Source organism: Salvelinus namaycush, chromosome 1 (assembly GCF_016432855.1).
Source record: "Salvelinus namaycush isolate Seneca chromosome 1, SaNama_1.0, whole genome shotgun sequence".
NCBI lineage: Eukaryota > Metazoa > Chordata > Actinopteri > Salmoniformes > Salmonidae > Salvelinus > Salvelinus namaycush.
The window spans coordinates 67,925,827-68,184,169 of record NC_052307.1 but is presented as its reverse complement, the minus strand read 5'-3'; the positions used below and the strand labels follow the sequence as shown (position 1 = coordinate 68,184,169).

The 258,343-nt window shown below is 42.4% G+C and overlaps 8 protein-coding genes and 1 pseudogene across 15 annotated transcripts; 4 read left to right on the top strand and 5 right to left on the bottom strand.

The window, feature by feature from the left end:
* Positions 1-28,467: 28,467 nt before the first annotated feature.
* Positions 28,468-45,988, bottom strand: LOC120056477 (vesicular glutamate transporter 2.1-like). The gene is made up of 12 exons (XM_039004651.1): positions 45,915-45,988; positions 43,899-44,154; positions 43,243-43,361; positions 41,305-41,419; positions 37,282-37,369; positions 37,061-37,147; positions 36,320-36,462; positions 31,219-31,368; positions 30,908-31,040; positions 30,609-30,719; positions 28,939-29,066; positions 28,468-28,809 (listed from the first exon to the last, which is right to left on the bottom strand). Exons 1-12 carry the CDS (start codon positions 45,986-45,988, stop codon positions 28,468-28,470), a joined length of 1,746 nt encoding a protein of 581 aa, XP_038860579.1.
* A 3,982-nt stretch (positions 45,989-49,970) lies between these two features.
* LOC120047841 (anoctamin-5-like) lies at positions 49,971-74,440 on the bottom strand. Its single transcript, XM_038993392.1, has 20 exons — positions 74,159-74,440; positions 62,396-62,466; positions 60,455-60,562; positions 59,718-59,786; positions 58,608-58,892; positions 58,398-58,517; positions 58,162-58,277; positions 57,405-57,539; positions 54,943-55,048; positions 54,575-54,635; positions 54,305-54,456; positions 54,123-54,197; positions 53,775-54,003; positions 53,338-53,516; positions 53,102-53,199; positions 52,783-52,904; positions 52,423-52,628; positions 52,041-52,243; positions 51,740-51,845; positions 49,971-51,538 (listed from the first exon to the last, which is right to left on the bottom strand). The coding sequence occupies exons 1-20, from the start codon at positions 74,232-74,234 to the stop codon at positions 51,320-51,322; spliced, it is 2,736 nt and encodes a 911-aa protein (XP_038849320.1). The 5' UTR covers positions 74,235-74,440; the 3' UTR covers positions 49,971-51,319.
* Positions 70,465-82,489, top strand: LOC120047849 (protein TSSC4-like). Of its 5 annotated transcripts, none has more exons than XM_038993412.1 (4): positions 70,465-70,583; positions 80,441-80,582; positions 80,918-80,991; positions 81,098-82,489. In XM_038993412.1, the coding sequence occupies exon 4, from the start codon at positions 81,167-81,169 to the stop codon at positions 82,103-82,105; it is 939 nt and encodes a 312-aa protein (XP_038849340.1). In that variant the 5' UTR covers positions 70,465-70,583; positions 80,441-80,582; positions 80,918-80,991; positions 81,098-81,166; the 3' UTR covers positions 82,106-82,489. The 5 variants fall into 5 exon arrangements, with proteins under 5 accessions (XP_038849340.1, XP_038849362.1, XP_038849354.1 ...); XM_038993434.1 differs by lacking the exon at positions 70,465-70,583 and adding an exon at positions 79,129-79,199 and having other exon boundaries at positions 80,441-80,565; positions 81,148-82,489; XM_038993426.1 differs by lacking the exon at positions 70,465-70,583 and adding an exon at positions 79,129-79,199 and having other exon boundaries at positions 80,441-80,565.
* A 410-nt stretch (positions 82,490-82,899) lies between these two features.
* Positions 82,900-95,292, top strand: ano9b (anoctamin 9b). Its single transcript, XM_039004641.1, has 24 exons — positions 82,900-83,101; positions 85,875-85,946; positions 86,080-86,202; positions 86,441-86,583; positions 86,679-86,728; positions 86,830-86,888; positions 87,073-87,152; positions 88,263-88,397; positions 88,547-88,640; positions 88,737-88,797; positions 88,900-88,982; positions 89,218-89,322; positions 89,449-89,613; positions 89,691-89,727; positions 89,877-89,988; positions 90,475-90,532; positions 90,651-90,748; positions 91,011-91,207; positions 91,419-91,571; positions 91,663-91,807; positions 92,885-93,007; positions 93,271-93,364; positions 93,735-93,847; positions 94,010-95,292. The coding sequence occupies exons 1-24, from the start codon at positions 83,078-83,080 to the stop codon at positions 94,041-94,043; spliced, it is 2,358 nt and encodes a 785-aa protein (XP_038860569.1). The 5' UTR covers positions 82,900-83,077; the 3' UTR covers positions 94,044-95,292.
* A 639-nt stretch (positions 95,293-95,931) lies between these two features.
* Positions 95,932-107,657, bottom strand: LOC120052717 (annotated as a pseudogene).
* Positions 107,658-126,502: 18,845 nt separating this feature from the next.
* On the bottom strand, positions 126,503-146,942 carry LOC120047831 (CD81 antigen-like). Of its 2 annotated transcripts, XR_005476938.1 has the most exons (9): positions 146,770-146,942; positions 141,360-141,474; positions 130,073-130,170; positions 129,881-129,955; positions 129,492-129,617; positions 129,238-129,336; positions 129,053-129,136; positions 128,273-128,931; positions 126,503-128,097 (listed from the first exon to the last, which is right to left on the bottom strand). XR_005476938.1 is itself a non-coding variant. In XM_038993376.1 (8 exons), the coding sequence occupies exons 1-8, from the start codon at positions 146,833-146,835 to the stop codon at positions 128,869-128,871; spliced, it is 726 nt and encodes a 241-aa protein (XP_038849304.1). In that variant the 5' UTR covers positions 146,836-146,942; the 3' UTR covers positions 126,503-128,868. The 2 variants fall into 2 exon arrangements, 1 of the variants encoding a protein (XP_038849304.1); XM_038993376.1 differs by having other exon boundaries at positions 126,503-128,931.
* A 12,551-nt stretch (positions 146,943-159,493) lies between these two features.
* Positions 159,494-183,420, top strand: LOC120056459 (potassium voltage-gated channel subfamily C member 1-like). Its single transcript, XM_039004631.1, has 3 exons — positions 159,494-160,042; positions 173,108-174,047; positions 183,146-183,420. The coding sequence occupies exons 1-3, from the start codon at positions 159,506-159,508 to the stop codon at positions 183,418-183,420; spliced, it is 1,752 nt and encodes a 583-aa protein (XP_038860559.1). The 5' UTR covers positions 159,494-159,505.
* Positions 183,421-211,500: 28,080 nt separating this feature from the next.
* Positions 211,501-226,567, bottom strand: LOC120056450 (tryptophan 5-hydroxylase 1-like). The gene is made up of 11 exons (XM_039004620.1): positions 226,466-226,567; positions 218,021-218,176; positions 217,167-217,359; positions 216,687-216,787; positions 216,087-216,154; positions 215,637-215,833; positions 215,313-215,448; positions 212,259-212,385; positions 212,052-212,147; positions 211,812-211,945; positions 211,501-211,675 (listed from the first exon to the last, which is right to left on the bottom strand). Exons 1-11 carry the CDS (start codon positions 226,565-226,567, stop codon positions 211,501-211,503), a joined length of 1,485 nt encoding a protein of 494 aa, XP_038860548.1.
* An 11,579-nt stretch (positions 226,568-238,146) lies between these two features.
* Positions 238,147-258,083, top strand: LOC120047812 (AP-2 complex subunit alpha-2). Of its 3 annotated transcripts, XM_038993353.1 has the most exons (22): positions 238,147-238,309; positions 239,622-239,690; positions 241,423-241,565; positions 241,756-241,949; positions 242,131-242,260; positions 242,535-242,636; positions 242,774-242,882; positions 243,033-243,183; positions 243,307-243,475; positions 243,638-243,775; positions 243,939-244,121; positions 246,022-246,119; positions 246,428-246,659; positions 247,055-247,228; positions 247,930-248,117; positions 249,636-249,718; positions 249,826-249,915; positions 250,058-250,181; positions 250,343-250,459; positions 252,010-252,079; positions 256,059-256,193; positions 256,341-258,083. In XM_038993353.1, exons 1-22 carry the CDS (start codon positions 238,243-238,245, stop codon positions 256,416-256,418), a joined length of 2,844 nt encoding a protein of 947 aa, XP_038849281.1. In that variant the 5' UTR covers positions 238,147-238,242; the 3' UTR covers positions 256,419-258,083. The 3 variants fall into 3 exon arrangements, with proteins under 3 accessions (XP_038849281.1, XP_038849285.1, XP_038849292.1); XM_038993357.1 differs by lacking the exons at positions 252,010-252,079; positions 256,341-258,083 and having other exon boundaries at positions 256,059-256,161; XM_038993364.1 differs by lacking the exons at positions 238,147-238,309; positions 239,622-239,690; positions 241,423-241,565 and having other exon boundaries at positions 241,841-241,949; positions 242,117-242,260.
* Positions 258,084-258,343: the final 260 nt, after the last annotated feature.

The window sequence follows — 258,343 nt, the reverse complement described above, 5'->3', positions numbered from 1 at the left end:
GTAACCCCCACAGAATCCACCACTCTAACTATTGAAAATAGCATTTGTTGATAGGATACACATGTCAAACAGTATAATTTCAAGGTAATGTCCTATTGTCTTCAAATATTGATTGTTGTCACATAGGCACACACATGAAAAAATACTAGGTTTACTATAGAATTCTATAATTAACTGTAGTATACTATACTACACACTGTAGTATCCCTCAATCATGTGTAGTACTTACTATAGAATTTTGTAGTATACTATAGTACTATAGTATATACTATAGTAAATACTACAGTATTTAATTTGCATATACCCTGCCCATTCCCTTCCCTATATCACAATTTGTGCCACCCATAATTGAGAAACATACATGAAAAGTATAGACCATATACTGTATTTCCTACAAGTTTTAGAAAAGAGCAGAAGCGCTGAACTATCCGTTCAGTATTTCTCCAGTAGGTTTCCTAAAAGGAGAAAGCCTCCACTTCGATGTCAAAGATAATAAAACAAACACACTATAGTGAATACTACGGTAATGTCTGCAAAAACACTACAGTAAATACTACAGTATCCTACAGTCCGCAAAAACACTACAGTAAATACTACAGTATCCTACAGTCCGCAAAAACACTACAGTAAATACTACAGTATACCGTACTACAGTCCCCAAAAACACTACAGTAAATACTACAGTACACTTCAATCCGCAAAAACACTACAGTAATTACTATAGTCTATATTACAGTTCTCTTTTACTGCAGTATTTATGCAGTGCATTCGGAAATTATTCAGACCCCTTGACTTTTTCCACAGTTTGTTAAGTTACAGCCTTATTATAAAATGTATTAAATAATTTTTCCCCACATCAATCTACACACAATACTCCATAATGACAAAGCAAAAACAGTTTTCTATACATAAATTAAAAAAAACGTATTTACTAATTATTCAGACCCTTTGCTATGAGACTCGAAATTGAGCTCAGGTGCATCCTGTTTGTCACGACTCCGACCGAGGCAGGCTCTCCTTCCCGTTCGGGTGGCGCTCGGCGGTCGTCGTCACCGGCCTATTAGCTGCCACTGTTCCTTTTCTTCCCCTCCTTATGTGTTTATTGGTTACACCTGTTTTGTATTAGGTTTGTAATTAGTTGGGCTTATCAGTCAGCCGGCCCGCCCGTTTCTTTGTGCGGGATTGTTAGTTGGTAAGAGTGGTGTTTGTTTTCGATCTACGTTGTATCTGGACTGTTTTCGTTCCCCCCCGTGTCTGGGGTTGTTTTATGAGAACATCCAGTGTATAGAAGGGTGGCCTAGTTTCTCAGTGTTCATTAAAGAACATTTGTTATTGCACCTGCTGTTTCCTGCACTTGACTTCGCACTCCGACACCCAGTCCTTACACTGTTTCAATTGATCATCCTTCAGATGTTTCTACAACTTGATTGGAGACCACCTGTGGTAAACTAAATTTATTGGACATGATTTGTAAAGGCATACAACTGTCTACATAAGGTGTCAAAGTTGACAGTGCATGTCAGAGCAAAAACCAAGCCATGAGTTCGAAGGAATTGTCCGTAGAGCTTTCGAGACACGATTGTGTTGACGCACAGATCTGGGGAAGGGTGCCAAAAAATGTCTGCAGCATTGAAGGTCCGAAGGAACACTGTGGCCTCCATCATTCTTAAATGGAAGTAGTTTGGAACCACCAAGACTCTTTCTAGAGCTGGCCGCCCAGCCAAACTGAGCAATCGGGGGAGAAGGGCCTTGGTCAGGGAGGTGACTAAGAACTCGATGGTCACTCTGAAAGAGCTCCAGAGTTCCTCTGTGGAGAAGGGAGAACATTCCAGAACGACAACCATCTCTGCAGCACTCCAACAATCAGGCCTTTATTGGTAGAGTGGCCAGACGGAAGCCACTCCTCAGTAAAAGGCACATGACAGCCCGCTTGGAGTTTGCCAAAAGGCACCTAAAGGACTTTCAGTCCATGGGAAACAAGATTCTCTGGTCTGATGAAACCAAGACTCTTTGGCCTGAATGCCAAGCTTCACATCTGGAGAAAACCTGGCACCATCCCTAAGGTGAAGCATGGTGGTGGCGGCATAATGCTGTGGGGATGTTTTTCAGTGGCAGGGACTGGAAGACTAGTCAGGATCGAGGGAAAGATAATTGGAGCAAAGTACAGAGTGATCCTTGATGAAATCCTGCTCCAGAGCGCTCAGGACCTCAGACTGGGATGAAGGTTCACCATCCAACAGGACAACGACCGCTAACAGCCAAGGCAACGCAGGGATGGCTTCGGGACAAGTCTCTGAATGTCCTTGAGTGGCCCAGCCAGAGCCCGGACTTGAACCCGATCAAACATCTCTGGAGAGACTGAAAATAGCTGTGCAGCTTGGCTCCCCATCCAACCTGATAGAGCTTGAGAGGATCTGCAGAGAAGAATGGGAGAAACTCCCTAAATACAGGCTGTAATCGCTGCCAAAGGTGCTTCAACAAAGTACTGAGTAAAGGGTCTGAATACTTACGCAAATATTTCTAAAAAACTATTTTTGGTTTGTCATTATTCGGTATTGTGTGTAGATTAATGAGGGGGGGAAGCTATTTAATCAATTTTAGGATGTAACGTAACAAAACGTGGAAAAAGTCAAGGGGTCTGAATACTTTCAATGTACTGTACTATAGTTAACTGTAAATACCACAGCATACACTACGACAAATACTACAGTAAAGTATGCCAAAACACTACAGTAAATACTACAGTATTTATACCACAGTATGCTGTAGTATTTTTTCAGGTGGGCAGGAAGGCCTACATAGTTTGCGCAACACAAGCCCCAGGTTAAGGGAGACACCTAGGAGACCTGGGAGCTGTGTGGAATCCAGACAGGTAGGAAGGGGGAGGAATGGCTGCTACTACCTATGTAGTCCATTTGCTAGTGAAAGCAGGTAGCACACAACCTACAGCAACAGTAGTAGGTCAATGTACCAACAAAGCCCTCAACCATGGACAGATCAGATTGATGACCTTGTAGACTCACGGTCCCTCTATGTTCATCGTAGTGACTTTAGTAGGGTGGCTTTGTAAATGGAGGCCTGTCTGCCATGTATGTGGCTGTTTTTCAGGCTGACCGGCTCGGGCCTGGGAGCCTCACGCTCTAACAGAACACACAGGTGCCACATTCACACCTCTACTACAGGACAATCCAGGGCTGCGGAAAGAGGGCAAAGGTCCCTGACCTACCTTTTAGACACAAGGGGTCTTTATTCTCAAGGCCGAAACTACATGTACACCCACACACACGTGCACACGTACACAGACACCAAAACATGCAACCATACAGTACACAAGTATAAACAGACGCACACAAGCCCATACCTGCATTGATATTATGTAGGTCTCCACTACCTCATTTATCTAGCCCTACCTAAAATCCTATTAGCAAGATTTCCTTCAGTGACATTTTGGAGCCTGTTACTGTGATGCTTATTCATTGACTGTGTCTTAATGGGAGGGAACAACCTCACAGGGCAGCAAACTACCCATTAGGGGGGAAAAATGTTAGAATTCTTCTGGTAATATCAAACTTAAGAATATGTGTAGTATGTTCCTGTAATGCAAAAGCGGGCCATTCAAATTGAAATTGACAAGACTGATTGATGGTCTGGTTCTCTTTGCCCTAGCTGACCCTAACCTGGGCTCTGTCATGGGGATGGGTCTGACGGCTCTGATGTTGTCTCACATCTGGCACCGGTAAACAAGTGTCCTTTCAACAGGCTGAGAGAATGTTTTCATCTTGAAATTATAGTACCTCCTTTCAAGTTTCAAGAGTTTGAGTAGAAAAGACCTCAAACTGACAACGGCTTGTCCTGACACAAAGTCAATTGCCAACAGCAGTGTGTGTCACTGTGTTGTGGTACGTACTTAGAGCCCCTTTACTACTGTCAAGTGTAACTAATTGACCACCAAACAGCCAGCAGGCTTTCTGTGGCAACTATGAACACGTATCTATAGATGCTTTCAGAGACTTCCCCTGATCTAAATATCAGTTTTCCAAACAGTTTGAATGAACAATTCAGAGAAGAAAAAGATGGGCAATTTCAATTTGATGTCCAACAGCATTGCTGGAAGCTACACCATTCTGAAACAGCATTTGAACAGAGATCTGGTGTCCCTAAGTATCGAGTCTCAGATCGAAACAGCTGAACTGGGGTAATGCGATCCTTCTGAACACAGATATTCAAAGGGTTGGTTGGAGGGTAGGTAGGCTACATCTTGCTGGGCTCCAGGCCCGGTACATGGCTCTGTCTCAGCTGGTTCCAGACTAAATAAACTCCAGACCAGCATATAGGATTGTAAGGTCAATTGCCCATTGCTGTTTATACACCTTGAACAATGGGGCTTTACTCTAGAATTCCACTGGACATTCTTTTTTTACTATGCCACTAAAATCAAACAGAAAAAATAGGAATTTTAGCATGGATGGTTCTAAGGAGACATTTATAAAATAAACAGTGACCACAGCACAAGCTGTTCAGTGAGTACAATTTTAAGCACATCCATACTTATTAAGTTCAAATAATGTATTATATATTTTTATATATATTCAGGTTCAAAATTAATATTAAGGTTTGGCAATGCAGCTGTCGTTTACCATCTATACTTAGGATGTATCACATAAAATGAATGCTACAGCTTGAAATCGTCATTATTTCACTGATATTTCAAAACTAGTGCATTTTGTAAAATACATACATTTGATCTATAGCTTCACTTTTTAGATCACAAGTCACAAAGTCAACAACTGTTTTTTCTAGTAGGCCTAGTGGGGAGTAGTAGAAAATACAATTACTGGAGATAGTGGTCAAAGTAAACAAAAAAACACATGCTATTTATTAATCATGTACAGCCATCACCATCCTCATCAATGACCTTCATTATTAAATATTCATAATATCTTAATCAACTTTCTGCATAGGAATAATACTTTATAAAGGAAATACTTACAGTGTCAATGAGTAAGTAAAACTGTTCAATAAATTCCTCCAGTAAAAATCAACAAACAGACTGTGTGTGTCGGCACAGCAGGACCAAACATCACTTACAGGTTATCTTCTCAGGTCCGCTAAATGGAAAATGTACAATCAGAACGCAGGCTACCTCCACTTCTCAATGAAACACCCCTGTGCGCCTTGTGAAAGCTGCTGGTGTCATCTTACAAGTTGTAGGTGTTACCGCTGTCAACGACGTTGTGACAAGAGAAAAGGCAGACTTGTATTAGTCACAGCGCAAGTTCCTATTATTTTGTATCTGGATTCCACTATAAATAATGTAGAACTCTTACATTAGTCATCGCTAATGTTACCTTGTCTCATGGTGAGTACTGGACATTCTTGCTTTGAGCACTCAGCACCACTGTTTTGTCAGTCCTCCACCAGCAAGTTTCTCGCGGAGACTTTAATAATCTCCATCTGCTATTAAAACGTGCAGGGGTTACTTGTGTGGGTGGTCTTTATGACTACTATGTGCAGGCAGTATCTTGTAATTCAGACCTGTCACCTCGTGTCTTTTGATTTTTGGCGCGTCATCCATTCCATGTAGGCTAGCAATAAGGTGGAGTCATCAAACAAAACAGTTGTGAAAAGATTTGAAATTGGACCTGGACAAATGAACAACTTATTTTCTCTAAGGTCTATGTCAATATGGGTGGCAGCTCAGCTACCTAAGTGAAGAGGTAATTCCACAACTTTTGGACAGTGGAAATTGATTAAAAAATAGATATATTTTGTAAAAAAGAAACCAATGCATTTAGTCCCTATTCAGTTCTACCTATGTGTTTTACAGATGAATGGTGCTTTTCAAATATTTGTAAATGGCCTCATAGGATTCAGGGACATAGCAGCGGGTAGTAAGGGTGCTGAGGGTGCTGCAGCAGCCCTGATAAAAATACAAATAAAATAATATAAACAAATATAATATTAACAAATATTTACAAATAATTCAACAAAATATATTACTCCTGTATGAGAGGAGCCAAAAACTCTTCAACAGAGCAGGGAGAAATGCACTCAGGTAGCTCAGAAATGTAACCTGATGAGAGTGAGGATGAATTTCCTGGCAGGTGCCATGAAGACCGCTGAGTTCGGACCTCGTCCCGATGATGACAAAGATGATTATGGCCCAGTGGGAGTGAGATTTTTGGAGAGAATGGATCCTTGCCTTCAGGATGGGTAGAGAAGAGGGTGGGGACTGTTGAATCGCTGAAAGTATCTCGAAGTGGACTTGTGATGATTTTTTATGTCTTCTGTCCAGATGGAGCGGGCTCTCCGCACCACGCGTCTCGGGACAAGACCTGTGACTTGCTTTGCTCTCCAGACCAGTCTCAAAATCCAGTACAGTATGTGACGGTGTATGCACCTTTCAAGTTAGTTACGATCCGCCAATACAAATTTAAAGAAGAAGACGAAGGCAGCGTTCCCGACACCAACTACCATGAAAAGTTTAAAAGGTAGCCATTTTTTTCTTCAAAAGGGGGGCTTTTAACATTAGTTTGACATTTCTAAACCATAAGGGTCAGGTAGGTAGGCCCAAACCCTCAAATAATATAACACTAATTCTCATCGGTTTTAGTAGTAGAGGGCACTGTTTATCATTGTTAACCATCAAGTGGGATGAGATCATACACTACCTGACCATAAGTATGTGGACATCTGCTTGTCGAACATCTCATGCCAAAGTTATGGGCATTAATATGGAGTTGGTCCCCGTTTTGCTGCTATAACAGCCTCTTCTCTTCTGGGAAGGCTTTCCACTAGATGTTGGAACATTGCTGCAGGGACTTGCTTTCATTCAGCCACAAGAGCATTTGTGAGGTCGGGCACTGATGTTGGGCGATTAGGCCTGGCTTGCAGTCGGCGTTCCAATTGATCCCAAAGGTGTTCGATGGGGCTGAGGTCAGGGCTCTGTGCAGGCCAGTCAAGTTCTTTCACACCGACTGCAATTTCTGACAAACAATTTCTGTATGGACCTCACTTTGTGCACAACATTATCATGCTGAAACAGGAAAGGGCCTTCCCCAAACTGTTGCCACAAAGTTGGAAGCATGGAATCGTCTAGAATGTCATTGTATGCTGTAGAGTTAAGATGTCCTTTCACTAGAACTAAGAGGCCTAGCCCAAACCATGAAAAACAGCCCTAGTCCATTATTCCTCCTCCACCAAACTTTATAGTTGGCACTATGCATTTGCGCAAGTAGCATTCTCCTGGCATCCGCCAAACCCAGATTAGTCCGTCAGATTGCCAGATGGTGAAGCGTGATTCATCTCTCCAGAGAACAAGTTTCCACTGCTCCAGGATCCAATGGCGGCAAGCATTGTGCATGGTGATCTTAGGCTTGTGTGCAGCTGCTCGGCCATGGAAACCCATTTCATGAAGCTCCCGACGAACAGTTATTGTACTGACGTTGCTTCTAGAGGCAGTTTGGAACTCGGTAGTGAGTGTTGCAACCGAGGACAGGGCTACGCACTTCAGCACTCGGCGGTCCCGTTCTGTGAGCTTGTGTGGCCTACCACTTCTCGGCTGAGCCGTTGTTGCTCTTAGACATTTCCACTTACAGTTGACCGGGGCAGCTCTAGCAGGGCAGAAATTTGACGAACTGACTTGTTGGAAAGTTGGCATCCTATGACGGTGCCACCTTGAAAGTCATTGAGCTCTTTAGTATGGCCATTCTACTGTTAATGATTGTCTATGGAGATTGCATGGCTATGTGCTCAATTTTATACACCTGTCAGCAACAGGTGTGGCTGAAATAGCCGAATCCACTAATTTGAAGTGGTGTCCACATACTTTTGTATATGTTGTGTATCGTATGTCCATAATTCTCAACTCAGTTTACACATCAGAATAAAGCAAACAGTCTTGACAGTTTAGTTCTTGATTTATATTGCAGGTCTGTCTGTAGCCTATGACAATTATGGAGTGTACCAACTGTATGCTAGCCCAGTACAAACCATTCTCCCACTATTCCCACCTCCCTGTTTCCTGACGACATCAGCTGGTAAACCAGCTATATTACATCCTCTCTCCCAGCCCTGTTACAGGCTCATTAATATCTAGTTTATTGGTGCTGAAGCAGAGGGGGGAGCAGAAGTAATTGTACTTTTTGTCAAAGAGAGGGAGGGGTGGGGGGGATGCAGCTTAAGGGCAGCTATCCATCTAGTGTGCGCTGAGGCTCTGACATGCTAACCCCTGTGAGGAGGAGGGTGGGGTCGCAGGTGTGGTTGATCCACCACTCCTTCCCAGGGGACAGATCTCTTGTGCCCATGAACCCCCTCAGACACACCCCTTCCCAGTTGCCACTAGCCAATTCCCTAATTTGCACTGGTTAACATTCAGCCCATCAGACTCCTGTATATGTGTGTGCTTGTTAATGAGAGAGAGAGAGAGAGAGCAAACATATTTACATAAACAAATGTTTGTCTGAAAGATTGCCTTGAAAGAGATTTGAAGAAGCTGACCTCATGATGGACAGATTGAAGTTGGGACTCGTCTCATGTGAACTGAGGAATCAATCTGTGTGTTTGTGTGTTAGTATGTGTGTGTTTGCGTGTGTGTGTGTGTGTGTGTGTGTGTGTGTGTGTGTGTGTGTGTGTGTGTGTGTGTGTGTGTGTGTGTGTGTGTGTGTGTGTGTGTGTGTGTGTGTGTGTGTGTTGGCCGTGCTGCCAGTGTGTTAAAGGCATGTTAAACCCATTTAACAATGACTCAGAAGCACCAACAGAGTTCATTAACAGTAGAGCATCTGGAACTAGACTTGAACAGGAAGGCTGCTGTTGTTCATTCAATGTACTGCTATGTACAGTATTATACAGTAGAAAATATGTACTATAATACACTTTTTTTAAACAGCATGTGTTCATTGTGGATTCCAAAATGTGTTTTGACAAAATGTCCTATGTGAAATCCTTCAAAGTAAATTCAATTTTTTTCTGTAATATGTTTACTACAGTATTTGTGCTTCAGATGTATTGTTATAGGAGAATTTATTGGAAGTGAAACTACCCTGTTCTAAACATAAGCGCATGGTTCTCTGTTTTTACAATGTCTGAGGGTGAACAGAGACTGTCTTAAAAACAATGTTTCAGATACACCACATGGATCAGTGAGCAGGACCCTGACAGATGGCATCACATGTTGCCAAGACAACCAGAACCATTAGTGTCTCCCCAACAGCCCAGCCTCACATTCAATTCGCGCATATATGTACAAAATGTATTTCAGCAGATTTCGTGCGTTTTTGTGCATTTTTGGGGTGGTTCATTTCGTTTGAAAATACACGAATTTCTGTGCTACTTAATTCGTGCGAAAATACACGAATTTCTGTGCTACTTAATTCGTGCGAAAAGACACGAATTGAACCAGTAGGCGACACACAAGCCGTTGCAACAACCATAGACGCGATCGCCTGTATTTATTTATTTTACGTTATGAATATATAGATATTTTGTCTTTTTTTAACCATTTAACCATAAGAGGTTATATATATATTGTCTTTATTTAATCCCTATTAAAACATTGTGGTTTTATGCCTATATGTACTGTTTTCGATTTTTTCTGAACAGACTTTTCAGGATAGAATGAATGTAAGCAATGCATGATGGTTAATGGTGTTTTATTCGGTTGTAGTTCCATGTATTTCTTAAAAAATAAACGTGTAAACCATTTTTATTGAACAGAATGTAACTGAAAATACAATGGCAGCCTTGCCATTGTCCATCAATAACAAAACATTTTTTTTTCGTATAACATTTGGGGAAACGTATGCAGTCATTGTAGTCTTACATTTTGTTGGCCAACCAAAATTACCAAAACGTTAACCCGTAATAAGGCTAGGGTGGCTGAGTGTAAATACATGGCTCTGAGTGTAAGCACCTTTTCACTAGAAACGTTCTTGTGTTCAAATTACCGTCAGTGCGAAATAGCTAGAAAGCTTTCATATTTCCACTTGGCTGCATCTACGGTTACGATAACGATAAATCAAGTGCAATACCTGCGTCGACCTGTGTCGAGCAGCAAAACACCGGAAAGCTTCTAGCCTACCGGAAAGTTACAAGAAGAACAAGAATAGTTACCTCATCCGGTCATGTGACACTCTGGATGCCCCCTAAAAGCAATTTCAACCGTTTTGAAAAATGACGCCTGGTAACCCCAAAAAAATACCAGGTGCATGAAAAGTTTGGACTTAGAAAACCTCCATAAATCACTCAGGCCAGCACCCATTGATTTTGGGCGGTAGTATAGCGCTCCCAGAGCGGGTATGGAAGTCTGGATCCCCCCTAAAAGCATTTAAGGCTCTGTGTGTCTTTAAGCACCATACTTTTTCACTCCATCCTTGCTGTGTGTGTGTGTGTGTGTGTGTGTGTGTGTGTGTGTGTGTGTGTGTGTGTGTGTGTGTGTGAGAGAGAGCTTTTCTTTGACATCTGTTTAGCGAAATTACTGATTTACAGTTCATGAGGGTTGACCGATTCACACATTTAAAGTTTTGGAAAGATCTGACTTTTTTAAACCTTCGAAACAGCACCTATGACCCAATTTTAAGGCACTTCCGGTTGGCACAGGAAGCTATAAGTAAAGACATATCCTGATCGGGGTATGCTTTTACAGAATCCTGAGTTTTAAGTCTATACGTTAAGAACTGACTGATTTACACAGGGTTGAATGCACTATATATCACAAACTGCTGGTTGGGTATGGCAAAACACTTTTAGGGTGATTTTATCACTTCCGGTTGCTCCAGGAAGCTTAGAATCAACACAGGTAGACCTCATAGTGGCTTGATGGATTGTCATTGAAGACAGGTTCATAAGACATTCATAACCCACATAGGCTTCAGGTTGAATTTAGGGGTGCAGGCAATGTGTTCCTATGGGGTGAGATGTCATTGTAAACTGTTTGATGTAAACACCTTCTTTTAACTGTTAAGGGTTAATGCCACACGGTCAATGTTAGGCTTGCACAGAGACCTTAGGAACGTTCCTGAGGTCAAATTGTGCTTCTAAACCTTAACAGTTCTCTCTCTGTCTCCCAAAAGCAAAAGACTTGAAATGTAGGTCAAGGGTCATCTTCTTGTCACTGTCGCTGCGCTCAGACCGAGCAAGCTACGGTCAAGCGGGGCATCTCGTTGAACTCGGCACGGCTATGGTGATGTCATTTTTAGTGGTGATTTCAGAATGCTATTTTGGTGGTTTTTCACTGTTGAAACATATTGCAAATGCACAAAAGTCAACTAGCAAGTCAGTGTCCATCAGCTAATTAGATATTTTCAGACACCAAACTGATACCATCTGACTCCAAACTCACTTTTTCCAACTCGTTTAGAAGCCAACTATCACATATTTCAGAGCAGGCCCAAAATTCACAGCGCCTTCCATTTAAACCATAATAAAACAAATAATACGTAGTTATGTTCTAGCTGCGGGTCCAGTTTTCACATTATGTTTAGCCCTATGTGAGGCGACCTCGAATCCCAAGTTTCGGCTCGATAGGTCATTCGGTGCCCGAGCAAAACCTTAATTGGTGCTGAAATTCCACTTTTTTCCATGCCTTGCTACGGGGTCCTTGAATGAGCTATCGGACAGAAATGTCGGGGTCCGTCTCTATGGGCCGAGCCGGTTTCAATGCACCTAGTCTTGCAACTCTGGGACTTTTCTAAATGTCACCATTTTGTAATGCTCAAAATGAATTGAAGTCAATGCAAATGCACCGAGGCTTTTTATCGGTCCGAGAACCTTCTAGAGCCACATAACTCACCGTGCTTAATCGACCTGAGCTCTAGAACAGGTTTGTAAAGTTTCAGAACTCTAGGTCTGACGGTTCTTTAAAAGTTCAAACAAAAGTAACTATTGCAGGCACTGTCTGCCTCTAAGCCCCTCATTGTGTCACTCCATCCTTTCTGTGTGGGTGTGTACATTTTTCCTTGAAATCTGATGGGATGAATGACTGATTTACAGTTCATGAGGGTTGCCTATTCACATATATTAAGTTTTGGAAAGATTTGACTTTTTTAACCCTTCGAAACAGCCCTTTTGACACCAATTATGGCACTTCCGGTTGGCACAGGAAGCTGAAAGTAAACACATATCCTCATTGGAGTGGGCTTTTACAGAATCCTGAGTTTTAAGTCTATACGTTAAGAACTCACTGATTTACATAGGGTTGAATGCACTATTTCTCTCAAAATGCAGGTTGGGTATGGCAAACACTTTTAGGGTGATTTAACCACTTCCGGTTGCTCCAGGAAGCTTAGAATCGACACAGGTAGACCTCATAGTGGCCTGATGGATTGTCATCGAAGACAGGTTCATAAGGCATTATTAACCCACATAGGCTTCAGGTTGAATTTAGGGGAGCAGGCAATGTATTCCTATGGGGAGACATGTCATTGTAAACTGTTTGATGTAAACACCTTCTTTTAACTATTAAGGGTTAATGCCACACGGTCAATGTTAGGCTTGCACAGATCGGGAGGACCTTAGGAACGTTCCTGAGGTCAAATTGTGCTTCTAACCTTAACGGTTCTCTCTCTGTCTCCCAAAAGCAAAAAACTATGAAATTGAGGTCAAAGGGTCATTTGGGTCCTTCTTCTTGTCCCTGTCGCTGCACTCAGACCGAGCTAGCTACGGTCAAGCGGGGCATCTCGTTGAACTCGGCACGGCCTGGAGATAATGGCAATGCCATTGCAGGCTTTGTGTGTCTTTAAGCACCGTACTTTTTCACTCCATCCTTTTATCCCCTTTTCTTCGTGGTATCCAATCGCTAGTAATTACTATCTTGTCTCATCGCTACAACTCCTGTATGGGCTCAGGAGAGACGAAGGTCGAAAGCCACGCGTCCTCCGAAGCACAACCCAACCAAGCCGCACTGCTTCTTAACACAGCGCGCCTCCAACCCGGAAGCCAGCCGCACCAATGTGTCGGAGGAAACACCGTGCACATGGCCCCCTTGGCTAGCGCGCACTGCCCCCGGCCCGCCACAGGAGTCGCTGGAGCGCGATGAGACAAGGATATCCCTACCGGCCAAACCCTCCCTAACCCGGACGACGCTAGGCCAACGGACCTCCCGGTCGCGGCCGGCTGCGGCAGAGCCTGGGCGCGAACCCAGAGACTCTGGTGGCGCAGCTAGCACTGCGATGCAGTGGCAGAGCTTCGAGACCCACTTAAAAAATGTTCGTCTGAACACACTGCAACTGGATCTGTAACTTTTTTTTTTTTTTAACTCCTTTTTGTGAACATGACCAATTTGTCAATGTACGATTTCTCTTAAATTACGATAGATAAATGGCTGGTTCTTTTTTTCCTGACACCGTATGCTTATGTACTTTGACGTGAAGCGGTCAAATTAGCACCCTACTTTACGTTTTTGACCTTTAATCCCAGAAAAATGGCCATAACTCAAAAAGCGTTGAGGCCTCGACGCCATCTTGTTCGGGGCCAACTGTCCATTACGTCTTCGAAATATTTTCCGTTTAGGAGAAAAGGCCACATGCATTTGCAATGTGCTTGTGCATTTGCAATATTATTTATTTTCCCTCTGGTGGGAATTTCCTAGACTGCGGAAAAATGACCAAAATGTGTTATTTTTATAAAACGGAAACCGAACGTCCGAGAGATTTAGTTTGATGACTTCCTGAAAGATCTCTCCCCCGCGCACGGCCCGACGCCGTCCGCGAATTTTAGAAACGTTGCAGGACGTCTAGTAAGGGACCTTACATTTGCAATGTGGCGTTTCTCACTAACCATATGGCGAGTGCTAAAATGTTCCCTTAAGGTATGGAAAGGCCTTGGAAAGGCCATAAGTGTAAGCCAACATAATTCATTATTTTACATTAACATGTAATACATGCATTATGAAGAAAATTGTGTAATTTAGGCTCCACGAAATATGAAATGGGTTATGAAGAAAATCGTGTATGGTTGCCTACATGACAAAAAGGCGTTCTGATTACAAGTGCACCAGTATCCAAAGTATTAAGCGAAATCAAGCACAGAAAACAGCATTGGCATTAATAAAACAATATTTCCCACGAATTAAGTCGCAGGTAAATGTGCGTCTTTTCTCAAAAATTCTGTTCAGCAAGTCTAAAACAGTACATATAGGCATACAACGACACATTTTAAAACATGGTTAAACAAAGACAACATTTCTGTATATTCATGACGTTGAATTAGCCATTAAGAAGAACAAAAATGAAATACAAATTATCGCGTCTACATGGTTGTTGCAACGGCTTGTGTGTCACCTACTGGTTAAATTTGTGTCTTTTCGCACGAATTAAGTAGCACAGAAATTCGTGTATTTTCAAACGAATTGAACCACCCCAAAACACCCCAAAAATGCACAAAAACGCACGAAATCTGCTGAAATACATTTTGTACATATATGCGCGAATTGAATGTGAGACTGTGTTGTCCCCAAATATGGTGTAGGGGGGGTGGTGGAAATCCAGTAAACCCTTATGCTGTGCACCACTCAAATTGGTCCCCAGGGTCAAGAGAACCCATGCACCATCAGATGGGTTCACACGTATTAAGTATAGACCAACGTTTCATCACTCTGTCAAATTAGATTGGACAGATCTCCTTTTCAGGGGTATATTCTGCGCTCAAGTAATACCATTTTTACCATAGAAGTTAAATATGCAATGTTTTAATATGTTTTAATAATCATGCATTTTTGTTTGAACATGTAGTTCCAGATCACCCTGTGTATGATGACTGGACCCTTGAACTTGTTAGTAATGTTTCACACACTAAATACTGAACACAATCAGTGGAAAAACATTGCCATATTAAATGCCATTCAGAGAGTATTTTCTATCTGCCATTGTAGAAAAAATTAAGAAGTACTTTATTATTTTTCACTCTGGCTCTCAAAGGAACTTATTCATTTTTAATCAGCTTGCTGTCCTCTTCTTAATTAACCAGAGCTGGAAAATGCAATCAAACTCGAAGACAGCAAAGGAGTGGGTGTGAGACGTTCATAAAAATGTCTAACGGATAATGTGTCAGTCCTGCCAGACAAATGAACCTGATATTACTGGAGCCTGGGCTGCCAGGGCGGCAGGTCAGTAGCTGCAGGGTACAGTTGTAAAGTAATTACACTGGCTGTCTGCTTTGTCACAGTATAATGCTGATCTTACATGGAAAATGAGACGGAGGTAGCCTTGGACTGGAAATTACAAATATTTCAATAGGGATCGGAATTTGACAAACTAAACTATCCAGTGGCATTATTTTGGTGATTGAGTGATTAAGCTCTGCAGAAATATAACAATATGTTCTTCTCGATAGCATCTGTAAGATATTTTAGATACAGAAAATAGTATGTTCATGATTCTGCAGTGTTTAAACCAGCCGCCAGGGGGAGATATAGCTACTTAGTAGACTGCTCAGCATACTAGCCAAGAAAAAGGGAGGAGAAATGTCTAGAGGGACAGCATAATATGATATGCTGTGTAGGATACAAAAAGTTCTGCTTGGATTATCCATTCCTGACAAAAGGGGATGTATTGAAGTATATTGGTAAATCATTTTAAGCAAGTTCTTTCCAATACATTTATCCATTGTGGCATTCAAGTTCCAGCCTCACCCCGCATGCCATTTCAATGACTTCATCATAATGGAATATTCGATTTGATTACATTATAAATACAACCAACACATCTAATTCAAGTTACATTTCAGCTTTTCCTTCTTCAGTATATTCTTAATCAGAAATGAACCAAACTTTCAGCACATTAATACAAGGATAAAAAGATTAGTGGACCAACCGCTGCATGACTGTTGCTCTCCAGCACCAAGGTTACTCATCAAAAGCTTTGCTCCTCCACACTGTGCATTCATTCATTCATTCATTCATTCATTCATTCATTCATTCATTCATTCATTCATTCATTCATTCAGACATTCATTCATTCATTCAGACATTAATTCATTCATTCATTCATTCGTTCATTCATTCATTCAGACATTGACTGCTCCATGAGCCTTTGTATGAGAGAGGCTGCCTGTTCTCTCTGTCACTGGGATGCCGACCACTCGGTTTTAACAAGATTATCCTTAGAGCGTGGAAGCAATGGAGTGCCACTGAAATGTAATTATCATGTGATGGAGTGCTTGTGATGGCTATATTATCACTCCTCAGTCTCTTAACCCCTGTCATCAGGTGAAGGATTAGACACCTGGTCCCTGAGTTATGACCGATGATGGAAGCCTGTTTAAACATGTTGGAGGATACCTGGTCATGACGAGCGGACACAACCACAGGCTCCAGGGAAGGTCCCAGCCAAGCCTCCTTAGGACTGGTGTCTGTGTGCATGTGCATATGGTTTCAACTTGTCCTCTTATCTACATTTACGCCACTTGGCCTAAGCAGAGAAAGGAAAGGATGATTTCAGCTGTGCCTGTGGTTTCACCACTCTCTGTCGCTGTTGCAGTCTTCCTGCTTTCACTCTCTTGCTCTCTCGCTCTCGCTCTTACTCTCATTCTCTCTCTCTCCTCGACCCCACAATCTCAGAGTATCTGATGACAACTAGATTTCTCCCTTCTGCCTGTTTCCTTTTCCACAAGTGCCCCGGTCTCCATGACAACCTATCTCAGCTTTGAAAAGATGGACAAAAGGTGTATAGAAAAAGAGAACTAGACAAGGACACAAATATTCTACATGCACACATACACACCTAGTCATGTACTGGATGTGCACTGCCATAGCAAATACAGACACACACAGGTACACTGAGTCTGGAGATCTGATGAGCATCCCAACACACAGGGACACATATCCTCTCTGAGTCAGGAGATCTGATGAGCATCCCAACACACAGGGACACAGACCCTCACTGAGTCTCACAGAGTCAGGGTTTGAGTTTAAAACTAGACTCCCTCACAAGGTAGAGAAAGACCTGTATTGTTGTGGTCCGTTACAGACACCGGCACATATTCACTTGGTTTTACATCAAACTAGCACTGACTGCTCTGCATCTTCGTAGTCCCCTTTTGTCTGCCCTTATTATGTGCTTCGTTTGCTGTCCTTAGTCAATGGAGGGGAATACATATACTGCATGTATGCTGTGTCACAGCCTTCTGTTCCAATACATTTCTCACTACTAATTTCAACTATTCGCACTGTGTTATATCATTTACTATGTTTCTCTCTCTCTCTCTCTCTCTCTCTCTCTCTCTCTCTCTCTCTCTCTCTCTCTCTCTCTCTCTCTCTCTCTCTCTCTCTCTCTCTCTCTCTCTCTCTCTCTCTGTCTCTGTCTCTGTATCTCTCTATTTCTCTCTCTGTCTCTGTCTCTCTCTCTATCTCTCTGTCTCTGTCTCTGTCTCTGTCTCTGTCTCTGTCTCTGTCTCTGTCTCTGTCTCGCTCTCGCTCTCTCTCTCTCTCTCTCTCTCTCTCTCTGTCTCTGTCTCTGTCTCTGTCTCTCTCTCTCTCTCTCTCTCTCTCTCTCTGTCTCTCTCTCTCTGTCTCTGTCTCTGTCTCTGTCTCTCTCTCTGTCTGTCTCTATCTCTCTCTCTCTCTGTCTCTCTGTCTCTGTCTCTCTCTCTCTCTCTCTCTGTCTCTGTCTCTGTCTCTATCTCTCTCTGTCTCTGTCTCTGTCTCTGTCTCTGTCTCTGTCTCTCTCTCTGTCTGTCTCTATCTCTCTCTCTCAATTCAATTCAATTCAATTCAAGGGGCTTTATTGGCATGGGAAACATGTGTTAACATTGCCAAAGCAAGTGAGGTAGATAATATACAAAAGTGAAATAAACAATATCTGTCTCTGTCTCTGTCTCTGTCTCTGTCTCTGTCTCTCTCTCTCTCTCTCTCTCTCTCTCTCTCTCTGTCTCTCTGTCTCTGTCTCTCTCTCTCTCTCTCTCTCTCTCTCTCTCTCTGTCTCACTCACTCACTCACTCACTCACTCACTCACTCACTCACTCACTCACTCACTCACTCACTCACTCACTCACTCACTCACTCACTCACTCACTCACTCACTCACTCACTCACTCACTCACTCACTCACTCACTCACTCACTCACTCACTCACTCACTCACTCACTCACTCACTCACTCTCTCACTCTCTCACTCTCTCACTCTTCCTCTTTCTTTCCCTCTCCTCCTGCCATCTCTCTGTCTGTTGTCTGTGGTCCCCTGTGTTCCTGGCTCCCAGACGGCCTACTCGTTGGCTAGATTTCAGGGGCCGTGTGACGTGGCGTCGTGCCACAGCCAGCCACATATGACACAACCCACTTTCATGTGGGAGCTGCACCGCTACTCAGGGATCAGTCAGATGGACTAAACAGGCTTTTCCTAACCACACCTCCTCCCTCCTCCTTACTTCCTACTCTTTCTCCCTCTCCCTCTCCCATCCCTCCTTCTTCCCCCTCCTTGCTCCCCACTCCTGCCTCCTTCCTGTCTCTCCTTCCTCCCCACTCCTCCCTAGATCTCCCCTCCCACCATCATTTTCTCTCTAAACAGCACAAACATGTCTGCCAATACCCGTTCAGGGGACATGATTTTATCTGCAACAGTAACAAGATACTTAAGCATTAGGTCTGTGAGAGCAGCGTGCATGTTTATTTGAAGGAGGGGAGTGGCATTAAGTAATCAATTTGCGAGGGCACTTTGAAGCGCTTGTGCACCAAGCTGTTAAAGCAACATCTACCGTCCCAGAGTGCTCATAATGTCACTGAAAGCTAAATGACAATGAGTGTCAAGCATTCTTCTCAGGCCTATCTCTGCAGAACAGTTTTCCTTTCATGGTCACATTCTATCTGTGGGCAGTGGGCACTTTATTTTCAATTGAAGGCCTGTGCTTGACTGACTTGCTGAAGCCATTCTAGACCAAAGAAAATACTTTTAAAAGACTGTGCGGTTTTTCACAGCTGACATACCAACCATGCAGTGCTGACTTTCAATTTGAGAGAGAGAAATGGAGAAAGAGACAGAGAGAGAGCAGGATGTCTCTGAGGGGAGGCATGTGGATTGACAGCCTCAGCCAATGTGTGCATTCATCCTGTGTGATGTGTGGTCAAGGCAGTGTGAAGAGAGCATCATTAAAGTCAGTTTCTGTATTTATTCAGGTGTCTAGGTACATTGGAAGAGCACAGTCTGGTAATGGAGTTTCTTTGATAAGTACGCCAGCTCACTGTCCGTGCCAGGCTGTTTGCGGGCAAGCTGCAGCGGAGGGTTGGTAGTGAGTACTGAGGCTAAATGGTTGGTGTGTGTGTGTGTGTGTGTGTGTGTGTGTGTGTGTGTGTGTGTGTGTGTGTGTGTGTGTGTGTGTGTGTGTGTGTGTGTGTGTGTGTGTGTATGAGTGTGTGTGAGAAAGAGAGCTAGATAATGTCCGGTTGCAGTGTGACTAATTTCATATCATGTAAGACCTAGCAGTTCTGCAGTGTCTGAGTCACCATGCAGTGACAAACAGAGAGAGGGGGGAGGGAGAGGGGCAGATGAACAGCGAATGGACATAATCAGAGAAATACAGCGACAGTGGTCATACGTTATCATATTATATCAATCCGACTCATTTTGACATTCATCTTGACCCTTTTCTGATTCTGTCCCCCACTCAATAAATTATGCTCTGACACTTTCTTTATCTAGCAAACTCTGTGCTGATTTCTATAGTTCTGCCTTGGTGTCAAGACGCTATATTGTGGGGTTTTCTGTCTTTGTCTATGAGAGAATCAGACTGCACTTGTTTCTTTCTTCCGTAAATGTCAAGGCACTGTCTCTCGTGTGCCTCCCCTTGTATGTGTTCATTTTCTATGGTTTGTTCCCTCTCACTCATCACAAGGTGTCTGCGCTCACGCCTTCCGCTCTTAAAGGGACAGTACGCCCCAGCAGTGAACACCATGCTCATTAAAGCAGGACACAGAAAAAGGAAAGCGAGCGAGAGATGAAAGAGAGTTGAAAACTGGGGACAGAGGAAGAGAAACAAACAAAATCGAATATAAATCCAGAAGAAATGAATGAACATAGATCAGGAAGCTCATTGAATTGCCCAGTGAAAATTAGAATGCACCGAAACGCTCACATTAGAAATGCAAGAAAGATGGAATCATGAAGCTGAAAAGACAGAATACAATTCAGATCCTTTGGCAGCACATAGTGTATCTGCCAGGAGGAAAGAGCTAGCCATCCATCTGGTTATCCGAGTGGCTGTAACATTGATAGGGTTTGGACGATAGGCCAATTGGTGTGTGTAATCTTACAATGAGTGAAATGACAGGGTTGTTGAATCCCCCATTCACTGTGTTAAACGGTAAATTACAGGGTCAGTGACGTGACGAATGAGCAGTGTTCAAAAGAGGACCAACTGCACTTACATAGACATACACACAACATTGGAAATCATCACTCATTCAAGTTTGTGGATACAATATCATACAGTATAATATAACCATTCAGTCCCTAAGTACTACATTGTGCTCCATCTTAACACGGAACAAGATGGGAGACTGTGATACTGTCACTCCTGTGTTGTCCTCTTCCTTCTCTGAGATCCCTCCATCTGATATGTCACCTCAGTGTGACTAATGAAATCCGATAGAGAGGTGTGGTGACAACATGAAATCAATAAAGCATAGAGGGAGAAAGTGGAGGAAGGGACTAGGGAAGGCGGAGGGGACCAGGGACAGGGAGAAGGGCAGTGTTTGTGAGTGTGGGTGGTTGTGTTGGTTGGTTGAGAAATAAAAACATTTGTTTGAAAGGAAGAGAAGATCATTCTATGCGACCTTGTAAAACTGGTTGACTTACAATGCTGGTGATGTGTAACACAAGTCACAGACAGTCTTGTTTGTCATGGTAAAATACGGCAGTTTGTAAAATGTCTGTAACATTGTGATGCTTTCTTCATTTCATAACAAATGTCCTTAAAGTAGCTGAGGTTATTGAAGACCTTTTGTGGATAGAGTGAGTTACGGTGGGGGCAGATGTTTGTGATTGAATCCAATATGCAAGCTTTCCCCATGTATTGTTATTAGAAAGCCTCCTAAAGCCTCCTTCAGCCACTCCTCTCACTTTTTAATGAGATTTGCAGTGTGCCTGCCTGTGTTACCCCACTGCGCTGCCATCGGTGACAGCCAAGAGGACAAAGGGAGGCCTAATGCTTGGGGTTCAGGAGAGCCCCCCTACCCTCGCGACCCTCCACCCTTCCCTACCTCCCATCTGGTGAAGAGCTACTGAGAGGCTGAGAGGCATGCAGGCTGAATGAAAAACTCTTGGCAGTATACCCCCCCCCCCCCCATACACATGTGCCTAAGCTCCATTAATTGAAACCCCCTTTCCCGTGTCTCACACTTTCTACTCTGTCTACTTCTCCCGTCATTCTCCATCCCCTTCACACATCTGTTTTTTCCCTTCCATTCCTCAGTTGGCATTTTTTGGCAGGTTGGTGGCAGTGGAGCTGTCCAGTGCTGAAACAGATCATTATGCTATCTCCATCACATAGAGACTTTGGTGCTTTTCTGACATGCATTGGTTGTACATGCAGGTTTTTGTTTTCCATCCCGTCTTCTGTAACATGCTACCACATGGTCATTTCCTTGGCATGAATAATGCAAGGATGTAGGAAGCATTTGCCTTTTATAGATTTTGAATGCTTTTTAGATGTTATCGTAGAAAACCCTTTTCATTTTCTAATTGTCTGTTGCATCCTCTCCTTTTTATTTTCTGGTGCATTTTTATGTGATTTTATTTATAAGTCAGGATCATCTCTCACACTGAAAAACATCCCCAAATGCATATTCCCAAACCCGCTGTGTCTCATTCTGAAAAATGAATGCTTCTAACGCCGAACCGATGTCCTTGAATCCTCTTATGACAATATAGTGCGAAATATTCATATTCATTCTCACTTTTACCTTTCCTCTTGATAAACATTTCCCTTCTATGTTCTCTTCTATCCTGTAAACATCTCCTTTGATGCTACTCAGATGCAGGGCTGCACTACAAACACTGACATATCCTTTGAAGACTGCATTCACTGACATTCTGAAAACAGTACGAGAGACAGTATTGTGTACAACAATATTACTAATGGAAAACTAAGTACAGAGGTCAGTTCTTTGAGCAGAGAGAGGAGAGCACCTGTCCATTTGCCTGCGTGCGTGTGTGTGTGCGTGTGTTTGTTTGTATGCTTGTGTTTGTGCTTGTGTAGGCAGGTCTTGTAGAGTTTGATCTGAGAGGAAGCCAGATGAAGTGGAGTGCATGTGTCTTCAGCCCTCTAACCATTATCGTGCCACACCCCAGAGACTTTCCCTCGGTTTCATACCTGTGACGCACATCTCATATCTCACACAGACGAGGGGGGCCAACACCTACCAGCTGGGGTGATGCAATTCAGCAACACGTGCCAATCCCCTCCACTCTCTATCACATTGCCAGAGCCAGAGGCGGGTTCTCACCCAGCCAATCCATGCCTCTCCCCTGCCAAATACGCATCCTGCCTTACTATAATCATTCATGTAACACTGTGAAAAAGTCCCGTGGCTTTTCATGACTGAAGATGGCTGGGGAGAGGACATGCGATATGAGAGTGGAATCATATTTCTCATCCAGGGATGCTAGAGGAAACCGGGACATTGCACTAATAAGATTCTACATTCTATTGTTCCAGTCTGGAATCCAAACGACAGAGTTCATTCAATAAAAAATCAGTCGCTAGCTTCGTGTGTTATTGCACCAATGTAATGAAACCTCCAAATTATAGATGAAATCTGTAGCAGTGGTCTATTGGAGAGGGGGTTGGGCTGTGTGGGTTGTACTGTTCATTGCGCTTTACAACTGACAGTTCATTCATTCATTCATTCAGTGTTTTATGCACAGAGATGCTGAAATGCACGATAGGTGTGCTTTACATTATCGTCTCTGATTTCAGTAGCTCCTCCGTGTATCATGGAGGCTGTATGTGGAGAACAGGGTATTATTTATAAAGCCCAGAGGGTCTCATGGGCCCCAGTGCTGCCCCAGTCATCAAAGAGTGATTTTGGCATCACATAGCCTCCCCTCATGGTCCCTATATCACCTGCCCCCCACCCACAGATGAGCAGTCATCTTTAAACCACTGAGCATATGGACATACACTCTCTTATGTAGCTACACCCTCTGATATGCACTAACACCACACACACACTTGCATAATGCATACATGTAAATACACACACCACGTACACACACACACACTCACTCACATAGACACTTCCATTTTGCTCTCTCTCTAATAATCATATAGGACAGAATAGGGATAGACAGTTTAGTTATAATAGATGGGTTGATGGTCACACAGAGGGTTATGGGTCAGTTCCCCTGTTTGCTATGAGATGAGAACCGTGACCGTTCTGGCTGGTTGGCTGGGAGAAAATATAATTTAAGGGGCTGGTGACACATTTATCGAGCCTGTCAAATTAATGAAAGCAATGGGCTGAGCCAGGACATGGCTCATGGTGTAATTGCAGGGTGTCTGTGTCTACACGCTCCCTCCCCCTTGATTGTTTATCCTCTGCTGATCCAGGTGCCATCAATCAGCAAAGGAGCTCCGCCCCCATGACTTCTGCAAACATCCTGCTGTTTAGCAGAGAAATGAGGAAATACGACGTCACTAGTGTAGAAAAAACTCTCTAGTCCTGTCCCTGTGTACTGGTACCTTTCATCGGGTGTTAAATGCTATTGAGCAGCAGCTGAAGATATATTTGATTTAAAGGTGGCAGTTTGGTGGCAGTTTGGTGGTAGCTTGAAAATGTGACAGAACCAGTATTGACAGCTGCCGAACTGTAGGGCAATTTATTTTGTTTATTATAAAAATTACCCCCTTTTTCTCCCCAATTTTGAGCTTGTCTCATCGCTGCAACTCCCCAACGGGCTCGGGAGGTGAAAGTTGAGTCATGCGTCTTCCGAAACATGACCCACCAAGCCGTGCTTCTTAACACCTGCCTGTTTAACCCAGAAGCCAGCTGCACCAATGTGTCAGAGGAAACACCGTTCAACTGACGACCGAGGTCAGCCTGCAGGCATCTGGCCTGCCACAAGGAGTCACAAGAGCGTGATGAGCCAAGTAAAGCACCCCGGCCAAACCCTCCCCTAACCTGGACAACGCTGGGCCAATTGAGCGCCGCCCTATGGGACTCCCTATCACAGCTGATTGTGATACAGCCCGGGATTGAACCCGGGTCTGTAGTAACGCCTCTGGTATTGCGATGCAGGGCCTTATACCGTTGCTCCATTCGGGAGGCCCAGGCCTATTCTATTTGGAATTAGTTTATCTACTAAATGGAAACAAAGCCAGGACAATAGCAGAATGCTAACACATAGTTTTACCTTTGTAGTGTTTAAGGGAAGGGACATGTAATGAAATAATCACAGTTAATAAAGTTGAATTGGGAGTTAGTCATCTCTTCAGTTGTAAATTAGTTGGCAAGTAGAAGGTAGCTAATTCAATTGGCATGACAGGGTGACAGGATTCTCTGTTAATGCACAGACACATGCTGAGACACAGGGAAGTCTATCAGAGACTGTAACCTTTCAGTTTCTGCCAATATTTATTTGAATTGAAGGTCATCTTTTTACTGACTGTTGGTATCAATTAGCAGTGAATGCAAGAGGAGAAGCTCTCAACAGTTCATCTGTGCCTTCTAAGCAACCATTCTTAGCAATCATGCTGGTCTTCACAGCAACCTTTTAACAATCACTCAATCTATCGATTTAACAATCTGTAAAAAATATATAAACTCGGTGTACCAGTTTAGTGCTGAATGTTGCGAACATGAGGAAATATTTCCTGGGTCTGTTTCATAAAGAGTGTTGTGGGTCTCCCACCATGGGGGGGCTTTAGTCCCAAGGGTCACTCTGAATCGAGCAGTTCTTCCAAATAGCCCTATAAGTGCTGCTCCTCCCTCCCATCTCCATTAAGAGGTTAGAACAGTCAATAGGTTCGGCTGAGCACGAGGGACTGGTCCATTGATTTCACTACAAGTCAAAGAAGGAGAATAGGGAGGGAGGAAGGGTCCTTTGGTAGAGAGGGGTCACCATGTCCTGTAAGCTTAGTGCAAGATGGACTCTGCTCGTGCACAGACATCATGCAAGGTATACCATAAAGCAAATTCTCTGGGAGAGAGGGTGCTCTGGAGCAAGCTTGTAACTCTGAAGGACCATTGTACCAATGTTAGTAGTCAGACACATTAGGCACTTTTCCCGTTGGAATCCTAAATACAGCAATTGGACTTAAAGCCAGGCTTCTTCATCTGCCTATACAGACTTCACTGATTGAGCTGTATGATTGTGGATGTGTTCACACAAATACAGACACAAGTTATGTTTTGTTCATTCCTTTTTTTATAAAATGGATATATAGAGCATTTCATTTTGACATCAACAAATCTCTCCATTGACACAGCAAAATAAGCCATAGAATCACACTGTAACTTCACTCAGAGGCACAAAACAGGAAAAAGGTACCGTTACTTCATGTTATACATCTGCCATTTCTGTAAATGTTAGATCACCTTTACAGACAATCTTCACGTCATTGAATATTGCAACAGTGGAAGGGGTATAGGTAATTAGAGACAGATGGTTGAGGGGGCAATAGGGGTCCAGCCACTGGCAGAACACACATCAATCAAACCAACAGGGTTTAGAGAGAGAGAAAAAACTGAACAATAGCACAACCCTCCAAAACGACCACTGGAAACTGTACAGAACAACAACGGATGTGCAGACACCAACAGGAGTGGAACCATAGAGATATGGAGAAGGACATCATCCATGTCACAGGAATGGCCCAGGTTATCATTCTCTTCTGGTGAGCAGTCCCCTCACAAACTCCTTGCATTATCAGCATGTCAAAGAGCTGTGTGGAGGACTCTAACTACATAGGTTTTATATTTACAAGTACTTGTGTTTGTTCTTTTCTATATTTGATATCACAAAAAACACGACTTGAAACGTAAAAGTAACGCTCTAGTTACATATGCTAGTGTTTTACATTTTTCAATGGTTGACAACAACTGTTACCATGGATTTATTGCTTTGTACACTGAGTATGGTTAGCGCCACCTGGAGAGGCCTACAGAGGCCTTCACTACAATGTCCAGCAATTTCCTTAGTATATAGCCCTCCTGTTCAAACCCAGCTTGACACATTACCTTTGGTTAATTGTGCAAAGAAATTGACACATTAGTAACAGTTTGAGAGACAAAATACATTTTGTGAAAGAAATATAAAGTAAGAACACTCAGACTACGGCTTTGTTCCATGCATAAATACATTTCCATAAATACATTGTGAAGTGCTGACTTTAGGTCTCCACAGACAGACAGTGAAAAGCAGGTTTAGGTCCCTGACACGCTACTGAAACCAATGATGTATATAAACCCTGGATTGCTGATGCTATCTACTGGCCAATGAGAGGCTTTGAAGCCACCGGTCAGCCATATTGGCACTTCCCAGTAGGAGCAGTCCTCCATTGGAATGAATGGAATTCTATAGTATTACAATTAAATGTTTATAGGCCAAAATTACATGTATTTAAGTTTTTTTTGTAATGGGTACAGTAACTTATACTTTTAAGGAAAATATTTTACATGTATTTTTTGGAATGTTTAGCTCACATAATATAATTTAAAAGTATGCATTCAAGTTTCTGTAATAGAATAAACGTGGCAAAAACAAATGTAGGCATTAATAAATGTATTTTTATAGCTTCCAAAATATTTATTTACAATGTGGGGGAGTGCCAAGATGGAGGCGCGGAGGCTTCTAAACAAGGCCCCTGTCAGTCATCTAGTGTATATATAAATCATTGGCTGGAACCCAGTATCTCTACACTGGTCATTCCCACTCTATACACACTGGCTAAATCATGTCTTGCTGCTCTTTTGATTGTCTACCTACTCTTTGAGCAATGGTAAACGTTCAATGTGACATATATTACATAGGCAGTAACAGCTATACTGTCATGTTTCTTTATTCAGTAATGCTATAATGTTTTTACAAGTAGATGTAATATGAATCTCAAACACCAACTTGGCTAATTGTCCTCCTGGACTGGTAAGGTATAGTTTTCTTTAACAACATTGTCTATCTGGGTCACTATCCCAGTCTAAAACTGTTCCCTTTTCATTAGCAAAACATATCTCCTGCTGACGGACTGTCTGTACAGTAGATATACTGATTGGCTACTTCTGGGTCGGCTGGCTGGTCTTTCTCTGCATTGCACAGGCCTTTGATAGTGCCAGGCAGCATTTCTTTATATTGTCCATGTGCTCTTATACATCATAGTTATTTTTCTTTAGTCACCTCAAACAAACATTTACCTTTAAACAACAACAAAGCTCATTGAAATGCCTTAAAATGACTTGAATTGACCAGACAATAAGACTGACATAATGATCATAAGAATTACATAACTGAGTTATGAATGTTTGTAACCTCCAAACGTACACTTTTAACAACAGATGTAACATTGTTATAGGCATGAAATCGAGAGCTTGGGACTAGAAGGTTCTATCTGCAAGAAGATGATTCTGAGATAATTGGCTTCAAAGTTCCGAACCCTAATTGGTTTGAATGGTGTCAGCTATTTTTATCTTGTATTCTTTTGAACTTAACAACTTGAATTGGGGGTATATAGGTAGAGAACATTGAACAGAACAAGGCTATGTTACTAAGTACATTTTGGAAAAAATGCAGATAGAACCGTATAGTCCCAAGCTCTCAAAATGGCACTGTAAACATGTGAGCAACGCTTCATCATTTTTTTCTTTCATGCATCTTAAGACTTTTACATCAGCTGGCGAAAGTGATATGTCGTTCTTCAAAACATTATTGTATTTTTATGCCTTTTTGTGTTAAAGACACAGTTTTACAAACCAATAATAATAAGAAAATAAAATTATATTGTGCATTAAAAGGACACACTACTTTCAGTGCAATCAGAAGAGATACTGTACAACCTAAGACATACAGTCTCATTCCTGGTTAAGTCCCCTTTTTACAGAGACATGTTTCTTTTACACGGCAATGGCTGGCTCATGAGGAGTTGTAATAAGAACCAGTTAGGCATGATGATCCAGGAAGCCAGTTAAATCTTGTCTGATCGTACATAACAGGCTTCTCCAGAATGAAGAAGCTCAGATTGATGAGGTGGAAATGGTTCACACTTACACACAATTGCACTCCAAATAAATATATCTATAATTGATATGCATATTACGTTTACAAATAGATCTGCCAATTTGATATGTGTTACATCTCTATAGTAATTTTTTTATTTGCACAATATAATCATCTTTTTAACTAATTTATATTTTGAAATAATTATTTGAATTTGTGCAAACATACAACAATGAATTGTTATCTTTTTTATTTGGTTTTTGACTTGTTTCGTCTAAACTGGTAAACACTACAAAATAAGTCTACCGTTTGATGGTCATTGTGTCTGCTGTCTCTAGGAGTAGTCCTGGTCCTGCCTGTAGCCATACGGCCCTCCCTCTGCCTCTTCCTGGACAAACTCCTCCTTCTTATCCCAGCTGTCAGCCCAGCCCCCGTTCTGCGTAGTGGCACCATACGTTTTGGCCGGACCGCCGCCCAGGGCACCGTAACTCTGGGTGATGTCGCCCGTCTCCTCTGCCAGCTCATCCTCATCGATGAAGCCACACTTCTCATCGCTGGTCAGCTCTGGGTCGGCCCACGGCTGCTTCTCTCCAGAGGCAAAGATGCCATAGAAGATGACTCCCCCGTAGTGAACCAGAGCAGCGATGAGGAACACCCACTGCCACTCTTCTCGAGTCTTCATGTGGACAGATGGAATATAAAGTGTTTTATACAAAGTCACAGAGAATTGTAGTTCTATCCGATAATGAATCTACGTTTAACCATAATGTTTTATGGACTTTCCAAGGGTAACAGAACGTCTTACCTTGTTTTTTGTCATGGCACCTACGATCAATGGGCATACCATGCCAGACAGGGTGCCCACACCGTTGGATATGCCCATAAGGATACTGGCATAGCGTGGAGCAATGTCTAAGTGATTGACGTTGAATCCTGATGGAAAGAACGTTCAGAATGAAATACAAGGTTTTCAGTGTGAAGTTACTCTCTATAAGACAGATCTCTAAGACAACAATTGATTAGCATTTGATTAAATAAAATCAAGTGGTTATAGTTCTTGTGGTTTAACTGATTTCACTATAACCTAGACCTCGTTTCAATCAAATCGAGTGTAAACCCGCGATGGCCGACATCTGCATAACAACTGTTGTTGGAGGTGTAACTGCGTTATGAACTGACAAATAAGTGAGTGGCTGCTGTTGTGTCACAAATCACTCCCTTCCTTAGTATCCCCACTGCGTTAGAAGTTCAAAACGCCAATAGAATGTGTAGGGTAATGCATTATTTAATGTTAATTTGGATGGGGGGATTCATAGCCTATCAGACAATAAAACATCACGCATTCGAGTGTTTTAACTTGTAACGCGGCTGCATGAACTTCTAATTATAAAGTTGGATTATGAAGTTGGTTGGTTTGGTACTTGCATCCAATGGGAGTGTCCGCAATAAGCTGACGCAAGGAGCCGCTTGTCGATTTGACAGCTCTAACGCAGTTCCACCTCAGACACCGTCAAAACAACCGCTATGTGGGTGTCGGCTAGCGCAGATCTGATAGGCTCTAGCCCTTACGGTCTCTAGAGCTTTCGTTCATTCTTGGTAGGTAATAAAAACCACCATTAGTAATGACCTTTTTTTCTCCCTTAATGGAGTACTAGTATGTGGATGTATCAAAACTACTGAAATTTCCCAAACATAATATAAATGTAATGGAAATTAAATTGCTATGAAAACAAAGCACCATGCAGCCATCTTGTTGCAAAGGGAGTAGCTAGCCAGTGAATCTCCTCCCCCACACTGAGTGTCCTCTGTAGCTGCACACAGCCAGCCTGTATGGCAGCTCCTCTGGGACTTGTGCTGAATTATTAAATACTCCAGGAGAAAGCCCAAGAAAAATGAGTAGTAGAAAACCAAGGTCTGCCTTGCGGCCACAAGCTTAAGCTGGAATAGATGTTTTAGAAATGTGAGAAATCGACCCTGTTCCCTTTGTAGCTGGATATTGCTGATTGCACGTCCTTTTTAGACCACATCGGTGGCTGTGGAACGATAAATAGGCAAGTTAGTTTTTCATCATTAATCTTGTTCTGGAGGCAGCTCTGCAGAGTGGTCACTAGCTGGCAAGGCCACAAAGTCATAAAATCTGATTTTAAACCTAACCCTAGCCACACTGCTAACCCTAATGCCTAACCTTAAATTAAGACCAAAAGGCTACGTTTTGTTTTCTTGAATTTTGACGATATAGCCAATTTAGATTTTTCAGCTGGCCCATCTAGAGGAAATCACTCAGTGCTGCTTCCATGGCAAGATTCATGACAATAAACATCAACCTGCAATAAATAGTGGCCATTCTAGACAGAATATACGGTGTAGTTGGTAGATTTGTTCTCTGTCTACAAATAGTGAAGGAGGAGTCTCCTACAGGCAGCTGTGATCTATACTGGCAGACTCTCTGATACCACGTGTTTAACAGACACTGACCTGATATGGCAAAGCCACTGAAGCCCACAGCAAGGACCAGGAAGGAAATAGCCACCCCTTTGGTGTGGGAAAATCCCACTACCAGCAGCAGCGTAGCCTCCATGCCAAACCCTGCAGAGACAGACAGTCACACACATGCTACAGTAACCCAGGGGCTATGGGCCATCACAGTTGCAATTTAATTACAGTCACAAACAGAATTGCTTTGCTACAGTCATTGTATCACTATCATACAGATTATGTAAAAGCAGTACACATTTGATATAATTGTGCATGGTGTGCCGAAGGGGTTCTCTCACCTCCACAGTTCATGATCTTCCTGACTGTAGTGGTAGACAGGATGTTCCTGCTGCGTAGGTAGTCAGCCAACTGCCCTCCGATGGGCACAATGATTGTCATCACCAAGTGGGGCAGGGCAGACACCATGCCAACCTGAGGACAGGAACAGTTGCAATCAACATCCACATAGAGGTATTAAAAGGTATTAAAGTCAGTTAGAGCCTAGCACAACATTTTCACACATCCCTCACCTAGGCCTCGAGTACCATACCCCAGCAACACTGTTTGGCTAGGCTGGTGCCCTATCCTGGGAACGCTCCACTGGTCTCACCTTGCTTATCTCAAACCCAAACACCTCCTCAAAGTAGGCCGGCTGACTGATAAGCAGTAGGTAGAAGGTCCAGCTTCTGCAGAAGTTGGCCACGATGATTGCATAGACAGGCATGGAGGTGAAGAACTTTTTCCAAGGGGTCTTAAATTTCTACAATGGAGCAAAAGGGAGGAAAATACATGAGTTACCGGTGAAAGGGTAGCAGCGGTGAGAAAGAGAGAAACACATACATGCATGCAGCCTATAGAGAGTGCCTGTCTGCACATTCTGCAAGATTTATTGTATATTTGAAACAATTTAAAAGTAGGCTAAATGCTACAGCCCACACTTCTATGCAAAAGATGAATTGTTGTTCAATATTTAGTTTATCATTAGATTATTGGGTTTCTATGTCCTGCCTTCCTATAGGCTCTGAGATTAAATAGGCTATGATGTTACGCTCCTATCACACAGCAATACTGTAGCTACCCATACTGTCAAATATTTTACATAAGCTACTGGTCTATTTACTGTGTTGGCAGAATCTTTTAATCTTTTGCAGTAATGTATGCTGTAGCTGGCAAAAGAACTGTCAGTTTCTGAAAGAGAAAACAATGGCAAATTGTTGTTAACCTGTCAGCAGAAAGTTTGAATTCAACAATGTTTTGCATCGACTTTTCCACAATCCTATTTATGATGGTCTACCCGCGAATTCTGAAACATTGTCTAAAAAATCTATTACAGTACATCAGCCTGGCCTCAGAGCCATACGGAATATACTTCACGTATTTCTGAGCACCTCCAAGATCATACCTACTAATGGTCTAGTTACTTCGGACATAAGCGAAAGTAGGGAGGTTGGTCGGGGAGGAATGATGGGCCAAAACAGTTCGGAACAGTTTGTGCATACAGTTGAAGTCAAAAGTTTACTTACACTGAGGTTGGAGTCATTAAAACTTGTTTTTCAACCACTCCACAAATTTCTTGTTCACAAACTATAGTTTTGGCAAGTCGGTTAGGACATCTACTTTATGCATGACACAAGTAATTTTCACAACCATTGTTTACAGACAGATTATTTCACTTATAATGCACTGTAACACAATTACAGTGGATCAGAAGATTACATACACTAAGTTGACTGTGCCTTTAAACTGCTTGGAAAAATCCAGAAAATGATGTCATGGCTTTAGAAGCTTCTGATAGGCTAATTAACATAATTTGAGTCAATTGGAGGTGTACCTGTGGATGTATTTCAAGGACTACCTTCAAACTCAGTGCCTCTTTGCTTGACATCATTGGAAAATCAAAAGAAATCAGCCAAGACCTCAGAAAAAAATTGTAGACCTCCACAAGTCTGGTTCATCCTTGGAAGCAATTTCCAAACGCCTGACGGTACCACATTCATCTGTACAAACAATAATACGCAAGTATAAACACCATGGGACCACGCATCCGTCATACCGCTCAGGAAGGAGAAGCGTTCTGTCTCCTAGAGATTAACGTATTTTGGTGGGAAAAGTGCAAATCAATCCTAGAACAACAGCAAAGGACCTTGTGAAGATGCTGGAGGAAACAGGTACAAAAGTATCTATATCCACAGTAAAACGAGTCCTATATCGACATAACCTGAAAGGCCGCTCAGCAAGGAAGAAGCCACTGCTCCAAAACCGCCATAAAAAAAGCCAGACTACGGTTTGCAACTGCACATGGGGACAAAGATCGCACTTTTTGGAGCAATGTCCTCTGGTCTGATGAAACAAAAATAGAACTGTTTGGCCATAATGACCATCGTTATGATTGGAGAAAAAAGAGGGATGCTTGAAAGGCGAAGAACACCATCCCAACCGTGAAGCACGGGGGTGGCAGCATCGTGTTGGGGAGTGCTTTGCTGCAGGAGGGACTGGTGCACTTCACAAAATAGATGGCATCATGAGGAACAAAATTATGTGGATATGTGTCACGACTTCTGCCGAAATTGTTGCCTCTCCTTGTTCGGGCGGTGTTCGGCGGTCGACGTCACCGGTGTTCTAGCCATCATTGATCCATTTTTCATTTTCCATTGGTTTTGTCTTGTCTTCCTACACACCTGGTTTCAATCCCATTCATTACCTGTTGTGTATTTAACCCTCTGTTTCCCCTCATGTCTTTGTCAGAGATTGTTTTTATGTCAGTGTTGTATATTTCTGTATAGGTGTGCGACGGGTCCTCGTACCCACTTTTGTTTTGATGTACATTTAGTGTTTGGAGTATGTTTAGTGGACTTCTATTAAAAAGACTCCATTTCACTCCATTTGACTCTCCTGCGCCTGACTTCCCTGCCACCTATACACACGACTCTGACAATATGTTGAAGCAACATCTCAAGACATCGGTCAGGAAGTTAAAGCTTGGTCGCAAATGGGTCTTCCAAATGGACAATGACCCCAAGCATACTTTCAAAGTTGTGGCAAAATGGCTTAAGGACAACAAAGTCAAGGTATTGGAGTGGCCATCACAAAGCCCAATCCTATAGAAAATTTGTGGGCAGAACTGGAAAAGCATGTGTGAGCAAGGAGGCCTACAAACCTGACTCAGTTACACCAGCTCTGTCAGGAGGAATGGGCCAAAATTCACCCAACTTATTGTGGGAAGCTTGTGGAAGGCTACCCAAAACATTTGACTCAAGTTCAACAATTTAAAAGCAATGCTACCAAATACTAATTGAGTGTATGTAAACTTCTGACCCACTGGGAATGTGATGAAAGAAATAAATGATGAAAGAAATTATTCTCTCTACTATTATTGACATTTCACATTCTTAAAATAAAGTGGTGATCCTAACTGACATAAGACAAGGAATTTTTACTAGGATTAAATGTCAGGAATTGTGAAAAACTGAGTTTAAATGTATTTGGCTAAGGTGTATGTAAACTTCCGTCTTCAACTGTATAATATGATGACATTTTGTGACTTTTTTCTTTGTTGTGGACTGGCAAGGGTTTTTTCGGCTATTCAGGCACACAAAACATTTTCTCCAGGCAAGCTAAAGTTGGAAGCCGAAGTGTCTGTTGTCATTCAACGAGAGACGACTCGTCCTCATGCAAAAAAATACTACACCAAACATCCTAGTCAGACGCAAAATTGCACAGCTATGAAAATAAATGACAGATTTTTTGAGTTATTTTAGATTAATTCTGATTATTTTGAGGACGCGTATACTGGCTATGGCATCTCCAAATGGACAAATATTACTATTGATGCTTTTTCTCGTTTTTCAAACGAAGGACTATTAAAGGAGTATGTAAGCACACTCGTTCGGTTAGCCTAGCCGAGTTTGGAAGCATGCTGATGCCTTAATCCACGACAGACTAGCAATCCAAAAATTGCATGTTCAAGTCGCGTCAGGGACAACTCTTGTATTTTAGCTAACTCTTCTCCTAACCCTTATTCTAAACTTAACCCAATCCACCTAACCTGCTACATAAATTCACGTAAACTTTGTCATTTTAGTTCTCCTAACTTTTTGACGTTAGTTCCCCTAACCGCCAACATAAATTCTCTCTATAATTCTCCTTTGTTGTTATGGTGCAACAAGCAACCTTGTCTCAGATCAAGACGTACAATACTATGCATCATCCAAGATATATGATAAGTTACATCATCCAATTCGTATGCTATTGTACGACTGGGTAAAATGTATGATACTATACATCCTCTAATTCATAGAATATTGCACGACCGCTATTCCATTCATAATGTAACCTAAACTCCTGAGACCCAGCAATTAATTGTTGTACTTTTTAGTGGACATCAGTTCTTGGTCCGTATCTCTAAGGCCATACAAGCCACTGTATTAAGTCCTGTTGTCCCTTTGAGAGGACATGATGGGCTTTTCAATGATATCACATGTGGGGGTGTGACCTTGACAACTTTATCTTCCTGGTTCTTTCAAAAAATGGCTGCTGTCCAAAATGTGCACAGTTTATGGTAATTTGAAAAGAAGTGTGTGTAATTATTAATGATCATTTTTAATTATCAAATTGTTTCTAGTATGTGGATTTCGCAGGAATAGTTAAGTGAGTTGTCAGGACTTGTAATATTTTTTTCACATTAAATAAGAGCTAAATAAGAGTTTATAATAAATGTGCTCTGTAGTGGACACCCACATGCCGCATCTATGTTTTTCATCTACCGTACCATTGACTGTAATGTCAATTTTGTAATATTTACATCCTAATGACCGATACAGAGGACAATTTTGCACATACAATAAAATATAAATAACCATATTTTTGGACCCCAAACATTTTTTTCCGGGTCGCAGGAGGCTGACGTAACGTAACATACCATACTAAATTGAGTGTCAGAGTGTCAGAGATTGCCCTGAGACTACGTTTTGTACTTACAGTAACCAACATAGGCCTACTTCAATGTAAAAGATTGACTGTTTACCTGTTAAATTCGACTATATATTATAGACCGTGCTGCTTATGGGATTGCAAAACTTGAAATATATATAGCCTATCTATTTACTAAGTTACAAGGTCCACTTAAATGAGAGATACGCATTGTAAGAATATGAACCCGTCACGGCTAGAAATGGTGAGGAATTTATTCTGCAATGGTTATGAAAATAAAATAAACAGGAAAAGAGTCCTATGTTAGATTAAAAAAATTAAACACAGATTTTCCATCCACTAGCAGAGATGTGCATCCTCATGGTCTAAAGTTTACAGATAGGTTAGCACATTGTCACAAGTTATATTTTTTATAAATGTCAACTTTTTTTGGCGCTTGCACATTTTGTGGTATAGTTTGGACGTACTCGCAGTTTATGCATGAGGCCTCAGGGGAGCAGAGATCAAAACAAGCCTGAATAGGAAGTGGGGCATAGCATCATCTCCCAATTTAATATCATAGGAATCGATTTAAGGAGAAGCGGACTTTGAAGACTTTGAGAACTCTGGCAAAATAACACTCAGAAAATGTAATGGCCTACTGAAAAACTTTGTCAAACTTTCACACAGATTTGGATTATTTCACTGAAACAGAGAAGCAGGGCATGAGGTTAGTTGAGTGAAAGTTGTTTGAAACCCTTCAAACAACTTTTATTCAACCAACCTCAAGCCCTGTCCCTCACCTCAGCAGGGTCCATGAGCTTGGCACTCTCCCCGATGCTCTCCTCTATGTAGACTCGTTCCTCCTGGGTGATGGTAGGGTGCACAGCAGGACTTTCATACGACACAAGGATCCAGAACGCATACCAGAAGATCCCAAAGCACCCTGCACAATGATATTGGGATTGTTACACAGGATAAATAAAATATGGGTGGTGGATTATGTATATCTTCTAGTCATTAGGGAACCCTATTGTAAATGTGTTTTAATTGTATCATTGTTGTATGTGAACATGTGAAAAGCTTAGATTGGCCTATACGATAACATCAAATTCATAAAAGGCAGTCTGATCTTTCAGAAATCCCGCATAGACTAAACCCCGGACAGAAAGGCCAAATTCATCTAGTCCAGGGTGAGATGGAAAATTATTGGAGAACAGTCCCACAAAAACAATGGGAAGAAATCAATGGTCTGGATGTCTGAAAACATCAGCAACCAGCTTTAAAATGTTCTGAAGATGATGTACTATGCGCAACATATTTTCAAATAGGTTGTTGGTTAGAATGTGAATAAATTATTTAAAAAATTATTTGATAGCTATATAAAAATAATAAAAGTTGAAAACTCTATATATGCTCCCAACAATTGAGTGGGTAAACTAAACCAACGTTTTGGCACACAGTGCCTTCTTCAGGATGGGTGTGCATCAGCTCATGCTTTTTACATTTGGAAGCTATAACATCGCCATGTAACTCTATCTTACCATAGAGATAGAACACAGAGGACCAGCCTGAGTACTGCACCAGGATCCCTGCTAGAGGCATGGCTATGACAGCACCAGCATAGGAACCTGTAAGAGGAAATGGTAAAGAGGAGGAAGAGAAGAAAACGGAGATCTAAATAGACAAAGGAAGTACAACTACTGTACCTCTTGCTTCACTACCATAGTGTGACAGATAAGATACTATTGAAAATAATATTTACCACAGAAGGAGGTGGTGGCCAGGCGACTCCTCTCCAGAGGAGGAGCCCACTTACTCCAGATCCCATGGCAGGCTGGGTAGGTCACTCCCTGGGTAGGTCACACACACCACAGAACCATGAGCAACTAAGAGTAGGTAACTGGTTTAAAGTAAATCATACTGCTGCTATTATCATTAAATTATAATGAATAAGATGGCCAGACAATTCTGATCATCCTGCTCCTTATGGCAATAGCAATGGATTCTAGCAACACTGCTTAACATTTAGTATTTAACATTTTATTAGGATCCCCATTAGCTACTGCTAAAGCAGCAGCTACTCTTCCTGGAGTCCACACAAAACATAAAACATGACATAATACATGTACGTCACAAGACAGAACTACATACACTGTAAATAAGTCTACATGCTTTCATACATTTATGCCTTCATAATCATGCAATTCATAGACTACTGAATGCAGGTTAAACACACGACAACGCAAATACAATAACAAGGAGGTGCGTTGCAAATAGGCTGACACTTTTCACTAAATTCCCCTGATGTGAATAAAGCTACCTTGTTTCTATAGTTACCGCCCTTAATAATTTATATCCAGTGTGCAAAGCTGACATCAAGGCAAAGAGTGGCTACTTTGAAGAATCTAAAATATATTTTTATTTGTTGAACACTTTTTTTGTTACTACATTATTCTATATGTGTTATTTCATAATTTTGATGTCTTCACTATTATTTTGCAATGTAGAAAATTGTACAAATAAAGAAAAACCCTTGAATGAGTAGGTGTGTCTTTTGACTGGTACTGTATGTCTTTTTTTGTCACATATACCTGATAGGTGCAGTTTTACAGGGTCATCCAGTAGTACGGCGTGCCTGGAGCAAATTAGGGTTAAGTGCCTGACTCAAGGGCACATTGACACCTTGTCAGCTCGGGTATTTGAACCAGCGACCAATCAGTTACTGGCCCAAAGCTCTAACCGATAGGCTACCTTTCCTGGGCTAACATGTAATCTCTTAAACTTGTAGGCATTTTGTTACAATTACCACCCCTATGGGTTTCATTAGGTAAAATTAAAAATGTATGAACATGAAATAACCACCCACTGGGCACAGACGTCAATTCAACGTTGATTCAACCAGTGTGTGCCCAGTGGGCAGGCCTTGAATCTTGAGCCTTGTTACAGTCTATCGCCCTTAATGGGTTAGCTAAAATATAGCGTACAGTGTTACAGTACCACCCACTATTGGATTAATTTGGTAAAATGCAACATTCATTTGTCATCTTAACCTTGTCTTCTAATCTTTCTTCACATGTCCTTCAAATACTTCACCCATTTTGGCCCAACTGATTAATATATATAAAAAATTAAAATTAAAAACATGAGATTGCACACAACCATTTTAAAGACTAAATGTAGGGAACTGTGTTATTCAAATAGATGGTTTCACAGAATAATGGGAGAAATTGTAAACATAAGACATACTGATAATAGATTTGCCTGCACTGACCCGACAATCACAAGAGATGATACTACTAGATATGAGCTGCCATGGTTGTAAATCAAATATGATCACAAACAAAAACCAACATACTCTCTTCATTGCCTTTTTGATTAACATTAATAAGAGACGCAGTGCTCTGAGCAAACTGATGAGCCTCTCATAACACTGACAATGCTGCTGCCATTAAATGTTCATTAGCTGCTAATTGGAACAGAGTGTGCTATTTGCAAATGCAATCTGCATGGACATGCTAGGAGGAGATTTATCCTAGCTATCCACTGGACTGATCTAAGATCACTATATATGAATCCCTTTTAGGTCCTCCTGTAAGCTCATGGAATGTATTCCACGTCCAAATTAATTAATGTCGCTCTTTTTACTGAATATACTCAAAACACTGAAGCCTTTCCTTACAGAGACAAAAACAAGACATAACCAGATTAGCCTTTGTGACATGATGGCTCATTCAAATCAAGGACCCATTGGGCACAGACGTCAATTCAATGTCTATTCTACGTTGGTTCAACGTCATTTCATTGAAATGACGTGGAAACAACATTGATTCAACCAGTGTGTGCCCAGATGGGAGCTACTGGCCCAGTCTCACCTCAGCCATCAATGCCAAACACGTAGATGTGCTGTTGTTATTGAATTACACCATTCATTATCACAAGACATTAATTTGAACCCTATGTCTATCACTCACAGCCAACGCAGCCTATAGCCAATTATTTTAATAGAATTATTACACTGAAAGTAGTTAGTCAGGTCTGTGAGAATAAATATACATTTCCATTCTCTGCAAGATAATGAACAATAAAGTATTATTCTAAAATTCCATCAATGGTGTTCAAAATGATTCTCAATGGTTGTCTCTGCTGCCAGGATTGTGTATCTGTTTCAGTGGTGTAAAGTACATAAGTAAAAATACTTTAAAGTACTACTTAAGTAATTTTTTGGGGTATCTGTACTTTACTATTTATATTTTTGACAACTTTTACTTTTACTTATCTACTTTCAGTTTTACTTGAGTTGTTTTTTATATTAAGGTATCTTTACTTTTACTCAAGTATGACATCTGAGTACTTTTTCCACATCTGATTCGTTTAGCTGGATGTGTTTTATTATGACACTGTGAATGTAGCCTGCCCTTCAGTATCAACATGGCATCATGTTTTACTGTACAAGGCAGCCGCTGCCAACATCTCATGTTTCACTATGCCTACTGGACAGTGGATTCATGAGCTGCTGATGTTTCAGCACATTGTCTTTGGGAATATGATTCTGGCTAGACCAGCATTTTCCTAACTGTGGTGTTACTGCCAGAGAGCAGAGCAGATATGTTTCAGCAGGTTTATTGGTTTATTCGGATCCCTATTAGCTTTTGCCAAAGCAGCAGCTATTCTTCCTGGGGCCCACACAAAAACATAAAACATGTCAAGTAACAACCCACTGGGCACACACTGGTTGAATCAACGTTGTTTCCACATCCTTATTTCAATGAAATTACACTGAACCAATGTAGAATCGATGTTAATTTGCCGTCTGAGCCCAGTGGGAAAACACTGATACACTGATAGACAAGAACAGTTACACAAATGTAAAATACAAAGATATACAAACAATACAACTAAAGAATAATGTGTGTGTAGATTGTGTGTGTTAGAGTGTGTGTGTGTGTGTGTGTGTGTGTGTGTGTGTGTGTGTGTGTGTGTGTGTGTGTGTGTGTGTGTGTGTGTGTGTGTGTGTGTGTGTGTGTGTGTGTGTGTGTCATGAGATGTTATTTTATCAATTTTTTGAAGGTAATTTTGCTGTTTGCTTGAGTAATTGGAGATGGAAGGGAGTTCCATGTGATCATGGCTCTGTATAACACTGTGCTTTGCCGGCATTTCGTTTGGACTTGGGGACTGTGAAGAGACCCCTGGTGGCATGTCTTGTGGGGTATGTATTGTGTCTGAGCTGTATGTTATTTGATTATTCAGACAATCTGGAATTTTCATCACAGTAATATTTTTCATAAAAACTAGAAGACAAGCAGTTAATCTCTCATCAACCGTCAACCAGGAAAGACTGACGTGCAGTTAAGGGCAAGGCGTGCAGCTCTGTTTTGAGCAAGCTGCAGCTTTTCTAGGTCTTTCTTTGCTGCACCTGACCATATTACCGGACAGTAATCAAGATGGGACAAAACCAGAACAACTACAGTTAATTTTTGTGTAAAAAACGCAGAACATATTTTTAGAACAGACAGGGGAGAGGACTCTCCCACAACAAATACCCAGCTGCAGATCAATACAACAGTCTCACATTTCCCCAGGGTGAATTCTGTCTGTTGTACTGCCTCTATTCCATTGCCTCTGATATACTGTAGCCTAATCATAATTGAAATGCCACAAAGGAAAACTGGCTATTTTTAAAAACTGTGCTATTGACAGGATAGGCCTATGCAATCTCAATTAAAATGTGCATATAAGAAAATTGCTCTCCAGAAATGTGACTTTTTAATTAAAGAAAAGTCCTTACCTCCACCAGCCCTTGCAATACTCTCACAAAGATGACCAGTCCATAATGCGTCCGTGCCGCGGAGGGGATTAACATATTGAGCGTCGAGGTAAGGAAAATGGCTAGACCGAAAACCCTAAATGAAACAGAAATATATACATTTGCACATATCGTATGTCGTTTATCATTTTGATAAACAATGTATCCAGTAGGCCTAGTGATTTATTTAAGCTGTATTTATGTATTGGCCAATTTATTCTTCAAAGGCCTCTCATCGACTTGATGTTTAATTTATTAATCTCAGATTTTTTTATGGCCATCCGGGCTAAATTCAGCAGGGACCCATCGAACATATCACATTCCACACTCATTTACTGGCTTACTATCGAAATTGAGTTAGTGCTATTAAAATAGGCTATTCAATGTAATTTCTCTATCCCATTTTCTAATGGTTACATAAGGCCTATATTCGGCCTGCTGTTCTTATTCTAATCAAATGGCCAATCTTACGTTCAATATATATATATATATATATATATATATATATATATATATATATAATTTTCTTGCATAATTAAAATATTTAAGACTTGGATTTTTTCATGTCAAGCATTGGCTAGTGCACCATTAACTTTTCAATTTACGTTTGATGGCAATAATTAAATTGGAGAAAGAAATTAAAGCGTGATGACAGGGAGTGCCGACAGCAGACGACATTGGTTTCAGCGCAGCTGAGCCAGTGGAGGCAATCGCTAATGAATAACACGAAACATGGTATTTTTAAAATTTTTGTCACGTCTTGTAAACACCCGGAGACCCCGCCTCCCACCCGCACGCGGGGGGCAACTCTAATCCGATTGAGGCAACTCTCTGGCACGAGACAGGTTGATTCGATTACATCTCAATGTCAATCAAGAAAGCATATAGACAATAAACATGTTATACATTAAACTAGATTATACAAATGTAATACATCGTATATATTTAAATAGCCCGCTCAACAAATAGTAATATTGTATATACTCAACCAAATTGATAGTTTTTCTTCATGTATATTCAGGGTATAAATTGCGATCACCAAATTATTATGGGCACTACTATGATGAACTGTGGTCCAAAGATCCACTAAATATAAAGTAATTAAACCTAGATTTCCTATTATAATATCCTATATTTAATGCTGCTCAGGCCTCGTGTAGGCTAGGCCTAAACCTTATTTATAAGCCATGTTTAGTGTGCACAGTGCATATGAGCGTGAGTAAGCCTTCGGCGACGAGGACCGGGCTGGTCGCCATGCCCCCAGAATGCAGCAAATTAGACACGGCTCCCCCCGGAGACCTCATTAACAGGTGGCAGAAAGCCCTGTGGACCGGAGCGACACCGTCAAATCTCAATAGCACTGCCAGCGTCGGCGGCTGAGTCGCTCCCTCCCAAATTAATTCCCCATTAATGGCCTTCTCCATTGCAGTCACAGTGTCACACTGGTTACTATGCCTACTGTCTGCTAAACCTTGTGTCACAATACAGGCCTGCAAATCCTCCCTCTCATTTACAATAAAGGCCGAATTGTCGTAAAGATTTGAAACATCCAAGTAAACCCTTGTGGGATGCCATTGTGTCTGCAACATTTTCAGACCATTAAAATGTTGATTCTGTTAGAAAATTGTTTATCACAAAATGTATTCTGACGGGAAAAGGTGTGATAATAATACGTTGAAAACCGATAGTATATCCAGGTTTCAGTAGCCAACATCCACGTCATCATCACAGTTGCTCGGGTACATCTCTTCATGACTAAAAGAAATCAGACCTATTTTCATTTTTTTCTTGAGGGTCGTTCATTTCATAGTGATGGATTTTAGTAACCAATTGAATAATAAGGAATAAATCCCATTTGAGACTGTGAGAAGGAATGAGAACTTTTGTAAAAACTAAATCAAAAAAATAATGTAGGCCTACCTGTTAGCTGCCAGTCTCGAGCATATGTACCCTCCCGGGATCTGCGTCACTATATAGCCCCAGAAAAACGAACCATGGATCATACCGACTGTCTCTGGGTCCCAGTTAAACTTCGCTTTCTTTCCAGTGAAATAAAAACAAAGACAACAATACAAACCATAAAAAATCGATGAAACATAATAAATCCTCTTCACATGTATAATTTCATTATAATTCAATACAATAATTCACAAAACGTATAATACCGTATAATAACCGTAATAACCAAAGCATAAGGCTCTCATATCATAACAGTAAATAAGGATATAGTGACTAGCAGAAATGTGAGCTATAATCACTACTATCATATACGGTACCCAATTCCGATGTGTAGGACACACAGGCTAAATGCTGTGTTATTATGGGATACAATAGTTTATGGTTGTGGCATACCTATTATGGCTGCACTGAAAAAGAATGAGATAATCTCGCTAGAAAACCAATACATTAAGGGAAATGTCTGTATCTGCCTTTGCCTATTTTTTATTTTCAATATAAGGTCAGGTCAAGTGTGAGAAGATTAGGAGACCTCCAACATCTGGACTATTTTTAGGGTCGACAAATTAGGGATGGCGGTGACACGATGTTGACGTCAGTAAAGTGTGCACCACACACACCTCTGTGATGATGATCTTCCCATCTTTGTGAATAGTGCTGTTGTTGACCATTCCCACGATGGCCACGCCCAGATTGCATCGGATGCCGAAGGAGATACAGAAGCCTAGACCGCTCATGATGGCGATGATGTATCGGCGGGGCAGCCCAAAACATGTGCAGTCGCACAGAGGTGCTTTCTTCTCCTGGGCCTCAGAGGGCCTGCCGTCCTCTGTTAGTTCGATAACTTCACCAGTTCCCTGTCGCTTCTCCATCACCCTTCAAACAGCCAGATAAAAAGTCATCAAATTTCCTCGGTTAATCAGCCTCAAATTAATAGATTAGCCTACGTTTGATATTTGAATGTTATGAAAAATAAAGGCATTTTAGTGTAGCAAAAATTCAGGCCTGCAATTAAGTTAAATGATAGACCTACATGCCTATATATTATAGCCTGCAGCCTTCAAAATATGGCCTGCATCATGTCCAATAATAGTCTTTAAAATGTAGAAGTTTTTAAAAATAAGGAAGAAGACTGATTTCTATTTAAAAACCATCTTCTTTGGATAGCGTACTGAAACATCATTTTATTAGGTCATCTAGGTCTGCATTACATATCTATGCCTGTTCAATCCGTTGTTTTATGAGGATAGTGTATTCGCCCCAACGACTGGGGGCGCTATTTGATGAATGATAACCAACATGATTCAGAACATGATAACTAACATGATCCAGAAAATGTTTTTGTTTTTTCATTAAACGAAAAGTCTACTTTAGCAAGGTAATTGAGCAACTATTAATAGAAAATAGCGCTGTATGTTAGCGGCACCAGGTTCAATCTCATCGAATGCCAAAAAAAGCATCGTAGATTGGAGCAAGAAGCGAATGAAGATGCCTCCACTGCATTGCAGCAGCCGCTCACCTTCACCCTCATTTGCATTCACGGTTTGGGCAGTTGCTCATCTCTCCAGGCAAACATTCACGCTGCGGTTTCAAATGCATTTATGACCATATGCACAATTCATTCGTTTGCCAAATAAAGCTTAGCCTACAGTTACAGTATTAGGCCTATACCTAAAAAAATGATGTGAAATCGGCATAAGGAAAAAATGATAAGAACTCTATCTTATTCACAACGGCACTGTAACAATGACGAATGCTAATTATGCACTCCTGTTTAGAAAATACATTTGGAATATCAAAACTACTGCACATAATGTGTAATTTACATGAACTACATTAAGGTGATCATTTCGTTATGCCGAACGAAAAATACATATTTTTTACGCAATAACATGTAACTGTTATTTCATACAGCCTAAGTTTAAAGTGGGATTTGGAATCCAAATAGGCCTATCGAAGAAAGCAACAATGAATCGAAAAAAAATTCTAACCAAAACGAAATATATTCATTTAGAGCTTCAACAATACATTGATTGACAGTATGCTGCAACTACAAGCATCAGAATAGATGCCTGAATGAAGGCCTTGCCACTTAGCAAGACAAATCAGTTAGACGTTTAGACTAGTAATAAATCGATACCCATCCCGTAAATAATGAAATAGATACCCTCCCACAACTACAGGAAGTTTTCAGTCAAATATTTAAAATATTACAGGGACGCAGTCACAAGCCAGTTGCAAACGAAGATAACACTCCGTGGATTTTTTAATCTAATCGCATACATACTAGGCTAGTTCACGGCAAATGCTTTTCATAGCTATCTGTTTAATGCGTGAATGTATTAGTGACTTTTTCCACATGCATCAAGGTCCTTCCTGTGCTTTCACGAGGTTATACAGAATTGCATAATTTTCCCACTACGTCTATTAGAGGCGTGACCATGACTGCAAGCTGTTTGAGATAAAAGTAAAACACTTCTCGGCATAGGATAGGAACGTACAGTAGTCTACTACCATTACACCACCATATTACACCACCATATTGTAGGCCTATCACTTGAAAATACAGAAATCATAACCAGCCCTATGTTTAAACATGGGCTAGCCTGCATATAAAACAGAATTTCAACACCTACTTGTACATCTGCCCCAGGGTCTTCGCCCCAAATTCCTTTATCCCCTCTTTGGCTCTCATCTTGACGGACTCCATATCCAAATGTAATGTTTTTCTCAAAAATGTCTATTGTTTAAGCTTCATGTTACGGTACAATGTGACCGAACAAACCGGTGAAGCGATGTATATGATTATTTGATAAGAAAAACAGACAAGATCTGTAGCCTATCACGCGTCGATCGCTGTAAAACGCCTACATATGAGAGAAATCAGATGAGCTCTGATTCCCCATTCACCATTATAAACTCATCGTTCGCCTCACGTACAAGTGCATGCAATGCCATCGTAATGAAAATCTACAGATAATTCATAAAGCGAACGAAAGAGAAAAACGTTAGAAGCGTCTACGGTGATAACCATATCATTTTAAACAAAAAAAACAATCAGTAAAAGCGGGAACTAGCGGTGTGTGGAGTTGCTTCTATAAACCACAGAGCTGGGCTTGCGCGTCTCATGTGGAGACCGCCAGCTTTTCTGACGTCGCGAGAACCTCTGGCTGTTCAGCACCAAGGTCAGCGACAGCCTCGTGCACACTATCTGCGCGTGGTGCACGCCGCATCCCCATTACTGATCACCAGAGCGATATTCAATATAGCCTACTGTCCTGAAAGCTATTGTTGTTATACTGTAATCGACTGATTTAGGGAGTGGTTCAGGCTGGAATAAGAAAGGATGGTTTGATTGCATTTGGAAATCATAACCTTACAAAGTGTGAGGGCAATGCATGGTGACATTACAAACGCAAGTCATTTCCAGTTTTACAACCTTTCCCAATGTTTGTTTTTATACCAGACATGTAGCCTACATAAAATACTGTCTTAGCCTCCGGAGGGCGGTGCTATGGAAACCAGACGAGGGCTTGATTCCCTTCGTATGAGCTCTCGTGAAAACAGGAATCCATCAATAATTTAGGCATCCCCCACACATACACTTTCACCCACCTCTCTCTCGCGCTTGCTCACACACACACACACACACACACACACACACACACACACACACACACACACACACACACACACACACACACACACACACACACACACACACACACCACTGTAACTATAACATCAAAGGGTAGAAGGGTATAATATGGAGGCTACTCCATGCATATTCATTGAAACAATGTTGCAAATAATAAAATCATTGATCCATGTTTTTGACTATTTCGAGAGAATTGCGGTTCCACCACAATTCATTCTGAAGTTGGGTCATTGTGAAATATTAAAATGTGAGAGCCAGACACCTTTGAGAGACACATGGGGATTCTGAAATAAACTGGCACCTACCTAATGCTAATACAATATAAATGGATTGAGGCACTGACGCCATCTGGCGGGCACTTACTATAATTCCTATCAGGTTTTTGCATTAGGCCAATGAGACATCCTCGACGTACACTGGCTGGGTGTGAAATCGTGACGATCAACTTTATTTAAAAAACATGATATTGACTGTTAAAAAACATGATATTGACTGTTATTTGTCAAATATTTGAAGTATTTCTCATATGAATAGGCTACTATTGTCATGCCTGTATTATTCTATTCTATACATGTTTGTTTGACAATATTTTTGAACAACTGTAAATACATGTGAATTTGAGATTTCTTAGTTATACAGTAAATTGTAGAGTGCACACATTTAAAATCCAGAAATATTTTATTTAAAGCAATTACATTATCAAAATGTTGTTAATAAGTTCAATAGCCTTTCAAGGAAAACAAGCAAGACACGACATATTTAGACAACACAGACTATGATATAAAAACATATGAGTTGTGAAACATCATAGGAATAGAACAATAGAAAGTTATTGTTTTTGAAGAACATCCCAAAAAGTAAACATAGACATTTAAGGCATTGATCTACTGGTCATGTACTATGGCTTCCACCCTGCATGCAAGAAGGACATGAGGAGTCAAGAGTCTCCCAATGGATTTTGTCTGTATGGCTGAGAGTGGTGTTAGTCAAGCACTGGGATATTGACAAGCCTGAGATAGTGATGTACCATGTGACTTTGAGGTTGAAGTTATACCAAGTAAAATCATCCAAGGGTATAGTGTCCACCTTCAGCATGAGAGGCTATTAACATTTACAAAACAGATTAGTTCAAAACAGATGAACCTAGAAAAAGCCTACAGAATCAAATCTGATCAATAAACTACAGAAATACCTAATCTTACATTGAGTAAACTATCCTTTACAAATGTAATCTGTACAACAATCTAAATAATAAGTGGGTTGTTTACTGAAATGTGGCAACTACTGTACATATCCCAACATTCTTCATGTGTATACTGGCTGTGATAAAATAGTGTGAATTTATTGCTGTAAAGTGGACAGTTCACTCATGTTGTTAAAATATGCATGTCTCCTTACATTGAATGTCTATGGGACACGAGATTGTGATGCATACTCTGAGTCTATATACTGTATAGCTAACACCTCTGTTTGCACAAATCACACTACAGTAACTTGAAATCGATTCAATAAGCTACAGTCCCTTTTGAAGTTGAATTTCATAACAATTGTTTTGAAACATGTAATCTAAAGTCAACTTGCCTTTTAATGAGACCATCCAGACATGTTGGAATGATTGACATTAAACAGTAATAATGTAGTGGAGTTCTGTCTGAAAGACTCATTGGCTAAATCAAATCAGTCCCATATAAGTGCTCTGTGCTAAAACAAAATTAAAAAGAGAAGGCCATCCATTGTGCTACGGAGTACAGACACAGAGTATGACAGAAAAAGCAGACAGGAATGATCAACTTAACTTAAGTGAGTAATGACTAACAGGGCTAAGGAATTTGATTTTCCTGCTTACAATGAGTTTGATAAGTGTCAAAATAAAGAGCAGATAGATACATGTGCGAGTAACACAGGCAAAAACACATTTGCCTCCCACACCAGAAGAAATCATATGTACAAGTTGCATATCTCGCCATAAATCTAAACAAGAAAGAGGAATGCAACCCCAAAAACATGGCTAATATTTTGTCTGGTATGACTTAATATGCCACTCAAAACATTTCAAATGGAGTGTAGATTATATCCACTGGAAAGGGCTCTATCAGACCAAACATACACTACCGTTCAACAGTTTGGGGTCACTTAGAAATGTCCTTGTTTTTGAAAGAAAAGCAATTTTTTGTCCATTAAAATAACATCAAATTGATCAGAAATACAGTGTAGACATTGTTAATGTTGCAAATTACTATTGTAGCTGGAAAAGGCTGATTTTTTATGGAATATCTACATAGGCGTACAGAGGCCCATTATCAGCAACCATCACTCCTGTGTTCCAATGGCACGTTGTGTTAGCTAATCCAGCATCCCGGAGTCGCCTCTTCATTGTTGACGTTGAGGCTGGTGTTTTGCGGGTACTATGTAATGAATCTGCCAGTTGAGGACTTGTGAGGCATCTGTTTCTCAAACTAGACACTCTAAAGTACTTGTCTTCTTGCTCAGTTGTGCACCGGGGCCTCCCACTCCTCTTTGTATTCTGGTTAGAGCTAGTTTGCGCTGTTTTGTGAAGAGAGTAGTACACAGCGTTGTACGAGATCTTCAGTTTCTTGGCAATTTCTCACATGGAATAGTCTTCATCTCTCAGAACAAGAATAGACTGACAAGTTTCAGAAGAAAGGTCTTTGTTTCTGGCCATTTTGAGCTTGTAATTGAACCCACAAGTGCTGATGCTCCAGATACTCAACTAGTCTAAAGAAGGCCAGTTTTATTGCTTCTTTAAATCAGGACAACATTTTTCAGCTGTGTTAACATAATTGCAAAAGGGTTTTCTAATGATCAATTAGCCTTTTAAAATGATAAACTTGGATTAGCTAACACAACGTGTCATTAGAACACAGGAGTGATGTTTGCTGAGAATGGGCCTATGTACACCTATGTATATATTCCATAAAAAATCTGCCGTTTCCAGCTACAGTAGTCTTTTACAACATTAACAATGTCTACACTGTATTTCTGATCAATTTGATGTTATTTTAATGGACAAAAAATTAGATTTTCTTTAAAAAACAAGGACATTTCTAAGTGACCCCAAACTTTTGAACGGTAGTGTATATACAGTAGACGTTGGGGTGTATTACCCTCTTGGACCATTACAGTAGCTCTATCTATCTAGCATTAACCAGCTGAGAGAAACCGTTTTTAAAAGGGCCACTGCAGTCAAAATGCTGTTTTTCCTGTGTTTTATATCGCAATTGTACAACAGCTGATGAAAAAAACACTCTAAAAGTGTGAAAAAATGTGATCAGTTATTTCCTGATATTTGCTGGTTGAACATACAATATACACAGGACCTCCTAATCATCAGGTTTGCATGGATGGGAGTTTCAGCTTTCCATGGTGACATCACCATGTAGTAAATTGGTTGATAGACCAGATACAAAGAAAGTTCCAAACCTCTCTGCCAATAACAGCTAGTTTTGAGTTTCCCCCTCCCCACTCAGACTACTCCCAGACAGTCCTAGCAAAATTCTTGCTTGAAAAAATAGTTTAGCTATAAAGCAATTTTTGCCAATTTTTACGGTAATTGTTACCCAGAAATGATTTGATATTGATTTACAAACGACTGCATTGGGCCTTTAATTTACAGTTTTTACATTGACTCCCATGAAAATATCTCAAATACATGACAGTAACGCAAGGAAAACACATCACATTTAATGTAGCCCAGCTACAGCCAAATTGAAGCAGATAACATGCCAACATTTGAAGGCAAATAAATTAGATTTTTATATGTTACATTCTATCAAACATGCATATTTCTTTAAAGGTAATTTATTAGATAGCTGCTGATAAAAGCCATGGGATATCTTTGGCAGTCTTTGCTGGACATTTGTTAGTAACATATTATGACATTGTAGATAAGGTGAGCATTAGATTACATTTTTTCAAGAAGCTGTATATTGTCTGGTACAATATCATGAATCCCAATAGCATTTAACTGAACACTTAACAAGTTGGCACATACTTTTGTAGGATTCCATAATATCCTATCACGATCAACACTGGCACTGAGTGACTGAATCACTTGCAAGAAACATCATTGCACTGAAGATATGAAGCAGCATTGGACGCTGAGAAAAGGTGACGAGATGTGGTCATCGATCAAATTAATCCATCCCTGCCTCCAATGACAGTCCTAATATAGGCGAAAAGGTTGAAATCTGCTAGCTGCTCATTTGAAAATTAACAAACAAAACAAAGAGAAACAATTGATAGGATTGCCCCACTGACAGAAGCCCTTTACTGTACTTCTGTTTTCTATCAGTGGAGGAGACTTCACAGCAACACCCTCCCAGTTAGGTTAGCCAGGTGGGTGAGAGTTACTGATTGGGGGGCCTACTCAGATAACACGTCATGTTTGTCGGTGGCAGTGCAGACCTCAGGTTTGGGTTCAGTGATAAAACTCTGACTCAGCTGGATCTTGAGCTTCTCAACCTCGTAGTTGTGCAGGTATTCCTGGATGAGGTAACGTTCCCGTTTGATCCGAGCCTTCACCTCGGATGGCACATCCGGGATCAGCCAGGCCACAAAGAACTTCACCACAAACACCACGTGCTGATGGGAAAGGAAGACATTTTTTTTACAGAGCATACCATTATCACACACTCACCTTATGACGTACAGATAATAACATGTTAAAAGACAGTGATAGCAAAGATTGGGCTCTGTTGCCTACTGTATATAATGGAGAGAGCACCTGCTGGTTTAGAGTGGAGAGATGTGCTGTGTTCCATAGACATATTTTGGATGGCTTACCTCCATGATAATGATGAAGGCCAGTTTGGCTGCCAGGATGTGCCAGAATTGCATAGTGTGGGAGTACTGCCTCTGGTGGCCTGGAGGGTAGCGGTAGTCACGGTACCTGAGACAATATATAGGGCCAATGTCAAGACACAACAACTACATACAATCGTGCTAAACCCCAAGCATTGACCTGTCCTCTGTAAACATCTGGATTAATACAATCCCAGCTCCATAGTCAAGACGTCAAGTGAAGTCAAGACAAAGGGTATTTAAACGTGCAAGTGAGTGGCCTGGCATTGCAGTCGCTTCCCACCTGCAGGTGGTGATGAAGGAGCTGTTGAACCAGGCAGGAATCGCCCCCTCCTCGGGCGTACTGAGGAGAGGGATCTGGGAGATGTCATACACTGACAGGCTGTTGTTGATGTAGCCACTCATGGTGGCTTCAGAGCCAGGGTGGTAGGTATACAGGTAGACCAGGCGGGGGATCATGTCTGAAGTAAAGGCCATGATGAATGCCTGGGGAGATGAGAGAGCATGAGAGGGGATCCGAGACACATTGAACTATTGAATTACTGTATTTTGATTATATAGTATATATGAATTATAAAATGGGGCTGTTCAACAATAAAGACATAGATTTGAACACTTGATAACAACAATGTGGCTACAGCTTAATAACATTTAATCCTTCTCACATTGGTGACAACGGACAAGATGGCTACCACATTGAGGATCTCCTGCCATGCTCCGATGTTGTGGGCCTTGGCCGCCACAGGCCGGCGGAACTGGGTGGTGAACTTCCAGGAGTCCACTCTGACCTCCAGGATGTTGTTACAGAGGGCCAGCAGGGGGGCCAGGGGGAAAGAGGCCACAAACAGAGTGATGAAGCCAAACTGGATTACTGCGCAGAGAGAGAGAGAGAGACAGAGACAGAGACAGAGACAGAGAGAGAGAGAGAGAGAGAGAGAGAGAGAGAGAGTGCATGTTGATGAACAGCCCTACACCGTCTCCTGTCTATGTGGGAAGAGAGTGGAGTGGGTTAAGGGCCTCCTTACCCATCTCCAGGTACTCATAGAACAGGCCCAGCTGGCTGAAGTTCTGCAGGTCGTGGTCCTGCTCCCAGCGGCTGTACTGGTCTTTCCGGGCCTTCCTGCTGCACCACCAGTTCCTCAGCAGCCTGACAGGATATAATATAGATCAAGAGAATATTGAACTCTGAGGAGGGCACGCGTACAAATTACATACTGAATGTCGGACATCTTTAACAAGTTCAACCTGGTTCACACCCCATGGTGGAGTAAATATGCAACTGAAAGGTCATCGAGGTACATTTCGCAGTCTATCAGAAGTAGGTCAGAGGTCAGTGAAACTCACGGCAGTAGAGCCTCCTGGATGTTCCCACACACCTGCTTCCCTGTCATGACAATCACCAGCTGGGTGGTCAGCTCAATCAGACAGCCTCCTGGGTCACACTGGGACAAATTGCAGTGGGTGTTTAACAGTTAGGTTTGAGATCAAAACATAAATACTGTAGTTTACTCTTCAAAAGGTGTGAGTTTCATATGGTAGAATGTGTTCATATACTGTAGATGCTGTGTGACAATGCTCACCTCCTCGTTCCTCAGCCTGCTGTATTTGCCAAACATGTACGTGTATTTGCCTGGGTAACCCACAAACTTGCCCTTGAAGAAGGCCACGTAGAAACACGAAGAATAGTAGTTGACAAACTGGAAGAGGAACATCTTCATTGTCAACTTGTTTTCATACTCCAGATGTGTCTTGGGAATTTCTGTTGGAGCAAGTAGTTGGAGGTCAAAGCCATTCAAGGCACACCAGCTACCTAAACTAATGGGTGCAATGTACTGCTGAGGTATGAGTGAATCTTTATAGGAGAGAAAATGTTTTTTTTTTAATGAGTAGGAAATGTATAGTTAATGTGACCTGGGTTAAACATCACTTTAACTTGATATGCCCTCAGTGTTCCATCTCCCTGCATTTCCTGCTCCTCCTGAGAAAATCGTCATGATAGTGAGCTACTCCTCCTCACCCATATCTGTGATCCAAATGGCCACTCGCTCATAGAAGAAGTTAAGGATCATAATGATGACAAAGTTGATAAAGGAGGCGGTGACAGAGGTAGCGAGCTGCGGGGTGATGAGAGAGCCCACCAGATGGATCTTCTTAGTGGGGCTGTCCTTCATGATGCTGGCGAAGGCCGCATACACAGCCAGCCTGTAGACTATCACCCCAGTGATACAGGCCACAATCAGAAGCATCTGTGGAGAATACAAAATCCACATGCTACAGTGCCCACTTACAGCGCACATACAGTATACTGCACACTGGTGAACAAATTCTTGCAGACACACAGAGTTGGTGTAGTATGTTGGCTTACCCAAAACAGAACAGTAACCCCGGAGAGGCAAAAGCGACCACACTTTTTGGGGAGGGGTAGGTATGGCTCCATTTCCTGCACAATAACAAATAACGGAAAGCCCAGTCAGTAGCTTACATTGAATACTTTAGAATTTGCACAGTATTACAAGTAGTGTGTAATAACCAGTTGGCAGCCCGTACCTGGGTGATCCGGTTGAGTCTCTGGTCAGTGCACCTCGTCTCAAACTCCGGACGGATCTGGAGCTGCTGCTGCTCCTCCTCGAAATCCACCAGGTCCCATTCATACTCCAACTGGGCCTGGCGCCGCTTCCAGAACTCCAGGAACAGAGTCACTGCAGAACCGACAGGGTCATTACACTCTAACAGTAACAGTCTGTCTCCCTCACAGGGGATGTACTGTAATTCTCCAACAGGTTAAATACAGTAACAACAGAGTGGACAGACACTTACCCCAGATCCCCATAAACATGGCAAAGAACACGGTCCCCTCGTTATCAAACAGATGGGATTGCTGGAAGAGGGAACAAGGGACAGGATGAGCTCCTAACCACCCAGAGGAAATGACATGCCGTGCTTTGGCCACAGCAATATGACATACTGCACACTCAGCATGGGAGATTTCACTGGCTTTGATTGACAGGCTGGTTTAAAACAATAAGCTAAGCATGCAGAATATTTACACAACCATAATTTTTTTAAGTGTGAAGAGCCATCAATAATTAGATGTAATGGCCAATCATCATGAGATTATGATTAGCCATTTTAGGAAAGATTACATTGTGACTGAATGACAGAATATATTGTATATGTTCCCTTACCCAGGATGAGAGACACGTGGAGTTGAGCTTCCAGTAACTACACTTCTTATCACACAGCGGACACATCACAATACTCCCTCCAATGCTGGGGTCACAGATCTCCTTACTGTGGGAGAGATAAATAGGAAGAATAGAAAGTGGGAAAGAACATAATACATTTGATATGACTTCACATGTCTTGTATAGACTGACAAAGTTGTGTGATTTAGTGTACTGTTGGATGTGCAACAACAAAGATGTCATTTTTTTTTTACACAATTATTATTAATATACTGAGTACACACCATTAGGTGTGTGTGTGTGTATATGAGAGCCCACTTGGGCATGATTCAAAGGCTGTGCTTAAACAGGCAGCCCAATAATTCGTATTTTGAACATTGATATCAGATCTTATTTGTTGTTACTTTTTTTTTTACTTTTGTACTTTTTGTACTTTTTATTTTATTTTAAACTCGGACAAAACAGATATGCTAGTTCTAGGTCCCAAGAAACAAAGAGATCTTCTGTTGAATCTGACAATTAATCTTGATGGTTGTACAGTCATCTCAAACAAAACTGTGAAGGACCTCGGTGTTACTCTGGACCCCGATCTCTCTTTTGATGAACATATCAAGAATATTTAGAGGACAGCTTTTTTCCATCTTCATAACATTGCAAATTTCAGAAACTTTCTGTCCTAAAATGATTCAGAAAAATTTATCCATGCTTTTGTCACTTCTAGGTTAGACTACTGCAATGCTCTACTTTCCGGCTACCCGGATAAAGCACTAAATAAACTTCAGTTAGTGCTGAATACGGCTGCTAGAATCTTGACTAGAATCAAAAAATGTGATCATATTACTCCAGTATTATATTACTCCTCTCTACACTGGCTTCCTGTTAAGGCTAGAGCTGATTTCAAGGTTTTACTGCTAACCTACAAAGCATTACATGGGGTTGCTCCTACCTATCTTTCCGATTTGGTCCTGATGTACATACCTACACATACGCTATGGTTACAAGACGCAGGCCTCCTTACTGTCCCTAGAATATCTAAGCAAACAGTTGGAGGCAGGGCTTTCTCCTATAGAGCTCCATTTTTATGGAATGGTCTGCCTATCCATGTGAGAGACGCAGACTCGGTCTCGACCTCTAAGTCTTTATTGAAGACTCATCTCTTCAGTAGGTCCTATGATTGAGTGTAGTCTGGCCCAAGGGTGGGAAGGTGAACGGAAAGGCACTGGAGCGACGAACCGCCCTTGCTGTCTCTGCCTGGCCGGTTCCCCTCTCTCCACTGGGATTCTCTGCCTCTAACCCTATAACTGGGGCGGAGTCACTGGCTTACTGGTGCTCTTCCATGCTGTCCCTAGGAGGGGTGCGTCACTCGAGTGGGTTGAGTCACTGACGTGATCGTCCTGTGCGGGTTGACGCCCCCCCCCCCCGGGTTCGTGCCGTGGTGGAGATCTTCGTGGGCTATACTCAGCCTTGTCTCAGGGTAGTAGGTTGATGGTTGAAGATATCCCTCTAGTGGTGTGGGGGCTGTGCTTTGGCAAAGTGGGTGGGGTTATATCCTGCCTGTTTAGCCCTGTTTGGGGGTATCGTCGGACAGGGCCACAGTGTCTCCCGACCCCTCCTGTCTTAGCCTCCAGTATTTATGCTGTGAAGGTTTATGTGTCGGGGGGCTAAGGTCAGTCTGTTATATCTGGAGTATTTCTCCTGTCTTATCCGGTGTCCTGTGTAAATGTAAGTATGCTCCCTCTAATTCTCTCTCTCTTTCTCTCTCTCTTCTCTCGGAGGACCTCAGCCCTAGGACCATGCCTCAGGACTACCTGGCCTGATGACTCCTTGCTGTCCCCAGTCCACCTGGTCATGCTGCTGCTCCAGTTTCAACTGTTCTGCCTGCGGCTATGGAACCCTGACCTGTTCACCGGACGTGCTACCTTGTCCCGGACCTGCTGTTTTGGACTCTCTCTCTTCCCCACCTGCTATCTCTAACTCTGAATGATCGGCTATGAAAAGCCAACTGACATTTACTCCTGAGGTGCTGACCTGTTGCATCCTCTACAACCACTGTGGTTATTATTATTTGACCCTGCTGGCCATCTGTGAACTTTTGAACATCTTGGCCATGTTCTGTTATAATCTCCACCCGGCACAGCCAGAAGAGGACTGGCCACCCCTCAGAGCCTGGTTCCTCTCTAGGTTTCTTCCTAGGTTCTGGCCTTTCTAGGGAGTTTTTCCTAGCCACCGTGCTTCTACACCTGCATTGCTTGCTGTTTGGGGTTTTAGACTGGGTTTCTGTACATCACTTTGTGACATCGGCTGATGTAAAAAGGGCTTTATAAATACATTTGATTGATTGATTGATCTTCTGCCAATAATTGGGCGAAATATTAGAATTGGGCTGCCTGTTTAAATGCAGACAATTAACTGTTTTCCTATTTTTCAAAAAAGGCACCTTTCTGCCCCCTGGTGGTACTAACCTTGTTAAATTGTCATCGTAGCTTAGCACACCATAGATAAAACATATGACCCCCATGACCGCAGCAAAGAACAACATCTCTGTGTAGAAGCCCAGCCAGGCAAAGTAGATCCCAATCTTCTCCCCATAATACTTCCTGTTAACAACACAGAGATAATTCAATTTATTTGGCATTAGGGAGTAGGGACACTTAGTACTTGCATGCTGTTATAGATCAGGTGTTCCCAAACTTTTTCACTCGGGGCCCCCCTTCCATCATTGGGGGACATCCTACGCCCCCCCCCCCCATGTGCACACCACGTCTATTTCTATGGGCACAGGGACTGTTCATGACACAAACTGTTCACACCGCTCTTGTTGGTGGAGAGAATGTTGCAGGTTTAAAGCACATTTTCATGCAATTCTATACATTTTGTCATGTCTAATGTGTGTTCATGTGACATTTGAGTGACAACAATTATTACAACAATATCTATGGGCTATAAAACCTAGGTAAAAAAACATTAGCTGACATTTCTGACAAGTTATAAATAGCTCTCTATGGTATGCATTGACTGACATGACAAGAGGAACTGATGATGCACTACCCAATTTCGAAATTGCACCTTGTGCGTTCTACTATTACAACTTTCAAGAGTAAGTTTAAAGCCGGACTGAGTTCGCCCACCTCCCCCCCTCCCCTCCCCCTGTTATAGACGTAGATCTTTGTGTCCATGCATGGGGGAAATGTAACCGATGTCCAGCCGATGTTGTCTTACCTGATGAGGTTGAGGGGCTGCTCCTTGTAGAAACAGAGGAACCTAGCCCAATTCTTATAGAGGTGGTAGCGTTCGCTCTCACACTGCTCATTTGTGTTCCTCTCCCAGTATCGACACTGACAGCACAGAGGACAGGAGAATAATCCGTTCTAGTTTAGAAAAAATCTGACATCCTCACATGAAATCTACTGTGAGTATGTTGATGTGATGTAGGTGGGGCGTCACGTGTTTCTTACATCATGAAGTGGGAAGGCTGAGGTGTAGGTCCCGTTGTTCAGTAACCGCTTGATACCTTTCTTGTCTGTCTCCTTGCGGTCCTCTTTATAGTACGGACAGCGAGACAGGATGTAGTACACCTGACAGGAAGGGACATCAGATCAGTGTGTGTGTGTGTGTGTGTGTGTGTGCGCGTCTCTCTTGATTCTGTGTTAGGATTCTGTACTCACTATTCTGTTGCGTGTAGAGGGGGGGAAGAAGGTGTCTTGGTTTTTGATGAGGAAGAAGTCTATCTTGTCCTTATCAAATGGAGAGGTGAAGTAGTCAGGCTGTGGGCGCATCACCTTCTCTGGCAGGCGGAACGGTCGGGAGAGCCACTCCAGTGGAACGTCCTGTCCGTGGGGGATGTCGCTTTCCTTAAAGGGAACCTTGATCTTCAGCACGTCAGCGTAGGTGGCCAACACCTCCCACGGGGCGTGGATCTTCAGGAAGTACGTTTTCAGATCATCCGAGTCCTAAGAGGAATGAGTTGAGAGAGGGCAGAGCGAGGCAATTTGACTGACCATACAATTTAAGCACAAAACAGAGGAATCATTTAAAATAGAGTAGATTTATGATATTTTCAAAATTTTCCATTTGAATATAGTACACATTTTCACCTAAAAGTTTGTAAAGAAAACATAGAAACACTGTCTGTACAAAATATTAGGAACAGCTTCCTAATATTGAGTTATTTTCTTTTTACGCTCAGAACAGCCTCAATTCATCGGGGCATGGACTACAAGGTGACTCCAATGCTTCCCACAGTTGTGTCAAGTTGGCTGGATGTCCTTTGGGTGGTGGAACATTCTTGATACACACAGGAAACTGTTGAGCGTGAAAAACCCAGATGCGTTGCAGTTCTTGACACACACCAACCTGTGCGCCTGGCATGTACGACCATACCCTGTTCAAAGGCACTTAAATCTTTTGTCTTGCCCATTCACCCTCTGAATGGCACACATACACAACTAATGTCTCAATTGTCTCAAGGCTTAAATATTCTTCTTTAATTAACATGTCTCCTCTCCTTCATCTACACTGGTTGAAGGGATCATATAAGGTAAGCTTTCACCTGGATTCACCTGGTCAGTCTATGTTATGGAAAGAGCAGGTGTTCCTAAAGTTTTGTACACTCAGTATATGTTAAACACCCTTCTACCACTGAGGAAAGAAGAATGTGGAGTGAAATTCCCCTTTAAGAAAGCTCTGCTGAGATATTCCCCACTTTGCAGTAATGTGATGTGCTGCTGCATGATGACCACTAGAGGGCCCCAGCGTGCCACAGATGGGTAACTCACCAATTTGTCCTCAGTCTCAAGCTCCAGTCCAGCCTTCTTAAGGTTGGCCTCAAACTCCCTCCTCCTCTCCTGTACAAATACAGATACAGACACACATGCACTTTACGCAATAGCAAGGACCAGGGCAGAAAAGCATTTATCCTTGTATCTCCCCCTCTATCACTTTATCCTTCCATCCATTCTTGTATTCTAACTTCCCCATTCATTCTCATAATTTTTCCTTGGGAGGATCCATTTTGTTCTTGTAGAAGCTCTGTTGAAAGACTGCCTGGCACCAGTCACAGCATTCTCAAAGTCCAAAAATCAGAAGCTAGAGGGCCTTGTAATAATGAAATTTGGTCTGTCTATGGTCTGTCTGTGGCATGAAATCTTTGCTTCTCTGTCAAGAAAGAGGTGGTGCAACTACCCCAACAACAAAGTTTCAACCACTGGGAACTTATCAGCCACTTCCTTTTAGCCACCTTCTCCTCTTACCGCCCTGATTCAGGCTGATTATGAGTCATGGTCACGTGGTCAGTTGACCCCAGACACTGTCTTTACTGTGAAAAAAGGTATTGCAACAGACAACTAAAATAGCTGTGTTCTTATTGAAGTCGTTCAGGCTCAAAGCACGCCTGACCACTCCAAGGTTAATGCTCTGTGCTGTCATGTCCGTGTTGATAAACTGCCATGTGTCTCTCTGTAACCACACAATGCTCTCTGTCTCTGTGTTGATGATGGTGCGTTATGCTGCCCACCTGCTTCTTCTCTCCATCCTTGTCATCTAGGTAGGACAGTATGAAGTCAATCCTGCGAACCCCGTCCCTGAAGAACACGGTGTCTTTGTTCTGCTGTAGTCTGTCAGTCTGGAGGGCAGACAGAGAAGAGTGTCAGAACACTAACCCACACAAACTATTTCTCTCCTCCTATGAACAGAGAACATCTGTTTACTGAATGTGACGATGTACGTTAAAAGTACATTAAAAGTACATGGTCGTAGTTTAGTATATAGTTTAGGACACACCCAAAATTAAATAAACAAATGTATTTTGTAATGAGTGTGGACTTTCTCTCTTTTGTGTGGTTTGTCTTATGTAACTTGAATAGGAGTTAGGAGGCAGTGGCTCCTGGACACTTTCCAGTGAAGGCATGCCTATCATTATGCTAAACGTAGCCCTCAACTATGGGAAGCAATGTGGTACATACTGCACTAGGGCCTGAAATGAACGTTTTGGTTTTTATAATAACGTTAAACCTAGTCTTGATATTCTCAGATCATCCCAGACCAGTATACAGCCACTTCTTGATTCAAGCCCCAAACCTGGCACTGACAATACTCTTCAATCACAATGCTCCACACTCCAGTTGGCCAGGGTCCAGTTTCTCAGTTCAACACTCCACACTTCAGTTTATTTATAAGCATATTAAGCATGTGTAGGAGAAATCACCCTTGTTAAAAAGTTAAATGTTTGTGAAATTCAGGATATTGTATATACAGTAGGTTAAAGGCTGTTTCTCAACTAGGTTTGTTTACTCCTGGTTTTATTCCACCTGAGGGGTACAGCTAAGGTTTTACAGTGCTATGCCCTGCAGTTAGGACGACAGAGGGGAAAAACCTTATCGACACAGTCTTGGACCCGGAGTGGAGGAAAATGGCTTTTCTTGATCCAATCGGCTAAGATTATGTTCACCAATTCCAGATCTTACATCATCTTTTGAACCTCAATTGTGAAGAAGTATTGCCTGTGTGGGGTCTGTTTCACCGTGTGACTAGGAGGAAAAGCGCTTCAGTCCAATTAGCTTAGTGTGCGACAAAACAGAGGCGGGTCCCTAGATACAGCGGTATCCTGGCTCTGGAGAACACACTGCGGTCTGGAAGAGAAACAGAGCCCCTCCCCTTTTTGTTTATAAGCCCCCACACCCACAAACAGGGAGGAAGGAAACAGGGTGGGGATACAGCATTTAATTCCCATAATCATCAACAGAATTAGGTTGTGGAAAGCATATTAGAACAATTTGAAATGTATGGCCTTCCACCTTTATGTGTCAAAGCACGCTTGAATATGAGTGAGAGAGAACATGTTCAAGTTCGCTAGTTCTTGAATAACAGATTAATGCTGGATAGAGAACACGGACACAGACACATAACAGACACAGTAATATTCTCTCTGTAGGCAGTATTTTAGTTTGTGCTTATTGCCTGGGGAGAGCTGATCTGATAAAGAGAGGAGCTCTCTGAGAGACACTGAGGTCTTGTGACTGAACAATGAGAACTGTAGTAGAAAGAGGTCAGTTGTTTCCAACTTAGGCAAGGTACACAAAGGCATGCAAAACAACCTCTTTCAATACACACTCACTATTGATCAAGAATATTGATCATGGATGGGGATCGATCAAGCATGTGGAGGAAGACTAAAAACAAGCACATAATCATACATTTCTTACAGCCAAATACGCACATAAGTGCCAAAATGTATCTACTAATCCAGTATACCTTCAACATTTCGTTAACCTTTATCATGTAAATAATTTGATGTGTTTTTTGTTTGTTGCAGCTTTCAATTAATTTGCCCGTTGCATTGCAGAACACTGCTGCATTACAGCACAGAGAGCTTGGGAAGTCATCTAGGGCAGGGATATGTTCATGTAGAGTGAAAGGAGAGTGTCCAGGCAGGTCAACATGGGGTCATGGGACTCACCTCTGTGTGTCCAGGTAGCTGTGTACCTCCGTCCTCTATAAAGTTATTAAGACTGTGGACATTACATTCCTCTGTGAAGAGAAAAGAAACACGAGCAGAGATTAGTTCCCATAAAGGGCAATCTGCAGTTGCTACATACATTTTTGGACTTATGATATACTGCATATGAGTCCATTGATTCTTGAATAATATAACTTATACATGCCTCATGAGCTTAGTTTAACTGTCACACCCCATCAGAACCCAAAATATAAACTAGTTTTAATCCAATGTTGGTAAATATTGTATATGTAAACAAACACAGTATAGCCTCAAAACATGGTTTAAAATATAATGTTGATATCTTGGAAGGTCAGTCCTTGCATCTATCCCACTGGGCAAAAACTGGTTGAATCAATGTTGTTTCCACATCATTTCAATACATTTCTTTAATGTGATGACGTTGAATCATCGTGGAAAACTGATTGGATTTGTAAAAAGTCATCAACATAAGGGAATTTCATCTCTATTTCACCCAACTTTGAACCTAAATCTAATGTCATGGTGAATTCACATTAGTTGACAACTCAAACAAATGTAAATAAAAAATGTATGTTGAACTGAGGTATAGGGCTAAGGATTGCCCCTTTAACAGAAAACTATTTCCAATGTACAAATGGCATAGTGATATGTGTACAGAAATGTGTAACCACTCATTTACTTGAGAGAAAGCAATGGGTTATTTGTCTATATATTTTACGTAATTATTCCAGCCTCATCACACCAACTAGCCTAATAGGTCATATGAGATACAACATACACTTGATATGAAAATGTCAAACTTGTTCCCTGTGGTCATGTATGATAGCTTCACTACATACAGTCAATTGGCTAAATGAATCCTAGAAAAATAAAGCTATGTTATTTAACTAAAATGACTGTAATGTCATCAGATACACTACTTAAACCCCATGAAATCCCATGACCCATCCCTCTGTTTCCACCGACATTCCTTTTCTACAGATTTGCCAATGATTTTGCAGATGATCGAGTCGGTCTCCCTCCTATTACGTAATAGTTCTATATTGAGAGCAGGGATTGCTGATGTGAAGAAAACAGCATTAGTCTGTCAGTGGAACTGTGTTGTGGTCAGATGTCAGAACACCCCAACACAACACTGTGTTGACATGGACTGCCCTCAGGGCAACAGCATGGTGAAATAGACATGAAGACACTCACTCTCTCAAGAGCTCTCAGAGATAAAACCAGGGGAAAGAACTAAACACATATACCTATAAAGACCCACTAGCACAAAAGCACACTTTCCATCTAGACACACAGACAGAAACACACAGCATTCCAGCAGCAGCGCAGAGCACTCCCCCAGCCTGGCAGAAACCGCTAGAGGAGGGAATGTGCTCATGTTGCAGCACTGCCTGCCTCCTGGTTATTTCGGAATGCTGGGAAACAAGCACTTCCCGTGGGGAGGTTAGGCCTCTACATACACGGAGGGATGGGGGAGGGGCAGCAGCCCATTCAGAGGCCCTGTAGTTCCCTCAGACGTAACACAATCTAGCTTACCACAGGAAGGATTCCTTCTGCCCTGAGCCTTTCTTTCATTGGATGAGTGGGATATTTTTAAAGAACCAGAGGTTTGACTGAGTGCCTTGCAAGCCAATGAGAGGCTCGAGGGAGCCGCTCTGTACAGCTGAGAGGTAAATTAAAGAGACAACTCATGAGGTTGGAATGATGTTGAGACTGCCAGCCAGCCAGATGAGTCGGAGCACAAGCATCCCTAACCCCTATGAAGGTCAAACTAGCAGAGGGATTTTCCAAAGAAGCTGTGCCAAGCTGTGATGATTGTACTGCTAACAGTCATTATCAGTCCAGAGCTGAGCAAACAAAGAGAGAGAGGGAGTGTGTTACCAAACAGGGACAAGGCCACTTTTATTAGACATTTATAGATAGCAGCACATCCACACACATGCAGAAACACACAGTATAGTATACGCATAGTATACAAACGTTCATAGACACCTCAGCACCCAAGCAACACACATTTTTCAATGTTTTCAAAAATGAATACAATGGGATACACATATCCTCAAATACAGTATGGTTTAAACACATAATGTTTACTATTGTTTGTATATATCCCATATATTTAAAGTATGTGGACACCCCTTCAAATTAGTGGATTCGGCTATTTCAGCCACACCCGTTGTATAAGTGTATAAAATCGAGCACACAGCCATACAATCTCCATAGACAAACATTGGCAGTAGAATGGCCTTACTGAAGAGCTCAGTGACTTTCGAAGTGGCACTGTCATAGGAGGCCACCTTTTAACATTTCTGCTCTGCTAGAGCTGCCCCGGTCAACTGTAAATGCTGTGAAGTGAAAACGTCTAGGAGCAACAACGGCTCAGCTGCGAAGTGGTAGGCCACACAAGCTCACAGAACGGGGCCGTCGAGTGCTGAAGCGCGTAAAAATCGTCTGTCCTCAGTGGCAACACTCACTACCGAGTTCCGAACTGCCTCTTGAAGCAATGTCAGCACAAGAACTGTTTGTCGGGAGCTTCATAAAATGGGTTTCCATGGCCGAGCAGCCGCACACAAGCCTAAGACTACCAGGCGCAATGCCAAGCGTTGGCTGGAGTGATGTAAAGCTTGCCACCATTGGACTCTGGAGCAGTGGAAACACGTTCTCTGGAGGGATAAATCATGCTTCACCATCTGGCAGTCCGACGGAAGAATCTGGATTTTGCAGATGTTAGGAGAACGCTACCTGCCTCCATGCATAGTGCCAACTGTAAAGTTTGGTGGATGAGGAATAATGGTTTGGGGCTGTTTTTCATGGTTCAGGCTAGGCCCCTTAGTTCCAGTGAAGGGAAATCTTAACGCTACATCATACAATGACATTCTAGACGATTCTGTGCTTCCAACTTTGTGGCAGCCATTTGGGGAAGGCCCTTTCCTGTTTCAGCATGACAATGCCCCCGTGCACAAAGCGAGGTCCATACAGAAATGGTTTGTCGAGATCGGTGTGGAAGAACTTGACTGGCCTGCACAGAGCTCTGACCTCAACCCCATCGAACACCTTTGGGATGCATTGGAAAGCCGATTGCGAGCCAGGCCTAATCACCCAACATCAGTGCCCGACCTCACTAATCCTCTTGTGGCTGAATGGAAGAAAGTCCCCCCAGCAATGATCCAACATCTAGTGGAAAGCCGTCCCAGAAGAGTGGAGGCTGTTATAGCACCAAAGGGGGGACCGACTCCATATTAATGGCCATGATTTTGGAGTGAGATGTTCGACGAGCACATACTTTTTGTCACGTAGTGTACCACCTCCTGGAACTAGACCCACATTCAGATAGTAGGAGATCCACTAGTGAAGATGTACATCTAAATAACACCCACTGTCTGCAGAACACCAACTTACTGTAAACACGCCTGTAGTCTCCAGCACACTCTAAATTAAACTGACATTGATAAGCACATTGATGAAGTCCTAGAGAACTACTCATCCTACTGTAGCTGACCTACAAGTACCTTCAGTGGGTAGTCTGGAGTGATGAATATCCCACATTGTCTTGCACATCCATTTAAGCTATAAGGTCCGAGGGGGTGTGGGCTGTTCTTATGCACGAAACAACGCAGATTGCCTGGATAAAGCCCCTAGCTGTGGTATATTGGCCATATACAACAACCCCCCCCCACCCCCCCACCCCCGAGATGTCTTTTATAGTCTGATATACCACGGCTTTCAGCCAATCATCCTTCAAGGCTTAAACCACCCAGTTCATATTATTTCTTAGGTGCTGGATAAATGCATAAAGATGTATGCACTCAGTGCAGGTGTTCTTTCAACATCTGCTAGGAGTGTTGGCCTTAAGCCTTGGTCCTAGATCTTTATAAAGGGAGAGATCTAGCAGGTTTCTGCTCATGTTTCCCTTTCTGAAATATCAAATAACCCACAGAGAGATGCACAGATGAAATTATCCCAACAAAATCACACGAAAAAAATATATTTTAAAATGTCAAATATGGTACAGGTAAATTCAATAAATGTAGCATATTGGATTTGAAAGGTCATTTCCTTGCTTCCTATACTAAATCAAATGGAGCGATCCACTGGTAAACCCAAGCCTTGGCACACTCACAGAGGACCAGAGGATGCAGAGTGGGTTTGGGCTATGAGGAGCCTGGCTCTGCAGCCGCTGGCATGAAGGGAGGGAGGCTGAGCAGCGAGCAAACAGCACAAGCCTCAGAGTAACCAACAGCAGTACATACAGACACAGCCACTGACTATGAGGTTAGGAGAGGAGAGAATGAAAGGATGGATGGACAGACAGGTGTCACATTAAGCCTTTCGTCTGCCAGTACCTGTTAATAGTTTCATCCTGAATGCTGTCAGCACAGCAGGGCCATCTTCTTCAGAGGAGAGACACAGGACAAAGGGGTTAGTCTGCTTAACAAAGTGCTGCTGGACATTGATAGATGCTTTTATGATATCATAGATACACAAATTCTGAATTAGAATATCTAGAGTAGCACCCACCACAGACACACTAGCCTCAAACAAAAAGGCCATGTGTTAAATATGTTTGATATATTCTCTGTTTGGCTCAATCACAGCAAGTGGCAGTGTGAGGACAGGAATACATTATTCAATTTTTATTTGTGCCATAAAGAAGCTGTCACCTTGATGCTGGTGAGGACCTAACAGCACCTGCGTCACCTGCTCCTACCGGCAGCACCTGTCTACTTCCCAGTGACAGTCACAGTGCCTTCCTGATTGTCTATTGTTTCAGCCAGATTAACTTTAGACAGCCTGGTAAATTATGTATTCATCAGACCAAACCAATATGGTTTGTGATTTAAATGGTAATACGAGGCCTGAGCTTTACGCTACTTTCCTCTAATGAACCTTCTCCTCTTCTGTTTCAGCTACTGGGCTTCCCCTATTATTCATGTTTCAAGTTTTATTAGTCGTATGTACAGGATACACATGGCATACCATGTCCAACAAAATGTTTACTTGCAGGTTCCTTCTCGCCAATGCAACAACAATAAGGAAATATAAAAATATGAACATAAAGTAAATGGCTAAGTAGAATAAAATGTTTAGCATAAGTATAATACAGGAAGGCACAATTTATCAACAGCAATTGTGATGTGTGTGTAGCATGCATTTATGTGTGTGTGTGTGTGTGTGTGTGTGTGTGTGTGTGTGTGTGTGTGTGTGTGTGTGCATGTGTGCTAAGGTGAGGAGAGTCAGTGCAGGTGGTCAGTCCAGTTCAAGTGTTCAGAAGTCTGATGGCTTTTAGATAGAAACCGTCTCTGAACCTGTAGGTATCATACCTCATGGTCCAATTCTGTCTGCCTAATGGTAATGAAGTGAAGAGCTAATGGCTGGGATGTGTTTGGTTCTTGATGATGCTGCAGGCCTTCCTCATGCACCGTTTTGAGTAGATGTCCTGGAAGGGTGACAGCACGGTTCCAGTGATGTGCTGGGCTGTCTTCACCTCCCTCTGAAGGGACTTGCGGTCTGGCCGGAGAAATTCCCGACCGTACCAGGCCGTAATGCAACCGGTCAGGACGCTCTCGATGGTTCAGCTGTAATATTTGGAGAGGACCCGGGGTGGCATGTCAAATTTCTTCAGCTGCCTTAGGAAGTAGAGACACTGTTGCACCCTCTTGACAAGAGTGGTGGTGTTGTTGGTCCATGTCAAGTACTCTATGATGTGGATGCTGAGGAACATAAAACTAGTGACTCTCTCTACTGCAGTCCCGTTGATGTGGATCGGGGAATGTTCCCTCCCTTCCTGAAGTCAAGAATCAACTCCTTTGTTTTGCTGACGTTGACGGAGAGGTTGCTGTCCTTACACCACAATGCCAGTTCACTTACCTCGTCCCTATAGGCATACTCATCGTTGTTGCTTATCAGGCCTACAACCGTGGTGTCGTCAGCAAACTTGATGTTGGAGTTGGTGTCGTGCAAAGCCACACAGCCATTGGTGAACAGGGAGCACAGCAGAGGGCTGAGGACACCCCTGGGGGGCCCCGTGTTAAGAGTCAGTGTGGAGGAGGTGTTGTTGCCTACCCCCACAGCCTGTGGTCTGCCCGTTAGGAAGTCCAGGATCCAGTTGCAGAGGGGGGTGTCCAGACCCAGGGCTCTGAGCATCATCATCATATCACAGTTGGCTCTACCAGAGAAAGCTTATTGATGATGGAGAAATTGTTCTCTGATGAACTACAAAAGTGTGTCAATCTCATGTCATGTTAGGCCAGGGATTCTCACAGTTTATAATAGATAAAAAGACAGTTTATAATATATAAAAATACAGTTTATAATAGATTTAAAAAATACAGTTTATAATAGGCATTGTGATGCTGCACAGTGACGCTGTACCCTATTTAATTAGATGGATATCTAGACTAAAGGTTAAAGCATTCCAATATGTCTGTATATACTGTAGTTCAATAAGTACTAAATGGAAATGATTGGCCCATTATGTGCCATTCATCCTCCACATAACTAGAGCTGATTAGTTTATCAGGGAAACACTGTAGGCCACAGACATTCACAACATTCTCATTCACTCATGACCAACATGGTAAGATAACCGGCCATATGTCTTATGGCCCTACACACAGCAGACGGATCATCTAGAAGGCCAGCATGTGAGGCTTGTGCAACGTACATCCTATTGTTGAAAGATGTTAGTGGATGAGACACAATGAACCACAACAATGTCACTATGTTGCTACCATGGCCTGACGTGACCTATTATGTCTAAACTCTTATCATCCTTGTAGCTCCAGCTAAAAATAGCACCATGACATATCAGACTGGCTTCTTTTGACTGACTCAAACATACATGACTCCTGGCTCCAATAGCCTAACTACTGACATCATCCCCAAGTTCATTTTCTCAGGGGAAAGACAATACACAGGATACCTCACTGAAATTACATTGGTTTCCTTACCCTGTAGAAAGAGAGACCAATCCATGTTTTGCTTTTGTTTACCTTGCTGAAGTAACCACATGCTAACTTTAGGATTTAATTTAGGATGTAATTAGGTTGTAAATTCTGTGAAAAAAAATATTAAATTCCCTTTTGTTGATTACTTTTTTCCAATCCAATCAGTTCTCCACGTTGATTCAGCGTCATCACATTACATTTTTTTGTTGAAATGACGTGGAAACAATGAGTCAACCAGTTTTTGCCCAGTTGGAAAGCTGTTTTGAATCCCTATTCTCACATCGTCTGTTGATGACTTTCTGCACATGGAACAAACAAAATCTCCCTTCTTATCTCCAGGATACCACAGGCCTAGTCCCAGAAGGGAACTGTGCCTTGACAAAACCCTGAATGTTAGATCAGTAGAGTGGACCAATACCCCGGTGCACCTCCCAGCGAGGGATCATGGGCAGAGCAGATAGCAGAATTCATACTTTATCTTCTCTAAAACAGACATGAAATGTCATCCTTCTAATACTATACTGTTTGAATGAGGCATTCTTGCATAAGGAGGAAAAGTAGAAATGTTAGAATATTACAGAATTTGTCCTTCCCCTAATTCTCCTCATCTGCACCGTTTGGCCTTGTTGCGTACTGCATAATCACCACTGAGGATATGACAGAGTACATGAAAACAAACTGTTGTTCTTTGTTCTTCGTAGCTTGTTGCCTGTTCAGATGTGATGCCCAGGTTAACCCACAGATAGAACATGAAATGCTTTGGCACAGAGCTTCCTAAACCCACAAAGCAACACAATCACAAAGCCCACTGTGATCAAGTGCATCGACCAATGTTACTCAGATGTATATGTTAATCTGCTCATGGCCATTGAAATGTAATTGTGGAAGACCAAAGAAGGGATAATAACCAATTGGAAGTGAAAGGAGAAAAGTCCAGGCGTGTAATGTTTTTATCAGAGAAGTATTTATATGAGAAGTGAGTTAACCCTCTCGCCTATATTCAGATATTCAGATACTGCCCACAGTCTGTCTAACTCAGCTATCAAAGAGAAAATATAATTACTCAGACAGTTTCCATGGCAACACTGGGGCTCCCCCTAGTCTGTGAGCCAAGATAAATTCACTGGCTTGCCCTCCCCACCAGATATAAAACACCTTAAATGGAAGCGGCGCACAACTGTCTAATACGTTTCTTATTAGATCATCAATGATTAAGGGTGAGTGCTATAATGCAAATATGATTATTTAGGCCTAGTTTGTGCCTGACTGCCCCCGATCAAGACCAATTAGGCATGCAGAATTGGTAACACTGTCACGTTCCTGACCTGTTTTCCTTTGTCATGTATTTGTTTTAGTTGGTCAGGGCGTGAGTTGGGTGGGTTGGTCTAGGTTTGATTTTCTATGTTGGGATTTTGTGTTCGGCCTGGTATGATTCTCAATCAGAGGCAGCTGTAGATCGTTTGTCCCTGATTGAGAATCATACTAAGGCAGCCAGGGTTTCACTTGTGTTTTGTGGGTGTTTGTTCCTGTGTCAGTGTTTGGGCCACACAGGACTGTTTCGGGTTAGTCACGTTTGTTGGTTTTTGTATTTTGTAGTGTTTGTTGTTTTTCCATTAAATAATGAATACTTACCAATCCGCATCTTGGTCCGATCCATGCTCCTCCTCGTCTGAGGAGGAGAACGACTACGACAGACGCTACAAACACGCTATGAAATGAATAGAGGTTTTACTGCGATAGTGAGAGATGTTGTTTACTTTGTAGAATAGCAGGCCTAATATTTGATAATACTACAGTGCCTTATCGGAACCTTTCAACAAAACTATTTTGGAAATGCAAATGATTTAGAGCCATGAGAGCCATAACAAGGCAGCCAGTGTGAGCATGTGGGTAATATAACTATGAAAATAAATTATTCTGTAATAGAACTGTATTATATACTAGATGCCGATGAACCTGAATTCTATTCACGTTCAGTCCCTATATAAACTGTCAACATGGTGATCCACAACACAGACGCACATATAAATAGATCTTTGTTATTGTTATTGTGCAGGAAGGTTTTCCCAGGAAGGTTTTCCCTGATAACAGCCAACACAAAGCTGTTGGTGTGAAAGGGCAGTCTATCAACACAGAACTCCACACTATCTAGACCCAGTGTGGGTAGTCAGCCATACTGTGGATATTTACTAACAAGGAGCCTTAACACAAAAGGGCAAGTGACAGATTGTCCTTAAATTAACCTGCTCATTCAACTCACTACACATTAAGAACAGAAATACCTATTGTTTAGAGATAGTGGAACCCCATCACTTGGCCCTGTTTCTGTAATACCAAAATAAGTTAAATGGACAGCAGAGTCAACAGATTTTTCACCTAATCAACACGAGGATTCAAACCAGCAACATTTCAGTTACTGGCCCAACGCTCTTAACCACTAGGCGACATGCAGCCCTATAGGGGTGAAATGCTAAGAGGGATGTAAACAGTGTGAGAGAGGTTGGAGGGAAGCCTGACTGTTTCCATCCATCAGTGAACTTGCTCCAACTCACTTAATTTCCCAGCAGAGAGACGGATGTAACAATATCTCAAAACCATAATTACTGCGGCATTATTGAAACCACTTTACTGTCGACATTATGAATGCTCAAGTACTTTTTCTATGAAGCCATACATTGCAGCCTACAAAGTATTTTTAAAAGGAACATTTGTAATTGTTCAAATCTGTTTATTACCCACAGCAGCTCTACATTTTCTGAGCTACCTCTCAACCAGCAACATTTCATAGAGGGACCCTTGCTACCATGACAGCTTAACACATTATGCAGTGGATGGCTGTATTTGGAGACAAAGTCGTCTCTGCGGGCAACTCTGTATAGGCACACTGCCACATTCTCACAAATTGTGACATTTTTGTTATAACAAATGTGATCTAGTAATATATTCTGCATATATTCTGATCTTTACGGCCTATTTGTCACGAAGCACAATTGGAAAAACTGTAGTACTGTTACAGTCCAACTCCTCCCTACAGATCTCTTCAGTGAGTGACTGCTCAGTAAGTCCATAGCATCATGGTCTATTCCCTGTCTAGATTGGCACTCAAGGTAGAGAGACTATCAGCAGAAGATTGTGTTTAAGTGTTCATGCACTCAATGTTAACAACTATCTGGTCTCCAGCGTGTAATTATGTGAGTATTACCTTGGGACAGTGTGGCTCCACACAAAGCAAAGGTTAAAGATATGGATTAGAGGCCTACTGACGCCCTTTGACACATCCTGAAACTAGGAAATAACTGAATACAATTAGCAATCCAATTTGTGTTGGATTTTACAAATCAATGATTAGACAGTTAAGGACAACCACATGCGATGGACTGGACATGTCTGTGTTAGCACACCATTGCAGATGTCTACCTGTAACTTGTTTCCTTTTCGCCATGAAATTTCACAGAAAACATGAACATAGGACACAGCTTATTCACACAGGAGCACATTTAAGGGAGACGTAGGGGAGCAATACTGAAGTTATAGGGCAGTTAATGGTGTTTAAAAGGGCGGGCATGGACACAACAATGGCCAGTTTCAAGCGGCATTCCTTGTGCAGTATGGAGTGACTAATAAGTTCTCAATAGAGGGATATAGATAAGCAGAGTGCCGCTTGCATCAGCTTTATTAGGCCTATACATTAGCACAACAGATCAACCTTGCATTGAATAAGACATCCATCTGCAAAAATTTTTTTATCACAAACCTGCTTGGAAATTATTAGAATTACATCATTATGAATAATATTTAACTTATATGGACTCAATACTAATCACTTTGAATGCTGATGTGTAAATCAACAAAGAAATTGCCAAATACATGCCATTTTACAGACTTCTTTCTGGAATGAGCTTCAAGTACCTGTCCAGTAAGAATCTCTTTCAAAAGATAATATTCTGATAACTCATACCCAAATAATGTTGCTGACTCATGCGGCCAAAGCATAAATTGGAGAGAAAACACTTTAAAAAACCCGCCTCAAACTTGTATCTCAAACAGATGTTCTAAAAAAATGCTTGCTATTTCCTTATAGAGGATGATGTCATCCTCTAGATGGCCAATCAGCAGTCTACTAGCGTAAATATTTTTTGGGACCATATATGCTCACACCATTCCAACGCAGAAAACATAACATACTTAATTGCAATTTTTTGGAAGGAGAACGATTTCACTCATATTGTAATTAATTATTGGTCCTATTTCATATAAATCTGGAAACACTGGACAGTTACTTTAATTTGTCAGTTTCTCAAACTTCAAGTTTGTCCTTCTCTCTCCCAGTAGACCTGTCAGCATGTGAATGGCGTCATCGCATGTATTTTCAGTCATTTCAGAACTATTTTTCAAACCTTTTCCATTTAGTTGTACAACTGTGAAACACATGAAACTGTTTCCGAAACATAATCTGTTATAAATAACATGTAAATTCCATAACATTTGCGAATCTTTAGGCAAAACATTGTATGTGCCTGTCATCCAGGTAGCCCACTAACGTAAGTGACATATGGCACAGACAGAAGTAATAGCCATTAGCCAAACATTATTCCGAACCCAAATGATAGACAGTGGAATTTCTAGTCACAAAACTGATAGAAGTAGCCTTTGGTTGGATGCGTTTCCTTGAGCATTTTCTGAAAGCGCTATAGTAAACTCCTTAATAGCCAATGAAAACAAAGATTATGGTATAGCCTACGTTTACCGTGTATATTACCAAAGTAGGCTAATCTCCGAATGTGCTTTTTACCTCCAATCTGGGAGTCCATTGCGCTCTTCATTTCGATCAAAATTTCATCCCTTGCCTTTCCCGTTATTCTTCTCATCTCCACCGACTATAAGGAAGGAGTTGCTTTCTCAGGAAAGTGAGGACGGAGAGAGAGGATGCCACCCCACGACTCGATCCTCGATCCACTGTATTTGAGTTTGAGGCTTGGGTTTCACACCAGAATCAACGATTCTGGCATTCATTGGCTGAAAGAATAGCCCAACATTGTCTTGACATATCCTATCATATTATGATTGCACTCATACTGCTTCTCTATCCACGATACATATTAAAGGGGAGTGGCAAAATTACGCACATTCTGTCGGCAAATCATTGTGCTTGGGAATTAGTGCATCATACATTTTACCATGTGAATGGCCTCAAACTTGATGTTTGGTAATTTTGTACGGTTTTGAAAACCCTTCAATTTTCACCAAATTAATAAATATTTTGTACAGCCTAACCATATGAGCCTAACTGACTATCCTACTAAATTAATTTCAATTTGGGCTATGTGAAGAAACACAGTCCACCAAGCAAACTGCATACATATATATATATATTTACTTTCTCTTAGAATTAGGCATAAATTATATATAATATATTTCAAATGTATTCAAGAGATGTTCTCTCTGACAGAGTACAGTACTAATTGAAGATGGGTGATGGTTCTTAAAATGTAACCTACTTTCTAGTTTGGATTTTTTTGTAGAGAAAAAAAACTATTGGGTATTAGTAGGGGGAAACACTGAAAGTTTTGGTGGAAAAGGTTGTGTGTGTCAACAGTGGGGTGCCCATGTTTGCTAGGGATCGAAAGAGTCTGTGCAAGAGTGGCAGGTTGAGTTGGCCAGAGTCAGAGTAAGTAGTACAGAAGGTGTCTTATGCTGAGGCAGTGGGGGATCTTGAGAGAATCCCTGTGAGTAGGCCTAGTAGATCTGTGACAGCACAGAGGGATAGGTCAATGAGTGATGTATGCTTCAGAGAGGTTGGTTCAGCGTTCATAACGATAGTTACATTTTTTCCATTTTGTGGATCAAAGTATAATGAATTCAAATCAAATCAATTGTATTAGTCACATGCGCCGAATACAACAGGTATTATATATATATACACTGCTCAAAAAAATAAAGGGAACACTTAAACAACACAATGTAACTCCAAGTCAATCACACTTCTGTGAAATCAAACTGTCCACTTAGGAAGCAACACTGATTGACAATAAATTTCACATGCTGTTGTGCAAATGGAATAGACAAAAGGTGGAAATTATAGGCAATTAGCAAGACACCCCCAAAAAAGGAGTGATTCTGCAGGTGGTGACCACAGACCACTTCTCAGTTCCTATGCTTCCTGGCTGATGTTTTGGTCACTTTTGAATGCTGGCGGTGCTCTCACTCTAGTGGTAGCATGAGACAGAGTCTACAACCCACACAAGTGGCTCAGGTAGTGCAGTTCATCCAGGATGGCACATCAATGCGAGCTGTGGCAAAAAGGTTTGCTGTGTCTGTCAGCGTAGTGTCCAGAGCATGGAGGCGCTACCAGGAGACAGGCCAGTACATCAGGAGACGTGGAGGAGGCCGTAGGAGGGCAACAACCCAGCAGCAGGACCGCTACCTCCGCCTTTGTGCAAGGAGGTGCACTGCCAGAGCCCTGCAAAATGACCTCCAGCAGGCCACAAATGTGCATGTGTCAGCATATGGTCTCACAAGGGGTCTGAGGATCTCATCTCGGTACCTATTGGCAGTCAGGCTACCTCTGGCGAGCACATGGAGGGCTGTGCGGCCCCACAAAGAAATGCCACCCCACACCATGACTGACCCATCGCCAAACCGGTCATGCTGGAGGATGTTGCAGGCAGCAGAACGTTCTCCACGGCGTCTCCAGACTCTGTCACGTCTGTCACATGTGCTCATGTGCTCAGTGTGAACCTGCTTTCATCTGTGAAGAGCACAGGGCGCCAGTGGCGAATTTGCCAATCTTGGTGTTCTCTGGCAAATGCCAAACGTCCTGCACGGTGTTGGGCTGTAAGCACAACCCCCACCTGTGGACGTCGGGCCCTCATACCACCCTCATGGAGTCTGTTTCTGACCGTTTGAGCAGACACATGCACATTTGTGGCCTGCTGGAGGTCATTTTGCAGGGCGCTGGCAGTGCACCTCCTTGCACAAAGGCGGAGGTAGCGGTCCTGCTGCTGGGTTGTTGCCCTCCTACGGCCTCCTCCACGTCTCCTGATGTACTGGCCTGTCTCCTGGTAGCGCCTCCATGCTCTGGACACTACGCTGACAGACACAGCAAACCTTTTTGCCACAGCTCGCATTGATGTGCCATCCTGGATGAACTGCACTACCTGAGCCACTTGTGTGGGTTGTAGACTCTGTCTCATGCTACCACTAGAGTGAGAGCACCGCCAGCATTCAAAAGTGACCAAAACATCAGCCAGGAAGCATAGGAACTGAGAAGTGGTCTGTGGTCACCACCTGCAGAATCACTCCTTTTTTGGGGGTGTCTTGCTAATTGCCTATAATTTCCACCTTTTGTCTATTCCATTTGCACAACAGCATGTGAAATTTATTGTCAATCAGTGTTGCTTCCTAAGTGGACAGTTTGATTTCACAGAAGTGTGATTGACTTGGAGTTACATTGTGTTGTTTAAGTGTTCCCTTTATTTTTTTGAGCAGTGTATATACATCTTAATAATGCTTACTTAACCAACAATGCAGTTAAAAAAAATATGAATAAGAATAAGAAATAAAAGTAACAAGTAAGTAAAGAGCAGCAGTAAAATAACAATAGCGAGACTATATACAGGGGGGTACCGGTACAGAGTCAATGTGCGGGGGCACTGGTTAGTTGAGGTAATTTGTACATGCAGGTAGAGTTATTAAAGTGACTATGCGTAGATGATAACAACAATGCAAATAGTCTGGGTGGCCATTTGATTAGACGTTCAGGAGTCTTATGGCTTGGGGGTAGAAGCTGTTTAGAAGCCTCTTGGACCTAGACTTGGCGTTCTGTTACTGCTTGCCGTGCGGTAGCAGAGAGAACAGTCTATGACTAGGGTGGCTGGAGTCTTTGACACTTTTTAGGGTCTTCCTCTGACATTGCCTGGTATAGAGGTCCTGGATGGCAGGAAGCTTGGCCCCAGTGATGTACTGGGCCGTACGCACTATCCTCTGTAGTGCCTTGCGGTCGGAGGCCGAGCAGTTGCCATATCAGGCAGTGATGCAACCAGTCAGGATGTTCTCAATGGTGCAGCTGTAGAACCTTTTGAGGATCTGAGGACCCATGCCAAATCTTTTCAGTCTCCTTGTCGTGCCCTCTTCACGACTGTCTTGGTGTGCTTGGACCATGTTAATTTGTTGGTGATTTGGACACCAAGGAAATTGAAGCTCACAACCTGCTCCACTACAGCCCTGTCGATGAGAATGGGGGCGTGCTCTGTCCTCTTTTTCGTGTAGTCCATAATCATCTCCTTTGTCTTGATCACGTTGAGGGAGAGGTTGTTGTGCTGCTACTACACGGCCAGGACTCTGACCTCCTCCCTATAGGCTGTCTCGTCGTTGTCAGTGATCAGGCCTACCACTGTTGTGTCATCGGCAAACTTAATGATGGTGTTGGAGTCGTGCCTGGCCGTGCAGTCATGAGTGAACAGGGAGTACAGGAGGGGACTGAGCACGCACCCCTGAGGGGCCCCTGTGTTGAAGATCAGCGTGGTGGATGTATTGTTACCTACCCTTACCACCTGGGGGCGGCCCATCAGGAAGTCCAGGATCCAGTTGCAGAGGGAGGTGTTTAGTCCCAGGGTCCTTAGCTTATTGATGAGCTTTGAGGGCAGTATGGTGTTGAACGCTGAGCTGTAGTCAATGAATAGCATTCTCACATAGGTGTTCCTTTTTTCCAGGTGGGAAAGGGCAGTGTGGAGTGCAATAGAGATTGCATCATCTGTGGATCTGTTAGGGCGGTATGCAAATTGGAGTGGGTCTAGAGTTTCTGGGATAATGGTGTTGATGTGAGCCATGACCAGCCTTTCAAAGCACTTCATGGCTACAGACGTGAGTGCTACGGGTGGGTAATCATTTAGGCAGGTTACCTTAGTGTTCTTGGGCACAGGGACTATGGTGGTCTGCTTAAAACATGTTGGTATTACAGACACGGACAGGGAGAGATTTAAAATGTCAGTGAAGACACTTGCCAGTTGGTCAGCGCATGCTCGCAGTACACGTCCTGGTAATTTGTCTGGCCCTGCGGGCTTGTGAATGTTGACCTGTTTAAAGGTCTTACTCACATCGGCTGCAGAGAGCGTGATCACACAGTCTTCCGGAACAGCTGGTGCTCTTGTAACGGATGTGAAATGGCTAGCTAGTTAGCGGGTACGCGCTAATAGCGTTTCAATCAGTTACGTCACTTGCTCTGAAACCTAGAAGTAGTGGTTCCCCTTGCTCTGCAAGGGCCGCGGCTGTTGTTGATGTGTGCAGAGGGTCCCTGGTTCGCGCCCTGGTTGAGGGGACGGATGTAAAGTTACACTCTCATGCATGTTTCAATGTTCTTTGCATAGAAGTAGTTTAGCTCCTCTGGTAGGCTCGTGTCACTGGGCAGTTCTCGGCTGTGATTCCCTTTGTTGTCTGTAATGGTTTGCAAGCCTTACCACATCTGACGAGTGTTGCCTGTTTTATGGTTTTTCTGAGGGCATCGCGGGATTACGCTTTCGGGTTCGAGTCCCGCTCCTTGAAAACGGCAGCTCTAGCCTTTAGCTCAGTAAGAATTTATACCCCAGTCTTGGTGGCGGTAATTCAACAGAAATTGGATGCCAACCACCGTTAAACCTCAGCGAATAAGATGTATGTTTAGAAACTCTGATTTAGGCCTACCCTTGCATTACATTTACAATCCATTAGACTACTGTAGGTGGCGGTAAGGATGACGATTGGGTTATTTGCCCACTAAAGGCAGGAGCGGGGAAAACTACCCTACCCAGCATACATTACAGCATGCAAACCGAAGTTGCAGCGCCAGCGTGAAGAAGGTAAAGCGGTAGATGCAGCTAGCTAGCAACACAAATCAGCGTCGAACGCTTTATGTAGTAGCTAGATAGTTTACTCAACACATTCCAGCGTATCAATGAAGTATTGTAAGATATAGAATGCTTGTGTGTGGTTGTGGTATGTTCCACCCTCCCTTTATTCAAAGTCAGCTACAGCTAACGTTAGCTAGCCAACGAGGCTACTAGTTGACATTAGCTAGATATCCAACGTCGATTTCCATAACTGGTTTACTCCTTGGTGAATTACTCAACCCTGCATGTTGTTATGCTGTCTTCCCGTCAAATACCATGACAATCAAAAGCTAGCTAGGAGCCCTGAGATACGCACGAACTAGCTACTAATGTTAGGGGGCGTAGTCGCTGTGTTAGCTCTTGTCCATCGCACGACGACGAGATGCCCCTGCTTTGCCGTTTTCCATATCCTTTCATCGTAACTCATCAAAATAAACATGTTTGTAGTTTGCGGGATTACTTTTCTCTGTATGTGTAGGGTGTACGTTCTCCCAAAAGGCGGTTTAGGAGTACTTTCTCCCAAAAGACGGCTTAGGAGTACTTTCATTATCGTCAAAAGACCCTGATCCACGCTTATGCGTGTGATCTGCACTACGAGCTGCTTGCACAAGCGTGGACCAGAGCTTCTCTTGCAGTATTATTGAGCTAGATGTAGGACTCAGGCCCGTTTTAGGATGGGCAGCGCCATTGAGGACTTTAAACGTGTTGAAGTAGTCAACAGAGTGGGACATCCTATAGGTTAAGGAAGGATCACATAATTCCATCCAGGTTGATGGAGGGATCAGCCAATTAATTATACTCATGAGCAAACATCCCATAACTGCAGTTGGCAATAAATCGCCAACCTTTATACCTGTTCAAACAACACTTCAGGTGGCAGTATGCCTCTTTTCAGTTTGTTTACAAACTTCATAGAAGTAGTAGAAGGAGAAAATTGACTACTTTAAAATGACTACTTTTTGCCCATGCTCTAGCAGACATTATGGGACAGATACAATGTTGCGTCCTCTAACTACAATATCTCTATGGGTGGTATACAAGGCAATTCATTGTCATTGCGTGATGGACCAGAGCTACTGTGTTGTGTGCAGAACAATCTAAGTATATGAGTCTAGTTGTATGTATGCAATGTAATCACAATTTACATATATGCAGTGAGTGGGTAACAGACTGTGATCTGTGTGTATTTATTTAAAAAAAAATTTTTACAGATTGTCGCTACACCATTTTAGTCTGGTATTGGTCACACCATGGCAAAAGTTGGAGCTGTCATCAATCCCCACACATTTGTTGAGTTATCTGAGCTGAGCAGCATCCCAACCAGCTCCCGCAACCTGTGAGTCTGCAACTCCAGTAAGATACGTTCTCACACTAACACAAACGGTAACATTACGTAGGATGTCAAACATTAAATTATCTGAAGGCCCTCGGTACAGATGCACCCACTCACAGTACTCAATGTTCACACTACGCTGCAGAGGACTTATAGGCCTACTCATCTGCAGTTGACTCACCACACCTGATGTCACACTTGACATCTTGTGTTGATGTTGTGCAATTGCTCTGAAATGTTAGTTTAATTGTTTTTACCTGTCAATGTACTTATTATTTACAGTATAGGCCTAAGCTTTAAATGGCTAGATCCGTGTTGCTGTTTTTAATGTATATCTTTCTGTGTGTCTGTTAAGGGTGGAAGGACTGCCATCACCCTTGAACCTCACTGATACAAAAAGTGGTGGTGTTGCAGCTCTACCAGGCTAAGGTCAGTCATTTCTTGACAAAGTGAAAATATTATAATGCATGCTATATTACCATACATATTATATGTTTCAATTACCACTCAGAACAACCCTCTCATACTCTTCCAGGCTCTTGGCCCCTTGACTGTGTGAAAGTTGTTTTTTTCATGTGGTATCAGACCCAGGCCCTTGAGAGCAATGTGTGAGCAAGAGGACCACGGAGACGGTGGCCGTAACAAGCTGTCCAACAGTGACGCCATCAAGCTGACAGATGACCTCTCTCTGAGTGACTCTGACCCTGAAGAGCGTAATGAGTCCATAGACCCAAAGGTGGAAGACTTGTCCTCATCTGATGATGAAGAGCACCAGAACTCTTGCCCTGGTCCCGGTCCCAAGAAACCTACATTCAGTCTGACAGGTGGCAGCTCAAGCTTCTCCAACCGCAGCCGAAGCATCTTTGATTGCCTGGAGAGTGCCGCTAAGCTGTCCTCATCCCATCTGGGCCAGGACAATGTCATTGACAGGGTCTTTGCACGTCCCCCTCCACCCCCACTGCTGCCGAGTGGAAAGAAGTTTGGGGAGAAGGTGGGGGAATTGGTCAGCAAGCCTCCTCAGAAGAGAGGCGTGCCAGATTACCTGGTGAATCCTGAGCTCTGGACGCGTTATGACCTGGAGGATGTGCCAGAGACCAGTGACAGCAAGAATAGCATGGAGGCTCAGCAGTACATACAAAGCCTGCAGCAGAAGGAGAAGGAGAACACGATGGAAGATGATCCTGAAGAGCCTTTTACACCTACTTTCAACCAGGGCCAGAGCAATAGCTCAGAGCATAAGATCGTGTTCTCCAGGCCTAGCCGGCCACAGAAAGATGAATCTGCAGAAGTTAACAAGCCTGATCGAACTAAGAAGGCAGGGATGGGTCTCTGTCACTTAGATGATGAAGAAGAGGAGGGTATAGGCCTAGCAATCGCCCCCCAACGCCCAAAGGAGAGTGAGCGGAAGAGGAAGTGGACACCGGTGGGTGACGCAGAGGGTGTGCTGAATGATCGGAAGGATCAGCCGCCTATTGGCTTCGTCATTAGTAGGAACGTCAAAAGGAAGAACTTCCGCAAGACTTCAGAGAAGGAGGAGGACTGAGAGTACACATGCATGACCTCAATCAATTGAAATAATTGAGGACCCTAAATATGAACAGTATTTTAGTGCTTCCCTGTAGAACCTCAACCAGTGGAGTTTTTTTCCTAATCAAGGGAATTGTTTCGGCCTCTTGACTTTATCAGAATCAATGTAAAATGTGTATTTTGAATATTAACTTCAGACAATGAAAGCACTTGTCAGTAATGCTAATGTATATGGCTGTTTTGAAGTCCAAAGAATATTGAATTTAGCTGTCAAGTATACTGGTGGAAGTGTAATGTAAACAATTGTATTTGTAGTAGACCCTTGTAAGTGGCATTTATTTTTCCTATTGCTATAACTATTATTGATTTATTGGCGCAGTAAAGTCTTCCCACAACTAAATCGTTCTTTGTCACTTATGATTATTTGTTCCTGTATTTTCCATGGCTGATGTGAAGCCAATAGTGTTTAATTTGTGATTCATCTAGAAGTTATCTGACGTGTATTTGAAGAGTGTGCTTATGAGTTTTAATATACATTGCTACATTCATATCAACGTCAAATAATTAAATAATTTCGTTGGTTTCACAGATAAGCAAAGCACAATCATTTGCATGCACTTTCAAAGGTAGAGAGATGCAAAGAGACTCAGTTTTGGTCACTAACTGTAACCCTTTTAAGCGACTGTCCTATTATGACCAGATGGCCGCATTGCTATTCCACGGGAAGCGCTCAATATCAGCGCCTCACCTTTTGAGAAGCAGTGACGCTACCTACCTGAAAGCATTTGACTCAGAAACGCGGAAGTGAAGTCAACTTATCTTTAGCTCAGTACAGTAGTTTTTAATATTTTACTTTTAGTATAATTAGAGCTCCATGTCTGAAGTAAGGGTAAACGTTTCGTGAGTAATGAAGAAAACGGCCCCCGACGACAGAAGATGTGAATGGTGATCAATATTCGCTCAATTTGGATTACGAGCGTATTGCAACATGTACTTCAAGAATCCAGAGCAGGTGAGGCAAATAATTTATAAACAACTCGCCTGCAAACCGTTTAGGAAACATGTTTTCATGTAGCCTACAGTATTTTGAATGAATATAAAATCAGTTGGACGGAATAATGTATTTTTAAAATGTTATACTCACTCATGGATTATGGCAATGAAACTGCTTTTTAGAGTTTACGGTCATAGCTGGTTAAAATGTATTGCAGTCTTGCTATAGCCTGTGCAGAAATCAATACGTTTGTGTGTGAGTATACTGAGTTGTGTTATGTTACTGTAACAAAAGTGGTCTACAGTGCCTTATCTATGGACTAGATGTGGGTCAAACGTCCCACACACCTTCATTTTACAGGTGTTTTATTTGGACTGAGAACACAGACTGTGGCTCATTGTAGCTGAGGTTCCCTGAAACTATTTTCTGCCTCGTAGTATGACCATGTACAGTGCCTTCAGAAAGTATTCAGACCCCTTGACTTTTTCCCACATTATGTTACGGCATCGAGTCTTGTGTATGACTCTACAAGCTTGGCACACCTGTATTTGGGGAGTTTCTCCCATTCTTCTCTGTAGATCCTCTCAAACTCCTACAGGTTAGATGGGGTGCGTTGCTGCACAGCTATTTTCAGGTCTCTCCAGAGATGTTAGATCGGGTTCAAGTCCTGGCTCTGGGAGGGCCACTTAAGGACATAGAGACTTGTCCCGAAACCACTCCTGTATTGTCTTGGCTGTGTGCATAGGGTCGTTGTCCTGTTGGAAGATGAACCTTCTCCCCAGCCTGAGGTCCTGAGCGCTCTGGAGACGGTTTTCATCAAGGATCTCGCAGTACTTTGCTCCGTTCATCTTTGCCTCAATCCTGACTAGTCTCCCAGTCCCTGCCGCTAAAAAACATCCCCACAGCATGATGCTGCCACCACCATGCTTCACCGTAGAGATGGTGCCTGATTTCCTCCAAATGTGACGCTTGGCATTCAGGCCAAAGAGACCAGAGAATCTGGTTTCTCATGGTGTGAGAGCCTTTAGGTGCCTTTTGGCAAATGGGCTGTAGTGCCTGTTACTGAGGAATGGTTTCTGTCTGGACACTCTACCATAAAGGCCTGATTGGTGGAGTGCTGCAGAGATGGTTGTCCTTCTGGAAGGTTCTCCCATCTCCACAGATGAACTCTAGAGCTCTGTCAGTGGGACCATCGGGTTCTTAGTCACCTCCCTGACCAAGGCTCTTCTCCCCCCGAGTCTTGGTGGTTCCAAACTTCTTGCATTTAAGAATGATGGAGGCCACTGTGTGCTTGGGAACATTCAATGCTGCAGATTTGTTTTGGTACGCTTCCCCAGATCTGTGCCTCGACACAATCCTGTCTTGGAGCTCTACGTACAATTCCTTTGACCTCATGGCTTGGTTTTTGCTCTGACATGCGCTGTCAACTGTGGGACCTTATAGACAAGTGTGTACCTTTCCAAATCATGTCCAATCAATTGAGGTGGACTATCAATGGAAACAGGATGTACCTGAGCTCAATTTTGAGTCTAATAGCAAATGGTCTGAATACTTATGTAAATAAAGTATTTCTGTTTTAATTTTTAATAAATTAGCAAAAAATTCTAAATCCCTGTTTTTGCTTTGTCATTATGTGTTGGTATTGTGTGTCGATTGCTGAAGAGTTGTTTTTATTTAATCCATTTTAGAATAAGGCTGTAACGTAACATGGAAAAAGTCAAGTGGTCTGAATACTTTCCGAAGGCACTGTATAGGCTGGAATCATTGCAGCAGCTAAAATAAATTAACAAAAATCCAAGACCAACTTCAAATATTTCAGATTTAAAGGTCACTTATCTGGCCTTTGGGTTTCAAGCATAACTTCACTCAAAGTCGGCTGAACAGTCTCCCACCATGATCCTCATCTAAAGCATGCAGATCTTTGAGAAATTGTCACATCTCAGCTTTTTACCATGGACCATGTTTCTCTGAAGAGTGTCTATGATTTATGTGATGCTGAGGCCTGATGTATGACACCTCTCCTCTGGCAATCCATGCCATATCCACTACACAGTACCCTACATCAGAGCCAGCCTCCTTTCAACGTTTGCCTGGTCTTGGCTGTGCTCCTGGTGAAACAGGCTATTTCATTAAAGTTTATGCAACTGCACTAAAGAGGGTAATAGTGGCACACCTCCAAAATATGATCAGTCAAGATTGGATCATGTCTCTCGAGACATAGCAGAGCATAGAACTCAGTGTGGCCTTTGAACAAAATATAAATGTTATATTCTGAGGTTTAAATAATCCCATCGTTTTGTACTGCAAAAGCCTACAAGCCCTCCCAGCCAATCAGTGTGAGGAGTCTATGGAACATTTTCACTGATGGGCGTGTTGGGGCCTGTAATCTGGAAAATCCTGTGGGAGTCTGGAAGAATGAAAGTGAAAGACTGACAGGCTTTAGAGAGAAACCTGCATAACAACAGAGATGGCAAGAGGGATGGCCCAGTTGCCTTTATTTGTTTTATCCCACTGCTTAGAGATGTGTGTTATTAACATCTCATGGACCAACTGTAAAAAGGAATTTGCCTAGTATCCCTTTTTTCGACACAGGATAGTGAAGCCACAATGACGATTTGGCTGTAGTGAATGAAGGCACATCATTGACCATTATGTTAGCTGAGAGGTTCCTTGTGGTCCATGCTGACTGGCACATGCCTGGCAGACCACTGCAGTGAGGTGGGGAGGTGGGCCAGCCCTTGTATCACAAGAGAGATGTCACATTGTTCCTCTATGCTACCCTGTGTTTTAGGATGGTATTGAGCTGCAGGAGCGAAACACGGATGGCTTTGACAATACCATGGAGGCATTACTCCCAACTCTGGTAAGCGACAACGCAACACACACCATCTATTAATTTCACCGCATTCATAACTTAGAGCCATACATAGTCATACAGGTGATAATTATTCACACAGTCCCTAGAATACAGAAAAGCTTGTGTGTGTTTCCCACAGCACCAGCAGAGGACATATGATTATGTTCTAGTTGCTGACAAAGTTGAGGACCAAGAACACCCAAAGTTTCTGAAGCAGATAGCTTTTATTGACCACCTGAGGAAGAAAAACATGAAAGTGACAGTGAGTTTTGTTACTTGATTGAATAAACGTTTAAATTCTATATGGAGCGTTGTTGAAGCAATGTTCCTTTATTGGGTACAATATTTGTATACAATATGTGTACAATATTTTATTGGGATGTGTACAACTGTAGAGAATGTGTGAAAGTTATACTGTAACATCATGGCCAATCCTCCCAAAATGATCCAATTTCACCTCGTTCAATGCTCATCATGTACTTTGCCTGTTTTTGTGTCAGAAAATCGTTCATGATGACAAGGTGTTTTATGGTGTCCGGGCCCTGAAGGAGATCTTTGACAAGTACAGGTACCTACTAAAGGTGTCTGATGCTTGCAACTGGAGCGGCGACCGGAAATGTGTCATCATCCCTCACTCAACCAGGTGAGATGCATTGAACTCTCACTCTTGCCATTCCATACGCAAAACACATTAAATTCCAACATGTTCTCTCACCTTTTCCTGTTTTTTTTCTTCAGGATCAGAGTAGTGGATTACATCCTACACCACACCCATATCAACACAGGAGGTATGTGAAGTGCTCCCTCCATTGATCTCTTTAGCAACATATTTGTCCCTGACTTCAATTGTTCGTCACTCCTAACCCTCTTTTTCCTTTCAACACAACAGAGAACCTCAGAGAGCTCCAGAAGAAGGGTGTCTTTGAGGCCACATTCTGCCTGCATGAGGTTAAAAAAAACATCTCCTTAATAATAATTAATATACCTGTATACCTTATTAGTATACCTGATTACTTGTTTAATTTTGAGGGGCATTGTAGCTGTTTATGCCTTGTATGATTGTAAGTAGCCCATATGAAATTCATTGATTGTGAAATACATCTACAGTATGAGCCTCTTTCTGTTTTTATAGAGGAACAAGCAAAAGGTGTTGAAACAAAAGTGGGCACGATGGTCTGCTCTCTGTACCACCCAGCCTGTTGATGATGTCAGGTAAGACCTTCTATATATCCTGCTGTGTTTCTGTGTCTTTTGGTTTCACAGTGGCTTTTCCTCAATTGGATTTGCTCAACTCCTGCATCCTCTCACCTCCGTCCTCTCTGGCCTACTTTTGAAAAAGGTCATAGGTAATCGAGGAGAGGCGTCGAGAAGGGGGAAAGTGGACAAAATTGTGCTTGTATGAAATAAGACTCCTTGTGCAATAGCACATGGACGTAAATTACGTTTACAGGGTGGAATCCCCAAGTAAATGTATACAGTGATTAAAACAAATGTAGCTAGCTAGTTGTGCAAGACACGTTGGAGATGAAATGATCAATAGAATATTGTTTTTAAATGTTTGCATGCTTTTCTCCTTCAAGAAAACGATAGCTGATTTCAAAGTGGGTGTGGAAGATTAAAACTCTTGCGCGAAGGAATCATGTAGGATTCACTTGTGCTTCCATGCCAAAAGGAGGCAATCGAGGAAGGGAGGACCATCTTCCGTTTCCTACAAAACATTGTCACTCTCCTTGACCAATTATCGGTTTCAGGGTCAACGAGGAGAAAGGACTGGGGAAAGAGGGTGGAGAACAGACTTTTGCCCAAATAAGAAAAGGTCTATCTCACTTTCAAAGCAATTAACTCTGTTTCCAGGAAGTATGTCAGCTAGTGGTTATATCCACACAGAACTTTGGGTTTGCCGATGCAGCTAAATGTGATGTGCTTACCTTAAGCAGGATTTCCCAAACTCGGTCCTGGGGCCGCCCCTGGGTGCATGTTTTGGTTTTTGCCCTAGCACCACACAGCTGATTCAAATAACCAACTCATCATCAAGCTTAGTTTGAACCAGCTAAGAACAGCCTTTAGCTATGGTATATTGGCCATATACCACACCCCCTCGTGCCTTATTGCTTAAATATATAGCATGCAAAGAGCAATACAACATGTCATTTACCTCAGTGGTGTGAAAGGGAAATTATCAAGATGAAACTGAACTACATGTTAATTAAAAATATTTTTTAATCCCCCTGGAAACCTAGTAAGGGGTGTTAACTGAATAGGAATGTCCATTTCCTAGTTTGAATTTGAACATGCAAACTGAAATGTATCTTTATCTGTCAGGAGTTACTTTGGAGAGAAGGTGGCTCTGTATTACCTTTGGTTGGGCTTGTACACCATCCTGCTGGTCCCTGCAGCCATTCTGGGTGTGATTGTGTTCCTGTATGCACTGGCTTTCTTTAACACCAGCCCCCTCATGTGAGTTGACAGACCCACTGAGCCAAACTCTTTATTAAGCTGATTGGTGCTGACATTTTAGTAGGAAGAAAAAATAGGTTACATGGAGTTGCTCCTCTTTAAAACTCTCATGTGTTTCTGAAGGTGCATTGTGTGTCTTCATATTACAGAAAGGAGGTCTGTGAGTCTGACACCGTTATGTGCCCGAGGTGTGACAAATGGTGTCAAGTATGGCAACTGCGTGACACCTGTACCTATGCCAAGGTAACTCATGTCATTCTACCATACTGCATTGGAAACTTTACTATTTAAAAAAATAGTTAATAAAGTTTGTATGTTCAAAATGTGTCTTGTGTGCAGGTGAGTCATCTGTTTGACAATGAGGGAACGGTCTTCTTTGCTATGTTCATGGCAGTCTGGGGTAAGTCTCTCACACAGGATAAAACTGATTATTTCCATCCAATACATTTTTAATTCAGATAAATCTTGACATTGTCATGACTCGTCCTTTTTATTTTTCCAGCTACCATTTTTCTGGAGCTGTGGAAGAGACACAAAGCAATGTTTGTGTCCAAATGGAAAGTCTTTGACTGGTGTGAGGAAGAGGTATGGCTTCACTTAGGCTTAAGAAACCATTATATGTCTGGATATACTGTATACTATAGCATGATTTAGGTTGTCTGTTACTCATTGATATTACCCAATCATATACTCTTTCAAATAACTAAAATAATGTCCCGTTGATTACTGTCATCTTATGGTAGGGACCTATTGTGTGATTGATGTGACCTCAGACTCATGCTGTGGTATAATCCTGAATATTGTTCCATCTGGCCTGCAGGAGGAGCTCATCCTGGGAGTAGTCAATGATCCACACTGCCATCCCAAAGAGTTTCGCCATTCTTATCTGCGCAGCACTCTAGTTCTGGTGCTGGTCACTCTCATGGTCAGTCCGTCAGTCACTCAGTGCCATATTGCATCACAGACATAGCAGTTTTCATCCTGGGCCATACCAGTGTTTAGCTCCGGTTCAGTCAATATTGTCCTCTCACTGTGTGTGTTCTTTTACCAGTTGGTTCTGATCATCGGGCTAACCCAGGCTTTGGTGGTGTTCCGTGTGGTTGCTGCTGTGCAGCTGTCAGAGGGAACATTGGCGTTTGTAAGGGACAATGCCAACACTGTAGCAGTAATGCTGGGTGCTGTACTACACTACATTACCATGCAAGTTATGACCAGAGTAAGTTTAACCAGCAACCCCTCTAAGTCATGTAGACATGCACAGTCCCTAACTCCTCTCCTCTCTTACCCGGATAGGTCAACAAGGCGGTGGCCTTCAAGCTGTGTGAGATAGGTGAGTCTGAAGAGGCACATATGTTTGCATTGAACATTTTCATTTACAATCAAACATGTACATGTTCATCTCTGTAATTCCATCAGATGGAATTGTACTTGGCTAAGTGAGTCAGTGAATGAAGTTAATGTTGCTGCTCTTGCCTGCAGAGAAGACACAGTCATTTGCGGCCACTGAGAGGAGCTTCACTGTTAAGATGTTTACCTTCCAGTTCTTCACCCTCTTCTCCTCACTCATATATGTGGCATTTTTCCTGGGCAGGTACTGAGTGTAACGTGTGTGTGTGTAGTGTTAATATTTGATCGGGCTGACAGTACATGGGGCTCCCGAGTGGTGCAGCGGTCTAAGGCACTGCATTTCAGTGCTAGAGGCACCACTACAGAACCTGGTTCAATTCCAGGCTGTATCACAACTGGTCGTGATTGGGAGTCCCATAGGGCGGCGCCCAGCATCGTTAGGGGTTTGGCCGGGGTAGGCCGTCATTGTAAATAAGAATTTGTTCTTAACTGACATGCCTGGTTAAATAAAAGATTGCAGACTAGCCTAAAACCAAGGGAAAACCTGTTGGTAAGGTACTGCTCTGTGTCAGCTGTCATGGGCAGCCTAGCTGTATGGAGAAGGTGCTTTCTGTATCCACAAGTGTCCATGTATCTGTGATCCTTGAAATGTTTGAATCCTGAACCATAAAGGTGTAAGAATTTGAAATGTTTACATTTAATGAATCTAACACACTGTTCTTGTGCATAGGATAAATGGTCGCCCAGGCAGCTATGTTCGTATTTCTGGTAAATGGAGATTGGAGGAGGTGGGTAGCTCATCACCATTTAAAAAAAAGTATTACTTAACATGGGATTATGACATGGTTGAACGGTTTGGATTGGCTTTATACTGTTACCATATCTGCCTTTTCCTGTCCTTGCCAGTGTCATCCCAGTGGCTGCCTCACTGACCTCTTCATTCAAATGGCCGTCATCATGTTGCTCAAACAGACACTGAATAACATCTTTGAGTTTACTGTGCCGTAAGTACAGTATATAGCTATGATTATCTACCTGTTTAACATAGATACATTCTGAGGAAATGAATAGGTTGAATAAGCCCTTTGATGTGTTGAATAAGCTTTTGGTAATGCAAATAAACATTTGACTGTCAGTCAGACGATAAAACCCCATGTAAAAATGAATTCTAGTTAATGAATTGAATGAATTCTAATTAACTGAATTAGACATCCAAAGTGGAGCATCATACTTTCTCACTTTAGGCTGTCCTATGTTGTTGTGCAGCTGGTTCAAGAGTTACTTCAGAAGGACTACAACTAAGAAGCTGGAGAGGAAGTGTGGCCACTGCTACAAAAATGCATGTCGCGAAGTGGAGATGGGCCATGACCCATGTGATATCTGCAAGCTGCGTGATTGGCTGCGCAACTACGATCTGAATGACGTCAACTCTTTCAGTCTCTTCAATGAGTTTCTGGAAATGGGTACATCGCTACCTTCCATGGATGTCTCATTGTCTCTCTAAGTCCAATGTCTTTATTTATTTCACCAAAATGATTCTCTATCTCTCTCTTACACTGTGATTCATGGTCTCTTTTATGTTCAATGATTCTGCCCAGTTGTTTTTATTGACTTCCCAATCCCGTCTTGAATGTTAAATCTCTGTTGTGTTATTACACTCTTCTCCTCATGCAGTTCTTCAGTTCAGTTTCACCACCATCTTTGTGGCGGCCTTCCCTCTGGCCCCTCTACTGGCCCTCATCAACAATATCTTTGAGATCCGTCTGGATGCCATCAAGATGGTCAGCTTGGAACGTAGATTAGTCTCCAAGAAAACCAATGATATTGGTGAGTTAAAACAGTATATGTAAAATCTGGTAAACTCCTTACCATGTTTTTGTTGGGGCTTGTATGCTCATCCCTTAATATGATTCCTCAGGTATATGGACCAAAGTTCTGGAAGCTATTGGTGTTCTGGCTGTCATTGCCAATGGGCTAGTCATTGGGGTGTCCTCAGACTTCATCCCTCGGCTGGTCTATCGCTACCACTACGGACCCTGTGCCAACGGAGAAGCTGATGTACAGTAAGTTCTACTGTAGCACCTTGTGCAGTGACTGGTGCATGGGTTGCACCTACAGTAGTGTAGACCTTTCACAGAGCATTGTCTGGACTCTTAAAGCAATGAATGCCATAGTAATAATGTAGATAATGTCATCTGATAGACTACATTCGAGCCTCCCGAGTGGCACAAGGCACTGCATTGCAGTGATTGAGGGGCCACTACAGAACCTGGTTCGATCCTGGGCTGTGTTGCAGCCAGCCGCGACCGGGAGACCCATTATTCGGCTCACAATGGGACCAGCGTCATCCGGGTTAGGGAAGGGTTTGGCCGGCCAGGATGTCCTTGTCCCATTGTGCTTTAGCGACTCCTGTGGCGGGCCAGGCGCATGGACGATGACACGGTTGCCAGTTGTACGGCGTTTCCTCCGACACATTTGTGCGGCTGGCTTCCGGGTTACACGAGCAGTGTGTCATGAAGCAGAGCGGCTTGGCAGGGTCGTGTTTCAGAGGATGCATGGCTCTCGACCTTCGCCTCTCCCGAGTCCATACGAGAGTTGCAGGGATGGGACAAGACTGTAACTACCAATTTGGCTATCACGAAAATTGGGGAGATAAATAAAATAATACATTCTTTATTAAAACTGTTCCAAAGGCTTTGTAAGGCAGAGTTCAACAGTTCCCTAGTTTAGTCTTTATTGGCATAAGTAATGGGTCTGCCATACTGTGGACAAATGGGTATATTTGCATATGAAACAAAGCACTGTGGGTAAACACTGGTGGCAGATGTCAAGGACATCCTAAAGTTGTAATAATACTGACTCGTCATGTTACCATGTGACTATTTGTTTGCCCTTCAAGCTGGTTGTGAAAAAGGCTCGCAATTTAGTTCTGTTTCCAAATTCCCAGACAATTGGATATGGAATTATGATTTTGTATAAGCAAACTAAGTTGTATGCTTTTAAATGTATGTTTTGTGCTGATTCGTGGGGCATTATTTTTGGGGTTCTCTTAACGGTTATCTGCATAAAACCTCGTGAGTTGGAGAAGGGTACTGCAGGTTTGTTTTATATGACCATAATCCCTTTTTCCCCCCTTATAGCTGTATGAAGGGCTATATCAACGACACCCTATCCACTGCTCATATAACAGACCTGAGCGTGCGGAATGACTTTTTCCCCAGTCAACTGATCACAGAGAGCGGCTTCAATGTTACACAATGCAGGTGGGCATCTGTGAGGCACAACTAGGTCACTACGGAAGCTACTATTTACCAAAGCCTGTCTCAACCCTACTGCCCATCTCTTAATTTCACTGTTTATATTAACGAAGTGTTTGAATAATCAGAAACCAAAGCAACCAATTCTCCTCAGGCATCCATACATGTAGCTAGAGTCAGTGCAGTCACAAACAGAAAGAAACCCAGTCCAGTGATACCAGTAGTTGTTGAGAGAGATTGTTGATGGTGAAACTGGTGTGTTTTCCCAGCTATAAAGACTACAGAAATGATGTTGACTACAGCCTCACCTCCCAGTACTGGCTCATCATGGCTTTACGCTTTGCCTTCGTTGTCCTATTTGAGGTATGTCTTTCTTTGCATCTGTGAATATGTGTATTTACATCAAACTACTTTGATTATTTTCAGTATAGTTTTGGCACATCAGGAATCACTGAATTCGATCTTATTGATTTTAATTAAGCTCTGCACCCATGATCAAATCTTCAAATCAAACGTTATTTAAAATTGTGACACACTTTACAATAAAACTAAAGATGTAAAAGCAAACACAAAGGATGTCTAAAACAATAAAATCTCTTGTTAAAGGCCAAGCTAAAAAGGTGAGTTTAGGGTTTTGTCAAAACCTTATCCTTGCTCCAAATGGCCATTGAGCAATGCCAAATATCACGGATATGATTGAACAAGCCTGTCTGTCTTTCACCTCTCTCTGTAGCATGTAGTGGTCATCTTTAAATTCATTGCTGCCTGGTTTGTGCCTGACTCCCCCATGTTGGTGAAGAACGACAGACTGAAGGATAAACTCAGTAGACTCAAAGAGGAACTACAGTGAGTTAAAACATATGGTTATAGACTACCACAATATTCCTTGTATGAACATGTATTATAAAGTGTTACCATTAGTGTTGCTGTACTTCATCTGCATGGAACTTATTATCCCCATAGTGATTTCCATGATCTGATTAAAAGGAATGTTGTCTGTGTTGACAGGTATATGAAGTACAGCCAGTCCACAGATGTGTGATGACCGCAACGGAGGGACATCCTGAGACATGACCAGCATGACACATGACTTTGAAGATTTGAAAAAGGACACATTAAAAATTATGCTCTCTGCACTGACCTGAGATCAGCATCTTACAGCATAGTTAGCGCCTGGTCGTTATGAGAGGTAGGACAGCCTCATCTCCCAAACCTCTGAGTTTTCCCCCACATGGTCAACACACTGTTTATACCGGTGTGATTAATGGCCACCCGTGGCGCATGCAAACGTATCTTAATAGCCGATCGGGGCGACAAGTTTCTACGAGGATTAGACGGCTCCAAACTCTATTTCACATATAAGCAAGGGTACCCCAATATAAATGAACCAATAGACTGACAGACTAACCCCAGATACCAGACGCTAAACCACAACTGTGGTTCTTAAGAAGAGGTCCATATAACATTGTATTTTCTTGAATGACTGATGACCCTGTAGTAGCCTCAGCCGAGTCCCCAACAACCAGATGTTCCAGTTTTCAGGGGATATGGAAAGAGAGCCTGTGACGCAACTTCCACTTTTGGACGTAACAAGGCGACACTCCATCTTAACTCCTCCTCCACATTTACCGGATTGGTTGAACAGTGCAGAAGATAACGTTTTTTTCTTCTCGTCAAGACCAGTATGTAGGGATCTAGTTTCAGGAATTTAATTTTCCTAATCAAAAGGGGACCATCGCAGTCTTTCAGAAGTTTGGTTGGTGTGTAAAACGTGTGAAATCAGATAACTTAAAAGGTGTGATGAGTCCGTACACAAAAATATGTTGCATAAAGATGACTTAATTTTTTTTTTTTAAACGTATTTTCGCTGCATCAGGGATAGCGTACAGACTTTTCAACCTTCTTCAGTGTGTAGATGTATTTTATGCCTGCTACATTAGGTTAACCTAGCAGGGATACCTATACAGTAACAGAGTTGTGGTTAATTTTCTTTCACAAACTGTACATGACATACAAATGGAAAATCTGAGTTGAAATGTATTGACTCCCTTACTCTGGCCAATATTCATGTTTTACAAAGAACTGCGGTAGTTTAATTTTGGGTAAGGGTGTGACATCCTGTTTTGCAAATACTGTACTGATGTTTACTGTTTACATGCTTTTAGTAACCTATGTTCTCTCAACATATAGAATCACAAAGTCACATATCTTTGTTATATAATTATGCATCTCTTGACTTTCCTTTTAATCCACTGCATTATTTCTTTATTTGAAATAAAAAAAATATTTTTTTTAATCCCTTTTTAAATTCAAACATAGCGTTGCTTTATGTTGTGTATGAGCAAGAGTTTTTGCAAAGTATAATTCAGAAATGATATGAGCCAATACCTATGGATATTGTACTGTTGTTGGAATGGCAATTTTTCACGATTCTGGTATCGTCCAAAACAGTGTTTACAAGTGTCAACTGAAGATTGTTTTTTCTCTGTACAAAATATCAGACAGCCATTGTCTTGCAAGAGACAATCAATGACTGCTCCCAGCATTCCACTGTCAGATTCCAAACATACCATTTAACTGACCATCCAAGGAAACAAGGGACAAGACACTGCACTACAAACTCAAGTAGCACTATAGCACAAAGGAGAGGACTGTCCAGTTGCCAACCACCAAACCAAGGTGTTTTACTGGTCCTGTTCAATAAACCCCAAAACAACTCAAGCAAAGAAAACCATGATATAAAAGCTAGTCTAAATATATAACCGATAACAGATAACTAGATTGTATAAACTTGAACTGATAACCGTAGTACCTGCACAGAATGAGGATTCCTAAGGGCCACAAGAAAAATACACTTCCATGAAAATGTAATAATTAACAGCTTTAGTGAAAATATTTATATTTGCTGTGCCAAAGAACTATGGGGGATATCAGTGGATCCAGGGGAGGGGGAGGGGAGAATGCTGAGTAAAAAAAAAAGAGTTAGACTAACCATTAGAGGCCATAAAGAAAATAAAGAACCAGAGGGCCATGCACAATGGAAGAGGCCAAATGACCCTGTTTCCTGCTCTCCAATCCCATCTATCACAATGTCTATGTTAAATGGTGTTAGCCTCACCTGTTTATAATCTTTATGCAGCTTGTTTTACTGGAACATGTTGAAGAGTACTGTGGAAGCAGCCTTGGCAGCCTTCAGCATCCCTCAGCTATAGTAGGTGAAAAACACAGTCAAACACAACAGGAGCCAGACAGGAAATTGGAAATAAAAAGCAGACACAATGAATAACAAACCAAGAACACTGAGAGACAAGATTCACTAACCTGTTGTTGTGGGAAGACTTGATTGCAACAAGTTTGGGGAATCCATCAAAGAAGGTGATGTCTCTCGCTGCTAGTGAGCTGCCTGAAACCAGGTTGTTGAGGGTTGCACATATGTTGACCACCACTTCACCGGAGGGTTCCTTCTGGTGGCCATCACTGGGGAGCTTGGTTACCAGAACGTTCACTACCTTCGTAGCTGGAGGTCAGAAGGGTGAGATGTAGCCATTCTTTAAAGTCTCCTTATAAGGGGAATTACTGTGATTAATATGAATGGAATGGATGGATACAAGGTTGTGGGCAGGAGAGACAGAGGTAGAAATGAACAGTGTGGGGTACTGGGGGTTGAGTCTCACCCATGTCGTCCTTGTTTCTGCTGTGTCGGGACAGGTTCCTCAGGAGGCCAGTGAGGGAACGCATCTCCTGGTCGCTTTGTGTCTGCAGGAGGTCCAGCACCACAGGCAGTATCCGCTCCTGCTCTAAAGCCACCCAACTCAGCACTGACGCCCACTGATACACAAGGAGGAAGGGGAATTCAACACTAGTGTTGAGTACATTTTCAGTTGAACTGTAAATCTGAATGAAGCATAAGTAGCCTGTCATGGTGAAAGTGATAGCTAGGTCAGCCCGTGGGGGAGAGGAGGGGTGGGACCTACCCTGGTCTCTCCGGCTGTGATGTTCTGCAGGGCCCGTGCTGCAGCCTCTCGTGTTGCCGTGTTGGTCTCATAGTGCTGCAGCACGCGGTTATACAGCCCCACCACCTGGGGGTGCCACAGCCACTCCGCCCCCTTCGGCTGCTTAGCCACCTCTGAGGTGGACAGTTCCTGGTTCCGTCGCTATAGAGATCAGGGGGAGAGATTCATTACAGAAAAAACATATCATGGTCCCATATCCATCAGGATTGCATGACGACATACTGTACATGTTTCAGTGTCTTGATGTTTAGCTGTAATTTGATATTTCTTTTGGGTTTGCCTTGTGTAAATGACACCTACCTATTTTGCCTTCTTGCTCTGTGGGGTGAAACAGCCCCTCCAGTTGCAGTAGGGTTGAGGGAGGGATCTCACTGTACAGCTGATAAGACAGGTTCCTCAGGACACACACTGCATTCTCTACACCCTGCAAGCACATACAAAGATGGAGGGAGGGGGGGAAGAGAGAGAAGGAGAGAGCAAGAGAGAGAGAGGGAGAGGGTGAGATGGAAACACTGGTGGCCATTGTGTCTCTCAGAGCAGCCTGCGTTACATAAGGCACAGCAGATAGGCCACAGCATGACCAGTCTGGCTGTCTGGTAGATAATACAAACAGTACCACTAATGATGAACTGTACAGATACTTTGATTGGCTCTCACTCTACCCCAGCTGAACCAATGAGTTGCTGAAGCCTATAGTATTTAAGATCAAATCAAATGAGATATTAAATCAGGGAAAAGGGTTTGACCTGAAAGAACATGCCCAGAAAAAGAATCAAGTTGTGAAAGAAACACACAATAATGTGACATAGATAGAACAGTTGAGGTGTACTTTGTCCTCTGATTTCTCATCCTGAAGGGAGTTCTGGATGTAGGCCACCAGCGAGTCCACCAGCCCTCGCATGTCTCTCATCTGCTGCCTCGTCCTCTCATTCACTGAGCTCAGGTTCCTGAACAGAGGAAGAGAGTACAGAGAAGTTGTATACAGTACATGTATCAGTCCGTGTACAGTGTGTATGTATACAACATGTAGGCAGATAGGTATAGCTACCTCAGGCAGCCTGTGGTGTTGTAGAAGATGTCTGCCTCAGATGGACTCTGACGGATCAGCTCTGAATCTCCACCACTGCACAGGGGCACCAGCACCATCTCTGTGAGCTCACTCAATGTCTCTCTGGCCAACCTCTCCTTCAGACTCTCCTTAGAGGACATGTTCCACAGAATACCTGCAGGACAGACAGAGGAGAGAGAGGGTCTATTGAACCACTCCGTCGGATACACAAAAATGGCCTCTATGACCAGGATAGAGTGTGTGCTGATAACCTGACATCCAAATTATTTAACTTCAATAGGTCTAAATAATCACTATTATCACAGTGGGATTCATGTCATATGATGCCAAAGTAAACCCTTGGGAGCCTATTTTCTATGTGGCCAATAAATAATATCAAATGTATTAATATCAAATCAAATGTTATTTGGTCACATGCGCCAAATACAACATGCTTACTTAGAAGCTCTTAACCAACAATGCAGTTTTAAGAAAATATTGGACAGTGTTAGGACAGTATTTACTAAAATAAACGTTTTTTATTTTTATAATTTAAATAAAAAATAAGACAAATTGAAAAAATTACAAATAATTAAGGAGTAACAAAAAAGTAACAGTAGCAAGGCTATATACAGGGGGTACCGGTCCAGAGTCAATCTGCGGGGGCACCGGTTAGTGGAGGTAATTGAGGTAATATGTACATGTAGGTAGAGGTAAAGTGACTATGCATAGATAATAAACTGAAAGTAGCAGCAGCGTAAAAATTAGGGTGGGGGGGGACAATGCTAATAGTCCGGGTAGCCATTTGATTAGCTGTTCAGGAGTCTTATAGCTTGGGGGCAGAAGCTGTTAGAAGCCTTTTGGACCTTCTACGGATCTGTAATGGGAAATATTATTTCTAAACTCAGCAAAAAAAAGCCTGCGGCTATGGAACCCTGACCTGTTCACCGGACGTGCTACCTGTCCCAGACCTGCTGTTTTCAACTCTCTAGAGACCGCAGGAGCGGTAGAGATACTCTTAATTATCGGCTATGAAAAGCCAACTGACATTTACTCCTGAGGTGCTGCAACCTCGACAACTACTGTGATTATTATTATTTGACCATGCTGGTCATTTATGAACATTTGAACATCTTGGCCATGTTCTGTTATAATCTCCACCCGGCACAGCCAGAAGAGGACTGGCCACCCCTCATAGCCTGGTTCCTCTCTAGGTTTCTTCCTAGGTTTTGGCCTTTCTAGGGAGTTTTTCCTAGCCATCGTGCTTCTACACCTGCATTGCTTGCTGTTTGGGGTTTTAGGCTGGGTTTCTGTACAGCACTTTGAGATATCAGCTGATGTACGAAGGGCTATATAAATACATTTGATTTATTACATAGTTACTACCAGTCCACATGCTCAACCTGTGTATAGAAAGATTCTCTCTCTGCAGACAAGAATTATGCGCCGTTATACTTGATAGGATCTTCAGCACCTGAGTGATACAAATATATAGCCTAAAAATGTGTGTTGGGCAACAATATTGATAATTAAATTTGATATCAATATCTGTTTTTGCTTGCTGTTACCTTACACAATTATGTAAAAACAAACATACATTACTATTTGTGCAAGCACAAAACTCTCTCAACTTAACCTCCTGCTGATGGGGCATCACCTGGCTTTTCATTGTATCCAAAGTGGTTAGGTAGGTTAAACCCGTAGAATATTCACACAGCAAGCAGTTTGTATTTGTATTTATTATGGATGCCCATTAATTGCTGCCAAAGCAGCAGCTACTCTTCCTGATGTCGAGCAAAATTAAGGCAGTTTATACAATTTTAAAAACATTACATTCACAGATTTCACAACACACTGTGTGCCCTCAGGCCCCTACTCCACCACTACCACATATCTACAGTACTAAATCCGTGTGTGTGTGTGTGTGTGTGTGTGTGTGTGTGTGGTGTGTGTGTGTGTGTGTGTGTGTGTGTGTGTGTGTGTGGCTTCACAGTCCCCGCTGTTCCATAAGGTGTTTTTAAATCTAATTTTACTGCTTGCGTCAGGTACTTGATGTGGAATAGAGTTCCATGTAGTCATGGCTCTATGTAGTACTGTGTGCCTCCCATAGTCTGTTCTGGACTTGGAGACTGTGAAGAGACCTCTTGTGGCATGTCTTGTGGGGTATGCATGGGTGTCCGAGCTGTGTGCCAGTAGTTTAGGCAGACAGCTCGGGTAAATAAAAGTAGTGATGAAGTCAATCTCTCCTCCACTTTCAGCCAGGAGAAATTGACATGCATATTATTAATATTAGCTCTCTGTGTACATCCTAACTGTATTATATTTGAGTGGCTTCCATTAAAGAACACCCTCTGTGTTCTGTTAGACAAGTAACTCTTTATCCACATTATAGCAGGGGGTGTAAAGCCATAACACATACGTTTTTCCAGCAGCAGACTATGATCAATAATGTAAAAAGCTGCACTGAAGTCTAACAAGACAGCCCACACAATAATTTGATCATCAATTTCTCTCAGCCAATCATCAGTCATTTGTGTAAGTGCTATGCTTGTGTCCTTCCCTATAAGCATGCTGAAATTCTGTTGTCAATTTATTTACTGTGAAATTGCATTGTATCTGGTCCAAAAATTTAGAAGTTTACTAAGGGTTGGTAATAGAGATCGACCGATTATGATTTTTCAAAGCCGATACCGATTATTGGAGGCCAAAAAAAGCCGATATCGATTAATCGGCCGATTTCTTTTTTTTTTCTTTTTCTAATAATGACAATTACAACAATACTGAATGAACACTTATTTTAACTTAATATAATACATCAATAAAATCTATTTAGCCTCAAATAAAATTAAACATGTTCAATTTGGTTTAAATAATGCAAAAACAAAGTGTTGGAGAAGAAAATAAAAGTGCAATATGTGCCATGTAAAAAAGCTAACGTTTAAGTTCCTTGCTCAGAACATGAGAACATATGAAAGCTGGTGGTTCCTTTTAACAGGAGTCTTCAATATTCCCAGGTAAGAAGTTTTAGGTTGTAGTTATTATAGGAATTATAGGACAATTTCTCTCTATACGATTTGTATTTCATATACCTTTGACAATTGGATGTTCTTATAGGCACTTTAGTATTGCCAGTGTAACAGTATAGCTTCCGTCCCTCTCCTCACCCGTACCTGGGCTCGAACCAGGAACACATCGACAACAGCCACCCTCGAAGCAGCGTTACCCATCGCTCCACAAAAGCCGCGGCCCTTGCAGAGCAAGGGGAACAACCACTCCAAGTCTCAGAGCGAGTGATGCGAGTGACGTTTGAAACCCTATTAGCGCACACCCCGCTAACTAGCTAGCCATTTCACATCGGTTACACCAGCCTAATCTCGGGAGTTGATAGGCTTGAAGTCATAAACAGCTCAATGCTTGAAGCACAGCAACGAGCTGCTGGCAAAACGCACGAAAGTGCTGTTTGAATGAATGCTTATGAGCCTGCTGGTGCCTACCATTGCTCAGTCAGACTGCTCTATCAAATCATAGACTTAGTTATAACATAATAACACACAGAAATACGAGCCTTAGCTCATTAATATGGTCAAATCCGGAAACTATCATCTCGAAAACAAAACGTTTATTCTTTCAGTGAAATACGGAACCGTTCCCTATTTTATCTAACGGGTGGCATCCATAAGTCTAAATATTCCTGTTACATTGCACAACCTTCAATGTTATGTCATAATTACGTAAAATTCTGGCAAATTAGGCGGCCCAAACTGTTGCATATACCCTGACTCTGCGTGCAATGAACGCAAGAGAAGTGACACAATTTCACCTGGAAATTATTATAATATTATATTATTGCCTGCTAACCTGGATTTCTTTTAGCAAAATATGCAGGTCTAAAAATATATACTTCTGTGTATTGATTTTAAGAAAGGCATTGATGTTTATGGTTAGGTACAGTCGTGCAACGATTGTGCTTTTTTTCGCAAATGCGCTTTTGTTAAATCTCCCCCCGTTTGGCGAAGTTGGCTGTCTTTGTTAGGAAGAAATCGTCTTCACAGAGTTCACAACGAGCCAGGTTAGCAGACAATATTAACTAAATATGCAGGTTTAAAAATATATACTTGTGTATTGATTTTAAGAAAAGCCATTGATGTTTATGGTCAGGTACACATTGGAGCAACACAGTCCTTTTTCGCGAATACGCACCGCATCGATTATATGCAACGCAGGACACGCTAGATAAACTAGTAATATCATCAACCATGTGTAGTTAGCTAGTGATTATGATTGATTGTTTTTTATAAGATAAGTTTAATGCTAGCTAGCAACTTACCTTGGCTTCTTACTGCATTCGCGTAACAGGCAGTCTCCTCGTGGAGTGCAATGTAATCAGGTGGTTAGAGCGTTGGACTAGTTAACTGTAAGGTTGCAAGATTGAATCCCCGAGCTGACAAGGTAAAAATCTGTCATTCTGCCCCTGAACAAGGCAGTTAACCCACCGTTCCTAGGCCGTCATTGAAAATAAGAATGTGTTCTTAACTGACTTGCCTAGTTAAATAAAGGTGTAAAAAAAATATTTATATATTTTTTTAATCGGCCAAATCGGTGTCCAAAAATACCGATTTCCGATTGTTATGAAAACTTGAAATCGGCCCTAATTAATCGGCCATTTCGATTAATCGGTCCACCTCGAGTTGGTAACAGGCTGGTAGGCTATTTGAGCCAGTAAAGGGGGCTTTACTATTCTTGGGTAGTGGAATGACTTTAGCTTCCCTCCAGGCCTGAGGGCACATGCTCTCTAGTAGGCTTAAATTGAAGATGTGGCAAATAGGAGTGGCAATATCGTCTGCTATTATCCTCAGTAATTTTCCATCTAGATTGTCAGACCCCAGTGGCTTGTCATTGTTGATAGACAACAACCATTTTTTCACCTCTTCCACACTGACTTCATGGAATGCAAAAGTACAATTCTTGTCTTTCATAATTTGGTCCGATATACTTGAATATATAGTGTCAGCATTTGTTGCTGGCATGTCATCCCTAAGTTTGCTATCTTGCCAATGAAAAAGTAATTAAAGTAGTTTGCAATATCAGTGGGCTATGTGATGAATGAGCCATCTGATTCAATAAATGAAGGAGCTGGGTTGACTTTCCCCCCCCCAAAATGTCATTTGTCTGGACTTCTCAAAGCCGTAGAAGTAAACAGAAAATAAAACATTCACACAGTAGCAATGTTATTCATAAAACTGATAGGATATTGATATTGGTTAGAAAAAAAGCAAATGGCATTGAAATAGATTTTCCATATCGGTATCCATCACTACTAAAAATATATTCTATTTGGGATTTAAACTTTATTAACTTTATGTTGGACTCTAATTGAAAGAAAGTGTTTATTTGAATCTCTGATTGGGGACATGTCACTTTGACTGTTTTGCTTTTGTTGCTCTCATACTGACACAGTATTTCCTTGAACTTTAAAATTGTAACTTAGTTTGAGATCCAAGCTGATTGTTAAAGTATATAGATGATCTTACCAGTGATGTTCTTGTGAAGCTCCTCATCTGGTTCGTTCAGGACACCGATGAGCTTGGCTACTCCCCCAGCCTCAATGAGGGCCGCCTTGTTGTCCATGTTCTTATAGATGAGGTTGCGTGTAGCGCCTGTAGCATAGCGCTGGACCTCCTGGCTGTCACTGCTGAAGAGCTGCACCAGGGCTGGGACACCCTTCAGCAGACGCACCTGTCGACAGGGTGGGCCAGTCTATATGACTATCAGGCTGACTTACTAAGCCATAACAAGACAACAAATTATATATTACAATGGATTTTTGATAAGAGCATGGAGAACTCAGTTTAGTTTAAACAGTCAATTCCATTTCGGGCAATGAAGTACACACCCTGGACCACTGCCTCTTGGTCAGCCTGACAAAATGATCTGGACCTGGTGGTCCTCGTCCGGCTGGTCTGGTAGCCACCCAGCTGGATGTCGTCATGGTGGAGAGAGCCAGTGTTGACTGGAGGCTGGCTGATTCTGTATCTGTACCCACCTCCCAAGTACTGCTGGGATACTGTGGGCATCTAGAGGACATACAGAGAGGACACTGTTACACTTAACTATCTACACTATAATAATCCCTAAAAAGCAAACATTGGCCAAACTGTCTAGTCTAAAAAATTAGGTAATGGGTAAGATGTTTTTAGACTCTTTGGGGAGTAGAATCCTGTCCAGAGATTTTTGTTCCTGTGTCTCATCTAAACATAGTTATGGTAGGACCCTGTGAAATACTGCATGTATGTGCTGTGAGGGTGCAGCTGTGAAGTGTGCCACTGTGGTAGGACTGTGGAGCTTCTTTTTTTAACACATATCTCTCCTGGTTTAGATAAGGAACAAAGGTGGCATGGCAATCAGCTAGAAAAGCAGGACTTTGGGGCTGTTAGATTAGGGTTTATCATGAAGGCAAAAATAAACACAACTAAACATTAGAAAATATGAAGTCCTACCGTACTCACCTTCATGGTCCTGCTCCCTGTGTTATACACCATTGACTTAGAGCTGAATCCGGGGTTGTACGTGTTGTATCTCATTGTGCTACAATGGTCTACATGTGGATAGAGAAAGACTTTGTCTTAGACAGAATGCAACCACAACTTTCTCCTGAGATTACAACTTCGTAATTAGTCTAATTACATATTAATGAAGCTATAACCTGTCTTGCAAAGCACCTGTTCTTGTTACCAAAAAGTGTGACAAATGATGACTCTGATTAGCTTCTTGCCACTTTCTTTGCTATTTGGACTCATGGTTACTATGTTTGTGCATGAAAAACAACAACAATATCAGCCTCAGCTGTACACCAAGACAAGCAGCAAACATGTAGAAATGTAAACACACACCCAGGGGATTAGCCTAACACTGGTTGCACTGTACTGAGTTGTACTGAGTTGCACTGTACTGAGATATAGAAACATTGAGGGAAGAAACAAGATAATGATGGACTAAGCAAGCAGGGTAGTATACCTTTGGGAGACTCTTTGTTTTGTGAGAGAGTGCATAACAGGACATAAAAATAAAATTTTCTTACTGTGTATGGAAGCACTGTATGTTTTGACTGTATCACCATGGCAACAGTGTGATAATATGATGTTGTTTGTCATTTGAGACAGTATTATCGCCCCCTGTTGAGTTTGAATAGGACTTGCCATAACATAAGCTTTTGTCAAATAAACTATGCATTATATTCCCAATATCCCCTCCATTATGAGTTTTACTTACACACACATACACACGAATATGATAAATTGTTGGGCATGTACTTCACTGCTGAGTGAAATAGGCCTAGTATCACTGTATGTTTTCAATCAAAAAAACATTCTTAATTAGTTTATAACAGCACTATAATTAACAGTATAGTTTTCCCAACCAAAGTTGTTTGCGTTCTCATTGCAAAACACAGGCAGCTGACTGATTTATGTGTTGGTTTCACGTAGTTCTTTCTGAGACACCATCTGACCACAATATCCAACCCAACCCAACCAACGCTGTCCAAAATAGAACATGAGCTGAGCAGCTTGGTGCTACTGATAACCCATTCCGAAGAGCTGAATGTATGGAACATGTGTCCAACCATCGGAGGGTCCCACTTTTTTTAATCAGAGCTTTATGTTATCAATATCCACCATGACTAGCAGTTCAAAACTACCATTATACTTTATCATATTATACTGTATTGTGCATCATTTCCCTCCCTAATCCTGTAAAAGAAATAATGTCATAAAGTGTCAACTAACCGAAATTGACATGCTCAAAACATTGCCCACTAAACTAGCTACCTGAGGATATCATTCTAGTGTTAAAAAAATAAACATTCTCAAACTGTGTAACCATTTTGAGGAATCCAGCTAAATATTCCTTCTAATAGTATTGGGCATGAAATAATCTTTAAAAGTGTTAAATCAGTCAGCACAAGGATCAAAAGCTCAGAGACTAAATACTACCCCTTTCTTCAATAATTAGCTGAGTTTATCTTCTGTCACTTATGAGTGTAACGCTTTCATAATCTTCCTCCTCCTCTTTCGAGGAGAAGGAGTAGGGATCAGACCAAAATGCAGCGTGTTGTGAAGACATGATGAATATTTATTAAAGCAAAGACGAATACGAAAAACACTTGGAAAATTACAAAACGATGTAGACAGACCTGAACATGTGAACTTACATAAACACGAAGAACAGGAACAGACTAACCAAACGAACGAAAACGAAACAGTCCCGTGTGGTGCCACAGACACAGACACAGGAACAAACACCCACAAAACACACGTGAAACCCCGGCTGCCTTAATATGATTCTCAATCAGGGACAACGATTGACAGCTGCCTCTGATTGAGAATGATACCAGGCCGAACACAAAATCCCAACATAGAAAATCACACATAGACAAACCCACCCAACTCACGCCCTGACCAACTAAATAAATACAAGACAAAGGAAAACAGGTCAGGAACGTGACAATGAGCCATGTGACTGTTACTTGTTCATAGTGTATAGGCATCAAACTTTTGCTAAAATCTAAAGCCTCGGGTGCCATAGCCTTGTAAGATGTGAATGACAAACCCATGAAAAGGAATGTGTCACTCACATAAGATGGTTCATTGCCACATGCAGTGATATTTCCTGGCTGTGACTAAATGTTATGCTTTTTCAGAATATCACATCTTCTGTGTAAAAGCATCTGTGTTTAAATAACTTTTTATATACAGAATTACTGTTTGGCATCTGGCAAGACAGATTGAATGCTTTACTGGTTTGGCATAGCATCTGTTGACACCATGACTGCAGAGCGTGAGGACCATTGGTCAGATCACTCAGATGTGTTACCTTGCCCCTGCATGTTATGAAACACCCACAGGGCCGCATTTTATGGCACGTAGGAGAGAGTAATGGATGGTCGTGGTCTTACGGGAAACCGCTGTACCTTAATATGACTACTCACACCACACTATAAGCCCCTAACCCCATCCATCTGGTACCAGCAAGACCAGTCTGCCAAGACAAGGACTAGTTTCACTGATTAGAATACAATAATAATCAATCAATATTGACAAGTCTTTAGGCTACCAATGATAAAATGACCCTTTACATGTTTTGTACGTCAAAGGAAAACAGATCATAGTATATTTGGACTGGACTTGTGTTGAAAGAGTAGGGTTGAGCCATCTTCCATAAGGGTGTAATTTAAAGAATTCCAACTTTTTTCATGAGTATTTGGTCTGGTCTACACACAGCTGGTAATTCGTGTGTGCTTTTAAATTGAAAAACAAATGCCGCACATTTCTAAAATGGGACACAAGCTAAAACGTAAAATAAGTTGCCCACCTGGGGAAATGCTGTTCAAGCCGTTCAGCTGTGTGAGGGTAGAATACGTCTTTTCGGCGAGGCGCAAATAGACTTGTTGTTGAACCCTCTTAGCCCTTTCCACCTCGTCCATTATGGAACCCCTCGGTCCCAACTGCACATCGGACGGGACTGCATAAGTGGTGACCGCGGTGTCGCGCTGTAGGGCGGACAGTAAGCAGCTCTCTGAAGCAACAGTCGCACTCATTGCGATAACCACAAATTGAAACAATCCTTTAAAATTGACAGAGGACAATCAAATAGAGTCCCTAGTTCGTTATTATGTGTAAATGACGCCCAGCTCCTATGTATAAAGTGGCAGACTCATGCACTCAATAATTCCCAAAGGCACGCAGATCACCCTGCTACACCTTTCTTCTATCCTCGTATATACTCGTATTTGTGGCCAAAGCATAAAACACTTCAAAAACCCCACCTCAAACTTGTAGGCTATCTCAATGCTTGCCAATCAGCGGTCTACTGGTATGATTCTTTTTAATGACCGGTATTTGCCCACAATATTCTGTTGTTGGGGTACGCTCTCACGATTTCAACACAGAAAATCTGCTTTTTGACTAACTAAACTATTTCAGTCATATTGTAATTGATTATAGGTAATATGCAAAATAAATCTGGAAACAAACACTGTATAGACTCAAAACGTGTTTAATAAAACTATACTTTTGAGGTCGTGTATGGTCAGTCGTTGAATCCATAGCTCTGTCTATGAATTTGAGAGTGGTTATATTTCTCCAAGCCCATCCCTCGACTTTTTACCACAACACAAGCCTGGTGACCGTTTTGTTATTGTTTCAATGATGGATTCTAGCTTTAGGCCAAGGCAGGCAGCATACTGTATTATCTTGTTTTTCCCTCACTACTGAATTGATGTGAATTGAAGTTATTAATTAGCCTATTAATTAGCTATGAAAAGACAGGACATCATTTGAGACCATGTCATCTCCTTCTGAACCAACATTGCATACCTTACCATCTTTGACCCATGCCCAGTTGTAGGTACCTAATGTAGGCGCTGTGTGGTGCAAGATACAATAAGATGCTCACAAGGCTTACATGTATCATTATCCCATCAGATAATCCAAACACCCCAGCATAGTCAGATTAAGGGACTCACCATCATAATAGGTTTAAGTATCCTTTGCCAGAGTGTTTAAAATATTTTCTGTCTTCTTTCAGTATTCCTTCTACCTTCAGTTAGATCTAGTTCGTCTGTTCTCTTTTCCTGAAATCTCAGGTCTTTTAGGGAGGTGGTGGTTTTAGACTAAGAAGTGCTGAGCTCTGAGGGCTCACCCCTGATTTAACCCTTCCCTAATACTCCACGCCCTGGCCCGACTTAGATGGAAGTATGGGATAGTGATGAAGACGGAGCGAAAGATGTGTCAAAGAGGAGAGGCTAGGTTAGAAGTGAAGATGTGAGAACATTTTTAAACCAAATGTGTCTAAATGAATCACAAACTGTCAGGGCCCAAAATTGTTATAGTGATATCAATGGGTTTGATGTCAATGTACTGGTTTTGTTTGGTGAAGATTTTGTATGAGTGTGTGGTTGGACCAGAGGGTTAAAAGTGTTGACCTTAGCATAGCCTGCACTGTATGTTATTAACTTTCTCTCATGAACAGGCTGCTGTCATTGATTATGTAGTCAATCAATCAATCAATCAAATGTATTTATAAAGCCCTTCTTACATCAGCTGATGTCACAAAGTGGTGTACAGAAACCCAGCCTAAAACCCCAAACAGCAAGCAATGCAGGTGTAGAAGCACAGTGGCTAGGAAAAACTCCCTAGAAAGGCCGGAACCTAGGAAGAAACCTAGAGAGGAACCAGGCTATGAGGGGTGGCCAGTCCTCTTCTGGCTGTGCCGGGTGGAGATTATAACAGAACATGGCCAAGATGTTCAAATGTTCATAGATGACCAGCAGTGTCAAATAATAATAATCACAGTGGTTGTAGAGAGTGCAACAGGTCAGCACCTCAGGAGTAAATGTCAGTTGGCTTTTCATAGCCAATCGTTCAGAGTATCTCTACCGCTCCTGCTGTCTCTAGAGAGTTGAAAACAGCAGGTCTGGGACAGGTAGCACGTCCGGTGAACACATCAGGGTTCCATAGCCGCAGGCAGAACAGTTGAAACTGGAGCAGCAGAACGATCAGGCGGACTGGGGACAGCAAGGAGTCATCATGCCAGATAGTCCTGAGGCATGGTCCTAGGGCTCAGGTCCTCCGAGAGAGAGAAAGAAATAAATAAAGGAGAAAGAAAGAAAAAGAGAGAAAGAGAAAAAGAGAGAGAGAATTAGAGGGAGCATACTTAAATTCACACAGGACACCGGGTAAGACATGAGAAATACTCCAGATATAACAGACTGACCTTAGCCCCCCGACACATAAACCTTCACAGCATAAATACTGGAGGCTAAGACAGGAGGGGTCGGGAGACACTGTGGCCCTGTCCGACGATACCCCCGGACAGGGCCAAGCATGCAGGATATAACCCCACCCACTTTGCCAAAGCACAGCCCCCACACCACTAGAGGGATATATCTTCAACCACCAACTTACCATCCTGAGACAAGGCAGAGTATAGCCCTCGAAGATCTCCGCCACGCCACAAACCCAAGGGGGGGGGGGGGGGGGGGGGGGGGCGCCAACCCGGACAGGAAGATCACGTCAGTGACTCAATCCACTCAAGTGACGCACCCATCCTAGGGACGGCATGGAAGAGCACCAGTAAACCCCTGTAATAGGGTTTGAGGCAGAGAATCCCAGTGGAGAGAGGGCAACCGGCCAGGCAGAGACAGTAAGGGCGGTTCGTTGCTCCAGTGCCTTTCCGTTCACCTTCACACTCCTGGGCCAGACTACACTCAATCATAGGACCTACTGAAGAGATGAGTCTTCAATAAAGACTTATAGGTCGAGACAGAGTCTGCGTCTCTCACGTGGATAGGCAGACCATTCCATATAAAATGGAGCTCTGTTGGAGAAAGCCCTGCCTCCAGCTGTTTGCTTAGAAATTCTAGGAACAGTAAGGAGGCCTGCGTCTTGTGACCGTAGCGTACGTGTAGGTATGTACGGCAGGACCAAATCGGAAAGATACATGGGCTTGCTCCTACCTAATGCTTTGTAGGTTAGCAGTAACACCCCTTGCCTTAACAGGACGCCAGTGTAGAGAGGCTAGCACTGGAGTAATATGATCACATTTTTCTTCGAATGAATACATTCAAAGCGTTGGTTTGAAAAAGTCCAATCCTTTGTTTCCACTGTGTTTCATTAGGACACAAGCTAAACTGATTTCAGTCCCTTATTGCCTAGTTTTGAGTGAGAACAAAAACAAGTATTAGTAAGGTCATCAGATGTGCCTTTCCTTCCTCTGAAACAGTGACATCACTTTGCGAGTCTGTTCAGAATCCATGGCTACTCATTACAGGCTGTGGTAACACTTTATTTGGATAGTCCATCTGTAGATGCTCTACAGACTATCAGTAACATTTTCAACTAACTAACTACTAACCCTAACCTTAACTCTAACCCTTATACTAAACCCTGACCGTAACCTTAGCAAGCAGTTGCTTATCAATAGATAATTTGTTGATAGTATGAATCCAAACTATCCCCAAAAAAGTGTGACCCAGTGTAACGTGTACGCTAGGAGTCGGGAAGCAACTACAGGGAGTGAATATTTAATAAATAAACGAAGATGGAACAATACAAGAAACACGAGTAGCGTACAGACATGAAACACAAACAGTCAATAACGCCTAGGGAAAGAACCAAAGAGAGTGAGAGTTATAAGGAAGGTAATCAGGAAGGTGATGGAGTCCAGGTGAGTCTGATGAGGCGCTGTTGCGCGTAACGATGGTGACAGGTGTGCGTAATAATAGACTGGTGACCTCGTGCACCGGAGAGGGAGTATACGTGACAGTAACCCCACCCTGACATGCGACTCCAGCCGCAGGACGCCGACCAGAGGGACGGTCCTGGGGACCAAAAGCGGGCCGATCGCTTCTGCTGAGGCGCGGAACCTGTCGAAGCCAGCTGAGGCATGGGAGCCTGACGAGCCGGCTGAGGCATGGGAGCCTGACGAGCCGGCTGAGGCATGGGAGCCTGACGAGCCGGCTGAGGCATGGGAGCCTGACGAGCCGGCAGAGGCATGGGAGCCTGATGAGCCGGCTGAGGTATGGGAGCCTGCCGATCCAACCGAGTCTTGTGAACCTGTCGAGCTAGCTGAGGCATGGGAGCCTGACGAGCTAGCTGAGGCATCCTCGGTATGGGAAAACCAAGAATTGAGAACCTGTTGAGCCAGCTGAGGCATGGAAGCCTGACGAGCATGCTGCGGTATCCCCCGTTGCTTCAGCAGAGGCCCTTGGACCCGACGTCACCAGTAAAAAAGGAATACAAAAATGTAAAATCGTTGTTGCTTCCCTTTGGTGAGGCGTTATTCTGTAAGGTGTACGCTAGGAGTTGGGAAGCAAGTACAGGGAGTGAATATTTAATGAATAAACGAACATGGAACATTACAAGAAACACGAGTACCGTACATACATGAAACACAAACAGTCAATAACACATAGGGAAAGAACCAATGTGAGTGACAGTTATAGGGAAGGTAATCAGGAAGGTGATGGAGTCCAGGTGAGTCTGATGAGACGCTGGTGCGCGTAACAATGGTGACAGGTGTGCGTAATAATAAGCAGACTGGCGACCTCAAGCGCCGGAGAGGGAGTATACGTGACATCCAGGCTGTTGAGGAATGTCTACAGTGCCCTCAGAAAGTATTCACACACCTTGACTTTTTCCAGTTTGTTGTGTTACAAATGTTTTACATTTATATTTTGTGTCACTGGCCTACACACAATACCCCATAATGTGAAATTGGAATTATGTTTTTAGATATTTTTACAAATTAATACAAAATTAAAAGCTGAAATGCCTTGAGTCAATAAGTATTCAACCACTTTGTTATGGCAAGCCTAAATACGTTCAGTAGTAAAAAAGTGCTTAACAAGTCACAAAATAAGTTCCATGGTCTCACTCTGTGTGCAATATTAGTGTATTAACATAATTTTTTAATGACTACCTCATCTCTGTACCCCACACATACAATTATCTGTAAGGTCCCTCAGCCGAGCATTGACGGGATGACTCGTCAGTAGATGGGAGAATACTGGCGAGTCAGATACAGTCTCCAGCTGCCGACATGATACACACCTTGCTTCCGGCCAACCTGCGGTGGGACAATGGTCAGTTGGACATTCCTGCTTTCATAGACTCTGGGGCTACCGGCTGTTTTCTAGATCGCACATTAGCTCGCCAACAGGGGCTGCCTCTCATTGAGCTGGACATTCCATTGTCGGTCATTGTGCTGGATGGTCAACCCCTAGGGTCTGGGAAGGTGAAGCAACTCACCATGCCTATTCAGCTACGAGTTCTGGATTACCATGTGGCGCTTATCCAGTTACATCTGGTGGAATCCGCTGAGCTTCCCCTGGTTCTTGAACATCTGTGGCTTTCCACCCATAATCCTCAAATTGACTGTCCCTCAGGAAGAGTTCTGGGAGGGAATCCTTCATGCCAGTTCACCTGCCAGTAGCTCTCTCCACCCCTTTCCGGCCCTGCTCGTCTGGAGGCTTCTGACTCTCCTGTTCCCCCAACTGGGGATGACAAGCCTGATCTTTCCCGTGTACCTCGGGATTACTGGGATCTGGGTCAGGATTTCAGCAAACGAAGGGCCAGCGAACTACCTCCACAGGTCCTACGATTGTGCCATCGACCTCCTGCCCGGCACCACTCCTCCGAGAGGAGGGCTGTATCCTCACTCAGGTCCAGAGACTGCAGCCATGAACAGTTATCTTAAGGAGGCGCTGGCGGCTGATTTTATTCGGCAGTCCACTTCACCTGCAGGAGCAGGGTTTTTTTTGTTGGGAAGAAGGATGGGGGATTACGTCCTTGTATCGATTACCGGGGTTTAAATAACATTACCATCAAGAACTGTTACCCTCTTCCTCTTATGTTGTCAGCTTTTGAGATACTACAGGAAGCTACGATTTTCTCAAGATTGGATTTAGGGAACGCGTACAATCTGGTGCGCATCAGACAGGGAGACGAGTGGAAGACAGCGTTCAACACCCCTAATGGACATTATGAGTACCGGGTCATGCCGTTTGGACTAATGCTCCCGCTGTTTTCCATGCCCTAGTTAATGATGTGCTGCGCAACTTCCTTCACCAGTTCATGTTTGTGTACCTGGATGACATCATCTTCTCCAGGTCCATGGTTGAACACATCCAACATGCTCGCAATGTCCTTCAGACTCCTCTCTCATCACTTGTTCATGAAGGCCGAAAAGTGTGAGTTTCACGTACCTCAGATATCTTCCTGGGCTACATTGTGTCTTAAGGCTGTGTAAGGATGGACTCCCAAAAGGTAGAAGCGATGGTCAACTGGTCGCGGCCCAGCACTGTCAAGCAAGTCCAGCGTTTTTGGGGGTTTTGCTCATTTCTACCGGAGATTTGTGAGATACTTTAGTTCTGTGGCTGTGCCATTGACAGCACTCACCAAGGGCTCGGCTGGGCATGTATGCTGGACCTCTGCTGCTCAGAAGGCGTTCCAGGACCTGAAACGTTGGTTTCTTCTGCACTCATTCTTGTTCATGCGGATAATTCTCTTCCCTTCGTGGTAGAGGTGGACGCCTCTGACGTTGGCGTGGGTGTAGTTCTGTCTCAGCGCTCAACTAAAAACCAAAAGCTTCATCCCTGTGCCTTCTTCTCCAGGCATGATGCCAGAAATCGGTAGCTTCTTGCAGTCAAACTGGCTTTGGAGGAGTGGCGGCACTGGTTGGAGGGTTCGGAACACCCCTTTACGGTTTGGACTGACCACAAGAACCTGGCCTACATCCAGGAGGCTAAACGCCTCGGTCCCCGGCAGGCTCGTTGGGCTCTCTTCCTCACTCGGTTCAGATTCACGTTATCTTATCGTCCGGGGTCTAAGAACGTGAAGCAGGACGCCCTTTCTCGCCAGTTTCCCAGCTCCAGTGAGGATCGGCAGCGTAGGATCCATCATCCCCAGGTCGCTCATCCTCGCACCGGTGTCCTGGGGTATAGAGACTGTAGTGAGGGAGGCGCATGGTAGGGAGACAGTTCCAGACGGCTGTCCACCTAACATACCTTTTGTCTCTATTGGGGCACGGTTCAAGGTACTTAAGTGGGCTCACTCGTCGCGTCTCCCCTCTCATCCGGGAGTGCAGCGAACGCTAGAATTTTTGAAGAGGGGGGTTTTGGTGGCCCTCGGCGGAGGCTGACACTCGGACCTTCGTGGCAGCTTGTCCGACCTGCGCCCGGAAAGAAATTCCTCGTCAGCAACTGAGACTGCTCAGTTAGTCATTCAGAATCTTTTCCGCCTTCACGGACTTCCTCTGGACATCGTCTCCGACCAGGGCCCCCAGTTTGCCTCCAGATTCTGGAGGGAATTCTGTACTCTTCTGGGGTCATCAGCCAGTCTGTCCTCGGGATATCACCCTCAGTCCACCGGTCAAACGGAGCGGGTGAACCAGGATCTGGAGACCACCGTTTAAAAAAATATATATATATTTCACCTTTATTTAACCTTTATTTAATAATTACAATTTAGCAGATTAACACTGGAGTGATAAATCATCAGATGATCATGTGCAAGTAGAGATACTGGTGTGCAAAAGAGCAGAAAAGTAAATAAATAAAAACAGTAAGGGGATGAGGTAGGTAAATTGGGTGGGCTGTTTACAGATGGACTATGTACAGCCGCAGCAATCGGTTAGCTGCTCAGATAGCAGATGTTTAAAGTTGGTGAGGGAAACAAAAGGTTCTGTCTCAGCAGAACTGTCCACCAACCCCGCCACTTGGTGGACAGCACCTTCCCTGGGTACGCACACAAAACTCTCCAGTGTTCCTCTCCTGTTGTACGGTTACCAGTTACCATCAGGAGATTGAAGTGGCGGTCCCTTCCGCTCAATGCCTCATCTCTCGTTGCCGCAAGACCTGGTCAGCGCTCCTGAGGTCCTCAGCTCGGGTTCAACGACAGGCCAACCATCATCGCCACCCGAGTCTCCTCCTGTGTCCAGGCCAGATGGTCTGGTTGTCTACTAGGGATCTGCCTCTACACATGGAATCTTAGGAAGTTGTCTCCCGGTACATTCAAGGTTCTACGGCGCATCAATCCAGTGGCCTATCGGCTTCGTCTTCCCCAGTCCATGAGGGTTCATCACACCTTCCACATCTCCAGACTCAAGCCTGTGGTGTTCAGTCCTCTGGTTCCGGCCACTCTGCCTCCACCTCTGCCTCGCATGATAGCGGGACAGCCAGCCTACACAGTGTGACGCATCCTCTCCAGTCATCAGTTCCGGCGTAGGACTCAGTATCTTGTGGACAGGGAGGGTTACGGTCCTGAGGAACAATCCTGGGTTCCGGCTCAGGACATTCTGGACCCCGGACTCATTCGGGACTTCCGTCGACATTCAGCTACCCCTGGTGGAACGTCAGGAGCCGTTCCTTGAGGGGGGGTTCCTGTCACAGTGTCTGTTTCATTTTTGAGTGTGCTCCCTTAGGTTACAGCTGGAGTGCACCCTTACGTTGTTTCTAGTGTCCAGGTTACCCTGATTGTTATTATTGGTTTTACCTGTGGTTGATTGCCCTCTCGGTTCACCTGTTGCCTAGCTATTTAGGTTCCTCTATGGGCAGGGATCTTTGCTTAGGTCTCATGTTTTGGTTATTGTGCTCGTGTGCTATTGCTTTGTTTTCTCTGTGAGGACCTTAGTAAATGTTCTGGATTTACCCTTACCTCTCTCTGCCTGCTGTTTTTCTCTGTGCTTGGGTCCGAGTTCGTACTAGCAGTATTGTCACAAGGTGTGCAAAGCTCTTAGAGACTTACCCAGAGAGACTCATGGCTGCCAAAGCTGCTTCTACAAAATATTGACTCAGGAGTGTGAATAATTATTTAAATGAGATATTTCTGTATTTAATTTTTAATACATTTGCAAACATGTCTAAAAACATATTTTCACTTTGTCATTATGGGGTATTGTGTGTAGATGGGTGACGAATTTTTATTTATTTACTCTGATTCTATACTGTATTGACTCAGGGGGTTGAATACTTATGTGATCAAGATATATTTGTGTTTTATTTTTCAAATATTTCTAACACATTTTTCTTCCACATTAAAATATTTTGTGTAGATTGTTGACAAAAAATGAAAAGTAATTACATTTGAATCCCACCTTGTAGCACAGCAACATGTGAAAAAAATCAAGGGGTGTGAATACTTTGTAGGCACTGTATGTTATTGTCTTATAGCTGTGTTCCCTAAATCACAACATGACCAATCCAGAGAGACCAGGTTGGGTTCTGGGAGGACAAGGCTGAGAAATAACTCACGTCTCAGAAAGATAGAAACCCAGGGAAAGTTATTGAACAGTCCACCACGCCTTAGACAATGAAACCACAGGATGTTGTGAAATAAGACAATAACAACTCAGCTGAACTCTTGGATTTCATAGCTCATCAAAGAGAAATAGTAATCTAGCCGATCTGAGTAAACAGCTTCAAGACAGGTTGAACAACCGCAAAACCATTATTATTCATTTTAAATAGCAACTGAAACAGGTTTTGAAAAATAAGAAGTGAAGGCTTTTGACCCCCTAGAAACATTGGGGGATTTTTTGGGAGTCCCAGTAGGGGCTCATGCAGATAAACCCAGGGTTAGTGTTTGACAGGCCTGTGGGGAATGGGCTGCTAGCCACTACATTCTCACACTCCCCTGTGTATTTGGAGGCGATTTACAAAATAGCCTCCAATACCCTACTCAATAAATTGGATGCAGTCTATCACAGTGCCATCCGTTTTGTCACCAAAGCCCCATATACTACCCACCACTGCGACCTGTACGCTCTCGTTGGCTGGCCCTCGCTTCATACTCGTCGCCAAACCCACTGGCTCCAGGTCATCTACAAGACCCTGCTAGGTAAAGTCCCCCCTTATCTCAGCTCGCTGGTCACCATAGCAGCACCCACCTGTAGCACGCGCTCCAGCAGGTATATCTCTCTGGTCACCCCCAAAACCAATTCTTCCTTTGGCCGCCTCTCCTTCCAGTTCTCTGCTGCCAATGACTGGAATGAACTACAACAATCTCTGAAACTGGAAACACTTATCTCCCTCACTAGCTTTAAGCACCAGCTGTCAGAACAGCTCACAGATTACTGCACCAGTACATAGCCCATCTATAATTTAGCCCAAACAATTACCTGTATTTATTTATTTTGCTCCTTTGCACCCCATTATTTCTATTTCTACTTCGCACATTCTTCCACTGCAAATCAACCATTCCAATGTTTTACTTGCTATATTGTATTTACTTCGCCACCATGGCCTTTTATTGCCTTTACCTCCCTTATCACACCTCATTTGCTCACATCGTATATAGACTTATTTTCCTACTGTATTATTTACTGTATGTTTGTTTTACTCCATGTGTAACTCTGTGTTGTTGTATGTGTCGAACTGCTTTGCTTTATCTTGGCCAGGTCGCAATTATAGATGAGAACTTGTTCTCAACTTGCCTACCTGGTTAAATAAAGGTGAAATAAAAAATAAATAAAATAAAACAGCAGTCATACCAGATGTTAGTCTCACATATCGTAGAGATAGCACAACACTGGGAGATGTTGGCAAGGTTGGATTAGCGTTATATCTTTCTGCTTGCTTCATCAATACATCTAGTTCTCTAGAATACAAAACACTGTTTTCTCAGTGTACTGCTGATGTACTTTCTGCCTGGCAGTAATCAGCTACTTGGCTTATTTTGTCACACAAATTCATGGGTGCTGATGATTTATTGTGCTGGTGTCAGCCTGATCGTTATCTCAAAGTGATAGTGTCTTCATATTTCAGATCAGATGTTTGAATGATTCATCTGCTTGGTGTTAAGATCCTGATTGCCAAAGCCACAGATTAACATGAGGGACAGATAGCAGGGGTCTATAAATCAGGCATGACTGTGTGCTTGTGCTCAGGATGTTCATAACAGCTGTCACACAGCTGTCAATCACATCAGGACTCCCAATCAGTTACCCAATCAAATCGTCTCCTCGTCATTCTTTGACAATCAGCTCCAACAGGGCTGTCACTGTCAGAAACATATCGTTAGTCTTCTTCTCTCCCCCATTCCTAACAGAGAACACAACCATCCCGTTTTTCCAAAACAAAAACAGAAGGTGCTTGCTGACACGCACCTCCTTTCACTTCCCAGCCAGCCACACCCTGTAATGTCAGAAATGTGTAGCATTTGGCACACCAAGCGTTTAAAAAAAAGTGATGCCCAATGTGAGTATTTCACAACCATCATCTCTGTGACTAGAGAGGTCTTAGGCCCACGGCTAGGCTGCTTGGGTGTGACACAGGTTCATTTGAACAGGACCTTTGTCATTTTTTCCAATGTGAAACTGTCAGTGAGTGCTTCCCGATAATTCAGGTGTAACAAGTTTTGACATTGAGTGAAATAGTGATCCATAAATTAACAGCATGGGGCTAGTATACTTTATGACACTGAGGATATTGGTGAGGATGTGACATTGGTATGAAAGCTGTGCCACTTCCCCACTCCAGTGTCACAATACCAATACCAACTGTATTTGAAGTACAAAGACAAACACTATGGACACCAACCATGAACACCAACCATACACACTCCTCATTAGATATGCGCCACAGCCATTGGCTAAAAAAGGAGGTACAAAGCGAGGCACATACAGTTGAAGTCGGAAGTTTATATACACTTAGGTTGGAGTCATTGAAACTTATTTTTCAACCACTCCACACATTTCTTGTTAACAAACTATAGTTTTGGCAAGTCGGTGAGGACATCTACTTTGTGCATGACACAAGTAATTTTTCCAACAATTGTTTACAGACAGATTATTTCACTGTATCACAATTACAGTGGATCAGAAGATTACATACACTAAGTTGACTGTGCCTTTTAACAGCTTGGAAAATTCCAGAAAATGATGTCATGGCTTTAGAAGCTTCTGATAGGCTAATTGACATCATTTGAGTCAATTGGAGGTGTACCTGTAGATGTATTTCAAGGCCTACCTTCAAACTCAGTGCCTCTCTGCTTGACATCATGGGAAAATCAAAAGAAATCAGCCAAGACCTCAGAAAAAAAATTGTAGACCTCCACAAGTCTGGTTCATCCTTGGGAGCAATTTACAAACACCTGAAGGTAACACGCTAATCTGTACAAACAATAGTACGCAAGTTTAAACACCATGGGACCATGCAGTCGTCATACCGCTCAGGAAGGAGACACATTCTGTCTCCTAGAGATGAACGTACTTTGGTGCGAAAAGTGCAAATCAATCCCACAACAGCAAAGGACCTTTTGAAGATGCTGGAGGAAACAGGTACAAAAGTATCTATATCCACAGTAAAACGAGTCCTATATCGACATAACCTGAAAGACCGCTCAGCAAAGAAGATGCCACTGCTCTAAAACCACCATAAAAAGCCAGTCTAGGGTTTGCAACTGCACATAGGGACAAAGGTCATACTTTTTGGAGCAATGTCCTCTGGTCTGTTGAAACAAAAAGGGAACTGTTTGGCCATAATGACCATCGTTATGTTTGGAGGAAAAAGGGGAACGCTTGCAAGCCGAAGAACACCATCCCAACCGTGAAGCACGGGGGTGGCAGCATCATGTTGTGGGGGTGCTTTGCTGCAGGAGGGACTGGTGCACTTCACAAAATAGATGGCATCATGAGGCAGAAAAATTATGTGGATATATTAAAGCAACATCTCAAGACATCAGTCAGGAAGTTAAAGCTTGGTCGCAAATGGGTCTTCCAAATGGACAATGACCCCAAGCATACTTCCAAAGTTGTGGCAAAATGGCTTAAGGACAACAAAGCCAAGGTATTGGAGTGGCCATCACAAAGCCCTGACCTCAATCCTGTTGAACATTTGTGGGCAGAACTGAAAAAGTGTGTGCGAGCAAGGAGGCCTACAAACCTGACTCAGTTACAGCAGCTTTGTCAGGAGGAATGGGCCAAAATTCACCCAACTTATTGTGGGAAGCTTGTGGAAGGCTACCCGAACGTTTGACCCAAGTTAAACAATTTCAAGGCAATGCTACCAAATACTAATTGAGTGTATGTAAACTTCTGACCCACTGGGAATGTGATGAAAGAAATAAAACCTGAAATTAATCACTCTCTACTTTTATTCTGACATTTCACATTCTTAAAATAAAGTGGTGATCCTAACTGACCTAAGACAGGGAATTCTTACTAGGATTAAATGTCAGGAATTGTGAAAAACTGTTTAAATGTATTTGGCTAAGGTGTATGTAAACTTCCGACTTCAACTGTATATAGAGCCTTCATTGAGGTGAGAACTAAACAAGAAAAACACTTTGTTGGGGAGAGTGGGACAGATCCACTGCGGCGTGTACAGACAGTAATGATAAAAAGCCATGGCCCCAAAGCCATGAGCGCATGAAGCCAGCTGGTTCCCATTGTTACCTTTAGTCTTGGAGTTTGATCAATGGTAGGCATTGTCCCCTATGTGCAGGTCCAGAATCTATAATTCCCTACCCTTGTCTATGATTAAAATGTACTATGAAATGGACCCAAAACATAAGATGGACCCATGACATTAGAGTACTCTCATTAAGTGAGATTCTTCGGTACAACATGGACCACATAGAATCTTGTCCTCACTTAGGTAGTGTTAGAGGTTTTCTTGGAGTTTGCCTGGTCTTTATTCCCTAATGGGTCTGGGGATAGGTGGGACTGTAGCGTCCCACCTGGCCAACATCCGGTGAAATGGCAGAGCGCCAAATTCCAATTAAATTACTATAAATATTAAACTTTCATGAAATCACAAGTGCAATACATCAAAATAAAGCTGAACTTGTTGTTAATCCAGCCAAGGTGTCATATTTCAAAAAGGCTTTATGGCGAAAGCAAACCATGCGATTATCTGAGGACAGCCTCCAGCACACAAATGCATAACAAATCATTTTCAACCAGGGAGTTGCGACACGAAAGTCAGAAATAGCGATATAATATATGCCTTACCTTTGAAGATCTTCTTCTGCTGGCACTCCAAAAGGTCTCAGTTACATTACAAATGGTCCTTTTGTTCGATACATTTTTTCTTTATATCCATAAAAACTCAGTTTACCTGGTGCGCTTCAGTCAATAATCCACTCGGTTTCCAGCGGTCAAAATGCATACAAAATGAATCCCAAACGTTACCAATATACTTATCCAAACAAATCAATCAACGTTTACAATCAATCCTTAGGTACCCTATTACGCAAATAAATAATACAATTTAAGATGGAGAATCGTTATTGTCTTTACTGGAGAAGAAGAACACGCTATCTCGGCCATGCGCATGGAAACACTACAGCCAAAATGGGAGCCATTAGAAAAACTACTTATTCACCCTCATTTTTCCAAAAACTAGCCTGAAACTCTTTCTAAAGACTGTTGACATCTAGTGGAAGCCCTAGGAACTGCAACGGAGCACGATTGCACCCTATTATAAAAGTGCCAGCCATTGAAATCAGTGGTAGGATGAAAAAACATTTTTTGGGAATGATTTAACCTCTGGGTTTCGCCTGCCATTTCAGTTCTGTTATACTCACATACATTATTTTAACAGTTTTAGAAACTTTAGAGTGTTTTCTATCCAAATCTACCAAATATATTATATGCATATCCTAACTCCTGGGCCTGAGTAGCAGGCAGTTTACTTTGGGCACGCTTTTCATCCAGAGGTCAAAATACCGCCCCCTATCCCAAAGAGGTTTTAAACTGTTCTGGTATGTGAAGAATCATCCTCTTCATCCTTACAGCGAGGCCTTAAATCCCGGCTGAGGACGGCCAACGTGCCTCTCCCCCAAGAGGGTGAGTTGAGGTGTCCTAATGACAGAGGTGTAAAGTAACTAATTAACTACTCTTGTTATTGTAATTGAGTAGTTTTTCTAAGTACTTGTACTTTTTTCAGTATTTTTCCAAATCAGTACTCTTTTCACCCCTGGTGAGTAAGTGAAATAGTTTTTCTTTAAGTCAGTGAGTGAGTTAGTGAGGAAAGAGGGACTGAGTGAGTGAGGGTGAATGGGTGAGTGAGTGAATGTCAGCTGGTCACATGGACAAGTAACAAACAAGTAACAGAGGGGTGAATGAGCAATTGAATGGGTGAAAGAATTAGAAACGTTTATTTCTGGAGTCTGAAATATATTGAAGACTGGCAACATTATTGTTTATTCACTGAATTTTTTGTAGATTTTTATTTATCAATACATTTGATGTTTAATTTATTTTAAAATGTTAGAAGTATATTTTTAACAAATCCTTATTTTTTTACATACATATGTGCCTTGTTGCAACTCATAAAATAAATGAACGTAGTTCCTACTATAGAATAATTTCCTCTCTTCCTTTTAAAAATGTTACGCATGGAAAAGATCATGTGTAACAACATTCAGGTAACATTAGCTAATTATGAAGGTCAATATTTTCATTTTAAAATTAACTCAATTACTTGTACACTGAGTACTTTTTACTTTTACTTTTTTTACACCAGTAATTTTACTTTTACTTGAGTAAAATTTCATAAAAATAACAATACTTCTACTTGAGTAGGCTATTTCAGTACTCTCTCTATGCCTGCCTAATGAGCAGATCTTTATTGGCTGAGCGTTTGCGTTATCCTGCTCTAGCCAATAGGATTGCTAGTTGGTCCTCGGTAAAGGTCTGCTTATCTTTACACTCAGGACTGTACATGTTAGTGTGGACATCTAGACTTACTCAACCCTGGTCCCAGCCCCACCGAGGCTACATCAGATCTTCCCAAGACTTTAGGATCTGAGGTCATAGTTCACATCAACACAGAAGCCTGTCCTAACTAATAGATCTAAGTATTGTAATTTACAAACAAATTGAGTTTAATAGATGGATCTTGAGTGACTTGAATAAAGAAGTGGAAAACATATCAAGGATAATAATTGTGTTGGAGAGTGCTATGCATTCGTTTATATAGATTCCTAGAAAGTAATCCATAGTGGCAGATTCCTAGAAAGTAATCCATAGTGGCAGATTCCTAGAAAGTAATCCATAGTGGCAGATTCCTAGAAAGTAATCCATAGTGGCAGATTCCTAGAAAGTAATCCATAGTGGCAGATTCCTTGCTAGCATGCTCTAAAAAGCCTCATTCATGTTTTGTAGCAATTGAATACCATCACAAGATACTGTATACAATGACTATACAAAACATTAGGAACACCTGCTCTTTCCATGACAGACTGACCAGGTGAATCCAGATGAAAGCAATGATCCCTTATTGATGTCACTTGTTAAATCCACTTCAATCAGTGTAGATGAAGGGGAGGAGACAGGTTAAAGAAGCATTTTTAAGCCTTGAGACAATTGTGACATGGATCGTGTCAAATAAAATAACATTTTATTGGTCACATACACATATTTAACAGATGTTATTGCGGGCGTAGCGAAATGCTTGTGTTCTTAGCTCCGACAGTGCAGTAGTATCTAACAATTCACAATAATACAAACAAATCTAAAAGTAAAAGAATGGAATTAAGAAATATATAAATATTAGGACGAGCAATATCAGAGTGGCTTTGACTAAAATACAGTAGAATACAGTACATACATATGAAATGAGTAAACCAGTATGTAAACATCACTAAAGTGACTAGTGTTCCATTTAAAGTGGGCAGTGATTCCATGTCTATGTATATAGGGCAGCAGCCTCTAAGGTGTAGGTTTGAGTAACCGGGTGGTAGCCGGCAAGTGATGACTATTTAACAGTCTGATGGCCTTGAGTTAGAAGCTATTTTTCAGTCTCTCTGCCCCAGCTTTGATGCACCTGTACTGACCTCGCCTTCTGGATGACAGGGGGATGAACAGGCTGTGGTTCCGGTGGTTGATGTCCTTGATTATCTTTTTGCCCTTCCTGTGACATCGGGTGCTGTAGGTGTCCTGGGGGGCAGGCAGTGTGTGCCCCCGGTGATGCATTGGGCAGACCACACCACACTTTAGAGAGCCCTACGGTTGCGGGCGGTGCAGTTTCCGTACCAGGTGGTGATACAGTCTGACAGGATGCTCTCAATTGTACATCTGTAAAAGTTTGTTTGGGTCTTAGGGGCCAAGCCAAAAATGTTCAGCCTCTTGAGGTTGAATAGGCGCTGTTGCGCCTTCTTCACCATACTGTCTGTGTGGGTGGACCATTTCAGATTGTCAGTGATGTGTAAGCAGAGGAACTTTAAGCTTTTCACCTTCTCAACTGCGGTCCCGTTGATGTGAATAAAGGCGTGCTCTCTCTGTTGATTCCTGAAGTCCCCGATCAGCTCCATTTTGTTGACATTGAAGGAGATGTTATTTTCCTGGAACCACTTTGCCAGGGCCCTCACCTCCTCCCTGTAGGCTGTCTCGCCATTGTTGGTAATTAGGCCTACGACTGTTGTGTCATCTGCAAACTTGATGATTGAGTAGAGGTGAACAGTCATGGGTGAACAAGGAGTACAGGAGGGGGCTGAGCACGCACCCTTGTGGGGCCCCTGTGTTGAGGATCAGCGTAGTGGAGTTGTTTCCTACCTTTCCCACCTGGGGGCGGCCCATCAGGAAGTCCAGGATCCAGTTGCACAGGGCGGGGTTCAGACCCAGGGCCATGTGTGTGCCATTCAGAGGGTGAATGGGCAAGACAAAAGATTTAAGTGCCTTTGAACGGGGTATGGTAGTAGGTGCCAGTCACACCGGTTTGTGTCAAGAACTGCAATGCTGCTGGGTTCAACAGTTTCCCGTGTGTATCAAGAAATGTCCACCACCCAAAGGACAGCCAGTCAACTTGACACAACTGTGGGTAGCATTAGAGTCAGCATTGGCCAGCATCCGCTTTCGACACCTTGTGGAGTTCATGCCCCAACGAATATTAGGAAGGTGTTCCTAATGTTTGGTATACTAAGTGTACAAGTAACTATTGATAATTTATACTGAACAAAAATATAAACGCAACATGCAACAATTTCAACTATTTTACTGAGTTACAGTTCATATAAGGAAATCAATCAATTTAAATAAATCATTAGGCCTTGGTCTATGGATTTTACATGGGCAGGGGCGCAGCCATGGGTACCCCACAAAATGGCTTTATTACAGACAAAAACACCCCTCAGTTTCATCAGCTGTACTTGTCGCTGGTTTCAGACGATCCCGCAGGTGAAGAAGCCAGATGTGGAGATCCTGGGCTGGAGTGGTTACACGTGGTCTCTGGTCGTGAGGCCGGTTGGACGCACTGCCAAATTCTCTAAAACGACGTTGGAGGCAGCTTATGGTAGAGAAATGAACATTCAATTCTCTGGCAACAGCTCTGGTGGACATTGCTGCAGTCAGCATGTTGGCATTGTGTTGTGTGACAAAATTACCCATTTTAGAGTGGCCTTTATTGTCCCCAGCACAAGGTGCACCTGTGTAATGATCATGCTGTTCAATCAGCTTCTTGATATGCCACACCTGACAGGTGGATGTATTATCTTGGCAAAGGAGAAATGCTCACTGACAGGGATATAAACACATTTGTGAAAAAAATGAGAAAAAAGCTTTCTGTTTATGCTCAGTATATAATTATTTTCTCCTCAGTGTTTGATCATATCTTGATTTTCTGTCTAAACCCACAGATCAAATACAAATTATGACCAATCGTGGTGACTTTTTGAATCCATAGATGTTTCTCTCTATATCCATATAACTGGGTAAACAGGAATTCTATTTTTATGGAATTAGGGTGAAGAAATACAACTCTGGTTTAACACTTAGACATTTCCTCTCTAGCCTATAATAGAGAACACTGTCACATAGGGCCTACCTGTCAAGGATATGTTAAGGATTTTAACAACTCATGTACTGTATAAGATGTGAAAAAGACAGGTTGTTCCTTATACTAACAATGAATAGAGAATAAAAAATAAAGTAATGGACATCATGCATTATTTGTAAAATACATTTAATCCCTTAATACTTGGGCAACAAAACCAAAATCTAAAACAGGAGAAAGGGCACAGATTTAAGTGGCAGTGGGCTATTGAGTCTCAAGTCACTACATTGTGTATAGTGTTTTTACAGTAGGGCAGTGACATAGATACTAAAGAGAGACACTCTTTTGCTGGCATTGTTCTTTCACCTTTGTGTTGTACAGCATATACAGCCATGTTGCTAATCTTCCCAACCTTTAGTAACTCAACTGATTTCTCAGTCCTGCACACTGCCACTGAAGCCGACACCCATTTTTCTTTTGACAACGTACCAGACAAAATATCACAATGAAAGGCATAGCTACATTGTCTTTACATGGTCATTAGTACAATAATATATAGCTGTACATGATACAAGACACTTAACCATATATCAGCATAGGCATTATGTGTTAACAAGACTAGGTTTTGGTTGGCTTAGAAAGCCATACAGTCTATTATGTAGGACTACACAAATGATGGAGTGAGTATGTGTGAGTGTTTAAGTGCTTATGTGTGTATATAGGTGAATGTTAAGGGCCTGGTTCCTTTTCAGTCCCTAGCCCCTACCCCTTCAGTGTTAACAGATCTGAAAGGACTGGATGGGTGTAGATAATAGGATGATAGCTCCACCTAGCCATCTAATGGATCAGATTCAAATCTGTGAACTCTGAAGGGAAGCTGAAGATCGAAATGGAACTGGTAAGAAGTGCTTTGCAGTTGAGCAGGCAACCAAAGTCACAGTGGAGCAAGAATGTATGACAAGAGCTCCCCCTGGCTTTGGAACCATAGCAATGGAATACCATGAAGCATCACAACAGGTCTGCCCCCTAGTGGTGGGTTGGTCGTGGACTTGACTTGTTAACATGGCCAGTATTTGACTTCCTGACACAAACACAACCTCTCACAACTGCATGGTCAGTGGTATTATACAGTATCATCATACAGCACAGATACAACATTGTCCGGCAAGTCCCAGCATAATAAGATGTTTGACTGTTAGAGTATAACAAGCAGGCATAAAAAGGATTCTTTGAAAATAAACTAGATTTGTTTGAACGGCTGAAGGTGACAATTTTTTTTTTTTGCGTTTATGGCAGCTGGTATTCCCATGCGGTCTCCCGACCAAGTACTAACCAGGCCCAGCGTATTTTTTACCCCGTATTAGGTCCCTTGGCTCATCTCTGCAACGGGCTCGCTCAGGAGAGGTGAAGGTTGAGTCATGCGTCCTCCGAAACATGACCAGCCTGGCTGCCTACTTCTTATTACACTGCTCTCTTAACCCAGATGTCAGCTGCACCAATGTGTCAGAGGAAATACTGTTCAACTGATGATTGGAGTCAGCTTGCAGGCATCCAGACCTGTCACAAGGAGTCGCTATAGCAAGATGAGCCAAGGAAAGCCCCACCAGCCAAACCTTCCCCTACCCCAGACGGCACTGGGCCAATTGCGCCATCCTATGGGGCTCCCGGTCACGGCCGGTTGTGTCTGGGTTCGAACCCCATGCTGTAGTGTCGCCTCAGCACTGCAGTGCGTTTGTCCGCTGCGCCAGCCTAGGAGGTGAAGCTTCTGTAGGTATGCATAGTACACAGCAATAGGTTAAGGACAGGACATTCAATGTAGTTTTACAAGAACAAGGTGTTGTTGGGGAGGATGGGACATTCCACTCATAAGGCTTGGAGGCATGGGGTCTCTTTATGGCTTAGATTGGTAGGTGTTATAAAAGCACAGGGGAAACTATCACCTCTATTATCTTGGTTTTAGATGGGACAGACAAATCAATAGTATCCATTCACTGTTTCTTTCTGGTTGTTGTCTATGGAGAAAAGTCAGGCAGACAAGCAGTGAGTGCAGAAAAATGTGGGGAGAAGGGATTCAATACAATATCCATGCTTGCCAGTCATAAAGCACTGCAAATATATACAGTTTATACATATACATTTGAAAAAAGATTGATAAACCAACAGAATACAATGTTTTGGACTCCAGCAAAGTAGCAATACTTTACAATTAAAACAAGATAATTCCAGGATCTGTACTCATGTGTGTGTGTGTGTGTGTGTTTAAATGCCATGCCAATGTAAACCTCAACATTTTGTACAGACTAACATTAGTCAAAATATTGAACAGCTATCTGTGACTGACAAGAATAGTTGGTACCGCATTATCAAAAACTGTGTGAGAAGATGCATTTTTGATCTTGTACAACTGACAAACTTGGCAAGCAACTATTTGAGGAAGTGACAGGCTATAAAAACAAAAAAGGAAGATAAATATTTTCCTTCAGTCATTGGCTAGTATCTCCAGAGGTCACTAGCCCTTGCTTCTTCCCTCTGGACTTTAGTACACCGGGCTGTTGCGGATCCCACAGCACAGGACCATACTAAAGGTCATCTCAAAGATCTGACAGGAGAGAACAAAGAAATGAGAGGGGCATTATGGGTCTCTTCATAGAGATGCCAAGGATCCCTTATCTTGTATGAGCTACACTTCCACACAAGCTACATACTCTCATGATACTCACCATAATAATAGCAACTATCAGGGCAGCGATGCCAATCAGGTAAACCTTCTCGTTAAAGAGCTCCCTGATTTTTCCATGGCAGTCCTGTCAAACAAAATAACACGAGTCAAAATTGTATTTTGTGGCTTATGCACTATATAACCAACATTCTGTATTGTCCTCATAGTTGGCCCTAGAGTACTTACTGTAGTGGTAGCGGAGACTGACTTGGGGCACATGTCTGTAAAACCTTGGGTGATTAACGTAGTGAACGCGTTGCTGATGCCCCTACCACAGCATTCCAACTAAAAGAAAAAGGCACGTGTTAGTGGAGCTTTATTAGTGAGATGTGTGTCTGTTTGGATGTTGCTATGAGATTCACTTTACCGTGTGTTTAAAATCAGCTTACAAGTGAGTTTTGGACAGTTTTTCTTTTAGTTTAAGTATGAGCTTGACTTACCGTCTCATGGAAGACCTTCAGCACAGCAGCGGCAGCCTGTTTCTTGTCCTTGTCCTGGTCTGTTATAGTGTTTACTACAGAGTTCTCATAAACATTGTCATAGAAGGTAATCAGCTCTTTGGAAATCTACAACCAAAAGGACAGGATGTGTCTGGTCAGGTTATGACAGATATGGAACTCTGAAGGAATAACTGAATGTGGTTATTCCACCCTCAGTTACTTTGTCATGATCACATTAGAGCCACACTGACATTATCAATGGCTTTTAACTCGATCATGTAGTACTGTATGCTACGCTGTGTTTCAATATACATTTTGTTTTTGTGTGTGTGTGTGTGTGTGTGCAATGTGTTTCTGTGTGTAAGATCAGAATTTGTATGTGTCCTCACCGAATCTTTGTGCATGAATCCAAAGATTCCAGCTGCCACCTCACAAGCGAACAGGATCACCAAGCAGGCAAAGAACTGGAGGAAAACAAAGCCATTCATTCAGTGGACAATTTAGGGGATAGCTGGGAATGGGCTGGCTAGACCACATACAAGTGACTCTTTGCTGCATGGTGTTCTGTCTGTATGACTCACTGTTCCAAGAAGACACTGAGACTCCTGAATGGCACCATAGCAGCCGAGGAACCCGACAACCATCATCACTGCGCCAACAGCGATCAGGATGTGAACACCTAAAATAGAAATGGAGAGAGAATAAACAAAGACAATTTTGTCATTAGTCAATATTCTACAGAACATTGCTAGTGTGTTTACTCCTTTATGATAAGTGCAGTCATCTTAACTATCACCAGGTGGCATGAGTTGGTGTTATTTATTTGGTTTAGCATGTTTTAATTCTGCCTAAATATGGAAACTTTGCAGTTATTTACACAAGGTGCTTGGCTCTCAATCCAATGCAATAAGCATTCATGTCTCGTGTCAAGACACATCCAAACATTGTAGATAAATGTTATTCTTATGAAGAACATATGGCATAAGAATTGAAGAGAATGCAGGAGTGGGGAAGGATATTTTGTTTTCAGTTGAAAGGTTTATAATATATCAAAGTTGTCTCTCGCCAAGCTGTGCATGTTTTGTTTTTACAGCTCCTTGGTGTGGTCAGATTTCATTAGCCCCTTCCATCATGCCTTGTGTTCATCCATCAGATGCTCAGACAGGGCTAGCATGGTAAGCATGGAAACCCAGGGTAGCTCTACTGACCTTGGTGTGCTGGACTGATTTTACCCATAAATTCAATCATAAAACCTGCGCTTAGAAATAGTCCCACTATGCATTTAATGCCTAGGGCCTCACACTGAATGTCAATCAGGGGGTTTAGGTGATAATATACACTTCCTGTGACGTCATCATTAAACTTTAGCATGTGGTCCAACAGTTGCCTGAGCCACCGCTTCCCAAGGCACGTAACATTATTGTTCAGTTTTGTTTCAATGACGACAGCCCTGACGTTTTGCGGGGATAGTAGTTCCGAGAAGATAGGGCTGGTGTGAGGTGAGCTGTGTGGCACCAATTTATCAGCTGAACAGTGAATGCAGACCGGGGTAGAAATGACTGACTAACCACAGACAATATGTTCATTTTTGGCTCAAGAAAGTCATTTTGTTATGCTTTAGTTTACAGGCCTCTTCTCTTTCTTGTCCCCTTTCTCTCTCAGAAATTCAATTCATGGGGGCTTTATGCAAAGTATTACGGTACCAATTTTGATAAACCAACTTGGGGAAAAACACATCCTTGCTTGAGACCCTATACTGGGCTTTTAATAGGGGTACTGTATGCCACTGTCTCCTATGATCTCTCCCTCTCCCTCTCCCCATCCATCATCCTTAAGACCTCCACCCACACCCCACAGACTACACTGCCATTCCATCCCTTTACTCTGTCCTTGATAGATACAGGGAGGGGCCTGGTCACGATTTGGGTTCATGTTTTTTTTTGTCCTGTATAATGTAATCGCAAAGCTTATTGGATTCTCGTCCTCTCCCATCCCCTCATATTCCAGTGAAGGGACACAGACAGCCAGAACAGCGCCTCTCTCCTGCCTGCTCGCCTGGCTCATTTAAAAATCGATGGCTTGGAGGCTGACCAAGTGCTCCTTCAATTTCCTTGATTGTGGCTGTGCGGCGGGGGAATTGAATCACGGATGGGGAGCTTTTTACGAGCGCTGCTCAGCCATCCCTTACCATGACATCATCAGAACAAAACAGGGGCGTGACCGGCATGTTTAGCAGTGGGTCGATGCAGTATCACGCCCTTCTCTCTCTTTCCCTTTTCTTTACCACTTGTTTGAGATATATCCATCCGTTCATGCATTTGACCAATCTATGCATTATCAACAATGTATTTCCTTTCATCTTAGTTTTCATCTATATACAAGTTCTAAAAATGTTGCTCTGAGAGTCAACTGGTTGGCTAAAACCGCAGACTAGTCTGGAGGCCTCAGTTGGATAATCCAAACAGCCTCAGAGAAAACTCAACATTTTTGTATTTGTGACCTGTGGTGAGCAGCAAAAACATGTTTTTTTTCTTGTGGGAAGCGGTGGCACTGATGACACATGGTAGCTCTCTAGATTTCATATGACCAACGTTTGAATCATCCTTCCTACCCACTTGTGTACTAGTGAGAACATGGTTGCTACCATAAGACATAATTGGATACCACTAAATTAGAGGGAAGAGTGAACAGAGCCTACACAGTCTTTCCATTGGGAAGAAAAGGGCATTTCAACCAAACTGGATCTTTTTATTATTACCAAAAATTGTAAATGTTAAAACACAAATAATATGTGTAATTACAAATATGGTGAAATAGTGTAGGCTTTGGTCTGAGGTAAATAGTCTTTCTTCTGGTTGATTAATCAAGAGGTTCCAAACATCAGAGCCCCTGATGTGACCTACTCTGACCTCACTCATAGTGGATGAATGGTGACCTACACTCTTAGCACCTTTTTGTCTATCTAGAACCTAAAAGGGTTCTTCGGCTGACTCCATAGTGGAACCCTTTGAAGAACCCTATTTGATTCCATGTAGAACCCTCTTCCACAGAGGGTTCTACATGGAACTAGAGGTCGACCGATTATGATTTTTCAACGCCGATACCGATTATTGGTGGACCAAAAAGTCCGATACCAATTAAAATCGGCCGATTTATATATATATTTTTTTTTGTAATAATGACAATTACAACAATACTGAATGAACACTTATTTTAACTTAATATAATACATCAATAAAATCAATTTAGCCTCAAATAAATAATGAAACATGTTCAATTTGGTTTAAATAATGCAAAAACAAAGTGTTGGGGAAGAAAGTAAAAGTGCAATATGTGCCATGTAAGAAAGCTAACGTTTAAGTTCCTTGCTCAGAACATGAGAACATATGAAAGCTGGTGGTTCCTTTTAACATGAGTCTTCAATATTTTCAGGTAAGAAGTTTTAGGTTGTAGTTATTATAGGACTATTTCTCTCTATACGATTTGTATTTCATATACCTTTGACTATTGGATGTTCTAATAGGTACTTTAGTATTGCCAGTGTAACAGTATAGCTTCCGTCCCTCTCCTCGCTCCTACCTGGGCTCGAACCAGGAACACATCGAAAAACAGCCACCCTCGAAGCAGCATTACCCATGTGTAACGGATGTGAAATGGCTAGCTAGTTAGCGGGTACGCGCTAGTAGCGTTTCAATCAGTTACGTCACTTGCTCTGAAACCTAGATGTAGTGTTGCCCCTTGCTCTGTAAGGGCCGCGGCTTTTGTGGAGCGATGGGTAACGATGCTTCGTGGGTGTCAGTTGTTGATGTATGCAGAAGGTCCCTGGTTCGCGCCCGTGTCGGGGCGAGGGGACAGTTTAAAGTTATACTGTTAGTTACACATGCAGAGCAAGGGGAACAACTACTCCAAGTCTCAGAGCAAGTGACATTTGAAACGCTATTAGCGCGCACCCCGCTAACTAGCTAGCCATTTCACATCTGACATTAGGCTGGTGTAACCGGAGTTGATAGGCTTAAAGTCATAAACAGTGCAATGCTTGAAGCATTGCAAAGAGCTGCTGGCAAAACGCACAAAAGTGCTGTTTGAATGAATGCTTACGAGCCTGATGGTGCCTACCATCGCTCAGTCAGACTGCTCTATCAAATCATAGACTTAATTATAGCATAATAACACAGAAATCCGAGCCTTAGGTCATTAATATGGTAGAATCCGGAAACTATCATCTCGAAAACAAAACGTTTATTCTTTCAGTGAAATACGGAACCGTTCCGTATTTTATCTAATGGGTGGCATCCATAAGTCTAAATATTCCTGTTACATTGTACAACCTTCAATGTTATGTCATAATTACGTAAATTTCTGGCAAATTAGTTCGCAACGGGCCAGGCGGCCCAAACCTTTGCATATACTCTGCGTGCAATGAACGCAAGAGAAGTGACACAATTTCACCTGGTTAATATTGCCTGCTAACCTGGATTTCTTTTAGCAAAATATGCAGGTTTAAAAATATATACTTCTGTGTATTGATTTTAAGAAAGGCATTGATGTTTCTGGTTAGGTACAGTCGTGCAACGATTGTGCTTTTTTCGCAAATGCGCTTTTGTTAAATCATCCCCCGTTTGGCGAAGTTGGCTGTCTTTGTTAGGAAGAAATAGTCTTCACAGAGTTCGCAACGAGCCAGGTTAGCAGGCAATAATTAACTAAATATGCAGGCTTAAAAATATACTCTGTGTATTGATTTTAAGAAAGGCATTGATGTTTATGGTTAGGTACACGTTGGAGCAACGACAGTCCTGTTTCGCAAATGCACACCGCATCGATTATATGCAATGCAGGACACGCTAGATAAACTAGTAATATCATCAACCATGTGTAGTTAACTAGTGATTATGATTGACTGATTGTTTTTTATAAGATAAGTTTAATGCTAGCTAGCAACTTACCTTCGCTTCTTACTGCATTCGCGTAACAGGCAGTCTCCTTGTGGAGTGCAATGTAAAGCAGGTGGTTAGAGCGTTGGACTAGTTAACTGTAAGGTTGCAAGATTGAATCCCTGAGCTGACAAGGTAAAAATCTGTCGTTTTGCACCTGAACAAGGTAGTTAACCCACCGTTCCTAGGCCGTCATTGAAAATAAGAATGTGTTCTTAACTGACTTGCCTAGTTAAATAAAGGTGTAAAAAAAAAAAAACTCTACCTCTACATGGAACCCAAAAGGGTTTTTACCTGGACCCCAAAAGGGTTCTACCTGAAGCCAAAACAGGTTCTCCTGTAGGGATGGCCGAAGAAACCTTTTTTCTAAGAGTGTAGTGCCCCGAAGAGACCCGGGGCCCATTCTAAGGATACTATTCACTCTTTGCCTTTTGTACATATCATTTGACTAGTTTGATTATTATAGGCACGGAAGAATATTCTGAAAACTGCACTTTGTCAAGTACTGTATGTGTTAAATCCTTCAGGTAAAGATAAATAATACAAGATGCTTCAAATGGATCTTATGTTTATTTGAAACACATTGTTCTTGGGTGCATGACCAAGGATATACAGTACAATGGATTTCCACTGAGTTATCACTGGTCATTGCTTGTATGGAAATTATATGAGAAACAGGGAGAAGTGCTGACCACCCCCAGGTCATCTAGAAAAAGTTTGACTCCTGACCTCATTGTGTTTCAGTTCTTGTTTTATTCAAACTATTATCGGTCTCTCTGGAGGATACACTTTCTTTGCGTGTAATAAACACTAAACTTGAAGTTAGATTCCAATGTACACCATATAGGCCAGTTACCGATAATTGTGTTAAGTTTAAATTCAATGCCACAGACTACATTCTAAACTTCTACGGTACGGGTGTGACGTGAGCTCCGCTACCTCGTACAAACTGAAAAGCCACTGCTTATGTCACTACCTGAATGTGTCTTTGGCTGCGGAAAAACATGTAGAGGCTGTACCAGCCTGTGCACATGAAAACTGATACAGCACCGTGGTACTGGATAGTACAGTACTTTCCAGAAAAGTTGTGTGTGTGCTTGTGTGTCCATGTGCATGCGTGTGTGCATGCCTGTGAAAGCTAACGCATCTGTTAATCTCATTAAATCTCTGGGCAAGCAGCTGGCTCAGAGGGGAAAGACCCTTGAGTGAGAGGAAACATGAGGTCCAACACCAGCTCTGGAACCAGTGCACTCTATGACATCAGGCTCTCCACACCAGTGCTAGAGTGCCCAGATGTGCTGCGTGGGGCCTATCACAGGAGGAGAAGGTATAGGCATGAGCGAAAAGAGAAAGATGGACAGAGCAAGATAAAAACAAGAGGATTGAGATGATAGAGAGAGTGGTAGGGAGGTGGAGAGAGGAGTGACAAAACAAAGGAAGGAGGAAGAGAAAACGAGGACAGAGGGAGGTAGACAGAGCTGAAGAGGAAGGAGAGAGTGCAACACAGATGTTAAACACAAACAGATGGGGACAAAGCTGAACTTCAGTAGAAAGTAACAGGCTAGAGGGGAAACTTTCTCAAGAAGAGGGTGGGGGAGTATGAGGGAGGAGACTGGTGAGGAATTTTTTCCTTTCATAAAAAAAAAAAAAAAGCAACAAGGACCATGCTCTGAAGAGAAAAATACTTTATGTAATGGGCAGGCTGTGATTTTTACTCTTTTTTGTGCTGTGTGTACGTTAATGTCCCTCTCCTGTTCCATTTGTTTTTGCATGTTTCAAACAAGCAAGTAAATTGTTGAAGGACATACAAACCCAGTTGCTGAAAAACAACCACAGTCTCTTGGTTTCTCTTAATCATCTCTGAAGTGGCTGGAGAGAATATATGTTAAAATAATGCCCTGAAAACATCCACAACATCATTGGAAATCCTGAGGATGGATTGTGCTCCAGTTGGCTACTGTTTATTAGATCTGCATGGACATTGTGCATCTTCATCCGAATCAAGGCTAAATGGCTGTAGTTTCTTCTATTGCAAGTTCACTTCCCCCTCCATTTTACCTCCTTTATTGTGATATGTTTACCCTTCTGACATGAATTTACAAATGATAAAATGAATGACCTAACAAGGAAGATGATTCATGAAGCCAACTCTGAATGCAGATTTTGAACGTTGCAGCTAGTGAAAATTGAGGTCAGAGAGAGGACGTTTATGAAGGAAGTTCACCGCACAAGGAAGGAATTTCATGTGGAGTATACAAAAGGGCGGACAAGTTTGACCCCCTGAGAAGCAGGACAAATCCCTTGCTGCTTTTAGTAACCTCAACGTAGTCATACAACCACAGCCAACTAACTACACAGTATCTGACAGTGAAGTGTGAGTGATGCCACACTAGAGCTGAACATGACAGAGGAGTGCATCTGGGGGTCATATAGTGGAACACCAGCTTTTTAAGACATGCAGAGTCCAGACTCTGGAAGCAGTTCAGTGTTACATAAACCATACAGGCTCCATTACTGTTATATAATATCTCTACTTAAAGGACATTATCTAGAGGAAGTGGTAGCGAGAGGTATGAGCGGGAGTGCAAATTTAGACTCCTGGGGCAGGGGTGGCGCTAATAAGCATCTTCTGGCATCTTCTCCCCTCATGGGTGGGCCTTTACTGGAATCTATCAACAGAAAAGTGGACATAGTACCGTGTGTTTACTCCCACTGAGTGTTTAATGGGCCTGTAGAATTACCCTCTTACCTCTCTCCTCTGTCCAACCTCACAAGGCTTGAGAGGAACCTGAGTACCACCCAAGTCCTGACAAAATTACATTACATTTAACTGTGGTTTTATTGGTTGTAGTTAATGTAACATTTAAATCACACTTATTTTAATTTGAGATCCACTCTCGTTCTCTGTTCCTCAATATGGGTTGATTGCGTAATGTAAGGTAATGTGGGTTATGTGGGTTAAATCTGGTTATAGGTCAAAGGCAAATGTCTGTTTGTCTTTTCCTGTGAGGCTGGGTGTGTAACTTCCTGTGCACGCCACAAAGGTTCTTGCTCTCTGCAATACAGTACTGTGTTGTGGTGAGGCGCCCAGTTCCATCTGAACATAACCAGACTGTCTCATAAAACATTTACACTTTGGACCAGAATTGTTCAAACTAGCAAACATCATACACTGGATCTGTTCTCACTGACAGACCACTGGAGCAATAGGCAAGTACAAATCCCTTAACTTTCACAATCACTAGCTGGGAAAGTTGCTTTTAGAACACAGAGCTACTATTTCAAAAGTTCCAATGAATCAACATCGATACAATATCACCAATTATCAAGCATGATGAATTTGAGTCCTTACTTGCTTATTTTCCAAAGTATAACATTTCTACAACATACATCCAGTATCAAGATTTTATTTATTTAACCAGGTAGGCTAGTTGAGAACAAGTTCTCATTTGCAACTGCGACCTGGCCAAGATAAAGTAAAGCAGTTCGACACATACAACAACAGAGTTACACATGGAATAAACAAACATACAATCAATAATACAGTAGAAAAATCTATATACAGCATGTGCAAATGAGGTAAGATAAGAGAGGTAAGGCAATAAATAGGCCATGGTGGCGAAGTAATTACAATATAGCAATTAAACACTGGATTGGTAGAATGTGCAGAAGATGAATGTGCAAGTAGAGATACTGGGGTGCATAGGAGCAAGATAAATAAATACAGTATGGGGATGAGGTAGATTGGATGGGCTATTTACAGATGAGCTATGTAAGGTGCAGTGATTTGTGAGCTGTTCTGATAGCTGGTGCTTAAAGCTAGTGAGGGAGATATGAGTCTCCAGCTTCAGTGATTTTTGAAGTTCGTTCCAGTCATTGGCAGCAGAGAACTGGAAGGAGAGGCGGCCAAAGGAAGAATCGGCTTTGGGGGTGACAAGTGAGAGATACCTGCTGGAGCGCGTGCTACGGGTGGGTGCTGCTATGGTGACCAGTGAGCTGAGATGCAGTTGTACAGTAGCAAGGCTGCAGTACTTCCTACTGCTACTCTCACAAAGCAGATCAATAGCATTATGATATCCCCTTGCACAGAGGTGGGCAAACTATAGCCCATTCAATCAGGCCACTGTTGGATGTCTAAAACTAGATAGAAAGTATGTGTAGAAATTACAATGGGCCTATATATTTTAAAATAACTGTCGGCTTTCTGGCCCCCAAATTAATTTTGACAAACAACTTAGGAAAAAAATAAATATATATACATTTTTAAATTCTATTGAATTTCAAAGTCCCGATGTGGCCCTCGAGACTAAAAGTTTGCCCACCCTTTCCATAGCAGGTATTGCTATCCTGGCTGTGCAGCCCCTTCAGCTGTCCCCAGCCATCGATGGCAACCCACTGGGCTGGGACAAAGGGGGCTGTGTCCATGGAGCCCCATGAGGTCAAGGCCTGCCCAGGCCATTACAGTGGAACTTCCCATCACCATCCCTTCTATTCCAACTTCACAGACTATGTCCCAAATGGCATCCTATTCCTTTCATATTGCATTACTTATGGGCCCTGACCAAAAGTAGTGCACTATGTAGGGAGTATGGTGCCATTTGGGACGCATCCAGTCTCTGACCCAACGAAACACACAAAATGGAAGCTGATAATACATATGAGCGACCTACTAGTGTCACTTCCACTACCAATTGTGTACTACAAGAAGAACACCATAAACACTTTCAAATTCATGCACAAAGTGAGTGGGGTAATGCCTTCCTCTAATAGACTATTTCAGGATATTTTAATGAGTCTTCACTTTGCCGGAATCGCTTAATTGTTGAGACAGTTGCATTCAAAGATTTGAAGTTGGTCTTACATTTGAAGCTATGCCTTGTAATGACTGGGAATTTACAATCTTGTAGATGATTATAATGTCATGCATTATGCAGTTAGATATCACTTGGGTAAGATGGATGTTAGTCGGCTAATATCTATGTTAATAACGTCTGGTTAATCATGACAGGCGAATGACCACAGTGCTGAAATGAGAGCTTTTGTCTCTTATAAAACAACAATTAACCTAGTGTAAGAATGCACAAACTCTACACAAGGCTGTGTTTATCATTGTCTTACTCACAAAAATTACTTAGAAAAGCGTTTTGACTGATTTTAATGTCGTAACCTTAAGAAAGAGAGGATGTGACGAAAACAATCAATTACTCCCTTTCCTGTTGCTATTTAACAAATGCCTCTTACAGAACTTGGTTTCTAAGAGCCACGGGATTTCCATTAGGTCAGAAATATAATCATGGTCAGCATTATGCCAAGATTCCTTTAAGAACAGGGAGGGAATAGGACCCAGACAGACAGAGACAGAGACAGAGACAGAGAGAGAGAGAGAGAGAGAGAGAGAGAGAGAGAGGCCTAGTGAGAGACAGGGAGTAGTGGGGGGTGAGACAGGAGAATATCAAAGTTGACATAATAGTGAAACTGAAAACCTGATCCACTTGGTGTGTGGAATCATTGTCATGGTCAGAAAAACAGACAGTTGATCCTCTCTGGAGAATTGTCCAAGCCTCCAAAACATGTCAAGGCCTTAATGTAGGCTAGGAAAATGACAACATAAAAATGATGTTTACAGTTTTCAGAATAAGAAATGTGTGTGCGCTCAGCAACAGTTTCTCAACAGAGATAGCGCGTTAACACCGCTATGGCTTCTTCTATTTGAATTCCACCCATACTGTTACATGGGTACGACTTAATGCAGGATGTGGTGGTGACAGAATGTTTTATATAGCTGGTCTGTTGTGACACTTTCGCAACACATTTGGGGTTAGAGTGCTGCGACCCTTGCTTAGGGTGCTTTTGGTCTTCTTTCAGACAGAAATAAAGACCGCAGCTATAGAACAATTGGTCATAGCCCAAAACACCCAGCTGCTAACTAAGAATAATACGATTACCAGACGGGATCTCCCTTTTTAGTGCAATGGGAAAATCCCTGGCAACCTCAGTCCAGAATACATACATAGTGGACTGCCACAAGAACGATAGTATTCAGTGAATTGTGAGGTATAAACCCAATACTACTGTCGCAGTACTTGTACTAAACCAAAATACCTGTAAATGTTTGGTAGATACACAAGTCTTATTCTGAAACTGGAAGTATGTGTGGGTAGTAGTTGTCTAAACAAAGATATTGGATAAACATGTTTCTTGCTCAACATGTGAGTGTAACCGATGTGAAATGGCTAGCTAGTTAGCGGTGGTGCGCGCTAATAGCGTTTCAATCGGTGACGTCACTTGCTCTGAGACCTTGAAGTAGTGGTTCCCCTTGCTCTGCAAGGGCCGCGGCTGTTGTGGAGCGATGGGTAACAATGCTTCGTGGGTGACTGTTGTTGATGTGTGCAGAGGGTCCCTGGTTCGCGCCCGGGTATGGGCGAGGGGACGGACTAAAGTTAATACTGTTACATGAGCAACATAGGCTACATTCTTCCTGATAACACAGGGGACTTTTCATTCTGTAAACCCCTTCATAAAAAGGTTAACTGAGGGAATTTACAATTCCTCACTGATGGCATTTATTTTTCCAAATGAACCCACACCCCTGATTGACAGAAATCAAATGAACCCCTATTTTGAATCATTTAATTAAACTACTTCAGTAACCCTAAAGGAACTCCCATTACGTTTGATCACTTTGGCCATAATAGTAGAAAAGTGGAATCTGCCATTTTAGAAAACACTGAGGGATCAGTGGAGCATTGGGATACTGTTTGTTCTGCTTGACCTTGTCCCTGAGCACTCCAGGGGAGTACAACGACACAATGGACCAGGTGTCAAATAAGAGAGAACCCAGCTCACAACACCATGTTTATAACACACATATTCACCATGTTAAATGCATGGTACAGTATATTCTGAAGACAAGGAGGGAGAGTGTTAAAGTACTTACTGTTTAAGAAGGTGGTTGGTGCTTGATGGCCGTCAAACTTCAACTCTAGCAGGCTGCTGGTGTGGCCGTCATGTCGAAGCCACAGAGCCACGCCCAGGACCACACCTCCTGTGAGCTGGACAGAAGAGAGGGAATGAGAAAATTGGAATAGACACATGCACTCACATAGAAGAACCAACATTAATTGACCTTGCATAATTCACTTTGAAGCCTTATTTTGTTAGGTGTAGCAAATAGAACTTCAGTGTTGTTCATGTTCTTTGCAGACTGAACATTGTCACTTCCACCACCCTCTTCTCTAAAGCAACAGTGTCTCTTCCTCATCTCCCTGCCAATGTAGGAGTCAATGGTGGAATCCCTGTGACTCCATGCTTTACCTAAACTGACTGAACTTTTATACAGCCCAGGTTTCTATTTCAGCAGTGTCTGGTTTCTCCCTGAATTTGGATGAACAGTGAAAAGTATTTTCTACCATAGTCTCCATTTTGGCTCTGAGAATGGGGGACTTCTTGGCCCCCTGTCTAGTGCCTCTCCAGAAACTGCACAGAGCTGAACATAGGAGGACAGAAGAAGTGGGGAAAGTGAGGCGTTATTCAAAGATTCATTTCTAAATAAATGTTTTATTCTATTCAGCAGTATAGCAGCTGGGGACGCCAAGAGTGGATTGGTGTTGATAGATCTTTACGGTTGCTATTAGGATGGGGAGCGTTGGTGCTTAGGTAATTAATCTACACAGCACCGCTTCTGCTGCAGTCCCAACAAACACAGGCAGCACAACTCTGACTAAGGAATGTCCAGACAAGTGGAGGACAAAGGAGGCCCTGCTCACCCAACCACTCCCCCAGAGTCCTGTTAGCCCCCTGCCCTACCTTATGATATGAAAGCACAGCCACATCTGTTAATAGCTGCATAACAACACAGAACACTGGAAGAGACCACCACCCCACCCTCTCTGACAGTGGGGTGGTGGCTGTAATGCTTCAGATGAAGAGAGCTTTCACTAAGGCTTCCTGTACCTGGAGTCAGTGTCTCTACAAACTACTACTGTACCTCTGCCCTGCAGTTGGTAAAATCCATCTAACTGGACTTAACTCCAAAAGGTTTATTAGGTTAGTGAAATGTAATATATCTAACCCATATCTTCCCAGAAGGAATATGTTAAGACTTAACCTAAGTTAGCTGTATATTAATCATGGTCCCTCTGGTTGAGTTCATTCCTGAAAATAGCCTTCCCTACCCAGCCTCTCTGCTCTTCTCTCCTCCACATCTCCCTCAGAAAGCTTCATTCCACTGCTGAGGCTCGCTGCTGCCTGGCAACCAGATCAACACTGCAGCCTGCCAAAGGGTGAGGCCCCTGAACGGTTGCATTCTGGAGCAGCCAAGAGAGACGTCTGCACAGTCGTTTCTTTTGGGATTTTTGTAATTTGGACATGAATATACTGTATCTAGTACTTGAGACAGACACAGACCCCGAGACACAGTATAGTGTACATAAATTACATTAATATGATGCTGTATCATACAATGTTTAATATAAACTTGTTATTAACTTTGTTTTCTCACAAATGGAAAGAGTCCATACTTATTTCCAAATTCTATATTGAGGCCTAATGGTCCCAATAGTATATAAAGTTAAAAACAAATTCCTTAGGTGTTGCTAGGGAAAAACTATGAATAAGAGCAGTGGATGAAGTCCAGTGTCTGGAAAGGCATGCCAGTTCTCTGCAGCTCTATTGTCACCCTCCTCTTTTGGGAGTCTTCCCTCACCCCTGTCAGCTGTTGCTGTTCCCAGTATGGGCAAAGGGCCGCTCCGATATCTACTGTAGACACACTACGAGCCCCCCCCCGCAATAAGTCAGGTCTCATCTCTTTCGCCTTTCCAACAGACTGGCCTGCGAGCAACCTGCAGAGACAGGTGGCTGCATGGGGAAAATAACAGAGGTAGCATGTCAGTGCACAGTCAGTTTGCTTCCACGCCAGGGGGTCTCAATGAAGAAGGGAACTTTGGACTCCTTTTCCTATCAGGACACCAAAGCCTTATGAGGGCAACAGAGATATTCCACTGTGTTTGATTATCTGTGTGGTTTCTGCGGCAAGATTCCACTGTAGGATGTTAAACAGTTTGGAAAGTATTCCATGGTTCTATCCCAAGTACAGTGCTTCTTTCCATTGCCTCCTCCCATCCATGTACTGATCAAGCCCCAATCTACTTAGAGTTGGTTTTATAGGCCACAAAAAAGATGTCACCACAGACAACAGTCACTATTCCACTAACATAATTATTAGCTAACAAAATGTTTATACAATATTGTTACTTTAGAAATTACAATGATACGACACAGGTGTGAGCATTCAAATCCAATCCATTATTATTATTATTATCATCATCAAAGTGGTACGAGGCCAACCAAGTGACTTGCAAGAGAGTCCACCCATATCATTATATTAACCCTATCAGATGAACTTAATCATGTCATTTCCATGTTAGCTAAAAAGTTAAATTCACAGAACACACCAAAACAGCTACTATCTTCAAGTACACATCATGAACTGCTTATCTGACTTCCCTCAACTCTTGCCCGAGAAAGAGCATTTTCAGCATGTTCAGAGTTCGAGAGATAAATGTGTCACTTATCTGTGCGAGGAAGTACAGTACATGTTCTTCCTGTACTATGACTGGCAAACACAACATAGTATACCTCAGTGCCAGTACCCCACTGTGTTTCCCCTTTGCTGTATTATAACTGTATCCTGATACTACAGAACTACATGCCTTGCTGCTGCTATCTGTCTGTCTGGGACCAGATAACATACCACCTTACTGCCCTAGCACCTCAGCTCTTTTTACTGCAGTCTAGTGAGAGGGCTATTTCTGCCACATGCCTTGTGTGCAGGGGGTTGTAAAATGCTTGGCATGCTGCTGCTGGTGGTGGGAATGGCTCAAATGCAGATCCTGTAAACCACGGGTCAGCCACCAGCCCCTTTCAACTCTACTCTGATTTATATTCTGAGAGACCCATCAGTCTTGTCCTTGGAACGCGGGTACAAGAGGACATCCCCTGGCATTGTTTAAATCAGAATTGTATTTGATATATCTCAATGACTTGTTGTCGCGGCTCAAAAGGCAATCCACAGGAATGAACAAAGGTTTTCATGTGAAAGGATGTGTTCAAACTAAAGGTAATTAGATTAAATAGAGATTTATTTTTTGCCAGCTTGTTCTTGAAGCCACCTGTTCAACATATGCAAAATGGCAAGGGTAGCAACCCCTAAACAATTATTGGGGGAAATGCCTTAAATTTAATTTACAATGACAGCCTTTGGATGAATTACCCTTGAGAGAAAAGAGAATGGATGATATACATGTCCAGTCTAATGGATATGGTCATTGAGCAAGCAAAAGACCTGACATCAATCCATGCAACCACTTAAGCAATCATGAATCTTAAAATGAGTATCTCTTAGTCTCCACTGATGACTGCTATGCCACACCCCAGCTCCTACTATAATTCATCCTTTCCAACCTTCTTCATGACTGAGCCAAGACTCACAATGAATTTCACTCCCACATGCACAAGTGCGTGTCTTGGCACAGTCAATGATTTTTCACATGCAGTGCCCTCACCTAATCTGGGGTCACCCAAAGTAGCGTTAGGGATATGTTTACAACAATAGTCCGGAGGTCTACCAATACATGTCCTTCTGATTGTTGTGGTTCTATACACGCTCTTAAGAATACTTCTGCCTAATCATCAATCAATAACATATCCCTATAATAAAAATATACACCTCAAGACAAAATAATATGGAACGAGCTGCAACAAACACTCAAACTGGACAGTTTTAACTGTATCGCTTCATTCAAAGACTCAATCATGGACACTCTTACTGACACTTGTGGCTGCTTTGCATGTTGTATTGTTGTCTCTACCTTCTTGCCCTTTGTGCTGTTGTCTGTGCCCAATAATGTTTGTACCCTGTTTTGTGCTGCTGCCATGTTGTGTTGCTACCATGCTGCAATGTTGTGTTGCTACCATGCTATGTTTTTGTCTTAGGTCTCTATTTATATCCTGTGTTTAATTGCTATATTGTAATTACTTCGCCACCATGGCCTATTTATTGCCTTAACTCCCTTATCTTACCTCATTTGCACTCATTGTATATAGACTTTTTGTTTTCTTTGTTCTACTGTGTTATTGACTGTATGTTTGTTTATTCCATGTGTAACTCTGTGTTGTTGTATGTGTCGAATTGCTATGCTTTATCTTGGCCAGGTCGCAGTTGCAAATGAGAACGCGTTCTCAACTAGCCTACCTGGTTAAATAAAGGTGAAATAAATAATATATAGTGTTGTGTTGTCTCTCTTGTTGTGATGTGCGTTTTGTCATATATTTTTATTTCATGTATTTTTAATCCCAGCCCCATCCCCGCAGGAGGCCTTTTTCCAGGCCGTCATTGTATCTGGCTTGCCTAGTTAAATAAAAAAGATATGTCTTCTGACTAAATGTTATACCAGACCAATTTACACAAGTGAATGGTTCACACAGGGACATAAAAAGACTAAGGAACATTTCACTTCCACTAATGAAAGGATGGAGTGAAAATCTGTTGGGTTTTGAAAAATTTGCATAAACGTTTGTGCTCTTTTTGTCAAAGTTTCCCTCCATCCAAATGAGTCATCCACAATTAAAGTTCCCCAATGAATCACAGATAGAAAGGCATTTCGGGGGATTTACACAATGATTAACGGGCCTCTTTTAGTAAAATAAAAAATGGCAGAATTTAATCAAGTTCTTTGGAGGCAAAAACACTACTGAAAATTAGGGGTGTAAGTATGAGATTATGGAGGGACAACATCGAGGTATTCCAATCTAAACAACGCCTGAAATGTGATCTGTAGCCGAAAACGGACCACAACCTATGTTCTTAGTTCCTGCACAGTCATATTCCGGGCAATCATATCCTGCACTCGGTTATTATTTCTATCATTATTTTAGTTAGCAACATAATTTCGAATCTTCACATATCGTGACGGTCTGTTCCCGTTGCGGTTCCTAAAATATGGCTGCTCTTCTACCCATATTCGCGATAAATAAGAACGCACCTCATATCTCCATATGGCCGCATAGGCTACGAGTCTAGGTCTATTCAAAAACAAAACCGCTATTTTTATTTTATTTGAATAAAAATATAAAAATAAAACAAATAAGACTACTACATCGGCATCTGCAGGCCTATTTGGGTGAGGTTTTCCCCAGATCGTATACCTATTTGGCAACAACATCAACAAAAAAGACAAAATAAATCACGAACTATTTTTAGCAGGAAGAGGGGGAGGTTACTGCCCCTATAGACAAACAACCAAATGCTTGACCAGTTAAAAGTCTATATAACAAGAAAAAAGTCTCACCCAGAAGATGAAGTTGAAGAAGAAAAGCATGTATTTGATACATTTAGTGCAGCCTTCGACTCCCATAGTTGAAGTATTCAGATCCCTTTCGGTGGTGATGCGACGGGCAAGAGACACAAGGCCAGGCGGTTGTTGAATGAAAATAATCCGTTTCCCCCCCCCCACTGGACTCTTTGTCGAGGTCGACGGCAACACCCAAGTACTCCCCGCCCCTTAAAAACTAGGTGGAAGAGACTCAGGCTGCTTGCCAACAAGATATGTAGGATACGCAATCCTTTCACGTGACCCGCCTCAGTTTTTTAAATTAGCCTCTCTCCTTGCACAAATCGAACAATATTGTTGTACAACGGTGCCGCCTACAGAGAAAAAGGGGCATGGCAGCCTATGTCTATTGGGCCAGTGGGTGGGTTTAGGGCCGCTATTATACAATTATTGTTAGGCCTACTACAAGACCCTGAGTGTGCATAGAGTCGACTTTTTTCTTCCATAGGTTTATCTGTGACTGGGGCTCCAGGTAGCATGGCATCAAACTGTCGGGGTCTGTGTTGTACTCAGTTTTGCATGTTAGTAGGCTAACTAGTTTAAGGTGTAGCCATTCACTTTGGCCTATAGAGAGGCTACGTACAGGCTGCTGTATCATATGGAGTGATATTGTTATTGACATCCTGACAGGACAGGTTAGCTCTGAGATGGAGGTGGAAGCTCAATTACTGAGAATTTCTAGTGCATGCATTTTTCATGGCTCATTCAAAGACCCAAATCGAGTCTTTACATTTGAAAAGCCATTTGAAGTTGGAATACTTCCAGAATATGGTAATTCATCAAGTGTGATTCTTTGGGAAGCTATACCTCAGTCACACCACATCTCTAGAAATCACCACCAAATATATATATAGGATATAGAGTGCAGATCTAGTATAGCATTATTCCAGCATACAATAGGCCTAGGCTACTTTAATATACAGTATGTTACAAAGACACAATGACAACAAAGATCATAAGTAATGTAGTAATACAAGCTTAGATTTGGGGATAGAGTAAGGCAGTCACACTAGCTCATAGTCATTTATAAATTACAATTTGGTTATAATGAAATAACAGTTGAACAGCAGGGAATCTTCCAGATGGTGCTTTATGCTGTCCATGTATTGCTGTTTTGTGTCCACTGGGTGTCAGCACTGTACTATATCTTCATTTTAATGGATTAATGTTTTCTGACATTTTTTACTGTACTTTTCATGAATCATGTATGAAGAGGATAGCTGGGCATACTATATGCGACACTCTTCAAGTTGTGTGTTTGTGGGTCATAGTTGCGTCCTTAATGGTCCTGGGGATATGATAATGACTGCTCCATCAATCAGTAGTCATTTCAAAGGCTGACCAGGGATCATCAACTAGATTAAACTGCAGAACAATTTTTTTTGTTGTTGAGCGGTTGGTCGGGGGGCCTGAACATAATTTGCAGACTGCAAATTTCCCGCAAGACGCTCAAACAGATATAATATTTGACTAAAACATAATAATTTCAAACCTCGGTTACATTTGTTTGTATACAATCACTCAAACTGGACAGTTTTAACTGGATCGCTTCATTCAAAGACTCAACCATGGACACTCTTACTGAAAGTTGTGGCTGCTTTGCGTGATGTATTGTTGTCTCTACCTTCTTGCCCTTTGTGCTGTTGTCTGTGCCCAATAATGTTTGTACCCTGTTTTGTGCTGCTGCCATGTTGTGTTGCTACCATGTTGTGTTGCTACCATGCTGTGTTGTCATGTGTTGCTGCCATGCTGTGGTTTTGTCTTAGGTCTCTATTTATATAGTGTTGTGTTGTCTCTCTTGTTGTGATGTGCGTTTTGTCATATATTTTTATTTCATGTATTTTTAATCCCAGCCCCATCCCCACAGGAGGCCTTTTTCCAGGCCGTCATTGTATCTGGCTTGCCTAGTTAAATAAAAAAGATATGTCTTCTGACTAAATGTTATACCAGACCAATTTACACAAGTGAATGGTTCACACAGGGACATACAGTGGGGCAAAAAAGTATTTAGTCAGCCACCAATTGTGCAAGTTCTCCCACTTAAAAAGATGAGAGAGGCCTGTAATTTTCATCATAGGTACACTTCAACTATGACAGACAAAATGAGAAAAAAAATCCAGAAAATCACATTGTAGGATTTTTAATGAATTTATTTGCAAATTATGGTGGAAAATAAGTATTTGGTCAATAACAAAAGTTTCTCAATACTTTGTTATATACCCTTTGTTGGCAATGACAGAGGTCAAACGTTTTCTGTAAGTGTTCACAAGGTTTTCACACACTGTTGCTGGTATTTTGGCCCATTCCTCCATGCAGATCTCCTCAAGAGCAGTGATGTTTTGGGGCTGTTGCTGGGCAACACGGACTTTCAACTCCCTCCAAAGATTTTCTATGGGGTTGAGATCTGGAGACTGGCTAGGCCACTCCAGGACCTTGAAATGCTTCGTACGAAGCCACTCCTTCGTTGCCCGGGCGGTGTGTTTGGGATCATTGTCATGCTGAAAGACCCAGCCACGTTTCATCTTCAATGCCCTTGCTGATGGAAGGAGGTTTTCACTCAAAATCTCACGATACATGGCCCCATTCATTCTGTCCTTTACACGGATCAGTCGTCCTGGTCCCTTTGCAGAAAAACAGCCCCAAAGCATGATGTTTCTACCCCCGTGCTTCACAGTAGGTATGGTGTTCTTTGGATGCAACTCAGCATTCTTTGTCCTCCAAACATGACGAGTTGAGTTTTTACCAAAAAGTTATATTTTGGTTTCATCTGACCATATGACATTCTCCCAATCTTCTTCTGGATCATCCAAATGCTCTCTAGCAAACTTCAGACGGGCCTGGACATGTACTGGCTTAAGCAGGGGGACACGTCTGGCACTGCAGGATTTGAGTCCCTGGCGGCGTAGTGTGTTACTGATGGTAGGCTTTGTTACTTTGGTCCCAGCTCTCTGCAGGTCATTCACTAGGTCCCCCCGTGTGGTTCTGGGATTTTTGCTCACCGTTCTTGTGATCATTTTGACCCCACGGGGTGAGATCTTGCGTGGAGCCCCAGATCGAGGGAGATTATCAGTGGTCTTGTATGTCTTCCATTTCCTAATAATTGCTCCCACAGTTGATTTCTTCAAACCAAGCTGCTTACCTATTGCAGATTCAGTCTTCCCAGCCTGGTGCAGGTCTACAATTTTGTTTCTGGTGTCCTTTGACAGCTCTTTGGTCTTGGCCATAGTGGAGTTTGGAGTGTGACTGTTTGAGGTTGTGGACAGGTGTCTTTTATACTGATAACAAGGTCAAACAGGTGCCATTAATACAGGTAACGAGTGGAGGACAGAGGAGCCTCTTAAAGAAGATGTTACAGGTCTGTGAGAGCCAGAAATCTTGCTTGTTTGTAGGTGACCAAATACTTATTTTCCACCATAATTTGCAAATAAATTCCTTAAAAATCCTACAATGTGATTTTCTGGATTTTTTTTCCTTATTTTGTCTGTCATAGTTGAAATGTACCTATGATGAAAATTACAGGCCTCTCTCATATTTTTAAGTGGGAGAACTTGCACAATTGGTGGCTGACTAAATACTTTTTTGCCCCACTGTAAAAGACTAAGGAACATTTCACTTCCACTAATGAAAGGATGGTGTGAAAATCTGTTGGGTTTTGAAAAATGTGCATAAACGTTTGTGGTCTTTTTGTCAAAGTTTCCCTCCATCCAAATGAGTCATCCACAATTAAACTTCCCCAATGAATCACAGAGGCAAAGGCATTTCAGGGGATTTACACTTCACAATGATTAAAGGGCCTCTTTTAGTAAAACAAAAAATTGCAGAATTTAATCAAGTTCTTTGGAGGCAAAAACACTACTGAAAATTAGGGGTGTAAGTATGAGATTATGGAGGGACAACATCGAGGTATTCCAATCTAAACAACGCCTGAAATGTGATCTGTAGCCGAAAACGAAGAGGATAGCTGGGCATACTATATGTGACACTCTTCAAGTTGTGTGTTTGTGGGTCATAGTTGCGTCCTTAATGGTCCTGGGGATATGATAATGACTGCTCCATCAATCAGTAGTCATTTCAAAGGCTGACTAGGGATCATCAACTAGATTAAACTGCAGAACGATTTTTTTGTTGTTGAGCAGTTGCTCGGGGGGCCTGAACATAATTTGCAGACTGCAAATTTCCCGCAAGAAGCTCAAACAGATATAATATTTGACTAAAACATAATAATTTCAAACCTCGGTTACATTTGTTTGTATACAATCAAGTGTCTCTCTGTTATGACTGGGAATACTTGGGAACATAATTCCACAAATTTAAATCACTTGGAGATGATCTTCTGGTGTTTTTACAGTCTTTTATGTCCAACAATAAAAAATATAATAAAAATATACAAAATTGTTGTTGTTGCAGCCCAGAAAATTTGGTGGGCCAAATAAAACCACCAGTGGGCCAAATTCGACTTGCGGGCCTCCAGTTGGGGAACCCTTTCCTAGACAATAGATGAGACCAGTCTAAGATCAGATCACTGATCTGGAGTATCCTAATGTTGATAAGGTTATTGATGCTGTCTCTAAGCTAATAAACTCATATGGTCTTGAAAGCTGTTTTAACATGTGATTGAATGGGCACAATTAAAATGACCTGTAATAGCTTTTGTTTCAACTCACAAGAGGCCACAAGAGGGCAGTGTCTGTACTGCATAATAAACATACTTCTCTCCACATAAGTACTTTTCCCACATAAGTATACTATGTATACGTACCAACAGTACAGGCTGGTGGTTGTGGTGTAATAGTGTGGGGAATATTTTCCTGCACACCTTAGGTCCCTATATACCAATTGAGCAATGTTTCCAGGCCCCAAATAATTCAGGCTGTTCTGGAGGCAAACGGGGGTCCGACCCAGTACTAGATGGAAGTACCTAAAAAAAACTGTCCACTAACTGTATATGAGTATACTATTTATAAGTAGCTTATATATACAGTACCAGTCAAAAGTTTGGACACACCTACTCATTCAAGGGTTTTTCTTTATTTTTACTATTTTCTACATTGTAGAATAATAGTGCAGACATCAAGGCATGAGGAATGCAGAATGCTTTTCCAAAAGTCTTGAAGGAGTTCCCACATATGCTGAGCACTTGTTGGCTTCTTTTCTTTCACTCTGCGGTCCAACTCAACCCAAACCATCTCAATTGGGTTGAGGTCGGGTGTGGGGGCCAGGTCATCCGATGCAGCACTCCAAAACTCTCCTTGGTCAAATAGCCCTTACACAGCCTGGAGTTGTGTTGGGAAATTGTCCTGTTGAAAAACAAATGACAGTCCCACTAAGCACAAACCAGATGGGATGGTGAATCGCTTCAGAATGCTGTGTTGCCATGCTAGTTATGTATGCCTTGATTTATAAACAAATCACTGACAGTGTCACCAGAAAAGCACCCCCACACCATCACACCTCCTCCATGCTTCATGGTGGGAACCACACATGCAGAGATCATCCGTTCACCTACTCTGCATCTCACACAGCGATTGAAAAAAAAAAACTAGATTTCCACCGGTCTAATGTCCATTGCTCGTGTTTCTTGGCCCAAGCAAGTCTCTTATTATTGCTGTCCTTTACTATTAGTTTCTTTGCAGCAATTCGACCATGAAGGCCTGATTCACGCAGTCTCCTTTGAACAGCTGATGTTGATGTGTCTGTTACCTGAACTCTGTGAAGCAATTACAGTTGAAGTTGGAAGTTTATATACACCTTAGCCAAATACATTTAAACTCAGTTTTCACAATTCCTGACATTTAATCATAGTAAAAATTACTTGTATTAGGTCAGTTAGGATCACCACTTTATTTTACGAATGTGAAATGTCAGAATAATAGTAGAGAGAATGATTTATTTCAGCTTTTATTTCCCTCATTACATTCCCAGTGGGTCAGAAGTTTACATACACTCAATTAGTATTTGGTAGAATTGCCTTTAAAATATTTAACTTGGGTCAAACATTTTGGGTAGCCTTCCACAAGCTTCCCACAATAAGTTGGGTGAATTTTGGCCCATTCCTCCTGACAGAGCTGGTGTAACTGAGTCAGGTTTGTAGGCCTCTTTGCTCGCACACGCTTTTTCAGTTCTGCCCACAAATGTTCAATGGGATTGAAGTCAGGGCTTTGTGATGGCCACTCCAATACCTTGACTTTGTTGTCATTAAGCCATTTTGACACAACTTTGGAAATATGCTTGGGGTCATTGCCCATTTGGAAGACCCATTTGTGACCAAGCTTTAACTTCCTGACTGATGTCTTGAGATGTTGCTTCAATATATCCACATAATTTTCCATCCTCATGTAACGCACTGGGCGTAGTGGGTGCGGAGTCAGACGCAGGAGGCAGGAGGTACAGAAATAGCGCTTTATTACGCACAGGAAAAATAGTACTTGCCAAGATACTGGGCGCACATACACAAATGCCCAAAACCAGGACCTAACCAGTCCGGAGGGAAAACCCATAAACAACACGCACTACCACACAATAACACTGTGGAAAATCAATAAGCCCGCACAAAGAGCAGGCGGGCCTACCGGCTTAAATAGCCCAACTAAAACCCAAACAAGAAACAGGTGTTACTAATCAGACAAAAACAGAAAAGGGAAAAGGGATCGGTGGCAGCTAGTAGGCCGGTGACGACGACCGCCGAGCGCCACCCGAACAGGAAGAGGAGCCACCCTCGTAGGAGTCGTGACACCTCATGATGCCATCTATTTTGTGAAGTGCACCAGGCCCTCCTGCAGCAAAGCACCACCACAACATGTTGCTACCACCCCGGTTGGGATGGTGTTCTTCGGCTTGCAAGCTTTCCCATTTTTCCTCCAAACATAACGATGGTCATTATGGCCAAACAGTTCTATTTTTGTTTCATCAGACCAGAGTACATTGCTCCAAAAAGTACGATCTTTGTCCCCATGTGCAGTTGCAAACCGTAGTCTGGCTTTTTTATGGAGCAGTGGCTTCTTCCTTGCTGAGCGACATTTCAGGTTGTGTCAATATAGGACTCGTTTTACTGTGGATATAGATAATTTTGTACTTGTTTCCTCCATGAACGTACTTTGGTGTGAAAAGTGCTGTTGTTCTGGGATTGATTTGCACTTTTCACACCATAGTACGTTCATCTCTAGGAGACAGAACGCGTCTCCTTCCTGAGCGGTATGACGGCTGCGTGGTCCCATGGTGTTTATACTTGCATACTATTGTTTGTACAGATGAACGTGGTACCTTCAGGCGTTTGGAAACTGCTCCCAAGGATGAACCAGACTTGTGGAGGTCTACAATATTTTTTCTGAGGTCTTGGCTGATTTATGTTGATTATCCCATGATGTCAAGCAAAGAGGCACTGAGTTTGAAGGTAAGCCTTGAAATACATCTGTCACGATCTTTGTTAGAATAAACGGACCAAGGCGCAGCGTGCGTAGAGTTCCACATGTTTAATAAATGAAACTCACCAAAACAATACAGAACAAACGAAACGTGAAGTCAATGCAGTGTTCACAGGCACTACACAAAAACAAGAACCCACAACAAACAGGTGGGAAAAGGCTGCCTAAATATGATCCCCAATCAGAGACAACGATAGACAGCTGCCTCTGATTGGGAACCATACCAGGCCAACATAGAAATAACAAAACTAGAATGCCCACCCTAGTCACACCCTCACCTAACCAAAATAGAGAATAAAAAGGCTCTCTAAGGTCAGGGCGTGACAACATCCACAGGTACACCTCCAATTGACTCAAATTTTGTCAATTAGCCTATCAGAAGCTTCTACAGCCATGACATAATTTTCTGGAATTTTCCAAGCTGTTTAAAGGCACAGTCAACTTAGTGTATGTAAACTTCTGACCCACTGGAATTGTGATACAGTGAATAATAAGTGAAATAATCTGTAAACAATTGTTGGAAAAATTACTTGTGTCATGCACAAAGTAGATGTCCTAACCGACTTGCCAAAACTATAGTTTGTTAACAAGAAATTTGTGGAGTGGTTGAAAAACGTGTTTTGATGACTCCAACCTAAGGGTATGTAAACTTTCGAGTTCAACTGTATTTGGGCTGACATTTCTGAGGCTGGTAACTCTAATGAACTTATCTTCTGCGGCAGAGGTAACTCTGGGTCTCTGGGTCTTCCTTTCCTGTGGCGGTACTCATGAGAACCAGTTTCATCATAGCGCTTGATGTAACTATCTGTCACACCCTGGCCTTAGTTATCTTTGTTTTCTTTATTATTTTAGTTAGGTCAGGGTGTGACATGGGGGATGTATGTGTTTTTGTATTGTCTAGGGTTTTTTGTATGTTTATGGGGCAGTGTTCAGTCTAGGTGTTTGTATGTCTATGGTTGCCTAGATTGGTTCTCAATTAGAGACAGCTGTCTATCGTTGTCTCTGATTGGGAGCCATATTTAGGCAGCCATAGTCATTAGGTAGTTTGTGGGTGATTGTCTATGTCTATGTGTAAGTTGCCAGTGTCTGCACTTATTGTTTGTATAGCTTCACGTTCGTCTGTTTGTTGTTTTGTATAGTTTGTCAGTGTTCGTTTCGTGTTCGTCTTCGGTAATAAAGAAGATGTACTGTTATCACGCTGCGCCTTGGTCCTCCTCTCTTCATTGTTACGACGATCGTGACAGAATCACCCACCAAAACCGGACCAAGCAGCGTGATACAAGGCAGCAGCAGCGATCGCAGGAATATTGGAATTGGGAGGAAATATTAGACGGCGGAGGACCCTGGGCACAACCAGGGGAATTTCGCCGCCCCAAGGCAGAGCTGGAGGCAGCGAAAGCAGAGAGGCGCCGGTATGAGGAGCTAGCACGGCAGAGCGGCTGGCAACCCCAAAAATTTCTTGGGGGGGGGCTCTCGGGAAGTGTAGCTGGGTCAAGTAGGAGACTTGAGCCAGCTCCCCGTGCTTACTGTGAGGATCCGAAGATGGAACCAGAGCCAGTCGAGGTGGAATTGGAGGTGAGTAAGGGGAGTGAAGCTGAGACTGTGGATGAATTAGTGGGGAAATTGGAGGAGAGAGAAATGAGGGATTTGCTGGTGTGGAGCATAAAGCACCGCATCCGCGTGAAGGAGCGTGTGCGGGATTTGATGTCACCTGAGTCAGTTCTCCATACTAGTCCTGAGGTGCGTGCTAGCAGGCTGGTGAAGACTGTGCCAGCTCAGCGCACCAGCTCTCCGGTGGCAACCCCACGCACCAGCTCTCCTGTGGCAGCCCCTCGCACTCGCCCAGTGGTGAGTGTTCCCAGCCCAGTACCACCAGTGCCAACACCACGCACCAAGCCGCCTGTACGTCTCCAGAGCCCTGTACGCACTGTTCCTTCTCCCCGCACTCGCCCTGAGGTACGTGCCCTCAGCCCGGTACCACCAGTGCCGGTACCACGCACCAGGCCTATAGTGCGCCTTGAGAGTCCAGTGTGCACTGTTCCTGCTCCCCGCACTCGCCTAGTGGTGCGTGTCTCCAGTCCGGTACCACCAGTTCCGGCACCACGCACCAGGCCTACTGTGCGCCTCAGCAGGTCAGAGTCGGCCGTCTACTCAGTGCCGCCTGCACTGCCCGTCTGCCCAACGCCGCCTGCGCTGCCCGTCTGCCCAGCGCCGCCTGAGCTGTCCGTCTGCACAGCGCCGTCTGAGCTGCCTGCCTGCCCAGCGCCATCTGAGCCGCCCGTCTGTCCCGAGCCGTCAGAGCCGCCCGTCTGTCCCGAGCCGTCAGAGCCGCCCGTCTGTCCCGAGCCGTCAGAGCCGCCCGTCTGTCCCGAGCCGTCAGAGCCGCCCGTCTGTCCCGAGCCGTTAGAGCCGCCCGTCAGTCAGGAGCCGCTAGAGCCGCCCGTCAGTCAGGAGCCGCCAGAGCCGCCCGCCAGTCAGGAGCCGCCAGAGCCGCCCGCCAGTCAGGAGCCGCCAGAGCCGCCCGCCAGTCAGGAGCTGCCAGAGCCGCCCGCCAGTCAGGAGCTGCCAGTCGTGAGCTGCCAGAGCCGCCAGTCAGCCAGGAGCTGCCAGAGCCGCCAGTCAGCCAGGAGCTGCCAGAGCCGCCAGTCAGCCAGGAGCTGCCAGAGCCACCAGTCAGCCAGGAGCTGCCAGAGCCACCAGTCAGCCAGGAGCTGCCAGAGCCGCCATCCAGTCAGGAGCTGCCAGAGCCACCCGCCAGTCATGAGCTGCCCTCCAGTCATGAGCTGCCTTCCAGTCATGAGCTGCCCTCCAGTCATGAGCTGCCCTCCAGTCATGAGCTGCCCTCCAGTCATGAGCTGCCCCTCAGTCATGAGCTGCCCCTCAGTCCGGAGCTGCCCCTCAGTCCGGAGCTGCCCCTCAGTCCGGAGCTGCCCCTCAGTCCGGAGCTGCCACTCAGTCCGGAGCTGCCCCTCCGTCCAGTGGCGCCCTCTAGGATAGTCTTCCGTCCGGGACTCGCTGTAAGGGTCCTCGCTCCAGAGGCGCTACCAAAGCGGGTATTGACTATGGTGGAGTGGGGTCCACGTCCCGCACCCGAGCCGCCACCGTGAGAAGGCCCACCCGGACCCTCCCCTTCTGTGTCAGGTTTTGCGGCCGGAGTCCGCACCTTTGGGGGGGGGGGGTACTGTCACACCCTGGCCTTAGTTATCTTTGTTTTCTTTATTATTTTAGTTAGGTCAGGGTGTGACATGGGGGATGTATGTGTTTTTGTATTGTCTAGGGTTTTTTGTATGTTTATGGGGCAGTGTTCAGTCTAGGTGTTTGTATGTCTGTGGTTGCCTAGATTGGTTCTCAATTAGAGACAGCTGTCTATCGTTGTCTCTGATTGGGAGCCATATTTAGGCAGCCATAGTCATTAGGTAGTTTGTGGGTGATTGTCTATGTCTATGTGTAAGTTGCCAGTGTCTGCACTTATTGTTTGTATAGCTTCACGTTCGTCTGTTTGTTGTTTTGTATAGTTTGTCAGTGTTCGTTTCGTGTTCGTCTTCGGTAATAAAGAAGATGTACTGTTATCACGCTGCGCCTTGGTCCTCCTCTCTTCATTGTTACGACGATCGTGACACTATCAAAGTTCTCGAGATTTTCCGGATTGATTGACCATGTCTTAAAGTAATGATGGACTGTCATTTCTCTTTGCTTATTTGAGCTGTTCTTGCCATAATATGGACTTGGTCTTTTACCAAATAGGGCTATCTTCTGTATACCACCCGTACCTTGTCACAACACAACTGACTGGCTCAAATGCATTTTTTATTTTATTTATTTATTTAACCTTCACTTAACTAGGCATTAAGAAGGAAAGAAATTCCCCAAATGAACTTTTAACAAGGCACACCTGTTAATTGAAATGCATTGCAGGTGACTACCTCATGAAGCTGGTTGAGAGAATGCCAAGACTGTGCAAAGTTGTCATCAAGGCAAAGGGTGGATACTTTGAAGAATCTCAAATATAAAATATCTTTTGATTTGTTTAGCACTTTTTTGGTTACTACATGATTCCATATGTGTTATTTCATAGTTTTGATGTCTTCACAGTTATTCTACAATGTAGAAACTAGTAAAAATAAAGAAAAACCCTTGAATTAGTAGGTGTGTCCAAACTTTTGACTGGTACTGTATATATATGAGCACTAACTGTCACAAATAGTAACTTGACTCTACTTCATGCTCAAAATAAATGTGTTGTCATGTAGTTGATTCACCTGTGTGGAAGCCCATATGTGACCTGTCCATGGTGCTGATAGAGCCAAAACAGCTGTCCCAGACACACCCCTCATCAATTTAGGTGCATGCACCTGTGCATCCTTTCCAACCAATTCATGTTATTTAATGTACTTTACAAAACCATGCCAAGGAGTCTGTGCAACCCTGCCTCATGGTATACAGCATATACTGCAGGCTCTCTCCTCATTCCCCTGTGAACATAATTTTAAACAGAACACATTAGGTTGCAATGGCACTCATTCAAGGATCTGTGTTTTAGGCATATAGAAATTCAGGAGCATTATCGAACACAGAACATGTAAAGTAATTGTCAAGGATCAATGTTGATCTCCCTGTAGCAGTCCTGCTCAAGGAGGAAAATATAAAGAAAGACAAGGGATTAGGGAGTGCAAGAGTCTTGTCTCAAAGACAGTGGGAGGGGGATGATGAAAGAGAGAGAGGAGAGGAGGAGGGATGGAGTGTGAGGAGTGTGCGCTCAGAGAGACTGGTGCTGTCCGTTCAGCACCACAGCTCTCATCTTTCGTTGCATGCCACAAGGGCTGTACGTTTCCCTAATTAAAAGATGGCGTGGATTTGGAACTAGGTTTTCAATATATGGAGTCATAGCCTACACACATATTTCATCAACGCTTTTCGGAGGGGTGTTCATCTTTGGTTTTGTGATGTAGCCAAACCATGAACATTTAGATTTTTTCCCATCAATTTCTGGGGCAGCCACAGGCTGCTTCTTGCTTTAGCCTACCTTGCAACTACATCAAACATCCGTTGAGGCATTGCTTTATTTTGTATTATTAAAAGTTGGGATTTATCTGAAAGCTTGAGTGGAGCCTGTGCTTTTTTGCAAGCTGAATAAAAGAAGTCGGGAAGAAATCTGCCTTCTCTTTTCCTCTTTCAACTCGAGTTCATGTGTCGGCCAGATCTCACTGCGTTGCCTCGCACATGTTTTGCAATATAATGACTGGAACCTGCTCGAGACATGCCTAAGCGACGCAATGGGACAAGGCGACGAGAACGATCGTATTGTGATTAACGTGGGAGGTATCAGACACCAGACCTACCGTAGCACCCTTCGCACATTACCGGGCACCCGGTTAGCTTGGCTCGCCGAGCCGGATGCCCACTGTCACTTTGACTACGATCCCAAGATTGAAGAATTTTTCTTTGACCGGCACCCGGGTGTGTTTGCCCACATCCTCAATTACTATAGGACGGGGAAGTTGCACTGCCCTGCAGATGTTTGCGGCCCTTTGTACGAGGAGGAGTTGGCGTTCTGGGGTATCGATGAGACCGACGTGGAACCATGTTGTTGGATGACTTATCGGCAACATCGAGAGGCCGAGGAGGCATTGGATAGCTTTGGGGGTGGCCCTCCCGAGAATTCAGAGGAGGATGGGGATGAGGAAACGCTGGGAATGATCAATAGGTTGGCTCTTGATGGACCAGATGCCAAATCCGGGGGGCATTGGCGACGTTGGCAGCGGTTGCTTTGGGCACTTTTCGAGGATCCCTATTCTTCTAAATATGCAAGGGTAAGTAAGGGTTGGAATCAGTCATCTTGAGTCAATAAAAGTTTAGATAGGCCTACTACTAGCCTGAAAAAACAATGCTTTACAATCTCTCTCTCTCTGTGCTCGCGCGCTCGTGCATGTGAGTGTGTGAAAGAGAGACATTTGCTTTAACATAGTTCCTTTCACGCTCCTCCAACGTTCAAGCAAAAAAGTTGGCTTCATAGTAGCGTACTAATAAGGCTCGTGAATATTAATTGGATTTGAAGCTTAAAGTTGAAATCTGAAGTTGGTACATACCTTTTTTGACTTTAAATGAATGACATATACCCGTTGATTATTGAATAATATAACTTACAAATACCTGATTAGCTTAGTTCAACTATCGTAGCCCATCAGAACCCAAAATATAAGCTATTTTTACTTCATTGTTAAACAGGTCAATTGTAAACAAACACTGTATTGCCTAAAATGTTGTTATCATGAATGGTCAGACCTTGCATCCATAGCCCTGTCTATGAATTTGAAACTGGTTACATTACTCCAGCCCATCTCTCAGCTGTTTACCAGAACAGTGATGGGGTGACGGCTTTGTTATTGTTTGAACTACAGATTTCCCTTTTTTATGAGTCCATCACCAGCACACAAACTATCGCTAAGTGATGATGCACTACGCTCACTCTCGTCTTGTCGCATTGCCTATGCAACATGCAGCCACCCTGCTTTCAGACCATGTGAGGTCTTATGAATTACCTCATGTGGACTAGATGAAAGAAAACTTATAATGAGAGTTTAATTGTTTAAATGCCCCTCACCGTTTTTAATGAGAACCAGGTTGTGTGTACACTGGGGGAGTTAACAAGACATGCACTTGTCTCTTTCCTAAGCTGGAACAGAATAGTGATCAAGGAGAGGAATATTTGTGACGTCAACAGTCCTACATATATTTGTCTCCTATAGATTTTGCTTATTCATTACATCGCCTGGTTGGAGCTGTCCGTGCTTCTGTAGGCTCATAGCTGCATTTATAACCTAATTATTAGCTTTGTCTAACCTTTCGGTCTCTTCTCCTTGCAATTCGACTTAGCTTTGAACAACAACACCTATCACACCTGGTATTCCCATTCCCAATGCCTTTTAGCTTCACTTGAAAACAATTCAAAAGTAGTCTCTTACTGACCCAAACGGATCCTGACCTACTGACCTGAGACAGCTGTGAGGAGATGCAGGGATCAGAAATCTATCCTCCCCTAGCTCAGCACAGGATACAACATGTTATACTATAACATCTTCAGAATGCATCTATAATCAATCAACTGGTCAATCAATCAATATGCATTATGCAGCATATGTTTTATGTTTTGGTTAGTTATTGGTCCCCTTTCTGTTCCTCGGAGACTGAGCAGTTTGCAAATTATGCAAGTGCAAGCAATCGCCTCTGCTTTGGCTCTGTCAATTTCCATTAATGCTTAGATCAATGTATATAAGTGCATCTGCTTACTCGTTTACACTGGAGCATACTGGCTTGACTCCAGCTTTTGCACCTCTCAATTCTCCTGAGGGGCAGTGATTACAATAGTGCAGGGTTGAGTAACAGTATAGTCTACCCTCTCTCTTCCACTAGCTAAGTCTATTGTCTACACTCTGGTTCTCTCATATAGCCTCCTTCCCATTTTCTCACTCTCTTCACCTGTTTCTCATTCTCAGTCTCTCATTGTGACAGTAAATCGTTGAGTTACTATGAATGACCATGTCCCGGTGCCTTAGCAACTGGAGATCAAATGGACCATAGAGACCATGCAGTGTACACAGACACACCATAGGGCCTTCACAGAGCATTGTGAGTGCAAAACGTGAAGCTACAGGTGTAGGATCTTAATTTGATCGCTTATGTTGCTGCGAATTTTCCTGCACCGCAGGAAATGCAGTTGAGCTTTGTGATTTACATAAATTCACTGAAAACCCACACTAACACATGGTTATATTAACAGTATTGCACTTTTCATGTAGCCTAAATTTGGTCAGCTATTAGCCTAACAGCCGATCAAGCAACATTATGGAGTAAACGTTTAAATCCTGCTGCAGCAAGATTGTTTTGTTGTGACAATCTTGCTGTACTGACCAATTATTTGAGATGAGCTAGCCAGGGAGTCGATTAGTTGTTATTAAATCCTCATTAGGCCCAATTTTGGTCAGCAGGGGCAAACGCAACACTGATCTCAGAGGAAAAACATGTTGACCGTCTGTCCTTATCTTTTGCTCCAGTAACTTTGGTTTCCTCCTATGTAAATAATATATATAGAAGGAAGAAAGGAAAGAGAGAGAATCAGATTTTTATATCCCCTTTGGAGTCTCTTTTGTTGGTGCTGGGTGACAGAAGAGGTGGCAAGAAGGACCTCATTATCACCTTTCTTAATAAACACTCAACCTCACCTCTGCCACCTCATACACCCTCCTGCCCTGCTGGCGGACATGCTGCGCTTCCACTCTATATCCCACTTGACAAGCAGAATTATTACCTAGGTATTACATGGTGATTAATGCAGTGCCAGTGTAGCGGCGATGTAAGTAAATGCAGTTACATACAGTACCTTTGTATGTGAAGCAGGTGTAGTTTGTATAACTAGATGTCTGTACCACTACCAACTGTTCTTGTGGACAGATATTAGTGCAGTGGTACTCATGTTGCTTTCAGACATGGCTCACATACTCTCATATGAGCACTATATTAAATTAACCTGTCTTTAGTTTGGAAGGCAATCTGAGGGAACTTAATTCAGACACGTGGCTACAACTACTAGTCGTCCTACTTATGAAAGGGGACATTGAGGCATCCTGTGCCCTTGGACTTTTGATGACTTGGCCCTTACTGCCTGGATTTGCGAGAGGGCAAATACTTTAGATTAGTTTATTGATCGATCAAATTGCTGCTCATGTAAGGATGTAAATAAATACTTAAGTAAAACATGTGTTTAAGTGGTGAGGATGATGAGAAATGACTTTGTGCAGCTGGGAGAGAAGGAAGGGCATGACTGAATGCAGTATGGTGGGGTTTTGGGACAGGTAGGGTAGATGTGGGTTTGTTCAGGTTAGACGTGGAAGTGGGAGCTGCTGGATGGGAATGGGTAGGAGGTTTCTTTTCACTCAGCCATGGCTGTGGGTTGTAATGTATCACTCCACGTCACATAAGAAACACAGCAGTGAGTTTATGTGGAGGGAGAGCTTCGAAATCAATATCATGCTTTTAAAGTGGACTTGTCAGCTTTAACGTGAGGAGCCTACTGACCATACAGACACCCTGCCAGCTACCACGACCTTCAGCTATCTGGGATGAAACTGCTCTTGAGTTTAGAAGGAGATCCATTCTACTTAAAAGTGCACCTACATGGAAAGTAGCTATACGTCTACGTAATCACCCTAGAGAGACAGTGTGACTGGGACGGCAGCTTCTAACCACAGAGTGAGTAACAGATCCAGGCTGAACTGAACATAGCAAGGCTAGTTGCTCCTTAGATGGCTGGAGTGATTAACATTAATTAGTTGGGCACAGACCCTGGTAATTAATGGAGAGAGAGAGGGAGGCATCTTATTACACAAAAGACATGCTGCATGGCTAACCTTGCCACACTTTAACAGGAAGTCATCTAGGTTTTAAGGAGATCCACACAGAGACTGGCTTGTCTGGAGGGCTGTGGCCCGAGATAGATGGACGTATTGCTTTATCAAACAACACCTGCTCTTAGTCTACCATGTGGCATGCTGTAGTACATTGAGGTTCACATGTGTAACTGTATGAACACATTATGCGCATGTAGGTGAGCATGTGCATGGTACACATCGACACAGTCCAACTCCAGTAGGGAAATGCACAAACCAATCAAAAGCTGGTCACTGGGATATCTAACACAGCTCTTTCTCCCAAAAGAAGTGGAGCAGGACACCCCTTAAAAAGCACTGGGGTTTGTCCCTGCGCTCCTGTATAATTGATTTCCCAGGCAGAGAGGAATGAGGCACCCAGCTAAAAGCACTCAAACTGGAGCAAATATTGAGGCAGAATACAGGCCTCTCACACCACCATTACGGTGCCAAACAGAGGAAAGTTACACTCACTTGTTCTGCCTTCATCTACAAGATAACACGGGCTCCAACAACCTTTCCTCTGAACATACACCCAACAGTCATCTGACAAATCCTAAACACCAAAACTATTTGATCTTCATGACCTTCAAAACCAGGTCGCAGTTGTAAATGAGAACTTGTTCTCAACTGGCCTACCTGGTTAAATAAAGGTGAAATATATTTTTTTTTAGAACACAAGATTTTCTGTCTTTCCAGTTTCAGCCTGAATGGTCAGGCGTGGTGAGGGAGTGTTTATTCAGTTTATTCATCACTTTGTCCATTAGCTATACATGCTGGCATAGCCATTACCTCAGCCAGACCATACCATCTGACATGGGGGTGTCACTCAGATTTATCCCACTGAAGATATAACCCATATAAGACTGTTCTGTAATGTTGAGCCCCCCCTGTTGACACACTTGCCCTACTTAAGGGCAACCCAGTTTTCACAGAAAACACTAATGTGTGGCTCTCAAATAGCACTATGATTATTGAATGAACATACATGTCTTTCAATAGCTTAGTCTCATTGAAAAGAAAATAGATTAAAACTACAGTGATTTTAGCTAAGTTTTGATTGAGATTGTTTTGCATTTAAATGTTAAGTCAAACTGAATGTGTTTCTTGCTCCGTGCTAATTGGTGGACCAGAAATGGACAGACATTAGGGACAGCAGGCAGGGTGACAGCCTGTAGAAGAGCATGATTATGGACGAGGAGGGAAATGAGGCTTCACTGAAGGAAGCAGGGATATCCTCAGAACTCTGTCAACAATGTGACTAGAGGCTTTTCAACGGATCGTCATGTTTTTATCTGACATAGGCTTATTATGTCAGAATTCCCTCAGATTTGTCTGATGTTTATTCCCCTGTTCATGTTCATAAGAGTATTTATATTAAGTGTGTGTGTGACTTAAAACATATGATTTAGTATGACAAATATGATTTAACCAAGATAGCCACACAGTATACTGTACAGCAGGATGCAACTCCCACATCAATATCACAGGGCATGTTTGTGGACAATAACACACACCTACTGTATGTAGTCACTTTCTATTGGTATGTGTGGCCAAGATGATTACTGATGGATATAGGCCTGTCTGCTCCAAGACCTCTTCAACACAGTTCATAACTCCACGGTGTCCCCCTCCCAGAGTGCAAATAACCTTGATGTGACACTGGACAACACTCTGTCGTTCTTTTCAAACATCAAAGCATTAACTCACTTCTGCAGGATCATGCTTTACAACATTCGTGGAGTACGAGCCTACCTCAGACAGGAAGCGGCACAGGTCCTAATCCAGGCACTTGACATCTCCCGTCTGGACTACTGCAACTCAATGTTGGCTGGGCTCCCCGATGTGCCATCAAACCCCTGCAACGTATTCAGAACGCTGCAGCCCGCCTGGTGTTCAACCTTTCCACGTTATCCCATGTCACCCCGCTCCTCCGCACACTCCACTGGCTTCAAGTCAAAGCTTGTATACACTAGAAGACCATGGTACTTGCCTACAGAGCAGCAAGAGGAACTGCCCTTCCCTACCTTCAGGCTATGCTCAAACCCTACACCACAACCCGAGCACTCCGTTTTGCAACATCAGGTCTCTTGGCCCTCCTACCCCTACGGGAGGGCAGCTCCCGCTTAGCCCAGTCCAAACTCTTCTCTGTTCTGGCACCCCAATGGTGGAACCAGCTTTCCCCTGAAGCTAGGACAGCAGAGTCCCTGCCCATCTTCCAAAAACATCTAAAAACCTACTTCTTCAAAGAGTATCTTAAATAATCCCACAGCACCCCCCCACTTGCACCCCCCCTCACCTCGCCCCATTTAAAAAATACAAAAGCATTTTGTGATCTAACTCTTGCACTTTAATTTTCCCTCTTACTAGCTCTGACTTTGCTGTTATCTACTTTATTGAGGAATAATCTACTTACTATGACTATCTTAAGATGAATGCACTAACTGTAAGTCGCTCTGGATAAGAGCTTCTGCGAAATGACTAAAATGTAAATGTTTTGTGTGAGTGGTGTGGGCAGCAGTGATGATGAGGAATGGCACACTGGCACTGAGCACGGGGATCACTGACACACATGGCCTAGGCAAATGTTTGTTGTGTCTGTTGCCAGGGGAGTCCATAAGCAGAGAGCAGACGTTAAACCCAGGCCATTGAATAGCATGATGAAGCACTGTCCACGGCTTCCTTATAATGCTCACTTATTGCTATCCCTTCTGTATCGCATCATTTACTATGGTGTTTAGTCTGCCTACATATACTGTCATTCATGTTACAGTATGTTATGCCTCTGTGCTTGAGTCTCAGTAATCATAAGGGCTATTGAGCTAAGTTAGTATACATAATTAAATAATCATTTTCTATCATTTCTGTCCTCTCATCAAAATAGAGGCTTTCATAGTCGATGTGAGTAATTTACCCAAGGCAAGGCATTGGAACAGTTGGAACAGAGCCAAATTATGTGTTGGCACTGTCAAGTCACGTTATTTGAAGTGTTTTAGATAACTTAGAGCCAAACTAATTGATAGACGGTTTTAGTAAAGGCTTTGCCTTTGATGTTTGTACATGGCTGGCTTGAAGAATATATAGTCAAGATGTGCAAGTTCTCATTATTCTTCTTCCTATAGTTTCAGATGACTCAGTCTGTTGTGGTTTACGTATGAATGGATTTGTATAGTTCATTATAGTGCTGTAAATGCTACATATACATTCTCTCTTTCCGATGTGCACGGTAATACAGAAAATCAGTTAAGTGGGATTGCCTGTTTCATAGCAATAACCTTTTCATGTTTTATCTCCCATCTGAGACTGCAGTAGGTGAGTGGAACAGGGAGGGAGGTGGTGGTGGAGCTCTGAGCTAACTCAGCATTCTGAGGCATCATACAGCTTCGGCAGCACACGGTTCAATCTCTACTGTCTCTACTGGCACTCTCAGATCATACTCTGACAGGGTAATCTAATTACAACCTAAAACTAAAAACAGCCAGCAAGCATTTCATCCTTGGATGCATACCATGGTTACCAATGGCTGTTACTGTGCTAACAAACGTCTTCCAAACAAATGTTCAATCAATCAGTTCAATATGACTTCCTTTTTACAGTATAAAGGATCTGATGTAGGCTATTTGTTGATTTGTTGGAGAGAAAAACCAATGTAGTCATTTTCACATTTGCATGACCTTGTCACTAAATGTGTATGTTATATGAATTTTGTTTCTGGACTTGACTGTCTGTATAGCATTAGTTTCGTTCATTGGCGATATAATATGCTTTTTAATGAATGAAAGCCACTTATGATATCAGCCGCTGATTATAATGTTTCCTTGATTCATTTATATATATATTTTTAACCTGTAACGATCTTCTTCGTCTGATGAACAGGAAGGATCGGACCAAAACGCAGCGTGGTTGGTGTTCATGCTTTATTGGAAAAACTGAACACTAAATACAAAATAACAAAGTGAATCAACGAAAATCTAAACAGTCCTGAAAGGTGCTACAACACAAAACAGAAAACAACTACCCACAAACCACAGGTGGGGAAAAGGCAATAAAATGCAAATTAATTACTTAAAAATCATACAATGTGATTTTCTGGATTTTTGTTTTAGATTCCGTCTCTCACAGTTGATGTGTACCTATGATAAAAATTATAGACCTCTACATGCTTTGTAAGTAGGAAAACCTGCAAAATCGGCAGTGTATCAAATACTTGTTCTCCCCACTGTAGCTGAAACCAAGATTGCTTAGTCAGTCACTTCTAACCTTCCCATAAGCCACCTTGGTTGGTTAACAGGATGGTCTTTTACTCAGTTTCCCAGATGCCAGGTAGATGAGACAATGAGGCATTGTTCTTAACTCTTCCAGGCTCTCTCTATCTCGAGTTACACACACCACATCTTGTCTATAGAATGCTAGCTTTTAGGTTTTTATCACCAACAAAAGTCAATTGTCAGCTTCAAGCTATCTCTAGTAGAACCCATATCCTCAACACCCAGACTAGCTGCAGGGTGCTAGAGTGGAGACCGTAAAACACAGCATTAGCAGGACAGAAATATCTTACTGTTCGTTAAGTAAATAATTGTTACATATCCAACAAATAAGGTGAATACATAATTTTTTCCTCACACTGGTCACCTGTGGGAATCAAACCCACAACCTTAGCATTGCAAGTGCCATGATCTACCAACTGAGCCACACAGCACCTAATGTGCTTTCTCTCCTCTCTCTCATGTAGATTCATGCCTAATAACATTTAGGAACACGAACTCAAACAAACACACTTTACATAAAAAAACACACTATATATCAAAAACATAAGTATTTATCTAAAATTACACATACTGCATGTAATACACACGCATAAACAGGCAATACATTGTCACAAACGCATACAGTAAGCACAGAGAAAGGCAGATGGATAGAGGGAAAGGTCGTTACATAAGAGAACGTGACATGCTTTCATCTCTAGGAGGCATGAGTCTAAAAGAGACGGAGAGTGTGGGAGGGGTTGTAGGAGAGAAGGGTCTGGTTGCAGTTTTATTTTGTTTAGCATTGACTTAATGCTGTCTCCTACACTTACAATGGCACTGTGACAGAAGCATATACAGATATAGAATCTTAATTTGAGCCAGTTTTCTAAAGCAGGAAAATAATCTTGCAGCAACAGGACATTTGAAATATTATGTGTATTATAACTAATGGACATTTTTTGCAGGGGTTGATGCATTTTTCGTGAGGGCAAATTATGTCTGAAATGCCAAACTTTAGAAGCCTTATTTATACTAAATAACACTACAAGTTTGCATTTCAGCAACAAAAGAGTGATCAAATTAAGATCCTACATCTGTAACTTACTTCCAACATTTCCTGATTTAAGCATATACTTGATATACTTGACATGTATACGCTTTCTGTGGCACAGTCTACGTTGCAGCCTTTTAACTTAATTACATAGTAAATACACAATCTCAATGCATCCTCTCAAATAAACGACATGCTTGCGATGTTGTTGTGTATTGTTAGATATTACTGCACTGTTGGAACTAGGAACACAAGCATTCTGCTACATCCGGAAGAACATCTGATAATGTATGCGTATGCGACCAATACAATTTGCAGAGTAGAACCCACAGCAAATCCAAATATTTTGTGCTCAATACCATTGATTTAATTCCATATTGAATGTTAATATCCATGCAGTATTCTGCTCAGTGGTTGTGTCCTTAAACTAGCAGGTACAGCACACTGCCAAGTGTCACACTCAGACTTACATACAGTATTTCTTATGGTCACATTTCTACCTTTATTCATCTCTGTCCATTAATCTTCTTATTTAGTGGTGTTGTTGTTAATTCAGTTCCATGTAGCAGAGGCTTGGTAGTGAAGCTGCTGGGTGTTTATTTCCCAACGGTATGGCTCCTATAACCATCTCTGATGAGTGTGTGATGTGTTCTGACAGAAAGGCCTGCTGATTGGTTTCCTTGGAGGAAGGTTATATTCTCAGTTATAAACTCAGCGTTGTCTTTGGCTCCCTCCCACTGAAGGGCGAGGCCTGCCAGCCTAGACACAAAGGGAAAAGAACCACCCTCTCAGAGCTGAGAGGTGCAGTGCAAGTGCTTGCTTGCTCTGGTCAGTCTGCAGTGTAGACATTATGTTTGGGTCGGCGTCAGTTCTGTGCATGGGATTGTATGAGTGGGATTGTAGGTAGGTAGTCCTGTGTGAAGGCGGTTCCTTCACCTGTAATGCAAACAGGACAATGGCTCATGTTCAGCACTTCTAATACTTATTTGCTCCAAACCGGAATGATACAGATAAAGGATCTTAATTTGATCCCCCTGTTGCAGGAGAGCTTTCCCTCAATGCAGGACATTTAAAACATGTAGTGTAATTGAGGTTTAAAGGTTTCTGAAGGTCATTTCCACTTTGAAATTTCAGACTTGATTTTCCCTTACGAAAAATGTATCAATCCTTACAAAAATGTCCATTAATTATAATACACATAATCATTCTAATTTCCTGTTTCTGAAGGATTATCTTCCTGTTGTAGCAAATTAGCTCAAATTAAGATCTTACATCTATCTGTATGTCATGTATTTTGAGTTATTTTGACTTGCCTATTACAGTGGTGGAAATTTGACTCCCTAATGGTTCATTCAAATGACTTCCTGGCTTTCTGTAACACTGATTTATCACAACTCAACAAGCTAATCACACATCTATTACGGAAACACCCCCACATCCAAACCATGACAACATACAGTAATTCACATGTGTGTTATAATGCACTTTGCCTCTCATTTATAGTTAGACACTCGCTCATTAGTTTTCTGTAAATGTTGCTGATACATGTTCTGTTGAGAACACCAGGGAAAATATAATTCCGCTACCATTTTCCACCAAATACATCACAATCTGCCTTGGATGATGTTTACACACTCAGCCATGCATGCTAACAAGCACATGCTCTCACACACACGCTCAGACACATTCATGCATGCACACACATTGTTTGTGCTGCAGGTCAGAGGTAAGAACGAGGAAGGGTGGCTCTCATGTTGGCTTAATGTATTGTAATATGAGATTAGAAGTTTGTCTCAAGATAAAGCTTTTAGAGAATGCATTTAGGATACATATTGCGCACATGCCATGATACCAGTCTGTCTAGAAGTTCCTCAATGATGTGTTGAATGATGTGTCAATGATGTGTCAAGTTCCTTCATTAGTGAACAATATGATACTTTTCCAATGTTCCAGGCTTTCCTCTTACAGCTGCATATCATACTTTATTAATAATGATGTTGCTGTATTGATACGGATAGTTGATCATGTTGAAGAAAATGTTGGTTGTTCTGAGAACAATGTCACATGGACTTAGACGTTGGATATTCTGCACAGGAAGTTGACAGCAGTTAGTATTAATTCTCAGTCCAATGACAGGTGTCAGTAATTAAGTCCATCCAGGGATGCTGCTGATCTATTTTCACACCAGTGAAATAATGGAAGCAAGTCTGTCACCTTTGCTGGGCTTGTGAGAGAAAATGTTGTGGTGACAAGGACAGTAACACTCTCTTCTCTTCCTTCTGGCCTTACCACAACCTGTCTTCATTTCAGAAACCCAACCAGAAGGTTATTTTTATGTGGAGGACAGGACATATGGAAACAGTCAGAGTGTGAAAACAAAGTCATTGAATTTAATTTACACTTGTGGTTTGAAGTGTTATTGTGGTTGTTGTTGCTGCAGTGGTTGTCGTGGTTGTTGTTATTGTTGTTGCTGCTGTGGTTGTTGTTGTTGTCAATGTCTAGTGTGTGTTGCATGTGTGTCAGAATGAGAGTGAGAGTGTGAATGAATGTGTGTGTTTCTAAGAAAGAAATCGCAGTGGGCTTTTTGTCTTTCAGACATCACCCTCCCTGTCATGTGTGCCGTCATCTCCAGGCCTCTGCTGCATCAGGCGGGTGGAGGTGGCATATCTAATGTACCCTTTTATCAATTTCATTAGCACACATTGCAGAAGGGCCTGCAGCTTGCAAAGCCTTCAACAACAATAGGCCTTATCAGAGTGAATCGCTCTAGCACAGTTTCTTTAAATGTAATGACTTTCTCTCAGTTTAATGAGTCAGTCAGACTGTCTGTATTGTCTTTTCTGTCTCTGATTCTGTATCTGATTGTATCAGTGGAACACAAGGTACATTTACTACCCTGAATGAAACCTACTGGAAAAAGGCACTGCATAGGTTAAGTGTAAAGGGGTTAACTAGAATATGTTTTTTTGTGCCTTTTTCCATTATACAATCCTCTCAACGGTCACTGGAGGTTAACTAGACCACTTCATTTCTCAACACCCCGGTGTGCTTCTTTTGTCAATTAATCCTTTCTCCCGGGAGGTTGTTGTTGTTATTGTGAGTATCAGGGTTGTAAGGTGTGCAAGTATTATACTGTTTGGAGTTGAAAATATCAATTTGATTTACCCTTTATATTGACATTGCTTTGGCTCAGTTTGTTAAAAGTCAAGGATGTTGGAAGTTGTGTACCATGCACAAAAACTACTGTCTTGGAAAAATAACCTAATTGTCATGTGTTCTTCTATAATGGAATCACTAAGCCCTTCATGTCCAGGTAGGACCCTGGCTCTATCACTACTGTAGGGTGGTTGTTGTGTATGTGCCTGGCAGCGCCTGCCTCCTCTCAGACCTGGACCTGTTTAAAGATACAGTCTGGGATCTTAAGCAAAACAAAATCTTAACATAGTGTACGAATTGGATTCGTAACATATCACACGAATTAGATGATGTAGTACACAATTAGATGATGTAGTACACAAAAAACTGGGACCTGTTTTGGCTCATGAGCACCACTTTCAAAACTACTGGCTGAAATGATTCAAAAGTTCTGGAGCATCGCTTTAATAGTCCAGTGGTGTTAAGTGGAGTTATGCAACCCAATCAGTCTCTTCTGGCAGCAGCAGCACTGCTGTCAGCCCTAATCTGTGGGCAGCAGTGTATAGCGGCCTATACATTAAGGACTATGCATTAAAACACCATTCAAAATTTATGAGGTGGCACTGTCAGATGTTATCGTTTGGGCCAGATGCCATGGTGAACACAGTGCCCTCCCGGAAATAATACCTTAAGTGCTGGCGCAAAAGCTGACCCAGAAACAAGCTTTCCCCTGTACAGTACATAACATCCCCCTCCGTCCCTCCCCTCCTCCCTGCAGGCCCCGCGAGTACTACCAACTCCCTTACCGGTGGAGCACCACAGTTTAGGTGTACGCCCTTTCAAGTGACACTCAGTTAAGAGTACTGACCTAGATGTGTGTTGTAGGACTGAAGAGAGCTGTGGGGGTGTTCTAGTGCTCTGTTCCTTCACGTTTGTATTCTAAGCTCCCTCGCTTATAATCTCTCCCTCTCTCTTTCCCTCTCCCTCCTTCTCTCCCTCCCTCTCATCTCTCCCTTGCAGTGGATAGCCTTCGCCTCCCTGTTCTTCATCCTGGTTTCCATCACCACCTTCTGCCTGGAGACACACGAGGCCTTCAACCCCATCATCAACCGGACGGAAATTGACCCGCTGGACAACAGCACACGGGTCTACCAGGAGACTGAGACCGTGGTCTTCCTCACCTATATTGAGGGGGTCTGTGTGCTGTGGTTTACATTTGAGTTCATAATGCGAGTGACTTTCTGTCCGAGCAAGCTGGAGTTTTTCCGTAACACCCTCAACATCATCGACTTTATTGCCATCATGCCCTTCTACCTGGAGGTGGGGCTGAGTGGGCTCTCTTCCAAGGCGGCTAAGGATGTACTGGGTTTCCTACGTGTGGTACGCTTTGTCCGGATCCTCCGGATCTTTAAGCTGACTCGGCACTTTGTGGGACTGCGTGTCCTGGGTCATACACTCCGAGCCAGCACCAATGAGTTCCTGCTCCTCATCATCTTCCTCGCCCTGGGTGTGCTCATTTTCGCCACTATGATCTACTATGCTGAAAGGATTGGTGCCAAGCCCAATGACCCCCGAGCCAGCGAGCACACGCACTTCAAGAACATTCCTATTGGATTCTGGTGGGCGGTGGTGACAATGACAACCCTGGGCTATGGAGACATGTACCCTCAGACATGGTCTGGCATGCTGGTGGGAGCGCTGTGTGCTCTGGCTGGTGTGCTGACTATCGCCATGCCAGTGCCTGTTATTGTCAATAACTTTGGGATGTATTACTCCCTGGCGATGGCCAAGCAGAAGTTACCAAAGAAAAAGAACAGGCATATCCCCCGCGCCCCACTTCTGGGCTCCCCCAATTACTGTAAGTCGGAGGTAACCTCACCTCACCACAGCACGCAGGACGACACATGGCCCCTGGCCCCACAAGAACCACCAGAAGAGATCTTAGAAATAAACAGAGCAGGTAGGAAAACTTTCTGCCAAATGTCCATCTGAATCTCAATGAAAAGAAAATAAATGCCCAAAGAACAGACTGAACTCCCCTGCCTTCACACCACCTCCTCCTCCTCCTACTCATCCTCCTCTCTCCACCTCATCCTCCTCTCTCCTCCTCCTCCTCCTGCTAACTCACCAGGCAGAAAAACAGCCATTCTCCACACCAGGAGCCATTGAATGTGGAGAGCCCCTACATGGCAATATGTTGACCAGTGACCACTCCACAAATACACATATGTTATCAACTCTATTGCCCACTCGCCAGACATTATCAACTCATACCACACCAGACCAATCCTCATACCAGACCAGACCAAACCTCATACCACACCAGACCAAACCTCATGCCAGATCAAACCAAACCTCATACCATACCACACCAGACCAAACCTCACACCACACTACACCAGACCAAACCTCATACCACACCAGACCAAACCTCATGCCAGATCAGACCAAACCTCATACCACACCAGACCAATCTCCCCCTCAACTACCTTTTCATCTCTACCCTGACCAGTTTAAAACTTCTTCTGGCTGCAAGCCCGAGGCCGCCCACAATATGACAACAGCCACTTCAAGTGCAGGGCGCGAAATTCAAAATATATTTTTTAGAAATATTTAACTTTCACACATTAACAAGTCCAATACAGCAAATGAAAGGTACACATCTTGTGAATCCAGCCAACATGTCCGATTTTTAAAATGTTTTACAGCGAAAACAGCACGTATATTTATGTTAGCTCACCACCAAATACAAAAAAGGACAGACATTTTTCACAGCACAGGTAGCATGCACAAAGCCAACCTAACTAACCAAGAACCAACCAAACTAACCAACAAACAACTTCATCAGATGACAGTCTTATAACATGTTATTCAATAAATCTATGTTTTGTTCGAAAAATGTGCATATTTCAGGTATAAATCATAGTTTACATTGCAACTACAATCAGAAATTGCACCGAAAGCAGACAGAATAATTACAGACACCAACGCCAAATACCTAAATACTCATCATAAAACATTTCTGAAAAATACATAGTGTACAGCAAATGAAAGACAGGCATCTTGTGATTCCAGACAATATTTCCGATTTATTAAGTGTTTTACAGCGAAAACACAATATAGCGTTATATTAGCTTACCACAATAGCCAAAAACACAAGCCATTTCCCAGAAGTAAAAGTTAGCGATCGTAACAAACCAGTAAAAGATATATAATTTTTGACTAACCTTGATATTCTTCATCAGATGACAGTCCTATAACATCAGGTTATACATACACTTATGTTTTGTTCGAAAATGTGCATATTTAGAGCTGAAATCAATGGTTATACATTGTGCTAACTTAGCTACTTTTTCCCACAACGTCCGGATTTTTTTCGGACACTTTTTCTGACACACATATTCTGACCAAATAGCTACTCATAAACATAACTAAAAAATACATGTTGTATAGGAAATGATAGATCCACTAGTTCTTAATGCAATCGCCGTGTTAGAATTCTAAAAATAACTTCATTTCGACATACAGCTTCGGTATAGCTAGAGTACCCAAAAGCTGGGCGCCGACGACTAGTTCACATGTACGACAGATATATGAAATAGCATCATAAAATGTTTCCTACTTTTGCTGATCTTCCATCAGAATGTTGTACAAGGTGTCCTTTGTCAAGAACAATCGTTGTTTGGATTTAGAACGGCCACTTTCCCTCTCGATTTAGCAAGCACACTAGCCAAGTGGCACGAATCTCTCCATGTCAACAAACGGAAGAGAACGGAACACGGCAAAACTCCCGAAAAATTTTCAATAATCTGATTAAACTATATTGAAAAAACATACTTTACGATGATATGGTCACATGTATCAAATAAAATCAAAGCCGGAGATAGTAGTCGCCTATAACGACAGCTTTTCAAAAGGCAATCCCACTGTCCTCCTCGCGCCTTCCTGAAAACAGGAAATCGGTGACACGTCATTCCAAGAGGACGTATTCCATCTCAGACCAAGATAAACACCCCATTTCTTCTCTCACTGCCTCTTAACAACCAGGGGAAGGTGTATGACGTGCATGTATACTAATAGGTATCATGCCCATTTATAGGCAGGACTTAGAAGAGAGCCTCGATTTCAGACTTTCCACTTCCTGGTCAGGAAGTTTGTGCCAAATGAGTTCTGTTTTACTCACAGATATAATTCAAACGGTTTTAGAAACTAGAGAGTGTTTTCTATCCAATAGTAATAATAATATGCATATTGTACGAGCAAGAATTGAGTACGAGGCCGTTTGAAATGGGCACCTTTTATCAGAGCTACTCAATACTGCCCCTGCAGCCAAAACAGGTTAATGCAGTGATGAAAACATTAAAGGTAATGGAATGGAAAATACATCACAATTCATGAATCACACATAAGACTATCACACCCATGCATTTATGATATTTCCTAGTTAACTTATCTGCTTGTGTGCTGTCTCAGGAAAAATACTGCAGTGCTGTGAAACAAGTTAAAGCCTGCAGACATATTGTTCATTTGGCTGATTGCCAAATGTATTTGTATGATGCATAGGCCAGGTAGCAGAATAGGAAGCTTTTCAGAAACAATATATATATATATATATATATATATATATATATATATATATACAGTTGAAGTCAGAAGATTACATACACCTCACCAATACATTTAAACTCAGTTTTTCACAATTCCTGACATTTAATCCAAGTAAAAATTCCCTGTGTTATGTCAGTTAGGATCACCACTTAATTTTAAGCATGTGATATGTCAGGAAATTAGTAGAGAGAATGATTTATTTCAGCTTTTATTTCTTTCATCACATTCCCAGTGGGTCAGAAGTTTACATACACTCAATTAGTATTTGGTAGCATTGCCTTTAAATTGTTTAACTTGGGTCAAACGTTACGGGTAGCCTTCCACAAGCTTCCCACAATAAGTTGGGTGACTTTTGGCCCATTCCTCCTGACAGAGCTGGTGTAACTGAGTCAGGTTTGTATGCCTCCTTACTCACACACACGTTTTCAGTTCTGTCCACAAATTGTCTATAGGTTTGAGGTCAGGGCTTTGTGATGGCCACTCCAAAACCTTGACTTTGTTGTCCTTAAGCCATTTTGCCACAACTTTGGAAGTATGCTTGGGGTCATTGTCCATTTGGAAGACCCCATTTGCGACCAAGCTTTAACTTCCTGACTGATGTCTTGAGATGTTGCTTCAATATATCCACATCATTTTCCTCCCTCATGATGCCATCTATTTTGTGAAGTGCACCAGTCCCTCCTGCAGCAAAGCACCCCCACAACATGTTGCTACCACCCCCGTGTTTCAGGGTTGGGATGGTGTTCTTCGGCTTGCAAGCCTTCCCCTTTTTCCTCCGAACATAACGATGGTCATTATGGCCAAACAGTTCTATTTTTGTTTCATCAGACCAGAGGACATTGCTCCAAAAAGTACGATCTTTGTCCCCATGTGCAGTTGCAAACCGTAGTCTGGCTTTTTTATGGCGGTTTTGGAGCAGTGGCTTCTTCCTTGCTGAGCGGCCTTTCAGGTTAGGTCGATATAGGACTCTGTGGATATAGATACTTTGTACCTGTTTCCTCCAGCATCTTCACAAGGTCCTTTGCTGTTGTTCTGGGATTGATTTGCACTTTTCGCACCAAAGTACGTTCATCTCTAGGAGACAGAATGCGTCTCCTTCCTGAGCGGTATGACTGCGTACTATTGTTTGTACAGATGAACATGGTACCTTCAGGCATTTGGAAATTGCTCCCAAGGATGAACCAGACTTGTGGAGGTCTACAATTTTTTTCTGAGGTCTTGGTTGATTTGTTTTGATTTTCCCATGATGTCAAGCAAAGAGGCAATGAGTTTGAAAGTAGGCCTTGAAATACATCCACCAGTACACCTCCAATGGACTCAAATTATGTCAATTAGCCTATCAGAAGCTTCTAAAGCCATGACATCATTTTCTGGAACTTTCCAAGCTGTTCAAAGGCAGTCAACTTAGTGGATGTAAACTTCTGACCCACTGGAATTGTGATTCAGTGAATTATAAGTGAAATATTCTGTCTGTAAACAATTGTTGGAAAAATTACTTGTGTCATGCACAAAGTAGATGTCCTAACCGACTTGCCAAAACTATAGTTTGTTAACAAGAAATTTGTGGAGTGGTTGAAAAACGAGTTTCAATGACACCAACTTAAGTGTATGTAAACTTCTGACTTCAACTGTATATATTCACTACCGGTCATAAGCTTTAGAACACCTACTCATTCAAGTGTTTGTCTTTATCTTTACTATTAAATAACACAAATGGAATCATGTAGTAACCAAAAAAGTTTAAACAAATCAAAATGTATTTCATATTTGAGATTCTTCAAATAGCCACCCTTTGCCTTGATGACAGCTTTGCACGCTCTTGGCATTCTCTCAACCAGCTTCATGAGGTAGTCACCTGGAATGCATTTCAATTAACAGGTGTGCCTTCTTAAAAGTTAATTTGTGGAATGTCTTTCCTTCTTAATGCATTTGAGCCTATCAGTTGTGTTGTGACAAGGTAGGGGGGTATACAGAAGATAGCCCTATTTGGTAAAAGACCATCCATATTATGGCAAGAACAGCTCAAATAAGCGAAGAGAAATGACAGTACATCATTACTTTAAGACATGAAGGTCAGTCAATACGGAACATTTCAAGAACTTTGGAAGTTTCTTCAAGTGCAGTCGCAAAAAACATCAAGCGCTATGATGAAACTGGCTCTCATGAGGACCGCCACCTGAATGGAAGACTCAGAGTTACCTCTGCTGCAGAGGATAAGTTTATTAGAGTTACTAGCCCAAATAAATGCTTCACAGAGTTCAAGTAACAGACACATCTCAACATCAACTGTTCAGAGGAGACTGCGTGAATCAGGCCTTCATGGTCGAATTGCTGCAATGAAACCACTACTAAAGGACACCAATAAGAAGAAGAGACTTGTTTGGTCCAAGAAACACGAGCAATGGACATTAGACTGGTGGAAATTTGTCCTTTGGTCTGGAGTCCAAATTTGAGATTTTTGGTTCCAGCTGCCGTGTCTTTTTGAAATGCGGTGTGGGTGAATGGATAATCTCTGCAATCCACAATCCCCTGACCTCAACCAAATTGAGATGGTTTGGGATGAGTCGGACCGCAGAGTGAAGGAAAAGCAGCCAACAAGTGCTTAGCATATGTGGGAACTCCTTCAAGACAGTTTGAAAGCATTACAGGTGAAGCTGGTTGAGTGAATGTAAAGAGTGTGCAAAGCTGTCATCAAGGCAATGAGTGGCTATTTAAAGAATCTCAAATATAAAATATATTTTGATTTGTTTAACACTTGTTTGGTTACTACATGATTCCATATATGTTGTTTCATAGTTTTGATGTTTTCACTATTATTCTACGATGTAGAAAATAGTAAAAATAAAGAAAAACCCTTGAATGAGTAGGTGCTCTAAAACTTTTGACCGGTAGTGTAGATACATCTTTTTTAACAGCGAATGCTTTTATTTCACAGTTAACTTGTTGAACTAACATTGCACCAGTGATATCGCACTCTAGAAATTACTGCAATAAAAGAGACAGCCTGGTTTCCTGGAGACCTGTGTGTCTAACCTGTGTGACTCATAGGGGAAGTTGGTCAAAGACAGCAGAGAGTGGGGGTTTCCCTCAGAGAACCTATCAATTTGCAGGAGGTCCCTTGGATGGATGATGACTGCGTTGCTCTTTCATGTTTTTCTGCTTGGTGACCAGGCCAGCTGTGGTGAGCACAAGCAGCTTTGGGCGATTCTCAGTTACTCACAGGCTGATATACTGTACATCGCCTACTCATGATAGGGATAGGGCCCAACTGATTCCATTGGGTTCCCTCTTCTATTAAATAGTGTAAGTAGTGTGTATATATGCCCTGCCACGAGGGCCTGAAGTGGCCATGAGTGCATCTGGTGATGGCTCCTTATTTACTGCCACATGTTACGGCCAAGCATCATTCCACTCTATGTCTATGACTAACAGTCCTCTGAGCACTCTCACACACACACACAAAAAAGCACTGCACCCCTCGCTCGCTGGCTGTACTCCTGTTTATAATAGAACCCTTTATAACTTTATAATGAATGTTTTCCCTGGAGAGTTGTGATCCAAGATGTCCCACTTACAAGGTGTCTCTACTGATTAGATTCCAACGATACTATTCATTGATAGTTATTTGTTTGTAACAAACACATTTAGATTACCTTGACCTCTATCTGCACCTTTACTTTGTAGCCTGTCAGATGGCGTCTACACGCTGAGCCATCAGGGCCTGTCATCTGACCTGACTCCCTGCAGAGAGAACAACCAGAGGTGACATAATGACCTGTCTGCTGGAGGAGAGAGGAAAAACATTAACAAGTGTCACACTTCCTGACTTCCTGACTTTGCCTAGTCATATGATACAGGATGTGCCTAAGTCTCATTACTTCTATGATCTTGACCAATGAGAGTTAGAGTTTCACCAGGCACTGCCATAATGTACATTATCTGGAGGTGGTAAAAACAAAGATTTTTTTCACCTTCCCACCATCCTCTCTCTTACTTAATGTCTTATTTATTTATTTCTCCCCAATCTTTTTTCCATGCCAATGCCTGTTGCCATGACAACAGTGTCCAAGCAACGCACATTGCACAATAGGATTGAGGTTCCGCCAGGAACTGCAGCTATTCAGTTGCTTCTCCTATTATTCACACTGGGCTGCAAAGCAGAATGATGGAATAAGCAGCCAATCTGAAACTCATTTAGCACCCAATCAGAAAACAGTTTGACCAGCTCATCCATCTACTGTACATGATGTCACTGAATGGTAATTGAACAGAGAGACATTAGAGCAACACTTTACATTACATGGACATTGTTCCAAAGTTACTATAAGGGATATATGTATGTAATCAACTATTTCCATGTATGTAATAACACATGAATACACACATTCAGGAACATGCTGAGCATGGGCCCTCAAGATGGGTTGGGTTCAGCTCAGGGGGAAATGAATAATGCGTGTAGAATGTTGTGATTCTGGCACATAAGTTGGCATTCTCTATATACGGCCTCCAATGGAGTGAGAACTCTGTCTGAGTCCTCCAGTCTTTGAACAAGAGGCATGGGCTGTTTGATTAGGATGAGGGATAGGCTAGGATTGCCAAATATACAATGCATCAATTAACTTTTTACAGCAGTCTACACAATATAACTCACTTTCTAGGAATAAGAGAGCTGGGAAAGGTTACATAACTTTTAAAGTACTGTACTCCTCATAAAGATGGTCCCTTGAGCAGCTGATGTGATCGAGCGTTCTGGCTCCACACACACACACACACACACACACACACACACACACACACACACACACACACACACACACACACACACACACACACACACACGTAGCTATCAAATAAGCTACTTGCTTATTTATGACATCCATTACTTAGTTGCATACTTGAATATGGTGTGTGCTTATTGTTCGAAGTTTGAACAGATGGACACATCTATTTTTACTAATCAAAACACACAGACACACAGTAAGGGACCAGTGGGGACCCGGTGAAATGCCATTGGGATGACTATGAGAGTGCAGTACCAAACAGCAAGCCAGTGCAGTAAAAAAAATCACCCTCTGAAATTGCTGTCATCATTTATTCAGTGAGCTGTTTTTAGTCACACGTGCACACAGACACTTCTGGACCAGGTCCGCTAACTTACATACAGTATCTTGCTGTATATCTCTTCTGTGGTTGTGCAGTGTGGCAATACATTTGAAAGAGAAGTGATGAGTATGGTTCTGTAATAAATGTTGTTAGTGCAGTAGAAAGTAGAGAGTAAGGTGGCTGTAGTGATGGCTGACCAAAATGACCAGAATGCATCATGCTTCTATTGGAAGTGTTGTCCTCCACAATGCCAGTGATGGACAGATCTCAGTGATATGGTCATTACTGCTGTGTCATCTTTTCTCTACTTCTCTTTCCCGTAAAGAGGCACCATCTGGACAAATCCTCTGCCACTTCATCACATCAGACATGCACGATGACCATGCCAACAGCCAATCAATAGAGCCCATGACTTGGATACAGATATCCAAAAGATGAATGAGGGGATGGGGGGATGAAAAAAAGACAAAAGTCAACAGGGATAGGGAGAAGGGGATGAACACAGAGGCTGCAATTAAAGTGTAGGAGGAGAGAGGGAGGTAGAGAATGGTGTCTTTATTCATTGAACTATTCTGAAGAAAGTGACTCATCACCCACTCTCTCTCCCCTCCTTCCTCTCCCTCCATCCCAGGGGGTCTGCGTCACACATACAATGGCTGTGTGTGGCTGGCTAGGGTCTGTGTGCTGCCTGCTGCGCTGACAAGAGCAGATGAATTACTGTAATGTGTAATGGGGTGAAGCATCAATGCAGCAGAGACACCATTGCTAATATCTGCAAATGTTACCCACAAATAATGTTTCACTACAGCGGTGACAGTGGTGGTCTGGGCTGTGTGGTTCAGTTTGGAGATGTAATGCTTATAAGGCCCACGAGGCATGACATGTGAGGCCTGGATGATCAAATGGTAGTGTTTCATGTTCTCTCAGACTGTTGTGAGTTGGTCACCTTTATTTACCATACTGAAGATGAAGAATCGTGTGGCACTACGGTTATTTTATTGACCTGTACATAGTCACTGCTATGTCTGTAAAGGCAGGAGGTACATTTCCAGGACAGGAGCTTGTTAGTTTTGAGAGTGAGGGAAACCAAAGAAAGCAGATATTCCGTGCCAAATTGAGCAGCAAGTCTGAAGTTTTTGTTTGTTGAAGTTCCTGTGGTTGGGATTTGGGGCAGTTGGGAAAGGTCAAAGTTGATTTTACATTTTAAAAAGTTTGATGATTGTGCTTCAAAACTGTGTTACCTGGTTGATTAAAAAACAGCCAAGCTTGCACACAAGTGCCAGTGCTGACACATCCTCTTCCACACCATTGAGGAATCACTACTAGGTTCTTCTCCCTCTGTTTCAGCACCACAAGCTGTTTTTCAAGATCCCAAAGTGAACGGGGAAACATCCAAGGATCCAGCCAAGAGAGCAGCCAAGGAGTCAGCCAAGGAGTCAGCCAAGGAGGCAGAAAAAGCAGCGCTGGCCAATGAAGACTGTCCCCACATAGACCAGATCATGTCACCTGATGACGGCCAGATCTTAAGTCCTATTGACCGGTCCGAGCAGCAGCCCTGCTTCCTCCTGGCCATGGGCGGGCGGCCAGGCCACACGGCGGCCAGAGTCAGGAAGGGTACGTAATATGACACACCTAGACACAGGCCCTACATCTGGGCACACATCCCAGGTCTTAAATCTCAGGGCACACCTTCCTCAGGGCACACACTTCAGGGAACACATCTCAGGGAACACACCCCAGGGAACACACTTAGACTCAAGCACAAACACACTTTCATGTGCACTCAGGGAGGAGAAACTGCACACACACAAAGTTGTACTGTAAGTCTGAAACATGACACAAAAAGATACTTTAGAGAGCACACACATTATTTTTGTTGTTGCTATATCCTATATCACAGTAGGTCTTGTCCTTACTATCTTTGTCTAAACAGCTTCCAACACAAACAACTTTAGGTCCCCCACCCACATACTACTGCTGAGCGACACAACATCACTCCCAACATTCTTATTTGGCATTTGGACGCCTTTTTCTCTGTCCAACTCTTCTCTTTCATTAAAACTGAATCATCTGAATTACTCTTACTTTCATGGATTTACTTCCGCCTAAAATAAGTTACTGAACAAATATATAAACAAATCACTAATCAGTGGTCTTGTTTTTCCGTTTTGGGATTTTCTTGAAATGGTTATTTACGTTACCATGCCAACCCTCCTCTACATCTCTGGGTGTTCTATTCTCTCCATTTGGTTTGTTCACTATCACCGAGACTATCACACTGCCCCCTGGGCCAACCTTAACTTTCCCTTTTTCTGTTTTTCTTTGTCGTATGTTTGTTTTTCCTTGTTTTTCCTCTACTCATTGTCTAATCTGTTTGTTCCTCCCTCCATCACTCCCCCTTCATCCTCCCTTCATCCTTGATTTGTGTCTAATTGGCCGGTAGCCGGCCCTTCCCAGGGGAGGTCACTGGCGGAGCCGGCGCCCCCATGCCCATCGCTCGGCCCCCAGGGCCCCCAGGGCTACCCTCTGCTGCAGCTAGCTGGGTGGGTATGTGGCCAAGAGGACGGCCATGCCACACTCACAACCTGACGCCCCAGCCTCTAACACTAAAGAATAGCACAATGAAAGAAATGCCTTGTTCACCACACCGAGAGATCCTTACTATCCTTATGCTCTACAGTAACATCAGGCCCTCATCATGTCCTCTAGTCTACAGTTATACCAAACAAAGGCAGGACAACTGCAAGCCAAATGCTTCTATGATGAATCAACTCTGAAAAAGAAGAAGAAGAAGCTGCTTCCACAATTGTTGCAGTATCAAACTATAATGCCAGTGTCATCCGCAGCTTCTTAAATTAGCTGCTTGTGAGCGTAGGGAGATGAATCACAAGCACATAATACTGTATATTATTGTCATGGGCTAATAGCATTGCTAAATCTCACCTGCCATCATCCCCAGCCAAGTTCCCAGACACTAGCTAAGACAGAACCTGCTACAGCCTCCACACAGTATACAGTTTACACATACTTTTTATCCTGTCTCCTCTAGAGCACAGTGGAGCTTTTTTTGGTTGAAAGGTCACACATTCCCACTGTCTCCCATAGTGAACTGCTCTTTGTGAGCATGATCTGTTTTGGGTGGACAAGTTCAGTGACTCTCAAGAGCCATAACACAAACACAACAGTAATCCACTGTGTCCACGTCATGAGACTGATCCATTACATAAATCAAGTAGGATGACCACTAACAGCATCTAAGAGTACACATGCCCTCACTGCTGTATATTCTATGTCATGTGTTTATGAATGTGCTTCTGAGTGTGTGTACGGTATGTCTGCGACTGTGTCTGTGAGTGATTGTCTATGTACATGTTGCCAATGTAAAGTGAACCTGTTTCTCTGTTGCTCCATGTTGGCATGTGTTGTGCTTGTCTCTTAACTCAACACTGCATGTCCTGTCCAGCTGATGGTTGGCATTGGAGAGGAAATGTAGCTGGTGGTAAGGGGTGAAGTATGGTGAGGAATAAGAGAGGCCACATGGTATTACAGTATATGACAAGCATGGTGAGAAGCAAGACGGAAATGTTCAACAGCGTCCTACCTCTGATCTAACAACGAATAATAATTCAACAAGATCTAACTTCTGCTAAGAACAATTTTTATATCATTGCTTCACAAATAGATGACAGGCTATTGTTATTAAATAACAGCATGTCATAAGATTATGTAACAAGATCACTATATAATTGGACTGCAGTAGATACATGTTGAAGTCTAGCTGAATATGGCTCTGTGCCAGCACTCTTATAGACAGTATTACAAAGCAGACTGGATACTGTCAGTCTCTCTTCTCCATTTGATATTGTTAACCACAAATGTATCTTGATGTTGAACTAGCTGAATAAGTGTCAGATAAGTGTTAGTGCCTGGAGTCAGAATGGCTGTTGGGTGATCAACCCTGCTAGAAAATACATTGATGTGCCTTCTCTTTCCGAGCCATACCTCAACCCCCCCCTCCTCCCCCAACTGCTCTCTGCATGCTTCCGGGGCCTTAATCAAACAGAGAATGCATGAATGGTAATACGTGTGTACAATTTGCCTGGATCAATAACATTATACATTTTGAAAAAAGAGTGAAAGGAAATTCTTTGAAAGATAGAGGTCCCATACCAATACACTACACCCCAGAAACTCTGTCTCTCCCCAAACAAAGGTTACCAAATGCTTTATGGCCTTAGCACCATTTCAGGCATGGGGGGGGGGGGGGGGGGGGGGGCTGGTACCGAAGTGGTGTCAGTGTCTGCAGGGCCCAGCAGCCCACATAGTGTCCTGTAGCATTCTGTAGGCATGGATCAGTGACACAGGGCGGTCTCCGAGGGTCCCCTCTAAACCTCTGCCCCTCTCCTTGTTACCCACCCACAGAAACCCAATCTGCAGCTAGCTCCTGTTCCACTGTGTTGTATCGGTCTGTCCCATTTTTGTCATCTGGACCTTGCTCTCCGTCTTCAGCTTTTTTCGCTTCTGTCTCTTCTTTTTTCTGTGCTTATCTATCTGTGTTGCTTGTTCTCTGTCTCTGTAAACTGTCCCTTCTCAAAACTGATAATGGGAAGAGAGTCTTTAATACCAGAAATATGGAAGTTTTACATCCATAGGAAAGAGTAGGTCAGCTCATGTAGATTCCAAAAGATCTGGAAGAACTCATATAGAACTCTGAATGGGAGATAATATTCTCTAAATACTCTTGTATGGCCCATCCAAATGGTGAAAAGGACCCAGCTGTAAATATTCACTGAAGGTGAAGTACTCCAACACTTCAATTATTGGAACCTAGTCATGTCTTTATTGAAGGCAAACCATCAATAGATTCAGTAGTAAAGATATATATTTTTGCTTATCTATATTCTATTTCATAATACTTTTTTACAAGGTAAAGAATGTCTCTTCCCACCACAAGCACAACCACAAAGTAGCTACTTCAAAGAGAAGTCTAATTTTCCCATTTTTGGTTGACTTCTTCTCCCGTTCTGCTCTTCTGTCTTTTATTCTGTCGATCTTCCTATCCAGCTACAATCCTGTCTTTCTCTGTTGGTGTGGCTCCCCCTCAGGGAGGTTGTGTGCATGGACACAGCTCCGATAGTTGGCCCAGTCAGTCACAACAGATAGTTGACCCAGTCACACACCCTGACACTCTGTTCCTCTGCTGTCCTCTCAGCTTGTCTCTTTCTTTCACTTCTCTATATCTCTGTCCCTTGTTTTCTCTCCTTCTCCTGGATCACCACAGAGCAAGTTTTTTAATTTTTAATTTTAAAACATCTGTAAGAGGTCCTCTTTCTCTGTAACCCCCCCATTGTCTTACCTTTCTCAAATTAATCCATCCTCTTGGGAATGACTGATGCTGAGCAACCCAACCCTCCCGTGTATTCTCTACCACAGATCCCTGTAAAGAGGAGACTGTCTTAGTTAAGTATATGCAGGCAGAAGTTCTCAGAGTGACCTGAGGGGGGCACACTACAGTCTGACTCTGAGTGTGAGAAACCAACGCTTTGGGAGAAATCCCCCTCTCCAACGTTTCTTGATTCACGGATGGAAGGCTTGACAGGGCCACATTCACAGCGAGGAAGAGAAACAGTAGATACAAAGGTTTCTTACAGTGAGCTCACCCATCTCACTTTTGAAGGACAGGTTTTCTCTCAAACGAATACGTCCTTTTTGCTTTTCTTCATTGTTGTTTTTGTATGGACTTTTTCTCAATGAAGAACTGTAGGAGAACAGAAAGACAAATAACAAAGGAACATTGGTCTGACATCTTGGCCTGAATGGCCAGAAAGGGTGGAATGAAATCAATAAGTAGAGGACAATAAGAATAACTGCTAATGGCATTTATGTCACCCAATACCATCAGTTAAACATGACTCTTTTTATTTAGCATGAGTTGCATGGTGGACTAGTAAAAAATAAAAATAAACTATAGCTATTACGACTATCCGTATGAAGAATATATTTTTATTTTAACGTTTCATCACTTTTGCATACAATCTATGTAGCCAGACTATTAAGGTGTTCAATGACAGAGTGTTTTCTTTTCACATTTCTTCCTCTTTTTCTTTGTGGTACAGAGTACATGTTACCTGGCAGCTCTGGTCATATTGACCACTATTTCCTAACTAGAGACTTGTAGAAAGATGGAGAATATACATATTTCAGCAAGCTCTCTATGTTGTGAAAAGCTAAAATAACATTTGACCTTGTTTATGTTGGCATGCTTGTGATCCTGGATCTTAATGAGAAGAATAATTTAGGCTAAATTAGTAATATATGTTTCTGTCTACTGCTATACGTCTAGATGTATACAATCAATTATTTATGGAGAACTTATCATAGTGAACCATTGTTACTTTCACATACTAAATATATACTTTGAACAGTGTTATATTTTTAAAGAAAACTAGAAACAATATCATAAAGAATCTGGTTGAGACAGGTTGTGTCTGACCATCTTTCCCTAACAACCTTTAGCTACTTTGAAAGCAGCAAAAATACATGTATATTTGAAAACATAAAATCATTGTTTGCAATTAAGAACATGGGGGGAAATCAACTGCATGCACAATGTTACGCAACATGAAATCAATCGGAAAAAAGAGTTGAAGAATACAACTCTAGCATGAAATAAATTTTGTATGAAACATGTCAGAGGGGTCTGTATTTCATTGAATGGATTGAATGTATTTCTCCCTTTCTCTCCTCTGGTGTACCAAGCTTTTTGGAAACCAAAAGGAAGTGAATGGGGGGTCTTAAACAGGAGTGAAATCAAGTCTGAACCCAGAGTGGCCTGGAAGATGCATGGCAGAATGCACAGCATGATGACGACTAAACCCTCAACAACATCTAAAGGGGATTAGAAATGAAAGCATGGTTTGAACATACTCATAAGACTTCTCTTTAAAACAACCTATTTATACAGACAGTCTACACTAAGAGGTGTGATGCATTGGCTAAGCATGGGTGAAGCATGGTCAAACTAGCTGGTTTACCATGGGATGCCAGCCCGGCGGCACACATTAAACTCCTCTAAAGTTATCTCATCTCTGCTCCTCCCTCTGCACTTTGAGCATCATCCACCATTAACTCTCACCCAAGCCCTCACCCAGCAGGCCCTCGCCCAGCAGGCCCTCGCCCAGCAGGCCCTCGCCCAGCAGGAGCAGGCCCTGGGTAATAACGCTTCTGTCTCTCTTCTCTCTAGCATCCCGCCCAGGCCGGGCCAGGCGATCACAGAACACAGACCAGTCAGTCTGTGTTATGAACCATGGTGTTCCAACCACACTGTGTGTGGGCCACAACGTCCCATCCCCCGACTGATAATGCTCTTAGTCTGTTTGTTGTACATAGATGACCAGTGCCAGGGGGGTGCTGATGTGGACAGCTGGACATGCTGCCAGGCCCTGCCCAGCCTTAAATGTCACCCAGAAGAGTTGTGGTTCTCAAACCTTTCTCATTGGCTGCTATACCCATGACTGGTTGATTTCATGCTGTTCACACTTGAGTAAGAATGAACGTTGTGTGTGTGTGTGTGTGTCTTTGTTTGTGTGTGCGTGTGTGTGTACGTGCGTGTATGTGTTTATTGAGGTTTATGTTTGTACTGTATATCTGCTTCCCTTCCTTGTGTCTGACTTCATGTAACTATGTTGGAGAAAGTCTAATCAAGAGTGTCATTTTGACCCCAGTAACACAGTAATTTTTTCCCTGAGTTAAAGCTTGCCAAATACTTGTTTTCTGGCTGTTTTTGTCATACCACATCTGAGTTGCCTTTTTCATATATTTACCCTCAACTTTCCTTTGAGAAATATTCAATGCCCTCACTCTTTACACATTAAGGATTGAGTGTAAGAAAAATGTATTCAGCAAAGTGATCATAACTGCAACAATGACATTTTTTCAGTTTGTTTTTTATGTCACAAAATGTCACTTGCCCTAAATTCAACTGTAGTTGTGCTTTATATTAATTTGATATCCCCAGTTATACAAACAATTGACACATTTCTTGCCTAAATATGTATTTGCTGTATGGTACTATGCCTGCAAAGGGAACCTTGCATTTATCAGCAATGGAAAGAAACATTTATTTGAGGTATTTCTTACAAATATTACTCTGTTACCTTCATGCTACAAGGTGGAAAACTCATCCAGGCAATGTGCTGTGGATTTCATATACAGTACATACAGCACTCAGAGCAATGTACTTCACGTATGTGACCATGAGACTAACAGAGATCAAGCACTAACACAAGTCATTACAAAACTGGTTTTGATGGGATAAGAACAAAATGATTACCCATGTTGTAACTACCTAGTAAATGACAACTGGTTGGTTGGTTTCTGAACTCTCTTTCAACAGTACTGTATGTGTTACACTTACATGAAACAATATTTCCACAATGCTTTCACAAGTGTATAATGTTTTCACAAGTTTTGGGCTTTGCTTTTCTAGTTAACTATAGAATATTGACTAATATCTCCATTGTCACTTGGCTTAATGTGTCAAAGAGCCAGGTTATTACCAATATGTTGCATGAGAAAGTTGTGGTACTAGATACCATTATTCGCATTGAGATGTGTAAGTGAGAGAGGATGAGGAACAGTTTTCCACTGTTTCCATTAACTCAGTCTGAATGGCCATATTATAAAGAAAAATACACTTTGCTGCAAAGTCGTCACATTTTCCTTTTACCAACTCCCAGGGGGATTATTCACCACATTATTTCCTACATGGGATTTCAAAACACACAAAAGATACATTACCCACATAGTTACTGAAGGTTGATAGAATATGATGGAATATATGCATAGTCTACGTATACTAATAACCTCTTAATTTGGCTCACAAATGCTCTTAGCATAAGATTGCTGCCACAGACAATATATACACTGCCTGTATAATAAACCATTCAACCAGCGCTCCAAACTAGACATCAGGTTAAACTTTTGGGTTTGGTAGATAATATCTCTCGCACTGAACAAAAGACCAGTGTATTTCACTATGTAGAACTTGAATTGAGAATATTTGCTATTTAAATGTTGCTATTTAATCAATAAGGGGTTGGGGTGCACATCTGCATAATGTAAAGAGTTTGTATTTCTAAAGTCAGTTTTTAGACCAGACTACTTAGCTCAGCTAACACGGTAAAGAGGAACCAGCCAAGTAAAGACTTAAAATTCCTCCTATAGTGAAGTAGTCAACGTAGACATGAAGCTGTATTTACACACTACAACACTGCCATACCAATGCACACTTTTGATCTACAAACACAAACCTATCCAAGAGGTGGAGTGAAGCATGGAACAGTGCAGGCCACAATTATGCAACAGGGAGACTCCTTCCTCTTCAATGGTTCCATATTTTAGGGATCAGAGTGTTTACTAAACGTTTGCTATGGGAATTGCATATATTTTCCACCGTTGTTTTTCTTAGCAGCAAACAACACTACAGTGTACCATATACTCCAACATCTTGCAAAATATATGACAAATTAGGTAGAAAGATGTTCAGTAGTGAATGCAAGTAACCAACTTTAGTGCTGAGGTTGGTTATTGTTTGAAGTTAGTGCTTGTATAAGAAGGGGTTTTAAGATGCTAAAATAACTGCCTGTGTGAACATACGATGTGCATTGTTCACACAACTCAGTCTATGTTGGAAGAATGCCAGCTGTTTGTTTTGATTTGTCATGCCCCATCTGTCGACCAACACAGGTACATATTCTTATGTTCCCTTTCAAGATATGTATTCTAGCTGAGCTTTTCTGGATGATCCTTACAAAAAGAACCACATAAATAAAATGTAAAAAAGTAATGAAATAAATGATCTCTGTTTGTCTTTGTGCTTATATGTTTTGTTTTAGTGAATCATTTCTTGTTTTTTTTATCTCTCACATACACACTTCTATCTGAACAGCGCATGTTTTGAATGTTTATTACATCCATATACTCTCTGCAATCGGCTTGACGCTCTGGTCCTGTTCCCATGGAAACCATCTGCACAGGAGGACACATCAGAACATTGGAGGAAAAAATTACATTCATTTTGGTACACATGTAATCAGATGATTGTGTCAGACCACCTTGAGAGAGGAGAGTCAGTCAAAGTAATCTGATAAACACATACACATTTAGCCTAAGCAGTATCCAGACGAATACGATATGACCTCAGAGGTGCTGCACCTGAAAACAAACAGAGAAACTCTCCCACACATAGTCACACAAACACACCTACAACGGTTGAGTCACTGTTAAAGTTACAAGAAACCCACAATAGTAGTAAATGTACTTGAAATAAATGTGGATGCTGTGAGACAAGCAAAGCATATGCCCTGTATTAACCCATTGAACTTGGCAAGATAGTTTCTACTGTTTAGCAGTCACTACCATCAGCCTATCCAGATGATTTAGTGGTTCAGTGTACTCTATATGGCACTCTGACAATGGGCCAGGGCAAGGGAATTACTAGGGTCTTGCCAAACTACCAGGGCCCTGATATACAGCTACTGCAGCATAACAAGGCCTGTGAATCACTGGAGTAGAATATATCTGTGTGGCAATTACACTGTTTGTAAATTAGCTAGTTAATCTCATTTGCGTGACTGGTTCCGTAATATACATGATTTTGAGTGTGATGTACTGTGTTCACACAATTCATTTGGAATTGTATAAAAGTTCTGTTTCTCTTGTTTTTATTACACTGAGGACATCCACCCGAGGATCCAAGGCTGTCTCGCTGTGTGTTTGCTTGGTTATTTATTTGGTTGTTTGGTTGATTATTTCTTCGTGTCAGTATCTACTCTGTATCGTTGCCAAATGTATCCCTACATTAAATCACCAATGGACATGCAGGTGCAGTTATTGTACATGTTCCAGGTGTTTGGCCCTAATTTCAATTGAGTCCAGTGAATGGCTGAATACATTTGCCCTGGAGGGCAGCACTGTGCAGTCCAGTGTTATGAGTTCCTTTCTGTGTTGGTGAGCTTTGATCATGGACAGGAAGGCCAGGTCTCCATCACTGGCAGAAATAGGCACCATGGCAACCTAATTACCTAACAGGGCTTGTTACCAAGGCAACACAAGCATGATCATCTCTCAAGGGCAGCACATTTTCCCACCCTTTTATTCTACATGATTTCTGTTGTCTCTCTCTCTCTCTCTCTCTCTCTCTCTCTCTCTCTCTCTCTCTCTCTCTCTCTCTCTCTCTCTCTCTCTCTCTCTCTCATTCTCTCTCTCTCTGTAGATGTTGCAATGTCTCCCTTCTGTCTCTGTGTTTTCACACTGGCTATTGATATCATTTTCTTTACTTTACCCATCTGTGGCTTAGCATTCTCAATATCTTTGTTTGTGTTATGTCATTATTGTGCTGCTGTACACACAGGTTTTTTTCTTTTTTTGTAAGACAGGGAAAGGATTGACAGTGTCACACAGAGATGGACACACAACACAGACTATTACGCATGTCCCATTATAACAGGACACCTGCTGTACTGTTGGTAACTCTGTCCACATGGCCGCATATTAGATATAAACAATGTTGTACTACATACATACTGTACATTCAATAAAAACACAGCTATCTCGTGGGATTGAAAGAGCCACATGTTTTCGTATTCTAAACTGCTCCCATAACTCCAAAAGCACTTTTACCACTTGCATGGCAATTTAAACAAGTTTTTCCCATGTTTTGTAGATACTCCATGACAGTTACTGAGTGATTGCATTCTCTGGGCTGGGAGGGAAGGAAAGCAGGGAGAAGGAGTTGAGACCGTTGTCTCATCTAGAAGAGACTCTCTCATCCCTTTTGCCTATTTCTGCACTATAAATAACAGACTCTCAGATCTGTGTTCCCCATCGGCTGCTGTATCACCACATTGACTGTTCCTCTGAGAGGAACATAGGGATGTGAGCCATAGCGATAGAAGACTCATCATGGATATACCCGTTTTGGCATGAACATTACCATTGAGGGCTTCCACCATGCTTCCGCCATTTTGAAGTAGTCAAAGTAGTCGACTGGGTCGGAATTCCTTTGGGTTGTAGCCTCAATGGCGCTGCCCATGCTGTCACAGATGCTATAATCTCACAGATATAAAGATCAGAAGGATATTGACCTCATCCCGTCAGTAGAGGATGCCTGGTCGCTCTTTAAAAGTGCTTCCCTCACCATCTTAAATAAGCATGCCCCATTCAAAAAATCTAGAACTAAGAACAGATATAGCCCTTGGTTCACCCCAGACCTGACTCCCCTTGACCAGCACAAAAACATCCTGTGGCGTTCTGCATTAGCACCGAATAGCCCCCGAGATATGCAACTTTTCAGGGAAGTCAGGAACCAATTTACTCAGTCAGTAAGGAAAGCTAAGGCTAGCTTTTTCAAACAGAAATTTGCATCCTGTAGCACTAATTCCAAAAAGTTTTGGGACACTGTAAAGTCCATGGAGAATAAGAGCACCTCCTCCCAGCTGCCCACTGCACTGAGGATGGGAAACATTGTCACCACCAATAAATCTACGATAATTGATCATTTAAATAAGCATTTTTCTACGGCTGGCAATGCTTTCCAACTGGCTACCCCTACCCCGGCCAACATCTCAGCACCCCCTGCAGCAACTTGCCCAAGCCCCCCCCCCCCCGCTGCTCCTTCACCAAAATCCAGACTTCTGATGTTCTGAAAGAGCTGCAAAATCTGGATCCCTGCAAATCAGCTGGGCTAGACAATCTGGACCCTCTCTTTCTAAAATTATCCGCCGAAATTGTGGCAACCCCTATTACTAGCCTATTAAACCTCTCTTTTGTATCGTCTGAGATCCCCAAAGATTGGAAAGCTGCCGCGGTCATCCCCCTCTTCAAAGTGGGAGACGCTCTAGACCCAAACTGTTATAGACCTATATCCATCCTGCCCTGCCTTTCTAAAATCTTTGAAAGCCATGTTAACAAACAGATTATCGACCATTTCGAATCCCACCGTACCTTCTCCACTTTTCCGAGCTGGTCATGGGTGCACCTCAGCCACGCTCAAGGTCCTAAACGATATCATAACCACCATCAATAAAAGACAGTACTGTGCAGCCGCCTTAATCGACCTGGCCAAGGCTTTCGACTCTGTCAATCACCGCATTCTTATCGGCAGACTCAATAGCCTTGGCTTCTCAAATGACTGCCTCGCCTGGTTCACCAACTACTTCTCAGATAGAGTTCAGTGTGTCAAATCAGAGGGCCTGTTGTCCGGACCTCTGGCAGTCTCTATGGGGGTGCCACAGGGTTCAATTCTCGGGCCGACTCTTTTCTCTGTATATATCAATGATGTCGCTCTTGCTGCTGGTGATTTTCTGATTCACCTCTACGCAGACGACACCATACTGTATACATCTGGCCCTTCTTGGACACCGTGCTAACAAACCTCCAAACGAGCTTCAATGCCATACAACACTCCTTCCGTGGCCTCCAACTGCTTTTAAATGCAAGTAAAACTAAGTGTATGCTCTTCAACCGATTGCTGCCCGCACCCTCCCGTCCGACTAGCATCACTACTCTGGACGGTTCTGACTTAGAATATGTGGACAACTACAAATACCTAGGTGTCTGGTTAGACTGTAAACTCTCCTTCCAGACTCACATTAAGCATCTCCAATCCAAAATTAAATCTAGAATCGGCTTCCTATTTCGCAACAAAGCCTCCTTCACTCATGCTGCCAAACATACCCTCGTAAAACTGACTATCCTACCGATCCTCGACTTCGGCGATTCCATTTACATAATAGCCTCCAACACTCTACTCAGCAAACTGGATGTAGTCTATCACAGTGCCATCCGTTTTGTCACCAAAGGCCCATATACTACCCACCACTGCAACCTGTATGCTCTCGTTGGCTGGCCCTCACTACACATTAGTCGCCAAACCCACTGGCTCCAGGTCATCTATAAGTCTTTGCTAGGTAAAGCCCCGTCTTATCTCAGCTCACTGGTCACCATAGCAACACCCACCCGTAGCACACGCTCCAGCAGGTATATTTCACTGGTCACCCCAAAAGCCAACACTTCATTTGGCTGCCTTTCCTTCCAGTTCTCTGCTGCCAATGACTGGAACGAATTGCAAAAATCACTGAAGCTGGAGTCTATATCTCCCTCTCTAACTTTAAGCATCAGCTGACAGAGCAGCTTACCTATCACTGTACCTGTACACAGCCAATCTGTAAATAGCACACCCAACTACCTCATCCACATATTGTTACTTATCCTCTTGCTCTTTTGCACCCCAGTATCTCTACTTGCACATCATCATCTGCACATCTATCACTCCAGTGTTAATGCTAAATTGTAATTATTTCGCCTCCATGGCCTATTTATTGCCTTACCTCCCTACTCTTCTACATTTGCACACACTGTACATAGACTTTTCTATTGTGTTATTGACTGTACGTTTGTTTATAAGTAACTCTGTGTTGTTTTTTCTGTCGCACTGCTTTGCTTTATCTTGGCCAGGTTGCAGTTGTAAATGAAAACTGGTTCTCAACTGGCCTACCTGGTTAAATAAAGGTGAAATAAAATAAAACATGAGTCCTCTATCTATCTCTATGGTGTATTGTAAGGACACAGGTGGCCGTTAGATGGCGCTAGAGAAGAGGAGTACAGAGAGTGCAATAGCCAGGGAGGGAAATAGCAGAAAGTAGAAAAGGAGATGGGAAGAAAGTGTTGTAGACCACGAAGAATACCATGGTAAGTTAAGTGTTTGAACCAGACTTACTGTTGAGCTGGAATAAAAACCTGCACACACTGCAGACCTCCAGGACCAAAGTTGTCCATCCCTGTTATAAAGCGATGAAAAACTCACAATTGAGTGTCTGTGTAGTGGCAGAGTTAGCACTAAACCATGATGCTTTGAGCTTTGAGCTTTGTGGTTCCAGAACCCAATGCTGTCAGCAGTCACTTCATCTTCCTCCCCTGTCACACCATGCAGGAGGATGGAACAGGGGTCTCTGAAATTTTAATGCTAGGCAATTACACCTTCATAACCGCTTAGTCAGGCTGGCCGGCTGGCCGCTATGCAGGGCAGGGGATGGATATTGTTAGGATTTATGTTTATGCACTATAGCCTGCTAGCATATTGTTTTGTTACACACACACACAAACAATACAGATGTGTGTAAGGACTGACCAACACAGGCCATAAAAGCTGTGGTCAATCTGGAGAGTGAAAGAGATTTGCGTCTGTTCAAATCTGGCATCAGGACAAAATGTGATTCATAGTCAACGAATATATTTTAAGTATTTTAATTCAACTCAAACGATAAATGGTAAATGCAATTTTCGTATATACGGGTTCACTGGATCTCCGCGCAGGGTAGATCAGAGAACTGTGGAATGTACTCAAAATAGTAGTTTTATACTATGACACTTTTATTCTCAACATGTCCAGTTGGCCTATCATAGTAGAGGTTTAGCATGGTTCATACTCTTGCTCCTCCTTTGTGGGCCCCCAAACTTGTCCAAGCCCCTTGGCGTTTTCCTTCTCCACATCTGGTTGTTGGGTAGAGCAGCTCCATCTTGTGTCCCCCTCGACCATTCACTGAAACAGTTCCTAATATGGTATTGTCCAGTATTCTAAACTCCTGGTTGGTCTAGAGAGATGCACCCCTCCCCTCTCCAGACTGTCCACAGCTTTTATGGCCTGTGGTGGTCAGTCCTTACACACCTACCCCCCTCTGTATTTGTGTGTGTGTGTGCAACAAAACATCATTCACCTTCAACCAATATGCTAACAGCCTATAGTGCAAAAACATAAATCCTAACAATTTCCCTCTTTTTACACCCTCATCGGGTGTAACCAACTTATATATCCATATACTGGGTTGCCGTTGAACCCAGGAACTTGAAACCTTCAACCAGGAGGATAGTTTTTTTTTTTTTTTTTTTTTTTCATGAAATGTATCAATTTTATGCAAAACAGTATATATATATAAAAAAAAAAACACATCAGCGAGGTCTTTAAATTCCCCCTTTTGACACCCCCTAGGGTGTCATCACAACTACATGAGTACACACCATATATATTAAAAAAATTAAACCCTCCGGTCTCTCCCTCTATACATCTTGTACCAGGTGGGCTCCTTGCCACCCGGGAACTTCAAACCTTCACAACAGGGAGGACAAACGTAATGACCTGGATAAAAAGTACCGGTATATTGTTTCTTTTTATTACTTTTCATTTGTTTATTTGTATTACTCGACAACCTCACCCACAGCAAACCAAGGGTCATCCTCAGTCAGACACATCTTTCTCCTGTAGTTTGCCTCAGTATCAGCATCTCCATCCGGAGTATCAAACAAAGGCATCATACCAGCATCCTTCGCTACATCTGTAACAGATTTCTTTTAGACAAGGTATGACGCAAGCAGCACAACACATTAACATAAGAAATACAACTACTAGGGTCAGAAATCCAGTAACCATCAATGTAGTGCACTTACCAAACCAACCATCCAGCCAGGGTAACAGTCCATCCTCCTCCACACCTGCAACACCCCTTATCTCCACAGAACTTTTCCAACCCGCTCAGAGCTTTTGAATTGCTCCCATCCGGACTGGTATTATTAGGAATAAACGTACAACACTGTTCTTCAAACATCTTACAAAACACCTCTCTGGTTGGCCAGAATCATGTCTAGTGCTAGCCTATCTTGTCTAGCGGTTCGAGAGGTGGCATCCAATTGTTCAGCCATCCCTATAAGTGCGGTATGGTTAACTCATTGTTGATTATAGTAAATATAATTGATCCAGGCAGTTTGCTTAGCATCAACAATAGCTGGGCCAATAATGGGCAACAAATGCCACAGACCATCATTTCTGTTTAACGCCTAGAATTAGTGGGGGACCCCTACAGGGAACCCCAACAGGTTGGTGTGGATGTTATCTGTACCCTCGGACCAAGGAGCGTCACGTTTCTGCCGTCTCCTGGGTTGGTCCCGCGCCTCTGTCATGTGTAGCTCCCAGGAGTTGGTTAGCTGTAACCTCAATAATAGTCAATGGTGTTATCAGACTGGCCAAAGCACATGTGCCCTGCCAGTCTTCTTTCAAAATGGAGGTCAACCGCCTGACAGGTCCACGCATCCACCATACATCAGCAACACCTCTAGTTTGGTTCAGCCCTTCAACGGGCCAGGTGGCATTAATAGTGACATTAGTGATGCAGTAGGGAGCCTCCCATAGTCTATACCCCTACCTGTACCAGTGATACAGCTGTAATATCCCCCATATGCCTCAACTCCCCACGGTGCCTTCTGGGGGGGACTTCTGGGAACACAAGACTCAGAGCTTTACACAGGGTCGAATTTAGCTTGTTATGGTAACAATCCTCCATTATGCACATCCAACCTCCCCACTGCTTAGGGCCAATGGGTGAGTATCCAGAACAGGTCTAGCATGTCCACAGATCACACAGTCTTTTCTATTAAGTGTTCTGGCGGTGTATCTCATATAGGCTAACCACATGTTCTCCCTACTCTCATATCCAGTTTCAGTCCCCAATTGGTCACTGTCTGATATATCCCTTACATTTATTACCTGTACCGGATTGGAGAGCTTAGGTGATGTGGCACACGGTCTTGAAGTGGTGGAGGAGTTCGGCTGAACCTGGCCTTGGCCTGTTGGAACTGGTGGTGGTTTTGGCAGTACTGTGACGGTAACCATCCCCATCGTATCCGCCCCGTTTCTTTCCAATCCCAGGGTATAGGTACCTGCATCGGAGAGCTTAATATACTTGGTGGTTAGTAGGATTTCATCACCTTTACAAACATCAGTCTGCCCCTCACTCCTTCCCCAGATAATGGGAAACCTGTCTACTTTTGTCGGGTTCCCTATGCTGTACGGGTAACCCCTCCTCCATTCCCAATAAGCACACCCATTACATAGGTACACTGGCACACTCCTATACACAGGTGTTAAAACCAAACATTTTGGCTCAATTCTCCTGGTTCCACAAATATCTCAATTTCTTCCCTGCTTATCCAGATTAAGTGATCTTTCATGCTTGGTTAATGCAAAATCCTCATCGTCTAAACTATGGATCAGATTTCCCTCTTTAGCCTTCTCGGGGGCTCATGGTGTATCAGGAATATGGCTCCCACAAATCAGACAGCACAGAACAACCAATACTCCTCTAAAGCCCCACCCTCTCCCAGAGAACACATCATCAGCCAGAGATCAAGCAACACTTTCACTTCTATGAACGTACACAGTGATGAGAGGGCGGGGTCAGGGAATTTTCATTAAGGAGTTGACCCCCGAACTCTATTAGCAACGGTTCTTCTCCTTAACTCTGTGATCATTCGGCAGTGTCAGTGTGTCTCACCCTCCAAGTGCGATATGCCCCCAGGTCGAGTGAATCACCTTCTCCTTTAATTCACCTGTAATGCATAAAATCTTGGACATACAGGTTTGGTTAACAAACAGTTTCTCATTTGTTCTATCTGATTATATATTTAACTTCTATGCCTATTTGTTAGCTATAATTATCATTATTTTTTATTAGTTTATTATCCAATAGGCCCCATCCTATCCTAGACCACAATGTACCCATCAATAGGCCCCATCCTATCCTAGACCACAATGTACCCATCAATAGGCCCCATCCTATCCTAGACCACAATGTACCCATCCCCCTTTTGATACCTGGCTCTGGCCAGGTAACAACCTTACCTACACTAAATAATGACTTAGGTAAGATTAGTAAAATATTCTTATGTTCTACATTATCATGAAGGAACGACCCTTTCATTCGCCGCATATCCAATTCTCCCTTGGGCGTCCATTCATATCTATCCTTTTCCAATTCTCTGTCAAGTGACTTATCTACTTTAAACTGTATCTGTGCTGCTTATATATGTTAAACCCTTTCTCTCCAATCTTATTTCACAGCATATCTTGCTCATTTTCTGGTCCCCCCTCTCTACTCTGCTCTCAAACCTTCAAGGTCTCAACAGTGCGGGGTAGACCCCTCTGTCTGCCTTTTTCTCATAATAGTCAATAACAACTATGTGTTCCTTTGAAATATTAACTAAGTGTCTCACTGTTTTGACTTTATCTAAAATCATGGATTTAAAAAACAACAACATGTCTTATAGTGTCAATCTCTAAAGTCCTTACATAACCTTAATCAACCTATCTCCATCCTATCAATAATCCTAAATCATCACATATGTCATATACCCCTGTCAATTTTAATACTATTTAAATAAAAATCTTCTAATTGCCAAAACAAATGCTAACCATATCAAATCCTTTCTTTACTAATAAGCTCTCTTCCCCAAAGAGTCAACTATATTTTATTTAACAATAACATTGGTTATTCTTAAACTCAGACTCATAAATAATTAATATATGTTTTACAGTGTGGATACCTTATCCACAGTAAATTACCACTCCTAAGAACTGAAACTTATTTCTTTTTATTAATAATTTAAATGCTTATGTATTTTCCTGCCCTATTGGCTTAAAATATCTCCTGTCCAAACCTCAATGTATCATATCTTCGCCCATTTATTATTGATGACAAAGGGGATTTTTCCTGTTGTAATACCAAATCAATAATAGTCAATTAATTTACCTCAAAACTAGTATCCCAAATGACCACAAATGCATTATCTTCACGACCCTCCCCTGAAGCTGATCAGACTTCAAGAGACAGCCATGATAAAGGTCAAAGGTTATACCACCCTTGTATAGTCATGTTCCTAGACATTTTAAAGAACCCTTTATCCTTAAAATAAAAAAATTAACTTGTGTAATTAAAACTCAGAAAATAAAAACTCATAAAACTCCATATGTGAGCATGCCCCTTTAAAATACCTTTGCACTAAAACAAATAGTCCTAACAAATGTTTTATGTGTGTTCAGCTCCTACATCAATGATCTTCCTTCTGTCTAAACAGGGTCTGAAGATCTAAAGTATGCAGATAATACAGTGATAAATTCATGCAAATAACAAACAACAAACTACATAAGAACTCACTACTATTATGGTTCAGATGACAAACTTTTCCAGAGACTCATGTTTACATCTCAATAAAACAATTCAAAAACACAGTCTGCATGTTCCTCAAAAAACAACAACTGATGCCCCTGTTACAGATGTCTATGTATCAGAGGAAAAGTTCAAATAACCAAATTCAACCTAGCTAATTTCCCAAAACATATGCAATTGTTTTTTACTATAGAGGTTGCTTTTCAACATTAATACCCTGACATTGTTCCACATAATGGAAACGGATTATAATGTTAGACTACATGAACTTTCCTGCTCAAATTAACTGGTGTTACTTAAACAATCAAACCAGGAATCAATAACCATCAGAATCCATTCTCACTATGTTTTACGATTCAGACATTCAGATCTCCCTTTCTCACAGCCAAATATAGTCCAATAAACGCCATAAATCAATGATGCCCACCCAGCGAATCTGTTGCTAGTTTTTAGCATCTTTCCTAACTACCCTGACGATTTACAGCTACTTTTAAAAATGTATCTGGAAATGTTTATCAACTTCTGAAAAGTGACTCAAAACAATAATGCACGCATTTTCCTTCTAAATGACACAAACACTTTTCTCTGCCACACCCCAGTCACAACATCATTGCCGTGGCGACAAAAGTGCCTTGTGAGTGATGTCATCAACAGGCGCTCAACCTAGACCCAAGCCGCAACGACTTTCAATGAATTGTAAATAATTGTTGGCTGTCTGCAGCAACAGTAGTACGGGTTCGATAAACCAAACCTAATCTATCACATCTGTTGAATCAGAACTTATAACATCTCTCAATCAAAATTGTACTGCCAGAAGTACAGAAAATAGTGTACCTGAACAATGGCCAAATCCATTCGTGTAACGTAATCGTGTATCCCACCTAATGACGTTGTTTTACGTCGTTACAAAACAAATCATCCTGTCTCTAGCAACGTACCCTGAAAATTAGTAGCCAATACAATACCAAAACAACTCTGTTATTCATGCTTCTAGGCAAAACATCTACTTACTCCAACTGAGTTTTGCATCAAAACTATCGTATAAGTAAAATCAACTTCTCAACTTTCTCTACTCCAAAGTGTAAACGTACCATATACTTCGCCAAATTTATATCGCATGTCAATCATCCATAATAATTATAATATTCCGATGGGCACAACTTTATCGTATTTCTCCGTTATTCTTTAGAATTCATCAGATTTAGGTAAATGTCTCTCCTATGATTCAGTATTTTAAATACACGACTCCATTCCCAATACGTTGTTGCAGCGGACCATTTAGGCAAGACAACGCATTCCATCGAAATTGCCTCGCTATTATTTTGAATGAATTAGTCTCTCAATTAAACCTAAACAAGCTATTAAAACGTTCAGTTCATATCTTGAACAAACACTAACAACCGTATCTTTCTGGGCAAAACCTATAAATATTTGAATCACCATCAGAATTAATTTTAGTCTATCGATGTCAGGGCTGAGATACTAACCCGAGTCTCCCGCGCCGCAGTCAAAAAATGCTTCTCCGTCATAGCCAACCCTATCTGCCTTCTCCATAGCATCTGCAAGTTAACCCCTTCGTAACTCTCCCTCTCTTTTTCTGGCTTCAGACAACCACACTCTAGCCGTGTCTAGCCTCTCTACCTTCTGCTGTACCAACTTTATCATTAATTGTAATCTTTCTACATCCATACTCTCAAACTCGTACATTCCTCTCCACCCTGGGCATTAGATTCACCCAAACATTCCCCCGGGCTCCCCGTCGACAAGGAGCCCCTCCTTCCACTCTCTATCACTCCTCTCCTTACCATTATTTTTCTCTAGAACAGATTTCAACTTCCTCAAAAACCTTTCTATTTCTGGAGACATTATATATCCCGTGCGTATACTCACGTATGTGTGTAAATTAATTTTAATTGATCCACCTATCGTTATGAATTATTTTAAACGCTCCACTTGACGTTATGAATTATTTTAAACGCTCTACCTATCGTTGTAAATTATTTTAACCTATCATACTAAATTTACCTGTTTAATACCCTCATCTATGCAATGTGGATCCCCTAGGAATATCCAGTCTCCTTCTGTAATATTCAACGTACTGTCATGCGCTAGGCAAATTGTCCCATATGAACTGTGTCCCTGACACTTCCTTTTAAAACATTCAATCTTGGTATTAGTACGCCGACTAAATACCCAATGCACCACAATTACACGGCAAACTTATTTTTCTTATTAGACACAACCTTCTCCGTTATATCCACGTTCACCTCACACCTCACATACCAATAGATTCGTCGACCTATTCTCACTCAAACTTGGTAGATTCACTTCTACCCCGTCCATTGCATTCGTTATCATATGGTCATTTAACCTCATTAGTCCCCGACTATTCTCATTTTCACTTCACACTCAATCTTCTCATCCACTCAGTACATTTTATTTACACATTGCATTTTTGAATGGTTTTGATCAAATAAAATTGCATTTACCAATCTCGGTATGAAATTGTTTATATACTAAATAGAGCATTAAATTTGGTAACTTACATCAGACTCGTATCTCACAAATAAATTTGGAAAATGCCAATATGCAGAATTTTAGTATCAATCAATAGGTATCTGCTCACCTGTTTTTTTTTTTTTTAGACCGGTCTTTGTGAGAAACGTCGTCCGACGACAGTCTATGCCAATTGGCTGGTATGCTGTCCAGCGATCTCCCTTGCCAGACCAACGTCGGGGTCACCATGAAAGAGATTTGCGTCTGTTCAAATCTGGCATCAGGACAAAATGTGATTCATAGTCACCGAATATATTTTAAGTATTTTAATTAAACTCAAACGATAAATGGTAAATGCAATTTTCGTATATACGGGTTCACTGGATCTCCGCGCAGGGTAGATCAGAGAACTGTGGAATGTACTCAAAATAGTAGTTTTATACTATGACACTTTTATTCTCAACATGTCCAGTTGGCCTATCATAGTAGAGGTTTAGCATGGTTCATACTCTTGCTCCTCCTTTGTGGGCCCCCAAACTTGTCCAAGCCCCTTGGCGTTTTCCTTCTCCACATCTGGTTGTTGGGTAGAGCAGCTCCATCTTGTGTCCCCCTCGACCATTCACTGAAACAGTTCCTAATATGGTATTGTCCAGTATTCTAAACTCCTGGTTGGTCTAGAGAGATGCACCCCTCCCCTCTCCAGACTGTCCACAACTTTTATGGCCTGTGGTGATCAGTCCTTACACACCTACCCCCCTCTGTATTTGTGTGTGTGTGTGCAACAAAACATCATTCACCTTCAACCAATATGCTAACAGCCTATAGTGCATAAACATAAATCCTAACAAGAGGGGAGGGGTGCATCTCTCTAGGCCAACCAGGGAGGTTAGATTACTGGACAATACCATATTAGGAACTGTTTCAGTGTAGAATCGACAGACACAAGACGGATCTAATCTACACAACGACCAGATGCGGACATCTGAAAGAAGGGGACCAGTCTGAGTAACGGTGATAGGCTGGGCAAAGTCTAAACCGCGCTCAGCCTCTACTGTGATAGGCCAACAGACGCGTTGGAACTACGTCATCACGGTATAGGAACAGCTGTTTACGTACTTCCTGCCAGTTCCCTGATCTACCCTGCGCGGAGATACAGTGAACCCGTATATACGAAAATTGCATTTGCCATTCATTGCTTGAGGTAATTAAACATAATGAAAGAAAGTTAGCAGACCTTGCTTTTTATTTATCCTGATACCGGATGTGTTACACGCAGCGTTCACAATATAAAGGAGGTTAGAGCAAGGCTCCTAGAGAGCTGGAAGAGGGAAATGTGATCCTGGAGCTATATGAAGAAACCATGGACAGGGTATAAATAGACCAAAAAGCTCAGACCATGAGCCTGCAGAATCTGACCTGCTGCCAGGGCATGTTTGAACATGTCTGCTTTGATTGCTGTGCTCCTACTTTGGTCTTGTCAGGAGTTATGATTAGTTCATTCATAGTGAGTGACAAGAAAACGGTGTTCGTTTAACATTCAAAGTTCTGAAGTCTTTTGTGCCCAGTCAGTCCCGAGTCAGTCCCCAGTCAGTCCCCAGTCAGCGGAATCTTGGATGTTTATGAGGCTTTGAAACACATTTGAAACAACATGTCATTGGGGATTCATATAATGCTCACTCATGAGAGGATAACCTCGACAAGGGCAAATATGGTCAATAAACACATATTCATGTAAAATGTATTGATCAGCGCCCTTCCTTGAGTGTGGAGGCCATGGAGGTCACAGAGTGCTCATGCACTGTTGGTGTAATGAGTGCAGGGCAGAGATGGCGGGTGAAGACAAGGGCAGATCAGTAATGAATATACAGTAGAGGACTGGAACCCTGAGCATCTGCTGTTCATGACCATAAATACCTCAGGAAGGGAGATTACCTGGCAAGGCACACATCAGAGTGAAGAGAGGCTTCTCTATCTTTAATCGTGTGTGTGTGTGTGTGTGTGTGTGTGTGTGTGTGTGTGTGTGTGTGTGTGTGTGTGTGTGTGTGTGTGTGTGTGTGCGTACCTGAGATGAATGGTGATGATTATGGTCTTGAGGTCACACAAAAACAAATCAGACTGATATTCCACATCAAATCAAATCCAATCAAATCAAAGTGTGCACATCTATCAGTTACACATTCATGTCAGTACAAACACACAACAAGTAGGTCACATGGGGGAGATGCGTTGTGCTGTGAGGTGTTGCTTTATTTATTTTTTGAAACCAGGACGGCTGTTCACTTGAGCTATATAAGATGGAAGGGAGTTCCATGCAATCATGGTTCTGTATAATACTGTACATTTCCTTGAATTTGTTTTGGACATGGGGACTGTGAAAAGACCCTGGTGGCATGTCTGGTGCAATAAGTGTGTATTTGTATTTGTATTTATTATGGATCCCCATTTTTCATTACGAAATGTAGTTGAGGTTTATGGTTTAGGGAATGATTTGTCCCAAATACAATGCTTTTAGTTTTGTAAATATTTAGGACTAACTTATTCCTTGCTACCCATTCTAAAACTAACTGCAGCTCTTTGTTAAGTGCTGCAGTCATTTCAGTCGCTGTAGAAGCTGACGTGTATAGTGTTGAGTCATCCGCATACATAGACACACTGGCCTTACTCATGTCGTTAGTAAAGATTGAAAAAAGCAAGGAGCCTAAACAGCCACCCTGGGGAATTCCTGCTTCATTGCCGTGTGTAAGTTGACTATGCAAACAATTTGGAATTTCCAACACATTAATGTTTCTTATAAAAACAAGAAGCGATGCAGTAAGTCTTTCCTCAACTCTTAGCCAAAAGAGACTGGCATGCATAGTATTGATATTAGCCTTCTGGGCAAGCTGCAGCTTAACTAGGTCCTTCTTTGCTGCACTTGACCATATGACTGGACAATAATCAAGGTAAGATAAAACTAGAGCCTGCAGGACCAGCTCAAGAGGTGCAGCCTTCAAGTTGTCTCATATTATGAGCAAACAAGAGAAAGTCAATTATCTAAAAAGAATTTCACTTTTTGTCCGGTTTTAAAGCATAGGAGTTGACATGATGTCACTATGTTCTGCAATTATACGTTACACATTCAGGAAACGACATGCTATGCTCTCCCTGTGTCTCCGTTTATTATTCTGCAGGAGATCTATCCTCACCAGTCTCAACTTCAACAGTGGAGAGGCGACTCTGGGATGCTGCCTTCTAGGCAGAGTTCCTCTGTCCAGTGTCTGTGTTCTTTTGCCCATCTTAACCTTTTATTGTTATTGGCCAGCCTGAGATATGGCTTTGTTTTTGCAACTTTGCCTAGAAGGCCAGCATCCTGGAGTTGCCTCTTCACTGTTTACATTGAGACTGGTGTTTTGCAGGTACAATTTAATGAAGCTGCCAGTGACCCCAAACTTTTGAACGGTAGTGTACGTCAGAGCCGCATTGGACTAAGATACAGTGGCATAGTATAGAGTACAGTATATACATATGAGATGGGTGATGCAATATTTACAAACAACTAAAGTGACTAAGATACCGTAGAATAGTATAGAGTACAGTTTACACATATGAGATGAGTAATGCAAGATACGGAAACATTATTAAAGTGGCTAGTGTTTCATTTCCTTAAAGTGGCCAGTGATTCCTAATCTATGTCTATAGGCAGCAGCCTCTGGAGATGGCTGTTTAACAGTCAGTGGTGTAGTGTAGAATACAATACAGTATATACATACAGTATGAAATGGGTGATGCAATATGTAAACACAATTTAAAAGTGACTAAGATACCGTAGAATAGTGTGGAGTGCAGTTTATACATATGAGATATGTGCCAAATCAGACACATATCATAAATACAAAGTGTGGAGGAATGTACACACACACACATGTGCATGCATGCACAAATGCAGACACACAGAGGCATAGGCAGGGCCGTGGACACTGACATGTACAGTATCAGCTCATATAAATACACACACATTTCACACCCATTCTCCCTTTTAAATCAACCTATATGCAATCATCTGAGTTGAGGGCGGGCGATACTTCTCTTTAATTATATTCTCATTCTCTCTCATCGGCACTGCCTATGCAACATGACCAAACTAACATGTCCTCAGTGTTTGCAATAGTATATCCTAGGAGTATGGGAGAAAAGCACCATCACAGCAGTGAGATAGATGTCTACCCCACCTGATCCTGCATCAAACCACATTATGACTTCCTTTCCTCTCACTCTGATCAATACCCCAATGTGTGGGGTGTGTCTTGAGAACAAACACTCCATATGCAATTAATGCATATAGTGCCTGTTCTGTGTGATGCCAATTGTAGGCTCGTCATAACTTTGAAAAACGACTCATTGCACAAATGCTACTAGGCCATAACCAAGGTTGACCCCTCCTGCCATGTGTGAGAGTTACTATTTTTCCATAAAGTTATACAATCCCTCCCCCCTCTGGCCATCGATTTATATTGCAGCCGGTGAAGAACAGAGCGTCTTCTGTTAAACAATCTCAATCTAACTCTGTGTTGCTTGAGACATTTTTTAGCTTACTTTAAAGGTAGTTATACTGAAAAAAATATAAACACAACATGCAACAATTTCAATAATTTTACTGAGCTACAGTTCATATAAGGAAATCAGTCAATTGAAATAAATTCATTAGGCCCTAATCTATGGATTTCACATGACTGAGAATACAGATATGTATCTGTTGGTCACATTTACCTTGAAAAAAGTTAGGGGCGTGGTTAAGAAAACCAGTCAGTATCTGGTGTGACCACCATTTGCCTCATGCAGCGCGACACATGTCCTTTGCATAGAGTTGATCAGGCTGCTGCTTGTGGCCTGTGGAATGTTGTCCCACACCTCTTCAATGGCTGTGCGAAGTTGCTGGATATTGGCGGGAACTGGAACGCGATGTACACGTGAATCCAGAGCATCCCAAACATGCTCAATGGGTGACATGTCTGGTGAGTACGCAGGCCATGGAAGAACTGGGATATTCTCAGATTCCAGGAATTGTGTACAGATCCTTGCGACATGGGGCAGTGCATTATAATGCTGAAACATGAGGTGATGGCGGCAGATGAATGGCACGACAATGGGCCTCAGGATTTCGTCACAGTATCTCTGTGCATTGAAATTGTCATTGAGAAAATGCAGTTGTGTTCATTGTCCGTAGCTTATGCCTGCCCATACCATAACCCCACCGCCACCATGGGGTACTCTGTTCACAACATTGACATCAGCAAACCACTCACCCACATGACGCCACACACACTATCTTCCATCTGCCAGGTACAGTTGAAATCGGGATTCATCCGTGAAGAATACACTTCTCCAGCATGCCAGTGGCCATCGAAGGTGAGCATTTGCCCACTGAAGTCAGTTATGACGCCAAACTGCAATCAGGTCAAGACCCTGGTGAGGACGACGAGTATGCAGATGAGCTTCCCTGAGACGGTTTCTGACTGTTTCTTCGGTTGTGCAAACCCACAGTTTCATCAACTGTCCGGGTGGCTCATCTCAAACCATCCCGCAAGTGAAGAAGCCGTAATTAGAGGTCCTGGGCTGGCATGGTTACACGTGGTCTGCGGTTGTGAGGCCAGTTGGACTTATTGCCAAATTCTCTAAAACGATGTTGGTGGCAGCTTAGGTAGAGAAATTAACTTTCAATTCTCTGGCAATAGCTCTGGTGGACATTCCGGCAGTCAGCATGCCAATTGCACACTCCCTCAAAACTTGAGACATCTGTGGCATTGTGTTGTGTGTCAAAATGGCACATTTTAGAGTGGCTTTTTATTGTTCCCAGCACATGGTACTTCTGTTTAATGACCATGCTGTTTAATCAACTTCTTGATATGCCACACCAGTCAGGTGGATAGATTAACTTGGCAAATGAAAAATGCTCACTAAAAGGGATGTAAACAAATTTGTGCACAAAATTTGAGAGAAATAAACTTTGTGTGTATGGAACATTTATGGGATATTTTATTTCAGCTCATGAAACATGTTGCTTTTATATATATCCTCCTGGATGTGGCTAGCTTTTTATGTGTTCGCTAAGGAAATTTGAATTATAATGATGAGTAATTATTAGCAATCATAGGACATAGTATAACACAGTGTGTGAACATGGAGTACATTTAATGAGAGAAAAACAGAACAAAGAAACTACTGTAAATATTTCCCCATAGCTAGAAGCCCAGAATGCAGACAACCACTTCCCAATGCAAGGATTGGTTTACCAGGGATCTTTTTACACAAATTAAAGATTTTCAATAGAAGTACATTCATGTCATCTTCCAAACACTGATACATGCACATAAATTCCTTCCTTGAACATCTTATGTGAAATAGACAACTGGAGGTCAACAGTAGTAGCAGCAGAAGGTCGATAAGGTACACACACACACACACAATCATATAATACTACCACATCTCTATGCTTTGTGCAATGTGATAATACATGTATAGACTGTCACTTACTATACACACAAGCATGTAACTTTACATCCACACTAGCACATTCACAAATTTATTGAAACGGTTTATGCCAATAGAGTACAATACAATATCTATAAGACTACTGTTGCATTAAGATAGAACTTTCAATAGAAAATAAATACTGCATATAAAAAACAAGAGAATATTAGTAATTATAAGCAAGAGCCAAGGAAACGTCAGTTTCGGTCACATTCTAATCATCCTTAGTCAATATTATTATTCACATGACAAACCCCAAAATTTATTGAATTTTAAAGTAAACTACTGGTTAATAATTTAACAAAGTTAATATAACATTTGAATTTTAAGAGTTATCATTTATTTTGTAGGTAAAAGGCTGTTTGGGGATGTCAGTGAGTAGGATTAAAGCAGTGAGCTGCTTGGTAAGGATCAGGTGGTAGACAACTACAGACAGCAGTACAGGGCTGTGTCAGGTATATGGTTGCAACATTTCTGAAAATGCCCATGTTTTCCAAAACTCCTGGTTGGAGGATATCATATTTCTTGCTTGTTTCCTCGTGATTCTGTGAATCCTCCAACCGGGATTTCTGGACTACCTGTAAATGTTGGGAAAGTTACCAGAATTTTGCAACCCTTGTCAAGTATGAGGGCCAGGCAGGCAGGTCAGACAGCGTAGTGTTTGTTAAGGCGCTGTAGGGCGTCGGCCACGATGTCCAGTTCATGTCTCAGATCCTCCACCATGCTGTTGATACTGGATGTGTCCTTCAGCACGTCCACACTGTGGGTGTACGGGTTGTACCTCACTGTAAACGGACGCTTGATGGTCTTGGCAAACTCCCTGTGTGCATAAGAACAGATGATGACGAAAACATAACACAGCCCAGGTTTGGAAAGGTGAAAGAATAGTTTATTAGCACACTAACAGTTTATCTGCCCACAAAACAGCCAAGAATGTAATGTCACAATTGACCTACCTCATCTTGACTTTGGCCTCTTCAAAGCTCTCTGACACAAAGTAGACATCTTGGAATGTAGTGATAATGCACTCCTGCTTGCAGGTGACCTTGGGGTCAAAGGGCAGGATCTTTGCATTGTCAGAGAGTGCATGCTGTATGAGGGGAAAAAAGTATCTTAGGATTCTTCCTTTGCATCAGATGGTGTTTTTACGCTTTAAATGGTGTTTGAATATTAATATTAATATGAAATACTTTTACCTTCAGCTCACTGATAGAGGAGAGAAGTCCTGCGCCGTAGGCTCTCATCTTTCCCTCCTGTTTACACAGGCCAAACTCTACTGTGAAAAAGTAACACTGCAAAACAAAAACACAAAAAGCCAACGTTTGAATATATCAGTTAGACAAGAAAAACAGTTAAATTCAAGCACAGTGTTTGGATATTGTTATAATGTAAACAGCACTTACGGTGGCCAGCGTTTGGACAGACTCATCTGAGGCCCCCAGAGAAGCCAGACCTATCTCCTGGGAGAACTGGGCAAAACTAGGCTCCGCCAGCAGAGGGACATGACCCAACAGCTCATGACATGTGTCTCTGTAATGCACACAGAAACACACACATACATACAGTATGTGGATTGTTAAGCCAATGGGCAGACATGTGCAACTTTGTGACAGTGTAACCAAGTGTTCTTCCATTTGATTTTTGAAACAATCATCCCCCCTATCCACATCGATGGGACAGTAGTGGAGAAGGTGGAAAGTTTTCAGTTCCTCGGCGTACACATCACTGACAAACTGAAATGGTCTACCCACACAGACAGTGTGGTGAAGAAAGCGCAACAGCGCCTTTTCAACCTCAGGAGGTTGAAAAAATGTGGCTTGTCACCTAACACCCTCAAAAACTTTTACAGATGCACAATTGAGAGCATACTGTCAGGCTGTATCACTGCCTGGTACAACAACTGCACCGCCCGCAACCGCAGGGCTCTCCAGATGCTGGTGCGGTCTGCACAACGCATCACCAAGGGCAAACTACCTGCCCTCCAGGACACCTACGGCACCCGATGTCACAGGAAGGCTAAAAAGATCATCAAGGACAACAACCACCCGAGCCACTGCCTGTTCACCCCGCTACAATCCAGAAGGTGAGATCAGTACAGGTGCATCAAAGCTGGGACCGAGAGACTGAAAAACAGCTTCTATCTCAAGGCCATCAGACTGTTAAACAGCCATCACTGCCTACATAGACTTGAAATCATTGGCCACTTTAATAAATGGAACACTAATCACTTTAATAATACCACTTGAATAATGTTTACATATCTTGCATTACTCATCTCATATGTACAGATGAAGTCGGAAATTTACATACACCTTAGCCAAATACATTTCAACTCAGTTTCACAATTCCTGACATTTAATCCGAGTAAAATTCCCTGTCTTAGGTCATGTAGGATCACCACTTTATTTTAAGAATGTGAGATGTGAGAATAATAGTAGAGAGAATGATTTATTTCAGCTTCGATTTCTTTCATCACATTCCCAGTGGGTCAGAAGTTTACATACACTCAATTAGTATTTGGAAAGCATTGCCTTTAAAATTGTTTAACTTGGATCAAACGTTTTGGGTAGCCTTCCACAAGCTTCCCACAATAAGTTGGGTGAATTTTGGCCCATTCCTCTTGACAGAGCTGGTGTAACTGAGTCAGGTTTGTAGGCCTCCTTGCTCGCATACACTTTTTCAGTTCGGCCCACACATTTTCTATATGATTGAGGTCAGGGCTTTGTGATGGCCACTCCAATACCTTGACTTTGTTGTCCTTAAGCCATTTTGCCACAACTTTGGAAGTATGCTTGGGGTCATTGCTTCAATATATCCACATCATTTTCCTCCTCATGATGCCATCTATTTTGTGAAGTGCACCAGTCCCTCCTGCAGCAAAGCACCCCCACAACATGATGCTGCCATCCCCGTGCGTCACGTTTGGGATGGTGTTCTTCGGCTTGCAAGCTTTCCCATTTTTCCTCCAAACATAACGATGGTCATTATGGCCAAACAGTTCTATTTTTGTTTCATCAGACCAGAGGACATTGCTCCAAAAAGTACGATCTTTGTCCCCATGTGCAGTTGCAAACCGTAGTCTGGCTTTTTTATGGCGGTTTTGGAGCAGTGGCTTCTTTCTTGCTGAGCGGCCTTTCAGGTTAGGTCGATATAGGACTCGTTTTACTGTGGATATAGATACTTTTGTACCTGTTTCCTCCAGCATCTTCACAAGGTCCTTTGCTGTTGTTCTGGGATTGATTTGCACTTTTCGCACCAAAGTATGTTCATCTCTAGGAGACAGAACGTGTCTCCTTCCTGAGCGGTATGACAGCTGCATGGTACCATGGTATTTATACTTGCGTACTATTGTTTGTACAGATGAACGTGGTACCTTCAGGCGTTTGGAAATTGCTCCAAAGGATGAACCAGACTTGTGGAGGTCTACACTTTTTTCTCTGAGGTCTTGGCTGATTTCTTTCGATTTTCCAATGATTTCAAGCAAAGAGGCACTGAGCTTGAAGGTAGGCTTTGAAATACATCCACAGGTACACCTCCAATTGACTCAAATTATGTCAATTAGCCTATCAAAAGCTTCTAAAGCCATGACATCATTTGCTGGAATTGTCCAAGCTGTTTAAAGGCACAGTCAACTTAGTGTATGTAAACTTTTGACCCACTGGAATTGTGATACAGTGAATTATAAGTGAAATAATCTGTCTGTAAACAATTGTTGGAAAAAGGACTTGTGTCATGCATGAAGTAGATGTCCTATCCGACTTGCCAAAACTATAGTTTGTTAACAAGAAATTTGTGGAGTGGTTGAAAAACGAGTTTTGATGACTCTGTATATACCGTATTCTACTGTATATCAACTGTATATACCGTATTCTATACTATCTATTGCGTCTTAGCCTATGCTGCTCTGTCATTGCTCATCCATATATTTATATATTCTTATTCCATTCCATTCCGTATTCCATTAGGTATTTGTTGTGGAATTGTTAGATATTACTTGTTAGATATTGCTGCACTGCCGGAACTAGAAACACAAGCATTTCGCTACACTCACAATAACATCTGCTAACCATGTGTCTGTGACCAATAAAATGTGATTTGATTTGATTTGAATGATTATGTATGCAGAAGCACCTTTGAGTACCTATCTCATGCTGGACTGTAGCTGTGGAAAATGCCCTTTTGAGTTGCAATCAGCCGGAAGAGTTAAGTTTTCTTAGGGGTGTGACAGGCCAGGTTTGTTCAATCAAATACAGGCTCTTTATATGGAATGATACTCTATGTTCCTTTATGATGATTTTCAGTATGGTGACGTACTGCTATGTTTACAGTATGTGACTATGAACATCACACTGATATACTCAACATCAGATGGATTTTTGTTCAACAATGAAAGTAAATTAACATTTGCCTAGACTAACTTCTCCTTATTAATGTAACATGTGTCAAGGGGTACTTACGGCTCAGGTGTGTAGAGAGGGTCAGAGCTGTGGCGAACATACTGAGTGCAGTGGAAAACCCGGAAAGCCAAACCTGCCAGAAAGTCTCGTGGGGAGAGGTAACCTGCCACGGGCCGAATGATAAAGCCTGTGTGCTCTGATGAAACACACACATACGTTTTTACTCATGTAAAAGGCCACGACACATTCAGCAACATCTAATTTGATAGCCCTAAATCCACACTTTTCATTTTACAATAGCCTTCATTATGCTGATAAACCTGAGCATCAGACTGAATGAGACTGTGTGGTGTCATGTACAGCGGCAGACTCTGCCTGTCTCACCTCTGAGGAAGTGTGACACATCTTCCAGCTGGGGGATGTTGTCCTCCCTGCAGTCACAGTGCTTGGACAGCAGTGGCAGGTTCTTCAGGTACTCCCGGCAAGCATGGGTTGGATACAGCTTATTGAGCTCCCGATAGACCACACCCCAGGTCTTCACCTCCTCCTCTGTGAACTCGATATGCGGAATTGGATTCCCACTAAAAGAGAGGGAGAAAGAGAGAAACAGAAAGATAATGAAAGAGAGTAGCACTACAATGACACTGTAGGCCATCATTGTAAATAAGAATTTGTTCTTAAAACTGACTTGCCTAGTTGAATAAAGGTTACTTTTTTTAAATACAGTAGAAATGTCTAACTATACCTGTGTGCATTAGGACATTAAAGTATTAAATACACATAGCGTCATAGCTTTCCAAATCAGATCTCACATAGCATGATAATATGACCTACTGTTTGTAGCTCATGGCAAGATCAGCAAAGTGTTTCCTTCTTTTGCGGTAGACATTGTCCTTGAAGCCCTGCAGACAGAAAAGATAAGTCATTGAGGTGTGACAGCAACTCATGCACTGACTTACTGAGTGGCTATTCCGTAAGTGTGCCGCTTATCACAACAGAAGTATTAGTCTAATCCTCCATCTGCCACTCTAATACAGTCAGTGTAGTTCTAACTGGCTTTGATAGTTGTACCATTGTCACAGGTTTGCCTCCTGTTTCAGTAGGTCAGTGAGAGTCTGAGACATAGAGATCCTATATTATGAATTATTGGATATCTTGTGGCCTATGGTGGTCTAGCGGTCTAAGCCGCTTACCCTGGCACACATGTATACCAGAGTCAGCATGGATTCAAATCAGGCCCACTGCCCTTTGACTCCCCCTGTCTTTCCAACACTATTCTCTCTTCAATAAAAGCTCAAAAATTACAAAAGGAGTGTGACTGCCACACTCATTAAACATTTTTATTTTAAAAGAATTATAGGATATCTATGGTCAGGCCGGCTTGCAACTAGAATGTAAAGTCATTGACCAGAGCATATTAGAAGGTATGCCTACTGGGTGATCAGCATCCAGGTCTAAGCCATACATCAAGACACGGTTAGCACACATGTCCAGGTCTGAGATTTTCTTTGGGAACCAGGGAATATCTTCAGTGTCTGAAACAAAAAAAAACATGGGATGATCTGGGATGGCCTCTACACTAGATTTTAGTCATGTCTAGGGCTATTCGGGATCCTTGGGACATCCCTACCTCACTGAAGTTTACATTTAAAATGGTTAAGGTAAGGGTTAGGGTTATGGATAGGTAAGGGATATGGTTATGGTTCGGGTAAGGGTAGGGGTTAAGGTTAGGGTGTGGCGTAGGGATGTCCCAAGGATTCCGGATAGCACTGACCCTTTAGTAACCTCGTACAACAATCCGGAAGTCTCTCTTTCGCTACACGCAGAGGTAATTAGTCTGGTAATAGGTAATAAGCCTACGTGGCTAGACTTTAGGGACTCTGAAATAATTTCAAAAGTAGCAGCTAGGCCTACCTTCTTCAGGCAGGCTGGAATTGTCAGGTTGGTCATGGTCCATATCAACTACGTTGGCGGCATGCTTTCGTAGCAGCTCAGTGAGCTCCTTGAGTTGCTCGTGGCCGCTGTCACAGTCAACAAAGATCTCAAACTCTGAGCCGCGCCGCCTCGATTTTCGGGACTCGATGTGAACAAGGTTGACGTGGTTCTCCTGGTGATGATTATAATAACAAGACATTTAAAGTTATGTCATGTATCTTGATGTGCATGATAATGTTTCTACCAGTGTTGGGGAAGTTACTATGAAAAAATTGTTTACAAAGCTACCAATTACTTCACACTGGAGGAAGTTAAGCTACACTAAAGCTACCCTTAAGAAAATATAGTTCAATTAACTAAAGTTACTTAGAAAAATGTGTTAACTACATCCAAACTACTTCTTGATAAATTATCATATCTAAATCTGAAATGTCATAGACTACAAGTTGCAAGAACATATCACTTTGGAGTCAGATGTTAACAGAATGTGTAATTTATCCTATTAAACACAAAAACTATGTTTCAAGTGAGAATTAGGCAAGTCCAATGCTGAAAAAGAAAGGAAATGATTGCCTACTTCACACATATTTTATTTTTGCAACAAAAAAGTAGTCTGTAATCCCAGTACTTAGCTTCACCGCTACATGCCCCCCAAAAAGTTATTAAGTAATGAAAACACTACAAGATTTGAATTGAGTTCAACTACCACCAAACTACTGAAAAATGTAGTTAAATTACTAGTTGAACTACATGTAGTTCCCTACATCCCAACACTGGTGTCTACCATCACCCGTTTGGTATGTGATAGCCTACATGAAAATATTCAACCTTACTTGAAAAAGTTTTAGCGCCTTAACGAGCCCGCCAACTTCATTCTTGAGGGAAAAGGCGATGGCCGTGCGACCCTTTTCTAAAGAGCAACCATTCTCCCAAGATGAACTCTTGTTGTCCTTGTTCTCGTCGATCTTGCTGAAGGTACACTTTTTCATCTGTTGGGAAAGCGAGGGAAAATATTAATGAAAAACAAACCTCGGAGCTGGCTAGGCCTATTTGTGGAAAGTAAGGATTTGGCAGTGTTTTGGGCTATGATACACTATTTATCAAGGCTGAACAGGAAGTTAATTGTTTTGGAAAAGCACATCACCTCCAACGACAATTTGTTTGAAAGGGCAAGCTGCGTTTTAAATGGACTGACAGGCCTACGGATTTGTTCAATATCCTGTGCTAAGAGCCGTATTTGAACAAGAGTTTGCTAGCCTCACAAAGAAAGGGCAACTAAATCAAACAATGTATTTCCACAACCAAAGCTCACCAAAGTGTAAATTAACCCTCCTGCTGTGTTCCGGTCGAATTGGATCAATTTTCAAGTTTTCTCTCTGAAAAATGTAGTTCATTTAATCTGATTGTCATAAGGTTCCTTGACTTCGTCCACACAGCGCATCTGAACACACAAAATACATTTTGATAATTTTCCTGACATTTTGGGTGTTTTATTTAACTTTTGTACACCTGTGGCGTTCCCATTAGAAATTAATGGGTGAGACTACAATTAGTGTATAAAATTTAGTTCAGGCACATGCCCATTCATCAGATGGACACACTTCCTCTCCCAGACCACCACATGCATGTGTGTTTGAGCACACACACACAATCGCAACATTGTTTCAATAATATATAGAACTTTTCTCGCAGCTCTGGTATATCAAGCTTTTTTGAGGCCTTGCTCACAATTCATTCTCTGGCAGCACAATGGCCAAACGATATACTGTATGTGAGGCTCTTGATCATATCTTTGATCATGACACTGGTAAGGAGGAGAGAGGCCAGGAAATTGACAGTGAAGATACATTAGAGGAGAAAGTGTCAGAAGTTGAAGACAACACAGAATATGATCCAGACCAAGAGACACCCGATGTGGAACAATCCAGTGATGAGGAAGAGGGCCCTGCTGAGGTTGTTATTACATTCCGGTCAAATAATGGGAATTTGTCGTGGTCTTCATCCCCAACAGAGAGGAGAGGTCGGCTGAAAATGTTATCAGGATGACCCCAGGGCCAACGAGATACGCCATATCCCGGGTTGATTACATAAAATCCTGCCACTATTTAAAAATGTGAAATGGTTTCAAAACAAATGCCTTTGTTAAACTTTGACACAAAGTAGTCTGTGATAAATAGCACAATATGTTTAATCTGAGTATTTGTTATAGTCAAAATAATCCATACATTATGTTTTTGTTACTCAAAAACAAGTTTTATGAGTTCAGGTCAATGAGGCCTACAGGCCATAAATAGTAAATAGAATGTCACGCCCTGACCATAGAGAGCCTTTTTATTCTCTATTTTGGTTAGGTCGGAGTGTGACTAGGGTGGGTAATCTAGGTTGTTTTATTTCTATGTTGGCCTGGTATGGTTCCCAATCAGAGGCAGCTGTTTAGCGTTGTCTCTTATTGGGGATCATATTTAGGCAGCCATTTCCCCACTGTTTTTTTGTGGGATCTTGTTTATGTGTAGTTGCCTGTGAGCTCTCCATAGCTTCACGTGTTGTTTGCTCTTTATTGTTTTTGTGCGTTTCATTAAATAAACATGTGGAACCCATATCACGCTGCGCTTTGGTCCGATTGTTCTTACGACGATCGTGACATAGAAGATCAAAACTTGTAATGTTCACAAGAACTTAAGTTGATAAAAAAAATATCTAACACAACATTAGGTGATAATATATGTATTATTATGGATTTATAATCAGCTATAATGGGGCGGTCATTTTGGACCAGGAACACAGAATTAATTAACATGAAACGAACACAACAGGAGGGTTAAGAGTAAACAATCACAGTATTTACTGCAGCTGAACGCAAACTGAATACTTCACCTAATCAGGCAGCCCAGCCTCACATTCAATTCGCGCATATATGTACAAAATGTATTTCAGCAGATTTCGTGCGTTTTTGTGCATTTTTGGGGTGGTTCAATTCGTTTGAAAATACACGAATTTCTGTGCTACTTAATTCGTGCGAAAATACACGAATTTCTGTGCTACTTAATTCGTGCGAAAAGACACGAATTTAACCAGTAGGCGACACACAAGCCGTTGCAACAACCATAGACGCGATCGCCTTTATTTATTTATTTTACGTTATGAATATATAGATATTTTGTCTTTTTTTAACCATTTAACCATAAGAGGTTATATATATATTGTCTTTATTTAATCCCTATTAAAACATTGTGGTTTTATGCCTATATGTACTGTTTTCGATTTTTTCTGAACAGACTTTTCAGGATAGAATGAATGTAAGCAATGCATGATGGTTAATGGTGTTTTATTCGGTTGTAGTTCCATGTATTTCTTAAAAAATAAACGTGTAAACCATTTTTATTGAACAGAATGTAACTGAAAATACAATGGCAGCCTTGCCATTGTCCATCAATAACAAAACATTTTTTTTTCGTATAACATTTGGGGAAACGTATGCAGTCATTGTAGTCTCACATTTTGTTGGCCAACCAAAATTACCAAAACGTTAACCCGTAATAAGGCTAGGGTGGCTGAGTGTAAATACATGGCTCTGAGTGTAAGCACCTTTTCACTAGAAACGTTCTTGTGTTCAAATTACCATCAGTGCGAAATAGCTAGAAAGCTTTCGTATTTCCACTTGGCTGCACCTACGGTTACGATAACGATAAATCAAGTGCAATACCTGCGTCGACCTGTGTCGAGCAGCAAAACACCGGAAAGCTTCTAGCCTACCGGAAAGTTACAAGAAGAACAAGAATAGTTACCTCATCCGGTCATGTGACACTCTGGATGCCCCCTAAAAGCAATTTCAACCGTTTTGAAAAATGACGCCTGGTAACCCCAAAAAAATACCAGGTGCATGAAAAGTTTGGACTTAGAATATTTTTTGAAAACCTCCATAAATCACTCAGGCCAGCACCCATTGATTTGGGGCGGTAGTATAGCGCTCCCAGAGCGGGTATGGAAGTCTGGATCCCCCCTAAAAGCATTTAAGGCTCTGTGTGTCTTTAAGCACCATACTTTTTCACTCCATCCTTGCTGTGTGTGTGTGTGTGTGTGTGTGTGTGTGTGTGTGTGTGTGTGTGTGTGTGTGTGTGTGTGTGTGTGTGTGTGTGTGTGTGTGTGTGTGTGTGTGTGTGTGTGTGTGTGTGTGTGTGAGAGCTTTTCTTTGACATCTGTTTAGCGAAATTACTGATTTACAGTTCATGAGGGTTGACCGATTCACACATTTAAAGTTTTGGAAAGATCTGACTTTTTTAAACCTTCGAAACAGCACCTATGACCCCATTTTAAGGCACTTCCGGTTGGCACAGGAAGCTATAAGTAAATACATATCCTGATCGGGGTATGCTTTTACAGAATCCTGAGTTTTAAGTCTATACGTTAAGAACTGACTGATTTACATAGGGTTGAATGCACTATATATCACAAACTGCTGTTTGGGTATGGCAAAACACTTTTAGGGTGATTTTATCACTTCCGGTTGCTCCAGGAAGCTTAGAATCAACACAGGTAGACCTCATAGTGGCTTGATGGATTGTCATTGAAGACAGGTTCATAAGACATTCATAACCCACATAGGCTTCAGGTTGAATTTAGGGGTGCAGGCAATGTGTTCCTATGGGGTGAGATGTCATTGTAAACTGTTTGATGTAAACACCTTCTTTTAACTGTTAAGGGTTAATGCCACACGGTCAATGTTAGGCTTGCACAGAGACCTTAGGAACGTTCCTGAGGTCAAATTGTGCTTCTAAACCTTAACAGTTCTCTCTCTGTCTCCCAAAAGCAAAAGACTTGAAATGTAGGTCAAGGGTCATCTTCTTGTCACTGTCGCTGCGCTCAGACCGAGCAAGCTACGGTCAAGCGGGGCATCTCGTTGAACTCGGCACGGCTATGGTGATGTCATTTTTAGTGGTGATTTCAGAATGCTATTTTGGTGGTTTTTCACTGTTGAAACATATTGCAAATGCACAAAAGTCAACTAGCAAGTCAGTGTCCATCAGCTAATTAGATATTTTCAGTTACCAAACTGATACCATCTGACTCCAAACTCACTTTTTCCAACTCGTTTAGAAGCCAACTATCACATATTTCAGAGCAGGCCCAAAATTCACAGCGCCTTCCATTTAAACCATAATAAAACAAATAATACGTAGTTATGTTCTAGCTGCGGGTCCAGTTTTCACATTATGTTTAGCCCTATGTGAGGCGACCTCGAATCCCAAGTTTCGGCTCGATAGGTCATTCGGTGCCCGAGCAAAACCTTAATTGGTGCTGAAATTCCACTTTTTTCCATGCCTTGCTACGGGGTCCTTGAATGAGCTATCGGACAGAAATGTCGGGGTCCGTCTCTATGAGCCGGGCCGGTTTCAATGCACCTAGTCTTGCAACTCTGGGACTTTTCTAAATGTCACCATTTTGTAATGCTCAAAATGAATTGAAGTCAATGCAAATGCACCGAGGCTTTTTATCGGTCCGAGAACCTTCTAGAGCCACATAACTCACCGTGCTTAATCGACCTGAGCTCTAGAACAGGTTTGTAAAGTTTCAGAACTCTAGGTCTGACGGTTCTTTAAAAGTTCAAACAAAAGTAACTATTGCAGGCACTGTCTGCCTCTAAGCCCCTCAGTGTGTCACTCCATCCTTTCTGTGTGGGTGTGTAAATTTTTCCTTGAAATCTGATGGGATGAATGACTGATTTACAGTTCATGAGGGTTGCCTATTCACATATATTAAGTTTTGGAAAGATTTGACTTTTTTAACCCTTCGAAACAGCCCTTTTGACACCAATTATGGCACTTCCGGTTGGCACAGGAAGCTGAAAGTAAACACATATCCTCATTGGAGTGGGCTTTTACAGAATCCTGAATTTTAAGTCTATACGTTAAGAACTCACTGATTTACATAGGGTTGAATGCACTATTTCTCTCAAACTGCAGGTTGGGTATGGCAAACACTTTTAGGGTGATTTAAGCACTTCCGGTTGCTCCAGGAAGCTTAGAATCGACACAGGTAGACCTCATAGTGGCCTGATGGATTGTCATCGAAGACAGGTTCATAAGGCATTATTAACCCACATAGGCTTCAGGTTGAATTTAGGGGAGCAGGCAATGTATTCCTATGGGGAGACATGTCATTGTAAACTGTTTGATGTAAACACCTTCTTTTAACTATTAAGGGTTAATGCCACACGGTCAATGTTAGGCTTGCACAGATCGGGAGGACCTTAGGAACGTTCCTGAGGTCAAATTGTGCTTCTAACCTTAACGGTTCTCTCTCTGTCTCCCAAAAGCAAAAAACTATGAAATTGAGGTCAAAGGGTCATTTGGGTCCTTCTTCTTGTCCCTGTCGCTGCACTCAGACCGAGCTAGCTACGGTCAAGCGGGGCATCTCGTTGAACTCGGCACGTCCTGGAGATAATGGCAATGCCATTGCAGGCTTTGTGTGTCTTTAAGCACCGTACTTTTTCACTCCATCCTTTTATCCCCTTTTCTTCGTGGTATCCAATCGCTAGTAATTACTATCTTGTCTCATCGCTACAACTCCTGTATGGGCTCAGGAGAGACGAAGGTCGAAAGCCACGCGTCCTCCGAAGCACAACCCAACCAAGCCGCACTGCTTCTTAACACAGCGCGCCTCCAACCCGGAAGCCAGCCGCACCAATGTGTCGGAGGAAACACCGTGCACATGGCCCCCTTGGCTAGCGCGCACTGCCCCCGGCCCGCCACAGGAGTCGCTGGAGCGCGATGAGACAAGGATATCCCTACCGGCCAAACCCTCCCTAACCCGGACGACGCTAGGCCAACGGACCTCCCGGTCGCGGCCGGCTGCGGCAGAGCCTGGGCGCGAACCCAGAGACTCTGGTGGCGCAGCTAGCACTGCGATGCAGTGGCAGAGCTTCGAGACCCACTTAAAAAATGTTCGTCTGAACACACTGCAACTGGATCTGTAATTTTTTTTTTTTTAACTCCTTTTTGTGAACATGACCAATTTGTCAATGTACGATTTCTCTTAAATTACGATAGATAAATGGCTGGTTTTTTTTTTCCTGACACCGTATGCTTATGTACTTTGACGTGAAGCGGTCAAATTAGCACCCTACTTTACGTTTTTGACCTTTAATCCCAGAAAAATGGCCATAACTCAAAAAGCGTTGAGGCCTCGACGCCATCTTGTTTGGGGCCAACTGTCCATTACGTCTTCGAAATATTTTCCGTTTAGGAGAAAAGGCCACATGCATTTGCAATGTGCTTGTGCATTTGCAATATTATTTATTTTCCCTCTGGTGGGAATTTCCTAGACTGCGGAAAAATGACCAAAATGTGTTATTTTTATAAAACGGAAACCGAACGTCCGAGAGATTTAGTTTGATGACTTCCTGAAAGATCTCTCCCCCGCGCACGGCCCGACGCCGTCCGCGAATTTTAGAAACGTTGCAGGACGTCTAGTAAGGGACCTTACATTTGCAATGTGGCGTTTCTCACTAACCATATGGCGAGTGCTAAAATGTTCCCTTAAGGTATGGAAAGGCCTTGGAAAGGCCATAAGTGTAAGCCAACATAATTCATTATTTTACATTAACATGTAATACATGCATTATGAAGAAAATTGTGTAATTTAGGCTCCACGAAATATGAAATGGGTTATGAAGAAAATCGTGTATGGTTGCCTACATGACAAAAAGGCGTTCTGATTACAAGTGCACCAGTATCCAAAGTATTAAGCGAAATCAAGCACAGAAAACAGCATTGGCATTAATAAAACAATATTTCCCACGAATTAAGTCGCAGGTAAATGTGCGTCTTTTCTCAAAAATTCTGTTCAGCAAGTCTAAAACAGTACATATAGGCATACAACGACACATTTTAAAACATGGTTAAACAAAGACAACATTTCTGTATATTCATGACGTTGAATTAGCCATTAAGAAGAACAAAAATGAAATACAAATTATCGCGTCTACATGGTTGTTGCAACGGCTTGTGTGTCACCTACTGGTTAAATTTGTGTCTTTTCGCACGAATTAAGTAGCACAGAAATTCGTGTATTTTCAAACGAATTGAACCACCCCAAAACACCCCAAAAATGCACAAAAACGCACGAAATCTGCTGAAATACATTTTGTACATATATGCGCGAATTGAATGTGAGACTGTGTTGAATCAGGCTACTTCGAGATTTCAGCACTGGACAGCGACTACACTTGGCTGCACGCAGAAGGAACTTTAAAACTATGACTGCAAATAAAGTATAGGGACAAAATAATAAGATCATAATTTAGACGGATACTGTTAGGTCTAAATATTTACCACACACTTAATTAGACTATAGATTGGAAGCGTTAAATTGTCGATTTTTTCCCCGACAAAATGTATTTTGGCAATGCTGAGTTGTGTCTGTCTCATTGTAAAGAGATCTGCAGCAGTAATCGCATTTGGTGACGAATGATAGCGCTCTCCAATCCAAATCCAACCCGGGATTATAGATGGCTACTTGCAGCGCAGCAATAAATCCATCAAGGGAATATATCCTGGACGTATTCTCTTATCATCTTTAGGTGTTCAAATTGTTGCTTTTGTCGGTTTCATTTCAGTTGATGCCAAATGTCTTTTGGGGCCAGTCTATGTCAATCATCAGAATATTATAAATAGTTTTGGAATAGGCTAATTAATCTAAATTAAATGTACATTTACTGACAGGAAATACAATTAAAATCAACATGTTGCACACAAACGTGCACATTCTTATCAATTACTTGCGTGGTTTTAGTTTATATCTCAATAATATGCCTAAATCAAGATGCAGTGGCTCGTTGTGAACACTCACAAATAACTTATTTTATCTAGTCTGATGTCTACGAAGATCTGCGGCGTAAGCGTTCTGAAAAGTTATGACTGCGAGCTCCTTTATTTCACTTTATTCTAATTTATATTACAATGACCTCCTTATTGTATGACGTAGGCTACGCATCTCATTTGTCTCCAGATTGAGGTGGTTTATGGCACACATAAGAGAGCTAGCTAAACCTAACCAGAGGGGAGGGGAAAACTCTGATATGAACAGAAAATAAATTAACTAATGAAGTGGAGGGTAAGATTACAGATTGCATCATGTTTGATTATTCAAGCCTTTGCCAAAAGCTTTTTAAATCAAATACAATTCAACGTAAAATGACTGTTCATTTGCATTGTTCCATGAAAAATAATTTTGTTTAGTTTAGCCAGTTATTATTTACTTACAATATAAATTTAACTTACCTCATTATTCAGTTGCTTTTCCTCATAACAAGTGTGCAATGAAGAACTCATAGAGTCGAAAGACCTTCCTCTGCGCGGCCCGTCAACCTTGTTTGAGTACATGTCAAAGTCCTTTGATTGATATGTTTGAGTGAGAATAAGTAAGGCAGTCCACTACTGCTGTAGCTGCTATGATATACCTATGAGTCTCTCACTCAAAGCACAAGGCGCCTCAGTATTTATGAACACTGAGTGGAAGGAGGGGGTAGGGATGGGGTGGGGGGAGGAGTATCACAACTATATGCCTAAATGTAACATGGTAATGGTTATACAACTAATCTCACATTAATGTCACACACTGATGATTACAAAATATTCACTTTCATGAAGGGAATCAGTAGCCTTTAATAATGAGGCACTGTTGGTGTAGTTGTGATTGCTTGCTTGCTAATTGACACGAGGGAAATGTAAGCCTATCATACAGCCTACACCAACAGCAAAACATCCCAGGTCTAAGGGTTTTCATATCGATGTCATATCATATACTGTACATAAACTACATTTTTTTTAACAACACAATCCCAACTACTCATCCCTATAAAAATTTCAGCACCACAGCGTAATGGACAGTTTCCCCCATCTGGACGGTTCTGCGGCTTCCAAAATAAGAGATCTATCTATACCGCACACACAAAACGTGACCTGTTGTAGACCTTGACATTTTCACATTTGTTTGGTATACAATTAGTCATTGTAGTCTTCCTCTTGTTCTCTTTTGAGTGTGGTTAGAGAATGTTTTGAAAGACACCTGTTGAGTAAAGACCACAGAAAATACCAAACCTGAATTTAACTAAGAGTATATTAAATAGTGGTGACAGATACTCCTGCCCCACTTCCCATTGTAGTCTAGGCCTATACAGTGCCTTTGGAAAGTATTCAGACCCCTTGACTTTTTCCACATTTTGTTACTTTACAGTCTAATTCTAAAATTGATTCAATTTTTTAAAATCCTCGGCAATCTACACACAATACCCCATAATGACAAAGTGAAAACAGGTTTTTAGAAATTGTTGCACATTTATAAAAAAGGAAATACTTTATTTACATAAGTATTCAGACCCTTTGCTATGAGACTCGAAATTGAACTCAGCTGCATCCTGTTTCAGCTGCATCCTGTTTCCATTGATCATCCTTGAGATGTTTCTACAACTTGATTGGAGTCCACTTGTGGTAAAGTCAATTGATTGGACATGATTTGGAAAGGCACACACTTGTCTATATAAGGTGGCACAATTGACAGTGCATATCAGAGCAAAAACCAAGCCATGAGGTCGAAGGAATTGTCTGTAGAGCGCCGAGACAGGATTGTGTCGACACACAGTTCTGGGGAAGCGTTCCAAAAAATGTCTGCAGCATTGAAGGTCCCCAAGAACACAGTGGCCTACATCATTCTTAAATGGAAGAAGTTTGGAACCACCAAGACTCTTCCTAGAGTGGGCCAAACTGAGCAATCGGGGGAGAAGGGCCTTGTTCAGGGAGGTGACCAAGAACTATGACAGAGCATTAGAGTTCCTCTGTGGAAATGGGAGAACCTTCCAGAAAGACAACCATCTCTGCAGCACTCCACCAATCAGGCCTTTATGGTAGAGTGGCCAGACAGAAACTACTCCTCAGTAAAAGACTCTTGACAGCCCGCTTGGAGTTTGCTAAAACCATGAGAAACAAGATTCTCTGGTCTGATGAAACCAAGATTGAACTCTTTGGCCTGAATGCCAAGCGTCACATCTGGAGGAAACCTAGCACCATCCCTACGGTGAAGCATGGTGGTGGTAGCATCGTATTGTTGTGAGGTTTTTTAGCGGCAGGGACTGGGAGACTAGTCGGGATCAAGGCAAAGATGAACGAAGCAAAGTACAGAGAGATCCTTAATGAAAACCTGCTCCAGAGCGCTCAGGACCTCAGACTGGGGCGAAAGCTCACCTTCCAACAGGACAATGACCCTAATCACACAGCGAAGACAATGCAGGAGTGGCTTCGAGACAAGTCTCTGAATGTCCTTGAGTGGCCCAGCTAGAGCTCGGACTTGAACCCGATCGAACATCTCTGGAAAGACCTGAAGATAGCTGTGCAGCAACACTCTCCATCCAACCTGACAGAGCTTGAAAGGAACTGCAGAGAGAAATGGAAGAAAATCCCAAAATACAGGTGTGCCAAGCTTGTAGCGTCATACCCAAGAAGACTCGAGGCTGTAATCGCTGTCAAAGGTACTGAGTGAAGGGTCTGAATACTTATGTAAACATGATATTTCTGTTTTTATATTTCATAGATCTTTTTTTTCTCTGAAAACCTGTTTTTGGATTGTCATTATGGGGTATTGTGTGTAGATTAATGAGGGGAAAAAACTATTGAATCAATTTTAGAATAAGGCTGTAACGTAACAAAATGTGGAAAAATTCAAGGGGTCCGAATGCACTGAACTTCCTGAAAAACTCCAGGACCCAATTGCACATGTTTGGCTACTGTATGACGAACCTGAGGGAGCGGGGGCGTTATGTTCCTAAGGGAGCTTGGTACAACATAATAAATGTGTTAATGAACAGTGGTCGTATTATAATAATGATGTGGATGTTATGAGCAATTCTTGTGTTTACAAGCTCACACCGTTAGTAATTGCATTAAAAGTGCAAATAATAAGGGTTTCCTTTAGGAAAAATAAATGCAACACATGACTAATCTTTTATTCAGACATTCTCACGCAACAGCTCCTGCTTTATTGGTCTTTGTCTCCACCTCCACTCCTCGGTCACTAGACTGAGAGACTGACGTAGGCTAACCATGACTGCCGGTAAACAAGACTGACCACGCACTGCTTTGTGCGTCTCAAATACCCATCTAATTAGACCATGTGCAAAGAGGCTACTCAGTGCCCCAATTCACTTCTACCTCTGACTGAATTGGAAAAGAGACAGTTTTAGCCGGATTAGTGGAAAATAGTTAAATACTGGTTGTGTGAAGTGTTCTGTGCAATGTAGCCTGTATACAGTTGTAGGCTACACACTATTTGGATGGATATGTGTGTGTGTGTGTGTGTGTGTGTGTGTGTGTGTGTGTGTGTGTGTGTGTGTGTGTGTGTGTGTGTGTGTGTGTGTGTGTGTGTGTGTGTTACATGAGAGGTCCATGACCTCTGTGAGTGAGGGGATACAGAGACCTGAGGATCAGGCAGGGGGGCTATCTAGGAATGAGGATATGGTTTCATGTGTAGCCTTATTAGTATAGATAGTCTGAGGGGATGGATATGGTTTGACCTCTCTTCAGTTTGTGGTGGGAAAAGTTCAGTAAGGAGGCCAGGAATCCAGTAATATCCCAAAAATTATTCTAGTTATAGGAAATATTTTTGTGAAGCCTACTATTGTATACTGTTTAGCTGATTAGGTTCTCACATAAGACAAACTCACTTACACTTTTTTTTATTAGCAAATAAATATAATAAAACAATTTTACAATTTCACATTTTGCCAATAGGTTTACCATTAAACAGCCTAACATATTTGACAAATAGTTTGTAATGTACAGAGCACACATTTTTCTGTCAATTATCCTTAGGAAACAGCAGCCACATTCACATTCACAACATCACATCCTGTCTGTGGGAAACTCAATATGAGACCTGGCCCATTCAAATATACGTACTCACAATTCGGAGTCAGATCCATCACTATGATGTCTAATGTAGTTATGGAGCTCAGTCCCTCTACACTCCAGCCAATAGAACTATGAATCCTTGTGTGTATTCATGTTCTCTAAAGTAGCCATGGAGCTTGGACCATCTTCATACAGTCTAATGATCAGTATCCGGTATAATGCAAGACAGCATATTCATCATTATCATCAATAAAATCATTATTTTTATCTATCAGAATATAAAGCCCACTGAAATAAGGGCCTATTTTGACTCCTTTATTGGCAATGCAATGATGGGTCAGGATGCATTCAGATTTAATCGTTGACGTTTTTGTGTGGACAACAGACAACCTTGTGATAAATGCATGGTGACATTATGAGTTGACATTGAGAAGACACAGATTTCAGACAACTGTGATGTCCCGGTTTAGCACCTTGAAGGGATGAGCCTTTTGAGATGCATTGAGATTGGAGAGCAGGATTATTGCACAGCATGAGATTTACTTAATCTGTGTCTCCCTCATCTCTTCCACATCGGCAACAACCAGGCTGAGCCGTGAGTAACCATGTCAGAGAAGCTTGCATGACTACCATGTCCTTCACACTGAAGACGTTTAAAACATTTGTCTATTTGAATCTTTGCCAAGCATTGAAACATGTATTCAAAGATCAGTTTATTGACTGGTTGCTCAAACCTCTCTTTTCATCTGTCAGATGTTTTTATTGAAGGGAAACATTTGATACACAATAGCCCCCCCCATCTTTACTGACCCTCAGTTTACCAGACATTCTCACATCACTTTCCAGAAAAGCTCAAGCTTGTCTGAAACCTAGCCCATGTGAGAGGTCAGTCTGATGAGGAGAGGATGATGAGAGTGAGCAAGGGGCTGAGAGAGTCTCATTTTAGGAGGGTCTGGATGGGGATTACTGGACTCTGATCCTGTTCATCGCTACCCATTGACCCATACTTTCTCCCCTCTATCCTCCACACCCTTTCAGTCAATTTGGCCTCAGTGTATCTGGACAGATGAGAATGTAATTCTAGTTTAAGGGGTGTTATTAAAATAATGTACCAATGCTTCACTCAACTGATTCTCTCACCATTTAAAATGTCTTCCTTCTACCAAATTAATGCATTTCCTTATTATGATACAATGCATGGAATAAATGGAATGAGAATAAACAGCAATGGAACATACACTCCCATGCGTATGTATTTGGACAGTGAAGCTACAACTTTTAATTTAGCTCTGTACTCCAGCATTTCAGATTTGAGATCAAATATTATATTTGAGGTGACAGTACAAAATCACACCTTGTATTTTAGGGTATTTTAAAACATACAGTGGGGTCTGACATTTTTGAGAAAAAATAAATATAGATATAATTTATATATATATTTCAAATACTGGGTAAATAATGAGGAGATTATAGTATTTTATACTAATACGATTGCTCAGAGAAAGGGATTTTGTTCAACAAGTAATATTTTTTTCTCTCAAAAATGTAGGGGTCAAAATTATTAAGTTATGTTAAGTATTAAGTATTAAGTATTAAGTATTAAGTATTATGTTAAATTACTGTTTTCAATACCTCACCTTACTAGAACAACGGCACTGAGCCTTTTTATAAAATGTTTTATGAGTTGAACACATTGGGAAGGATCTTAGACGTTTACTCCATACAGAATCCATCAAGATCTCTGATATCTTCCGTCTGCACTTATGGACTGCCCTCTTCAATTCAAACCACAGGATTTTAATGGGTTTCAAGATTGCGATGAGATGGCCATTGCAAAATGTCGATTTTGTGGAATTTGATGTGTGCTTGGTATGAATAATGATAAATATCATACCAAATATCAAGTTTTGTGGGCATGATCTTTGTGCATCTGTAACTTTCTAACTCATCATTATTCATTCACGATGCATTCATGATTATCAGTAATCATGGTAGCATCCACATTAATAAAGAAGTGTTCAAGAACATATTATATTCTTATTTACAATAAAAGTGACTCCAAAATGACATATTACATTATTTAACATTCATTTCTATTGGGCAGAAAATAATCCGAAACACAACCAAAACAAGCTGCAAATGTATCCAACAAGTTTGTAGACACAAGCTTGATGTAGTCATTGCGTGCTAGGAAAATGAGACCAAATACTAAACCTTTGACTACATTTAATACACTAAAAGGGTAATTTGTCCAATTACTTCTGACACCTTCAAATGTGAGGACTAGAGACATAAAGTGCTGTAATTTCTAAATGGTAAAACAGATATGTACTGTATATAAAATACCAACAAATAAAATGTTACATTCTGTGCTATTGCCTCATACTTTATAAAACATTTGATCTCAAATCCAAAATGCTGGAGTGTATAGCCAAATTAAACGTTTTAGCTTCACTGTCCAAATAAATACATAGCGGAGAGTCCATAGCTCTTGACTAAAACTGGGAAATATTGTCTTGACAAATAGAATAATAGGAACAGAATTCGGTAAAATTATGTACATTTACCCTACTATGCAAAGGTTTGAAAATTATATTTAATTGTTTGGTATAGTCCTAGATTCTTTGCTCTACATTGTCAATGTTTTTTGTATACTTCACGTGGGGAGGAGATGTTAATTAAAAAGACTGAGTGTATGCACCTCTCTTTCAGCAGGAGAGTGTCTTTTGTCAGAGCCCTTTTTGAAGAGTCTTCTATTATGGGGGAGGAAAGCTATGCTCACCCATCTGATTATCAGAGTACATGCTTTTCATCCTGTGCCTCTGCATCTATCACCCATGTGACAACCAGAATGAAGCTTATATTCTCCTCCTGTTTCCATTGGAACCTATTTGATAAACATTGAACACCTGTCTGTCACCTTTATATAAGAAGTAGACTCAATCAAAGGTTAAGAAATAATTCTTAGTGTAAAAAAACATGTTTGCCATCTGTCTAAACCAGATTACACAATAAGCATGCAAATCACTGTTCCATGAACATGGTGTAATTATAGGACTGTTGACACTAGATATGCAGTATGAGTCGACTTCGGAAAATACGTAGAGGGACCTAATTGAAGTGCACCGTATTTGTCACTGATGTTGGAATGACTGATGAGGTGATGAGTCTGGGTTGATGGGCCAGGGAGGATCTCATGTAGTGATGTACGCTACATGTACAGTTGAAGTCGGAAGTTTACATACACTTAGATTGGAGTCATTAAAACTCGTTTTTCAACCACTCCACCAAATTCTTGTTAACAAACTATAGTTTTGATAAGTCGGATAGGACATCTACTTTGTGCATGACAAAAGTAATTTTTCCAACAATTGTTTACAGACAGATTATTTCACTTATAAGTCACTTTATCACAATTCCAGTGGGTCAGAAGTTTACATACACTAAGTTGACTGTGCCTTTAAACAGCTTGGAAAACTCCAGAAAATTATATAATGGATTTAGCTTCTGATAGGCTAATTGACATCATTTGAGTCAATTGGAGGTGTACCTGTGGAAGTATTTCAAGGCCTACCTTCAAACACAGTGCCTCTTTGCTTGACATCATGGAAAAATCGGCCAAGACCTCAGGAAAAAATTGTAGACCTCCACAAGTCTGGTTCTTCCTTGGGAGCAATTTACAAATGCCTGATGGTACCACGTTAATCTGTACAAACAATAGTACGCAAGTATAAACACCATGGGACCACGCAGCCGTCATACCGCTCAGGAAGGAGACGCGTTCTGTCTCCTAGAGATGAACGTACTTTGGTGCAAAAAGTGCAAATCAATCCCAGAACAACAGCAAAGGACCTTGTGAAGATGCTGGAGGAAACGGCTACAGAATTATCTATATCCACAGTAAAACGAGTCCTATATCGACCTAACCTGAAAGGCCGCTCATCAAGGAAGAAGCCACTGCTCCAAAACCGCCATAAAAAGCTAGACTACAGTTTGCAACTGCACATGGGGACAAAGATCATACTTTTTGGAGAAATGTCCTCTGGTCAGATGAAACAAAATTGAACTGTTTGGCCATAATGACCATCGTTATGTTTGGAGGAAAAAGGGGGAGGCTTGCAAGCCAAAGAACACCATGCCAACCGTGAAGCACAGGGTTGGCAGCATCATGTTGTGGGGGTGCTTTGCTGCAGGAGGGACTGGTGCACTTCACAAAATAGATGGCATCATGAGGATGGAAAATTATGTGGATATATTGAAGCAACATCTCAAGACATCAGTCAGGAAGTAAAAGCTTGGTCGCAAATGGGGTCTTCCAAATGGACAATGACCCCAAGCATACTTCCAAAGTTGTGGCAAATGGCTTAAGGACAACAAAGTCAAGGTATTGGAGTGGCCATCACAAAGCCCTGACCTCAATCCCATAGAATATTTGTGGGCAGAACTGAAAAAGCATGTATGAGCCTGGAGGCCTACAAACCTGACTCAGTTACACCAGCTCTGTCAGGAGGAATGGGCCAAAATTCACCCAACTTATTGTGGGAAGCTTGTGGAAGGCTACCTGGAACGTTTGACCCAAGTTCAACAATTTAAAGGCAATGCTACCAAATACTAATTGAGTGTATGTAAACTTCTGACCCACTGGGAATGTGATGAAAGAAATAAAAGCTGAAAAATCATTCTCTCTACAATTATTCTGACATTTCACATTCTTAAAATAAAGTGGTGATCCTAACTGACATAAGACAGGGAATTTTACTCGGATTAAATGTCACGAATTGTGAAAACTGAGTATAAATGTATTTGGCTAAGGTGTATGTAAACTTCCGACTTCAACTGTATACATTCGTATGCAATAATTGACTATCTAGAGAAAATCTGTATCAGTCACCTGGACAATATTTCCCTTCTACTGTAAGAGCTGCATCTTGTCTCGCCATAACTGTTTTCCATGAAAACAGTACAGCCATGGCTGAACCACGTGAAAGCAGGAAGACAGGTTTGATGCAGGAAGGCAGTGGGCAAACATGTGCAGTCAAGAGAGTGGACATGATGAGAAAATATGAATGCATGGTTCAATGGAAATTCAGGCTGTCAGGTCCACTTTGTGCAAGACATGGATCCACAGGATGAATGACAGCTAAAGGAAAGCTCTGGGGCAACAGTGAACGGGAAGTCAAATCATATTATCTGTATGGCCATGAACCTGACGGTGGGCGTTTGATTCAGTCTCTCTTCCGTCCATGCTTTAGGTAGAGGAACAGAGATAGGCCCTACCACTGTCTCTAATTTTAAGACAGCATCATCATTCATGATACTGTGCATGATAGAACTGCCCCCAGCCCCCACCCAAAGAGTTTGTGTTTGCATGCAACCATAGACTCTATATAACAACAAGCCTTTGCGAATTCCAAAAGTGGCGACAGCAGCACCACCATGTGAAGGACCAAGGAAACATTTTTTAAATCTCAACATGGGTACAAGTTTCACACATGATGAAACTGGTTAAAAATTCTCTCTCTGTACTGAATAGGCCTGCAAGATACGAAAGGGATAACTTGCACATAGATTGTAGTACCAAGCGGGCAAAATGACAGAATCCACACATGATAAAGTGACATGTATCTGTGTTTATCCATCAATTTGTTGTTGTTGTCTCTCTCTCTCTGTCTGTCTGTCTGCTAGATTATACTGACTAAAAGTATTTCTGAAACAGAATTCACCATGCATCATGTGGCGTTCAGCAGGTCAGCCACCAGGGGGAGACTCGTCAAGGACTGGTGACAGACGGAGTATACATCACGAGGCGATGGCTCCATCTGCTGGACGTGCCAGGTCTCGACGGGCTCTCCGGCCAGGACTAATTGGGGCTGATTGGGAGTTGGTGAGTAATCAAGGGCTGATTTCTCACCAGCTGTACAAGTCCCATAAAGCTGCCAGAAGAGCAGCACACAGGGAAGAGAGTGGGGGAAGAAAGGACACCCGTATAGTTGGGGGTGGTTGCAGAGGAAACAGGAGTGAGTTCAGTTTGTGATCCCCACAGGATACAACAAGACCCGGAGCCAAGAAGACGGTATCCCGGAGAGGGTCTCATCGTAGAGACATATTCTTTTCTTTTGAACTATTATTTTAATAAACACCTTTGAAACTGAGCTAATCCTACTCTGTCAGTGTCTGATCTGTGTAAACGTTTTGACCCAACCCCCTGGTCTGCCACAATCATTAACAACACCACTCACTGTACTTGAAATGAGTGGCCTACTGCACCACTTTTCACACCCTGGGAATCTTGGAGTTGGCTCATTCACTATAAAAATTCCTGTCCTCTGATGTTTACACATCCTGAGGTCTCTACTGGGCATGTCTCACTGAGGTAAAGACAGATTCAGGTTGGATCTTCGACAGATATTTGCCTGTAGTTTTCCTTACATTCACCAACAGCAGTTAGGGACTGTCAACATAGTGACAAATCAAATTTTTCAAATTTCAATAGCTCTTTAACCATTACTCCTAAAACTTTCAAAACTGCCATCAGGTTAGCTAGAACCATAGACATGCATTGCACACACTGTTTTGTTGGTTTACATCTCACACTATTTTAAATTATTTAAATTTGTCATTCAATAGCGCCTTGGTCATGTGACCCACACCTCAAACAAGGTTCATAATGTACACTCAGTGGGCCTACACATTGCACACCCTTTTGTCTGTCCATTTGCATCTCATGAGAATTTTTTAAAGATTCAAATTTCAATAGCTCCTTAGTCTTATGACCTACAGCCCTCAAACTACTTTCAGAATATCCACTGAGCAGCCTTCTATGTAGCACAACCTTTTGTTTGTCCATTTTCATCTCACAAGATTTTACATAAATGTTCAATGTTTTTCAATGTTTCTAATTTCAGTAGCTCCTTGGTCACGTGACCTACAACCCTCAAACTACTTTCAGAACATCCAGTCACTAGCCTTATATATTGCACACCCTTTAGTTCATCCATTTTCATCTCAGGTGACTTTACACACATTTTTCTATGTTTTTCATTGTTTTTAATTTCAATAGCTCTCTGCCTTCCCTTGGCGCGGGGTTCTTGGCCGGGAGGGTGGCTTCGGGTCCCGCCAAGCTCTGTTCCCCGCATCTCCATGTCGCCTGGGTTGCACCCGACCGGCTACACCCCCCCTTTTCCCATTAGGCACAGCCGCATGGTACACCTGTGCTGGCCGTGTCCGAAGGGGATCGGGGGTTGCTGGTGAACCGGGTCTTCCCGCCTCGGTATCCAACATCAAGCGCTTGGGTCTCGCCCAGGACCCTTGCGCGGCTCTGGGTACCTAGCCAACCGTTCTGCGTCCCGGCGCAGGCAGGGGTTTAATGTCTCCCCTCCCGTCGCTCCAGCGGTGGCGGAGCGCCCGGACGCTTTCATTTCAATCTCAAACCTTTTTGCTCAGTGAACTGTGGCCTTTCGTGGGTGGGGGAAAGAAAAAACTAATGGGTGTGCAATGTGTAGGCACACTGAGTGTACATTCTGAACCTTGTTTGAGGTCATTGGGTCACATGACCAAGGAGCTACTGAAATGAGAAAGTTTGAAAAATGTGTGTAAAAACATGTGAGATGAAAATTGACAAACCAAGGGGTGTGCAATATAGAAGGGTAGTCAGTGGACATTCTGAACCTTGTTTGAGTCCAGTAGGTGACATGACCAAGGAGCTATTGAAATGTTTAATTTTGAAAAATTCATGTAAAATCGAGTGAGATGAAAATTGACAACTAAAGGGCGTGCAATATAGAAGGGTAGTCAGTGGACATTCTGAAACTTGGTTGAGGTCAGTAGGTCACATGACCAAGGAGCTATTGAAATTCGAATGTAAAAAAAGGTTGTACTTTGTTTACGCTCCCTAACTAATTAAACTAGGAATACAAAATGCTGCTCATGTTTCCACATGTTTATTAGCTTTGGAAAGCGAATTCGTGTCCAAATCGTGAAAATAAGACATGTGCAATGTGCGCAATTTTTCCAACATCATGACACTTATTTGGAGTCTGTGGCTCAAGTGACCCCGCCTCTTTAACAAAAACTTACTCCCGAACAACTGAAATAAAGTGTATTTAAGGTCTGACTGCAGAGAATAGGCTAACAAATAAAATATCGCGTGGAACAAAATGCCTGCAGTCTCTAAAGGAGATGGAATGCGTGGCCTTGCTGTGTTTATATCGGACATTAGGAACTGTGAGTAGATGATGTTGACTTGCTGATTAGCAAGCTACAGTTCATTTGGGAGGAATGCAAGGCTAGGTGTGAAACAAGCTATCCCATGTATAGGCACACGCGCCCCATGTTTAACTAGTTAGGTACTTAATTAACAAAACAAAATAACGTGTGGGTAGTTCGTTAACTACCTAGTTACCTAGTAAATAGCTAACCTGCCAAAGCAGTTAACGGTAATGTAGCTAACAGAGTTAACAGTTAGCTAACAAACTAACGTTAGCCATTATAGCTAGCCAACGTTAGCTAGAGATTGAAGCAAAAATAGCCCGCAAAGGACGGTAGCTAACTATGTTTCCTAAACAAACGTCCAGTCTGTGAAATAAAGGTAAATAGCTAGCTACAGACAGCAAATGCAATCGTTTACTGTACTAGTTATACTTAACTAGCTGTTTTAATGTCACGCTAGGCTAGTTAGTTTAGCAAACTAGCCAATGGGCGTGGGTCACAGAGTCAGGAAATTAAAAAAATCATGGTGACATTCATCATTTTGGCTGGCTGGTGTTACACCGTTGTAGATTGATAATTTGCACATTTGGTGCTGGGTATATCTGTAATCTAGTAGCAAACTAGTTACCTCTACAAATGTTGACTAGCTAGCTAATTAAGATAAATTTTCTCTCTAGCAACTATCATCATGCTCTGTCTATGAATGAGTGCGTATTCCTCCGACAATAACAATACTAGTAGCTGGATTGCATATACTACCATCAAGAAACCCAACTGCAGTGCAGTGTTTTGTGGTGGTGGGACTGGGAACTTTCACCTAGACTAGAGCCATGGAAGTCTAAATGTGCTCTGTGAGCAAATTAGTCTATTTAGAGCACTAGTTTCCCTGCGTAAATCCATAGCAGAGACAGTGAAGGTTATCAACGTTCCATAACTTCAATGTAGGTGTGAATGAGGCATGCTACAGATACATGCAGAAAAACTGATCCTAAACCGTAGGTCTGGGTCTGATCCTCCCGACCCAGGTATGCTCTCCTGACCTAAATCCATGCCGTAATTTAGACATCTTACTTACTACTAAGACCATTCCTCCTGAAAGGTATCCAATTTATTTCCTGACCTCACCTCCCTAGGTTATGGTGCATAGGCACATCAATACACATACTTTGCAGAAAATAAAATAAACAATCAATAATTTAGCCCAGTCTGAGTACTGTGGTACAGCCAAACTGTTCCATTCCACAAGTGCTGTTCAGGCTTGCATACAGGTGCATATGGCCCATACAGGTGACATTGAACATATAACATGTTTTATTTTCCATTTCAGGTAAAAGTAAAGAAGCAGAGATCAAGAGAATTAACAAAGAGTTGGCCAACATCCGCTCAAAATTTAAAGGTAAGCCAAGCAAAATCCCTTTAAATCTAGGTGTGAACACACTTTGGTGTCTGATGGTTCCACATAAAGTTTGTGGACACTGACACTAGTCATTTAGCTTATTAACAGTGCCCTCACAGGAGATCACCATGCAGCTATGCTGAATGTCAGAAATGTTCTCTACCACTTGTTCCATCTAGCCTAAAATAAGTCAGCTGTTCCAAAGTGAAAATCGATATTGGCATCTCTAAAATCAGGTGACTTGTGTTTTGGTGGCTAGAAAACATGTAGGGCCTATCTGCAAAGTTGCTTTTGAGGGGCTTATGAGCCAGCTCATTTTTATCACGTAACAACACATTTGTATGGAAAGGCTTGCCTTCCAAACTGATGGAGTACTTAGGCTACCACTGAGGCAGGCTATTTGGTTAAAGAACGACTGCACCCAAAAAGCAACTTCTTATTTTAAAATGTATTCTAGTGTCAAAATGTATTACATTGCAAATAGGATACTTTTGGTCATAAAGTCAGTCTTGTCCTAAACTGAGATTTGCGAGATGATAGTAAAAAAATATGTCATGGAATGAAGGGTACTGTAACAGTTTTCTGTGGGTTGGGTTTATTTTAATCCTGCCCACAGCTGGCAGCACCCAAGTAGGCTAATCATCAATTTGGAGCACAGCTGCACATGACCCAATTGTAACACCCATGGTCAATTTATAAAATATTGTCCCATTTACATTGTATAATTTATTGATGGTCCCTAACTATCCCCAGAGATAGGCTATATTAAAGTTCAGTGAGGTAGGGAGAAGCTAAAGGGCTTAGCTGAACAGGGAGAGTTGTTGAGTCAACTGTTCTGTCAGGAAACTGAGGGGGGCACAGTAATCCTTTCCCTTGTTTCCCGGGGAACTTCCTGTGGAGCTCTACAGAAAATCTCTTTCTTGCTGTTCCTCTCTTCCTTTCTCCATACACACATTATTAAAGGTTTTATGATTGTGATGTAAACATGTTTATCTTACTTTGAACCAGATAATACTTAGTTTATGCAGAAAGTTCAGAAAATAGAAAATTATAGCCTTAGAGAAACTCCTTATGCATTGTCCAGCTAATCCTTAATGTAGAGCCCCTCCTAATCTCTCTCACGGGACATCGTCCCACACACAGTGGAGGTGGGGTTCCAGACAGGGGTGGGGGCTCCATTAAACTCCCACTTTCAGAATGCTGTTGCAGCTCTTCAAGCTATAATGTGCATTGGTCTGCGTTTGGAAGTGCACTTCCAGGTTTCCTGTAAGCGGCATTGGACTTTATTTATTTGTGCAATGTTCTGAATCCGTCATTATTTTCATTGCACAGCTGCACTCATTTAGCCTCCTACCATTTGCCCTCTTTCACCAAGGTGAAAAAAGTGCTGCACTCAGCTTCCTGTCTTGTGCTGCTGACTCACCCTCTCCTCAACTACAGTCAGTTGTGGGGTTGATTTAACTAGCAACATGGAATGTCGTACTTTTATCTATTCCTAAGTGGGTTTCACATTTTTCTTCCCAGAATAGGAGTGGTTAGCATGTTACTCTTTTAGGCCTCCGTGCTTCAGATTAAGATTCATTTTAAAAGGGAAGAACACTAAAGTTCCGTGCTCTCAAACACGTGATCAGTCATTTGTGACTTGGCTTGCCTTAAAAGTATTATTTCCTTCCAGTTTGTTCTGCTTCTAAATCTTCATAGTCATGACAACAACCTTTCTGTTTTGCTGCAGGAGACAAAGCACTAGATGGATACAGTAAGAAGAAATATGTGTGCAAGCTGCTTTTCATATTCCTTCTTGGCCATGACATCGACTTTGGCCACATGGAGGCAGTCAACCTGCTCAGTTCCAACAAGTACACAGAGAAACAAATTGTGAGTAGAGAAGCCGGTCTTTGAATTTGTTTGCATGACTGGGTGAGTGGATTAAGTTATGTATCTAATTGGACAAAACACTGTGTTAAACTTTGAGAATAGATTGTGTAATTATGTTAAACTATTATGATAACTTCCCTTTAATTCCTTTCAGGTTTGATAAACTGTTTGTTTCTATCCAACGCCACAGGGTTACCTGTTCATCTCAGTGCTGGTCAACTCAAACAGTGACCTCATCAGTCTTATCAACAATGCCATAAAGAATGACCTGTCCAGCAGGAATCCCACTTTCATGAACCTGGCCTTGCATTGCATTGCCAATGTGGGCAGCAGGGAGATGGCTGAGGCTTTTGCAGCTGAGGTGCCCCGCATCCTGGTGGCTGGGTAAGAAAGGGTAGTGGTGTGGAGCAGACTTAGCCTAATGACCGAGGTACCCTCTCTGTCAGTTTAACATTTGAGGCTGTAACTTTCAGTCAGTCAGGCCTCTTTGTAAAAAAACCTGAAGCTATGTACCAGTTAAGTGATGCTGATGTTCTGTCATAATTTGGCAGGGTTTGTCTTGCAGGGACACCATGGACAGTGTGAAACAGAGTGCTGCCCTGTGCCTACTGCGTCTCAACAGGACCTCTCCAGACCTAGTGCCCATGGGGGAGTGGACCACCCGGGTGGTTCATCTGCTCAATGACCAGCACCTGGTATGGACTGCCATGGGGTTATTATGAGAGGACTGTGGACCTTTGGTTTTAGTGAGGGAGATTTGGATCGGTGGGGTGTGGATGAGAGGATTCTTTCACCATGACCTGCTGTCTTCGTTGTTAGGGCTATGTTTGAGCCAAAATAATAGTTTGTGGGCGTAATGAGGAAAAACATTGCATGCAAAAAAATTATTGGATTGGTTTGTGTATAGTGTAATATAAATGATTAGCTGTTTGTGTGTAATGGCAGTTGTATTACTTCCCTTTTCCACAGGGTGTAGTGACTGCTGCCACCAGTTTGATTACCACACTGGCACAGAAGAGCCCAGAGGACTTCAAGACCTCTGTCTCCTTGGCTGTAGCCAGACTCAGCAGGGTAGGCATATGGCCGTGTGCAAGACTTTTATTTCTTTCATCAATATGACCATTCAATGTTATTATGACCCTTAGTTATTAGTCAGTTTGCTTGAGGCATAATGTGTTAGTCATGTCTCATGTCCTCCTGTTCTCTAGATCGTCTCCTCGGCCTCCACTGACCTGCAGGACTACACCTACTATTTTGTTGCAGCTCCCTGGCTTTCTGTCAAGCTCCTGCGTCTCTTACAGTGCTATCCTCCGCCTGGTAAGAAGCTGTGTGAGCATGATGACATGCGTGTGGGTGTTTGACTATATGAACATAATATTACTCAGAAAAGGTCTGTAGTGTTGCCGGGATGAACATAGTTGTGCTTTCATCTGTGGCCCCCTTCCTCCCCCTTTCTTGCCCTCTCAGAGGATGGTGCGATCCGGGGCCGTCTGACCGAGTGTCTGGAAACCATCCTGAACAAGGCCCAGGAGCCTCCCAAGTCGAAGAAGGTGCAGCACTCCAACGCTAAGAACGCTGTGCTGTTTGAGGCCATCAGTCTAATCATCCACCATGACAGGTCAGTCCCTCTCCCAGTTGCAGCAGCTACAGAAGACCAATGTATTCAAGAAATGCAGTTTGTATGTGTTTTGTTGGACTGTCCTGATGACAATGGCACCAATGTCTGTCTTTCTCTCCACAGCGAGCCCGCTCTGCTGGTACGGGCCTGTAACCAGCTGGGCCAGTTCCTCCAGCACCGGGAGACTAACCTGCGCTACCTGGCCCTGGAGAGCATGTGCACCCTAGCCAGCTCTGAGTTCTCCCATGAGGCTGTTAAGACACACATTGAGACGGTCATAAATGCCCTCAAAGTACGCAAACACATTTGTACCTGCATTCACAAGCTACATTTGCCAGTCCTAGTACTCAGTGTCTTCTTGAGTACATAGTGTATGTATGCCTGTCTGTTTTGTTCCTGTTAGTGTGACTCTGCCGTAGTCCTGATGTTTGTTTGACCTGGTTGAATCCTGCAGTCGGAGAGAGATGTCAGTGTGCGTCAGCGTGCTGTGGACCTGCTCTATGCCATGTGTGACCGCAGCAACGCCAAACAGATTGTAGCAGAGATGCTCAGCTACCTGGAGACGGCAGACTACTCCATCAGAGAGGAGATAGTGAGTTCTAGACCAGTATCTAATAATTTCACCAACCAAAAGTTTATGATTGCTTCATGTTTTAAATGCCACTGAGGTAATTTGGAGGAATACGTTCCACAGACCTAAATAAAAACATGAATGGCATTGTTTTTTGATCTGATAAGACTACCTCTCACCACAGGTGCTAAAGGTTGCCATCCTGGCAGAGAAGTATGCAGTTGACTACACCTGGTATGTTGACACCATCCTCAACCTGATCCGCTTCGCTGGGGACTATGTCAGTGACGAGGTCTGGTACCGCGTGATCCAGATCGTCATCAACAGAGATGAAGTGCAAGGTTATGCTGCCAAGACAGTGTTCGAGGTGCTTATTTTATTTTTGTGAATAATCTGTCTTTAACCGAGCCATGGGGGACTCATTGTAACCTAATGTTTGTCTGTCTGGATTGTTCTTTTACATTTTTTATTTTTTATATACCTTTATTTAACCAAGTAGGACAGTTGAGAACAAGTTCTCATTTACAACTGCGACCTGGTCAAAATAGAGCAGAGCAGTGCGACACAAATAACACAGTTACACATGGGATAAACAAACGTACAGTCAATAACACAATAGTTCTGATGTAGATGTGTTTCCTTAATCATATTAGTTTTAAGCAGCTCACTTCCGATGCTCATCACAGGCTCTGCCTGCTTGGATGTGACCTGTGAGTTCAGGGGGATGGAGAGCGTCATTCACTATTTACCACTAAAGCTGTCTTTGTCTTCTCAGGGAGGAAACTATGAGCCCGCCTTGTGCTTTGGTACAGCAATATAAGATTACTTGATTCTCCCTTCAGTCTCTCTGCTTGTGTCTGTCTCACTGTCTCACTGGCTGTCTCTCACTGCTGCTCCATCCCTCATCCCAGTTTTATGGATGTTTAGTCTTGAGCCCTCCCTCTCCAGTGTCTTTCCTCCTTCATTGCCCATGATCTCTACCACTGCATCCTCTGACATTAGATCCGTTGATGTCTACTGCACATATACATCCTTTCAGAACCAGTGATATGCCTTGTCATTTTTCCTTTAGTCAGTTCCACCATAGTTTCAGCTGTGTTTTTGTTTTATAGTTACATTTGTCCCCATGTTCAGACTTGCTACCCCACATGCTGGTCTGCCCAGATTGAATCTCAACTTTGACATACCCATCATGGGAATTCCATCATGTGTATGTTAAGATCTGCTGACTGATATGCTCTCAGCCCCGTATCAATCAAATGTATTTACAAAGCCCTTTTTACATCAGCCGATGTCACAAAGTGCTATACAGAAACCCAGCCTAAAACCCCAAACAGCAAGCAATGCAGATGTACTGTAGAAGCACGGAGGCTAGGAAAAACTCCCTAGGAAGAAACCTAGAGAGGAACCAGGCTATAAGGGGTGGCCAGTCCTCTTCTGGCTGTGCCGGTTGGAGATTATAACAGTACATGACCAAGATGTTCATAGATGACCAGCAGGGTCAAACAATAAAAATTAGTGGTTGTAGAGGGTGCAACAGGTCAGCACCTCAGGAGTAAATGTCAGTTGGCTTTTCATAGCCGATCATTCAGAGTTAGAGAGAGTTGAAAACAGCAGGTCCGGGACAGGTAGCACGTCCGGTGAAAAGGTCAGGGTTCCATAGCCGCATGCAGAACAGTTGAAACTGGAGCAGCATCATGACCAAGTGGACTGGGGACAGCAAGTAGTCATCAGGCCAGGTAATCCCGAGGCATGGTCCTAGGGCTGAGGTCTTCTGAGAGAATCAGAGGGAGCATACTTAAATTCACACAGGACACCGGATAAGTCAGGAGAAATACTTCAGATATAACAGACTGACCCTAGGGCATAGACAACAAGGGTGGTTCGTCGCTCCAGTGCCTTTCCCTTCACCTTTCACACCCCTGGGCCAGACTACACTCAATCATAGGACCTACTGAAGAGATGAGTCTTCAATAAAGACTTAAAGGTCAAGACCGAGTCTGCCTCTCTCACATGGATAGGCAGACCATTTCATAAAAATTGAGCTCTGTAGGAGAAAGCCCTGCCTCCAGCTGCTTGTTTAGAAATTCTAGGGACAGTAAGGAGGCCTACGTCTTGTGACTGTAGCGTACGTGTGTACGGAAGGATCAAATCGGAAAGCTGGGTAGGAGCAAGCCCATGTAATGCTTTGTAGGTTAGCAGTAAACCCACCCAGTCCAATCTATTATGCTATTTCATACATAACTCGGACTCTTTCCTTTCCACAGGCACTCCAGGCCCCAGCCTGCCATGAGAACCTGGTGAAGGTCGGAGGGTACATTCTTGGGGAGTTTGGGAACTTGATAGCAGGAGATTCAAGGTCAAGGTTAGTAACCAATCAATGCCATATATTTCAGTGATCCACTGTTATTCTCAGTTGGAGAGAGTGGAGGCTGCTGAGGGGAGGACGGTTCATAATAATGGGTGGAACGGAGTCAATGGAATGGTTTCAAACACGTGGTTTCCATGTGGTTGATTCCATTCCATTGACACCATTCCAGCAATTACGAGCTGTCCTCCCCTCAGCAGCCTCCATTGGTTGGAGAAATGTACAGTCAATGATATCCTTTGGAGCTGAGGACAGACATCACTCACTGTGTGTCATCCATTGTCCTTCTTGCTCTAACTCCTTAGTCCACTCATCCAGTTTGACCTGCTCCACTCCAAGTTTCACCTGTGCTCGGTGCCCACCCGGGCTTTGCTGCTCTCAGCCTACATCAAGTTCATCAACCTGTTCCCTGAGGTGAAGGGCACCATCCAGGAGGTGTTGCGCTCAGACAGCCAGCTCCGCAACGCAGACGTTGAGCTACAGCAGCGTGCTGTGGAGTACCTGCGCCTCAGCTGCATCGCCAGCACTGACATACTGGTCGGTGACATTCCACCCTGCCTTTGTGCCATTATAACCCTGATTGCATTTGTTAGGTAATTAAAAGTAGTAGTATGCTCCAGCTGGAGACATTACATTCTTTAAAAATTAACTAGCATAAAAAAAACAAAGCCTGAATGCTTATTTCCATTGTGGTCCTCTATGGCAGTGAGCTAGCAGTTGGACAAGATTGACACTTTTACATTTAATGCAATTAAAAACAACCGTTTTATATTACACTTAGCTGTTTGGTTTTTAGTTGTTCAGAATACAACCCACAGCAAATCTTTGTTGATTAGAAAGACTGTAATTCAGAAAAGGACACTGTAGAGCCTCCAGTTCCTCTACCCCAGGTCATGCTCTTCATTCTCCATTCATTCTGTGCTCCCCTCAAGGCCACAGTGTTGGAGGAGATGCCTCCCTTCCCTGAGAGGGAGTCCTCTATACTGGCCAAACTCAAGAGGAAGAAGGGACCAGGAAACCTGCATCTCGATTTGGATGAGAACCGCAAAGAACGCAGTGTCAATGGGGGTACTGCAGACCATAGCAGCACTACCTCAAATGCCAAGGTATTACTGTTGTCATGTGTTTACTTATTAGAGCCTCCTATTCCTCTCCTCTCAGATGAACATTTCCTATTTTTCTGTCCTGGTGTTTTCTGCTGTCTTTTCAGTAACTCTCCCCAGCTCTCTCGTTCTGTCCGGCTTTCACTGTTTCCTCCTCTGTTCATTAGAGCTCTCCTCTCTTGTTTGTTGGGGATCTTCTGGCCCCCGCCTCGACCGCACCCCCACCAACCGGCCACGTCCGGTCTCTTCCTACCTCCTGCAGACCCCCATGCCCCCCCAGGCCTCTGCTGTCCCTGTGCTGCTCTCTGCTGGGCCCCTCTTTCAGGTTCTGGATGCTCATGCGGGATTTTTCACTTGTCACTTCCCTAACCTTAATACACTGTCCTAACAACATCATGTAATCTGATCTGCTTACGGAATAAAGACAATTCCAGATGCTAAGATGACGCATTGCTTTTGTGGGAGCTTGATTACTTAGCAGTATATATTCTTAGGTTTTTACAGTTTATTTATTTTTTATTGTTGAGTCCTTAGTATAGTCCTAATAATTATAGATCCTCCTAAAGAGGTTTGTTTTGTTTTGCATGGTGTGTGTGTGTTGCACTGCTCTGTGCTTTCATTAGCGTAAGACCAATTGGAGCGGTTGATTGGTTCAGATCCTGAACTTCCGAAGTGAAGTAATTGTGACCGTTACCTCTCCTAAGGTGGCCGTGTCCCCGACTCCCTCCACAGACCTGCTTGGCCTGGGCAGCACCATCGCCACTCAAAACTCTGCCCCTCCTGCCTCCAAGGTGGCAAGCCTGCTGGTGGATGTCTTCTCTGGAAACATAGCAGCCTTTCCTGTAGAGACACCAGTGGCAGTGGGGCCTGTTGCAGATGAGAACTTCTCCAGGTAAGAAAGACTGTCAGTGGGTCAAATATCAGAGGGTGGGAGGGGCTTTTTAACTGTATTGATCTGTCATGGAGCTTACTAAAACCTGGTGTGAATGTGCTCCTCTCGCCCTTTACATTCTCGCTGTGCATCTCACTCATGGCTTCAGTTTCCTGCCGAATACTCCACAAGTAGCATATACCAACGCCACTCTGCCCACTGTAGAGGAACCTGAAGACAAGTAAGAGATGTCATCAGTGGAGTCTGTTCAAAACACTTGCATGCTCACAGCAGATTGCGCTGGTGAAAGGGACATTAGTTACATCCCTACTGTATGCTGTGGGACTCTTGGCGTCTTGGTTGGAATCCAATCCTGGGAGTCAAATTTGATTATCTTCATCAGATGACACTCATAGGACTTCATGTTACACAATACATGCATGTTTTGTTTGATAAAGTTCATATTTATAACAAAAAAATCTGAGTTTACATTGGCGCGTTACATTCACTAGTTCCAAAAACATCAAGTGATTTTGCATAGCCACATCGTTTCAACAGAAATACTCATCATAAATGTAGATGATAATACAAGTTATACACATGGAATTATAGATATACCTCTCCTTAATGCAACCGCTGTGTCAGATTTCAAAAAAACTTTACGGAAAAAGCAAATCATGCAATAATCTGAGACGGAGCTCAGAACAATAGCCAAATTAGCCGCCATGTTGGGGTCAACAGAAACCAGAAAATACATGATAAATGTTTCCTTACCTTTGAACTTCATCAGAATGCAGTCCTAGGAATCCCAGGTCCACAATAAATGCTTGATTTGTTCGATAATGTCCGTTATTTAAGTCCAATTAGCTACTTTGGTTAGCGCGTTTGGTAAACAATTCAAAAGACACAAAGCGCGTCCACTATAACGTGACAATGTCCAAAAGTTCCATAACAGTCAGTAGAAACATGTCAAACGATGTACTGAATCAATCTTTAGAATGTTGTTAACATCTTGAATAACGTTCCAACCGGAGAATTAGATTGACTTCAGATGAGCGGTGGAACGGAGGTCCTCCCCATGTGAATGCGCATGGTGAGCTCGTGGCAGTGATTACTCATTCCTGTCTCCTTCGGCCCCCCTTCACATTAGAGTCATCAGACAAAGTTCTATTGACTGTTGACATCTAGTGGAAGCCGTAGGAAGTGAAAACTCATCAATATCTCGCTGTAATTTCAATGAGAGCTTGGTTGAAAATCTGCCACCTCAGAAAAAATTCAAACAGGAATTGGAACTTCTCAGGTTTTTGCCTGCCATATGAGTTCTGTTATACTCACAGACATAATTCAAACAGTTTTAGAAACTTCAGAGTGTTTTCTATCCAATATGAATAATAATATGCATATATTAGCATCTGGGACTGAGGAGCAGGCAGTTTACTATGTGCACCTTTCATCCAAGCTACTCAATACTGCCCCTGCAGCCATAAGAAGTTAAGCCCAAGATACTAGATATGAGATGCTTGCCCCATTCCCTTCCAGGTTTGTTTGCAAGAACAATGGTGTCCTGTACGAGAACCAGCTCCTCCAGATCGGACTGAAGTCTGAATTCAGACAGAATCTAGGTGAGTAGGCCTCAGCAAAAATACATATGCACCTAAGTGTGATTATGATCATGGTTTGACCCTTAGATCTTAGGGTTTAAATAAGTCTCTTTTTTTCCAACATACAGGTCGGATGTATGTGTTCTTTGGTAACAAGACATCAACCCAGTTCATGAATTTCGCTGCCTCTGTGGTCTGCCAAGATACTCTGCAGGCTCATATCCTTTACTAGATGCTATTATGTCATTTTCAAAAATAATTTCCGTATGCTGTTTTAATAAATCCCTCCCAGTGTATATTATTTATTGTCTAGGGGTGGCCATTTACTGCTCCCTATTGTGCCCTTAACTGTTTCCCTACAACTGAATGTCCATGCCAAGCCTGCAGACCCCACTGTGGACGGGGGTGCACAACTCCAGCAGATACTCAACATTGAGTGTGTGTCTGACTTTGTGGATGCACCAGTGCTCAACATTCAGTTTAGGTAAGAACTTATTTTCCTCCTTTTATATGCATTTCAGAGTGTGTGTTTCAGGGCGCAACTATTTGCTAGATTGGTGATATATGTTTGCATGAACGTTGTTGGAAATGCTACTGTATCGGTTTCCCAGTTATTTAGTGTTTTACTCCTGTTTCTACACACAGGTACGGGGGAACTCTCCAGAACATTGCTGTTAAACTGCCTATTACTTTAAACAAGTTCTTCCAGCCTACAGAGATGACATCGCAGGACTTCTTTCAGCGCTGGAAACAACTTGGAGCGTAAGGAAACATATCTCTGCTATATACTTGGTCATATTTAATTTTTTAAATTTAACTTGGCAAGTCAGTTAAGAACAAATTCTTATTTACAATGATGGCCTAGGAACAGTGGGTTAACTTTCTTGTTCAGGGGCAGAACAACATATTTTTACCTTGTCAGCTCGGGGATTCGATCCACCAACCTTTCAGTTACTGGCCCAACGCTCTAACCACTAGGTTACCTGCCGCCCCAAAAAATATGTCCATATATCACAACATGTTTTTCTCTCTTTTGATATGGACACAATATTCCCCTCTGACAATGTGCCAGTTTACTCTTCCTTGTATTCCGAGGACACAAAAGGGTTAATTCATTCAGATTGGCCTGATGTGTAAATAGTGTGTACTGTCTCCCACTGTATATTTAAATGTGAAGGAAATGCCAACAGAATAGGTATACAGTGTCTTGTGAAATTGTTCCATTAGAGCTTGAGCAACATTGCCAAGATAAATAGATCAATGTTTCCCTAGGAGTGTGTAAAGTCTGTGGTGACCAATGAATAATTCACCGGTATTCCAGAAAGCACTTCTACCAAATATTGATTTATGTTGGTGGTATAGGTCAGTGTAATGCATTAGACTAAGATGTATTTTAATTAAATGCAACTAAATGTGAAAATTGTGCATTGATGTCAACATGTTCACATGGAAATACATTTGTATCTATTTTCCATCATTCAGCAACAAGGTGAAACTTAGTGTAGTTACACATCCTTAACAGCTGAGGTTAAAGCTGCTAGTGACTGCTAGCTGCTAGCCACTAAAATGGCGCCGGAAGAAATGGCAGCAGTTTTACGGGCGCCCAACCAATTGTGCTATTATGTGTTTTTTTCCCCGCGTTATTTTTAACTTATTTTGTACATAATGTTTCTGCAACCGTATCTTACGGCAAAAAAGAGCTTCTGGATATCAGAACAGCGATCACTCACCTCGGATTAGACAAAGATTTTTTTATTCAACAGACGAGGCGCACAAGACATTCTCCAAACACCCGGCAGGGCCGACATCCCTGTTATTTGCAAGAGGAAGCATTGTGTGCCGCCCCCCACAACCCCTCTTTTTACGCTGCTGCTACTCTGTTTATCATATATGCATAGTCACTTTAACTATACATTCATGTACATACTACCTCAATTGGGCGACCAACCAGTGCTCCTGCACATTGGCTAACCGGGCTATCTGCATTGTCCCACCCGCCAACCCCTCTTTTACGCTACTGCTACTCTCTGTTCATCATATATGCATAGTCACTTTAACCATATCTACATGTACATACTACCTCAATCAGCCTGACTAACCGGTGTCTGTATGTAGCCTCGCTAATTTTATAGCCTCGCTACTGTATAAAGCCTATCTTTTTACTGTTATTTCTTTACCTACCTATTGTTCACCTAATACCTTTTTTGCACTATTGGTTAGAGCCTGTAAGTAAGCATTTCACTGTAAAGACCTGTTGTGTTCAGTGCAGGTGACAAATAAACTTTGATTTGACTGACTTTCTCTACCCACAGCCCTCAGCAAGAGGTACAAAATATTTTCAAAGCAAGGCATTCCATGGACACAGAGGTTACCAAAGCCAAGGTGAGATCCCTTTATGATTAGAATTGATATGGAGATTTTGCCTTGACTTGTTGGTTGCCTAGTAGCAGCACATCAGCCTTTTCTTTATTCAAAATGTATACCTGATCAGTATATATTTTTTGTTGATAGAAATGTTTTAGGCTGGGTTTCTGTACAGCACTTTGTGCCATTGGCTGCTGTGAAAAGGGCTTTTTAAATCATCAAATTTTATTTGTCACATACACATGGTTAGCAGATGTTAATGCGAGTGTTGTGAAATGCTTGTGCTTCTAGTTCCGACCATGCAGTAATATCTAACAATTTCACAACTACCTTATACACACAAGTGTAAAGGAATGAAAAAGAATATGTACATAAAAATATATCGATGGCCGAACGGCATAGGCAAGATGCAGTAGATGGTATAGAGTACAGTATATACACTGCTCAAAAAAATAAAGGGAACACTTAAACAACACAATGTAACTCCAAGTCAATCACACTTCTGTGAAATCAAACTGTCCACTTAGGAAGCAACACTGATTGACAATAAATTTCACATGCTGTTGTGCAAATGGAATAGACAAAAGGTGGAAATTATAGGCAATTAGCAAGACACCCCCAATAAAGGAGTGGTTCTGCAGGTGGTGACCACAGACCACTTCTCAGTTCCTATGCTTCCTGGCTGATGTTTTGGTCACTTTTGAATTCTGGCGGTGCTTTCACTGTAGTGGTAGCATGAGACGGAGTCTACAACCCACACAAGTGGCTCAGGTAGTGCAGCTCATCCAGGATGGCACATCAATGCGAGCTGTGGCAAGAAGGTTTGCTGTGTCTGTCAGCGTAGTGTCCAGAGCATGGAGGCGCTACCAGGAGACAGGCCAGTACATCAGGAGACGTGGAGGAGGCCGTAGGAGGGCAACAACCCAGCAGCAGGACCGCTACCTCCGCCTTTGTGCAAGGAGGAGCACTGCCAGAGCCCTGCAAAATGACCTCCAGCAGGCCACAAATGTGCATGTGTCTGCTCAAACGTTCAGAAACAGACTCCATGAGGGTGGTATGAGGGCCCGACGTCCACAGGTGGGGATTGTGCTTACAGCCCAACACCGTGCAGGACGTTTGGCATTTGCCAGAGAACACCAAGATTGGCAAATTCGCCACTGGCGCCCTGTGCTCTTCACAGATGAAAGCAGGTTCACACTGAGCACATGTGACAGACGTGACAGAGTCTGGAGACGCCGTGGAGAACGTTCTGCTGCCTGCAACATCCTCCAGCATGACCGGTTTGGCGGTGGGTCAGTCATGGTGTGGGGTGGCATTTCTTTGTGGGGCCGCACAGCCCTCCATGTGCTCGCCAGAGGTAGCCTGACTGCCATTAGGTACCGAGATGAGATCCTCAGAGCACTTGTGAGACCATATGCTGACACATGCACATTTGTGGCCTGCTGGAGGTCATTTTGCAGGGCTCTGGCAGTGTTCCTCCTTGCACAAAGGCGGAGGTAGCGGTCCTGCTGCTGGGTTGTTGCCCTCATACGGCCTCCTCCACGTCTCCTGATGTACTGGCCTGTCTCCTGGTAGCGCCTCCATGCTCTGGACACTACGCTGACAGACAAAGCAAACCTTCTTGCCACAGCTCGCATTGATGTGCCATCCTGGATGAGCTGCACTACCTGAGCCACTTGTGTGGGTTGTAGACTCCGTCTCATGCTACCACTAGAGTGAGCGCACCGCCAGCATTAAAAAATGACCAAAACATCAGCCAGGAAGCATAGGAACTGAGAAGTGGTCTGTGGTCACCACCTGCAGAATCACTCCATTTTTGGGGGTGTCTTGCTAATTGCCTATAATTTCCACCTTTTGTCTATTCCATTTGCACAACAGCATGTGAAATTTATTGTCAATCAGTGTTGCTTCCTAAGTGGACAGTTTGATTTCACAGAAGTGTGATTGACTTGGAGTTACATTGTGTTGTTTAAGTGTTCCCTTTATTTTTTTGAGCAGTGTACATATGAGATGAGTAATGTACGGTATGTAAACATTATATAAAGTGGCATTGTTTAAAGTGGCTAGTGATACATTTACATCCAATTTTTTATTATTGAAGTGGCTAGAGATTTGAGTCAGTATGTTGGCAGCAGCCACTCAATGTTAGTGATGGCTGTTCAACAGTCTGATGGCCTTGAGATAGAAGCTGTTTTTCAGTCACTCGGTCCCAGCTTTGATGCACCTGTAGTGACCTCGCCTTCTGGATGATAGCGGGGTGAACAGGCAGTGGCTCGGGTGGTTGTTGTCCTTGATGATCTTTTTGGCCTTCCTGTGACATCAGGTGGTGTAGGTGTCCTGGAGGGCAGGTAGTTTGCCCCCAGTGATGCGTTGTGCAGACCTCACTACCCTCTGGAGAGCCTTACGGTTGTGGGTGGAGCAGTTGCCGTACCAGGCGGTGATACAGCCCGACGGGATGCTCTCGATTGTGCATCTGTAAAAGTTTGTTTTTGGTAACAAGCCGAATTTCTTCATCCTCCTGAGGTTGAAGAGGCGCTGCTGCGCCTTCTTCACCACGCTGTCTATGTGGGTGGACCATTTCAGTTTGTCCGTTATGTGTACGCCGAAGAACTTAACTTTCCACCTTCTCCACTACTGTCCCGTCGATGTGGATAGGGGGCTGCTCCCTCTGCTGTTTCCTGAAGTCCATGATCATCTCCTTTGTTTTGTTGACATTGAGTGGGAGGTTATTTTCCTGGCACCACACTCCGAGGGCCCTCACCTCCTCCCTGTAGGCCGTCTCGTCGTTGTTGGGAATCAAGCCTACCACTGTAGTGTCGTCTGCGAACTTGATGATTGAGTTGGAGGCGTGCATGGCCACGCAGTCATGGGTGACGGAGTACAGGAAAGGGCTGAGAACGCACCCTTGTGGGGCCCAAGTGTTGAGGATCAGCAAAGTGGAGATGTTGTTTCCTACCCTCACCACCTGGGTACGGCCCGTCAGGAAGTCCAAGACCCAGTTGCACAGGGCGGGGTCGAGACCCAGGGTCTCAAGCTAATGACGAGTTTGGAGGATACTATGGTGTTAAATGCTGAGCTGTAATCGATGAACATTCTTACATAGGTATTCCTCTTGTCCAGATGGGTTAGGGAAGTGTGATTGCGATTGCATCGTCTGTGGACCTATTGGGGCGTTAAGCAAATTGGTGACACCATAGGAAGCAGCACTACTCTGGATGGTTCTGACTTAAAATATTTGATTGATTGAAAGACGAAAGTGAAGAAACTGCATAAAGGTCACCCTGACTTCACTAGCAATACTATGTAACATGCTGACCACACCTCCTGCGTGTCATGGACTCTACAAGGTGTTGAGCGTTGCAAAAACAATGTGCAAGCGCGCGTCAACGAGCATCTGCGTAGCTAGGCGCTAAAATTGAACTTGGTTCTATTTTTGATGCTTGACGCGCTGCAAGTCCCGCCTGTCCCATCATTGGTTTTCAGGAGCATAAACACACGTGGGTGATTGAAAGCTGAACTGAGGTCCACACTAGTCCAGTTGGTGGTAATGCACCTTAAAGTTGGTTGCCAACCACCATATAAAGTCCACAGAAGAAGACTGAAGGAGGAGCGATTACTAGAAACTAACTAGGTTTCTCCTTTTATCTGTGGATGAATTGTCTGAGTAGAGGACACACAATTTTGTGTGACTCAAAATTCTACAAAGATCCAGGAAAAAAAGAACCTTGTGTAATTTCATGTAAAATAACAATATCCCAGGACAAGCTAGCTAGCTAAATGTCCATGAATGTTTAATGTGTTTTGACCTGTTCCCAAATTAATATAGTTGGTTCGGAGTTCATTTTGATATTTCAACCTGCCTGTCCTGCTCGCGTCTGGCGTGAGTTGACAAATCAAATGCGCGCAATGATGCATGTGTGCGCTCAGTCTAGTCAGCATGTTGGGCTGTGTTGTCGATAGTCTTAACCTTGATCTGGTGTCTGTTTTTGTTTTCCAGATAATGGGGTTTGGTGCTGCTTTGCTGGATGGCGTAGATCCAAACCCCTCCAACTTTGTGGGCGCTGGTGTCATCCATACAAAGACCACCCAGGTTGGCTGCCTCTTGAGACTGGAGCCTAATACTCAAGCACAAGTATGTAGCCCTCACCTCCCTCCAGTGAGAATTACTCTCCACCCCAGGACCCTGTCACAAACTCTTTCTTAAATGGTGGTTGAAAGGAGTTTTCAATATCCAGACAATGTATTTGACCCACCTATTTAACCCTTTCTTCTTTTGCAGATGTACCGCTTAACACTAAGGACAAGCAGAGATACTGTGTCACAGCGCCTGTGTGAGCTGCTCTCAGAACAATTCTGAACTGTTTCCAGATCAGGTCTTCTTACCTGGTATACCACAGAGCTGTACAAGCTCCCCCTGCCACTTGTGAAGACACCACATGGTTCATAACAAACAGGTCACACTTATCCTTCCCGTCTGTCTCATTTAAATTGGAATTGATGCAGTGTACAGTGTAAATTCTTTTTTATATTTGACGTATTATAAAAGTACTGTATATCAAATGACTTTTTCACTCACTTTACTAATATTTCACTGCGTTAAATCTGCCTTATGTCCATGTGTGCACAGAATATTTACGGATGTGCTTTTGTTGTGGAAAAGGCTTAGTCCTCTCCCTGTACTTTAAAGACATATTGACTGGAAAATTGGAATTCTGGGGGACTGGCAAGAAAATGCCTTAATTGTCTGACCCTCTTCTCCAACTGAGTAATGATAGTCCATAGATGTGCCTATTTTGTGTTTCAGATCCAGGGTTACAGTTACACAAGCATACATGAAAAGATGTCGTCTTATTTTAGTTCTAAGGACGGCAGCAGTCTTCTTTGCTCTTGTCTTACCTGGAAACAAGCCCTGTCCCTGAACACATCATGACCATATTGCAAACACTAGCCATTGTGTTTTTTTTGTTTTGTTTGTGTATGGAGGTGAGAATTTAAATTGCAGCGGTCATTATGTAGATATTTCCGGCTGGTCTTAACAGTCAGGTAAAGGGACTGTTATGAGAAATCATCTTCTTGTTAGTAGTGTGTGCTTATGTTAAACAAACCACTAAGGAATTAAGTGCTGTCATTATATTCAGATATGCATACAATTGTGTGTCCAACCAAAGTTATCTGTCCCAATCAGGGGGTTATTGGTATCTAATATGTCTCTAGAACATGTTTGTATCTAATGAAATCATTTTTTTGTTTGTTCATTAGACACTGGCTGGAATACGGTTTTAACCAATCAAAATTAGACCCACCCGTTGTATAATCATAGATATTACACAACCATACCAGCATCCGTCACCACTACGGAACCCTTCTAGAACAAAGGCTGGAAGTCTTCTATGTATTATTTATTTCATTGGTTAATAGGCTATTTACACAGTTGGCTAAGATTTTAGGTTGTTGATAGTGTACCATCATAACATTCACCAGATTATTTTATATTTTTGCAATTTAAATGGTAGAGTGCAATATATAATACATGCAGCCATTAGGTATGCATAACTCAGTTTCTTCTATATGCCAGAGAGAGCACTTTTTTATGCTCATAATATAGGTGGTCGGTGTGTTAAACTTAAACAAGACATTCAATTACAAACTGGACATGTTGATGGTTTCGATGATTATCAGAATTACGAATGTATTCTTGTTAATGGGGTATAGGACCCTAAACTTATCCGTGATGGCAAAACAGAAATCTTTCCTGCAGCACATAGTGGTTTATTATCTCTTGGCCTCTAGCGAGTACTCTTCACACAGCAGTTGAATGATGGTTCAGGAGAGGAGCTGAGTTTCAGGGTTAGTCCTATGCTTGTACACTTGGAAAATGTTTAATGGAACTTGACTAACAGTGGAATATGTGATGGCCACAACTAGTTATGTGATGTGTAGGGAGGAGCAGTTTTGTTTTATGCATAGATATTTACCCTGAATCAATATAATTCCGATTAAATTACGACGTAACTGGGCAAAATGTCTTTGAGTGTAACTTTGTTGTTACCCTACTATTACCATGTTATTAGCACTTAATCCTGTGCTGGAATGTAAAACCATACTGATTTTGTTATTATGTTTAGTATGTTTCACCATTATATTTCAAATGGGATCTATAGTACTGGAATTTGGTTATAGAAAATGCAATGTAATATTGAAGGAAATAAAAACATGAAGGAATTTTCTAGAATCACCAACACCGGAGAGGTATACTACATAGCAGGCTCAATGAGTTGGCCA

Bases quoted from the DNA above. Each gene is read 5' to 3' on its own strand.
- LOC120047849 (XM_038993412.1), top strand. From the start codon at position 81,167: ATGTGTGAGCAAGAGGACCACGGAGACGGTGGCCGTAACAAGCTGTCC.
- LOC120047841 (XM_038993392.1), bottom strand. From the start codon at position 74,234: ATGAGAAGAATAACGGGAAAGGCAAGGGATGAAATTTTGATCGAAATG. The intron at 57,540-58,161 runs GTAAGACAACAT...TGTTGTTAACAG, and splicing joins CAGCCCCTCAACCTCATCAG to GAAGTATTATGGGGAGAAGA. The intron at 51,539-51,739 runs GTAAGCCATCCA...CTTTCCCATCAG, and splicing joins CCTTCATCATTATCATGGAG to CACGTGGTGTTTGTGGTGAA.
- LOC120056459 (XM_039004631.1), top strand. From the start codon at position 159,506: ATGGGACAAGGCGACGAGAACGATCGTATTGTGATTAACGTGGGAGGT. The intron at 160,043-173,107 runs GTAAGTAAGGGT...TCTCCCTTGCAG, and splicing joins ATTCTTCTAAATATGCAAGG to TGGATAGCCTTCGCCTCCCT. The intron at 174,048-183,145 runs GTAGGAAAACTT...CCTCTGTTTCAG, and splicing joins CTTAGAAATAAACAGAGCAG to CACCACAAGCTGTTTTTCAA.
- ano9b (XM_039004641.1), top strand. From the start codon at position 83,078: ATGTACTTCAAGAATCCAGAGCAG. The intron at 86,203-86,440 runs GTGAGTTTTGTT...TTTTTGTGTCAG, and splicing joins AGAAAAACATGAAAGTGACA to AAAATCGTTCATGATGACAA. The intron at 88,641-88,736 runs GTAACTCATGTC...TCTTGTGTGCAG, and splicing joins ACACCTGTACCTATGCCAAG to GTGAGTCATCTGTTTGACAA.
- LOC120056477 (XM_039004651.1), bottom strand. From the start codon at position 45,988: ATGGAGTCCGTCAAGATGAGAGCCAAAGAGGGGATAAAGGAATTTGGG. The intron at 31,369-36,319 runs GTGAGGGACAGG...GCTCCATTGTAG, and splicing joins AGCTCATGGACCCTGCTGAG to AAATTTAAGACCCCTTGGAA. The intron at 31,041-31,218 runs GTGAGACCAGTG...TCCTGTCCTCAG, and splicing joins TTGGGTTTGAGATAAGCAAG to GTTGGCATGGTGTCTGCCCT.
- LOC120056450 (XM_039004620.1), bottom strand. From the start codon at position 226,567: ATGTACTCAAACAAGGTTGACGGGCCGCGCAGAGGAAGGTCTTTCGAC. The intron at 212,148-212,258 runs GTAAGTGCTGTT...TTTGTTTTGCAG, and splicing joins CTGTCCAAACGCTGGCCACC to TGTTACTTTTTCACAGTAGA. The intron at 211,676-211,811 runs GTAGGTCAATTG...TTATGCACACAG, and splicing joins GAGGCCAAAGTCAAGATGAG to GGAGTTTGCCAAGACCATCA.
- LOC120047831 (XM_038993376.1), bottom strand. From the start codon at position 146,835: ATGGGAGTCGAAGGCTGCACTAAATGTATCAAATACATGCTTTTCTTC. The intron at 129,956-130,072 runs GTGAGTCATACA...GTTTTCCTCCAG, and splicing joins CTCAGTGTCTTCTTGGAACA to TTCTTTGCCTGCTTGGTGAT. The intron at 129,618-129,880 runs GTGAGGACACAT...TTTTGGTTGTAG, and splicing joins GATTCATGCACAAAGATTCG to ATTTCCAAAGAGCTGATTAC.
- LOC120047812 (XM_038993353.1), top strand. From the start codon at position 238,243: ATGCCTGCAGTCTCTAAAGGAGATGGAATGCGTGGCCTTGCTGTGTTT. The intron at 243,184-243,306 runs GTCAGTCCCTCT...TTCTCTCCACAG, and splicing joins CTAATCATCCACCATGACAG to CGAGCCCGCTCTGCTGGTAC. The intron at 249,719-249,825 runs GTGAGTAGGCCT...TCCAACATACAG, and splicing joins TGAATTCAGACAGAATCTAG to GTCGGATGTATGTGTTCTTT.